General features: G+C 42.1%; 4 protein-coding genes and 1 long non-coding RNA gene across 9 annotated transcripts in view; 2 read left to right on the top strand and 3 right to left on the bottom strand.

The window, feature by feature from the left end:
• Positions 1 to 2,032: 2,032 nt before the first annotated feature.
• On the bottom strand, positions 2,033 to 35,957 carry SNAPC3 (small nuclear RNA activating complex polypeptide 3). The gene is made up of 9 exons (XM_038402538.2): positions 35,670 to 35,957; positions 15,971 to 16,048; positions 13,178 to 13,262; positions 11,692 to 11,796; positions 10,843 to 10,992; positions 8,453 to 8,535; positions 6,734 to 6,898; positions 5,851 to 5,958; positions 2,033 to 3,289 (listed from the first exon to the last, which is right to left on the bottom strand). The coding sequence occupies exons 1-9, from the start codon at positions 35,894 to 35,896 to the stop codon at positions 3,142 to 3,144; spliced, it is 1,149 nt and encodes a 382-aa protein (XP_038258466.1). The 5' UTR covers positions 35,897 to 35,957; the 3' UTR covers positions 2,033 to 3,141.
• On the bottom strand, positions 31,213 to 31,720 carry LOC119855797 (40S ribosomal protein S27-like). The gene is given in 2 exon segments (XM_038402539.2): positions 31,213 to 31,479; positions 31,481 to 31,720. Coding segments are annotated over 2 exon segments (249 nt in total). The 5' UTR covers positions 31,672 to 31,720; the 3' UTR covers positions 31,213 to 31,421.
• A 201-nt stretch (positions 35,958 to 36,158) lies between the features above and the next one.
• TTC39B (tetratricopeptide repeat domain 39B) lies at positions 36,159 to 207,177 on the top strand. Of its 5 annotated transcripts, none has more exons than XM_043514788.1 (19): positions 36,159 to 36,179; positions 122,729 to 122,763; positions 171,696 to 171,800; positions 176,990 to 177,121; positions 179,780 to 179,856; positions 182,262 to 182,329; positions 184,250 to 184,314; positions 184,468 to 184,573; positions 186,085 to 186,150; positions 188,035 to 188,143; positions 189,561 to 189,628; positions 189,712 to 189,771; positions 190,700 to 190,861; positions 191,997 to 192,088; positions 192,761 to 192,881; positions 193,863 to 193,974; positions 203,491 to 203,608; positions 204,935 to 205,051; positions 206,225 to 207,177. In XM_043514788.1, the coding sequence occupies exons 3-19, from the start codon at positions 171,706 to 171,708 to the stop codon at positions 206,319 to 206,321; spliced, it is 1,665 nt and encodes a 554-aa protein (XP_043370723.1). In that variant the 5' UTR covers positions 36,159 to 36,179; positions 122,729 to 122,763; positions 171,696 to 171,705; the 3' UTR covers positions 206,322 to 207,177. The 5 variants fall into 5 exon arrangements, with proteins under 5 accessions (XP_043370723.1, XP_038258971.1, XP_043370725.1 ...); XM_038403043.2 differs by lacking the exon at positions 36,159 to 36,179 and adding an exon at positions 69,153 to 69,342; XM_043514789.1 differs by lacking the exon at positions 36,159 to 36,179 and adding an exon at positions 69,182 to 69,342 and having other exon boundaries at positions 204,935 to 205,055.
• Positions 207,178 to 207,864: 687 nt separating this feature from the next.
• LOC122460267 lies at positions 207,865 to 217,616 on the top strand. The gene is made up of 2 exons (XR_006281475.1): positions 207,865 to 213,959; positions 214,771 to 217,616. It is a non-coding gene; the product is annotated as an uncharacterized LOC122460267 (long non-coding RNA).
• A 21,459-nt stretch (positions 217,617 to 239,075) lies between these two features.
• The window catches only part of LOC119856309, a 6,219-nt gene continuing 1,501 nt past the window's right edge, over positions 239,076 to 243,793 (bottom strand). Inside the window, exon 2 of the mRNA XM_038403686.2 lies at positions 239,076 to 239,677. Coding sequence (XP_038259614.2) covers positions 239,076 to 239,677 — 602 coding nt within the window. The remainder of the gene's footprint in view (positions 239,678 to 243,793) is intronic.

Here is a 243,793-nt window from a genome sequence, read left to right as displayed (position 1 = left end):
CCTAGCTACTTCACTCAGGGCTATGAAAATTTCACAACTCGTACATCTACAGTAACCCCACTGCAGGTGCAGTTAGGTTGATTGAAGAATTCTTCTGTCAACCTACCTACTGCCTCTTGAGGGGGGGGATTTACCAGAGTGATGGAAAAACCCCTTCCATCACTGCAGCAAGTGTCTACACTACCGTGCTCCGGCAGCGTAGCTATAGCTGTGCTGCTGTAAGGCTATGTCTACACTACAGCCACAAGTCAGCTTCATTCCATCTCAGAATGTTAGTCACTCATCAAGAAGAGCAGAGTAAGCCAGAGAATATAAAAAGGTATGATTTTTTTCATTTATCTTCATGGGGTGCTAAATAGACATTGAAGTTGTGATCATTTAAATGCTAACATCATTAAACAAGTAGCCAAAACACAAAAACCCAGCTGGTATCTTACAAATTTAATTATAAATGGACAGCTGGGGCCATTACTGGGTTTGACTCAGAGGGCTCATTCAGAAGAGAACACTAAACCAAAACCAGACCCAGCTGTCCTGTGACAGCTCCTGGGACTCAAAGAATTAAAGGATTTTTCAAACTATAATTTCTTGTGATCTTTTTACTCAATGTAGCATTCAAGTCACTTCATTTGGCATGTGATAGGGCCAGAACACAACACATACAACATAAGTAGCACTCCTATCTTCCCTGCGAAAATACATAAATATAGCGAATTCTCACAACCAGAGCTGTAACTTGTATCTCTGAGCATTATTAGATAAATAGAGGACTGGCTCTAGCAAGTTTTTTTTTTTTTAAACCTATATAAACCAGTCATTTTAAGATAAGTTTTTCTGAGACTTTGCCTTGCAGAGGTGAGAGGGTGAAGTGGTAAATTAGTCAGGTTATTTAGAGCAAACAGGATAGAAAAGAGTTTTATTATTAAAACTATAGATCAAACTTAAATTTTTGGTTTTCTCATCTCAGAATTTCTCTTCTATTCTTTCTAGTAAGAAAACCTGTACTGACTGGCCTCTTAGAATTCAGATAGATAAGCTATCACACAATAAAATAGTAGCTTTAGAAATTACACCAGCTGTTTATCTAATCACAGCTGCAGTGCTAAAGAGGACTGGAAAGCCCATATGTTAATAGAAGGCAGCCAAAGAGGAGGGGCTTGGGGAAGGTAAGCATCACTGGAATGATACTCTTTGAAGGAAACATGAAAGTTGCAATAAAAGTTGCATTCCAAAGGGAATTTTTAGAAAAGCCTATACAGCAGCACAAATCAGCCTACTGTGAAAAGAGACAGAACACTAGGTAGGGCTTAAGAGCATGCATATTTCAAATGTGTTTTTTACTCACACCCATCCGCATTCTAGATACCAGCCATGAGATAGCTCTGCCTCTATTAAAACCTTTTAAGGAAAAAAATTGGATGAATTGCAGAGCTGGAATACTGGTGAAATGTTTCCTATATAGTCTTGCTTTCACCTAACTGGCTTCTCCCCCACTAATACCCAGTCTAAGATAATGACGGTTTGAGTTTGGTGGATCAATCACCACTAAATGTACCATACACTTGCACTTGGACATTGAGAAATACCACAAATCTCCCCACCTTCCATCCCAAGTGGAAGGTGCACTTCTTTGACCTTATTTTCAAAGGACATACAGCACAGCAGATAAGAGTAAAATAAAATTTTATACACATAATTCCTCACATAATTCTTCTCACTGTAGAGGAAGGGAGAAAGCACCACTGACCGATTCCAGTCACAATGCTTAACGTGCCCCAGGAAGGCATTCAGATACAAAAGTGATGGGCACAGTGTGACCCCGATCCCCTGCCAACACTTACACAGATACTTAATTTTTTAAATCAGTGGGATTACTCACAATAGTGAAGTTAAGCATATGTGCAAGTGTTGGCAGGATTGAGGCATATAAAAACCTGAATAATACAGAATGAGTTCTGACAAACCTTTTTCATATATACACAGGGAGAAGGCAATTCCATGCTGAGCAAAGCAGATTTTTTTTTTTTTTTTGGAAAGCTGATGGACTTTTTGAAATTTACAAGAGAAGAGCAATTCATGCTATTACTCTTACCAAACAGCAGAGGTCTGTTCTGTTCAACTTCCCAGAATTTCAGACTAAAAACAAAAAACTCTACATCTAGGCTCCCTGGAAGATTGAAATATATCTTGGCAAGCAGAGGTACTCTTACTTATGTAATACTGCATGAGCAAAATAAACTTGGCTGACAGGTCACATTTTAATTAGACTATAGGACTTTATTAAGTTTCAATATAGAGAAGTCAAGTAATATTAAAATAGCAAAAATGCACATGCGACCAATAATACCCGTTACGAACTTTAAATGATATACTCAGGAGCATAGGAATTGAAATAAACATGAAATTCATTTGAAATGTATGGCACTGTGCATTGCTAAATGCAACATATTTTACTCTTCACAAATGCCTATTCCTTCAGAGAGAGAAAGAAGAAAGGAAAATGTGTTGAGATGAACAAGTAGCCATTGCTTGAAGCAAGAGACCTGGAAATAAACCAGGCACAGAGTGCTAGTTTCTTAGGATGTATTGTCTCCTCTTGATTGGTTTGGATTACTGCCATCAGAGTTAATGAAAGTCATCTGCCCTTCTTCAGAAGAGAATATGGCCAGAATTTTCAAACCAGGGTGCCTACAAGTCAAATGGAGTATCCTCTGAAGTTAATGGAAGCCATAGGTGCTCAGCTTCTAAAGATCAGATTTCTTTTATTCAGGACCCTAGCTTTGGACACCCAGATTTATAAGTGTAAGTCTCTCTGCCTGGAAGTCTATAGTTCCACATTTAATGTACTATAGGCACTTTAAAAAAAAAAGTAAACAGTACTTTACATTTTTATAGTTAAAACGAAGCATGGCTGAGGCTGTTTCCTCCACACTAATCCATTGTGTAAAAGAAAATGCTCCCTTTCTGGATTACCAATAAGATTCAAAACTTCATGTGTGCAGGAACCCCCCTTCTGAACAAAGGAATGATGGCCTATCCCAAACCCCAGCAGTATTTCAGACTACATCTGTTCAGAACCACCCAACCGCCACTGCAGCAGATTCACGGTTCCAGTTCACTGAATTCATTCTTGTTGAAGTCTTAGTTGAAAGTCCCTGGGTCAACGTAAGGGTAAGCAAGGAACTCTCCCAGTTTATTGCCTTCTGCATCATAATGGAGCATTCGAAAACAAACATCACAGAAGAAACAGGGGTCCTCTGGAGCGAGACTGTCCTCATTAGTCACCCACCTGCAGGTTTTAAAACACAGGTGTTTCACTTTAGACTGACACATTTAAATGTGGATAGGATACACCCCCATCAAAATCTTATTCTTAGATTCGTTACATTCAACACCTGTACATGCAGTGAAATATGAAAGATACCATAACCCACTGTGGTGAATCTTATCCTTGCCATCTTACTCCATTTCCATGCAAAGACAGCTCCTTCCCAAACCTGCTTGCCAAGAACCACATTCCCTTAATCACCTCCACAAACTTGCTACTGCAGCAGCAGCATCTAACAGGGGCTGTGTTCTTACTTGTTCTGCGAAGCTCTGAGCAAACTTTTGGGTACTCAAATTATAATACAATAGTATGAAGCTCCGGTTCATTGCCTGGCAACTTAATACAAATTAAAACTGTATTTGCCTGGGGAGGGGGAGGAATGTAGATGTACAATAGCTTCCCCAATTATGCAAACTGCTTGAGCAATAAGCAAACCTGTTCAGAGAATTGGGAATCAGCTGAATGGGGAGACACACTGTTAGAAACCGAGGTTGAGATAATTGGGATTGACACTGAACACTGCCATCCAAAGCTTTTCCTCATGGTCCTTAGAATTGAATTTTTAATCTAAGTTCTCTTACTGACTGTTGTCAATTAGCTGACGAGTGGCAGTTTTAATTATATATTAATTTAAGAGCTTGTATTGTTTTTGATGCAGTTTGGTCACTTGTGAAATTTTGTTTACACAAGTGCATCTACGCATACAGACGCACAATATTTTCCTTTCAATCATAGGCTTGAATGAGGCAGGGGAGACTGGGTTAAATAGGGAGGGTGCTGCTCCATACCTCTCAATAGAGGTGAAGTGATCAATACAGCTGTCAAGATGAAGAACGGTAGACGTGCAGCGAAATAATTATATGGTAGCACTTAGAGAACTTGACACAGATCAAAGACATCCGCACCCAGTGCACTGAGGTATTGTATAAACATAGTACAAACCCTGAGTGTAGATGGGCTGCACTAATGCAAGAAATGACTTGCAAAAGAGAAAGGTAAGCTGTACTGTTACCAGTCGCTATTTGCACCAGTGCAGCACATCTACACTAGGGGGTTTGCACTAGTGAACTTTAGCTACACTGGTGCAAATATTTGCACCGTAGACAAGGCCTTTGCTACTCATTAAAAAACCAGTGACTGAAGATGCTATCCAACACAGACTGAACATGCAGAGATGTCCAGCCAAAGTTGTTCTGGCCAGCCGTGGCTCAGCATCTCCCCACTTAATCTTAGTGCTTAATCTGAGTTTTAATATAATGCAGTTAGAGAACATCAGCTGCATTTCCCACCCTGTCTTTCCCCGACATTGATCCTTTGGCTCCACCTGCCCTTACGGTCAGACTCCTCAGATGGATTATGGCCACTTTTGATGGCATCCATGGGACTTGCTAAAAATGCTAAGATGGCTGTCCCAACAGCATTTTGCCTGATTACCTTGAGTGATCCAATGACAAAATAAGATAAAGATAAAGGAGCACAGTCCATGCATCAGACTGGGATAAGGGGCATGAATGCCCACTTAGAGCAACCAGCCAAAACTTCGTTTTGAAGTAACCTAGCCAAAACTCCATGAAACACCAGGGTGTCATATCTAGCCTGAGGGACTGGTTTACTTTCCTGATACAGAGATTTCTACCATGTCTGAGGACGGGCTTTTCCTAAGACCAGATGAATGGGATGTAAAATATTGCAGGGGACAGAGGGTTTGCTCACAGTTCTCTCTAATCTCTCTTTGCTAGCTAACAACAGCTAGCAAAGCCTGTGTGTGGATTAGCACAAATGGCCACAAATGTATTTTTCTGCATACACAGCCTAGAGAGACAATTGGGGGGGAGCGGGGGAAGACGACCCACTAAACTGCTGAGGAAGAGAAGCTACATGTTTTGTTTTTTTAACCTTTAAAATGATTGCATTGAAATACTTAAAGCAGTAGAGTAAAATCAGGGTGTTAGCTTTACTCCTATTCCTCTACTATCTACACTTTAATGCAGACACTGTTTTTTAAACAGATACAACACGTGGACTCCTGAAAAAGAGACTGATTTTGTCTTGTTATAATCATTGTTTTAATCTAGCATTTTGCTCTATAAAAAACCTTAAAATAAATACATCTGGGTTATGTGCTCATATTCTAAGTGTCAAACATAAGAGAGCTGTCCAGAGGTTTGCCACCCTCTTTTCCACTCTTTTTTGGTTATCCTACAAGAGATTCCCCTATCGTTCAATAGTCTGTAAGATGGGCACGACAGGGACATTCTTCAGAAAATGAGACAGTAATTGAGGATTTGTGTATAACAAAAAAGTGTGTTGTGCCTTGCTAATAATCTGAATTAGTTCTATATGGACACAAACACCTGGAGTACAAGGACAGAGGATGTTGATTAAAAAAACAAAAACAAAACAAAAAACACATACTATATTTAAAAAAAAAAAAAAAAAAAAGACACCTAAAAAGATTTCCGTTAACAGAAGTCTTAGATAGATGAAGAAACCAGGCTAACCAAATAGCACTGGCCACTTACCTGGCTGTATACATTTTGCATACAAAGCATTTTCTAGTCCATAACCAATGCTTCTTGATTTGCAAGGGATACAGGGTCCTATCCAGGCAGTCATCCTGATGAACAAGCCTTGCACAGAGAGGAACAGAATAAAGGGCTTGGCTACATTGCATCATTTTATTGTGTCTGAACACTGTCACAGACAGGCAGGTTAGAGGACAATGCTGACCACAATTTAGAGGCCAGTGCAGACTAGGGAAAGTCACATTCAGAATTGTGGTACACAGACACAAATCTTAAGACATGAATACTAGTCGCATCATATGACAGACTCACTAGTATGGGTCAGTGGTAAAGCTGATCTCCATTAGACATGAAATGCCCTATCCTGGGAGATGTCAAGTGCCACCTAAGAGATGCTCAGTGCAAACCCTAGGTATAGCAGGCTTATGGGAACAAAAGCTTTTTGGCTTCCTCTATAAGTGGGAGAACTGAAGGAGTATTCCTGCCTGCCATACATTGAGCATTCCTACTGAGGACAACAGGAATGCTCACCAACTCATGGGAGACACTGAGTATCTTGCAGGAGCAGACTGTTAACAAAAGGCAAAGGAGTGCAGGACCTGGGCCAATCCAATATTAGTTTTATGGCTGTTTTACTACATGATGGTCTCATTTCCCTTCTGTCTATCTCCTTCCTTGCTGCAGAGGATTAGGTGCATACAGAATAAAACCTTTTTACTAAGCCAATTCTGCATAAAAATTACACTATTATACTGTAGAAATTATTCTACTTCAGCTTTCTGAAGTAGTGTTGATACTAGTGTTTATCAAGCACTCTCTGACATCAAGAGCAAAAGCAAAGCACTTATAGTAACTGCATGAGCATTCCCAAATAGTTTACCTTATGTCTGTGATGATAATGATATGCTCACAATCTCCTTGGTGACAGAAGAGGTATGGAAAACCAATTTTGATGGATAAGTCATTAAACGTGTAGTCCTCCATTTTAGCAGTCTGAAGGTTCCCATAGCCTCGGTCATGAGATTCTGACCACTCAATAATTGTTCTGAAATTTCATGGACAGACCATAGTTAGGATTGCTATATTAGAAGCTGAAAACGTAGGAAAGTTAGCTATGCACCTTGTATTTTAGGTGAGTCAAACTCTTCATCAGGGCACTGATTACAAAAAAAGTTTTTTTACATTTCTTACATTAGTGTGCAAGGGATTTGTTGAACAACACATTTTCACAGAGTTATACACTGTGCCTTGAGACTGCCCGGAATCCAATGCCAATCGTTTTTCTAAAGAAATCCAAGTAAAGTTGAGGACTTTCGTGGACATGCATGGAACTCATGTGTTTTGTAGCATGCCAAGCCTCAATCACCTTTTGCATGGTTATTTCTGAGCTCAGCTCACATTTATTGGATTTTCTAGAACATGCTCATTGCTATGAGGTGTTCCACTACCACAAGTAGCATTTATTCACACTTCTCTGAGCTAGGAAAGTATGATCATCCTCATTTTGTGAGCAGGGAAGTGAGGCACAGAGATTATACGTCTTGCCCAACATTGCACAGCAAGTCTGTGGCACAGTAAGGAACCAAATCCAGCTGTGAGGGTTTTCTATACTGATCACCATAATAGTGCAGCTCCCGACAAAGGCCATATGGCCTTCATATAAACAGGTATTGATGGGTTAATTCAGCAAGTTTTCAAAATCGAACCACAGTTTGAAATGGTTTCAAAGACACCTCCCATCCCAGCCCGACCCCTCTCCTTTCTCAGGGATGATCACATAACTTCTCTCTGCCATCTCCAGCTTGTATAGAAAGTATTCAATATATGCTCAGTAATGGGAGGAAGAGACTAGGGGTTGCTGGATTCACAAAAACAGCACATTTTTAATTTCTTCTTTAATTTCTTCTTTTTTTTTTTTTCTTTTTGAGGCACCCTTTAGCAGTCTTTGGGTTTTTCTACATGGCACCATAGTAGTCTCTACCTGGGCATGAAATATAGAGCACTCTGATTGCCCCACATAGACAACGTTGGCATAAACTAAAAGTCACCTAGTGCGCACTGACATAGTCCTGTTTGAAATGGGATTACATCAATGCACATCTTTTACTTTGCACTGGCAGGGTCTACATGGGGCAGGTAGCGCGCTCTACAATTCACACCCCCTGTAGAACACATTACAGCACTGTGTAGACAAGCCCTTTGTAAATAGGACATTTTAAAGTCTAGTCCAGGCAAAACTGCAGCTGCCAATCCTTTCCCCTTCATAGAACTCGTTCCCAACACATAAATGGACCCAGCTCATACAGAGGAAGCAGTTTTAGATCTTAAGGAAGATCAGTTCAGTGCTGGGGATGGTTATGGAAGGGGAGAGAAATTAGGGGGTTTTCCAAGAAGGAGAGAAAAAGTGAGCGTAAAGAATAGGGCAGGCAAGGAGGATAAGCTGTAAAATGTACTAACTGGGGAATTATTTTAGCTCCACATAGGCATTAAAAGTTCGTGTTCCTAGAAACATCACATAGCAGCAGCAGAATCAGTCAAGTTACTCTTCTCTTCTCTTCTTTAAGGGTCTCCTCCCACTAAGGGACTATGCATACTATACCTGCTCAGATCTCTGCACTCTGAGTGCCTTCTATCATTGTAAAAAACGCCTTCAAAATAAAAGAAAGCAGATTTGTAGAGATCCTTGGACAGAGAGAGAGAGAGACAACGTTAGTACTGTACTACAAAACAATAGATTAAACAACAGAAACCTTGCAAAATTAAGCTAATTTGTGGTACTCTTTATGGATGTACATTATATTTGGAAAAAGAAAAGGAATACTTGTGGCACCTTAGAGACTAACAAATTTATTGGAGCATAAGCTTTCGTGAGCTACAGCTCACTTCATCGGATGCAACTATATTTGGCTGTATCATTCTGTCAGTGTTTAAGCAGAGCTCCCCATTGGTTTCACTGGGGAGTTCAGCTTAAATATTGATGTTACAATATGGCTTGTTGCATAATCACTGGCTACGGTGTGTGATTTTTTGCAAACAATACAGAACTAAAATTTAGGGCAGAGTTACTCTGACGGCAAACTGATCATGCTGATAGATCATACAGTAGATAATGTTTCTTTTCTTATTATTTCCCCATTCTGCTACTCACAGATTTCTAAAAACCCATGAGCATCATTTACAGAATTTAGGCACAACTCTCCAGGTGCTGAAAACTAGCAAGGTCAGAGCAGGCTGTGCCACAAGACCCGCGGTTCCCCAGGATGACAAGTCATCAACTCTATTGCAATCCTGCAGACAAAACACATACATTAAAAGGTAGCCATGTGGCAATAGTGACTTCTCACACCTCCATAAACAAGACGGACGTGCTGATTTGGAAGGTCAAATCATCCCCCTTTTGGGTGTTCTGAAGAGATCCAGCATCCCACAAAATGCTCTCTTAATTACACAATTTGTCAGAGACGGGTCATTTGTACCACACATTTTCTCAGAGAGGATAATTAATGTTTTATGCCATTCATATCAGCATTAACAGGGCTCATAGAATTCTGCATCACCAGAAATTACTGAAGCTAGCCAATGAGTATCCACTATTTACACAAGTTCTGTGACAAGGCTGTGTAGATTAACTCTTATATAAAAGAGTGAGCTCCTTTGCTAAAAACTCTATTCATATCAACTAGAAAGGAACAAATAAAAAAAAAGAGGAAAAACCTATCTGGCAAAATAACCATGTGTTATTCTGTTAATCAGCTGCGCTTTACAATACATGGAGAGCTGTACATGTGGACAGGCTAAAATTAGCAGCAAGTAGTATTTATATGAATAGAAAATGCAGTCATACCATAAAGCATTTTTTATTATGGGTTTGGGAACTTAAAACAATAGAAAGGTACACAAAAGGAAATAGATTAACCTCACAAATATATAGCTGAAAGTCAGTGAAGAGCCTGCACAAGGTCTCTCTCTCGATGTTTATTTATATATATATATATATATATATATATATATATATATATATATATATATATATATATAAATAAAATTAAGGAACAGCGGGAACCATTGCATAAGTAAGGCAGATGCCAATTTACCCTTAGGAGCATCCCACAGTAAATTATAGATTACTTTTTGGAGAACCTGGGGTTATTTTTTAAATAATCATTTAAATGGGGACAGAGAAAGGTAGTCTTTTATCCCTATTCAAAACTTTAAGCACTGATCTATTCATTTCCAGATTAATAACTTTTTAATTTACAAAAGTAAAATTCTGTAAAGAAAGCTGAAGGCTGCTTTGGCATGTTAGCCGGACTCTATATAGAAACATATTTTAAGAATGTAGCTCTTCAAATAATTTTGTTGTAATTTAGGGAAGTTTTATATTTTATATATATATATATATATATATATATATATATATATATATATATGTCTGTTATATGTGTAATTGTGCATAGATATAAAATACAATTAGTATATATACTTCGTGTGTACATGCATGTGTTTACAGATTTTAACAGTAATTTTAAGAAGTCACAATAAGTGCAGAGTGTGCAAAAGGTTTCTCCATATTTTAATTGCCAAGGAAAACAGAAGAGCTGATGTCTCACTCTGACAGGCATCTGGTGACTTCGGCAAATAACTATAGCTGTAATGGTTATGTTCTAGTGCTCAGAAACATGTGATGCATTTCATAGACCTTAATAGATAAACACTCATTTTTTTATCTTCAAAGCATTCTGAAAGTTATACTAGCGCATTTTCTATCCATGCATCTCAAAAAGCATTCTGCAAAGGTCAGTAAATCTCTCTCAGATTACAGATGTATCTTGGTATTAAATTTGACCTCCCACCATGATATCTGGATACTAACAGAAGTATGTAATTTAACTGCATCATTACATTTTACTGTGGGAGGGGGAGGGAGGAGGGCCGGAAACAAAGCACAAACACACACACACTCATCCCCTTTACATTAGATGACTGTACCTTGCTAATGTGCTCTGGTGCCTGGTCAGGGTGGCTGCTGAACTCACCACCCATCTGAAGATCGCTGACACAGGAAATGGAGTCTCTGAGCTCAGTGAGTTTTTGACTCCCCAACACAAGCACTGTCTGATAAGGTTTGTGATCTTTATGCTACAAAAGAAACAGTGAGCAGCCTTCAATTCACAACAGGGCCAGAATGTCTCTACCACCAGCACTGCTACAGAATGACTAATTGGAGTCATTAGCAGCACAAGGCCTAACTCCTCCCCATAAAAGGCTGACATCAGCTTTCCACAGCCCCTGTAAAGCGGCAGCCAGTTTTTAGAGCAAAGGAACTAATTTGAAGCACAGACTCAAAGTTTTTCATGGCTGCAAATAACTAGGAATTAAAGATTATGTCATGTGATGAAATCTCCAGGAATTTGTCCAACCAAAGATGGCAACCCTACAAGTAACTTGAGTACAACTGTTGGCCAGCCCCACAGAGCTCACCTTAGTTCTACATGCTACACATTCTGATTTACAGTAAAACTATGAATTTACTACTGAACCATTAAGAAAAGACTGAAACTTTTGCAACTACCACCTAGAATCACAGAAAGCCAGTCTCTGGCAGTCTGAGTGTGAGATTTATGGTATGCTTATACAGTGTCTCGCATAGTGGACCCGCAATTTGGATAAATTGTAGTAGCACCTACAGGTTAACTGATAAATAAGAACGCTCAGTCTTGTGTAGCATCTTACTCCTTGTATGATCCCACTGATTTCAATGAGACTGCTTGTGGAGTGAGAACTATTCAAGGTGGGAAAAAGTATCAGAATCTGACCCAGAGAATTTTTAATACCAACCTTCTGAAATATGACAGGATAGAAGATGTTCAGAGTTAGGAAAAGTTCTCCTTCCTCAATTAGATCTGCTGGATCTTTTGGCCTCTTTCCAATTGCATGAGACTCCTAGGAAGATAACATGTTAATACACATCTGAGTGCATTCTATTGCAAACTGTACAATGGATCAGAAACTAAACATGGGAGAAGTGAGTGAAAACAAGAGACTAATGATGTACATAATTTGAGGCCTCTTTACTCAATCCAAACTTCAAGAAAATCCAAGCCCAGAATCCAGTACTACTATGCCTCTCATCCTCCTATAGTACAAACTAGCATATTCTGGATATGAGCTGAAAGCATTCTTATTATGTTCTTTCCTGAAGATGAACCCCCAGCTGTCAAACAGAGTAAGGGAGGTAATTTCTCCCTTTTCTAACAGTTAGGGAACATTGCCCCAAACAAAAACAGACTTCTGGCTGAAAAAGGATTTCACTGCAATCCGGCCACCACAAAATGCTCTTTAGCTTTAAGAGCAGAGATGCTTGCTGCTGCTGTAGCCCCGTGCAGAGATAAATGCTAGTCCTTCAAGTGCAAGCTAATTGGACTCTATCACTGGAGTCTCTTTTGCTAATGTAAGCAAAACTCAGCTGTCTAGTATATTTTACTTACAATAATAGATTCCATTGCAACTACTGACATTGCCGTATTGGAGCATCCATTGCCAGACATGTGCCTTCTTTTTAAAGAGCTTGGCTCACAGGACTGCTAAGTAGCTCCTACTGTTTTCTAGAAAATATCCGTGACAACTCCTTACCCCCCATTTGGTTTGGATTTGTTTCTTATGTATACTACACAATGTTAAAACACACACACAAGACAAAGCAAGGGGAGGCAGCAGTGTTAAGTGCATATAAGGAGGGCCACACAGGGAAATTCTCAACTCTCATCATGTCTGGTGTTTTTCTTGAATAGTAAATTGATTCCAGGAGCTGGAAATTTAGGGATTTCACCTTTCATTTTTTTAAAAAAAGTCTGTCCCTTATGGTTGTGGATATTTTTGTTTTAAATTAAAGATGAGGTTGTGACCCCAACCCATGACTCCTGAGCTCTAGGTGCCTATAGTGTCTATGCCTTGATCGTATTATATGTCAGCACATTGGGGCACCTATATACAGAACAGTAATCATGTTGTTGTTATTATCAGTAATATTATGTTCATGCTTAGAAGCTCCAGCCAAGATTGGAATCCTATTGTGTTAGGGACTCTACAAACACAGTGAGAGACAGTCCCTTCCCCAGAAGTGTTGCAGTGTGGGCTACCCTCTTATAGGAGCATATGTCATCTTAGTCACTGTTTGCAAACTCATAGTACGATAGTGTGGTGATATACTTGGCTTCACCAGCAAATCAAAAACAAAAAGCAAAGGAAGCCCTTGTGAGCTGTTTTCTTGACATGGCTCGATTGTCTTGAGAATCTGGAAGGAGAAGAAGGGGGGAAATCTTACCATCTCATAAGTAAATGTTTCTTGTCTGCAAGTGCGATCTACAATTATGGTTTCTTCTCGCCTCTCCATGGCCTTCTTTCTAATTCTTGATAGGGTTGGGAGCAACAAGAGAGAGACACAAGGCAAAATGGCATTATAAAGCCTGCTATTTATTGTAATTAGACAGATTTTAAAATGACATGGGAACTGCAGTGCTGGTTTAAAATGGAATAAACTCAACACTTACAGAGAGATGAGGCTTGGCCAGCTGGTCAACTGACTAGTTGAATAATGTCAACTGACCAGTCAGTTGACCACCTGTTATTTGACCATGGTCAAATATTGTCAAATATTCCAGAAATAATGTTCTTTTGTAGGCAGAAACCTATCTTTTTGATTACATCATGGTGTAGCAAGCCTATATAAATGTCTTGATCACTCACTTTACTTCATGCTAATGCCACCTGTTCAGAAAAACTCACTGAACTAACTGAAAGTTCAACATCTAGATTGGCTGAAATCTTCTGAACAAACATTGTATGGATGTATATCTTTGTATATCAAACCATCAACGTACACGGCAGTTTACAAAGAATATTAAATAGGTTAAAATCCAGGATGGAATCCATGAAGGGAGTTCAGTGTTGCAGTGCTGAGCATCACAGTGCCTAACTTTCAGACACCTGGAAAATCAAACCACCACCACTGTGGTCCACAAGGCCAAATTAAGTACCTAGGCTCCTAAACAATAAAAAGGGAAGAGACAGGTGCTATGAATACAATCCACAAAAGCCAGCATGCAAGGCAAGGAGCCACCGAAACTAGCTGAAGAGCAATGCTGACAACAGGGGCGTGTACTAAACCCTGTCCCTGTCTTGGGGATAGACACCTAAATCCAGGCTGCAAAGAGATACCTAGCTCTCCTAGTGATCCAAGAATGGGAACCCGCTGCCTTGAGTGAGGTGACTTAGATGCTCTCTATAAATATATCAGAGGGATAAATACCGGAGAGGGAGAGGAATTATTTAAGCTCAGTACCAATCTGGACACAAGAACAAATGGATATAAACTGGCCACCAGGAAGTTTAGACTTGAAATTAGACGAATGTTTCTAACCATCAGAGGAGTGAAGTTTTGGAATAGCCTTCCAAGGGAAGCAGTGGGGGCAAAAGACCTATCTGGCTTTAAGATTAAACTCAATAAGTTTATGGAGGAGATGGTATGATGGGATAACATGATTTTGGTAATTAAATATTTATGGTAAATAGGCCTAATGGCCTGTGATGGGATGTTAGATGGGGTGGGATATGAGTTACCCAGGAAAGAGTTTTCTGTAATATCTGGCAGGTGAATCTTGCCCATATGCTCAGGGTTTAGCTGATCGCCATATTTGGGGTCAGGAAAGAATTTTCCTCCAGAGCAGATTGGAAGAGGCCCTGGAGGTTTTTAGTCTTCCTCTATAGCATGGGGCACGGGTCACTTGCTGGAGGATTCTCTGCTCCTTGAAGTCTTTAAACCACGATTTGAGGACTTCAATAGCTCAGACATAGGTGAGAGGTTTTTTGCAGGAGTGGGTGGGTGAAATTCTGTGGCCTGCGTTGTGCAGGAGGTCAGACTAGATGATCACAATGTTCCCTTCTGACCTTAGTATCTATGAATCTATAAAATCTCATGTTTCAGCTGGTCACCTGCAGGAGTCAGAAAGGGATTGTTTACCCAACCCCCACTATAGGTGTGGTTTGTTTGTTTGTGTCTGTAGCATTAGAGATGGCCACAGTTGTCAATCGAACCATGGACGGAATAAGCCAGTACTCTGAGGTAGTACTGGGGATTTTCTCTTCGGTGCTTGGTTGGTTCTTGCTCACACACTCAGGGTATGTCTTTGCTACTTGCCGGATCGGCAGGTAGTGATCGATCTATCGGGGATCAATTTATCGCATCTCATCTAGACGCGATAAATCGATCCCCAAATCGAGACACCTATACTCCACCTCGGCAGGAGGAGTAAGTGGAGTCGACCGTCGACTCACCGCCATGAGGACGGCCAGGTAAGTCGAACTAAGATACTTCGACTTCAGCTACGCAAATAGCGTAGCTGAAGTTGCGTATCTTAATTCGAACCGCCCCCCCTCAGTGTAGCACAGGCCCCAGGCTCTAACTGGTGAGACTGGCAGTAACCTTAGGGTTTTTTGCCTTCCTCCTCAGGGTGGCATGCAAATCGCTTGCCAGGATCATCTGGGAATATCTCACTTAATTTCCGGGCTATTGAAGGGTCCTCAGGCAATGTCACATCTCAATCCCCCCGTTCTCTCTCTGTGGCACACAATAATTTAGCCTCCTGAAGCCTAGCACATTTTGCTCTAATTTTAGCGGTTAGGTTTAGAATTTGATTGCTGGGTGGTGTTGTGGCCTGTGATATGAGAAAGTCAGTCTAGATGATTTGGTGGTCCTTTCTGTCCTAATACTCTAAGGATCTCTAAAAGTCATTCCAAAAGCATTAGCATGGTGTTAGATCTCAGCAGCCATATCAGAATCTTGTGTACTAGAACTGATAGTCTTTATTGAATGAGATCCTTCAATGCAGATGGCATGAAAGAAATCTCTATTTTTTTGCTCCAGAATTCTTTAAAGCACATAAAGCAGTGGGTTGGTGCAACCTATGCTCCCTTAAAATGGTTTCCAGATCTTTAATGTATTACTAGAAACTGCCCAGCAGTTACACCACTGCCTGAACAACGCACACATTGTGGTACTACAGCAGTTAAAGAATTTATCTTATCCAGGTTCTGATAAGGGCATCAAAATCCAACATACCGAAGAGTTACTAGGCTGCTGTCTTCAGAAATAATCTCTGGATCATCTTCTTTATCAGGGGACTTTAACATGTCAATACTGAAAATAAGAACGGTAATTACATATTTTTTCATTCTTCTTTCATAATAAAAAAATCAATTAAGCTATTCAAGTTGTATAATCTATGCCTCAGTTTCCCAATCTGTAAACTAAGGGACATACTACTGACCTATCTTACAGGCATGTTGCAAAGGTAAATGTGTTACTCTTTATGAAGTGTTTTGAGCTCCTGGGAGGAAAAAGTCTAAGGAAGTGCAAAGGATTATTAGTTCATAGTAGTTACTTAATATTTGTTTGAGTCATGCCTAGCCAAATCAACCAGTTTCCTGCTTTCCTTCTAAGTTTTTGTTGAAATTGGAAGTGAAAATGAATATTACTTTGTTTTTTTGCCTTTCGTCAGAGGATCTCCTAGTGATTTACACAGGTGATTGAGTTAAGGCCACTCTGCGAGTCAGTTGTAGAATACTGAAAGACCCTAGCTCTCCTGAACCCCAGGTTAGTCTTCCAAAAGTTTACTAAATTATGAACCGAGTACAAATGATAAAGCCTCCCTGTTTTGAGATAGGAAATCTGTGCAAAAATTTGGACAAGATTAAGGCCTCATCTACACTGGCAAGTTTTTGTGAAGTAAAGCAGCTTTCTGCGATGAAACTCCTGGGGTATACACACCGGGAAGCCACTTTGTGCGCAGAAATTGCGCAGTTGCAGTGCTGTAAAAAAAAAAAAAAAAAACCCACCCTGACGAGAGGTGTGCAGCTTTCTGCGCCAGGACAACAGCGCCATGGTGCCAGTGTAGACACGTTGGTCAATTACAGCACTGCAATTGGCCTCCTGGAACAATGCCTATTTTTACGTCTCTGGTCATCGGTTTGAAGTCTACTACCCTGCCCTCAGGTTACCAACCATCAACATCACCCTTTAAATTCCTTGGGAATTTTGTAAATCCCCTTCCTGTTTGCTCGCAATGCATGCCATGGTCTCAGCACATCTTTCCAGGTGACCATGGCTGCTCCGCACACCAGGCGATCCCCCGCTTGGAGCAATGCCCAGCTGCTGGACCTCATCAGTATTTGGAGAGAGGAGGCTGTCCAATCCCAGTTGCGCTCCAGCTGTACCAATTATGATACCTATGGAAAGGTTTCACGATGCATGACAGAAAGGGGCCAAGACCAGGACACAATGCAGTGCCGGGTCAAAGTGAAGGAGCTGCGGAAGGTCTACCACAAGGCGCGGGAGGCAAACCGCTCTCCGGTGCTGCGCCCACGAGCTGCCAGTTCTACAAAGAGATGGACGCAATACTCAGTGGCGACACCACCTCCACTGCGTAGAGCCCTGAGGATACTTCGGGGGCTTGTGTGCCAGTCAAGATTGGACCAAGCCAAGAGGAAATCTTGGATGAGGATGTGGACGGGGCGGAGACCCAGAGGCAGAGGACCACTCGGTTTTCAGAGATGTATGCAGCCAGGAGCACTTCTTTACCCCAAAGTGGCTAGCCAGACACAGCAGTTGGAGCTTGGCAAAGCGGAAAACAGGAGAGGAGGCCCCCGGAAAGTGGCTCTGATTTTGGGAATCGCTGAAGCAAGTTGTTGGGGGAACAAGGATTGCAGAAGGCCGTCTTGTTTTCTGTGTGCTGACCTTGCGCGGAGGGATTTGCAGAAGGCAGGCTTGTGTCTGTGTGATGCACGTACCACCTCATGCCTAGTCATAGCAGCGGAACAGGGTGTTGATTGACTCCCTTGCTTCACGGGAATCTGCCTCAGAGATCTCCAGGAAGCTGTCAGGGAGACACTGGGCAATCTCCTGCCACACGTTCTTTGGCAGAGCTGCTTTGTTTTTTGCCCCATTAAGGGCAACTTTCCCATGCCACTCTGCCATCACTGGGGAGGGGACCATTGCTGCACACAGGCGAGCTTCGTAAGGGCCGGGTGGAAGGGCAGTGTTGGAGAAGACCCTTCCTTAATTCTCTGCTCACGCTCAGCAGCGAGATATCTTCATTAACGAATACAGCCTGTGGAAAATGTGGGGACAGTAATGATTTTAATGGCCCCCCTACAGTGCTGGCTTTCCCCAAGAGCCAGGTGCCCAGTACTGTCCTGAAACACTGAATTCCCATGCCCCTGCGGCTACTCACCATTTGGGGGGGGGACTTGTGTCTCATGTGTGCTTGCCTGGGTCAGCCAGTTAGTGATAGGTATGTGAATAGTGATTGTGTTTTAAAACACTGATACAGTGGTCTGTGTGTTGCAAACAATACTGCTTCTATAAAATGTTGCATTTTGGCTTCACAGATATAGTCTTGGGAGCCCACCCTCCCTCTTTGTTATTGCCAGCTGAACAGCTGCTCAGGATTAGGAAGTGGCCACGAAAAAAGTAGAGGACCTTCTGCATGCTGCACTCTGCAATATCCTTGCTCCAGTCAATACCCGCTGCATTCCACACCTGCCCTGTCACAGTCCAGCCCTGTGGACTCCCAGTACCCACTGCACTCAACACTCATCCATTTACAGTTTAGCGCTGCTGAAGTACAGTACCCACTGCACTGTAGTCCAAAGGACAAGGTTGCATATGATACCTAGACATACACAAATCTTTAATCGTCCCAGAACCCCATCTCCTCCTGGGAGGCTCCCTTCCACCATCCCCCGCAGTGCTGATGTGGTTTTTTTGTTTGTTTCTCCCCTCCAATTGTGGTTTTTTAATAAAAGAATTGTTTTGGAAAGCAATCATTATTCTATTAACTGAAAGAAAAGATAACCCTGCAAAGCATCAGGCAATTTTCCTAAATCGTCTGCACCAATCAAAATCACTCCTAGCATTACAAGTACTGCACTCCTGGGCATAGCAACAAATATTAGTGGCTTTCAGCATCAAATTGCTGCCTCAAGGCATCCCTGATCCTTATGGCCCTGCGCTGCGCCCCTCTAATAGCCCTGGTCTCTGGCTGTTCAAATTCAGCCTCCAGGCACTGAGCCTCAGCGGTCCAGCTCTGAGTGAAGCTTTCACCCATCCCTTCACAAATATTATGGACCGTACAGCACTTGGCTAAAACCATAGGAATATTGTCATCGGCAAGGTCCAGCCTCCCATCTAGGCAGCGCCAGCGAGCCTTTAAATGGCCAAAAGCACACTCAACAGTCATTCTACACTTGCTCAGCCTGTTGTTGAACCGCTCCTTGCTGCTTTCAAGGTTCCCCGTGTATGGATTCATAAGCTATGGCATTAAGGGGTAGGCAGGGTCTCCCAGGATCACAATGGGTATTTCAACTTCCCCTATGGTGATCTTCTGGTCTGGGAAGAAAGTCCCTGTTTGCAGCTTCCTGAACAGGCCAGTGTTCCAAGAGATGCATGCGTCATGCACCTTTCTGGGCCAGCCTGCATTAATGTCCGTGAAATGCCCACAGTGATCCACAAGCACCTGGAGAACCATGGAAAAATATCCCTTCCGATTAATGTACTCGGTGGCTAGGTGGTCTGGTGCCAGAATTGGCATGTGCGTGCCACCTATCGCCCCTCTGCAGTTAGGGAAGCCCATTTGTGCAAAGCCATCCACAATGTCATGCACGTTGCCCAAAGTCACAGTCTTTCGGAGCAGGACTTGATTAATGGCCCTGCACACTGCCGTCAACATGAATCCAACAGACTTTCCCCACTCCGAACTGGTTAGTGACTGATTGGTAGCAGTATGGAGTAGCCAGCTTCCACAGTGCAATTGCCAAACGCTTCTCCAACAATGGGGCAGCTCTCATTCTTGTGTCCTTGTACCACAGGGCTGGGGTGAGCTCATCAAAGAGTCCTATGAAAGAAAAGGAGTACTTGTGGCACCTTAGAGACAGGGATTGCTGGGATGCAAAGCAATGCCTCACAGGGCATTGGACAGGATCCAGGATGCCCAGCAACCCCCTCCGACTTCCCACAACACTTAGTCACAGAAGAGGAAGAGATGCTCTGTGGGATAGCTGCCCAGAGTGCACTGCTCCGAATACCGATGCAAGTACCACAAGTGTGAACATGCTATTGCACAGGCAGCTGACAGTGTGAACACACAACAGCGGTTTCCCTTCAATGCTCTCTGAGAGCCGATGTAACTGCTGGCAAAGAAACTCTGACAGTGTAGACATACCCTAAGGCTAATAAGCAGTGAAGATAAGGATGATGCACACTCTTCTGAATAAAGATAACACTGAAAGTTGCCTTTCAAAATGTTTAAGTGCTCAAGCACTTCCAGGTGTAAGACACTTGTAGGAATTTTCTGGTGGCTTCACAACTGTCATTATTATTATTCACTAAAAGCATTATACTTTATGGTCTCTTTTAGTTAATAGGAGCCTTTTATGCTCAGGAACTATTCTCGTACTGCTCAGGTTGACACATGGAGTATGTAGCTCTGTATGTATGTGACTACTGTACCCATACAGCAGGTACAGTAGTCACAGTGCAAGTTTTCCTATACTGTTATCATGCCTCAAACTTGACTAGAAGCAGTCATCTCTAAAAGGGAAAAAAGTAATTCAGTTTTCATTACCATTCAATATTCGGTGCCTCTGCAAAAACTGGCAATTGGTCTAGGCCGGGGTCGGCAACCTGTGGCACGCGTGCCAAAGATAGCACGCAAGCCCATTTTTAATGGCACACTGCTGCCTGCCGGGATCCCAGCAGGCAGCAGCATGCCATTAAAAATCCGGCCTGGCCCAGCCCGGCCCGCTCTTCTCCGCTCCCCACCCGCGGGGGCAGGGGACAAGGGGCAGAAGCTTGGTCCTGCCAGCTCCCCTGCCTCTTCCCACAGTGTGCTGGGTTCCTGCCCCTCCTCCTCCTCTTCGTCCCTCCCTCCCTGCCAGCCCTTGTGAGGGAGGGGATAGGAGAGGAGCGGAGTCACCACGGAGGGAGGCAGAGAAGAAGCGGGGGCAGGGCCTTGGGGAAGTGGGACATACCCCCTCCAGTCCCCTGCCGTGAGCACCCCACGACCCCAGCCCACACCCCCAGCCCTGACCCCCCCCCACACACACACCCAGCCCTCTGCCCTGAGCCCCGCACATCCCCCAAGGCCCCTGCCCTGAGCCCTGTACCCGCCTCACACACACCCAGCCCTCTGCTTGACTCCTTCACCTCCCCCACGACCCCAGCCCTGACTCTGGCAACCCCACATATACCCAGGCCCCCCACATCCCATGCCCTGACACCTGCACCTCTCTTACATGCCCCAGCCCTCTGCCCTGACTCTTGCACCCCCCACATACCCAGCCCTCCCACACCCCATGCACCCCTCACATCCTGACTCTTGAACCCTCTATCCCCATCCTGAGCACCAAACGGGAGCTCCTGCACCTCCCCCCCCACATGCCCACCTGCACCCCTCCCACCAAATGGGAGCTGCCAGGTAAGCGCTCTACACCCAAACCTCCTACCCCAACCCTGAGCCCCCTCCCTCATTGTAGCTCCCGGCCAGACCCTGCACCCCAACCCTCAGCCTGCTCCTTCACCCCCAGCCCTGTGCTCAGTGCACTCCCACCCTCAGCTCAGTGCAGAGAGAGAGAAAGAGAATGGCCAGAACCAGGGAGAAGGTAGGTACCCACGCTATGTGGGCAGGGCCGGGACTCCAGACCAGCAGCCGGAATCCCGGCTGGCAGGAGCCGGCGGATGGAACCCCTGAGCGGCAGCAGGCTGAGCCGCTCAGCCCACTGCGTGTCTGGGGTTCTGGCTGCCGGCCCCTTGCCAGCTGGAGTCCCAGCCACAGGGCCCGCTCAACCCACTGCCGACCTAGGTGAACGGAACCCCAGACCAGCAGCGGGGCGGCGGCGTAAGATCAACATTTTAATTTAATTTTAAATGAAGCTTCTTAAACATTTTGAAAACCTTGTTTATTTTACAATACAACAATAGTTTAATGTATAGACTTAGAGAGAGAGAGAGAGAGAGAGAGACCTTCTAAAAAACATTATAATGTATTACCGGCACGTGAAACCTTAAATTAAAGTGAATAAATGAAGACTTGGCACACCACTTCTGAAAGGTTTCCGATCCCAATCTAGTCTATACACCCTGTCCTAAAAATTTCCCACCCACCACAGGTGCTAGCCAAAAGTGGCTACTGGAAATGCAACCACCAGGTGCACTGACCTGCTCCATGCATAGAGAGACAACATGGTAGTTAAAATACTGACAGCCTCTTGAAAGTTTTCCCACCATTGCCACACTGATGGAACTACGGCTGTGGGGGAAAAAGGGGTACATTAAAAAAAAAAAGGTCTAGTGTAGACACAGCAAAGGAGGACAATTATTATGGGCAGTTTCTTTTGATGGGCACAAAGTTTTACATAGGCCAATGAACAGCTGTCTTACAGCAAAGACTCTCTGTCACTACTAAACTGGATCAGATTTGAGCCAGTATCTTAGAAGCGAAAGGCTCCATATTCAGTTACTGATCTCCGTGCTATCCAGTCCTCCAATACTGAAACTCTGCTAGGCTAAGGATGTTAGTTGTTGTTTTGTTTGATGTGTATGAAGTCTGCCGAGTTCAGCATGTATGATCTTAAAACTATAGAAAGTATCTGTGAGATGTTGTATAATACAGCACTCTCCTTGTTTGTTCAAGGGCTAAGGCATGAAACTCAAAGTGAAACTGACAGTAAATGAAGAACTGAGTTATTAACCACAGAGAAAAATCATACATTAAAAAGAGTCTTTATGGTATCCCTTTAAACCTCAGAGTGCATGCTATTTATGCTAGCAAAGTCTCTATTTCATGGAGTAGCACTGGCTGTAAGCTTTCAGTCAGTGCTGGCTGCAACATCAGACTCACTTCTTCCTGCTACAATACATTATGATAAATCCGGTTGTTAGGAAGAGATTAACTACTAAGGACGCACAACAAAGACATCCAATTGTTATCAAACATGAAGACTCTTGTGTAGAAAACATCTTTCCACAGAAGTGAAGTTTTGGTTCTGGTCAGATGCCTTAATTGTAATAACCCAGTTTATGGTGTTTTATATTAAATTTGAGATGATTTTGGTTTATTTCACCATAGGGAACAAATTCTCTTAAGGTTCTTATGTTACATCAGTATGGCACTAGCTTTAACTCTTCCACTCTCCTGCGTGTTACCCCATAGAAAGTTACCCCTTTTCACGTTGATAAGACAGGAGGATTCATTTACTAGCACCTTTTGAAAAGAAAATTTCAGTGATTAGTTATAGTGTTCTGGAATCAGACTGGGATTCACAGTCTCAGTCTGATCCTTGGTTCCCACGTTGCTTGTGGCTGCATTGGCTCTATACCTGATGCAGATTACTTCTCCCTCAGCACCAACTCATCTGTATCAGCTAGAGCAGTGGTTCTCAAACCGTGGGTCGCAACCCCATTGCCAGGGCTGGCTTAGTCTTGCTGGGGCGCAGGGCCGAAGCCAGAGCCCTACCGCACAGGGCCCAAGCCGAAGCCCAAGGACTTTAGCCCTGGGCAGAGGGTTTCAGTTATAGGCCCCTTGCCTGGGGCTTTGGCTCTCCCAGGCGGTGGAGCTCAGGTTTCAGTCTCCCACCCTGTGATTATGTAGTAGTAGTTTTTGTTGTCAGAAGAGGGTTGCAGTGCAATGAAGTTTGAGAACCCCTGAACTAGTGTGTTGGAAAGGGGACAGAGTCATAACTGTATCCTCTCCTCACCTACGTGCATAGGAGCTAGGAATAAGTGGCCCCACAGAAGCTACTCCCCAGTTCCTCTGCACAGACTGGTGATATGGATCAAAGGACATCTTATGCCCCTTTGTAAGGCTGCTCACAATTGAGCCCTTAGATAGCTGGTAAATCTATATTAAAAACAAAGCTTAAGACAGTTTTTAGAAGTTTTCTGGTCAGTACTCAGTATTTCCAGTTAATGAATAGCAGCTGTGTCTCTCTGAAAGCTGCCATTTTGCTAATTCTTCCTCAGAATGCACTTCTTAATGCGACGTAGCTAGCGCTACAGGAGAGTATCTGAATTAATAAAAATAAATGTTTGCAGTTGCTGAAAGCTAAAGGATTTTTTAAATTCCTCTCCCCCACAACCAATATCCCTTCCCCTCTCTTCACAGAGTTTACCTTGCAACTTTGAAAATCTCCAACTTCCCATTCTCCAATAAGGAGAATACATCCAACATGTATATCACACCTTTTATCCTGAATATCCCAGAGTTCTACTCCAAAAATAGAGCTACATTCACCCACACTCCCCACATAAGAGATGGGAGATATCTACACGCCAAACTGCAGAGCCAGGAGAAAATGTATTCGTCAGGCCCTTTTGACTGTTCCATCTGCACACTGCCGACTAATCTACTTCCCTGCGGAGATGTCTAACATTCCAAACCCCTGAGCAGCTTCAAACAGATGCCATTTAAAATATCCTGCCACATAAATTGCTTCTTTCTTTCCCCCATGAACACAGAACCAGACAAAGAGATGCAACAATCAGTCACAGACTAGCGATAGGTTATTTATTATATGTATTACCATCGCTTCTAGGAACCCTAGTCACAGACAAAGACCCCATTGTGCTTGGCATTGTACAAACACAGAACAAAAAAAGAGATGCCTAAGGAGCTTACAATCTAAATGTAAGACATCCAAAAGTCAACAGATGGATACAGACAGATAGGGGGAGCACAAGTAAACGATAAGCATTGGCTAGCATAACAGGCAGTAGTCTCAGCACATCAGCAGCCTAACAAGTGTCAAGTTCTTTGTAGGTGTTGCAGCAAAGATGAGTTTTCCTATCCATATCACGCAGAATGTCGGGTACCTGCAAGTTTTCTTCAGTTAGCAACTTCACGATTAACCGCACTGCCATCCGCGATGTCTTCGTAACAGTTAACAGAGCATAGGAGAGAAATGCGGGATCCATCCCTTCTCACAAAGATGCCGGGGTGCACAGCAAAGAAGGGCCATTGAAAAAATGCCACAAAAGAAAGCTGGAAGCCCATGGAGTGCTGGGACAGAAAAAAATGTATCATGGGACACTGAGCCTGGTCCCAAGATGCGCCACAATCCGCTACGCCTTCCGACAACACCTAGCGACAGGAGGACTGTGGGATCAGTACGCACAGTGCATTGCTCACACTGTAGATGATGGTGCCCCTACTGTGGGCGCCATCTGCCAACAGAGGGAGCAAGTGTGACCGTGAAATTCCAATTTCTATTATGTCAACATCACTTTTGTCAACACAAATTGGTAGCGTAGACATGGCCTTAAGAAGAGATTTGAAGTGAGATAATGATGTAGCTCTTCAGATATTTATAAGATATGCCTCCCAAGCATACAGGACAGGATGGGTGAAAACATGAGGTGCTTGTTTGAAAAATTTTACAAGTGAGCAATGGGGACTGGCACCATCGGCCAATTGGAGGCCAGCACCAACAGCTCGATAGTGAATGCGATAGGAAACTGGGGTGGGAATAAGCCATGAATGGTCTCGAAAGTGAATATGAGCAGCTTATGTTTACGACAGAGATGGGGGAGGTAGTGGAGGGATGCAAAGAGAGGTAGGTGACATGGTCAAAGCAGCCAGCTAGGAAAATGATCTTTGGAGAAACATTCTGAATGGCTATGAGAAGGACAAGATGGCATTTGTCAAGGCCAGAGAGAGGAATATTACAGAAATCAACATGAGAGCCTGGATGAGAGTTTTAGCTGTGTGGATGGATAGGAAAGGCCATATCTTGGAAATATTATACAGAAAGAATTGGCAAGATTTAGGGTATGTCTACACATACAGCACTGCAGTGGTGCCGCTGCAGCATGTCTGGTGAAGATGCTCTGTGCCAATGGGAGAGAGCTCTCCTGTTGGCATAATAAAACTACCCCCACGAATGGCAGAAGCTGTGTCAGCAGGAGAAGTTCTCCTGCTGACATCATGCTATGCACACAAGCGCGTATGTCAGGGTAACTTATGTCACTCGGGGGGTGGTTTTTTCACACCCCTGAGCGACATAAATTATGCCAACATAAGCTGTAGTGTAGACATAGCCTTAGAGATAGCCTGGATGGGAAGGCCTAGAGAGAGGTCCAAGTCAAAGATGATGCCAAGATTATGGACCTGAGTGACAGGCAGACTGGTGGCATTATCCTCACTAATTTAGAAAGGAGGTAACGGGGAGGGTTTAGGAGGGAAGATTAGGAGTGCTGCTTTAGCCATGGTGAGCTTGAGTTGACAGCTAGACACCCACAAAGATGTCAGACAAAAGGCTGAGATTTTAATTTGGACAGAAGAGGACAGGTATGGAATAGAAAGGTAGATCTGGGAATCATCATCTTGGGAGATGAACTTGTGTTCATGGATAAGATCTCCCTCTATACCTTATCTCTGGGCAAAGAGACAGGGACCAAGGACAGAACCCTGTGGAACCCACCACAGAAAGCTGGAAAGGGGGCAGAATGAGGAAGAGTCTCTGAAGGACACAGTGAAGAAGCAATCAGAGAGGTAAGAGGAGAACTAGAAAGGAAGTGAGTTATGGAAGCCAAGATAGTGCAAGATTTAAAGAAAAGCATGGCTGACTGGGTCAAAGGATTCTGACAGAAGCATCATAACATAAGAGAGCCAGGAACACTCATTTTCTAAAGGGGTGACACTTTTGTTTCTATATCTAGTAGTCTGAGACATATCAGATATTAGAATTGCATCACTTTCCACGGAAGTCACATTTTTAGATGTTTTTGATTTGTTAGTTATAATTTCCCTCTCTAGCAAGGGCCCATACAGTTGGGATCAAATTTGTCCCTATGTAACTTCATTAAAGTCAGTGGAGTCACATAGGAATAATTAGACCCATGATATCAGACCCTGGATTTATTTGAGTATACTATATATAGTACAGTATATACTCAAGTAGTATCGAACATTTAAAAACTTGAAATATTTCTGTAAACAAGTTTTTCTGTATAGTTTGTGTCATATGCAGAACACATGCTGGCACATATAGTACAAAGGTTTTATCAGCACCAATTTGAGATGACAGGTGTAATTCACCGTTTCTGCCATTTGCAAAAAAGATGGGCACCCTATACTGATGCTGGACAAACAAACACATGCATACAGAGGTACCTCACACATGGGGGGGGCAACAGACAGCTGGTTCACAGCACACTAATGATCCTTGCAGAGGAATATTCTAGCCAAAGCAATCAGGACAAACTGTTTTACAAACAGTGCCATGAGCTCTTTCAACACCAGTGCAAAACAAACAGCTGACAGTCTCTCTTGAAAGACAACGCAGTGATCTACATAGAATTGCGGTGATTTGTGGAATTGGTTTTCACAATCAGAATTCCTAAGTTGATCTTCTGAAGTGGTTATGAAAACTGTTGTATCAGAATACCTCTATGTCTACATATAGCCATCTTTGCAGCCAAGACTGTAAACAGGTCTCTCCCAGAGGAGATACAATGGAGAAAGATTAATCTTAAAGACTGTACTTTGACCAAACTAGAGAGGCTCCTGCAGCAGAAAGAACTCTGCCTGGCCCCAGAGGACTCTGACCCAGTCCAAAGAATGCTCAGAAGGGGTGATGAAACTGAGACAGAGAAATGCACGTAGGGCAGTGATGAGCTGCCAAAATCTTAACAACCCGTTCCCTATAAAAAGTTCTGATTTAAGGGATGTGCCAAAAGGTGGAGGTGGTGTAGTGGCAGGGAAGAGATTGCACAGAGGCAAGAGGGGCTCGTTGCAGGGGTGCAGTGGCAGGGAGGGAGTGGCACAAGGGAGAAGTGGGCAGGAGGGGGTTGTTGCAAGGGGCTGGCAGGCGGGGGGGTGTACATGCCCAGGGTTGTTGCAAGGGGGTGAAGGTGGCAGGGAGGGGGGTTTGCACAAGGGAGGAGTGGGCAGGAGGGAGATGGCAGGCGGGGGAGGGGGGTCCCCGAGATTGATGCAGGAGTGAAGGTGACTGTGGCTGGCTGGGGGGGGGTTGCCGGGTGGAGATTGCCCAGAGGCAAAAGTGGCAGGACAGGGTGGGTTGTTGGGGCGGGGGTGCACAGGGGAGAAGGTAGCTGGTCACTGGGTGTTGGACGGGGTGGCACTGGCTGGGGGAGGGGTGCCCGGGTTGCTCCCACATATACCATTCCCCAGACCAGGGACTGGACCTGCCCACCCCCCCGGTGCTCCACGGACCCGTGCGGCTCCCCGTGGCCCAGCTATGTACCTTGCAGGCGGAGTAGACACCCAGCTTCTCCGCCCGAAGAGCGGAGCGCAGCTGAGCCTTCTTCCCCGCACTGCAGACCGAGCTGGGCTCCCCGCCGCCCCTGGAGCTCTCAGTGGCGGCGCAGGCAGGCCCCCGCCGCGCCCGAGATGGGCTCCCCACCACCCCTGGGGCTCTCTGTGGTGGTGGCAGCGGCAGCCAGCCGCTGAGAGCCCTGGGGGCAGCGGGGAGCTTGGCCCGCGGCGTGGGGAAGACGGCACAGCTGCTAGTGCTAGACCCTCCCCTTCCCCGCTCCACCGCTGGCTGCTCCCCCGGGGGAGGGACTGGCCATGCCGCAGGTGGCCCCTCTGGAGCTGGGAGGCGGGGAGCAGCGGCAGCCCTGTGCTCCGCTGTTTAAAAAAAAATTGGGGGGCACTGCTTTTTGGCGCCCCCAACCACTTAGTGCCCTAGGCGGCTGCCTAGTGGTTGCACCAGCCCTACCCAACAGAGCCCGCTGGAAGTCCCACACCTAACCACCCCCCCCCGTTCCCCATCCCCTGACTGCCCCCCCCCCGCTCCCTGCCCCTTATCCAACCCCTCCTTCCAGCCCCAGCCCAGCCCCCTTACCATGCTGCTCAGGGCAGCGTGTATGGATGCTGCGCGGCCCACTGGAGCTCACAGCCCCACCCCCTTACCATGCTGCTTAAAGCAGCAGGAGCTGCAGAGCTGCCCAGGAGCAGTCCAGATCATGGGTGCCGGCGGCGCGGCATGCTGAGGCTCTGCGAGAGGAGGGAGGGGTCGGGGGAGCCTCACGGGAGCTCAGGGAGCCGTAACAATTTTTAACAACTGGTTCTAAAACTGGTTTAAAATTTAACAACCAGTTCGCATGAACCGGTGCGAACTGGCTCCAGCTCACCACTGATGTAGGGTATATTATTTTTGTACAGATCTATGTATTTGTGCAATGGTAAGTACAGAGGAATGGTGGTTTAGAATGCTGTGCAGTCTGTGTCTGTGTTTTGTGTTACACCTACCACATGCCCTTGAAGAGTCAGCCTGTGGAGTGGACCCAGAACACCCACACCGTTTTGGGAGAGCATGTGTTCAAGCTTTGTTCGGTGTCTGGGGATTCAGTATCCAGCTCTCATAGGGGAGTGCTAGACAGAGGGTCCGGGCCCCAAGACGGTGTAGTGTCTGTTCAGATGCTGGAGTCTTAAGGCACCCAGTGATTCAATGGCTGGATGCACTCACAGCTGTTTAAGCGCCCAAGAGGAGGCATTTGACTAGGTCTGGGACAGGAAATCAATTGCTCTCCTCTGGAAAGATACTCTAGAGTGGTATAAATAATACCAGGGATAAAGAGCTTAGTCAGACTTGCATAAAGTGGAACCTTTGGTCCCTGGAAACAGACGCCCACTAAGCCATTCCTTCACCGTGACCTTACTTACATTGGATAACCACCGTAGCAAACTCCGGTTGTTAATTTTTTAAGTTATTTAGAACATGTTTTAATATTTTATTATTATTTTAATATTTTATCTGATTTATTCCTTGTAATTGAATACATTACCTTTTATATTACATATTTTTTTCTTAAAGACAGTACTTTTATCACCTTTGAGACACTAATACTAATGACACTAAGTACTAACACTTAAAGACATTAATACTAGCTTAATACAGCTTTATAACACATACCTGGAGATACTTACAACTACACCTCCTAATAAAACAAGAAGGTTAATTGGGGCTGCAGTGAAATAAGGTACTTGCAATCACACCTCCCCTGACCTACCTAAAATCCACACTGATCTTTGAGTCTAAGCCTGCTGTACACTTACACAATGAATAATTCAGCAGGTGAACTAGAATAATGAAGCTTAGTTCTTTCCGTCTTCAAAGCACTTGACCAACATTAATTATTTAATCTCTAAATTAATTTCTTAACATTTAGAGGTTTGAACATAGCCACCGAAGTACCTGAACAGCAACCCACAACGGTTATCTAAGCAAAACAATAATTGCCCATGACACCTGTAGGATAAGTATAGCTTTTTATACGAGTTAATTTATAATCCAGGAGAAACTGAAGGGTCTATAAAAATCAGTTCCACATACAACCTGATAAGATTAGTAGGTACGCAAGTGAAATGTGATTGATATCCAAATCAAAACCAGACATGTGCATGGAAACTGGATGACCTATTAAAGCAGACAAATGAGGGTTTTTAAGAGATTTAGTATAGGCATAGGATGCTAGAACATGCACCAAGTTAAATATTATTTGATTGTTTCTTAATGTCAGATAATTTCATAAGGTAGATTGTCGAGAATTGACATTTGACCACGTCATGTATTTTAACAGGATTTAACTATGGAAATTATAAAGTTTTAACTATGAATTCTTTTTTATAAAGTTCCTTCAGCCCATTACAAACAGGCTGCTTTCATTATCTTTTTTGTTGCTATTTAAAGGGGATAAGGGAGGAGTATTTCTCTCTCTTTCCCTCACACACTAGCAGGGTTGTGAGTTCAATCCTTGAGGGGGCCATTTAGGGATCTGGGGCAAAAATTGGGGATTGGTCCTACTTTGAGCAGTGGGTTGGACTAGATGACCTCCTGAGGTCCCTTCCAACCCTGGTATTCTATTCTATTCTATAATGGGGGATAAATTCACTTTTTAATTGAAATCACTGTTTCATTTATGAGAACAGTAATTGTAGATAAAACCGAAAATGATTACATCCAGGATGCATCTGCTTCAAGTAGAAATCCTGTGAAGTAAGGGTTACAAAAGGGATGAATTTGGCCTGTTGCTTCTCTCTAATACAGACTGAAGAATGCATTCAAGTTGTTACCCCATCCCAAAGAAAAAGAGGGACAGAAAAAATACAAGGGAAGGAACTGAAAGTAATCAGAGGCAGTCTTGGGGGTTGGGAAGGCCTGTATCAGGTGAGATTCAGAAAACTAGGGCTGTTTAGTTTGGAGAAGAGAACAACAACATTAGAGATTTGGGAGGCAATTTGCAGCAGTGCCAGACCATTTTTTTTTGTATTTTGTATTTTATCAAAAATTTATTGACAGTCAAATGTGTGAGGCTACTAGGACAGTTTGAAAGTCATGTTCTCCCCTCACATTGCAGAGACGTGTTTAAAGCCTTCTGTTCACATCTGGACACTTAATGTTGCTCTGTGGCTGAATCCCATGCTCTTGAACCATCTGTATTTGTCTGTGTAGTCAACTGCGCAGGTAGTCCCACCCATCTCAGACACTTTAGTTTAGTGCTGCTTTCGTCTGAAGGAGCATCCTTCTGTAAGCCTTGCCTTTCCTCCAGTGGCACAGCACAGTTGAGCAGCCAACACATAGAACTACAGTCTGAGCATGGCTGAATACAGTGGTGATTTTATAGCAACCTGGACACTTCACGTCCATGAAATAGGAGTTCGGACTCTGGACCAGATGCTTCTTCTTGTGTTTCCGCTTCTCCTCCTCGGGGGAGGGATGCAGCAGGTCTTTCGCCAGAGGCATGTTCGCGTGGAGGCAGCCGGGGCCGAAAAGATCATTCCCGGGTATGCACACTTGCCTTCCTTCTGCTACAAGACCAATGGGCTGTCTGGTGACTTGTTCTCTACCCCAGACAGCTTCTACCTTCCCATATTCTCTCCCACTCCTTTCTCCTAGATGGCATTAGAGTTCACAGCTCTCTGCACTGCACAAGACAATATGAAGTGAGTGCTGTTGTGTAACATCAGAGGGGAATGACACATGGGACAACACTGCAGGGGAAAAAGAAAATAAAGGAGGAGAGATCTGCAGGAGGAAGACTCAAGACATAGAAGATATAGAAAAAAACAAGGGGAAACTGAAGGATGATGAAAAATTAAAAAGCACACGTAAAAACAAACAGAAGGGATTAAAAAAGCCTGTGGAACTTGTTACCAAGCATATGGCTTCTCCCGTGTGCACAGGCTGCAGCTGTTTGCAGTAAACTTTAATGGGGAAGGATACCTGGCTATGCCCCAGCTGACCAAGACCGTGAGCTAGGGAGGGAGGGAGAAGGGGTCAGGCTCCACAACTCTTCACCCCTTAGCACCTCTCCCTAGAGCAGTGGTTCTCAACCTGCGGCCCAATCAACATAGAGCTGTGGCCCATGTGACATCCTCAAGGCCATACAGGTAGTATTGGATGTGGCCCACAATGATAAAGAGGTTGAGAACCACTGCTCTAGAGGTTGGGGATTCTTATTTTGGAGCACTCTGCATGAAGTTACGCAGTACAACAGCAGTATTCTTAACTATTTTCTTGTTAAATTGAAGACTTATTATCAACAAAGAGAAAATAGTTAGTAAAACAAAAGCGTTTGAATAACATACCTCAACTGAATAATTTGCAAAGCCCAGTGAGATACTTAGGTAGATAAAGAAAATAAAAATGTTCTCTCTAGATGTCAAGTCTCCTTACTGACCGTTCCTGGTGAGCCTGACAGCCTCTCCCCAACATGCAGAGAAGATGCCTCTCTAGCCCTCACCTAACCTGCTTGTCAAGACCCAATTGTTAGAATTCATTATCATATTAGGGTGAGGTTACATGAACAATTCCACATAGGAGTGTATGGAGAAGTATGGTCTGGAACAAATAAAGTTGGCTTTGTCACCAACACAAGGATTACCGTCCTGCCATTACCCCCAGCATTCCTGTCTGCAATTCCTGCATGCACAGGCCATTGTGATCTCAGCCTCTGTATATATTTCTCTCTGGTCAAAATGTGCATGTCCATCATTCTCGGAGTTAAGATAATCTAGTGTAACGGCATGATCTGTTTCTCTAGTAGTGGTCATAGCAGTAGAAAGGATTTATCAATTTTCCTTGCAATGAAATATATACTGAATATACATACAGGCCCTGAATAACAAGCACCTTTTGAGAGATCCCAAAACACACAACAAAATATAAACAAGAACCACTTTCAGCAGCAACTGTAGCTCAGCCACTCCTGGGATGAAAAACAAAAGCTATTTGACAGCACAAAGACACACTATCTAGTTAAGACAGGAAGTGAAGAATACTGTGTCCAGTTGAAACTACAGAGAATATGTTAGGTAGGCAGAAATATGGCAAACTGGAATTTGGCTAGGGACACCCTACTTCTGTTAAAGTTAATTGCAAGTGACTTCCACTGTATGTCTTATCTAGAAGATCACAATTCTAGTAGCATAGTGCCACCTAGCACAATGCTGTGACACAGGGTATGTCTATACGGCAAAGAAAAACCTATGGCTGGCCACCCAACTCAGGTTTGTGGGGCTTGGGCTGCAGGGCTGTTTCACTGCTGAGAAGACCTCCAGGCTCAGGCTGGACTCCAGGCTCTAGGAGTGGGAGGGTCCCAGAGCTTGGACTCCAGCCCAAGTCCAGAAGTCTACACAGCAATGAAATAGCCCATCAGCCCGATCCCCACAAGCCTGAGTTGGCTGGCACAGGCCAGCCATGGGTTTTTCTTTGCTGTGTAGACATAACCTCAGAGGCTGTATCTACACTGGGAAGGCTTATGAAAGAATTCCCTCTGGTTCTGCTAAGTCAGTATTAAAACCAGCAGGAGCCCTAATATAGGCAAGGTTCCAGTGGTCTAAGCTCCTTTTCTCTATTTCAATAGACCAAGTCCAATCAAAACCGTAGAAAAATTATTTTAGCACCGGAACCTTGTCTAAATTAGAGCGCCCAGCAGCGCAAACACTGGTTCAGTTCAAGTGGTGAGAGAATGGTAGGAATTTTTGGTATGTTTTTCCAGTGAAGACAAGATTGAAGAGCGCCACCTACTGAATCAGAGACACTCCTTCCTGCAGCATCTGAATGATTCTTGCAGGCCTTCCTTCTTCAATAGCTTACTAAGCTCTAATGTTTAGGCCTGGTCTACATTGGGGGAGGATCGATATAAGTTATGCAGCTTCAGCTACGTTAACAACATAGCTGAAGGCAACGTACTTCGATGTACTTATTGTGGTGTCTTCACTGCGATAAGTTGACGGCTGACGCTCTCCCATCGACTCTGCCTGCGTTTCTCGCCCTGATGGAGTACCCGAGTCGACTGGAGAGCGCTCAGCAATCTATTTATTGCGTCTAGACTAGACGCGCTAAATCGACCCCCGCTGGATCGACTGCTGCCTCTTGATCCAGAGGGTAATGTAAACAAGCCCTTAGATAATGCTTACTTATACCTGACGCATGGATCTGACACTTACATAAGCACTCCATAGTTTCCCCCTGTATTCATTGTTACTATCTCCCGTCTTCAAACTGCAACAAGAGATGTTTTTGCCACCCTACTCCAGCAGCTTTTCCTCTGCCAAGTAGAGAAATTGAGGCACAAAATTTGCCCAAGGCCACACATCGAATCAGTAACAGAGCTAGAAACAGAACTCAAGTGCGCTTCTAAAAAATATACTCTAGCTCACCACAAGTTGTTGGGCTTCCTGCAAGAACGAGTGGGTGAAATTCTGTGACCTTTCTTATGCAGGAGGATAGATTACAAAACCGTAATAATGGTGCTTTCTGGGCTTAAAAATCCATTAACTTTTCACTCCAAGTCTGTTGCTTTGGCCATTAGACAACTCTCTCCCCTGATACCAGGGCCCAGCCTTAAAATTTACTGGTCTGCAGGCAGGCGTGAGGCTCCCAAAGGAGTAAAGCTAAACTAGCTTATTACAAGATGCCTCCTCACCAGTCTTAACAATAGAGGTGGGAAAGTAAGACTGATCCCCACACCCACATTGCAAGTCTATGCAGTGGCCACAAAGAGTCAGCTGTGCTGCTTGTGCTTAAAGCCAGCCCTGCATGCAAGGCAGACTAAGACCAAGTCTATACTTAAAACTTTTGCCACTACTGTACTATCAGTTAGAGGTGTTCTTTTTAATGACATGTTCATACCAAATAGAGCCCTAGCGTGGGCACAGTTGTTGTTATAAAAACAAAAACTCACTCCTGCCAGCACAGTATATTTAGTTCAGGGAACTAGCAGAAGTTATACTGACAAAAGCACTTTAAGACCATATCTACACTTGAAAGCGTTTACTGGAGTAGCTATACCTGCTAGCCCTCCCTAATGGATACACAACTTGCACCACCAAGTCTAGCTCAACCCAGTTCCCCCAAGCAGGGCAAGTTAGAGCCACGAGCCAACTTTTTCGCCAGTATAACTGCAACTGCACTAGAGCTTTTGCAGGGCACAGCTCCGTGAGACAGGAGTTAGGCGTGTATAAAAACGAAGGCGACACCCTCCCCTCCCCGACACAGCTTGTGCCAGCAAAGCTTTTAAATACAGACCAGGCCTAAGGAAATGAGCAGCTCCTGCTGAGGCTGAACAAACGCCTCCTACCACTCTGGGTCAGCACCGCAGCACGCAGACCCCTCCTTCCTCTCTCGCCAGGGGCTCATGCTTTTCATGCAGTACAAAGGCTTTTGCTTCCCGGGGGATTGGGAGAGGATTGGGATTCCCCCCCCGCCCCGCCCCGCCATGCTCCAGTTGCAGTTACCTGCACACAGCCCTAAGCTCTGCTGCAGTCTCCAGCCCGCAGCCCAAATCCTCCGCCACGGCGGCAGCCCCGTCCTCCGCCGCCGCCCCCTGCACGGCCAGGTCTGCCCCGTTCAGGTTCTGCTTCCAGAGCGCGCCAAAGGAACCCACGTGAAACACGCGAGTGTACAGTTCGGGCACCTCGGACTCCGGCCCCACGCCGCGAGCACGGCCGCTGCTTCCAGCCATGTTTACAGCACCCCGCGCGGGAACCCGGCGACCGGCGGGCCCGGTGCGTTCTGGGCTTTGTAGTTTCCCAATCTCCTGCCTCTCGGCCAGGAAGAAAAGCAGGACTTGTGGCACTTTAGAGACTAACAAATTTATTAGAGCCTAAGCTTTCGTGAGCTACAGCCCACAAGGCTCCGGTCCTAGAAACCCAGCCTGCTGGTGTCCTTGCCCTGGAGCGCACAGCAGCCCCCGCCAGCTGGGCACAGCTCTCCGGCCGAAACCTTCCTGACTATTAAATAGGCTGGTGAGAAACTAACTTCTTTTTAACTCCTTAATATTTGTCTCTTCTTTAAAAGGTTCTTTGCTTGCCTAATAAATAAAAACAGTAACCCTGAGCACAGCACTCATTGCAGGCTCTCCATATAACCAAAATGCTGCTAGCAGGGGGCTCTCATGTGCCCTGCTGTGGGATGTCAAGACAACGCTGCATATGTGAATATTTTTTTAAGAAAACTACTTGTAGGTTTAATAATAACTTCCCTCTATTAAAACGCCTGTGATCCCCAAACACTTATTATTCCTCTGTGTGTTTTGCCAAAGCGAGTGAGGTGCTTTTCCGAGAGTTATAGAGAGAAGGCCCCTGCCTAGAAGAGGTTACAATCGAAAATCCTCCAACTGCAACCTGATCTGTGTGGGTGGACTCTCATGCCCGTGCAGCGCCCCACTGACTCCAGTGGGACACCACACAAGTGTGAAGGTCCAGCGGTGAGGCTCATGTTGCAGGATTGCCGCCCACAGAGCAGGTTGTACAAATGGGACCGCTCACGGTAGTAAATTTATTCCCAATTGCGTGGGTTTACTAGAGTTCGTCAAAATAATGTTTCGCAGGAAATTTCACACAGTACTTTAATTTCCTTTGAAAACTCTCTGTATTTATTGGCACAATGAATAATTTTGTTTTATCATGGTGAAAAATTACATGAAAATTTTGAACAAAATGAAAATGTCATATTTGGCATTTTTGACCAGCCCTACTATTTAGGGTTGGTGCCCTAGTAGACAAAAAACAATGATGAGATACAATAGCAAATGACTGAGCAATTAAACTAGCAAAGATTTAAAAAAAAAATCTAATGCCTATTTTTCTCTATTGACCTCTTCCGCCCCCATCCTCGCAACCTAGGCGTTGCCATATGAGATCAGTGGTCTAATAGCAGATGCTTCAGAGGAAGGTGCATGAAAGCCCATAGTGGACAATTGTGGAATAATCTGCCTATAGGGGAAGTTTCTTCCAAGCTTCCATCAGAATGGTTCACCAAACCACTCTAAGTACTTCTGTGAGAAAAAGACTAGGAACTAGAGTCCTTTTGAAAAGAGTATATTTTAGAGTGCAGCTTGAAAGAGGGGAGTACATGACCAAAAGGAGTCAGGAACGCTGATCCATTCAGAGACTACTACGTGAAAGGGGCAAGGAATGGAATGCGGGAGACACACAATGAGGTTTGTCCTGCAGCTTTGGTAAAGGGAAGAGGCTAAAGAGGAAGGACAGAAAAAAAAACACCTTTATAAGCTATACAGCAGTGCTCAATTCCTTCACTGGCTTCTACTCTTCTCTTCATAGCAGGCAAAGTGTTTTGCAGCAGGGTCTTGCAAGTTTCCGCATCAGGCCTTTAATCCAGACTGTATTGATGGTTGATGATAGGTCTACAAAGACTGCTCCAGTCTTAAATTTCTTCCAGAATCCGGCTTCAATGCGTGTACAAGGGCCAAAACTTGGTTGCAACAACTGCATTTAGTCTGGAATCCAGCTTGTTCTTCGGGGGATCACTGATTCGACGAGAGGACTGACTCTCCAGAGAATGATACATTCCAGGAGTTTGTAGTTAGTGCACAGGAGTGATATCAGCCTATAACTTCCTGGGTTGTCAGTGGGCTTGCCTGGTTTGAGTATGACAATAACTATTGCCTCCAGCCAGGCTTTCGGGATGCATCCAGATTCCATGGTTTTGGTGTACAGTTTTGCCAACCATTGGACTCTCCTGGGGCCTAGTTGATGAAGAAATTCCAGGGAGATACCATCTCTGTTGGCCATCTTTCCTTCCTTCATTATGGCTAAACTGTCTTTCGCTTCATCTGTACTGATGGCGATGGGGTCTTGTGGAGGGATTGAGGTCATTGTCCGATGTAGTTGACAATGGATCTCTTCAATCCTGAAGCACTTAGAGGAGAGGAAAGTGATCAGGAACAGTCAGCATGGATTCACCAAGGGAAGGTCATGCCTGACTAATCTAATCGCCTTTTATGATGAGATTACTGGTTCTGTGGATGAAGGGAAAGCAGTGGATGTATTGTTTCTTGACTTTAGCAAAGCTTTTGACACGGTCTCCCACAGCATTCTTGTCAGCAAGTTAAGGAAGTATGGGCTGGATGAATGCACTATAAGGTGGGTAGAAAGCTGGCTAGATTGTCGGGCTCAACGGGTAGTGATCAATGGCTCCATGTCTAGTTGGCAGCCGGTGTCAAGTGGAGTGCCCCAGGGGTCGGTCCTGGGGCCCGTTTTGTTCAATATCTTCATAAATGATCTGGAGGATGGTGTGGATTGCACTCTCAGCAAATTTGCGGATGATACTAAACTGGGAGGAGTGGTAGATACGCTGGAGGGGAGGGATAGGATACAGAAGGACCTAGACAAATTGGAGGATTGGGCCAAAAGAAATCTAATGAGGTTCAATAAGGATAAATGCAGGGTCCTGCACTTAGGATGGAAGAATCCAATGCACCGCTACAGACTAGGGACCGAATGGCTCGGCAGCAGTTCTGCGGAAAAGGACCTAGGGGTGACAGTGGACGAGAAGCTGGATATGAGTCAGCAGTGTGCCCTTGTTGCCAAGAAGGCCAATGGCATTTTGGGTTGTATAAGTAGGGGCATAGCGAGCAGATCGAGGGACGTGATCGTTCCCCTCTATTCGACACTGGTGAGGCCTCATCTGGAGTACTGTGTCCAGTTTTGGGCCCCACACTACAGGAAGGATGTGGATAAATTGGAAAGAGTACAACGAAGGGCAACGAAAATGATTAGGGGTCTAGAGCACATGACTTATGAGGAGAGGCTGAGGGAGCTGGGATTGTTTAGTCTGCAGAAGAGAAGAATGAGGGGGGATTTGATAGCTGCTTTCAACTACCTGAAAGGGGGTTTCAAAGAGGATGGCTCTAGACTGTTCTCAATGGTAGCAGATGACAGAACGAGGAGTAATGGTCTCAAGTTGCAATGGGGGAGGTTTAGATTGGATATTAGGAAAAACTTTTTCACTAAGAGGGTGGTGAAACACTGGAATGCGTTACCTAGGGAGGTGGTAGAATCTCCTTCCTTAGAGGTTTTTAAGGTCAGGCTTGACAAAGCCCTAGCTGGGATGATTTAACTGGGACTTGGTCCTGCTTTGAGCAGGGGGTTGGACTAGATGACCTTCTGGGGTCCCTTCCAACCCTGATATTCTATGATTCTATGATTCTCTCTTGGTGTTTTTATTGAGTTTTTATTTTAACCCACCAAGAAAGAGACCGCAAGGTCATACATCGTGTTAGGAGCTGTCTCCATCCCCACCTTGTTTTTATTCTGGAGTTTCTTTGTGTCTCAACCAGTGAAGTAGCTGAGTTGCAAAATACCAGTATCAACAGCAAAGAATAAAAACCAGATGTGGTGGGAGTCAGTGGGAATGTACTGATGGAGGTGTAACCAGACCAAATTTCAGTGAGTAGCATTGCAACCTGGCTCACCCAGGGTTTCAACACCGCCCAGATTTGACCCAAGGCAGCTGGACCAAGTGATGTTGTGATCTGAGAACTCTACTGCTGGTGGCACTAGCTTATGCACTTTGTGAGTAAGAATGAGGGAATGCTTTCCAGATGAGGGAGACCTGGAGTCCCTGGAGGTGGACCAGGTACCAGAATGGGATCCCAGCCAGGGGAGGAAACCGGAATGCCCCTCCCTCCCAAGAAATATCTAATTTAGCACCACTGGTATTATCCCCATTCTCCAGAGGGGAAGCTGAGAGATTAAGGAACACTCAGGATGTTTATGGCAGAGATACGAATTGAACTCCTCAGTTCCAGGCTAGTGCTTTAACCACAAGACCATCCTTCAGCAGTTGATGCACAAGACCTCAAAAATATAGACTCATAGACTTTAAGGCCAGAAGGGATCATCTAGTCTGACCTCCTGCACATTGCAGGCCATAGAACCTCACCCACTAACTCCTGCAATAGACCCCTATCCTCTGGCTGAGTTACTGAAGTCCTCAAATCATGATTTAAAGAATCTACCATTTCACTAGTTTAAACCTGCAAGTGACCCATGCTCCATGCTTCAGAGGAAGGCGAAAAACCCCAGAAGTCTCTGCCAGTCTGACCAGGGGAAAAATTTCCTCCTGACCCCAAATATGGCAACCAGTTAGACGTGAGCACGGGCAAGTCCCACCAGCCAAACACTCTGTAGTATCTCAGAGCCCTCCCCATCTAAAGTCCCATCTCTGGCCATTGGAGATATTTGCTGCTAGCAGTCACAGATCAGCTATATGCCATTGTGAGCAATCTCATCATATAATCACCTCCATAAACTTATCAGGTTCATTCTTGAAGCCAGTTAGTTTTTTTTTTGTCTCCACTGGTCCCATGGGACGGCTGTTCCAGAACTTCACTCCTCTCATGGTTAGAAACCTTTGTGTAATTTCAAGCCTAAACTTGTTGATGGACAGTTTATATCCATTTGTTCTTGTGTCAACTTTGGTGCTTAACTTAAATAACTCCTCTTCCTCTCTGGCATTTAATCCTCTGAGGTACATATTTATTACGTTTCATAACATTTCATGGTACTGCTTTAACATTAATCATAGTAACAGACACAGCCCCAGCGCACTGACATGCTACAGCTGGTGAAGGGATGGTGTAATACTTGCATAGCTCACAGGGGTGTTGTGAAACTATATTAGTTAATGTTTGTAACAAAGCATGTTAAGATTCTAGGGTAGAAAGTACTCGGAGTGCAAAGTGTTATTATTCGTATGCAAGTTAACAGCCAACTCTATCTTCGCTCACTGGCTCCGTCCTGATCTGTAGTGTAAACAACTTTTTTGGGGAGGGGGGGCAAAGCAGGGATATGAATGATGACTCAACACAGTAATGTACATGCAAGCTGATGGCAGCAGGTCTCACACTTTCTTTTTTTGTTGAAAGCCCAAATGGTGGTATTTATAGCAGATTTATTAGCCCAAACACCTGTCTCAAATGTTTGTACCTTCTCTGTTTTCACATATGTGCAACACACAAGCCCATTCTACCAGCACTCTGGAAAGTCTGTCATATACCCTGAGTGTGTCTTTTGTTGCAGTCTCTTCTGATATTCTCATAAGTTTCTGTGACCAGGGTCCTAGTGGCGACAGGCTATGGTCACTCAATTAGGGTGAACTGCAAAGAATGGGACAACCAAACCCACAAAAGCTGGTGATATTCCAATACTTAGATTCACCAAGCCAGCATAAAACAGCTTGTTTATTACCTTACTGGTTACTCAGAAGTCCAAACAACACAGTTCCCTTAAAGTGATCCAGCCTCAGGCCTCCATCCAGGTACCCACATCAAATATGATGAAAGTTTTTGTAAATCTTCTTTCATCGTATAAAAGAAAAGGTTCTACCAATCCCAAAGGATTGGACACATTACCTCCCAGATTAACGAATGTTTCAGATCTTACCCAAATACATGCTACAGCCTATTCTTAATAACTAAAATCTTAAGGTTTATTTATAGAAAAAGAAAGAAAGAAAGAAAGAAAGAAAGAAAGAAAGAAAGAAAGAAAGAAAGAAAGAAAGAAAGAAAGAAAGAAAGAAAGAAAAAGATGAGAGTTAAAATTGGTTAAAGGAATCAATTACATACAGTAAAGGCAAAGTTCTTGGCTCAGGCTTGTAGCAGTGATGGAATAAACTGCTGTCTTAAGTCAAGTCTCTGGAGTACATCCACAGCTTAGATGGGTCATTCAGTCCATTGTTCAGAGCTTCAGTTTGTAGCAAGTTTCCTCCAGAAGTAAGAAGGAGGATTGAAGACTAGATGGAGAAGATGCAGCTGCCTTTTATAGTCTCTGGCCATGCGGCCTGTGCTTCCTTTGTTTCAAACATAAACTGCCCAGCACGTGGCTTGGAAGCCTTAGAGCTCTCTCCATAGGCATTTCCCAGCATGCCTTGCTGAGTCATAAGGTGTATCTGCCTTCTCTCAATTATATAGATGATGGTCCTTAATGGGCCATCAAGTAGGCTAGGCAGTGCTGATGCCAAACTGTCTGGGCGTGTCACCCAGAAGCATAGCACAACTTTGAAATACAGACATACATACATATTTATAACTCATAATACAAAGGTGATACAAACATACACAAGATTATCATATCTGGCAAATTATGACATCTTTGCAGATATCTTACTGGGCATATCTGGCTGATTACTTCGTGGGCGTTACCCAAGGAGCAAACATTTGAAATCCAGGTATAGAGCCAATACTTTAAATACAAAAATGATAAATGCATACAGATAGCATAATCATAACCGGCAAATCATTACTTTTTCATAGACATCTTACTCGACAACCTTTGTACAATATTTTCTGCAAATATATAATAGTGGTTGCAACAATGATCTATAGTCATATTTTAATCAGATAATGTCAGTTTCATTAAAAGTCAGTGCAAGGAAGGAAGGAGGAAGCTGAGGCACTGAGAAGTTAAATGGCTTTCCGAAGTTTAACTGTATGAACTTGTCATATTCAACCCTAAGGCCCAGCAGTGTGGTGATAAAAACAGTGTATTTTGCATTTGTTTGGATTCTATTTATATATTTTTCCTTAGTCTTTTTCACAAAGCCTTTGTTATTTGTCAGAACTATTTGTACACAGAGGTATTAGTGGTGACAACTTACATACATGTGGTTCTGTTTTTTCATGATCTCCCACTGCACAAACTATATTGTTGCCTCTTTGGCTCAGGCAGTTACAATACAACATCCATTTTAAACTGTAGGAGAAAATAGGTTGGAAATATGTAACCAAAATATAATTTAGGCAGGATACCAGGGTTAACACTGATCCTTGTGAAAAGTTGTATATGATTTTTGATTGCCACAAGTGGTCTGGACGTTTATCTTGCATCTCCCCAAAAGATAATGCTTCCAAAGCATAGCACTTTCTGTTCTGTTCTCACACAGCATATTCAGAAACCATTAAATAAAATGAAGACAGTTTTTAATGTCCTGTATTGGGTTACTTATTTTGACCTTGAATTATAGCACAGATGAAGAATGTTACCTATATTATCTGTCACAGGTGAGAATATGGATGTGTGCAATCCAGTTTCCCTTAGTGGTTTGATAAATATGTCATATTGTTCATTCCAATATTGCTAGCAGTTTTAAAATATATATTTTTGGTTAGGGATTTGCAAGGAGGAATATTTCAGAGTATACAAGATTATTTTTTAACAGTAGGAAACAGTCTTATGGTTAAAGTATGCAGCTTAGCCATTCAGGAGCTATGTGTTTTATTCCCATCTCTACCACTGATTTAGTTACTCTGTGACTGTGAAAAAGTCACTTAATTCCTCTGTGCCTCAGTTTACTCATCCATAAATTATGTATAATGATATTTTCCCACTCTAGAAGAGTGTTTTGAGGATTAGTTAATTATTGTAATGTGTTTCGTGATTCTCAGGTGGAAGAAGTCCAAATCATTAAGTGTACAAGAATGTTGGTATAATAATTTTCACTGTTCCCTTGTCCCTTAGCTTTCCTAATTTTTCTTTGTTATGATTTTGCCAGTCTTCTCCAACTGCTTTCCATATTTTTGTGTAATCTCTTCTTTTTGTATCATGATATTTTACATTTACCAAATGTGTAAAAGTTATTTAAAAGCATATCCTGGTATGGTTACATTCCACATGATCACAAGCTTAATTAATTGGCTGTGGACAAAATATATTATTTTCTGAAATACTCCTTTTATTTATGTTGTAACTCATAGTTTCTTTGAACTGTGAATAAGACCATTTTCACTCTAAAGTTAAAGTGAGGAGTTGGCTAGCAACAGCTCAAGAAGCCACATGAGTGTCTTGTTACTGCCTCTGATTTGCATTTTTCTTATTAGATACACAATTGCTCTGTTTATATAATCACAAGACCCAATACAAACTAACAGTGCCAAGGAAATGGACTGAGATTATTTGAACTATAGATGTAAGGGGAATGAACACATTCATTGTCATCTTTCCATGTTATTGTGAGCAAGACACATAAGACCTGATCCAAAACCCTTTGAGTAAGCGGAAGGACTCCCCTGACCTTCAATGGGCTTTGAATAAGGTCCTTTATCTCCTTGAGTCTGTTTCCCATATGTAAAAATGAGGAAATAACAGGAATTGCCATACTGGTTCAGACCCATTGTCTATCCAGTCTAGTATCCTATCTCCAGCAATGGCCAACATCAGGCACTTTAGAGGGAGAAGCAAAAAACCCAACAGTAGAAAGATGTGGGATAGTCCCCTACAGGAGTCTCTTTCTAATTTCTATTAGTTAGAGATTGACTTAAATCCTTTCACAGACTGATCTCACCCAGTGAGCGAAGTTGGACTTAGTCTCATCTGTATGTCATTTATCTAGATCATGACAGTAATGTGATGGGGGACGGGCTGGGTCACTTGATGATTGCTTGTTCTGTTCATTCCCTCTGAGGCACCTGGCATTGGCCACTGTTGGAAGACTGGATACTGAGCTAGTTGGACCCAATATGGCCGTTCTTATGGGGTAGCATCACAGAACCAAGGTCTGGGGAAGGACTGGCAGTGGCTTCCTGGCTGAGAGTGAGTTGGTGAAGGCTCCTAGGAAGGGTGGGTGCTTTCACACATGCATGCACATTTCAATTTAATTATAGCTTCTTGCTTTCCACTTATCTTCTGTATCATAATTTAGAACCAGACATCTATTCATTGCACAACTGCAAAGTCCCTTTGAACAATTACATAAATAACAAGCAGTCACAGAGGCAGGGCTCTAATCTGTGGCAAAAGTGGCTTAAAACACTAAGGGTCATGTGACTGATGAGCACTTGGTGCAGCTGGGTGTGGAGCACTGAACTGTCCACGCTGCCCAATTCTGAGGCTACTCTGAGTGGACTGATCTCCTGACCAGCTGTCCCAAAGGCCTGTTTTGGCAGCTGGGTTGCAAAAATCCTTTATCAGATTTAACATTGCTAGAAAATGCTAAAAATGAGAAGATATAAAAGATTGTGCAGCTTGTTAAAAGAAGAAACATAAGAGAAGAACTATAGTAAGAGACTCAGAAAGGTAATAGAAGACCGAAGGTAAGCAACAGACAGGGAAGGCGGGGGAGAGGGGGATCTCAAGAGAAAAGCCCTGTGCATCTCCCTGAGGATTAGAAGAGGGAATGGTACTCTGTGAAGATGTCATCCTTCCCTAAAGATATTGGAATAGGGAACAGGCCTAGAACAAGATATCCATGGGACTTAATGTGAAGGCCCTAATTATGTTTAGTGTCTTAAATCTAAGCAGGATGGGAACAATTTTCAAAAGTGATTGCATAAATTATTCATGCACATCTTATATTTGCATGTACAGATGGTCACATAGGCATGCAAAATAGGCAATTGTGTGTTTAAATTAGCTTCTTCTTTCCTTCCACCGGAAAAAACACTGTTTTAATTAAATGGAGGTGGCTCACACAAGTCGATATAGTATATGGGCCAGGTCGTCAGTTGATGTAAGTCTTCAAAGCAGCTATATTGATTACACCAGCTGAGGGTCTGGCCTTGTCTCTCCAGTACTGAGCCCCACATACACACAGATTGCGGCTACCTATCCTTGAAGTACAGAAAATAGTTTCATATCACAAATACTTGGGAGACAGTGGTTAAATTTTCTCCATAGCTTCCTGTTTCACTGCTATGTTTGCTTCTCCTGGCTATGGAAACAGTAGACGGAACTTCAGCAAGAACAGGAAAACTTAAAAAGACAAGTAAAGGAAAGAAGAAGATGAGAATATGCATAATCCAGATCAGCTCCAAATCAAGTGTCAAATCAAGAGTGAGGGCCCCAATTGTTGATTTATTTCTGTTTTGTTCGTTCAGATGTGGGATAGTCCTAGTCAGTCTTAAGTATATGTTGAAGTATGTGTGTGCAAACCTTATAGCACTAAGGCCTGCACTTGTAACTTGCCAGAGTCCTGATTGCAACACCTAATTTATGCAGACTTGAATATTTAAATGGAAAAACAAAACTAAAAAGATAACCATGATTATTGTTGTACTTGCGCCAGCTGTGTTGCTGATCATGTTTGCCCTCACTCTGCGGTGACCTGTCGAAAGAAGCTGGTGGATGCCACATAGTCAATATTCTTAACTTTAGATACAGAAATGATACATGCATACAAAATGCATACAAATTACAGTCAGTTAATCATAACCTTTCCAATAGTACCTTACATGAGCCATTTTGCATAAAATATATCCTAGATATGCCACATGCATATCATAACCATATTTCTATGAAGAATATGGGATGTAACATCACAGTTACCCTAGACAGTGGACAAGAAAATGGGGGGGGGGACATTTCAGACAACAGGGTAGGATGTTGTTATAGAAAGAGCTCATCATAGGGGAGTAGTATAGTATAATAATTGTGTATACAATTGGCTGATTGAATTGCTTATTTTTGGAGTTCAGACCCCTTGTTCTGCCTCTGGGATGGCTGGACCCTGATGGTGGCTCATCTGCTCATGGGAGACAATCGTGTAGATCCTATGATTTTGTGGTAGGTCTCTGTCACACACTATTATTCAACAGAGTAGTAGTAAATAATAAAAGCATAGCATGGTCACTCTGGTGCTGGTCGTGCCAGTACAGAATTTCTCCCCTGAACCCAGCTACATATACCCTTTTGATCACTAACATATTAAATTCATTTATTGTCTGAAGTTTTTCAGATGGTTGATTTTCAACATTTTCTTAATTTGTGTTTCAACAAATTCCAACTTTGGGCCAAATTAATCAAAACTTGTGAAGAGAGGTGCAAAACCCTCCCAGGGTTGCCCTTGCACTAGCCAAGCCATTTTGCATGTACCCTTTGTTTGCTAATACCTGTAGTGGGCAGGACAACAGACATAGCTTACTCATTTCCCCTATTTAAAATGAAAAGGTTATTGAGTCCCTGGACAACACACTATTGTGGACAGTATTTCACACTAAATATTAATAAAGGGTCATACTCATAAAAAACACACACAGAGAATTAAGAATTGATCAGGTCCTTAGCTGAGACAGTCATCACAAATGATGCACATAAGTAGACAGTGCCCTTTGTATCCTAACTTTCATAGGATATATGACTAACTTTTATAAGCTTGAGAAAAATTCCCAACACTTAAGAAGTATTAAATGTCATTATATTTCCTTAGAGGGGTACAGTTGGGATTTCACACCTCACTAACGTGCCCGCTAAATCTAACAGAGTCTTAATAAATCAAATAATGGAAACGATAGTAGAACCATACAATTCTGATGAAGATTTGTTCTTTTAAACTGATTTCAGCTGGGTTGAATTCCTTGTAGATGTCTTCATGTCACTGGCTGTTCTGCTAAAAACCCATCCTTAGTGCTGGAGAAATCAGAGTAAGGCTCTGGGGGACTGCAGATGGATTTGTTCCCTTGATGTTAGATGGGTTTGTGCCCTCAGGGAACTGCTCTGATTCTGCCCTGAGAATCCTGGACTCCTTGGCTGAATCATTATAATATCATCTGTGACTCCCAGGCTGTCTGGATCTTCCTAGCTCTCTGGTTGCTTCCGTTTTGGAATCTGTCCTGCTGTTCCCAATGGCAACATGCCCTGTGTACAGCAGTTAGCTGCCTGACTGGTTCTGCGTCACGAAAGGCTCCTTATATAACAATGCCTCCTCTGAGTCAGTGCCCAAAATCAAAAAAGGGAAGGGGAGGAAACAATTGAGCAGCTGCTGCATTGCCAACTGTCTCCCTGTTTCCTTAACTTCCCATCATCTGACAACACAGCTTTGGTCTATGGGAAATGATGTCTCTCTTTTAGGTGGGCTATCCACAGAGGTGTCACCTCTTTGGGAAGTAGCAGTTGTTTCTTCTCAGAGTGGTAGCCATGTTAGTCTGTATCAGCAAAAAGAACGAGGAGTTCTTGTAGCCTCTAAGGTGCCACAAGTACTCCTCATTCTGTTTCCATCTCTGTGTCTCAATTTTTTTCCTGGGTGGTAGTGGGGCAGCTTTAATCTCTGCTGGGATTTAGGGCTTGTCTACACATACAGCACTGCAGCGATGCAGCTGCGCAGCTGTAGCGATGCAGCTGCGCAGCTGTAGCGATGCAGCTGCGCAGCTGTAGCACTTAGTGAAGATGCTACCTATGATACAGCAGTGTAGAGCTGGGTCCGTTGGTATAGATACTCCACCTCCCTGCGAGGTGATAGCTGTGTTCCCAGGAGAAACCCTCCCATCGATATAGCGCTGTCTAAGACAAGCTTGGGTCAGTATATGACGTCACTCAGGTGTGAAAAATCCACACCCTTGAGCAATGCAGTTATACTGACATAAGTTTGTGGTATAGACCAGGGCTCAGTAGGAGTTCCAGCTGCAGGAACCACAGCACAACAGAATAACTAAATCTACTCTCTGGCCACAACCCACTGCTGCTAAGACCTCCCACTTTTCAGCCTCTGCTGTCCTCTTACAGCTGCCATATAAGTAGTTTCTATCTCTCTTAGGGCATGGCTACACTTGCAGATGTAGAGCGCTTTGAGTTAAACCAGCCCTCAGAGACTGCAGCAGGGAAAGCGCTGCCATGTGTTCACACTGTCAGCTGCAAGAGCAGTGGCGTGTCCACATTTGCGGCAGTTGCAGTGGCATTGGGAGCGGTGCATTATGGGCAGCTATCCCACAGAGCACCTCTTCCCATTCTGGTGCTGTGGCTTGTGTGAAGGAGACGGGGGGGGGGGGAGAGTGCGGGGCATTCTGGGTCCTGTCCCAACGCCCCGTGATGCATTACTTTGCATCCCAGCAACCCCTGTGCTTCCGTCCACATTTGGCGCCATCTTTCAACATTTTTTGTACTGTGCGCTCTGTCTTCCCTTTTGGTCTGCGGGAATGGATCCTGAACTTGTGAGGAACATGCTGATGGGTCTCATCAGCATGTCATGAATTGCAGTCGAGTTACTCCTTAAGCTACAAACTGACAGTGAGGAGTCTGACGATGATGTCTACTCGTATAACGCATATGACATGAGATTGCTTGTGGCATTCACAGATATGTTCACCACAGTGGAATGCTGCTTTTGGGCTCAGGAAACAAGCACTGAGTGCTGGGATCACATCATCATGCAAGTCTGGGCTGATGAGCAGTGGCTGCAGAACTTTCAGATGAGGAAAGCCATTTCATGGGACTGTGTGCTGAGCTCGCCCCAACCCTGAGGCGCAAGGACATGAGATTGAGAGCTGCCCTGCCAGTGGAGAAGCAGGTGGCTATTGCAATTTGGAAGCTAGCAACTCCAGACAGCTATCGATTGGTTGCTAACCAGTGTGGAGTGGGAAAGTCAACCGTTGGAATCGTGTTGATGGAAGTTTGCAGGGCCATTAATTGCATCCTGCTCAGAAGAACCGTGACTCTGGGCAACGTGCGTGACATTGTGGCTGGCTTTGCACAAATGGACAATCACAGATTTGTGTATGTCCTGTAATCATATTCAGCCTTCCTGTCTGGAGTGCTGCGTAATGAGTGTTGCACTTCAGGTTGGCTAAAATGCATGGTGATGGGAGCTGAGTGCAGTGGGTAAGGGTCATAGTTTGCAGGGCTGGGTGGTGAAGCTACAGGTGTTGGAGGCAGCTGGTGACAGTAAGAAACCGGATGTTGGGGGAAGTGGGTTGGAGGTGACACAAGGGAATGAGTTTTGGGACAAGGGCTTCGGGGGGTGGGGGTGGGAGCAGATCTGCTCCATCTGCAGTGCTATAAGTGCCTATATCGAGTCCGCTTGGCGCTCCATAATGCTTATGAGCCACTCCGTGCTTTGATGCCGGCAATCCGCATTCTGCTGGCGGAGCCTCCTTTCAGTCTCCTGCCACTCCTGTACTTTTTGATTTTCAGTAAGGGACTGTCCTCTTTGGTTCTTCACGTACGCTTCCTGATTCTTTGTAGTCTCTCAGCCATTGATAACAAGAACGGCTGGGATCTCAAGGTTTCATCTGTAAAGCCAAAATGCAACACTTAACAGAGGCAGCATTGTTCACACTAGACAGAGCAATTATTCGACCGCACTTAAAGACAAGTACAGTGTACACAATAGCAGAAAGTGATGGTCCCAAAATGAGTGCACATAACCCACAGGAGCCCCAAAATGGTGAATAAGCACAGGGGCAAGGCGGACCGAGTGTTTCAGGGCCATAGTGTCCTCTGGGGTTGGTTCTGTCCCTTGGGGAGAGCCAACAGTTGCAGGGAGCCCCTATACCGAACACTATCCTCACATTTTCCACAATATGAGTTCGTCCTGGAAGATATCTCGCTGCTGAGTGTGACCTGGGAAGCAACAGAAGGTCTTCTACTACAAGGCAGCTTCCGCCCGGGCCCTTATGCTGCTTGCCTGTGTGCAGCAATTGTCCCCCCACCCGTCACGGCGCGGACATGTTAGCCTTACTCGGACAAGGAGCACAATAGCTCTGCAAAGGAACCTGCGCAAGTGGATTGCCCAGCTTCTGCATGAGACCTTTGAAGAGATCACTGAGGCAGATTACTGCGATGTGAGAGAGCACATCAACACCTTATTCCGCATCTAGGCATGCACGCAGCCCTAACTCTCCTCACCCCAAGAGCCTGCACCAAACAACTACATTCCCAAAATAAAAGCCACTTACCAGGCACCTTCTATGCTGTTCGTTCTTCACCAAGCACTGTCCGCTGCGACTGGCTACTTTCCTCCTGGCTTTAAAACAGCTCCTGGCTGCATGCATCTAGGGATGCCAGGCCGTCCTCTGGTTCTGGGCCCCCCTCCTCCTCAGCACCCTCACTCCCACTTTCCTCCTCCTGTCTTGTTGAACTCTATGCTGCTACGGTCTCTGAAGTGTCCATGGTGGTCTTCGGAGTGGAGTTGCCTCCAAGTATCGCGTCCAGTTCTTTGTAGAAATGGCAGGTGGCGGGGGCAGCACCGGAGCGGCGGTTTGCCTCATGGGCTTTGTGGTAGGCATTCCGCAGCTTCTTCACTTTAACCCTGCACTGCAGTGCATCCTGGTCATGACCCCTTTCCATCATGGCCCTTGATATCTACCCGAAGGTATCGTAATTCCTATGGCTGGAGTGCAGCTAGGACTGGACAGCTTCCTCCCCCAAAACACAGATGAGGTTCAGCACCTTGCCATTGCTCCATACTGGGGATCATCTGGCATGTGGAGGCATGGTCACCTAGAAAGATGAGCTCAGGGCTGTCCCTGCTCTCCCCCTCCCCCCGCCCCGCCAGGGTCTGGGCTGCATTCAAGGCCCACGGGGCCGGGAGGCAGGAACGGGGGGGCACTTTGGGGGGCTCCCCAGGCCCAGAGTGGCCTGGGGGATTAGCGGGGGGCCGGAGCAGCCCGCTTTGCTTCCCTCGCTCCGACCACAGCTTCCTACTGCGGGGGGGTGGTCCTTTCCCCAACTCACCCCCCCACCCTCATCAACGACTCGGCTGGGGCGGTGGCAAGGGAAGCAGAGTGGGCTGGGGCTCCGGTTCCCGCCACCGGTGAGTGTAGGGGGTGTCCTTTCCCCAACTTCCCCGCACTCACTGGTGGCGGGAAGTAGAGCAACGCGGCTAGGAGCTGGTGGAGTAGAGCGGGCTGGGGTTGGGTTGCTCCGCTTCCCGCCACTGCTGGTGAGTGCGGAGTCTCTGGGGGAAGAGGTGGAATGGGGGTGGGCTGGGGGCAGAGCAGGGGGGAAGGGTAAGAGGTGGAGTGGAGGAAATTGTCCAGGGCCCCACACCCACCTAGGGACAGCCCTACCCCTTGCAGCCCATTATGGGGGGCCGGCCAGGGGATAGGGCTGCCCACTGAGCTGGTGCTGTCATGTATGCAGCACGCAGCTGCCTAGGGCACCATGAAATCTGCGGGAATTTGGTGCCCCAAATTTCATGGTGCCCTATGCAGCTGCGTATTCTGCATATGCCTAGGGACGGCGCTGGATGCGCTGAGAGCACACCTTGCTGAGCAAACAGGAAGAGGAATTCAAAATTCCCAGAGAATTTGAAAGGCGGGTCTGACAGTTGGTCACGTGAGGGCAGGGCAGGGCAGGGCAGTAAAGTTCAAAGTGATGACCAGAGTAGCTAGAACAGGCATTGTGGGACACTTCTGGAGGCCAATCAGAGCACATTAATAGACCAGGGCGTCCATACTGGCGCCGCGGTGCTCCAGTGCGGGCGCAGCAAGCTTTATGCTTCCCGTGGAGGTGGATTACCAGGGGCGCTCCAGCCGTGGAGTCCGGGCGCTCTACATGCCTTGCCAGTGGGGACACCTCAGGAGTTAGGACGCCCGGGGCTGATTTAATGCACTCTAACTTGCAAGTGTAGATGAGACCTTAGGTATTACATGACCCCCACCACCATACTAATGGAGCACATCACAGCCTTTGATATATTTATCCTCACAACACTTCTGTGAGGTGGCGAAGTTTTGTTGTCCTCATTTTACAGATGGGGAAACTGAGGCATGGAGTCCAAACAGGGAATCAAACCAAGATCTCTCAAGCCCCAAGCTAGCATCCTAACCACCAACCATCCTTCCCCTCTAGAGTCCATTTGTGCTGCAGTAGTGTAGTTTTCTGCCTTATTTTCTGCCATAGGTGACCTCTCTTATGCTGGCCCACACAGGCATAAAATCTTCCACAGAGATTTGCACATATACTAAATGTGGCCTTTTGTTTCTATCATATGGTTCTTCATTTAAATACAAGATTTAAATTCAGTAACCAGACAGCAAGTGTGAAAAATTGGGAGAGGCAGTGGCACATAATAAGTGCCGATATAAGATAAAGCCCCGAATATCGGGACTGTCCCTTAAAATCAGGACATCTGGTCACCCTAGCTTTAAAGGATGCAGATCCTGCAACCCTTACTTGTGCAAGGAAGCATGACTGGTGTGAGTAAGGACAGGGGTGGCAGGTTTGTAGAAATTTTGGTGATGCCCAGAACCCGCCCCCCCAAACTCCTCCACCCACCTGCCTAAGGGTGGAGGGAGGAGGTCTGGGGTGCAGGCCCTGGGCTGGGGCAGGGAAGTGGGGTGCAGGCTCTGGGAGGGAGTTTGGGTGCAAAAGGGGTGAGAGGTTGGGCTCTGGGAGGGAGTTTGGGTGGGGGTCTAGGGTTCATGATGCAGGATGGGGCTAGGGGTTGGGGCAGGGTTAGGGTGTGGGGGAGAAGAGGGCTCTGGCTGGGGCCAGGGATGAGGGGTTTGGGGTGCGGGAGGGGCTCAGGCCTAGGGCAGAGGGTATGGGTGCGGGGGGGGTGAGGGCTAGGGATGAACTTGGGGTGCAGGCAGGCTGTCCCGGGGCTGGGGCCAGAGAAGAGGACTCCCCCAGCCTCTCCCCACCGGCAGCAGTGAGCTCTGGGGGAGGGACCCCCCTCTCCTCCCTGGCAGCACACTCACCTTGTACCACTGTCACTGCACATGCTCTATGGGCCCCTCTCAGGTTCAGGAAGCCCCCTCGCCTCCCCTGTGGTGGGTGCTGGGGTGGGGGAGAGAGGGCTGCCATCACCTGTGCCCTTCCTCCCCTGCTGCTGCCCCTCATTGTAGCCTCAATGGCGGGATGGGGCTGCCCCTTTTCCAGCGTGGGACAGGAAGGCAGTGACTGAAGGCAGGGGGGCCCCCTGCGCTGGTGGAGGGTCCCGCTGGAAAAGGGAAGGGTCTTAGGCGGAAGGGCAGGGTCAGGGCAGCCTGCCCTGCCACTAGTGGCTGGGGAGCACTAGGATCCTGCGGCAGCAGTTGATGCCGGGAGCCAGCAGGGCCGAGTCAGTGTGGGGCTGCAGGGGAGAGGCAGGGATGCTCTAGAGGCCGGGGGAGGTGCGTGGGGGCAGCAAGTGGGGGCCAGGTGACACTTGGGGGAGGTGCGGGGGGGTTGCAGGAGGGGCCGGGGGAGAGACCCAGCCCCAAACATTGGTGGAGCCGGGCCGCCGGGCTCCCAGGCCTTGAATATTGCTGGAGCCTGGCACCACGGGCCCATACAACTCACCACCGCTGAGTAAGGGGATCAGACATAGTTTCACTCTTAAGATTTGCCTTGCTGGGCCTAAAATTCAACCTATTTTTTAAAATGGTCCAGTCCAAAAGATCTTCTTTTAAGGACTATAAGCATATATTTCTCCCCTGGATAATCCTTGCTTCAGTGGGAAATAAGAAACCAGCACATAGATGCTTGACTTTTCACTGTGACCTATTGTGTCTCACAGCCATCTGTGTTTACAGTAAGAACTCACCCCCATGTGTTAGTCTGTAAGATGTACTGAAAATCAAAGCATTTTATCTGTTTCCCACTCCAGCAACAGAAATCAGTTGCATCCTTAAGGGAACTCACTCTAGGTATAAATGTCTGTGGGTCACATTTTAACCAACTTGGCAGTATCCTCTGAGCAAACATTTCAAACCCTTCTTTGTATTTTTGTAGTGGAAAATATGCTACTAAGTGAGTATTTATTAGTTGACTCAAACACCTTTTGTTGCTCCAGCAAGATTACATTATCAGACTATGAATAGCCAGGCAAAAAGCAAGTGTAAAAATAAGCAAAATCATGAATTCCTTGGATGTATAAAGTGATACGTTCCTATATTGGCAAGCAGTGCCTCTCTATTTCTCTCTCTCAGCTGATTCCAAGTTATCAGAAAATAGCCTTGTGACTGTGAAAAAATAAATCCTGCAAGCTTGTTCTGAGTATAAATAATATTTTTGCTGGACCATAAATCTGTATGAATTTATAGCTAATATAAAATAAACAAAATAAGACATTCTCTTTGGCATAATATGAAACTGGAATTCATCATTTTAAAAAAGAGGGCATGAAAAGGGAGAAAAACAGGAATACATTAGTGAAGCACATTTGACACGGCTACTCCTACCAAGATGTAGGTCTCCATGACAATAAAAGACCCAGTTGAACATCCATGTATGTAGAAAATTTATAGGAAAAAACTGTTATAGAGACCGTGCAAGAAAAAAACATTAAAGACAGACCCATCAGAAAAAATTTATAAGTGTCTCAACAGAAACTGGGGCATTGATACTAGCTCTAGCTAATACTTAGAACAAATACAATCACCTTTAAGGTTCTAATTCTATTTACCTAGGACCAGGACAGCTTCTAATGCATTTCTGGTTAAGTTCCAATTAGGATTGTGGGAAAACTTCCATTTTGAAACATGATGCCAGCAAAACTTCCCCAAACTTGTCAAGGTTCAGTGAACTGGGACAAGACTTGGTCTAATCTGTCTCACCATCCCCACAATAGTTGAAGCTGACAGGGAGATAGGTAGGGATAGAAGCAGCATGGATGGTCTTAGAAGGTCGGAAGAGGAAAGCAGTTGTGTTTGAGGGGGAATGGAAGGGTCTCACAAGACACATGGGCACAGAGATACTGCTATAGGAAGGGGGTTCGAAGTTCACCTGTTTCAATACAAAACAGACAAGTTTCACAGGTTAGTGCCAGTTTCATTTTGTTCACAAGAATCTGAAATTGCAACTAGAACTCAAAGAACAGGAGAGTTTGTGGTTTGTGAACTCTTGCCAGTTGAAGTCCCCGATTTTGATTCATAGACATAGGCGTTGACTGTGTGGGTGCTCTGGGGCTGGAGCACCCAGGGAAAAAAATAGCGGGTGCTTAGCACTCACCAGCCACGGCTCCTCAGGTGATGGGGGGGGGGTTGCTGCCGCCACCGCCCAACAGCTGTTTGGCAGCTGGGAGAGGACGGAGAGCAGCAGGTGGAGGGGGTAGAGTGGGGGCAGGAAGAGGTGGAGCAAAGGCAGGGTGGAGTGAGGGCAGGGCCTTGGGGAAAGGGGCAGAGCAGGAGCTGGAAGAGGTAGAGTGAAGGCGGAGCCTTGGGGGAAGGGGTGGAGTGGGGGCTGGGCGTTGGCTGATGTGGGGGTTAAGCACTCCCCCCCAGGGACAAGGAAAAGTCTGCGCCTGTGATCATAGAAACTGCAGACCAAATCTAGTGCCCCTGCCCCTGCAGACCAAATCTAGTGCCCCCTAGTACTAGTGTTTGCTGTTTGTAAGGCAATACAATAAGTCTGTAAAAGTCAATGTTATTGTTTACATTCTGAGGGTAGAGAGGATGCCTGTTTTGGGAAAGTGGCACTACAAATTCTTTCCCAGTATTTCCAGTAATGTTACTTCTCAGCCATCCTCCTGTGAGACTTATACTGCTGCCTAGCCTGTCAGGGCCAAACCCTGGTCCCTGTACCAAGCGAGGGTAAATAGACTTGGCACAGGGGAATGGGAGTTCCATGATAGTTGCAAGAATGAGGGAATCCCTGCATCTCCTCAAGCTACAGAAGCAGAGCGTCTCTGCAACTTCTACTGCAGTCTTGGAAGTGCAGTAACCTTCATAGATTCTGCACAACCCTCCATGGCAAGAGGGATTGGTTGGTGGATTGGGCCAGTCATGGGAACCACAAGTCCCACATCTATTCTACTCCTCTTTGGTGCACAAGGAACCCTGGAGGATCCCTGCACTAGCTTCCCACAGCCTGCTTCTTCTCATGGCACTTGTTCTCCTGCTTATCAGGTCTTCCATGCATCCATGGTCAAGACATTGGATTAGGCATCAGAATTATTGGGATTTTATTTCTTGCTCTGTCACAGACTTTTTGTGTGGCTTGCTCAAATTCCCTTACTGGTAACCTGTGCTTCACTTTCCCTATCTGTAAAATGGGGGTAATAATAATTCTGCTCGCAGAGGTTTTGAACCGCAGCCACTGGGAGCCTGCGGACGGTCAACGTCAGCAAAATGTCTCATGGCCCGCAATCAGATTAACCTGACAGGCCACATGCAGCCCGCTTGCTGCAAGTTGCCCACCACTGCATTAAAGTATGTAAAGTGCTCAGATACTATGGTCACAAGGACCACAGGAAATCATATACATAAAGTAAACAGTATTTAAAATACCCATGAATTTGGGAGAGATGGGACAGGATGCAGTTAGATTTTCCCCAAGAGTGCTGTTCTTTGGAGGCTATATATTAGGGGTACTTCAGTTAATGTAGCTAAACTAATATATTTTTGAGTGTGAAATATCTTGTCTTGTTAATAATTTGCCCTAAATAATCACAAGATGCTGAATGGCTTGTGTATGTTCATCCTGAGAGTTAATGCCATTTAAAAATTAACAATGGAAGTTATTTAGGATAAATCAGAATGTAAATACTCTCTGGCATGTAGAACTCCTGGAATATTTCTGTCACAATACTTTATTGAAAACTTTGAAAGAGAGCAGAAAATTAACATAGAAGCGACTTTGATAAGATGCCAAAATGCTTTCCCTGTTTGTCAGCTGGATAACATTTCTGGGCATCCCTGACTGATTGATTTGCAAGGTGTTAATAAGCAACATTATGCAAATATACATTCATTCCAGGCTCCCTTCGCCTCATCACAGTAGAGACCATGTGCCCTATCCTTTTACAAAGTCTGTTGTGCTCCATTAAACACATAAGAACATAAGAACAGCCATACTGGGTCAGACCAAAGGTCCATCTAGCCCAGCATCCTGTCTTCCGACAATGGCCAATGCCAGGTGTCTAGAGGGAATGAACAGAATAGGTAATCATCAAGTGAACCATCCCCTGTCACCCATTTCCCAGCTTCTAGCAAACAGGCTAGGAATACCATCCCTTCCCATCCTGGCTAATAGCCATTGATGGATCTACCCTCCATGAACTTATCTAGTTCATTTTGGAACCCTGTTATAGTCTTGGCCTTCACAACATCCTCTGGCAAGAAGATCCACAGGTTGACTGTGCATTGTGTGAAGAAATACTTCCTTTTGTTTGTTTTAAACCTGCTGCCTATTTCATTTGGTGACCCCTAGTTCTTGTGTTATGAGAAGGAATAAATAACCCTTCTTATTTACTTTCTCCACACCAGTCATGATTTTAGAGACCTCTGTCATATTTCCCCTTCGTCATCTCTTTTCCAAGCTGAAAAGTCACAATCTTATTAATCTCTCCTCATACGGAAGCCATTCCATACCCCTAATAATTTTTGTAGCCCTATTCTGAACCTTTTCCAATTCCAATATATCTTTTTTGAGATGGGGTGACCACATCTGCACGCAGTATTCAAGATATGGGTGTACCATGGATTTATATAGATGCAATATGATATTTTCTGTCCTATTATCTATCCCTTTCTTAATGATTCCCAACATTCTGTTTGCTTTTTTCACTGTCGCTGCACATTGAGTGGATGTTTTCAGAGAACTATCCACAATGACTCCAAGATCTCTTTCTTGAGTGCTAACAGCTAATTTAGACCACGTCATTTTATATGTATAGTTGGGATTATGCTTTCCAATGTGCATTACTTTGCATTTATCAACATTGAATTTCATCTGCCATTTTGTTGCCCAGTCACCCAGTTTTGAGAGATCCTTTTGTAGCTCTTCTCAGTCTGCCTGGGACTTAACTATCTTGAATAGTTTTGTATCATCTGCAAATTTTGCCACCTCACTGTTTACCCCTTTTTCCAGATCATTTATGAATATGTTGAATAGGACTGGGCCCAGTACAGACCCCTGAGGGACACTACTATTTACTTCTCTCCATTCTGAAAACTGACCATTTATTCCTAACCTTTGTTTCCTATCTTTTAACCAGTTACCAATCCACAAGAGGACCTTCCCTCTTATTCCATGACAGCTTATTTTGCTTAAGAGCCTTTGGTGAGGGACCTTGTCAAAGGCTTTCTGAAAATCTAAGTACACTATATCCACTGGATCCCCCTTGGTCCACATGCTTGTCAACCCCCTCAAAAATTCTAGTAGATTGGTGAGGCATGATTTCCCTTTACGAAAACAAAAAAGGTATATACATTTCTTATACACCATATCATCACACTCCTCCATATCATTAGAAACTTGTCTTGCCTTCCCAGTTAGTCTGGACTCTGAGGGACAAAGATTCCTAAACATAAGCAAGAGATCCTCAAGCTGCTTGGCATGGGTCAGCCCTAAAAGACCTATGGAGTTGCTTATTATAGAAGCTTATAATACTTTTTTAAATCTAAGACTATAACTCATTTGTATATGAATGTTTCCTGTTTTCTTCTTGTAAATAACTCTCTTTTCTTTTCTTAGTTAATAAATCTTTACACTGTCTACACTATAGTTTTTTTTTATCAGTAAAACTTTTGTTGATCAGGATGGGAAAAAAACACACCCCTGACCGACATAAGTTTCACCAACAAAAATGGCGGTGTGGACAGTGCTGTTAGCGGAAGACGCTCTTTTGCCGACATAGCTACTGCCACTCATTGGGGGTGGTTTAATTATGCTGATGGGAAAGCTTTCCTGGCTACATGGAGATCTTACAGTGTTGCAGCTGCAGAAGTACAGCTGTGCCGCTGTAAGGGCTGTAGTGTAGACATAGCCTTAGTTTATTACAGGATTGGCTACAGGCATTGTCTTTGTTTGAGATCTGAGAACAATTGAGCTGGGATAAATGACCAGTCCTTTGGGGATGGGAGTAACCTGAATATTGTTGTGATTTTTGGTGTAAAGTGACTATCTATCACAGTCCAGCTGGCCTAGGTGAAAAGATAGACTGGAATGCTCAAAGGGATTGTCCATTCTAGTGCTTTAGAAAGTTCACACTTGTTACTGTAATCTAATTATGGAACATGCAACCAGTTTGGGGTTTCTGCCCTGCTTTTTGACAGTCTGCCCGGAATTTGGCACTCATGGTTGTGAATTACTGCAGACAGCATGACAGGGTCACCCAATGAAGTTATTAGGCAGCAGGTTTAAAACAAACATGAAGAAGTACTTTCTCACACAATACACAGTCAATCTGTGGAACTCATTGCCAGGGGGTCATTGTGAAGATCAAAAGTATAACTTAGTTCAAAAAAGAATTTGATAAGTTCATGGAGGATAGGTCCATCAGTGGCTATTAGCCAAGATGGTGAGGAATGCAATCCCATGTTCTGGGTGTTCCTAAATCTCTGACTGCCAGATGCTGGAACTGGATGGCAGGGAATGATAATTACCCTGTTCTGTTCATTCCCTCTGAAGTTTCTGGCACTAGCCACTATCAGAAGACAGAATGCTGGGCTAGCTGGACCATAGGTCTGACCCAAGTATGGTCATTCTTATGTTCTCATTGAACTTTATTGAATTAAGTGAAACCTTATTGAATTAGAGTTAATGCCATTGTGGTAAAGTTTATTAAAAATGTAACTGTGTGTGTTGTGGCATTGCATGTACCTTCTCTAGTATGGAAGGGGGACATTTATGAACTTCCTCTGTTTTCAGCCTTTGAAGCCACCCTCTTGGGGAGATATGGATGTACTAGTTCCAACTGGATTCTCCAGAGACCAACAGGCAAAGAAAATACTTTGGATGTTTTAAACTGACACAGGGCCTTCTTCCTGATCCAGCAAATGGACAGGAATCCTGGTCCACGGAAGACCCCACTTCTTATGGGGGAAGGACTTGGGCTACTGAGGCCTCATAAGATTGTGTACTTGTTCTGAGTGGAAGCTTGTAACTGCAAAAGAAACCACTTGGGTGGAGTGGTGCCTGGTAAGGTTATTAGGATGCATGTGGGTTCTTTTATTGTTTTTAATATGTTTAATGCTTTTTACCTTAAGAATAAAGTCAGCTTGCTTAGAAAGAACTGTTTGATAACTTTAATCTGTAACAATCACACTGTTATCAGACTCTGAAAGTGAAGAGAAAGCAAGCAGGTCTCTTTAGGCAGAGTATTTTTGCTGAGCAATACACAGTGAAGGCAGGGAACGGTTTATCCTGGGAATACTCCAGTCAGAAGGGAGAGAAATGCATGTCTCTGTCCAGAAAGGCAACAGCTTAGAGGAGATGGAAGCGGAAAGTAGGCACCCTAGCTGAACCATGGAAGGAAAATACAAGTATAGTTGCCCTGAACTGCGATGGGCCCTTTAGGTTTTTTTAAATAAATTAGTATTTGAGTCTCTTGTTTTTTCAGACCTTTCTAGCTAATAAAGGGCTTGATATATTTAAAACTCATGGAAAATTTTTTGAATAAGTGATTTTAAAATAGGTTGTAATTAAGCAAAGTTATCAATGATTGTTGTTTATAGGTGTTATAATGAGTAAGGGCTGGTACAACAGCTCAAGCCATTCTTAAGTAGAGTCATTAATTCTACTGGTTGAAATGAAAGATTGGAGTGAATGGAAATGTACACATGCACCAAGAGTTTTCATTGTTATCATTTGTACAGACAGAGAACATACATTGGATTGGCTCCATACCCTTGGATCTAAGTCACTGAGCTGTATCCTATTCCCCTGCTGCAGTCATGTATTGTTGGGTCTTGTCAGAGTCTGCAGAGCACAGATACTGCTATATTTCTCCAGTGGCAGAGTCTTTACTCTCTCTCCCATGAGGAGCATGTGATGGTATCAGGCCTGTCACCAAAGAGAGCCTCTTTTGAAAATGGTAACAAAATGATCTGGTAAGAGCTGCTCCCACACATCCATTCTGCAGGATTTTCTTTGTCTACAAGAAGCTTATGTTCAATATATATAAGATTTGAACAGAGAATTTTGGAACACCTAAAAAATTAATAATAGCCTTATGAAAAGAAACAGGCTTCCTAAAATATGAATTAAGAACTTATGGCAAGAAATTCTCCATTTGTATGCTATTGCCACCTGACTGGTGTCATGGAAGTTATATCCATAGAGATTAATGGTAATTCCATTACAGAAAGTGGAACATTTTTTCATTCATGTGAAATTTTGGGTCTGTTTTTTGTCTTGTTTTCATTCAGGCATTTTCTTTCCTTGGTGATGTGGGAGACTGTGCAACCATCTTCTCAGATTGCTCTGTTCAAAACATACTATATGAGAGAGGACAAAACAAAACCAGGAGGCAGAGATGAAATAGTTATTTCCTCTCAAGCATTTTATTATTATTATTTTTACTTTTTGGAAGTGCTATACAGAAAATTTCCATCAGGTGTTGTCAGCCTAGTTTCCCTTTTCTTTATTTCATTTTCTTTGGATACAAACAATACAACAAGACAAGCAACAAACATACCTGAAAAGAATTTAGTGAAATAAATATGTTGTTTTAAAGATCCTGTCAACTCCACTCACTAGAGAATTTGCAGATAAACGTCTCCCTTTTATGAAGCTAATAAAAACATCACATGAGAAAAGCCAGTATTAGTTTCTAGTGGGAATCAAAGGGATTCTCATTCTCTGCTGCCTTTCGCTTAATGTAGTCTTTCATTCCTGTGCAGAATGGCGATGAGACACTTTGAAATGTTAGGGCTTGTCTACGCTGGCATTTTACAGTGCTACAACTTTCTCGCTCAGGGGTGTGAAAAAACACACCTCTGAGCCCTGTAACGTGGCAGTGTAGACAGTGATGGGAAGTATGCCCCTCGTGGAGGTGGGTTTGAGTCTCAACCATGTCCTCAAATTGTGTGTGCGGTATACTAACCTTATCTTTGTCATAGTGTTTGAGACGGTATCTTAGCTGCAAATATTAATTCAAAAGGCAGCATGGGCAGTGTAATTTTACTTTTATGTAATTAAGAAATATTTATTCCACAAAACGGCTTGACTGTAGTATTCCTGCACTTTCGCAGACACTAATGTCCCATAGCATTCCATTAGCTGAAGTCTGATATGTTATGGTATTGATGATCATAAAGAAGGAAATGAGACAATTGTATGTGACACTTTTTTCCACTCGTAAACTATCATTTATAAACAGATGGGAATAGATCTTAATTGAAATATACATTATAGCAACAATGAAATCTCAGTGAAATAACTCACAGAAGATCATTTGTTCTAGTTGAAGCCAATTTTGACATAATTTTTAATTTGTTTCTGTCGACCCCAGCTGATCACTCCCCTTTGCAAATAAATGAGGAAATACAATTTCACACTTTATTTTTCCCAGTTTGGTAGCCTTGTATAAGGGTTTGTTTACAGTGGGAAAATAAGGCTTTGTCTACACTCAAACTTAGGTTAACATAGCTTCGACACTCAGGAGTGTGAAAAATCCACACACTCTGAACACTATGCTTACCTAACCCCCAGTGTAGACACAGCTAGGTCGATGGAAGAATGCTTCTGTCAAGCTACTTACAGTCATTTGGGAGGTGGAATTCCTACAGTAACGGAAAATCTCTTCCATTGCTGTAGTCTGCGTCTACACTATAGGGATACATCAGCATACTGTGGCACTATAGTTATGTCGCTGTAGCATTTTAAAATATGTTAGCTAATATGTTCAATTTGACACATTTTTAAACACCACATAGCACATAGTGTAGACAAAGGCAATGGTGTTTATAAAGGTGTTGGTTGTGGTTAATCCCAGATGAAGATTGTCTTTGTCTATGTAAATCCTAATTGATGTTTACAAGTGCTACCATATTCAAAACACCACTTGTGTTTCCAGTGTATGGGAAATGTTTGGGAAGACTATTGAAAGGGAAAGGTAGCGGACAAAGGTAGCATGACACTAAAAGTTATCCAGCAGGCAACCATTAGAAAATGCAGCTGAAATGAATTTTACAAGCAATTTTTACAATACTAAATCATACTTGTTTCACCATACAGATTCAAAAAGAGTTTCCATATCTGGTCATAAATTACTTATTGAGCAGCAACAGTCTGCTCAATCTTTTACAAAATGTAGAGGAAGGCTGTCCCTTCCCCAAAATTCTTACAGTCAAAGGGCCCGATTCTGTACTCACATTGAGGAGCACTGACTCATGGAAGTAGTCCCACTGAAATCAATGGAATTATTTGTGTGATCAAATTAATGAAGCACTAAGTAGAGAATATAGAACTCTGACATAATGTACACTTCAGCAAAAGGTAGGTTTATCACGTTAGTGCAGTACTGGTTTTTTTGAAATATTTAATTTCTAAATAAATATTAGTACTTTGTGTGGCTTACTAATGATTCAGGGAAAAGAGTCTGTTTTGAGGCAAGACTTGAAAGAGGAGTTTGTAAACATCTCCAGTATTGGAAAACAAGTGAAGACTAGGCATGAGGTGAGAGCATGGAAGAAGTCACAGAAATGAGAGTGGGGAGAGGCTACAAAATGGGTGATGAGGCACAAAGAGCAGAGGAAAAAGAGGACTGCAGAGTTGTGCTTGGTGTGAAAGGTTGGAGGAAACTGAAGAGGGAAGTGACATGGTGTATTGGGATGTACAAACCCTACATGGGGTCAGGGAGGGAAGGAGTTAATGCTCTACAGGAGCTGTGGTTGACTCCTCCCTTTAACATCTGCTAGAAATCAATGCCTGCCCACTAGAATCAAAGGAACAAGAAATCAGAAGGAAGGAGCAGGCTTACTAAGTGGTGGGATAATTCTCTTGTTATGCCTTGGAGGACATGTATTAGGTATTTGAAAATAAAAATCTTCCTTGAAGAGAGAGAATCAGTGGGGCTTCCAAGAGGTGAAGGGACTTGGTAATGGGGAAGACTGGCCAGTCTCCCTAAGGCAAGGGAAAATCTAGAGATCGGTTGATTTCCTGCCCTCTTCCTCCCCCCCCCCCCCGCCCCTTTCTACTAGGGATGTATGAACAGTATACAAGCCTAGTAAATGTGAGAGACTATTAAGACATCCCTGAGGAATTGGGAAAGTCTAGGAATGTAAAAATTTTTGTCCCTTTGAAACTAATGCCCTACTTTGTGTCTAGCTTAAGGTGCTAATACCCTAAGAGTACTGTTTTAACAGGAGTTTTTTCCTGTCTTGTTCTAAATTGCATTTTTCTGTGGTTCCTGTTAGCTGTTTCCTGATAAAGTACCTGCACACGTGGGCAGTGTGATGACTAATACAAGCTTGCAATTTATTGGATCTAATAATAGCAATGTCTTCAAAACTTGGCTATCCTAGTAAGGATTTGATCTGTTGTTCAGTGTTAGGTATAATCTAAAGATGACTGATCTTGCACTATTTGCACTGAATGAGGGACATGTTGCCTTGTATACATGTAGGCCTAAGTTTTCAAATACAGTTAGGGACTTGGAGTGTGTCAGTCTTTAGGTGACTAACCTGAGGTAATATGAAGAAGCCCCCTTTCAAGTTCACTCAGGTTGGTTACCCAAAATAATTTACTTTTCAAAATGTAGGTTGCACAAGAACTTTACATGCACACAAGCTGGGAATGCATGTTTGTATAGGTAAAAATGTTAGATACTGTATTCAGAAGCTGTAATAATATTCTAACACTGAGGAGGCTCATGCTAGTCAGCACATTGACAACAGGATGTGACACTCCCAACAGTGGCACAAGAGTGTGAGTACCAACCTCAGGGCAGACTGTTTAAAAAAGCAGAACTCACAACCAATTTGGGATTTGTGCCCTGCACTAAAATTTCATTAACTAGCTGCAGCAAGTGCAAACTCCTCAGGCACTGTAACAGCCTTAACATAGAGTCATAGACAGTCCCCTTGGATTCTCCAGTCTATCTTGCTATGCAAGTGAGGGTGTCTCTGTGACAGATGGCCCTTAAGACAAAGAATCGCAGCAATATTCAGGTTACTCCTAGCCCTAAAAGGTCAGTTGTGCCTTAGATCTCACACCAGACAAAGCTTGTAACCAATCCTGTAATAAATCATATGAAGATTTATTAAATAGAGAAAATTACAGAATTATTTACAAGGCTAAAGCAAGTGAATGTAGAAACATGAATGAGTTAGTCTTAGAATTTAAAAGGTAATGGAGGTTTTTGTAATCAACAGGTTCTGTTTGTCCTTTAGGGATAACCCCAGGCTAACCAAAGCAGTGAAAGCCCACCTCCTCAGAAAGCAGCCCATGGAAGCTGGGAAAAGTCAGAACTTCTGAACCAATAAAAAGCCAAGGATCTTTTCCCCAAAGGGAGATGGTGTAAAAGACTGAGGGGAAAAGTGTTGCTGACTCTCCCAATCTTCAGATGGGGAACCCTGGGGGGGTGGAAATTGAGGGCTCAGCCAGAGCTCTCAGCTTATCCTCAGTAAATGCCAGTTTCTGCTCATACCAGGCACCCAAAACTCTGCATACTCCCTTGGAAAAATTTGCGGGGCAGGAGGAAAGAAAAGAATGCTAGGCCAGAGATGATCCTTGCTAGAGCAGGAGCCAAGTTCTTAAGAAGAAAAGAAACAATGAGTGATCTGGGTAATGTCGAGGCATCCTCATGTGTAGACTTTTAATCCTCCCTTGTGCAGAAACCCGATGGTTTTGAAGGGATCTCTATGCTGCACCCCTCTCTTCTTTTCCAAATGGGGTAATTAAGTACTGTAATCCTAGCTACTATGTTGGCCCTTCTGTAGGGGGACTTATTCATTGGGGGTGGGGAAATGAGGGAAGGTGGCCTTGTGGAATCTGGTATACTGCTTGTAGTAATTACTTAGTCAGTTCTTCCTTACAGTTTTCTTCCTTTTCTTTCTCCATGATAGTATTCTTACCCCATTAGGGCTGAACTGTGGGCCTTCTGTGTCTAACTGTGTTTTGTTGGCCCTTTAGATTGTAACTATTGCTCTCATTTGAGTAAGAGGGTTACTTGGGTTTCCATTAACGCTTCCTGGGGTGGACTAACACCTGCACAGAGTTCAGTCGAGTCCCACCAAGGATGAAACAAGGCTTTTACTTGTCCATCTGTAAAAAGGGATACACATTGTTTAGTTATGAGAAGTAACTAATGTAAAGGCAAAAAGTACCCTGCATATGAAGTGTAACAAGTTTAGGTGGAGCTGGGAAAGGCCTATCAATTAGCACATGGTGCTGAAAAGTTTGTGTGCACTGACTCAACTGGAAGGCATGTATGGGCCTGCAAACTGCATCTATAAAGTGAAATAGCACTCTGTATTTTTCAGATCTGTCCTAGAGAGCTATACTGGTATAGATGGGTTTTCACTGGCAACTTGATGCAAAAGCTTTCTTGAGGAAGACTATATAAGAGCAGCTGGCAATTTACTTATCCATCCATACTCTCACACCTGTGTATAGCTGAATCTAAGAAAAGATATCAGATTACTTTTTCATTCGTGGTTAGTTAAATCTGAAAGGCCTTGGGGTATGGGGAAGGGAGAAAGAGAAGATGACATCCACGCTCTCCACTGCTTATGAAAACAAAAGGTAACAGAACTCTTTGGAGCCCAGCTGGCAGGGATAGGGGGTCATGCAACAGGGAAGTGCTCGTTTTATGGCTGTACTTCTCTATCCACCCCATTTCCCCCATCACTTTTTGTGAACTCTGCTTTATCTAGCGTGGGATGGGCTAGGAGTAGACAGATCTCATCTCTCTGGGATGTTGCTGCCTGCCTACTTTTGACTGCTGAGGACCTGAGCCTTCTGGGTGGTGAGCGGCTTTTCCATACATCCTCTGTTCCCATTGACAGAGGGTTGAGGGACATCTGCTCTTGCAGTCTGCTCTGCAGGGAGTTGCAGATGCTCAAAACATCTTGAGATCTGGCCCCTTGTGGGAGAGTCTACCAAGTAGTCCTGCTAATGAACCATTTTAGATATGGTTTTGTTAACAGAGAGCATTCAGTCATGAGTCAGGCAGCAACATGAAACTCAGAACAACTTAATCTTATTTGCCTTGTGGTTATTGAACTGTAAGAGTTAAAAGCTTTTCTCTGCAATCATGAGAGCTAGAATTTTTTTTTTTAAAGAGTGAAATTCTCATGAAATTAGCTGGTTATAAGAAAATCACCAAATACTCCAAGACTCATGATTGCCAAGAGTTGACAATACTAGACTTACATGTGCACAGCCCCATAGAGTTCACTGAAAGATTGGGGTCTGAATAAGGACATTAGAATTTTGGACCATGGAAAGAAGGAGTTTTCAATCCCCAAAACCAGTAAAAAAAATACTTCCATTAGTTTGTCTCCTCCTCTGCCCCCCCCCATATTCTAATGGAAGCAGCAGTCATTGATTTATTTTAAACAAGCATCCCAAACATTTTATCATTGGATTAGTGCATTAGTGCCTGAAAGTGAATCATCACCAGTGAAACTGACTAGTCTATTTTAATTGTCCACAGGGAAGTTCCACCAGTAAACAAGGCAGACTTTAGAAATTCTTTGAGTTGTAAGAGCTCTGTATAAGCTTGAAAGTTTGTCTCTCACCAGCAGAAGTTGGTCCAGTGAAAGATATTACCTCACCCAATTCTTCTTTCTAATATCCTGGGCGGGACACTGCTACAACATCCGATGAAGAGAGCTGTGGCTCATGAAAGCTTATGCTCAAATAAATTTGTTAGTCTCTAAGGTGCCACAAGTCCTCCATTTCTTTTTGCGAATACAGACTAACAGGGCTGCTTCTCTGAAACCTGCTACAACACTGCATACACTAATATGTAAACTAATTTTATCGGTATGCAAATTGCAATATGTTAAGGTTATCCCTTCTTGAACTGCTGCTTTACCTCCCAGGGAACTGCTTTTTAAAATTGGCTTTAAAATAGAAGATGTTGTTCCATCTGGTTTATCTTTCTTTTCTCCTGCCCTTTCGGATACAGTTGGGGGGCTACAACCTTGAGCGCCAGCAGCTTCATTTTCATTTTAAAACGGAAGCTACTTGGCGTGCAGTCGTCAGTATCTTGCAAACTGAGGCTTAAAAAAGCGCCCCGAGTATCAGTCCCGTGGTGATAAAACCATGCGAGCTGGCGGGGTGGCTGCAACAGCCGCCGCAGGGGACAGAGCTGCAGCACGGGGAGGCGAGGCGCTCGCCCGGGGCGGCTGGCTGGGCTGTGATGGGGGGACACGGGTGGCTGTCCGGGGCCAGGAGCCGGGGGCTAACCGCGGGGGAGCGGAACGCCCTTGCGCCCGGTGGGGGAAAGCTCCACCCGCAGAGCAAAGTACTCAAAACAGCAGCGTCCCCCGGGGGGATGGGCGGGACTTGGCATGCAAATGAGGGGGCGGGCCCAAAAGGTAGGGCCTTAGAGGGGCCAAGCCGCAGGATGCTATGCAAATGAGGGGGCGGGACAGGGCCGTCGTTGCGGCTCCCTCTGGACCGGCGGAGGGTGGCCGCGGACTCCACGCCGGCGGTTGGCAGCGCCTGGCGCGAGGGTGAAGCGGCCGCGGAGGGGCCCTAGCGGAGGGAGGCGCCGCCAGCCGGCCGTTGAGAGAAGCCGCTGGCGGGAGGGAACATGGCGAGCGCGGGCAGCGCAGCGGAGGAGGGCGCCGGCGAGGAGGTAACCTGGCCGGCGACGGGGGTTCCCCGGGGCTCCGCGCCCCCCCCCCCCCGACCCGAGCGGGGGGGGGTCCGGGTCCGCGCCCCCAGCCGCTGCCCTCCGGCGGGAAGGCCGGGGCCGGCCAACAGGTGGGGAGAGCGCGGGCAGGAGGCGCCCTGAGGCGGCGGCGCGGGGAGGCCCGCGGACATCGCCGGCCCCTCTCCCCCGGGGAGTCCTCGGCAGGGCAGCCCCAGGGCGGGCGCAGCGCTGCTCGGCTCCGCTCCGGCACCTGCCCCTGCCCCTGCGGGGCTGTTCAGACGCTCGGTCTCCGCCGTCCGCCTGCCTCTATCCGTCCCTGCTGCCGCTTCCCCTCTCCCCCCCCCTCCCCCCGGGGATGTAGCGCTTCCTCTGGGGGCTCCGTAGGGCGCTGCGGGTACCGAGGCGGCGGCGGCGGGGGCGGCGGGGTCGGCGCCTCGCTCAGTGGCCGTGGCCGGCGCTGTAGAATCGCTGCCAAGCGGGAGCACAAGCCGCAGGGAGGGAAAACGAAACTTGATGATGAAACTGACACTCCTTGTATTTCACTGCCCCAGTGGTTCCCTGTAGGCGGCTTAGAGGGGCGTGGGCAAACAGTACCCCCTTCTGCCTGAGTCACGCACCTCCTTTTGTTATAAGCCGTAACTTGCCTCCTCTACTGGTTTTAGGCGTTTTGACTAGTGAAACTGACTATTCAAGAGTCATGATAATTTGCACAGACTTTCCTGTTCTGCTACGGAGGGAAACATTGCAAACCAGAAAGAGCAGGCGGACTTGTGGCACCTTAGAGACGAACAAATCATAGAATCATAGAATCATAGAATATCAGGGTTGGAAGGGACCTCAGGAGATCATCTAGTCCAACCCCCTGCTCAAAGCAGGACCAATCCCCAACTTTTGCCCCAAATGGCCCCCTCAGGGATTGAATGTATCGGAGCATAAGCTTTCGTGAGCTACAGCCCACTTCATCGGATGCATCGCCCGCCCTGGGGCTGCCCTGCCGAGGACTCCCCGGGGGAGAGGGGCCGGCGATGTCCGCGGGCCTCCCCGCGCCGCCGCCTCAGGGCGCCTCCTGCCCGCGCTCTCCCCACCTGTTGGCCGGCCCCGGCCTTCCCGCCGGAGGGCAGCGGCTGGGGGCGCGGACCCGGACCCCCCCCGCTCGGGTCGGGGGGGGGCGCGGAGCCCCGGGGAACCCCCGTCGCCGGCCAGGTTACCTCCTCGCCGGCGCCCTCCTCCGCTGCGCTGCCCGCGCTCGCCATGTTCCCTCCCGCCAGCGGCTTCTCTCAACGGCCGGCTGGCGGCGCCTCCCTCCGCTAGGGCCCCTCCGCGGCCGCTTCACCCTCGCGCCAGGCGCTGCCAACCGCCGGCGTGGAGTCCGCGGCCACCCTCCGCCGGTCCAGAGGGAGCCGCAACGACGGCCCTGTCCCGCCCCCTCATTTGCATAGCATCCTGCGGCTTGGCCCCTCTAAGGCCCTACCTTTTGGGCCCGCCCCCTCATTTGCATGCCATGCAGTGGGCTGTAGCTCACGAAAGCTTATGCTCTAATAAATTTGTTAGTCTCTAAGGTGCCACAAGTCCTGCTTTTCTTTTTGCGGATACAGACTAACACAGCTGCTACTCTGAAACATTGCAAACCAAGAAATAAATAAATGCAACAATTGGCAGGGCTACTCCAGAACAGCTGTAGTACCAGCTTTCAACTCTTTTATAACTTAAAGTCTAGTCTGTTTACTCTTTAAAGGTACTAAGTGGGTACAGGGAAAATAAGAGGGGACTGGGGATCTTCCCTATTAATCCTGAATATTATGTCTTTCATCAGAGAGTGTTTACTAATTTAATAAAAAGAAAAGGAGTACTTGTGGCACCTTAGAGACTAACAAATTTATTAGAGCATAAGCTTTTGTGAGCTACAGCTCACTTCATCGGATGCATTTGGTGGAAAAAACAGAGGAGAGATTTATATACACACACACAGAGAACATGAAACAATGGGTTTATCATACACACTGTAAGGAGAGTGATCACTTAAGATAAGCCATCACCAGCAGCAGGGGGGGGAAGGAGGAAAACCTTTCATGGTGACAAGCAGGTAGGCTAATTCCAGCAGTTAACAAGAATATCAGAGGAACAGTGGGGGGTGGGGTGGGAGGGAGAAATACCATGGGGAAATAGTTTTACTTTGTGTAATGACTCATCCATTCCCAGTCTCTATTCAAGCCTAAGTTAATTGTATCCAGTTTGCAAATTAATTCCAATTCAGCAGTCTCTCGTTGGAGTCTGTTTTTGAAGCTTTTTTGTTGAAGGATAGCCACTCTTAGGTCTGTGATCGAGTGACCAGAGAGATTGAAGTGTTCTCCAACTGGTTTTTGAATGTTATAATTCTTGACGTCTGATTTGTGTCCATTCATTCTTTTACGTAGAGACTGTCCAGTTTGGCCAATGTACATGGCAGAGGGGCATTGCTGGCACATGATGGCATATATCACATTGGTAGATGCGCAGGTGAACGAGCCTCTGATAGTGTGGCTGATGTGATTAGGCCCTATGATGGTATCCCCTGAATAGATATGTGGACAGAGTGGGCAACGGGCTTTGTTGCAAGGATAGGTTCCTGGGTTAGTGGTTCTGTTGTGTGGTGTGTGGTTGCTGGTGAGAGTACTCCCTGAAAAAGCACAAGAACAAATCCGCACAGACACACCCCTGGAGCCCCGACCTGGGGTATTCTATCTGCTACCCAAGATCCATAAACCTGGAAATCTTGGACGCCCCATCATCTCAGGCATTGGCACCCTGACAGCAGGATTGTCTGGCTATGTAGACTCCCTCCTCAGGCCCTTCGTTACCAGCACTCCCAGCTATCTTCGAGACACCACCGATTTCCTGAGGAAATTACAGTCCATTGGTGATCTTCCTAAAAACACCATCCTAGCCACTATGGATGTAGAAGCCCTCTACACCAACATTCCACACAAAGATGGACTACAAGCCGTCAGGAACAGTATCCCCGATATTGTCACGGCTAACCTGGTGGCAGAACTTTGTGACTTTGTCCTGACCCATAACTATTTCACATTTGGTGACAATGTATACCTTCAAATCAGCGGCACTGCGATGGGTACCCGCATGGCCCCACAGTATGCCAACATTTTTATGGCTGACTTAGAACAACGCTTCCTCAGCTCTCGTCCCCTAATGCCCCTACTCTACTTCCGCTACATTGATGACATCTTCATCATCTGGACCCATGGAAAAGAAGCTCTTGAGGAATTCCACCATGATTTCAACAATTTCCATCCCACCATCAACCTCAGCCTGGACCAGTCCACACAAGAGATCCACTTCCTGGACACTACGGTGCTAATAAGCGATGGTCACATGACCACCACCCTATATCGGAAACCTACTGACCGCTATTCCTACCTACATGCCTCTAGCTTTCATCCAGATCATACCACACGATCCATTGTCTACAGCCAAGCTCTACGATATAACCGCATTTGCTCCAACTCCTCAGACAGAGACATACACCTACAAGATCTCTATCATGCATTCCTACAACTACAATACCCACCTGCTGAAGTGAAGAAACAGATTGACAGAGCCAGAAGAGTACCCAGAAGTCACCTACTACAGGACAGGCCCAACAAAGAAAACAACGGAACGCCACTAGCCATCACCTTCAGCCCCCAACTAAAACCTCTCCAACGCATCATCAAGGATCTACAACCTATCCTGAAGGATGAGCCATCGCTCTCTCAGATCTTGGGAGACAGACCAGTCCTTGCTTACACACAGCCCCCCAATCTGAAGCAAATACTCACCAGCAACCACACACCACACAACAGAACCACTAACCCAGGAACCTATCCTTGCAAGAAAGCCCGTTGCCAACTCTGTCCACATATCTATTCAGGGGATACCATCATAGGGCCTAATCACATCAGCCACACTATCAGAGGCTCATTCACCTGCGCATCTACCAATGTGATATATGCCATCATGTGCCAGCAATGCCCCTCTGCCATGTACATTGGCCAAACTGGACAGTCTCTACGTAAAAGAATGAATGGACACAAATCAGACGTCAAGAATTATAACATTCAAAAACCAGTTGGAGAACACTTCAATCTCTCTGGTCACTCGATCACAGACCTAAGAGTGGCTATCCTTCAACAAAAAAGCTTCAAAAACAGACTCCAACGAGAGACTGCTGAATTGGAATTAATTTGCAAACTGGATACAATTAATTTAGGCTTGAATAGAGACTGGGAATGGATGAGTCATTACACAAAGTAAAACTATTTCCCCATGGTATTTCTCCCTCCCACCCCACCCCCCACTGTTCCTCTGATATTCTTGTTAACTGCTGGAATTAGCCTACCTGCTTGTCACCATGAAAGGTTTTCCTCCTTCCCCCCCCCCCCCCCGCTGTTGGTGATGGCTTATCTTAAGTGATCACTCTCCTTACAGTGTGTATGATAAACCCATTGTTTCATGTTCTCTGTGTGTGTGTGTATATAAATCTCTCCTCTGTTTTTTCCACCAAATGCATCCGATGAAGTGAGCTGTAGCTCACGAAAGCTTATGCTCTAATAAATTTGTTAGTCTCTAAGGTGCCACAAGTACTCCTTTTCTTTTTGCGAATACAGACTAACACGGCTGCTACTCTGAAACCTTAGTCTCTAAGGTGCCGCAAGTACTCCTTTTCTTTTTGCGAATACAGACTAACACGGCTGCTACTCTGAAACCTACTAATTTAATGTTCATGTTGTTTTTGTGAAAACATGAAGTATGAACATATAAGAATAGGCACTGAAGAAGCTGTTGGAATCTCCTGATTCAGTACAGCGCTGCATTGGTTTTCATTTGGCTCACGTTTTGAGGGCTAGAAACAACTTCAAAACAAACACACAACCGAGGTTCTGGAGCATAGTTCTGTAACCAGGGGTGGATTTGGCGTGACAGAGGGGCGGACACTGAATTTTCCCCTTGGACTTCACTGCTTTTAGCCTTTGCTTCAGTTTTTTGTTTCCTGTCTTGCTGTGGTTTGCGTTCTTTCTCCTTGATTCTGTTATTCTCCCTGAAGTAAGAGGAATTATTTTATCTTGTGTGACACTAGGTGTTCTCATCTATATAAATATCTAACTTTTTGATTTCTGCTAAGCTCTTTGCTCCAGTGATATTTCATGGCAGGCCAATTATGAGTTGTATTTTTAAACAAGCACTTTCTTGCATTAGTTTTAAACATATTGCCTTTCAATTTAATTGAATACCCTACTCTATTCCTATGGTTTATACTGTTCTTTGGATAGCCGCCTCACTTAATCCCCTCTCAACTAAATAGTCCTAATTTTTTTCACACTCTTCAGACAGCCTCTCCATTCTTCTGATTACTTTATTTCCTGTTTCTGGACTTCTATGTCTGCTGTAACTTCTTTTGAGATTATGGAACACTATTCCAGGTGAGATCTACCATTTTCTTCTAATATTTTTCTATTCCAGTCTTTAAACATTCCAATATTAACTACTTTTTTGTGATTCCCACTGACTTTCAGCAAAAGCTTTAACTGAACTATCTACAAGGGTGCCCAAGTTAGCTTTCTGTGTAGTTAATTCCTTTTAGTCCTCCTGATTTCCAGCTTAAACTTTGATAATACTTCATGTTCCTTTCTGTTGGCTTCACTTTCTTTTTCTGAAGGATCCCTATCTAGTGGTAATCCCTTGACTTTTGTCATTCAACCATACTCGTTCTCCTCCCCCAACCCCTTGCCTGCCTTGTACTCGGCCTACTTACTCATACCACAGCAGTCACAAGGATTTCAAGGCAGTTCTGCTAGGGAAGCACAGATGAGCCTTCTTACAAAGGGGAAGAGAGCTTGGGTAAATGTGTACCTATGTTGTTTTACTTTTCATTGCCCAAGATCTCCTCTTCCTCCTTTCCCCATTTGAAAATGGCATCTGGCCCATCTGCAAGTTTAGAAAACAAAGGCACTGATGTTTAACTGCTCACTTAAGTTCTAAAATGTTAGAAAATTAGTATGACAAGGTGGTTGAGGTAAAATCTTTTATTGGACCAACTTCTGTTGGTGAGAGAGACAAGCTTTCAAAAGGTGTAAGCTCAAAAACTTCTCTCTCACCAACAGAAAGTGGTCTAATAAAAGATATGACCTCACCCACCTTGTCTAATATCCTGGGACCAACATAGTTGTATAGAAAAATAGTAGGATAGTCAGAATTACATAGTCTACTTAAGATCAGTATCCTCAGTTTCGATAGAGGTGGAAGAAAGATGGTATCCACTTTTCCGTTCTTTGGCTCATTGGATTAGGCTGCTGGGACCACTTGGAGTTCTTTGTTCCCCTGAATAGGGCTGTCCCTCTCATCCTCTTCAGTAACCTTGCTGAAACTTTCATGGAGGTACTCTTTTGGGGCGGGCGGGGGGGGTGGGAATAAACCTGGGGAAATAGTTTTACTTTGTGTAATGACACACACACTCCCAGTTTTGAAGTTCAAAAACAGACTCCAACGAGAGACTGCTGTTTGGAATTAATTTGCAAACTGGATACCATTACATTAGGCTTCAATAAAGACTGGGAGTGGATTAAACAAAGTAAAACTATTTCCCCATGTTTATTCCCCCCGCACCCACTGTTCCTCAGATGTTCTTGTCAACTGCTGGAAATGGCCCACCTTGATTATCACTACAAAAGGTTTTTTTCCTCTCCTGCTGGTAATAGCTCATCTTACCTGATCACTCTTGTTACAGTGTGTATGGTAACACCCATTGTTTCATGTTCTCTGTATATATAAAATCTCCCCACTGTATTTTCCACTGCATGCATCCGATGAAGTGAGCTGTAGCTCACAAAAGCTTATCCTCAAATAAATTTGTTAGTCTCTAAGGTGCCGTGAGTACTCCTTTTCTTTTTACTCTCAGTCAGTGGCTCTGGCCCTCCAGGCAGGACAGAGCAATAGCAATCAGATAGTTGTTAGCCTAGTTTTCTGGCTAAGGCAGACAGGAAACACAGTCAATGGTTCTGGCCTTCCAGGTGGGGAGAAAAGTAGGCAATTAAGTAGTCTGTAGCCTCACCTCCTGGCTAAGGCAGACAGCACACACAGTCTAGGGGCTTGGATTGGGGTTGGCAGGAGGAGTTGGGGAGGATCCAAGCCCACTCTACTCCACCAGGCCCTAGCCCAGGGGCCCCTGTCAGTGGCAGGGGATCTCACCGTTGGGTCAGCAAGGATCCTGCCAAAATACATACTGCAACAGCACAACCTGACCAAAGTCTGGTTCCCCTGGGCTACTTCCTACCCTAGTCCATTGGTGTGGCTCTGTAGCTTGCAGGTCCTCAGTGTCCTTGGGGTAAGTGGTCTACAGCAGTCCCAGCAGCTCCTCTCGCCCTCCTCAGACGGCAGGGTGTCTCACCTCAGGGTCTAGTTCACAGTCCTACAGAAGGCTAAAGACATCTGTCTCATTCATTGTCTCCAGGCCAACTGAGCTTCCAGTACAGGGGGTGGGGCTGGCTTAGCTTCACCCTCCAGGGAGAGTGTAGTGGTCCCTCTGTCTCAGGCTTGGAGGAGGTCACTCCACCTCACTGCAGCACATAATGTTTTATTTTTGGAAATTCAGGATATATTTATTAGTTTACACCAAGCATAATTGCTGCATTACATAATTCATAATGGGAGTCAATAACTCGCCCATATTTAAATTCTGTACATACAAGGGCACACTATTTCATCATATAATGCTACTGTTGTCGACTATTAAAATGCTTTTTTAAGCACAACCTCTCTCAGCCATATAGCTCCATGGTTGGCTCTTCTAAAAGCTCTTGTGTCTGGCTGTTCAGATTTAGCATACAGCCAATCCACCTCACCCTCTGCCTTCCTGGTAGTCTTTTGCCTCACACATATTGTTGCGTACTGCACAATCAGCTATGATGATGAGGATGTTTGCTTCACTGAGATCCAATCTAGTCTGTTACCACTGCCAGTGACCCTTTAATCTACCAAAAGCACATTCAACCGTCATCCTGCACCTGCTGAGCTGCTAGTTGAATCTTTCTTTAGTGCTGTCAAGATGGGGAGTGTACAGCTTCAGGAGCCAGGGAAGCAAAGGGTAGGCTGGGTTCCCTGAATCACTGTTTCAACCTTGTCAATGGGAATGCACCGTTGGGGAAGAACAGTATCTCTGCTTGCAGCTTTTGGAAAAGTTTTGTGTTCTTAAAGATGCAAGCATCATGTACCTTCCCTGACTAGCCCACATTGTCATTAAAGTACCCTCACTGATTCACTAGGACTTCCATAACCATGGAAAAATACCAGTCTATATACTTACTAGCAAGGTGGGATGCTGCCAAAATAAGGCTGTGTGTGCTGTTTATGCCCCAGTTTGGGCACCCCATTGCTGAAAATCCATCTACTCTTTCCTGCACATTGCCTAAAGTCTCGGTCATGAGCAGGTAGGATATGTTTAATGGCCTTGCACACTTGGATGACAATGGTTCCCCACTGGATTTTTGAACTCCAAAGTGAGTAGCCTCTGACCGATAGCAATCCAGCATTGTGTGACTGCCGAAGCAGTGGTCAGTCTGGTTTCCTTGCTCTGAATGCTGAGGTGGGCACAGAACACAGATCGAGGAATGTGGCCTTTCTCATCTGAAAGTTCTTCATCCCTATGGTGCAATCCCATCTATCGGTGCTTGTATCTTGGGCCCAGAAGTGACAATGCACCATGGATAGCTATTCCAGGAATGCCAGTAGCAACATGCTATTTTTATTCATTGTGTCCATTAATATCCAGTCATTGTGGTTGAACATCACCTCTTCCTCCTCCTCGCACTCGCTGTTGTAGTAATACTCATTGAAGGTACGCAACTACAATAGAATTACGCATGCTGTATTAACAGTTATAAGAATTGTGCTGAGCTGTGCACGGTCCATGCTTCTGCTAGAGAGATGGCAGAGACCAAAAAGCAACATACAGTACTGTGGGAGTTTTAAAAAAGATGCAAAAATTATGGGATAGAACAATCACTATGCTATGTTGAAAGTAGTATTGTGGGAATCCCTGGGCAAATTGCTGGTTTTCCAGAAAGCAGTGTGAAAATATCCCATAAGACTTTGTGCCATATGGGGTTGCGCAGCACGCTGGGATACCTCCCTATGTGCTCTGCAGTTTTCATCAACCACCCAACCACTCGTGCAGTAGCGCCAATGCAAGCAGCCAAGTGTACGCGCACATCCAGGCCATATCTAAAAGTCAGCGGCTATATGCCAACGTAACTTGCATTAACCAAACTTTGTAGTGTAAGCATGGCCTTAGAGTTCAGGAATACAGATGGAAAATGCACTTCAGCGTTATTGGACTTATTTGTTAGTGAAGGCTAAAGTTTGCAAAACAGTTTCATTGTTTGTCGATGAATCCTGCATTCTGTGGCACACAATTCCAAATGCTTCTGTTGATCTGAAGTTTTCTACGTATGTTCTCCACCAAAGAATCTTATGAAAGTTGAAGAAAATCCAGATAGCCCTATAAATCTTGAAGTGGAAAAATAAATCTTTTCCTACTATTGCATTTTCAGTGGGCAAACTATGAAATCTCTGAATACAATGACAGGTTTCAGAGTGGTAGCTGTGTTAGTCTGTATCAGCAAAAACAACGAGGAGTCTTTGTGACACCTTAGACTAAAATAAATTTGTTAGTCTCTAAGGTGCCACAAGGACTCATTGTTTGTGCTGAATACAATGAGTAATCTCTCTGGACTGTGTCTGACCAAAATTGGGGGAGAAGGAGAAGGGAAGATGTTTGTATAATAAAGCAATTGAAAAGTTGTTAGATGCATATGAGTGTTTGTTTTTTGTTTTGTTGTTTTTTAATAGGAGAGTCTAATGTGCCCTTCTTGTCTTCCATTCTCTTCATTCCACCCCCACCCCATTGCTTAGTTTGACAAGCATGGGGATTGCTGCTTCAACAGTTTGTAGGAGTCATACTAAATATGTCAGTGAAGAGCAAACAACACAATCATTTTCCTATTTCCCCACAAACTTTTTATTGAGAAAATGGTGGATGTTAATAGTCTCAAAATTCATAATATTGGGGTCTGTGTACAAAACTTAACATTTTCTCATCCTTATATATGAAAAGTATCTAAAGCTGTGATACATGCCCACAAACGTTGTGGAAGAGATTTTTGTTTTTTGTTAAAGGATGCAAAGGCACCTATCAATCACTGAGAGGCTTTAAACCTAAAGGGGGAAAAAAGCTTGCAAAAATTAACTCGAGGTTACAGAGAATCAACTGCAAACTTTAAAAATGGAGTTGTGTTGATATTAGAATTACTTTCTCCACTTGCATATTCTTTATTCTGAATTCCTCTTCACAACTTCTGCTGCTTTCTATAAATAAGTACCTGGGAATTTATTTTACAGTTGCCAAGATAGGTTGATAGCAACATAAACAGTTGTGTTGCTGTTTTATAAACCCAGTACTGATGAAAATCTATAATCTAGATAATAACAGCAAAAATTTGTGGATTTTTTCTCCTGCCCAGTCTGCTTCACCTCTCTGTTCAACAGGTGGATGAAGATGTCCCCTTTTCAAAAATAAGAAGGAAGACATGCAGAAGTTGAGTACTTACCAGCTTGAAGGGAATGATATGCAGCCTGCCTAAATTAAATACACAATGGCCACCTTAGATATGTGTTTGCAGCTATTTCCCAAACGTAAATAGTTAACTTCCAGAGAAGTATGTTGGAAAGTCTTTGGTGTGTGAACTATAACTATTTGTGGAATGTGACAGACTTGTAGTGCTGTAGGATTCGAGTCAGAAGTTAATTTTCCTGACTTTTTAATAATAAACTGTCATTAATACTCTGTCAACATAGCTTGTTGCGTTTAATTTCCTAGTAACTTGAGGATGCTCTATTGCATCTCTAAATTATTAGCCCAGGCTATGGTGTCTTTTTTTTTTTTTTTTTTTTTTTTTTAAACCAACAGGAAGCATCCTCCTATTCTAACTTAAATAGGCTTTGACAGAAGAAAGTTCTACTTTAAGGACCAGGTATAAAATGGAGATGTCTTCTCCCTACTCTAGTCCAGGGTAAATCTAATGCAAGATTTTCTTCAGGTGCCAAATATGCAGGAAGAAACCAGGCACCAGTTCATCACAACTTTGCTCCTACATTCCCCAGTCTCTTTCTTGACATGGTTTGGAAGCAGGCGCAAATATAATATAAAAGGCGATACTGCTTCTGGTGCTGCTAAATAATGAGCAAATGCTTAATATTTTAGCTGTTATCTCAAAAATATAGTAATTATATGTTCCTGAAGCTAATGTTTATGGTTTTGAAGCCCGTCTTTTAGAGGCTTTCAAGAAGCTAGATGGCTGGATTAAAAACTACATTAATAATGGAAAGTATGGGTAGTACTCCAAAACTCAAGTGTAAGACTTCTGGACACAGCAGCTGGTGCTTGGAAGTCCAAGCATTCAGAATTTGGTCTTCTTTTAGGTAGTGATTTCACTAGTGTAACAACTTGGAAAAGAGATCTATAGATGAAAATATACATCTGCATAAGACATCTGTATATATGCGAACTTGTAAGAGAACATACTGTATACTGTCTTCCACTAAAACAGAGAATCATAGGACCTTAACGTTGGATACTCCTATATGGAAAATGTAATATTGAAGGAGTAGTTTAAGCACTTCTCTGAGAAGAGAAGTTGGATAATCTTTAGAAATAACTTTTTTTTTTTTTTAAATGAAAATCTATCTCACTTGGAAAGATGTACTTAAACCTTGAAGTGTTTTTCTATTGCCCAGACAGAGCTTAGAACAGTGGGTCAGATTTGCCTACCATTAAGTTTACTCTGTGCTGCCCTGGCATTGCAAGGAAGACTTAAAGCCAACTTAACTAGTTACTTGGAGATTCCTTTTCTATAGCGGGATCTGTGGGCACCTATGCCACCTCCCATTGGCCTTTATGTAGGAAATGTGCCCATCCACAAAGGAGTGTGGTCAAGATGTGTCTGGCTGCTATAATGACCTTTTATGGCCATAGACATTCAGTTTTAAGGACTGAGTGGTGAGCTGTAAAAGTGGCTTACGGACACATCTCTTAGGCCCCAGACTTGTGCTAAACACAGCTTGGCCTGTTCAATGAATCTATGTCTCTAGTTCTAAGAGTTCATCTACATAGCAAATTTCGCCTTTTTCAAGGGATGTTGGTGTAACATGTCCAAGTGGAGCAGGGTATAAGCATGTTGGTGTGTGATGAAACGTGCTATATGGACTGACTCTGAGAGGTGGCATCTGGACTGGCATCTAGGGGTGTGATTCCATTGCTCATGTACACATTTGCTCCTGAATCAGGTGGGTATTGTACTCGGCATGGCTCACTCATGCCTCTCCTGCCACTATCTGTGCTACCAAGGCTACACTGCTACTTATACTTATGCTAGCTTGATGAGAGCTAGTGTGAATGTGTGTACACGAGCAAGGGAATTGCAACCCTAGCTCGCAGTGTAGACCTAGCTAAAGAGTGAACAGCTCCATTCGTTTTATTAAAGTGACCACCAGAGCACAATGATAACTAAACAATTCAGCAAAAAACATGCCAATTTATCCATTGGCTGGATGCAGTAGAAAAACTTTAGAGTCTGGTTACAGTCTTTGTTCTCCACAATAATTTAAAGTGTAGTGGTAGAATCCTACATGCTAGGCTTTCTCTCCTTTATACTCATAGGAAGGCAGGCACAAGTAGCTTGCTTGCTTAGCCCTAACCCAGAAAAGTGATGGGAGAGAAAATAACCACTGCTGGGATTCCCTCCCCAGTGGGTTGGAGAAGCGAGAAACAGTCACTGTGGGAAAGAGAGGTTTTAAGGGCCTGGATGCTGAGAGAGAAACAAGTGCCACTTGAGCTTTTTCCCATGAGGGGAAGTATGTGGGAATGCTTTCGCTAATGCTCCTGACTTGGGTTGGACTGGTCCAGAATATTTGTAGTGAGTTTCAGGCCCTGCTTAACTGGAGAAACTTGGACTTTTTCTCACTTGTAGTGCTGAACTCATACCAATGGAGGCTGCTCTCAAGGTTGTGCATTAGCCCAGTGGTTCTTAACCACAGGTATGCATACCCCTGGGGGTACACCGTGGTCTTCCAGAAGGTACATCAATTCATCTAGATATTTGCCTGGTTTTATAAGAGGCTACGTAAAAAGCATTACCAAAGTCAGTACAAACTAAAATTTCATACAGACAATGACTTGTTTATACTGCTCTATATACGATACACTAAAATGTAAGTACAATATTTATATTCCAATTGATTTATTTTTTAATTATATGGTAAAATGAATGTGCTGTCACACTTTTGTATTTTTATGTCTCATTTTGTAAGGAAGTAGTTTTTAAGTGAGGAGAAACTTTGGGGTAGGTATGTAAGGCAAACCAGACTCCTGAAAGGGGTACAGTAGTCTGGAGAGATTTGAGACTGCTTTAGCCTATATATCCTGCTGCTTGTTTTGTTTGGCCCCTTCTGATGTCTCACTGCAGCACTAAAGTTGAGAGCCGTAGATAGGGAGAGTGTGCCCCATATTTCCCCCTGTCCATGGGGAGGAGTGGAGAAGAAAGGTAAATTCTGTAGGGTTGGAGCAGAGTGACAAAAGTAAAATTTACTTACATATATATAACTTTTCCATCTTGGAAGTGGGCATGTGGTGCTTCATGATACAGTATAGCTGGGTTATTCCTCCTCATTTTCAAAGCACAGAGGCTCCCCAGCTGCTGCTTTTTTTTTTTTTTTTTTTTTTTTTTTTTTTTTTTTATAAACTCTCTTTAGCTTCAAGTTATATGGTCAGACGGTGGAGCTGTTCTGAGGACTAACTCCCTCTCTAACTCCAGCCAAGCACCCAAACTGAGAAGACAAACCATAAATTCTAATGAATAAACATTACAGAAGATTAGCCATCCCCAGGCAGGATACTTTATCTACATATATATTTTTTTATAACAAAAAATGACCAGACACAAGGTATCCTCAATATTTGAAAGGAGTAATATTTACAAGCGTGCATGCTCTTTCAGCTCAGCACAAGGATACCAAAGAAACAATCATCTGAGAGACTCTGCATAATCTGAGCAAGCCCCCCCCCTTTTTTTTTTAAACTAGAGGGGGGATGGCACATAATGGATGGGTATTCCTTTTTGTATTGCAGTAGTGTTACAAATAAATGTTTGTTAAATCATTCCCAAGACTGAGGGTTACAACACACTGCAAAATTCTAGAGCTGCTTCTCTTAATGGATATTATTAACATTGCTTTGCGAAAGATTCTTGCAGAATTTCAGTAGGATTATGATGACTGTCAAGTTTCTTTTTCTGCCTGATCAAGAAAAAAGCATAATAGGGCAGACTTCAGCATTTGAATATGAAAAAAGCATTAAAAAAGTAAAAGGCTATCGGACATCAAACAACTTTCATATCTGAGATCAGTTGTTGGAAACCTTAAGGAATATGATCAATAGCACTGTCTCCTCCCAGGAAAAAAGAGAATTTGAAGGCTTTAAAGTAATTGTGAACTTTAGTAAAAATAACACTTTTAAACTCCAGAATCGTGCTCTGCCTTAAGGTTGCATCAGATTTTTCAGGGAAGTTTTAGAAGCTACATTAAAAACCACACATTTGAGAAGTCAAGCAGAAGTTTACATAACTGCAGTGTTATAGTAATTCAGTGTTATGAGCTACAAAATTATTGTTAAGAAACATAAACCTTACATTGAGTACTAATAAAAAAAAGCCCACACGCCTTCAAAACAAATTGTTGTATACTATGTTTAAATATCCATTGTCCAGATGGAAGGTCTCCAGCATGAAAAACATGCAACTCTGAAAAATCCAGTTAAACATATCTGCCTATGTGCTGCCAATTGACACTTAACACTGAAGTAGCTGACACTATTAAGCTGTGTTCTACTGAGCTTAAACAAAGTCTGTCTAAAACCTTGAGAAAGAAAGATTCAGTGTCTGTGTTGTGGGGGTTTTTTTTAATGTAATTTGGATTAAAGAGCTATATATGGCCACAGCTTGCTTTTATCAGTGGAAAATACAAAAAAAATAATCTGTCTCTTCTAAAATAGACTGGCCATAGGGCAGTTAGTTTGACAGTCTTGCAGAAGTAGCAGCAGGATGACAAATCTAAAATAATATGGCTGTAATGAATGCAAGACATGCTGAATACAATAGATACTGTACACCATGTTATATATCTACTGAACTTGTTTAATTTTAAAAATTTTGTATAGAAAACTTATAAAAAACTTACAAAAAATTATAACTGAACTCCAAGGTAGGACTGTTAGCTCTTGCCTCAGATCTTATGTTGGATCTTTGTTGTGTTGTAAAATACTTTTTGTAAGTCTTTTTTTGCTATATACAATGTTCTTTTAAGCCTAAGAATTGTATTATAGTTCTGAATTGCCTTACTGTCTCTGAGTGTAAGGGCAGGACAAAAGTGGTAAACAAATCCAGTTGTTATAGATTCATAGATACTAAGGTCAGAAGAAAAATCACTTTGAAATTTCTGGCTAATCCATCTTCTACTCTGCCTCAGTTTACCATAGGGTTGTGTGCTGGGAAACAGTTCAATAACTGTTGTAGTCTTCCAGGCTAATAAACTTGATCAGCATTACCAGCATGTTAAGCAGTTCATTTCTAAGCTACAGTTACATTATTAATACAGTTAAATGTCTGCATGATCACATACCTAAAAAAAAAAATAAATAAAAAACATTGAGGTCAGCGAGGGGAAGGAGTAAACTTATATTTGCCAGGCAGGAATTTGACAATGATATTGCTTCTTGTAGACATATTGCTGCAGATGAAATATAAATTCAGGCACAAATAGCCTGAATCTTTAATTGTTCAGCTATTTAGTGCTTAGATACTGTAGTGCTAGGCACACTAGAAATGTTGTGATAGACATTAAGAAGTGGTGTCTCACTCTTGGTTTCCTTTTTACCTCTAATCACCCTTTAAATTTAAGATTACTTCTCCTCTTTCCTGTTTTAAGAACTGTGCTTGTTTCATATACCAATTTCTTCTGTTTTACACTGTATTGTTTCTCTGGTCTGTAACAGGTCCTTGTTACTTAGGAAGAGCCAAAGATGATTTCAAAAGTGCTTGCTCCTTCCCTTTCCCATTGTCAACAGCTGGCTGATGGACATATCAGTCTTCCCCCTCAACCCCCTAATCCACTTTTGTCCAAAGGTGCAGGGACTTCATGAGGTTTTGTATCAACTATTATTATGAACCAGATAGGAGTGATACAGCACTCCTAAAAGGATTGATATGATGCAGGCTATTGATGGTTAGAGTCTCCTGTTGCTACCAGTGACATGAAGTCCCCAAATTTCATCTTCTGACTTAACCCCTTATTTTTTAGAAGGTCTGCTGATTGTTTCCTACCTCCACTGGGCCAAATCTACTCTGTCCACTCTCTTCAACTAGAGAAAAACATAAGAGGATTTAGGCGGCAGCTCTGTGAGGATACTCTGGCGTCTTTAAAATATGACAGTCACAGAAGTCTCAACCTATTGTTGCAGTAAAAGTACAAAGAAAGCAATCTTCCAAACAGTTACATTTTCTATCTAAGTAATCACATAGCCCTAATCATGTTATCAGCACACCAGACCAGTTTTGAGTATGGCAAGGATATAATGAAGAATCTGATAGCAACTGATTTTGTATATCTTTTGGGTTTATTCATTGTACTTCCAACAAGGATTCCAAAGCTCACATGAATTGCCCATTACGTGGATGGAGAAGCAAGAGGGCATGGGAGCAAATGCATTAAAAACCCGCCAAAAGAAAATACACTAGATTGGTTCACAGATCCCTAACTTTACCAGAGCTAAATGCACAGAGCTGATGAAATCAAAGCAGATACATAATCTGAACATCCACAGAATTTATTTCTGATGTTTTGATCTTTACTATAACAGGAATTGCTATTAGTGACAGTTTAATGAAAGGGGCATCATCATGTATTACGCTGTTTGGGGGCACGGTTGGTGAAGAATTGAAGTGAAGGGGACAGGAATAACAAATCAGGAGCTCATAAAAATTACTTTACAAAAATCTATTAAATAAGTTGATAAGTTATTAAACACTATCTATATGATTAATATGCCTTTGGAATGCTTCTGATGAAAAACACTTCTGTGATGGATGTCTGCAGGACTTACAAGGGTTTTTATTCTCTCAATGCTTCTGCTCTAAAGTTATTGCCTGGGCTGATTGCTTTTGTTGCTCAAGAGTTGGTTCTTCTCTTAACCAACTACATATTCTAAATGGGGCACCAGTACCTTTTTGGCATTCTTCTCTAATAGCTTCTTGAAAAGACACACTCTAAAAAGTGTACATATAGGTTGTAAAATCATTATTTTCCTTACTGCTGTGTCAATTTGATTTTTAAATGTGTTTTGCACCCCACCAATAAAATCTCGAGTGTCCAGTGGCATTGTGGAAGTTACTTATGCATTTCTAAGAGAGTTATTGTAGGGTTTTATTTGTCCTCTTCATCTTGTTGTAAACAGGTTGGCTCAGGACAAATGTCATGTTAATCCCTTATTAGAAGGAGCTTCTCTAATTGTACAGAACTTTAGCTTCTAAGTATGTTGCTGTTTCAATATTGCAGGCAATACTGTTGGCTGGTCAGAAAAAAGTAGTCTACAGAGACTCTCTTTAAAGCTCCATAATGGTGACATCGTTATCACATAATAGGATTGCAGCAAGAAATGCATCATGACAAGCCTTTCTTTTAAAGGGAATTAAAATTGCGGGGATAAAAAAACTTTTAAACTATTGAGCACCAAGAACTAGAATTTCCCACTGCTAAGTGGTACTAAATATGTGGTGAATAATATAAGTAGAGCATTTTTGTGGATACATGTATCAACAAAATGGCTTAGTTTTCTATTTCTGCTTCCCGTGTTTGACAGGAGATGGCCAATACCTAAGCTGGTAATGTTAATGTTCTTTTCATACTTGATTTTTCAATTTGTTTCTGCCAGTCGTGAGCAAAGGCATCCTTTCTGAATCACACTTGTAGCATATTAAGTCAGTTTATCGTCTTGTTTGGCAGTTACCTCTGAAAAGTATTAATAAAAATTATAAACTGACATTTTTTGCTCAAATGTCTCTTCATATGTACACTTAAAAAGGAAACCTGACTTTCTAATGCCAGCTGGTTGCACTATAGGAGATTTGTGGGTTCAAATACATCACATGAAGGAGAAATAAAGTTATTATGAGTGGTTGGTATTTGTGTTGCTATAGATTTAGCCCAAGATGCACATGTACAGCTGTTAAGTAATTTCTACTGTTTTTCTTGGTAGCTTTAGAAATCTAAAGAAACTGTGAGCATGTGTAATTGGTTAACTGGTGTAAAGTTCAGGACAGGCAATGAGCTCCTCTCCTCAGCTATTTATATTCTAGCCTCCTTTTCTTTTGCCAAGAAGTAGTCTGTCAGCTTTACCCACTCCCTCCTTTGTAGTCATGCTACAAATCAGGTTTTCAATTCACAGTTGCAAAAGACATAACTCAAACCACCATCTCCTTATCCCTCCTTGTTGTGTGTCTAGGTGACATTTCTTGAACTCATTCTCTCATAATGTGATGTAGTAGCTTTCTTTTCTATGTAACTTGCTTCTGTGTATGTTAATTGATACAGTGCACAACCTGCTGCAACTACCAGAGATTAACAATTAAAACTCCTTTTTTCATACTTGGTGACTTTACTTGTGACCAAGTTAACATTAGTAATAGAAGCGCAGCAACATTTTGGAGGGGGGGGCTACAAAGCAGTTGTATTAACAAGCAATGCTTAAAAAAATCATAAGTTTAATGTACAATAGGATATGTTTAAAAAAAACTTTACCAACAAGTGCTTCCTTGGCACAGATGGGAGGATTGAAAGTGACAAACTGTGGCCTGATTACTAACTGTAATTATGTCAGACTAGTTGAACCCGGTGCCTTATTATGTATTAAACTAAAGGCTGAAGAGCAACTTCTAATAAGCTGATTCTCCAACTGTTTCATTATCTATACCATGCCATATGAGTGATCTCTCATGAAACTCCTTTACACAATTACCTGCTGTTAGGTAGAACTCCTGTTCTAATAGAGAGAAATTGAATGTGGCAGTAATTTTGAAAAATACTTGTGCCTGATTAGCTACTTTCTCCCCCAGTAAATGCAAATACAAGTAGCCTATTTAAACAGCCAGGTTTTATACGAGGGATGGATGAAGTGATTCTGTATATAGCCATCTTTGCCCTCTGCCTCCTTGCAGGTTGGATGCAGCTCAGAATCAAGGCTGTAATGTGTGGAGAGGGTGGAGGTAGCACAGGGGATTAATGTACAGTAGAACCTAGTTACGAATACTTCGGGGATGGAGGTAGTTCATAACTCAGAAATATTGGTAACTTTCAATAAAATGTTACGGTTGTTGTATCAAAAGTTTACAATTAAACATTGACTTAATATAGCTTTAAAACTTTACTATGCAGAAGAAAAATGCTGATTTCCCTTTATTTGTTTAGTAGTTTGTTTAACACAGTACTGTACCCTACTTGCTTTTTTATTTTTGTCTCTGCTGCCTCCTGATTGCATACTTTCGGTTCCAAATGAGGAGTGTGGTTGACTGATCAGTTCGTATCTCTGGTGTTCATAACTCCGAGGTTCTATTGTACTAAGATTACAAGACACCCTAGTTCCAATCAAGTACTGGTCTGGTCTTCAAATAATCAGTTTATTACCACAATAAAATTGGTGGTTTCTCTGCTAGCGAGGCTGTACAGAGAAGTACTGCATATCAGTCTTGAAGTTCCTTAGCAAGGCTCTAGGGGAAGGCTGCAGAGAGGAAATCTCTTGGCTTAGTACTCATGACCTATATATCTTCTAGTATTGGACTAGTCTATTCATCAGCATACATATTTGATTTGGATTGTTTGGGTATGCAGCTACAGCGCAATCAATTCTGGTTCTGATTGGTAAAACATGCCAATTTTATGAGGAGCTGGGCTGAATCCTGAGGACTTGCCCTTTCGTGCAGCCTAATGTCCTATTAGATAACATGGTAGTGATGTGTAATTTGGAGTCATGATGATTAGGAAACCTCTATCTGTGAGCTGGGCAGATCAGGGGATGAGGAGCTGGACCTGGAGATAAATTGTGGGGATTGGAAGATCTCTTTGGGAGGAGTCATTCAGTATTGCAACACTGCTGTGCAGTCAGCAGCTGAGCTGATTTAGGAGGAGGAATCTGGTGATGAGGGACACTTCCCCCCCCCCCCAGGAAATAGCAGGTTTTTATTGTAAAGTGTAATAATAGGAGCTAACCCCTGTAGGGTTGAGGCTTGGGTAATAAATTATATGTTTTTAGCATTTTTAAAAGGCAGATACATGTCTTCCCCCTTGGTCTGCCCTCAGTCCCTTCTGTGTCTGGCATTTTCCTTCCTCTTTTCACCATTACAGCATGAGCAGCAACAGTTGCTAATCCCGTTCCTGTCACTCCTGGTTTGATTTTTCTTGCAGTTTTCAAGCCTTGGCATTTCCCTTTGGGGGGGTAGGAGGAGCCTTTTGGCTTGCTGCTGCTGTTGATCCAGATGGAAGAGCCTGACTAGGTAGACAGACAGAGTAGTTGTTCTGATCCATGCTACTTGGTCAGACCCAAAATAAGGGACAAGCAGGTGCAGAAGGTAGACTTCATAACACAATGTAAATAACTTTATTGCAAGAAACTTCATCAAGGATTCTAACCAAAGTATTTGTTATATTTTTGTCTGCTGACCCATTTGCTGGATTGCAGTGCAGAAGTAATAATTCTACTTCAGTCAGTTTGCTTAATGTATGTAAACATCCTGACCAGATCCATTCTGTTTCTGTGAAATCCCTCTAAGCAATGTAAAGCAAAGTATGTGCAAATAGAAGAAGGATAAGGGAATGAAAGTGATATGCGTGGGAAGGACAGACTGTTCCTGTGGGAACTTTGTTTTATTTTTTATTTAAAAGAGTAAGAAATGACTGCTCTTATTCCTGCGCTTATATTATATGGTATCTATCAGGCGAATAGTTAAGTGAATTGACTCTTACTTTGTGTCAGGAGTCATGGATCACGAACCCGGGTCCACAGGCTCTGAGTATGCAGTGTATTCCAAACTGTCGCCCAGTGACCTGTTAACAGTCACCAGAACTCAAAGCACAACTCTGACAGAGAAGTGCAGTCCTGGGATCTGACTGGTGGAATTCCAAGGGTCTTGATTTGTTCCCTGGGGTCTATTTCAACCAAGCAGAGGAATAGGGAGTCATCCATGCAACTGGGTTTCCCCTGCTTAGGACCGCTTCCCCTGCACTACCTGCTCCTCCCCTGCTGCCTGACTCTGACCTCGTGGTAACCTGAACCTGCCCGCTTCCTGGCTTCCAACTCTTGTACTAACCACCCACGTCCCATTCATGACAGTTTGCATGGACCACATAGACAAAAGGAGTGGTCCCGGTGATGGCAGAAGGGATCCAGCTCCCCAGCTGCAGCTTTCAGATCGACAACTAACCCTACAGGCCCATGTCATCCAGCTATTGCAGGAGCAAGTAAGACAGCTGTGTGGAGAAAGTGCTGCACTCCATTCACTGCCCACGGAGCCCTGTTCCCCATTACATTTGCCTGAATGGTTTGACAATACTTACCAGTGATTCTGGGCTTTTATTAACCCAGTGTCACCTCCTGTTCCTCTCCTCAACCCTATATTACTGATCATGCAAAGGTGAGCTTGGTTATCATCCTTTTGTTAGGAGAAGCACTAGAATGGCCCTCCCTCTTCCTGGAGTGTGAGAGCCTGGTGCTGTCAAACTGAGAGGCCTTCCTCCAAGCCATGTCAGTTCTGTTTGATGATCTGAACCAAACTTGAATAGTGGAGGCTGCCCTAAGAAAGCTCTGACCATAGCCTCCTATGCAGCATGTTTCTGCTGCCTCACCGCTGATAGATTGAAACTAGGTGGTGCAGCTGTATCAGTTCAGTGGGGTCCTTGAGAAGAAATTAAAGATGAATTGGCCTGGATAGAGACACCTATGAGTCCGGATACCCTTGTGGATCTCACTATCTGTATAGACAATTAATTTATTATAGGAATGAAGGGAGGAGAAGAGGGGGATCCTGCAACTCTCCAGTCTACATACTGTTATTGTTCACCAATACCTTCCACTGAGCCAAAGCAGGTGGATATGGACTGTGGATGGCTCACCCCCATAAAGTAGGAATTACATTGCCAGCACCATCTCTGCTTTTAGTGTGCTGAGTTAGGTCACTCTGTACGAAACAAGCTTCTCTGTACGAAACAAGCTGCCAAGGTATGTTAAGGGGGATCAGCTTGGGTCCTGGAAGAAGAGAGCTGCCTGACACCTTGGTCTTGACCGGAACACACCCTGAACTCTGCTTGGGGCTCCTTGCTTATGGGTGCAAGTCTAGTTGTACATACCTGGAATGATCCTGCAAATTCCTGTCCTACCGGCTCTCATTGACTTAGGCACAGCTGGCTGCTTTATAAATGCAGTGGTGGCCTGGATCCTTCAGATTCCCCTGCAACACAAGGCCACTCCTGACCTCATAGAGACTATTGATGGTTTCTCCTTTTTCCTCTGCTCCAGTAACAGAAGAAACAACTCTCCTGGAGGCTGTTATTCAGGGACACTGAAAAATGTTACAATTCAGCATGATTCACTCTCCACATTTCCCCCGATCCTTTGTATTTCCTGGCTGACCTTCACATCACACTCATTTGATGGCAAGTGCAGAAAGTCTGTTTTCCATCCGAGTTTTGTCAACAATCCTGCTCCAATGTCCAAATCCCAAGAGGCTCAGATGGGGGCAGCTATCCAGGCAGAACTTTCCATTGAAGTTGCATCAGAACTCTTCTTGAAATACCAAAACTACTTTGCTGTTCTTGAGAAAAGGAAGGCAGAAACCATGTCTCCACACCAGGACTGTGACTGGCCAATGGAACTTCAACCAGGAGCAAAAATACATTTTGGACGAATTTATGCTATGTCAGAACCCAAGTTGACAAGTGTTCTGAGAATACCTCCAGGAGAACCTGGTCCAAGGGTTCATCCACACGTCGCCCTCACTGGCCAGCGCACCAGTTCTTTGCATCAAGAAGAAAGACGGTAGTCTCTGGCTCTGCATTGACTATCATGGATTGAATCAGATAACCATCAGGAATCACTACCCTGGGGGCTGCCTGTGTATTCACTAAATTGGACCTCTAGGGGTGTACAACCGTGTGGGGGATGAGTGGAAAACTGTTTTCCAAACCTGATATGGTCACTATGAATATCTGGTAATGTGCTTCAGGGTGACCAATTCCTTGGCCACCTTCCAACATTTTATAAATGATGTGTTCTAAGACACTTTAGACCAGTATGTACTAATTTATCTGGATGGCACATTCGTCTTCTCCAACTATCCTGGACAATATGCCATTCATGTTCAGAAGCTTTATTGTGACAGCATGACCTTTTATGCCAAGCTCGAAAAGTGTTCCTCTGATCAGGCCTCCACGGAATTCTTACCCCGGAAAGGCTCCAGATGGGCCCATGCAAAGTCCAGGCCATCCAAGAGTTGCTGAATCTCCATTTGGTGCATGACTTGTGATGCTTGTTGCCCATCACTAATTTTTATCAATGATTCATCCCAAATTTTTTTAAACCAATCAAGCCCCTCACCACTTTCCTCTTCAAAAATGTCCAGTTCCATTTGTCTCCTGAGGCCCAGCATGCATTCAACTAAAACATGCCTTCACCACCATGCCCATATTGGCCCACCAAATGTCATGCAAGCCTTCATTGTAGAAGCTGATGCTTCCAGTACAGAGATCAAGGCTCTCCTCTCCCATCGACTTGGTCCTGAACAAGTATTACACCCATGTGCATATTATACAAGGAAGCTTACCCCCCTCAAAGAAAGACTGAGACAAGAAATACTGGACAAAGAACTCTTGGCAATAAAGACTGCCTTTGCATAATGGTGGCTCTACCTGGAAGGAGCTCACCATCTAGTCCACGTATTCTTTGATCATAAAAATCTGGAGTATCTATAGAGGGCAAAAGCCTTAGACCAATGGCAACTCTGGTGGATCCTATTTTTCTCATGATTTGATACCATCACATATCTCCTTGGAACCAAAAACAGGAAGGCCAAAGCCCTGTCCTGAAGATATGACACCATCCACAAATCCTCAGCCAGGAACCAACCCTCATTCTCAAATCCTGTAACCTTCTCAGCACAGCTCTTCACCAGGATATACTCGCATGGATATGTTCTACCTCCCCCCGGGGAATTCCATCTGACGAATAAACCATTGTCAATGTACAACCGCATGACTCCTGGGAAGGAATCACAAATGTAAGGGATTGCGTCTGTTTCCCCAGATCCTGCTCATCTTGCAGTCCTGCAACTATGTCATGACTACTAGCTGGACACATGGCTGGACACACTTTAAGACCCAACAATTAAAATCCCATTAAAATCAGTTTGAAAACATATGCATAAAGCATTGCTAATTTGACTGCAAGATGTGTTAGCAAACATAGGGACAAATATTTGCCGTGCTGCATGTTGGTTAATATAAATCTGACTCCCTTGACACTCTACTGTTGTTTGAAAATTTTGCCTTTGGTTTCACATATTCAAAATGCTGTCTGTAGATATTTTTATTCACTGTAGAGTTGCTGCTGTCCAACTGACCCCTACATGTTGCTTTCAGTCCTCCAAATAGGCATTCCACCATCCTGCACCTGCAGATTGAGTAATATAATCTGCTTATCTCAAGATTTGGGTAGTAAGAAAAAGACCTTATCACCCAGGGAAAAAATGCCCAGAGTCACATTTCATAGACTCGAAGGCCAGAAGGGACAATTGTGATCATCTAGTTTGACCTCCTGCATAACACAGATCATAGAACTTCCCAAAAATAATTCCTACAGCATATCTTTTAAAAATTGTCAGAGATGGAAAGCAACTATGACCCTCGGTAAAATGTTTCAATGGTTAATTTTTGTTAAAAATGTACATCTTATTTTTAGTCCGAATCTGTGTAGCTCCAACTTCCACGGCTAGACTATGATGCTACTTACAGACTGTACTAAAGGCACCCCTTAAGTTTCTCTTTGGGAGAAATGCCAATGGGTGTCAATGTAGTTCATTGCAAATGGAGTATGCCCTGCCTGCTGTTCAGAACTCCAATCTTTGAAAATTCTAGAATCCTGCACTTTGCTTTGCTGTCTATACACACATTTATGACTCCCCCATGATGATCCAGTAAGATTTGCATCATCATTGAGCAGCAATTCCATCTGTTAATGTATTCCTGGTCTTATTAGGGCAGGAAGCGGCACAGAATTGACATAGTGGTTTATCATGCATGGTTCAGGAACTCCAATTATTTAAAATCCTGACAAATCTTTGGCTCACTAGCTATTTGATCATGCTTATTTAAAAAATAATTTTTTGTAGTGTGTTCTTGTTTTTTGTTGTGCGTTTTTTTTAAACTCGGGAAACTATCAGGGGAGCCTATGGCAAGATCACCAGGCTTCAGACCTTGTGGGTTGCAAAAGGCCTATGCCTGTTAGTGACCCTTGTTCATGAAGTCTCCATTGTTTGGGTGAGGAGCACATTAGAGACAGGTATGCCATTTGTTGTGATTTCAAGCCCAGGACAAAGAAACTGAGGGAGGAAGGTCTCTGTTACCTCCTGCTGGAAGCCACCTAAGATCTGTGTTGAACCCCCTCTGTCATCTAAGGCAAGTTCTTTGACGACTCCCTCCCAAATTGCTCCCCAAGCCTTGTCAGCAGACCTGGGCTGATGTAAGATCCCTGTCACCAGCCTGTCATCTTCAAGGCCCAGGACTTCAGAGCACTCTCTGTGTCAGGTCCTTCAAAGTGCGTAGTTTGGGGACTCCTCTATAAAAGGTTGGTCTAGTACTGATGGTAGAACATGCCCTTTGGCTTACTGCTCCCTTATACCAGCTCGTATAGACAGACATGAGCCATCAACTCTGGTGCCCTTACAGGGACTGTTAAGACTGGCTATCCCTTCAGTTGCTATGGAGCAGTCATCCCTGAGCCCATGTGTCTTCCATCTATGATTGAGGCTTCTGCTGCAACTGGATGCATTTGCTGTGCCTCTCAGTACTGCCATTACCCTTGCTTCATGCTGAGGACTCTCAGCTGGGCCTGGTGTAGCTGTTTTGAGACCGTCAGCACTGGAACTGTCTGCTCTGGCACCACCAATGTCAGACTTAGTACTGCATCCTGTCTCCAGAGCTGGTACCAGCTCTTCCATGCTGTGCATTACTGGTAGTTACAAAGCCATCCTTACTTTCCCCAATGCTGTGTCCTTGATGCAAATATATAGATATCAGTGGAGGACCTCTCCCTGTGCTGCTCCACCCTGGCTCTAAGAATACTTGGATTTCCTTATCAGTATTCAAGGTTAGGTCTTGGGTATCTTGGTACCATGAATCCAGAGCTTTCTCCTGATCCCATTCTCATAACTGACATGGATTTGAGAAGACTTCAGTCAAGGATTGGGATGCTTGGGCCAGACATATGTGGGGCCCATACCATACCAGCCACCTCACTGGCCCTAATGGATGCCTCGAGCCTCCAGATCTACTTTGCTAATCCTTCATACAAGTCAATCTTCAAGATGAAGCCTTCTTCTGCTGGTACTGATAGACTTGTTGCAGTTGTTACAACAGCCTTTGCACACTCAGCTATTTTGGAGCCACAGCCTGTCCTGGTACCACAAGAGCAGCCTCAGGAGCTTTTACCTTTGCCCTCCCTGCATGCATCCTTCTCATCACCTGAGGAGGCCCTGGTACCAGAGGCATCCTCCCTGGTACTGGATGACTTCAAGGTGTATCAGGAGCTACTAAGGAGCATGACTGCCTCCCTGAGTATTCAAGTGGCGCTAGTGGAGGAAAATACCCACAAGCTGATTTCACGTCCTGCATCCCATGACGCTAGGGAAGGTTGCCCCGTCCATGAATGAGGCTGTTATGCAGCTGGCCAAAACAATGTGGCAAACCATTTCTTCCATTTCACCTGTGCCCAAAAGAACAAAATGTAAATATCAGGTTCCATCTCAAGGGTTTGATCAGTTTTATTTACATCTCACACCTGGTTGTTAGCTGAGGCTGCAGTAAATGAGAGGAGCTACTGGGGCAGGGTTACTCTCCCAAGGATAAAGATGCCAAAAAGCTCTGCCTTTTTTGTAGGAAAACTTAGTCAATGACAAGTTTACAATTTCACATTGCCAGTCACAATGATCTGTTGTCAAGATACAAATTTTCTAACTGGAAGGCATCTCAGTTTGCGAGTAAGCTGCTAGAGGATTCCAGAGAGCAATTCCAGTTGCTCACTGCTGAGGGATGCCTCCTTTCTCAGTCAACCCTACAGGCTTCTTTGCATGTGAGAGATTCCACAGCCAGGGCCGGGGTGATTGCAGTGACTATGCACAGATTCTCCTGGTTGCAATCTTCTGCAATTCCTGGGGACGTACAACAGAGGACCTCCCTTTCAAAGGTGGTGCTTTGTTCTTGTCTAAACTAGATGAAGTTTTGCATATGGTAAAGGACTTGAGAGCAGCTTTGCGGTCCTTGGGTCTCTATACTCCAGTGCTGAAGAAGACAAAATGTCATCCTCAAAACCAGCCTAGGTAACAATAGTACCCTTTCTGTCAGGCAGATCGGTCCAGAGAAGACACAGGTTAGAATTATTTCTCCAGTCTCTCCATCTTGGTAGCTTCAGGTGTAGAAGTAGCAGATTGACTGTTAAGTCAACAACAACAAACTACTCAGCCTGGATCGCACTGGCACTTTCCCAGCTTTCCAAGACTGGTTATTTCATTTCCTACATGCTTGGCAGTTAGTTACCTTGGACAAGTGAGTGCTAAGCATGGTGGAATTGGAATATATCCTCAGTTTCTTTCTACCCCCACCCCATTTTCAGGGATCTCTCCCAAATCTGTACTAAGACAAGAAATGCAGCCCCTTACATACTTTGGGAGCCATAGAAGAGTTGCCCCTTCTACAGAGGCAGGAATTTTATTCCCAATATTTTGTAATACCCAAAACCCCAGAAGAGGCCACAGACCCGTCCTTGATCTTCGAAACTTTAAACAAGTACATCATGAAGATAAAGTTCTGCATGGTCTCCCAGGCTACACTTATCTCTCCTCTAGATCGGGGTACTGATGTGCTGACCTTGACTTACTGGATGCATACTTCCATGTGGCAATGCGTCCTGACCTCAGGAGGTTCCTGAGACCCTTCATAGGAGAAGACAATTATCATTTCACTGTCCTGCCTTTCAGCCTATCATAATCACCAAGGATCTTTACCAAGCAGATGGCAGTAGTGGCCACTTACCTCCACAAGAAAGGTTTCAGAGTAGCAGCCGTGTTAGTCTGTATTCGCAAAAAGAAAAGGAGTACTTGTGGCACCTTAGAGACTAACAAATTTATTAGAGCATAAGCTTTCGTGAGAAGTGAGCTGTAGCTCACGAAAGCTTATGCTCTAATAAATTTGTTAGTCTCTAAGGTGCCACAAGTACTCCTTTTCTCCACAAGAAAGACATTCATGTTTAACCTTCTCTGGATAACTGGCTTGTTTGGGGTCACTCCAGACATGAGGTACAGGCCTCTGTCCATCAAGTGTTGTGTCAATTTGATGCCCTTGTCTTGAAATTGAACAAAGAACAGACATCATTGCCTCTACAAGGATAGAATTCATCAGCGCAGTTCTGATTCAACCTTGGCCAGGGCCTTTCTTCCTATTTCCAGATTTCAGACTGTAGGGGCCTCTGTGTGTTCAAGGATCATCCTCTGACCACTGTGAGGAATTATCTTTAAGCTCCTGGGTCACATGATAGAATGTAGATATTTCACTCCTCACACCAGGCTGTACCTCAGACCTTTGCAGGCATGGCTCTGGTCAGCCTATCGTCTTCAGATTCACCATCTAGATAAGCCAGTGTGCATCCCAGACAAGGTATTGTCATCTCTGACTTGATGGATAAGTCAAGACAGCCTGTGCAAGGGTGTTCCCTTTTTCCCCTCCTCTTCCTATCATGACTTTGGTAACGGATGCCTCAGTCACGGGGTGGGGAGAGCATATGAACAACCTTCAAGCTCAGAGTTTGTGGACTGCTCATGAAGCCAAGCTACACATAAATGTGGTTGAATTGCGTGCAGTGTTCTTTGCATGTCAGCAGTTCCTGCTTCACACTCAGGGCAAAACTGTTCATGTGCTCACAAACAGCACAACAGTGGTCTTTTATGTGAACAAGCAAGCTCAGACAGCCTCTGTCAGGATGCAGTCAAGTTGTGGAATTTGTGCAGTCAGAGCTTGGTCACTCGCCAGCGTCTCTCCTGCCAGGGGTTCAAAATAGTCAGGCAAATCATCTAAGCAGATTTTTCACTTTGGACCACACATGTTTCTTAAACACAAATATTCTAGCATGGTGTTCTGCGTAAGGATTTTTTCAATCATGGACCTGTTTGCAGCTCAGCAGAACAGGAAAGGTCCCCAGTTCTGTTCCAGGGTGGGTTCAGCCCCAGACCAATATCAGATGTTTTCCAGTTTCCATGGGGCAATGACCTGCTCTATGCATACCCTCCAGTGCCCCTCATTCCCTGGGTCATGCTCAAGCAAGATCATGGCAGGATGATCCTTATGGCTCCAGCCTGACTGAGACAGACATGGTATTTAGACCTTCCCAAACTGTTCACTCAGGATCCCTAATTGATACCATTAACCAGAGGCCACCTGATACAGAACCATGGTTGGCTGCTCCCAAATCCTTAAATGTTGCATCTCAAAGCATGGTTTGTTAGTGTTGAATGCTGAGGAGGCACATTGCTCAGTGGCAGTCCAGGATGTTCTCCTTAAGGAAACCTTCCACAAAAGCTACATAAGAGCTAAGGTAACAAAATGGAGGAACTAGAGCTACTGGTGCAGGAAGTGAAACCAGATATTATAGGGATAACAGAAGCATTGTGGAATAGTAGTCATGACTGGACTACAGGTATTGAAGGGTATGTGCTGTTTAGGAAAGACAGAAATAAAGGTAAAGGTGGTAGAGTAGCATTGTATATCAATGATGAGGTAGAATATAAAGAAATAAGAAGCGATGCAATGGATAAGACAGTCTGTCTGGGCAAAAATTACATTGGGGAAGATAACTAGTAAAGCCTCTCCTACGATGGTGCTTGGGGTGCTAGAGACCACCGGGATCTAATTTGGATATGGATAGAGCCCTTTTTAATGTTTTTAATAAAGTAAATGCTAATGGAAACTGCATGATCATGGGAGACTTTAACTTCCCAGATATAGACTGGAGGACCAGTGCTAGTAATAATAATAGGGCTCAGATTTTCCTAGATGCGATAGCTGATGGATTCCTTCATCAAGTAGTTGCTGAACCGACTAGAGGGGATGCCATTTTAGATTTAATTTTGGTGAGTAGCGAGGACCTCATAGAAGAAATGGTTGCAGGGGATAATCTTGGCTTAAGTGATCATGAGCTAATTCAGTTCAAACTGAACGGAAGGATTAACAAAATTAAATCTGCAACTAGAGTTTTTGATTTCAAAAGGGCTGACTTTCAAAAATTAAGGAAATTAGTTATGGAAGTGGATTGGACTGAAGAACTCATGGATCTAAAGGTAGAGGAGGCCTGGGATTACTTTAAATCAAACTGCAGAAGCTATCGGAAGCCTGTATCCCAAGAAAGGGGAAAAAATTCATAGGAAGGAGTTGTAGACCAAGTTGGATGAGCAAGCATCTTAGAGAGGTGATTAAGAAGAAGCAGAAGCATACAGGGAGTGGAAGATGGGAGGGATCAGCAAGGAAAGCTACCTTATTGAGGTCAGAATATGTAGGGATAAAGTGAGACAGGCTAAAAGTCGAGTAGAGTTGGACCTTGCAAAGGGAATTAAAACCAATAGTAAAAGGTTTATATCCATATAACAGGTTTCAGAGTAGCAGCCGTGTTAGTCTGTATTCGCAAAAAGAAAAGGAGTACTTGTGGCACCTTAGAGACTAACAAATTTATTAGAGCATAAGCTTTCGTGAGCTACAGCTCACTTCATCGGATGCATCCGATGAAGTGAGCTGTAGCTCACGAAAGCTTATGCTCTAATAAATTTGTTAGTCTCTAAGGTGCCACAAGTACTCCTTTTTTTTTATATCCATATAAATAAGAAGAAAACTAAGAAAGAAGAAGTGGGGCCGCTAAACACTGAGGATGGAGTGGAGGTTAAAGATAATCTAGGCATGGCCCAATATTTAAACAAATACTTTGCCTCAGTCTTTAAGGCTAAAGAGGACCTTGGGGATAATGGTAGCATGACAAATGGGAATGAGGATATGGAGGCAGATATTACCATATCTGAGGTAGAAGCGAAACTGAAACAGCTTAATGGGACTAAATCGGGGGGCCCAGATAATCTTCATCCAAGAATATTAAAGGAATTGGCACCTGAAATTGCAAGCCCATTAGCAAGAATTTTTAATGAATCTGTAAACTCGGGAGTAGTACCGAATGATTGGAGAATTGCTAATATAGTTCCTATTTTTAAGAAAGGAAAAAAAAAGTGATCCAGGTAACTACAGGCCAGTTAGTTTGACATCTGTAGTATGCAAGGTCCTGGAAAAAATTTTGAAGGAGAAATTAGTTAAGGACATTGAAGTCAATGGTAAATGGGACAAAATACAAAATGGTTTTACAAAAGGTAGATCGTGCCAAACCAACCTAATCTCCTTTTTTGAAAAGGTAACAGATTTTTTTAGATAAAGGAAATGCAGTGGATTTAATTTACCTAGATTTCAGTAAGGCATTTGATACCGTGCCACATGGGGAATTATTAGTTAAATTGGAGAAGATGGGAATCAATATGAACATCAAAAGGTGGATAAGGAATTGGTTAAAGGGGAGACTGCAACGGGTCCTTCTGAAAGGCGAACTGTTAGGCTGGAGGGAGGTTACCAGTGGAGTTCCTCAGCGATCGGTTTTGGGACCAGTCTTATTTAATCTTTTTATTACTGACCTTGGCACAAAAAGTGGGAGTGTGCTAATAAAGTTTGCAGATGATACAAAGCTGGGAGGTATTGCCAATTTGGAGAAGGATCGGGATATTATACAGGAGGATCTGGATGACCTTGTAAACTGGAGTAATAGTAATAGGATGAAATTTTATAGTGAGAAGTGTAAGGTTATGCATTTAGGGATTAATAACAAGAATTTAGTTATAAGTTGGGGATGCATCAATTAGAAGTAACGAAAGAGGAGAAGGACCTTGGAGTATTGGTTGATCATTGGCAGCTCATAGTATCCTATGTGATATGGCTGTGAAAAAAGCTAATTCGGTTTTTGGGATGCATCAGGAGAGGCATTTCCAGTAGGGATAAGGAGGTTTTAGTACCATTATACAAGGCACTGGTGAGACCTCCCCGAGAATACTGTGTGCAGTTCTGGTCTCCCATGTTTAAAAAGGATGAATTCAAACTGGAGCAGGTACAGAGAAGGGCTACTAGGATGATCCGAGGAATGGAAAACTTGTCTTATGAAAGGAGACTTTAGGAGCTTGGCTTGTTTAGCCTAACTAAAAGAAGGTTGAAGGGAGATATGATCGCTCTCTCTAAATATATCGGAGGGATAAATACAGGAGAGGGAGAGGAATTATTTCAGCTCAGCACCAATGTGGACACAAGGACAAATGGATATAAACTGGCCACCAGGAAGTTTAGACTTGAAATCAGACGAAGATTTCTAACCATCAGAGGAGTGAAGTTTTGGAATAGCCTTCCAAGAGAAGCAGTGGGGGCAAAAGATCTATCTGGCTTTAAGCTTCTACTCAGTAAGTTTATGGAGGAGATGGTATGATGGGATTATGTGATTTTGGTAAGTAATTGATCTTTAAATATTCAGGGTAAATAGGCCAAATCCCCTGAGATGGGATATTAGATGGATGGGATCTGAGTTACCCAGGAAAGAAATTTCTGTAGTATCTGGCTAGTGAATCTTGCCCATATGCTCGGGGTTTAGCTGATCGCCATATTTGGGGTCGGGAAGGAATTTTCCTCCAGGGCAGATTGGAGAGGCCCTGGAGGTTTTTCGCCTTCCTCTGTAGCATGGGGCATGGCTCACTTGAGGGAGACTTCTCTGCTCCTTGAAGTCTTTAAACCACGATTTGAGCACTTCAATAGCTCAGACATAGGTGAGGTTTTTTGTAGGACCCCATGGGTGGGTGAGATTCTGTGGTCTGCACTGTGCAGGAGGTCAGACTAGATGATCAGAATGGTCCCTTCTGACCTTAGTATCTATGAATCTATGAATCTATCTAAGTAAGTGGAAGCTTTTTTCCATCTGGGTGGCCTCCCACAATGTGTCCCCAATTCAGGCTACTATTTAAACATTCGTGGACTATATTTTTCACTCTAAAAAGTCAGGTCTAGCCCTCAGTTCCATTAGGGTACATCTAATGGCCATTGCAATGTTTCACCCTTCCGTAAATGGTAAAACAGCTTTTACTCACCATATCGAGACCAGTTTTCTCAAAGGTCTAGATGGGTATTTGACAGGTGGAAATAACCTGTCAAATACCCATTGCCTTCCTGGGATTTGAATTTGGTATGGTCTGTGCATGTGGACCCTCCTTTTAAGCCTTTTGGCATCATGCTTGTTTCTACACCTGTCAAGAAAGGTAGCCTTTTTAGTTGCCATCCCCTCTGCCAAGCGAGTGGGAGAGCTGAATTCATTGGTCACTGATCCACCATATACAGTCTTCTGCAAAGACTAGGTTTAGTTTAGACTAGGAGTTCCCAAACTTTTGCCAGCACTACCCCATTTTAATGTCGTATTTCTTGTTGGACACCAGACAGCATGGAGGACACCATTTTGAGGTGTAAAATGGTGTCGTCCTCACAGCATGACCTCATATGTGCTAGGTCACACCAGATGGAGGATGCCATTTTGTAGCACAAAATGGCATTCTCCACACACTTGGGATCACTGCAAGGCCATGTGATGATGGCTAGACCCCATTTGGGAGCCACTGGCTTAGACCTCCCTACGTTTTTTTTTTCTCCTGCAAGTGTTGTCTAATTTCCACCTGAATCAGTCTGTCTATCTACCAGTTTTCTTCACAAAGCCACATATGCACAAGGATGAGTGAAGACTCCATTCCCTAGACATTAAAGCATTGGCTTTTAACCTCTATAGGACCCTTTGGGGTTTCTTTCCAGCTCTTCATTTCTTATGGAAAATGTATGAGAGGTCATCCAAACACAACTCAGACTCTGAGTGGATCATTAGATGTATTACAAAATATTATGCTATCAAAGAAGTAACACTTCCTGACTGAGTCACAGGGCACGTGACCAAAGCGCATTTGACCTTGGCAGCTTTTGTGGCACATGTCCCAATAATTGACATCTGTAGAGCAGCAACATGGTCTTTGAATCATACTTTTGCCAGACATCATGCATTATTTGCGGAATCAAGAGAGGATGCAAATGTAGGCAAGGCTGTCCTACAGTCCCTCTTCCAATGAAACTGAGTCCTGCCCCAGGACATAACGGCTTGGCAGTCACCTACAGTGTACTGGACATATGCACCCCCTCAAAGGGAAAAACGATTACTTGCCTTCTTGTAATTATTTGAGAAGTGTTGCATGTGTCCATTGCATGACCCACTCTCTTTCCCTTATTCATCGGAGTCTGTCATGGTTTCTGGTGCAAAGAAAACAAAGGAGGGGCAGGGTAACTGTCATTTGTGCCCTTGCTTTGGAGCTTGAGGAGCTTGATGATACGCAGTGCTACCCCAACAGGTACTGCTAGAGAAAATTTTCTGGCACTGGTGCTTGAGAAGGTAAGTAACACTTTTTACCATTACCTATCCTAAATCTCTAGTACAGCTTGGTCCTACTAGTCTTGTGTTAGTCCAGACCCCAAAGTGGCGGTCCACTTTTTAAAGATCCCAGTTCAATGCACAAGTCAACTCTTGTGAGGGTCTACGATTGCTGTATGACCAACTCTGTGAGCTGCTCATCTCTGTCTTTGGCTCTCCATATGAACTGTTAGAATATCTTCCACTGCCTCAGACGCATCTTGCAATGGCTTCAGCAGGAAACTTGAATTCTACAAAATATCAGTGCTCTGGTAATGGTAATTCTAACCTCTGAAAAAAATAATGCAAAATGTACTGGTTAAGTAGCTTTAGGGTATGGGAGATGGTGAGATTTCTGAGTTAAAACTCATGAGTTGGAGTAGTGCTGATGTGCTAGTCTGCTTATGTCTCTCTGCTGGTTTTCCCATACCAGTTAAATCATTAGGGCTGTTCCACTAAAGCATTTGCTACTTCCTGGGCCCTGTGGTGAAGTCTCTGATCAACTCTGTAGAGCAGCGATGTTCTTGCTGAGCTATTGCATCTAGATATAATTGCACTGGGTGAAACAGTATTTGGGCAGAGAGTGCTCAGAATAGTCCTAGGAGCTTTAGGGCTGCTGCTATTTTTGGGAGGAGGAAATAGTTTTCTTCCTGTTTCCCTTACTTTTATATTGTTTGCTCCCTTTCACTTTGGCATAAGTATTTAGTGTGTGGTCCCATCCCTGGGCTGGACGTTTGCTAATCAGTCTATATCATGTTGGAGCTTGAAATAATTTTTTCTTTTTTTCTTATGTTTTCCATGGCATGGAAACACTGGGATGTATCTTCTCTCGTTTGTCACAACACTCGGGCAATAAGCAGCCAGTCCAGATAAGGGCTTTTTTGTGTCCAGATTCTTCCTCCTTCTGCTTGTTTTAAAGTGGAAAATCAAGATTTAGCATCTAGATAAACCTACTCACTTTTGCTGGCTATATATTCAACCAAATGAAGTAAAACAGCCCTTCAGAATACATTTCAGTTCTTATCTTGGATGCTTTGCAAGAGAAGTATTGGAGCCTGATATTCTGAGTGATATTCAGAAAAGTGGGATAGTACCAAAAAAATTAATTTTATATATATTTTAACAAAAAGGAAAATTAGGATGCAAATTGTTCCATTCCAAAGTAAAATGGGACATTTGAAAATCATGGTCATATGAATCACACCCTTTCTTAACACTTGTTTTTAATAAGTAAAACCAGCAGTCAGGAATAGCTGTTTTCCTGTCACTGCCCATTTAAGTAACAGTTGAATTCTGTCCTTGTGTGACACAATCATTGGATTGTTAGCACATAGACAAAAGGTGTCCATAACAGATTATGTTTCACAGGTCAAGTTCTCAGAATTGCTTTTCTTTTTTTAGTCGGTAACAGTTTATGTTCATAAGAAGTTAATCCTATGTTCATAAAAAGTTAGAGTCCCAGTAATCTGTAGACACATTATTGTATTTCTCACATTTAAAATGAAAACAAATCCCAGCTTAGGTCTGTGTGCTTATCTTCGTATTTCTTTGCCAAGCAGTATTAAACTTTCCTTCTCCAACTTCAAACATCCAATAAACTACAAGCACATCTCTTCTAAATTATTTCCTTTGATTTGACTAAAGAATTGGCTAAAAGTAAAGAATAATTGGTTCATATTACTATATCAGTTGGAAGTAAGGTGTGGTATGTAAGTGCAAGGTGTTAATTTGACCACTTGTGTCCTTTTGGTGTCCATGGAAGTTTGATTGTCTTGGACATTCTCAAGATCTGTCCTTCCATACCTGACCACAGGTTTTCAATGCCTGCCTTTCACAGAAAGGGAGTCACTTTTAGTGCAACACGAAAGCATCTTTGATACTCTTTAAGCAGCAGATATTCAAAAATATAACTATGTAGAACAGGGGTCGGCAACCTTTTAGAAGTGGTATGCCAAGTCTTCATTTATTCACTTTAATTTAAGGTTTTGCATGCCAATAATACATTTTAACGTTTTTTAGAAGGTCTCGCTCTGTAAGTCTATATATTATATAACTAAACTATTGTCATATGTAAACAAGGTTTTCAAAATGTTTAAGAAGCTTCATTTAAAATTTAAATTTAAAATGTTGATCTTACACCAACGGCCTGCTCAGCCCGTTGCCGGCCTGGGGTTCCGTTCACCTAGGCTGCCAGCGGGCTGAGCGGGGCCTGCGGCCGGGACCCCTGCTGGCAAGGAGTCAGTAGCCAGAACCCCAGACCGGCAGTGGGCTGAGCGGCTCCTGCCAGCCAGAAAGCGGTGGGCGGGGAGGCGGAAAAGAGCGGGCTGGGCCGGGCAGGAATTTTAATGGCACGCTGCTGTCTGCCAGGGTCCGGCAGACAGCAGCGTGCCATTAAAAATTGGCTCGCGTGCCTTAGGTTGCCAACCCCTGATGTAGAACATAATGCGGACTTCTTTCCTCACAATTTTAATCCTCCTTGTGCAAAAGATGTGTTGTCTACTTAGTCATTTTCTGTTAAGGAATTGTGATACAAACTACTTGAAGGCTCTCTTGTTGCTTTTTTTAATACCACAGTAAGCTAGTTTTAAAAATGACTAATTTTATAGATTTCTCTAACATCTTCAAGTTTGGCTTAAACAATAAAAATTGATGCTGAAATATAAGGTGCTAAGAAAATAATATACAAAACTGTGTGGGGCAGTTAGGGTAATATATGCACAATACCTGACCCAAATCCTCAAAAGCAAGTCATCTAATGGGCCAGGACATAACATCTTCAAGCACAGGCACACAGCTTAACATTAACTACTGTATACCATAGGCACCACAATCATAACTCTGCCCTCTTCAGCATTCCTTTCTCCATATATTTATTTCCCAAACTACTCTTTTCTATTGCTGTGGATGTTTGATGTGGTAGTGTTCTGTGAAGGGATAGTTAGGTAAAGGGGTTTGCCAGGTAAAGACTGACATGCCTAGAAGGGCACAATTAAGGTTATGAGTTTGAGTCACAATAGAGTTTTGTTTTTTGTGGGTTTGTGTTGGGTATGTTAGGTGTATAGTAACCAAAAGTGCTTCACGATTAAGATCTTCGTATATTTCCTCGTTTTTAATGCTTATGTTGAGGATTGACACTGCACAAAGGTGGGGAGGGGGTAGACCTGTAGGGTGGGTGTAAGTGCAACAGCTGATGAAGACAACTTTATGCATTAGCAGCTGTTGCACAACTTACGTGTCAGGAGCTGTAATAAAAACATTCTCTCAGAGCAAAAAAACCTTATTCATCAGCAACTACAGATGTCGAACAACTGGAAAAAATGATCTGAAATCAAATTTTAAAAAAAAAAACCTCATTGTTTGCACCAAATCTACTCAAGATACACCTCTCTGACAAACTTTTTCTAGATAAACAATCAGCAATAAGCTTTGAGCAGGGGGTTGGATGAGATGATCTCCTGAGGTCTCTTCCAACACTAATCTATGATTAAATGGAAGGATGGCCTCCAAAGGAAAAATGTTCATCCAGAGCCAAAATTCAGTCTCTTTCTGTTAAAAATATCAGAACAGAAATCAAACTGAAACTGTATAGAAAATTTAAAGGAACTAAAAAGCCATGTGTGAAAAATGACACCAAAAGGCCACGTATTTTTAAAGACAACTAATGTTATATGCCACCCTTTAAGTCTGTTTTTAGAATTCAGCCCTAACTTAAGTCACTAGGAGGGTACTTCCATAATTATATAATTTACACTTTTACTTCAGTACAGATTCCCACTCTCATGGTGTACAGAAGGGTACCACATCACAGAGCCCTCTTCAAAGATTTTGGGCTTTGGGGGTGGTTTTGACTGTATCTCAAGCACTCACTCTGACACTTTTGGCTGTGAAGCAGCAAGTTGAAACGCTATGCATTTTCTTGACTTCCCTGTTTGTCAGTCATTTTCTTGTTTGTTTTCCTTTCTTTGTCAGGAGGCTTTTTATTGTAGTTAAAACTTAAGTTCTCCCAAAAATTAAATTTTAGGGGTTTGTTTTCTACTGGCTGGCAGAGCCCTGGAAGAAAGCTGGATTTCAAACCTGCCCTTTGTGTTGTGGGTCAGATGTCTAACAGACCTCTATATGTGATTTATTTGCTGCTTAGAGGAAAAGCATTTTCCCAATAAATGTTGTTTAATGTGCAGTTTACTAAAATTTACTATCATCACCCATGATTTTTTCCATCATCCTGGATGGAGTCAAGCTCTTGAAGCTTCTAGGACAGATTTAGAGCCTACTTTAGGCTCTTCTTTGAAGTCTCGTCCTTGGGATAAATACTTTAAACTAGGGCTGTCAAGCAATAAAAAAAAATTTTGATTAATTGTGCAGTTAATAATAGAATACCATTTATTTATATATTTTGTAAAGTTTTTTACATTTTCAAATGTATTGATTTCAATTACAGCACAGAATGCAAAGTGTACAGTGCTCACTTCTATATTTTTGATTTAAAATATTTGCACTCTAAAAGAAATAGTATTTTTCAGTTCACCTTATACAAGTACCATAGTGCAATCACTTTATCATGAAAGTTGAACTTACACATGTAGAATTATGTAAAAAAAAACTGCATTAAAAATAAAACAATGTAAAACTTTAAAGCCTACAAGTCCACTCAGTCTTACTACTTGTTCAGACAATCGCTCAGATAAACAAGTTTGGTTACAATTTTGCAGGAGATAATGCTACCCGCTTGTTTACAATGTCACCTGAAAGTGAAAGCAGGCATTCTCATGGCATTGATCTAGCCAGCGTCACAAGATATTTACATGCCAGATGCGCGGAAGATTCATATGCCCCTTCATGCTTCAACCTCCATTCCAGAGGGCATGTGTCCATGCTGATAACTGGTTCTGCTAGAAAACGATCCAAAGCAGAACGGACTGACGCATGTTCATTTTCATCATCCAAGTCAGATGCCACCAGCAGAAGGTTGGTTTTCTTTTTTGGTGGTTTGGCTTCTATAGTTTCCGCATCGGACTGTTTCTCTTTTAAGACTTCCGCAAGCATGCTCCACACCTCGTTCCAGATTTTGGATGGCACTTCAGATTCTTAAACTTGGGTCAAGTGCTGTAGTATTTTTAGAAATCTCACATTGGTACCTTCTTTGCATTTTGTCAGATCTGCTGCGAAAGTATTCTTAAAAAGAACATGTGCTGACTCATCATCCAAGACTGCTATAACATGAAATATGTGGCAGAATGCAAGTAAAACAGAACAGGAGATGCACAATTCTCCCCCAAGGAGTTCAGTCACATTTTTTTTTGATGAGCATCATCAGCGTGGAAGCATGTCCTCTGGAATGGTGACCGAAGCATGAAGGGGCATGCGAATGTTTAGCATATCTGTCAGGTAAATACCTTGCAGTACCAACTAGAAAAGTGCCATGTGAACACCTGTTCTCGCTTTCAGGTGACATTTTAAATAAGAAGCAGGCAGTAATATCTCCCGGAAATGTAAACAAACTTGTTTTGTCTTAGCGATTATCTGAACAAGAAGTAGAACTGAGTGGATTTGTATGCTCTAAAGTTTTACGTTGTTTTGTTTTTGAGCACAGTTATGTTTAAAAAAAAAAAAACAACAAAAAACTACACTTGTAAGTTACACTTTCACAATAGAGATTTCACTACAGTACCTGTATGAGGTGAATTGAAAATACTATTTCTTTTGTTTACAAATATTTGCATGTAAAAATTATAATAAAAAATAATATAAAGTAAACACTGTTCACTTTATATTGTGTTGTAATAGAAATCAGTATATTTGTAGAGAAACACAGGAAAAACATCCAAAAATATTTTAAAAATTTCAATTGGTATTCTATTGTTTGACAGTGTGTGATTAATCGCAATTTAATTTTTTAATCGTAATTAATTTTCTTGAGTTAATCACATGAGTTAACTGCAATTAGTTGACATCCCTACTTTAAACAAACACTATAAAGTAAATATGACTTTGCATCCTACATTAAAGCTTTCTTGTGGTCTGACATGTTGATTCTTAGTGTACATTATTAACTTCAAATGATGTGTTGTGTTGGGGTTTGGGTGAAACCTTGTTGAGGCTGGTGGGCATAACAGCTGTCCCTCATTCAAAATAAGCCTAAGAAACATGGAATAAGATAGCTAAAACATTAAGAGCCATGATGCAAAACACAGGTCCACGTACACCAGTCAGGAATCTGAGCTTTGTGGGAGGCAGCTTCACAGGATGCAAATGTAGGCAGATGGGTATAGTTTGATTGAGAAGTGCATGTGTGAGAGGGAGAAACAGCAGAAAACCAGAGAAGCTGACTAAGAAGGCACCAATGAAGAAAAGCACTTGTAGCTTGACCCTGGGAAAAACTGAGAGCGCGCTTTTGGGCGAAGTGTTTGGTGGGAAAGGGACGTGGAACTGCGAGGAAAAAACTGTCTCTAGTTGTCTAATTTCTACTGTGTTCTGGGGCTTTATAAATAAATAGGATTACATTTAAAAAAAAATCTGATTCCATCATCAGTTTCTCCCCATAACTGAAACAACCTACCAGACCCCAAATATTTGCTAACCGTATTCTACTGAAAGGTATTGTTGCATTCATTTATTCCCTCATTGGTGTCCACTTTCTTACTGGGGAGAAGTGATAGTGAAGACATATGTCAGGAGAATTTTCTCTTACCTATTTTATTTCTTTACTCCTCAGAACTGCTGTAAAAATAGTTTCTCACCATTCACAAAACCACACTATCAGACACACTTAAATTCACTTGAATGCAACTTTAAAAATACCTGTTTTGTGCTGCTAATAATTTTTTTGTTAGCCATTTTTACTTCTAGCAAACCATCTTTATTACTGTTAAAACTGTGCTTATCTTATGCGTCCAGGGCAAAATTTGAAATTCAGATCATCTTATAGAACTAATATACTCCAGGAGATGTCTTATTGGCCCATTGCCATGCAACTCTGGTGTTTTATTAAGCACAAGGCTCTATGCCATAGGCCTCCACCTAGTAAAGACCAGTAGTAATAGACCAATGAAACATGTTCTGCCATTCCTTCATACAGTTCTATGAAAATCAGATTTAAAAAAAAAAATCAAAAAGGATTCTCTTAAATGCGCTGGCATCCGATGAAGTGAGCTGTAGCTCACGAAAGCTTATGCTCAAATAAATTTGTTAGTCTCTAAGGTGCCACAAGTACTCCTTTTTTTTTTGTTTTCTTTTTTTTTTTTGGCGAATACAGACTAACACAGCTGCTACTCTGAAACATCTTAAATATATGTTCATTGTGGAAAATAGTAATGGAAGGAGAGAAGACAATAATACTAAAAATCAATAGATAACATAAGTGTTTAAAAATTCACAAGAAACTACTTGATCTGTCTTTTAAGCTATTACTTATCCTGCTTTTCTTTTTCTTCCTTTTTCTTCACTGTTTCCCCTCCACACCCTCCCACAGGGTCCAGCAGTTTTTTACAGTCTCCTTGGATTTCTGTTGTTGGTCCATGTGAGCAACTGCTCGAGAGCCTGTAGACTAGGGATTTAAAAGCAACTTTCTTCCCTGTGTTCTCATACCTACTTATTCTTTCTCTGCAATAGTGCTTTCTTGGCTCATGTATACACTCTCTTCCTCTTCAGTCAGGATCTTAAAAAGGTAGAATCAAAAGCTGTTGATGAAAATGTGGAAATACAAAGTATTTCATAACTAGGAAAGCAATATTGAAAGTGGAGTAGTAGGTGGGAAGGAGTCAGCAAGCACAGCAACAGAGTACAGGTAGTGCTTTCTCTTTCAAAGATGACATCCAACTGCCTTGTTGATAGTGCTTCCTCCCACGCACACCATGCAATGGAAACCCACAAATTTCTAATTTTTTTGTAGTGCAAATAAAGGCTTATCCTACCATTCACCAACCTGTAAAACTCTGCAGAAAAATATTACAAGTGTACTCATTATTGTTCTTGTACTGTTGGTGTTCAAAGAGTTCATAAAGAGTTGATTTTTCTCAGCAAATATCAGGTTTTTTTGATAGACATGCAAAATAAGTGCATGAAGGAACAGTTGATTGTTTGAAAGCATTGAAAGCATTTGACGGTGTTCCACTAAATAATTTCAAACACCAGAAGGAACAAAGAACTAATACAAATATACCTATACAGAATAGAAATTTGGCCAGAAAATAACAAAACTGGAAGACTGGAAAGAGGCATATATCATGCCAATCTATACAAATGTGCAATAAGGACAACCCAGGGAATTACAGACCAGTCAGCTTAAATTCAGTACCTGGAAAGATGATAGAGCAAATACTTGAGGAATCAATTTGCAGACATCTAGAAGATAATAAAGTGATAAGTAACAGTCAATATGGTTCGACACAATTTGGTCTTGACAAATCTAACCTAATAGTTTTCTTTGACAGGATAACAAACGTTGTGGGTAGTAAGAAAGCGGTAGATGTGGTATATCTTGACTTTAGTAAGGCTTTTGATACTGTCTCACATGACCTTTTCATAAACAAATTAGTAGCTCTAGATAATGCTTAATCCTGCCATGAGTGTAGGGGAGTGGACTAGATATCTCAAGATCCCTTCCTGTCCTACAATTTTATGATTCTATCTGGGAAAAAAACAAGCTTATTACATCTGTTTGTAGTTCTAGGTATGTTCTTGTACTGCCATCGTTGTCTTCATATCTGAGCTCCTTCCAGTAGTGAAGTAATCAGCATGACCATCCTGTCTTGTAGGGTTTGTTTCCTCTTAGCCCTTTCCTCATTGTTCTTAAGTCTTTTCTGCCATTGCATAAACTTTGTAATTGATAGGCAGCTGGTATGTCATAATAACTGCGTTTCATGCTGACCAGTGTTTTATTGTTACTTTGTTCTTTCCTGTTTTTGTTGCATCAGTATTTTGTCTCGTTTTAGATTGTAAACTCTGTGGGATGGGAGTTGTCTTATGTATTTGTACAGTACCTAGCATATTGGGGCCCTGATCCATGACTAGGATTTCTAGATACTGCCACGTTTTGGGTTTTTTTTCCCCCCTCCAACAGCAATTTTATTGTCTGAAACTCATGCAGTGAATGGTAGGGAAAATCGAGAAGGTATTAATTGCTGTAGCAGGAAGGATATAAACAAATATGAGGGAATTCAGAGAACAACACAAATCCATTCTGTTTGACAGACATGAACCTGACAATATACAGGTGAGCTTTCTCCATGAGTGGGCCCTCAGTTTTAGAACCTACTCTTCCTTAGTCCAAAATAGATTGAGTTTGTTTATCTTTTGGACATTCTGCAAAGCCAGTCCATTTACTGCAGCTTCTGGGAAAGACGGCATGGGGAAAAGTGACGCAAGTAATTTGTGGGAGTTCTGTTGAGAGCTGCTAGTGGGTTTGCTGCTATCCTAGGCTTTTTGCATTTTGTCAAAGGCTCCTAGAATAACAAGGACAGGTTTAAAGAATACTTTATTAGAGATCTACATCTAGGATGCTACATCCTTGGTAGCACAAATCCCACAAATCTGACTTAAGAGGAAAGGGTAAAAGAGCTAAATATGTATGTTGTAGCCAAGCAGAAACTATGTTGAAGACATCAGCTACGGGTTTCAAAGATATAAACACAAACCTTTTTAAATATAGGTTAATGGGTTATAATGAGGAATAATAATTATTATTCATGTTTACTACTGTTTTGCTGATGGGCCAGTGAAGAATGAGGCCCCATTGTGCTAGGCACTCTACAAATGTGGAGTAGTAAACGGTCCCTGCCTCAAAGAGCTTACAATTTAAATATGAGATGGAATTTTAAAAAAGGAAACTTTCCTAAAACCAGCTCTTAACCTGTGTAACAACCAAGGCAAATAGTGAAAGTTTGATACACTAAAACTGTATTGAACAAAATACTAGTAAATGTACAGTAGTGAAGAATATACTTGTCATACTGGCTGGATTTGGATAGGTCTCTTCTACCTCTTGATTTGATTAATGTTTTAATGGACACTTTGTAATTAAACTTCTCCTTCTTAGCCGGCCTACTTTAAAAACTTATTCAGCATGGTTTTATGCCAACTTCAGTTGACCTGAAAGCAGAAGTGAAATCTGGTGCTAGTGCAGCCCCAAAAGTGGCAGAAAATCCTGGGGGTGAATAGCAGTATCATTCCTTGCCCTTTTTTTTTTCTGGTGTAAATTTCTCACTCACTACCAAGATAGAGTGGGATTCTAATCTATTTTATTTATGTTCTTACACTGTCTGTCATGGTATCTGATGTAATTTACACTTGTACCAGTTTGGTGAACTCATCTAAAATTTTGTTTTATATCCACCTTCTCTTCCAACAAATTTCTTCTTCCAGTGTCCAAATGAAATGTTATAACTTCAGAATATAATTTGTTTACTGCTATCACCTGTTGGAAACATAATTTGCATACCACACTTGGTATGCAAAAAAAAAAATCCCTGAGACACCTTTAATTAATCAAGTCTTGTGCCACTTTGTTGTTGTGGAAGGATTCATAGATGAGTGTCTTTGCCATACCCTTTAGTGGCTCCTTTATTTACTCTGTCAAGGTTCCTTCCCCACTCTGAACTCTAGGGTACAGATGTGGGGACTTGCATGAAAGACCCTCTAAGCTTATTTCTGCCACCTTAGGTTAAAACTTCCCCAAGGCACAAAGTCTTTGTCCTTGGATTAGGTAAAACTCTGCCACCACCAAGTGTTTTAGACAAAACAGGGAAAGGACCACTTGGAGTCCTATTCTCCCGAAATATTCCCCCAAGCCCTACACCCTCTTGTCTGGGGAAGGCTTGATAGTAATATCCTCACCAATTGGTACAGGTGAACACAGACCCAAACCCTTGGATCTTAAGAACAATGAAAAATCAATCAGGTTCTTTAAAGAAGAATTTCACTTAAAGAAAAGGTAAAAGAATCACCTCTGTAAAATCAGGATGGTAAATACTTTACAGGCTAATTGGATTCAAAACATAGAGAATCCCTCTAGGCAAAACCTTAAGTTACAAAAAGACACAAAAACAGGAATACACATTTCCTTCAGCACAGCGAATTTACAAGCCATTAAACAAAGAAAACCTAATGCATTTTCTAACTAGATTACTTACTAACTTTACAGGAGTTGGAGAACTCGTATCCTTGATCTGTTCCCAACAAAGGTATCCCACAGACAGACAAAAACCCTTTGTCCCTCCCCTCCAGATTTGAAAGTATCTTGTCCCCTCTTTGGTCATTTTGGGTCAGGTGCCAGCGAGGTTACCTTAGCTTCTAAACCCTTTACAGGTGAAAGGGTTTTGCCTCTGGCCAGGAGAGATTTTATAGCACTGTATACAGAAAGCTGGTTACCATTCCCTTTATGCAAAAAGAAAAGGAGTACTTGTGGCACCTTAGAGCTCACAGCTCACACGAAAGCTTATGCTAAATAAATGTGTTAGTCTCTAAGGTGCCACAAGTACTCCTTTTCTTTTTGTGAATACAGACTAACACGGCTGCTACTCTGAAACCTGTCATTCCCTTTATATTTATGACAGCTATCCTTTTCTAAATTTAATTTCTTGAGTTGAGCTCTTCTCCAAATAAGAACCAATGAAAATCTGTGGGTCACAACATAAACTAAAATCATGTACTGAGCATTCTCATTTTCAGACCTTATGTTTCACATGGCACTTACTTGTATTTATAATAACATTTCATGATTGTGTTGCCCTATGCATTTAAAATAGCTGGATGATTTTGGGGATGTATGGATTTTATTTAACAATGTACCTGATTGTTCAACTTTTATCTTTCACATTGAATTGTATGTAATGTGAAGATGTCAGCAAAAATTATAATATGATTATCTGCTGATTGCCTCAATGCTTCATATTGACTTGTATCTGTTTATATAACACTTGTTGAATAGGACTTCGTTTTCTGGTAAATGATAACTGACTTACTACTTGAAGAAAGATTTAATATAAATGTGCCTCAAAGCATTTTAAAAAAAACGATATATAATCAGGCAGAGATGTGAAGAAACCCTAACTCTGATCTGGAAAGAGTTATTTTGGATACCCCCACTATCATTCTCTTTCCTGATAGTTTAATGTGTGGGATAGGTATGTTTACTGTCATGGTCTGGGGCTGGGGCAGAAAACTACTTTGCTACCCTTACTGCTTTTTCACTTTCTGTGTGTGTGTGTGTGTGTGTGTGTGTGTGTGTGTGTGTGTGTGTGTGTGTGTGTGTGTGTGTGTGTGTGTGTGTGTGTGTGAGGGGGCTTCTGGGTGACATTGCAGTAACTAACCACACTGTGAAAGGGTGCTGATAGTCGCTATAATGTGAGTCTTTTGGAAGCCAGCACCCATGTCACTTAAAACACCTAGGGCACTGAGTGTAGTTAGAGTAGAAGGGAGTTAAAGTAGTTTGGGTTTGGAAGGGTAGAAAGGATCACTTGCACTTATAGGGAGCCTGATGAGTTAATCAGATAATTAGCTCACCAGCGGGATAGCTCTGAGAATAAACCAAGCAGTATAAAACGCTGCTATGTTTTGATGTACGTAAGGCATAAACAGCAATAAAGATATTTGGTGGACATCCCCTGCTGGACTCAGTGTACTACTAATTCACAAAGAGGGTCTACCAGCCAGGGTCCCTAGGAGCTGAAGGACCTGGCATCCCTTTTGTGTGTCTCCTTTCTCCCATATGAAATGAAACAAACCAAACAAAAAATCCAGAAATTAAAATCAGAAATCAAACCCAACCAACTCCCCCACACATGCTGTGGACCTCCCGTACCTCCCACTATTTTTGGTGGTTCATGGGATATCTCATTGAAATGAGATCATTTGTGCAGAGGATAGAATGGGCCTGGTATACACTGACCTGCAGCAGTGAAAAGGCTTTTTGAAGTCGCTCCCTTTTCCTCTCTTGGTGCCCACAGAGGAAACACAATGCTCTTACCCTTTCAGTTCCACTTCTAGCCATATGCTGGTCTTCTGACTAGTGAATAAACAGTGCAAGTCCTATGTCTATATGTATGTAGAAACACTGTTAATGTAGCTTAACATTTTAATCAATATGATTTTGTAATAGCCACACATCATTCAGGAGCTCTGTCACCCCAAATGAATGCCAATAAAATTTATACTTCACATAATATCAATTATCAGTTGGAATATGCTACATATATTACAGAAATACTATTAGATTTTTTTAAAAAAATATTCAGGTGCTTTTCCTCTTCCTGTGTAGCCAATCAAATGTTACAACTTATGGAGTCAAATCTCTCTCTCTCTCTCTCACAACTTCTGACATGGGTTGGAAGGAAGAGCTGTATGTCTCATTGGCAATCTGGGGACTCAACTTGTTTTAATAGTACTGTATAAAGCTTCCATTTGTAACTCTGCAGGGTCATGATATTATCTGTCTTAAACCTGTTTCTGATTCTGGGCTGAATATTGCCTGTCCTTGTACATAGACAATATAATTATGGTGGGAAAGGAGAACACTCTGTGGCAGGTTTTATTTTATTTTTTTAATGAAGGCTTTTTGGAGTTACTCTGAAGTTTAGAATGTTACATGTAGATGGGGAGCTGGGTTAGTGGACGTAGTCCCATAGATTCCAGAGCCAGAACACAGGCCAGAAGGACTTCCCTAAAATAATTCCTGTTTGAATTAGAGTTGATGAGTGGTGGCCAAAAGCATATCCTAAGTTATATTTATCATTGATATTGTTACCACATGTGGAGCATGTATATGTGTAATATTTTCCAATCTTGTTTCCCTTGGCTGCTGTTCATTCTTATCTTATAGTTTTAAATAATAGAAACAAGAACAAGTTTTTTATTTCCTTTGCTCTGTGACTGTTCATAAAGAACAATCAATTGAGGATGGTAAGAGTCAAACTGAAAACCCTCTAATATGTTCATATACAAAGTGTGATCAGAAAGACCTTGAGAATGTTAAACAAAATATGCTTTTTCAATCATAGTACAAAAGGTCACTTTGACCTTCTTGAATGTAACTTCCTTATGAACACCAGCTATATGGAGCTATATAATCTCTCCAGAAAGGTCCTGATTGTGCAATTTATCCATGAGTGTAGACAGAGGGCAAAAATGATAGCACTATACTTTGGGTCCTGATCTTGCAAATGCATATGCATATTCATGTGCTTACCTCAGTCAGAATGAACAGAATGGAGCAAAACCCAGTGGCAGCCAGACAGAAGCAGGAGCTAGACAAAGATATTCTAATTTCTTTAAAATTCATTTCACCTATCATTGGAATCTGCTAGTCTGTCAGGGTTGGGACTGCTGGGTTTTTCTGTCTTTTACAAGTGTTAGAAGTAGGCAAGAGGTTCCTCTTTTGGACTTTCCCATCTTGGTACAGACTTTCTGACAGCACCATCTTACAGGCACCTGGTAAACTGCATGAGTCTTGCTCACCAGGCTTATTTCTATACTATAGCAGAGGTTTCCTCAATAAGCTCTCAAAGAGGGCTCTTTTCTTAAGATATTTTGCCATTTTCTTCTTTCTCCAGCTTGACCTCAGTCTGACAAGGAGAGGGTCTTCAGGGAAGCCTGGGGACTTTTAGCTTCAGTAGTAGAGCCCTCCCCCACCCCCCGAGCAATTCAGTGAGGCCCAGGTGACAACATCAAAGGATTTATATTAATGTGTTTAGCTTCATGTGTAGCAGCCTCCCATCTCAGCTCAACTATATTATTTTATGGCAGAGTGGGCAAACTTTTTGGCCTGAGGGCCATATCGGGGTTCTGAAATTTGTATGGAGGGCCAGATAGGGAAGGCTGTGCTCCCCAAACAGCCTGACCCCCCCCCACTTCCAACCACCCTTGCTCCTTGTCCCCAACTTCCCCCCTGGAACCCCCCCATCCAACTAAATACCCATCCCCTGGCCACTTCTCCCCCCCCCCCCGAACCTCTGTCCCCTGACTACCCTCTGGAACCCTCTGCCCCTTATCCAACCCCCCTGCTCCCCGCCCCCTTACCATGCCACTCAGAGCAGCAGGACTGGCAGCCACGCTGCCTGGCTGGAGCCAACCACGCTGTGTGGCAGGAGCTTGCAGCCCCGCCGCCCAGAGGGCTGGTGGCACAGCGAGCTGAGGCTGCGGGGGAGGAAGGACAGCAGGAGAGGGGCTGGGAGAGAGCCTCCCCAGCCGGGAGCTCAAGGACCGTCAGGATGGTCTGTGGGCTGGATGTGGGCCGTAGTTTGCCCCAATCTCTGTTTTAGGGGCTTGTTGTGACCAAGTCCTTGGCTGTTTGTCTTTTTCTCCAGCCCAAGTTCTGGTCTTTCTCTGCTTCTCCAGTTCCAGGATTATGGCAACCAGCTTGTTTTTTGAGAAAATAGTAGATTCCAAATGGTCCATCAATAAAACCTCAATTTTAATTACATTCATCAGTTTACTCCCAGTGATTGAAGGATAGTTTCACTGGTTCCAACTCTCTCAGTAATGTGAAGCTTGTTGGAGCAGCAGATTCTGCTGATACCAAATGATAAAATTAGTTTCCTTTTTTGAAATTTTGTCTTTCCTGAATGGAAAATAACTTTTATATTTTTTACTTAAAGGAAAATAACACATTTGGGCATTTGCATGTGTAACATCACACTGGAGGACGTTAGTGTAATTTGTTACTCAAAGGCAAATCAAAGTTATCATGTGGCAGTTAAAATTAGTACTTAGCAATTTATTATAGCATTTGAAGTTACTTGTCAGATACATTTCTAATGAGCATTCACTAAGAAATCAAAAGTTCATACAATAAAGGCCCAACTTCCTGGATTGTTACTGTATGATAACTTCAGTCACATGATGATGTGCTTATGCACATCTAAAATTCTATCTATACTCCACCCAAAAACAAAAAAAACCCTAGTAATATTCCAAGGTTTTGCATTACTTTGACAACTGGGAAGTGGGGAAGCTTGGATGGGTGGATATTCTCATGCAGTCATGTGTTTAACACATTTCTCAAGTCGCTTCTTTTTTACCATTATTACATCTATCTGACTTTGGGTTGAACTTTGGGTAGCTGGTTTATTTTCATCTGACAGTTTATTTCTCATAGGTACTGTGCCATCTCTGAGGCAAATTTGCTTTTGTCCACTTAGATCAGCGTGAAAAGTTGGGTATTATTTCTCTTCCATTAATGCCCTGGCAATGAGTGTGTTTTGGGAAGGGTGCAATGGAGACATTCATGGGGCTGCTAGCTTAAGGGGTCATGACCCATTTACAGCCAGACTGCTGGCATTGGCAGCTTCTCAGAAACCATGATGAAGGAAGACTTTAATTGCTGTATTGCCCAGGCTGCTTCCTCTGATTGCTGTTTCTACAGTTATAACAGGCAGTCTTTTCCCTTACGCCATCTTTGAACTGCTTCCTTATGACATGTTTCTAGTGGCACTTCAGAGGGAAAAGGATACTTCCTCATTCAGCATATCTGCACCACTGGCTTAGAATGGTTTGACTGTAGGAAGCTACTGGATCGGTAGCTTGACTTGAGACTAGGACATTTTACAAATACATTAGAAGCAAGAGGAAGATCAAGGACAGGGTAGTCCCATTTCTCAATGAGGTGGGGGAAAGACAGTAGCAGAAAATGTGCAAATAGTAGAAGTGATAGATGACATTTTTGTTTCAATTTTCACCAAAAAGCTTAGTAGAGATTGGACATACAACATAGTGAACATAGGTGAAAATGAGGTAAGATCTGAGACTAAAATAGAGAAAGTACAAGTGAAAACTTACTCAGGCAAATTAGGTGTCTTCAAATTGGCAGGGCCTGATGAAATGCATCCTAGAATACACAAGGAGCTGACTGAGGAGATGTGAGTCATTAGTGATTATCTTTGAAAATGCATGGAAGATGGGAGGGATTCCAGAGGACTGGAAGAGGGAAGTAGTGCCAATCCTATAATGACAACCCAGGGAATTACAGACCAGTCAGCTTAACTTCAGTATCCAGAAAGATAATGGAAAAAATAATCAAGCAATCAATTTGCAGACATCTAGTAGATAATAAGGTGATAAGTAACAGTCAACGTGGATTTGTCAAGAACAAATCATATCAAACCAACCTAATAGGAGCTTTTTTTGGACAGGATAACGAGCCTTGTGGATAGTAGGGAAGAGGTAGATGTGGTATATCTTGACTTTAGTAAGGCTTTTGATACTGTCTTGCATGACCTTCTCATAAACAAGTTAGGGAAATACAGCCTAGACCAGGGGTGGGCAAACTTTTTGGCCCAAGGGCCACATCTGGGTGAGCAAATTGCATGCAGGGCCATGAATGTAGGGCTGGGTCAGGGGGTTGGGGTGCAGGAGGGAGTGTAGGGTGTGGGAGGGAGTGCGGTGTGCAGGAAGGGGCTCAGGGCAAGGGGTTGGGACACAGGAGGGGTGCATTGTGTATGAGGGGGCTCGGCAGGGGGTTGAGATGCAGGGAGGGGTGCGGAGTATGGGTGGGGTTCAGGTCAAGGGGTTGGGGGCTCAGGACAGGGGGTTGGGTGCAGGGTCCAGCAGGGGGCTCAGGGCAAGGGTTCGGGGTGCAGGCTCCATCCTGGCATCGCTTACCTTGAGTGGCTCTGGGGTGGCAGCGGGGCTAAGGCAGGCTCCTAACCGTCAAGGTCGTTAAGCACTAGAGCAACTTGCCAAGTGAGATTGTGGGATCTCCATCATTGGAGGTTTTTAAGAACAGGTTAGACAAACACCTGTCAGTCATGGTCTAATTATTACGTAGTCCTGACTTGAATGCAGGGATTAGACTAGATGACCTACTGAGGTCCTTTCCAGACCTACGTTTCTATGATTGCTTGATTTAAAGGACTGGGGAAGAGGAGGAGGAAGTGACTGTGGGAAAGAATGGAGAAAAGACTGATGGGGAGAGTACAAGTTTTAAATTGCCTCTTCACTAGTTAACGAATCCAGTTGCCACTTTTAGCTCCAATTTTCTATTAAGTATTTCCAGTCACTCTTTTATAGTTATTATTTTAAATATATTATTTATCCCAAGTATAGTTTTTATAATAGAAGGTGTGAGCCTAAGGTGACCACTGGACCATAAACTTCAGCTGAAAGGACAGCTCTGCTTGTGGGATATGATGAAAATGGGAGGTCTCACTAGTTCAACTCCATATTCTAATGACAATAAACTATGGTAGGGTGTTGGTTAATAGGCTAAAGTTGTAGATACCCAATAAATACCCAATTGTGAGTTATTTCTGTAGTGGTAGAATAAAATCAATCTGATTCTGTAGTTGTGTGGCTTTTTGGCATCACTTCATCAAAAAACAACACACGCACCCTTTCTATTTATTGAAAAGTCATTCTTGGCTTATTTTTTTTTTGCAGGAAAACTTCGAAGATGCCTTTGAAAGCATTCCAGTGTAAGTACAATTTTACTATTTATATTTTCCATTTTTAAATATAGTCATACAGAGTGCTAAATTATTGTTGCCTAATATGCACCACACGTTTCTGTGTGTTTGGTAAAATCAGCTATTGTTCACTTGTACACATGTACAGTGACCATTTATATTTCCAAAACCAATGATGCTCTTAAAGAATGCCTCAGCCTTGGCGTATGTGTGAGTATAAAGCATTTGGTGTTTCCTTACATTCCTCCTCTATAATTTTCATATTTGTTGGCAAAGTAGTCCAGTGCCATACTGACAGCTCTGGAGAATCTCATGAAGAGGTGCAGTATGAACAGTAGCAAAGTTACCATTAGGTAGTCTTTTGATGGAAATTAGTTTCAGGTCCTATCTTTCTTTATCATATTTGGCCAAGCAAAAGACCTTGAGCAGGGATTGTTCCACCCATGCATGACTGTGTGCAGACTTACCCTCTCCAGGCATTGATGGAAGTGGAGTTGCATGCAATAGTGGCACAAGATTGCACATAAAGTAAAGTGATCAATTCCCCTCCAACTATATGGGAACTACGTAAGAGTTAACATTTCTTGGTGCTGTATTAAATAGTGTTGCAATAGCACATTTGATGATCTCTATTACTATGCAGCTGTACTGTCAACAGATTCTGGCATAGCCATCCCTGAGAGGACTATACGTGGAAGTTCCACTGCTAAAGAACTGGAGTTATGGCCTCTATACCACCCTCCTGCCCTGCTACTAGGGTAGATGGTGAAGCTGGAGTGGTGGAGGAAGCATGACCTAGCCCAGTCTTAAGGCTGCTCTAAGTTATACTGGAGGAACAGCCCATCGCAGAAAGGGATGAGGACTGGGGCAGCGTAGAGGCCATCTTTATACTGGAGAAGAGACTTAAGACAGCAAAGCTCTTAAATTCTGATACCAATCATAGAAATTTGTATCCATGGTTTCAGGAGAATCAGACCTGAAATGGGCAGGTGCCTTAATCCTAAAGCCAACTTTGTTAGGCAATGCACAAATCTGAGAGCTCACAGGATGAGCCTCTGATCCCATCCTTCATGGGTCTGAGCTCTCTGAGAAGAGTATAATGCCTTCTAAAGCAAAAATGGGGAGGAGTGGTAGATAAGGCTGCACTACTCAGAACCAAGGAGGAAGAGCTACTATTACTAAGCTTAGGAGAATGCAGTTTGAGTAACTGTTGTACTGAGCTTACTGACTGGCCCCACCATTGTCTTCTAAGTGAATAGACATGCACAGAATTAAGCAATCATCCACACTGTCATTCCTCAGACCTGGTGTCCCATTTAACTACAGTTCACATCCAGATCCACAGCCTCTTGTGTTTCTTGGGATTCAAGCAGGACTGAAGGATGCTCAGACCAATGTTACTGCAGCTTCCTCAACATCAAAAAGTTTCAGGGTATGTCTATACTACTCACCGGATCCGTGAGCAGCGATCAGTTTAGCAGGGGTTGATTTATCGCGTCTAGTCTAGACTTGATAAATTGATCCCCGAGCGTTCTCCTGTTGACTCCTGTACTCCAACGCTGCGAGAGGCGCAGGCAGAGTTGATGGGGGAGCAGCAGCAGTAGTGAAGATACCGCGTGAGTAGGTCTAAGTACATTGACTTCAGCTATGTTATTCATGTAACTGAAGTTGCATAACTTAGATCAATCCCCCCACCTAGTATAGACCAGGCCTAAGTCAGTTAGGAACAGGTTTAACTAAACTTCTATAAGACACTCATATCAAAATAAGTGTCCACGCAGTCTTTTGCACCCAGTTTTAGTCAGTTTAACTAGATCAGTTTAAAAGCTGATTAAAATTATACTGGTGCAACTTTCTCGTGTGTACAAGCCTGAAGAGAATGAGTGAGATCCAGGCCTGGTGATTTGTCCTGCATATACTGTGTTCTGTTAGGATAAACTGCCTTGGTGTCCACACCACTAGCTTCTATCAGGATGGTTTCCAAAACTAGTTCCTCTTTATCTGGTATTATTCACTAAACGTCAGAGCTTACTAGGAGAAACCAGGTTGCATATGTTAGATGCTAAATGGGTGATAAGTTATCTAAGACGGTAAAATCCTTCCCTAAATCTCCAGGGCTCGCTGTGGTGTTTGAGGACAAGTCCAAGGGGAAGCCAATCTCTGTTCAGATTGGCTAAATGGATTAGATAGATTCTGTATCCAGATTCTTGTATAAGGATCTTTTATAGATGTTCAGTATCACAGGGGTGAAAGGTTTAGTCAGTCAGACATAAAGCTGTGTTTATGGCATGCCCGAAATGTCTCCTTCATAGGCATTTTAAGGGACTGTCATTATACAGCTCTCTAGATATATTTTAAAATCAGAAGGGACCATTATGATCATCATAGTCTGACCCTCCTGCATAACTCAAGTCATAGAATTTCTCTAAGTGACTCTTGCATCAAGCTCATTTCTTGTTACTTTGAGTGGAAAGACTGGCACATTTCCTTATATAGTCATGAGGACCCAAATGTTCACATTTGAAAAGGGGCATGTATGTGATCCTAATAATCACAACTTCACTTGTAAACACAGCTATCAAGAGTCACCATGTTCCAAGAGTGTAACTGCAAAGATGACCAGTTACTCACTTGTGACTGGAGTTTAATCTTCCTTTTTTTCTTTGAAAATTCAAGCCTCTGACTGTTGCTAAATTCAGCATGAGATCTGGACATTACAGATTACTTCTTCCCAACCCTTTTCCACACTGAAGAAAACTCCCTGCTTGTGACTCCATCCAGTTAAGTCTCTGCCCCTTACGGTGCAGTTTTCCAATGTCTTTTTCCACAGTACATTTAGCCATAGACAATTTGAGATCTTTGCACTTAATATTTTCCAAAAACGTAATGAATGCTGTACAAACATAATATTGTCCTCTATCTCAAAGAAATCTCAACGTAAATAGACATAATTCAGACAAAGGACTGAAATAAAAAGATGCAACACATTTACCTTATGTCTATATTACTGATTCTTGACCGAAAGCTTCACTTTTCTTATAACTTTATGAAAACCTAGTCTATCTTCTATGTTTTCATTATCTAGTAAAATTAACCTTTTAACATATGCAGTTTTGACCCCCATTCATATGCTTTGTCATCTTCTTAGCTTTTCCTTGAGCTGAACAGTTCTCGAATCATTGACAAACTTTTTTTCCCCTTTCTCTAGGGCAGTTAGAGATCCATGTCTTTTACTCCCAGATTCAAATGAATTTTCTCTGGAAGCTTGGAAGCTCTTGTTTTTTAATTATTATGAAAATTAGATTAAATTAAAAATTGTGGAAAAGTCAAATCTCATGGTCCCACCCAAATTTATGCCAAAGCCTGATATAGACTAGCACATACAGCTGGCCTTGCTTCCCCCTTCCACCCTCACCCCCAGTCCTTCGCCTTTAGGAGCTTGTACAGAATTCTCTTTAATTATAGTAATATTGTCTGTCTCTCATCCTATGTACCATTCCCTCAGTTTCACCTAAATGTATGGCCATAAAAATACCCTGTAGATTACCTTTAGATTATCTTTGGGAAGAAGTACAGTAGCATGCATGTCTAGAATCCAACCTCTTAGAAATAAGCCGTGCCATTAGAGAAAGTTCCCTAATCATTAGTTTTCTATAGCAATTTGTGATATGAAACACTGGGTTGTGGCATAGTTGAATGTCAAAAATGTAGGGTGGTTTAGTTTTTAAATTATCTGAAACAATGATCAGAAAGGAAAAAGTGGGAAGGAAGACTTAAAATGATATAAATTTTAGTAAAGGATTTTGAAAAGAATTCTTAAATTAGTCAGTGGCTCTTAATTTTAGAGGTGCCAGTAGGGAGAAACATAATTTACTGGTATCAGTTATTGCCCCTCTTTTGTCTCTCCTTTCCCCACCCAAAGCTGGATGTTACTAATCCATGATCCTACCAAAGCTGCTCTACATGGTATTACTGGGGTAATAGATTAAAGGCCAGAAGTGTTTAAAGAAGTTAGGTTATCCTTGTAATCTCAGAAGTGTGGTTAATGTTTCAGTTATACATGCACTTGTGTTTATCTGTCAGTGGATAAAGCACTGGGAAGCAGCTGGAGATGAGGGGGGGGCGGGGAAGACCCTAAATACAGGTCTTGTCTAAGATGCTTAGGAAAGTCCATGCCTGCTGGGAGGGGGAATCCTCAATCCCGGGGGTGCTGCAAAAGTAGATAGTCGAGCATACCTGTAAGCAGTTTAAGCTTTTTCTTATGTTTGGTACCTGGACTGTTCATGGTCAAGTAGAAAATCAATCATTAAAGAGACATTTTAAAACATTACAAGTCCATGAAAGTCAAGTTTATAAGTAAAGTTTTAAAAAGAAGTGATATCTAACTAAATAGGCACATTAGAAAATGACAGCTGGCTTGGCCTTTTGTCCAATTCAGAGAAACCATGTTTGGCTCCTAAAATCCAAAAAGAGGAACCAAGTTAAACAATTTGAAAAATAAGCAATTTAAGCTGACCTTATTTATGTCTGAAGTTATACCATTTGAGCTTTCTGCATTTTTTTTTAAAGAACAATTGCACAAAAGATATGCAAAAAGACAAGGAGTATTTGTGGCACCTTAGAGACTAACAAATTTATTAGAGCATAAGCTTTCGTGAGCTACAGCTCACTTCATCGGATGCATTTGGTGGAAAAAATAGAGGGGAGATTGATATACACACACACAGAACATGAAACAATGGGTTTATCATACACACTGTAAGGAGAGTGATCACTTAAGATAAGCCCTCACCAGCAGCGGGGGGGGGGGGGGGGGGGGGAGGAAAAAAACCTTTCATGGTGACAAGCAAGGTAGGCTATTTCCAGCAGTTAACAAGAATATCTGAGGAACAGTGGGGGGTGGGATGGGGGGAGAAATAACATGGGGAAATATTTCAGAGTAGCAGCCGTGTTAGTCTGTATTCACAAAAAGAAAAGGAGTACTTGTGGCACCTTAGAGACTAACAAATTTATTAGAGCATAAGCTTTCGTGAAGTGAGCTGTAGCTCACGAAAGCTTATGCTCTAATAAATTTTAGTCTCTAAGGTGCCACAAGTACTCCTTTTCTTCATGGGGAAATAGTTTTACTTTGTGTAATGACTCATCCATTCCCAGTCTCTATTCAAGCCTAAGTTAATTGTATCCAGTTTGCAAATTAATTCCAATTCAGCAGTCTCTCATTGGAGTCTGTTTTTGAAGCTTTTTTGTTGAAGGATAGCCACTCTTAGGTCTGTGATCGAGTGACCAGAGAGATTGAAGTGTTCTCCAACTGGTTTTTGAATGTTATAATTCTTGACGTCTGATTTGTGTCCATTCATTCTTTTACGTAGAGACTGTCCAGTTTGGCCAATGTACATGGCAGAGGGGCATTGCTGGCACATGATGGCATATATCACATTGGTAGATGCGTAGGTGAACAAGCCTCTGATAGTGTGGCTGATGTGATTAGGCCCTATGATGGTGTCCCCTGAATAGATATGTGGACAGAGTTGGCAACGGGCTTTGTTGCAAGGATAGGTTCCTGGGTTAGTGGTTCTGTTGTGTGGTGTGTGGTTGCTGGTGAGTATTTGCTTCAGGTTGGGGGGCTGTCTGTAAGCAAGGACTGGCCTGTCTCTCAAGATCTGTGAGAGTGATGGGTCGTCCTTCAGGATAGGTTGTAGATCCTTGATGATGCGTTGGAGAGGTTTTAATTGGGGGCTGAAGGTGATGGCTAGTGGCGTTCTGTTATTTTCTTTGTTGGGCCTGTCCTGTAGTAGGTAACTTCTGGGTACTCTTGTGGCTCTGTCAATCTGTTTCTTCACTTCAGCAGGTGGGTATTGTAGTTGTAGGAATGCATGATAGAGATCTTGTAGGTGTATGTCTCTGTCTGAGGAGTTGGAGCAAATGCGGTTATATCGTAGAGCTTGGCTGTAGACAATGGATCGTGTGGTATGATCTGGATGAAAGCTAGAGGCATGTAGGTAGGAATAGCGGTCAGTAGGTTTCCGATATAGGGTGGTGGTCATGTGACCATCGCTTATTAGCACCGTAGTGTCCAGGAAGTGGATCTCTTGTGTGGACTGGTCCAGGCTGAGGTTGATGGTGGGATGGAAATTGTTGAAATCATGGTGGAATTTCTCAAGGGCTGCTTTTCCATGGGTCCAGATGATGAAGATGTCATCAATGTAGCGCAAGTAGAGTAGGGGCATTAGGAGACGAGAGCTGAGGAAGCGTTGTTCTAAGTCAGCCATAAAAATGTTGGCATGCTGTGGGGCCATGTGGGTACCCATCGCAGTGCCGCTGATTTGAAGGTATACATTGTCCCCAAATGTGAAATAGTTATGGGTGAGGACAAAGTCAAAGTTCAGCCACCAGGTTAGCCGTGACATTATCAGGGATACTGTTTCTGACGGCTTGTAGTCCATCTTTGTGTGGAATGTTGGTGTAGAGGGCTTCTACATCCATAGTGGCTAGGATGGTGTTTTTAGGAAGATCACCAATGGACTGTAGTTGCCTCAGGAAGTCAGTGGTAGCAACCACACACCACACAACAGAACCACTAACCCGGGAACCTATCCTTGCAACAAAGCCCGTTGCCAACTCTGTCCACATATCTATTCAGGGGACACCATCATAGGGCCTAATCACATCAGCCACACTATCAGAGGCTCGTTCACCTGCGCATCTACCAATGTGATATATGCCATCATGTGCCAGCAATGCCTCTCCGCCATGTACATTGGTCAAACTGGACAGTCTCTACGTAAAAGAATGAATGGACACAAATCAGACGTCAAGAATTATAACTTTCAAAAACCAGTTGGAGAAGACTTCAATCTCTCTGGTCACTCGATTACAGACCTAAAAGCGGCAATACTTCAACAAAAAAAACTTCAAAAACAGACTCCAACGAGAGACTGCTGAATTGGAATTAATTTGCAAACTGGATACAATTAACTTAGGCTTGAATAGAGACTGGGAATGGATGAGTCATTACACAAAGTAAAACTATTTCTCCATGTTATTTCTCCCCCCCACCGCACCCCACTCCCCACTGTTCCTCCGATATTCTTGTTTACTGCTGGAAATAGCCTACCTTGCTTGTCACCATGAAAGGTTTTCCTCCTCCGCCCCTCCCCCCGCTGCTGGTGATGGCTTATCTTTAAGTGATCACTCTCCTTACAGTGTGTATGATAAACTCATTGTTTCATGTTCTCTGTGTGTGTATATTAATCTCCCCTCTGTTTTTTTTCCACCAAATGCATCCGATGAAGTAGCTGTAGCTCACGAAAGCTTATGCTCTAATAAATTTGCTAGTCTCTAAGGTGCCACAAGTACTCCTTTTCTTTTTGTGAATACAGACTAACACGGCTGCTACTCTGAAACCTGACAAAAGATATATGCTTGTTGCTTCATCTACTAAGAAGATAAATTTTTAGGGCTGTCGATTAATCGCAGTTAACACAAGCAATTAACTGAAAAAAATTAATCGTGATAATTGCGGTTTTAATTGCACTGTTAACAATAGAATACCAATTGAAATTTATTAAATATTTTGGATGTTTTTCCACATTTTCGTATATATTGTATTGTAACTGAAATCAAAGTGTATACTATTTTTAATTTAAATATTTGCATATAAATTATAAACAAAATAAATAGTATATTTCAATTCATCTCATACAAATATTGTAGTGCAATCTTTGTCGTGAAAGTGCAATTTACAAATGTAGAATTTTTTTTGTTACATAACTGCGCTCAAAAACAAAACTATGTACAACTTCAGAGCCTACAAGGCCACTCAGTCCTACTTGTTCAGCCAACTAAGACAAACAAGTTTACATTTACAGAGATAATACTGCCCTCTTCTTAATTATAATGTCACCAGAAAGTGAGAACAGGCATTTGCATGACACTTTTCTAGCTGGTATTGAAAGGTATTTACATGCCAGATATGCTAAACATGCACATGCCCCTTCGTGCTTCTGCCATCATTCCAGAGGACATGCTTCCAATCTGCTGATGCTCGTTTAAAAAAAATGCGTTAATTAAATTTGTGATTGAAATCCTTAGGGGAGAATTGTATGTCCCCTGCTCTGTTTTACCCGCATTCTGCCACATATTTCATATTATAGCAGTCTTGGATGATAAATCAGCACATGTTGTTCATTTTAAGAACACTCTCACTGCAGATTTGACAAAACACAAAGGTACCAATGTGAGATTTCTAAAGATGGCTACAGCACTCAACCCAAGGTTTAAGAATCTGAAGTACCTTCCAAAATCTGAGAGGCATGAGATGTGGAGCATGCTCTCAGAAGTCTTAAAAGCAACACTGATGTGGAAACTACAGAATCCAAACCACCAAAAAATAAAGTTGCTTTGGATTGTTATTGAGTAGAACCCATCATCAGCATGGACATTTGTCCCCTGGAACGGTAGTTGAAGAATGAAGGATACATGAATCTTTAGCGCATCTGGCATGTAAATATCTTGCGAAGCTGGCTACAACAATGCCATGTGGACGCCTGTTCTCGCTTTCAGGTGACATTGTAAACAGGAAGCGGGCAGCATTATCTCCTGCAAATGTAAACAAGCTTGTTTGGCTGAAGTAGGACTGAGTAGCCTTGTAGGCTCTGAAGTTTTACATTGTTTTGTTTTTGAGTGCAGTTATGTAACAAAAAAAATTCGACATTTGTAAATTGCACTTTCACAACAAAGAGATTGCACTACAGTACTTGTATGAGGTGAATTGAAAAATACTATTTCTTTTGGTTTTTACAATGCAAATACTTGTAATCAAAAATAAATATAAATTGAGCACTTTACACGTTGTATTTTGTGTTGTAAATGAAATCAATATATTTGAAAATGAAGAAAATATCCAAAAATATTTAAATAAATGGTATTCTATTGTTTAACAGTGCGATTAATCATGCTTAATTTTTTTAATCGCTTGACAGCCATAAAATTTTCCTATATCTTGGCTATAAACTTGCCCCTAAAATAGGTACCTATTTAAAAATTGTGTGTGTGGGGGGGGGAGGGGGGGCTTCTGTAAAATAACGGTGAGATGTGCAGAAACACAGAACAAAGTTTTATAATCCCGGAGTTCACAATCCAAACTTTGATAGGGTCTATGTTTTTATTCAGCATAGTACCATTTTGTGGTCAGGCTGCCACAAGGGGAAGAAACCAGTTCAAGGCCTGGTCTGCAGTAGGGTGGGGGATCGATCTAAGTAACGCAACTTCAGCTACGTAGTTGAAGTCGACGTACTTAGACCTACTCACCGCTGTGTCTTCACTACAGTGAGTCGACTGCTGCTGCTCCCCCATCGACTCTGCCTGCACCTCTCACGGCGGTGGAGTACAGGAGTTGATGGGAGATGCGATAAATCAAACCTCACTGGATCGATTGCTGCCTGCTGATCCGGCGTGTAATATAGACATACCTCAAGAGAAGAAATGCATCTGAAAGGACTGCATGCATTGAGGCATGCTCACAATCAGTCATAACAAAGTACTTGTGCATGTGCAAACAAGGAGCTTTGTTCATCCTTTGCAATGGGGAGCACCTTTTACATAACAGGTTTTATTTAAACTTGATCAATATGAAGAGTCTGTTTTGGAGTAAAAACTATATATGCCTGGAGGATCTTCCCTGGAAAATATCAAAATACCCCATGCAATTTCCTGAATGTTAGAAGATGAAGATCTTTGAGGAGAGAGGTTTAGATACTCATGCAAGTATTAACTTGTCTTCCATTTAACTTTTACTTGAGAGTAACAAGATTGTGAGCTGTAGCTCACGAAAGCTTATGCTCTAATAAATTTGTTAGTCTCTAAGGTGCCACAAGTACTCCTTTTCTTTTTGCGAATACAGACTAACATGGCTGCTACTCTGAAACCAAGATTGGTCTGTCTCTCTTTTAAAAAAAAAAAAATGTGCCCCAAAGCACCAACTACATTTAACTTCCATCAGAGATGTACATCAAGCATGCCAAATACCACTACTAGATGGTTAAATTTTAAAAATATCAAAGCTGGTGCCCCTTCGCTTGTGCCTAAGATTATGGAGCTCCTGTGCTTATCTCCATTCCAAAACTAGATGTCTCTAGCTTCTCCTTTCACTATTTTATCCTCTGAATTTTAAATCAAACATTAGTGTATGTTTCATTGTAATATTTTGACACTGAACTTTCTAAGCAGATATCTTTACTTGCTATGTCTCCTGAGTTTTCTTTTCTTCCCTGTTTTCATTTCTCCTACCCTCTTTCCGTTTCTCTTGGTGTTTCAATTTTTCCTTTAACTTTTATTTCCTTTTTTTCCCATCTTAAATTTCTCTGAAGGAGGATGCTAGGTCCTTTGGGCATATGTTCAGCCCAGCATGTCTGGTATGGACCTTACCACTTCAAACTTCTGAATTCTGTGAGTAGTCCAGAGGGGTGAATGGGGAGCAATAATTTGACCTACGTGAAATAGGCTATAAAAGATTTTTTTTATTTCAGGAAAGATTCAGCAGACTGGGAGACCTATAGGGAGCAGAAGGTGTTTGGGTAGGCTCTCCTTTACCTGCCCTTTCACTTCTCCTAAGTTACTCCTCTTGAACTCATTCCTCCCCATCTGCTCTGGAGTACCAAATAGGAGAAAGAGCTGATGGATGTTTTGTTACCTCTGGATTTTAGCTAGGCCTGTCTTGTCTTCTTGGGGCAGAGACTGGAATTTTAATTATGAAAAGGACAAACCAATGCAGAGTTAAACTTCTAGAATCTGGAGGCACACTGAAAGAGGATGTCACACCTCAGTAAATTGAATGTTCCTTATCTTGTTATGGTGTTACCTCTAAAATCTAAAAATAGCCAGTATTAACATTTAAATTGTCAACAATTTCACTGTTGATCTTGGCAAAAAAATATAAAAATCTATTTGTGCAGCATTAAAAGTACCACAGAAGAGGAAGATTAAGAGGATTTAATTCTTCTTTGTCCTGGTGACATTCCTTTCTTTTTGGAGGGAAATCATGTTTCCTCATAATTGAGTACAATTTCCAATCAAATCAAAGTTCTGATAATTAATTATTTTGCAGGAAATCCTCAGCATTTCATGGGAACGATCTCAGAATGGAGTAATTTTTAGTAATTGGGGAAGAGATGGAAAATGAGTCAAGGGTAGGTGGTCCAGATGTGTTTGCAGAGTGTATGAATAAGGCCTTTGTAAGAAGGTTCTGGAGGCATACCTCCCTTACTATTATTTTTTAAACACCTGCCAATTGCTGCAATATGGAGGGATCTAAAGGTTAATAAAAAGCTCTTTAGGAATAGCTTTATGAACCAAGTTCTCTGCCCCCTATTTCTCCTAAAATAGAGTCAGATTTAGTCTATACTAGGAATTTATATCCGTATAACTACGTCACTCCACACCCGATGGAGTTATAGCGATCTAATTCCAGGTGTAGACAGCGCTATATCAACGGGAGGGCTTCTGTTGACATAGCTACTGCCTCTCCCGGAAGAAACCTTCCTATCAGCATAGATAGTGTCTTCACTAGAGCACTACAGCGGTGCAGCTGCATCATTGTAAGTGTAGACAAGCCCTTAGTTTCTCCCCTTCCCCAAAACATTAGATTACTCCTTCGCAAATCATTCTTGTCTCTTGTTTTCCTCAGCTGCTCTTGCCAGACTTCCAGTCTCGGTTTTACCCAGCAATTCCATCTTGCATTTCTGGCTTCTCACCACCAAGATTCCATGTCTGAGGGAGTTTCTTTTCTGACTTGAGATTGGATTGGAGTGGCAGGTTGGGCTTCTGGCCAGAGAAGAAGCATGGAAGGTTGGCAAGTTGCTGCTGGTTTTTGGAGTGGAGCAGACTCAGTTACTCAACAAAACTTCCTCATTACCCGCTGCCTGTTGCAGGTCCATCCTGAGCTCAGGAGGCTTCACCTGTCTGTGTCCTCTCATAGTGGTCCCGTGCTTCGTTTGCTGGTTTCTTGACTGGAGAAGAATCAAATCTGAGCTAGCAAGCAGGGCTGTGGTTGGCTGGAGACCCTGGATTGTAGTGTAAAGCAGCTGACAGCAGATGGCTGCATTGTGTACTGCAGTGAGTCAGATCACCATTTGCCATCTAAAGAAGCTTCTCTTATCACTTCCAAACAGTGCATCAATGCATTTGCACAGGGACTAATCAGGGGTTCTCAAACTGGGGTCGGGATCCCTCTGGGGGTCGTGAGGTTATTACCTGGGGGGTCGCGAGCTGTCAGCCTCCACCCCAAACCCCACTTTACCCCCAGCATTTATAATGGTGTTCAATTAACACTTTTTTATATATTTATTAGGGTGTGTCGCACTCAGAGGCTTGCTATGTGAAAGGGGTCACCAGTACAAAAGTTTGAGAACCACTGGACTAGATGCTGAATGGCCCTGCAATCGGTCAGTCTGAGGAACCAGTTAGTCAGGGAAATGGTGAAGTGTCCCAGTTTGGGTCTGGAGACTGTTTTGGGAAAAATGATACATAATATTTAGGGCTGTTGATTAATTGCAGTTAACTCATGCGATTAACTCAAAAAATTAATTGTGATTAATTGCACTTTTAAACAATAGAATACCAATTGAAATTTATTAAATATTTTTGGATGTTTTTCTACATTTTCAAATATAAGGATTGTAGAATCAAGTCAGTTGACTGACTTCTAGCTGCTAAGGCAAGAGAAACCATTTTGATCAACTAGTCTGACCTCCTGTATAACACAGGCCATAGAACTAGCCCAAAATAATTCCTTTTGAACCAGAGCAAAATTAACTTTTTAAAAAAAGTCCAATCTTGATTTTAAAATAGCAAATTATTGACGGCTTTTAGTAAGTAGTTGACTTGGCTCTTGAAGGCAAGATTAGGCAACTATTGTAAGGAAATATTCCCGAGATTGTCTATAGATGCTTTCCCCAAATTTTTAAAAGCTGAGTGCCCTCTTCAGGAAGATGAAACCAGTTGCTCATTCCCCCTTCTCTGCGTAGCCCTGCCATATGTTGAAGGCTTACGTGCCTTAATTTATACATTTTACACACTGCTCTACCTGGCCTCTGACTTTTTCCAATGAGCCCTCCACCACTTCGGGAAATGTTTGTGTAGACCTTTATAGCTATGTTCTCTCTCTTCTTATGTGTTTTGAACAGCAAAATAATTATTTACTTTTAAAATATTGTCATTGGCATTAAAGTTAGCACCCACTGAAATGAATGAGGAAGTTCACACCTCAGAGCTATAGTGTCTAGCTGACTCTGCAAATTCAAAGAGCATTGGTGATACTTAGACTATGTCTACACTGCAGTTTGTCTGCATAATTTATGTTGCTCAGGTGTGAATAAACAATCCCCCCAGAGTAACAAAAGTCACACCGACGTAAGTGCTGGTATGGACAGTGTTATGTCCCATCTCTCCCATCATCTTAGAGTGACTGCTGTAGGCTCTGTCTACACTAGCACTTTTGTCGGTGAAACTTTTGTCAGTCAGGGCTGTGAAAAAAAACACATGCCTGACTGACAAAAGTTTCACTGATAAAAGCGCTCGGGTGGACAGTGCTATGTTGGATGGAGACGCTGTCCTGCCAACATAGCTACCACCACTCGTTAGGGGTGGTTTAATTATGCCAGCGGGAGAGCTCTACACAGGAGACCTGCAGTAGTACAGCTGTGCTGCTGTAAGGTCCATAGTACAGACATAGCCTTAGAGAGCTCTAGTGTAGCCATGCCCTCACTTTATGTTTTGAAGTTTTCTTTGCAGCCATAACAGTTACAGTCAATCTCTTTAAAAAATGAAAGCTGAGACTAGGGGGAAAGATTTGGAGATCTGTCCATGTCCCTTGGCTTGTACTTTGTGTCCTACCATTTGGGCACTCTTCACGCTTTTGGGAAATACTGGTCTGTAGTTGTGATGTGGTAGACAAACCACACACTGGCCATTTGCGGTGTAGGAGGTATCCCAGTCATCCACTCTCCCCTTTTGAACTCTTGAAGCAACTGGGGGGGAGATTTTAATCCTAGTGCAGGGGATGTGGAAAGAAAAGGGACTCTTTTTTTGTTCTGTATTTGTACAGCTCCTAGTACATGGGGTCCTGGTTCTTGATTGGGGCTCCTAGGTACTACAAAACTACTACTGCTACTACTATTACTACTTATAGGGTCTCTGAGACTAAAACGTTGTACAGCATGTGCCTGCCCTTAAAGAAAGGCTCGAAGCCTCAGGCACATGCATAAGGGAAAAATCTTCTTAATGCCCAGTGGGCCCAGCAGCATGCATATAGCAAAGGGGCCCACTGCTGAGTGTTTAACCCTGCAGATCAGGTGCTCATATTACTCCCTCAAATGGAGTCCAAACTTTTGGTCTGACAGTGAGCCCTATGAAATTACATACCAAGTAGGACTGGTAAATTACAAGATTAGGCAATGTACCAAGAAAAAAAAAACAAATGTATCATGTTAATTTCTTAAAGCCATAGAAGTCACCAGAGGTTTTGTTCATTGCTGCATATTCTCCAGAACCAGAGCTAGGGCTGCAGGTATCCAGAACCCCCTCTACAAGATCTGTATCTGTTGGGGACCATCTCATGCTGGATCTTACAAAGGGATATTGGCAATCACATTGGAGACCCAGTGGAAAAAAACAGCTTTTGCCACTCCCTACAGACTGTATCAGTGCTGAACCATGCTGTTTTCATGGGCCCTCTGTGACTTTTCAATGGCTGATGGGCTGGGTCCTCCAGCCCCTGGGCCACTATGCCATGGCCTCCCTGGATGATACAGTTATTTATGATTGGGGTTGGTAGGACCACCTGAAACAGGTAGCTGGCATCCTCCAGTGCTTAGAAGATACTGGATTAACAGCAATCCCTACAAAGTGCTGCTTAAGCAAGCATGGGATGAGGTGCCTGTGTTGGTGAAAGGCCAAGTTTTGATCACTTGTGGATAAGGTCCAAGCCTTGACAGCCTGCCTTGCCCCAACCTTGAAGAAACAGGTACAACATTCCTGGGGCTGGCAGAATACTATTGTAGATTTGTACCATGGTTATCTTTCATTCCAGCCACTCCTGGATCTGCTTAAGGACAGCAGCTCTAGAAAGGCTCACTGGATGAGGGCCTGTGAAAAATCCTTCCAGACTCTTAAGTCCCAACTATGTGGGGAACCTATTCTGTACAGCCCATACTTCACCAAGGAATTTACCCATGAGAATCAGGGCATGCGATCTAGTAGCTTCCGTGAGTTGCCGGAAGAAAGCCTCATCCACCTCATCCCCCTGGTCCGGTGGTCTATAGCAGACTCCCACCATGACATCACTCTTGTTGCACACACTTCTAAACTTAATCCAGAGACACTCAGGTTTTTCCACAGTTTCGTACCGGAGCTCTGAACAGTCATACTGCTCCCTTACATACAGTGCTACTCCCCCACCTTTTCTGCCCTGCCTGTCCTTCCTGAACAGTTTATAACCATCCATGACTGTACTCCAGTCATGTGAGTTATCCCACCAAGTCTCTGTTATTCCAATCACGTCATAATTCCTTGACATCACCAGGACCTCCAGTTCTCCCTGCTTGTTTCCAAGGCTTTGTGCATTTGTATATAAGCACTTGAGATAACCTGTTGATCGCCCCTCATTCCCAGTATGAGGCAGGAGCCCTCCCCTCACAGACATTCCTGCCTGTGCTTCCTCCCGGTATCCCGCTTTCCCACTTACCTCAGGGCTTTGGTCTCCTTCCCCCGGTGAACCTAGTTTAAAGCCCTCCTCACTAGGTTAGCCAGCCTGCTGGCAAAGATGTTCTTCCCTCTCTTCGTAAGATGGAGCCCGTCTCTGCCCAGCACTCCTCCTTCATGGAACACCATCCCATGGTCAAAGAATCCAAAGCCTTCTCTCCGACACCACCTGCGTAGCCATTCGTTGACCTCCACGATTCGACGGTCCCTACCCAGGCCTTTTCCTTCCACGGGGAGGATGGACGAGAACACCACTTGCGCCTCCAACTCCTTTATCCTTCTTCCCAGAGCCACGTAGTCCGCAGTGATCTGCTCAAGGTCATTCTTGGCAGTATCATTGGTGCCCACGTGGAGAAGCAGGAAGGGGTAGCGATCCGAGGGCTTGATGAGTCTCGGCAGTCTCTCCGTCACATCACGAATCTTAGCCCCTGGCAAGCAGCAGACTTCTCGGTTTCCCGGTCAGGGCGGCAGATAGATGACTCAGTCCCCCGGAGGAGAGAGTCCCCGACCACCACCACCCGCCTTCTCCTCTTGGGAGTGGTGGTCGTGGAACCCCCAACCTCAGGACATCGCATCTCATGCCTCCCAACCAGCGGGGTCTCCTTCTGCTTTCTCCCCCCAGACATATCATCTGGTCCACTCTCCGCAATGGTACCTGTGGAGAGAACATGAAAGCGGTTAGTTACCTGTGTCTGTGTTACTGGAACCCGGACATTCCGCTTACCTCTTCTGGAGGTCACATGTTGCCAAGCTTCTTCACTGGCCTCTTGGCTCCTCTGTGCAACCTGCTCTATATCTTTAGAGCTTTGTGCCCCTAGAAGGCTATCCTGAGTTTGGTCCAGAAAATCCTCAGTCTCTCGTATACAACGCAGGGTCGTTACCTGTTGCTCCAGACCTTCAATCTTCTCTTCCAATATGGAGACCAGCTTGCACTTTGTACAGACAAAGTCGCTTCTGTCCTGTGGAAGAAAGACAAACATGGCACATCCAGTGCAGGTCACAATAGCTGAACCCCCCCCTTCCATATCACCTACCTACTATGAGCTTCCTCAGAGACGTTGGCAAGATGTAAGCCTCACTGGGCTCACTCCAGGCGAACTCCCAGGCAAACTCCTGCTGTGAGCTGCTCTGCTGTCCCCGCTGCTCAGCTGGTTCGCGAGGCTCTGGCTATTTTTAAACAGCCAGGCTTCCCTGACGCAAACACACAGACACCCTAATGCCCGCCCCCTGCAGGCTAGCAGCCAATCAGACACTCACTCAGGCTCTCTCCCTGCCCTCCCAGCAAACACACGCTCGGATACTTCCTCAGCAAGCAAACACACACACTCGGATACTTACCAGTCCCAGGCAAACTCCTGCTGTGAGCTGCTCTGCTGTCCCCGCTGCTCCGCTGGTTCGCTGCCGCTCAGCTGGTTCGCGAGGCTCTGGCTATTTTCAAACAGCCAGGCTGTTTGAGGTGGATGAGGCTTTCTTCCGGCAACTCACGGAAGCTACTAGATCGCATGCCCTGATTCTCATGGGTGACTTTAATTTTCCTGATATCTGCTGGGAGAGCAATACAGCGGTGCATAGACAATCCAGGAAGTTTTTGGAAAGCGTAGGGGACAATTTCCTGGTGCAAGTGCTAGGGGAGCCAACTAGGGGGAGCGCTTTTCTTGACCTGCTGCTCACAAACCGGGTAGAATTAGTGGGGGAAGCAAAAGTGGATGGGAATCTGGGAGGCAGTGACCATGAGTTGGTTGAGTTCAGGATCCTGACGCAGGGAAGAAAGGTAAGCAGCAGGATACGGACCCTGGACTTCAGGAAAGCAGACTTTGACTCCCTCAGGGAACAGATGGCCAGGATCCCCTGGGGGACTAACATGAAAGGGAAGGGAGTCCAGGAGAGCTGGCTGTATTTCAAGGAATCCCTGTTGAGGTTACAGGGACAAACCATCCCGATGAGTCGAAAGAATAGTAAATATGGCAGGCGACCAGCTTGGCTTAATGGTGAAATCCTAGCGGATCTTAAACATAAAAAAGAAGCTTACAAGAAGTGGAAGGTTGGACATATGACCAGGGAAGAGTATAAAAATATTGCTCGGGCATGTAGGAAAGATATCAGGAGGGCCAAATCGCACCTGGAGCTGCAGCTAGCAAGAGATGTCAAGAGTAACAAGAAGGGTTTCTTCAGGTATGTTGGCAACAAGAAGAAAGCCAAGGAAAGTGTGGGCCCCTTACTGAATGAGGGAGGCAAGCTAGTGACAGAGGATGTGGAAAAAGCTAATGTACTCAATGCTTTTTTTGCCTCTGTTTTCACTAACAAGGTCAGCTCCCAGACTGCTGTGCTGGGCAACACAAAATGGGGAAGAGATGGCCAGCCCTCTGTAGAGATAGAGGTGGTTAGGGACTATTTAGAAAAGCTGGACGTGCACAAGTCCATGGGGCCGGACGAATTGCATCCGAGAGTGCTGAAGGAATTGGCGGCTGTGATTGCAGAGCCCTTGGCCATTATCTTTGAAAACTCGTGGCGAACGGGGGAAGTCCCGGATGACTGGAAAAAGGCTAATGTAGTGCCCATCTTTAAAAAAGAGAAGAAGGAGGATCCTGGGAACTACAGGCCAGTCAGCCTCACCTCAGTCCCTGGAAAAATCATGGAGCAGGTCCTCAAAGAATCAATCCTGAAGCACTTAGAGGAGAGGAAAGTGATCAGGAACAGTCAGCATGGATTCACCAAGGGAAGGTCATGCCTGACTAATCTAATCGCCTTTTATGATGAGATTACTGGTTCTGTGGATGAAGGGAAAGCAGTGGATGTATTGTTTCTTGACTTTAGCAAAGCTTTTGACACGGTCTCCCACAGCATTCTTGTCAGCAAGTTAAGGAAGTATGGGCTGGATGAATGCACTATAAGGTGGGTAGAAAGCTGGCTAGATTGTCGGGCTCAACGGGTAGTGATCAATGGCTCCATGTCTAGTTGGCAGCCGGTGTCAAGTGGAGTGCCCCAGGGGTCGGTCCTGGGGCCCGTTTTGTTCAATATCTTCATAAATGATCTGGAGGATGGTGTGGATTGCACTCTCAGCAAATTTGCGGATGATACTAAACTGGGAGGAGTGGTAGATACGCTGGAGGGGAGGGATAGGATACAGAAGGACCTAGACAAATTGGAGGATTGGGCCAAAAGAAATCTAATGAGGTTCAATAAGGATAAGTGCAGGGTCCTGCACTTAGGATGGAAGAATCCAATGCACCGCTACAGACTAGGGACCGAATGGCTCGGCAGCAGTTCTGCGGAAAAGGACCTAGGGGTGACAGTGGACGAGAAGCTGGATATGAGTCAGCAGTGTGCCCTTGTTGCCAAGAAGGCCAATGGCATTTTGGGATGTATAAGTAGGGGCATAGCGAGCAGATCGAGGGACGTGATCGTTCCCCTCTATTCGACACTGGTGAGGCCTCATCTGGAGTACTGTGTCCAGTTTTGGGCCCCACACTACAGGAAGGATGTGGATAAATTGGAAAGAGTACAACGAAGGGCAACGAAAATGATTAGGGGTCTAGAGCACATGACTTATGAGGAGAGGCTGAGGGAGCTGGGATTGTTTAGTCTGCAGAAGAGAAGAATGAGGGGGGATTTGATAGCTGCTTTCAACTACCTGAAAGGGGGTTTCAAAGAGGATGGCTCTAGACTGTTCTCAATGGTAGCAGATGACAGAACGAGGAGTAATGGTCTCAAGTTGCAATGGGGGAGGTTTAGATTGGATATTAGGAAAAACTTTTTCACTAAGAGGGTGGTGAAACACTGGAATGCGTTACCTAGGGAGGTGGTAGAATCTCCTTCCTTAGAGGTTTTTAAGGTCAGGCTTGACAAAGCCCTGGCTGGGATGATTTAACTGGGACTTGGTCCTGCTTTGAGCAGGGGGTTGGACTAGATGACCTTCTGGGGTCCCTTCCAACCCTGATATTCTATGATTCTATGATTCTATGATTTATCCTCCAAACTGCTGCCTCTAAACTCTGATTGGGAGCTGTCTCATCATAGTTGGTCAATGGAAGGAGCACCCAGTCTTCCACCTTAGCTGAAAACTGTTCCCCTGAGAGATAGTGTATTTGGTTTAGAAAAAAGGCTTGGTGGCAAAATGGCTGTAGACGTGCTCTGATACTCCCTTCTTCAGAATGTTTACACCCTGGTCATGGATCAGGCCCTGTAGTGGCTCAGCACCATGAAGGACACCAACCCATGGTTCATGCAGTGGTACCTGGTTTTTTTTCCTCCTGAGATGGGAGCTGATCGACTAGTACCCCAGGCATGATCCTGAGTGGGAGTTGTGTGATGGCTTGGACAAATCCCCTGCTGAGCAAGAGTGGGATAACAAGGGCTTGTGGGCCCAGTCAACCCACCCCAGTTTATCTGTAGTAGATGTCAGGAGTAGAGAGAGTAGCTAGATTGCCTGGTGGCTGATCCAGAAAGAGAGGAGACCTCCAGGCTTCTTTCACAGAGCTAAAAGTGGTTGCAGCCAGGAACCTGAGACAGCTTGTTAGCTTGGTGGGCCTCCCCAGTGGATGGAAAAACTGAGCGTAGGGAGACTGACTGACTGACCATTTATTTGAATACAGGCCCTGAAGGAAAGGGCAAGGTCCTGCTGAAGGCTTGTCAGACAACCCTCTTTTTTTTTTTTTTTTTCTCCTTGCATTTTGGGACTTTGATACCCTGGAAGGAATGAACTGGAGAGTGTCTTAGCCAGAAAGCTAAGGCTCTCCAGCACCTGACTTCGCTAGAGGTGGAGGTTGCCTTCAGAAACCCAGGATAGGATGAGTAGTGCCATTTTTGGGCTGCAAGGGGACACCCCAGAGGCCAATCCTTCCTCAATAGTGTATTGTCTAAAGTTGGACCACACTTTTTTTTTTTCTAAACTGCCATTGTCCTTGAAGACAGTTGCTGAGAATTGTTAATCTGGTAGATTTTTTTGCCTTCACTGTTAGAATCATATTACTACATGGGGGGAGAGTTCTATGGCGCGTTCTCCTTTTTCAAAGAAATAGTCTTTGCAAGAAAGAGAGCACCAAAGCCCCTATCTGGCAAGAGCAGTAGTTAAGAAGTGAATTGGTCTCTGGGACTTAGCCTTTCCATAAGAAAGCAGTCTTTTCTCCCTTATTGGCAGGAATTTGGTTGGAGGAGGGTCCTGCCTTGCCTTCCATCACACCTAAGAATGATTCTTTTGAAGAAAGTTCCAAAGTTATTCACCTGTCTCGAGTAATGGTCTTCAGTGTGTGTGCAGGATTAGCCACATTCAACCCAACTGTAGAGATTTCAGAGGGTTTTTTACAGCCGGTACTGGTCTGCTCTGACAGGGAACCAGCCTCTTGAGATGAGCTCCCAAAGAGATGCCATTTTTTTTGTTTTGTTTTGTTCTTTTCTGGCTTTCTTGCTGCTGACTGCTACTGTCTTTCATTGATCTTGTTAGGATGTCAGTAATTATGTCTGATCTAGTATATTTTACCCGTCTCTGTGTGTGCTATTGGTTTTTTGTTTTGTTTTTGTCTTAGTTTTTGGCCATGTGAGGAGTTACCATCACATCAGATTTTTGAGAAAAATGCAAAGAGTAATATATACTGTATATTTTATTTAACAGTTTATAACCTCAGAGTGATTTTTGTTTTAGGGCCATGTAGAATAGGGAAAAATAAAATATGAAGCCTGTTACTGTTAGTCAAACTGTAAATTGTTACAAGCTGTCTTGTACATTTCACTAAAAGTAAATGCAGACTGCTTTTGCATTTGTGTACTTCTTTTTGTCCAGTTTTTTTTTTAAGGTAACCTTTTTAATGTGCTTTTTAAGGTCACTTTTTAAGGTACCTAGTTGTTCAAGTGAGAGACACTGAGGTAACTTTTTTTTTCTCCTTTAAATGTAAATCCTTTTGTATTTCTCTTGTTTCCATTTTCTCCTTGCAGTTAGGCAGTGATGGATTAGAATTAGGCTGCAGTACAGATTGGGAAAATCTCCCAGCATCCTCTTCCTGCCGAGGCATCAGCAACTAGCATTGACTGTAGCTGCTGCCACTCTAATTGACATTTCTTTTAAATTCTGATATGGAGAGCTCCTGTGATGCCAGCTGCTGTCTTGTGAACTTTATCTTTTTTTTTCTTTTGCTTGATAACTAATTAATGAGAACCCCATGGGTATCGAGAAATAAAACAGAGAAAATTGAATATCTCCGTGCTTTTTTGCTAGCTATTTGCTAGCTTTTCTGTCTGGTAGGAAAGAGAGACTTATCCTTGCATTGGGAGGACTGCATTTATTCACCTGAAGTTATCTGCTGATTTCATCCTGTAAGTACGTTGACTCCGTATAGTAGTCCCGGAAATCATGATTGCAGTAATCATGTTTGTGGATGTTTATCTGGGGAAACCTGCCTTTGTAGAAATGTACTCTATTGAAAACATCTGTAGCTTAGATGGAGTTTGTTCTACATGCTGACTGTACGTTCAAAGGGGGAAAATGTATTCAGAATGATTTATGAAGTAATTGTTTTTCCTCCGTTCTTAGCAGTGGTGAACATTGCTTCTAGTGAATATGAGTTTCTCTGCTGATGTCAATGATTAATCAGCTAGAATGCTGTTGGTTGCAGAATACTGCAACGTATGCATTTTGAGATGCTCTTTTTGAAATTGGCAAGATAAAGATATCATCAGTGTTATGGTGGCTTATTGCATTTGCTGATATTTTTCCTTGTCCTGGCAGCTGTTACCATTTAACCATTTCTACTGCTATATATGTTTGGCTTAACTATAACAATATATTTTAAATGACCAAACCTTATGTAGAATATTTTTAGATTTTAGAGGCTGCTCAGTAATCCAAGATCTGCAACATTAAATATATCAACTCTCAGTATAACACATCCCAATAAATTGTTGTGAAGTTAAGAAAAATGGTTTTAGCAGTAGGACCACTCAGTCCTAATTGTGTGTTTGGATTAGAGCCAGCATCTGTGTGACGCAGTCATAGTATCATAAACATCTGGCCTTATTTGCTGTCCTACATGCTGGATGATTGGATTTTTTTTCCTAGAGAAATTTTAAAATGAATTGTGCTTCATTTTGTTAGAACTTTATCAGCGAACTACCATATTTTTAACTATGTACGGTTTAAACTGTAGTTTAACTTTATTTTAGAAGGATTTCTGTGTTCAACTTTATTGCTTTTTAGTAGCCATCTTTTATTTATGCAAACTCTTTCTGTAAAGTACATATTAACAAATTTGTCTTAGATATGTGAAAAGACTAGGCAGTAATTTGGGATTGCTTATTGCTCTTCCCCAGATTCTGATATGCTTTCTTGCACTGAGTAGCACCTAACCTTGATTTCAGTCTGACTATGCATGGAGTAAGGTATTTCTATGTGTAAGTGAGGGTATAAAAATCTGGACCTCAGCCTTTAGGATTATGGAAATTCTTGTATTAAATTATACGTTTGGTATCTTTTAAACTGTAAAGACTGATTAACACTACTGGACACCAGATATTTTAATGACCGGTTTCAGAGTAGCAGCCGACTTGTGGCACCTTAGAGACTAACAAATTTATTTGAGCATAAGCTTTCGTGAGCTACTAGGAAAAGTCCTCCTTTTCTTTTTGCTGATATTTTAATAAATCATATTACTGACCTTTCTGATTACCAAACAAACCTGATAACAGTAGCCTTCTGTTGTTTTGTACTGGACTATCATGCATCCTGACAGGTTTTTCATGCTAGCATTTTCATTAGTTTCCAGCAGTATAAAACAGATTTTTCTCCCATCTGCAGATAAACACCTGTCATGGTTTTTATTTTATTTTCTTCTCTTGAATAGTGGGTCATTTTTAAGTACTGCTAAACTGAAGTTAGCTACTAAATATGAAGCTCTGAAATGCCTGATGTAACTTCTAGCTGTACCATTGAATTAAAGATGATGAGCCAAATTCATCCCTGGTGTAAGTGAATTGACTTCAATAAAATTACTCCATAACTTCCATTGACTTACACCAGAGATGAAATATGCATGTGTTTTACATAAGTAAATAGTTATCCATATACTTGACATGTTTTGATTTTTCTCACTGTATGGCTGATTCATTAATGGAAAATTTTGGATCCTTCTTACTGTGCATGTTTAATACGATTGTGCCTATAAGACTTTTTGCACTTGATTTCTGAAGAAAGTGATGATAGTCTCATTTAACACTGTTTTAGCACCCTGACTCATAGAATGACTTCATTGTTGGCTCACTGAGCTCCTCTCCAGCCACTCAACAACCAAAGTGCTACAGCCCTTCCATTTTGCTCAGACAGCTATCTTCCAGTTTCCAGAATGCTGGGGGATTCTGATTATCTTGTGATGTTAGTTTCTCTCCTGAAGGAGGTTATTCTTGTTAGGGCATTCGGGAGACCTGGGTTTAATTCAAACCTCTGTCATTGATTTCCTCTGTGACCTTACCACTTGTCTCTCTGTGCCTCAGTTTGCTATCTATAAAATGAGGCTACTGATACTCCGCTACTTTGCAGAGAATCTTACTCCTGGGAGAATTCTGAGCCACACAGAATGTTGCAGAAATTAATGTCATACATGCAGAATTTATTTTCTTCCCCACAGAAATGGGCTGTCGTGCTGCTGTCCACCATTATTGGCTGCTGGACCCAGCAGAGCCCAGCTCACAAATAGAAGACAAGGGTGGGGGAGGAGGAGGGAACTGAAGGGTTTCCAGCATGCCCTGAAAGAAGGAGGCAGCAGCGCACAGGAAACTCCGTGCAAGCCCGGGACCCAGCATCAGATTGTTTCTGCCTCTTGAACGCTGGGCTCTGGGAGGGTAGCGGGTGTGAGTGTCTGGGCTGCAGAGGCCCCACAGCTGGCCCACAGCTGGCCTGGGGGATGCGGGATGCAAGTGGGGGTTGGGGGGAGGAGTGGTGTCTGGGCTGGTCATTGCTGGGGGTGTGGGGGTGAGTTTCTGGGCCGGGGGAGGCTCCACAGTTGGCCTCTGCAGGGAGGGGGTATGAGTATCTGGCCCCACAGCTGAACTCTGTGGGGAAGGGGGTAGAGAAACAGGAACTGGTTTGTCATAGGGGTTTCTTTAACTCTCTATTCATGGGCAAATGTTTTGTCTCTCTCTATTGTTATAGACATACTTGTTGATAGATATTTTGAAATAAATTACCAAAATAACTGATGTGATTATTTCATGTTATTTTGACAAATAAAATTTGCAGAATTTTAAAATATTGTGCATAGAATTTTTAATTTTTTTGCACAGAATTCCCCCAGAGTAAGAGAGGTAGTGATGATAAATTGATTAATATTATGGAGATGAGGGGGCCATCGAAGAAAGTAGATTTCCCCTGGATTGTCATCTTCATACGCAAAAGAAATGTCCAAAGTTATATTTCAGCAAAGATATATTTTATAATAATTTTACATTAGAATAATTAGTACTTCTATTGGTATGTATAATACTAACTTCTGAAATGAAGACACCATCCTTGGGTGAAAATCATGGCACTTTTAGGTTAAAATACAGAAGAGAGAGAATTAGGATCTTAAAAAAATAAAGGAGAGGGGATGTGCATTAGTGGTGTCAAACTTTTGGACATGAGGATGGAATATATTATTTCAAGGAAATTCTCTATCCTCTTCTGCCCTGTGGGCACCACTCAGTAGATAGAAGACAGCTGAAACCACCTATAAGTCCCTTGCAAAAGAGAGGAGCCATTTTAACCAGGAGCTCCCATAGGCTGAAGCTGGACCAGTCAAGCTCCTGGCCTGCCCTCTCAGAGCCCAGTAGGGAAGTAGGCAATGCTATAAACACAGCTATACTCCTCTTCCTGCTTTGCCGTAGACAGCCCATGGCAATGGGAACCACAGCCATATGAGTTGAGTGTTGAGGAGGAGTAGCAGCACTGGCTGCATCACTGCCCACTCAGGTTTGGCCCAGCTAGCCCTCTGTCATGAATAGGGGGAGCCTGAGTCCAAACCTGAGTGGTGCTACCATGACGCCTGTGCACCAGGTTGTAATGTCGCTCACTTAGTTTTTGCTCTGTCACTCCTCTATCACAGAGCGATGGGATGGCCAGTGTTGCTCCTCCTTGCTACTGCCGTGGAGCCAACTCTTGCACTAGAGCTCCACCCTGGGTGCCTGCCTGGCCTCTCCCTACTTCCAGCTGCCCATGTCCCCTCTCAGGGAGTGACACTCCATCTGGGTGGTTTGGGGTGGAAGGTGGGGATTGAGCATGGTGCAGGCTTGGTGGGCAAGGCCCTGAGGCCAGAAGCAGCAGTGGATATGGTTCCAGAGGGATAGACAGTGTGTGTCATGGGAAATATTTCTGGGGGTGCCACTGGGGGAATAAATGAATCCTGAAGTATTTTTTTTTTCTCCAAACCAAGTGCCTTTTGTGTAAGGAATTGAGCTTGTTGAGTTTTGTTTTTTTTTTTTTCTGATGGGAAAGTCATTCCATGAGATTCAAAATTTTTCAGATGAACATGTTGATTCTGGTGAAATTTCAGTTTAAAAAAAAATCAAAATGAAGTATTTTGACAGAATCAAAATGATCCGTTTCTACTTTATTGGAATGGAATGTTTTGACTTTTTTGTTTCAAAATTACTTTTCAAACATTTTATTTTATATATTATAAATAAGGCTGCGTGTCTGTCATGGAAGTCACTGATTCCATGACTTCTGCAGGAGCCAGTGCAGCTGGCTCCAGGGCTGCCCGAGCAAATCAGGCAGCACCTGGTCCAGCAGCACTGACTGCTGCTGGGGCAGTTTGGGTGTGAGAGAGTGCTCAAGGCTGGGACAGGGCGCTGGAGTGCGGGACTGGGAAGGCTCTGCGGAAGCAGCCAGTATGTCCCTGCAGCTCCTAGATGGAGGGGCCGGGAGCTTCACACGCTGCCCACACTTACAGGTGCTGCTCCCGCAGCTTGTGCCACTCCCCGCACACACCCCCTGCACCAATGGGGGTCACTCCCCCAGAGCACTCGTGACCCCCGGTCCAAGTTTTAGTTAAGTGTGTATATATAGTACAAGTCATGGACAGGTCACGGGCCATGAATTTTTATTTACTTCCCATGACCTGTCCATGACTTTTACTAAAAATACCTGTGACTAAAACGTAGCCTTAATTATAAATATAAAAATTTTAAAAAGCCAAAATCTGAATGGACTGTTTCAGATGACCCAAAATAACATTATTCTATGGGAATTTTCAAAATTTTGCTTTTGTTGTGCTTTGGAAATAGAAATTCCAGTTTCCACATACTTCTAGTTAGGAACCTAATCCATAATTAGGCACTTTATTAAAGTGGTCAGCATCAACAGATCCTATTGAAGATAGCTATAGTTGTGGTTACTCAGCACCTTTGAAAAACACCCCCCTTCTGTTTAGATGCTTAATTTTTCCTGGAGGAGCCTAACTTTTAGGTATGGAAATTCCAGCTACAATCTTTATTTGAGATGTGCTGTGATTAGTAATTGTGTTTTCAATAGGCAATATTTTAGATCTTAATTAATGGCACAAGTTTGTTGTATTTTCAGTCTTGCATTGTTATGTTATTTCATAATGTCCCCATGTGTGCTAGGCACTTCGCAAAAACATATTGAAGACAAGCCAGTGTACCAAAGAACTGACAGTCTCAATTATTTGACAGGCAAATGAGTGAGGGACAAAGGGGACCCGTTATAAATGTAGTATATAGTTGCTCATTTTAGGCATTCCTATGTCTTGGTGGTTCAAGCCTTATTTAATCTTATTTTGTGTTATACAAGTGCATTCACTTTTTGTTAGCAGCCCTACCGCAGTGGGATTTTAGAAGTGATTTGAATGTGGCAATGGGGAGAGGTTTGATGGATGGATTTTGGACGGGTATTCCCAGCATAAGAGATAATGTGGGAGAAAGTACAGTGGGATTTGTGGGTGAAGGAAACTAAGTTGGAGAGGGAGCAGAAGGAACTGTGATCCAGATAGACTGGTCCCTTTGCTTTCTTACGTATTGTAACAACCAAACCTTCCCTAATATTGTTGATACTTTATTATAAGGCTTGAAGTTTGCAGGGGACAGAATGGTAATCTCCTCTTGTCTTCCCATTCTCTAGGTGGCTCCCTCCCTTATTGCTGTAGCGTCTCCCCTTCCTCTGTTCCTGGGAGGGTGCTACCCCTTTCTCTTCCTGCTCTATTTTTGTTCCCTTATTGTTCCCTTATTTTGTTCCCCTGGTGGCTGCTGTTCCGTTCCTGCTTCTATTTTTCATGCTTCCATCTTCTTTTGAGGGCTCCTGCTCTGCTATTCTCTGTTTTTATTATTTTTTTTTCTTTATGGATGCTTCCTCTCTCCTTCCCTCCTCTGGTCACTATTGGCCCTCTTTCTCATTTTTCTCTATCTTGCAGCAGTGGTAGACAGGTAAAGATGAGGTGGGGAGGGACTTTAAAAGAAAAAATTAGTCCCAAAGATTTAGGAAAAACTTTCTAATAGTTAGATCTATTAGACTGTGGAACATTCTCACCAGAGGAGCATTGAAAGTCCTGTTGTATATGTCTACACTACAAAAGTCGATTTTTACAGAAGTCGATTTTTGGGAACAGATTGTATAAAATTGAGTGCATGCGTCCATATTAAGCACATTAATTTGGCGGTGTACTTCCACAGTACCGTGGCAAGTGTCGACATTCTGAGTGGTGCACTGTAGGTAGCTATCCCATAGTTCCTGCAGTCCCTGCTGCCCATTGGAAGTCTGGGCTGAGCTCCCAATGCCTGATGGGGCCAAAAATTTGTCGCGGGTGGTTATGGGTAAATGTCGTCAGTCAACCCTCCCTCCTTCCCTCCATGAAAGCAACAGCAGACAATCATTTCGCGCCCTTTTCTCTGGATTGCCCGAGCAGACACCATAGCATGGCAAACATGGAGCCTGTTCAGCTCCCCGCAGCACTATGACCATTGTAAACACCTCGCGCATTATCATGCAGTTTATGCAGAACCAGCACCTGAAAAACCAGACAAGGAGGCGATGGCAGCATGGTGATAAGGGCATGGACACAGATTTCTCTAAAACTGCGGTCCCCGGCAATTTGGAGATCATGGTGTAACTAGGGCAGGCTCATGCCATGGAACGCCAATTCTGGGCCCGGGAAACAAGCACATAGTGGTGGGACCACAGTGTTGCAGGTTTGGGATGATTCCCAGTGGCTCTGAAACTTTCGCATGCGTAAGGGCACTTTCATGGAACTTTGACTTGCTTTCTCCTGCCCTGAAGCGCAAGAATACCAAGATGAGCAGCCCTCACCGTTGAGAAGCGAGTGGCAATAGCCCTGTGGAAGCTTGCAATGCCAGTTAGCTACCGGTCAGTCGGTAATCAATTTGGAGTGGGCAAATCTACTGTGGGGGTTGCTGTGATGCAAGTAGCCAACGCAATCATTGAGCTGCTGCTATCAAAGGTAGTGACTCTGGGAAATGTGCAAGTCATACTAGATGGCTTTGCTTCAATGCAACCTGACTGTGGTGGGGCTATAGATGGAACGCATATCCCTATCTTGGGACTGGACCACCAGGGCAGCCAGTACATAAACCGCAAGTGGTACTTTTCAATGGTGCTGCAAGAACTGGTGGATCACAAGAGACGTTTCACCAACATCAACGTGGAATGGCCGGGAAAAGTTGATGACGCTCGCATCTTCAGGAACTCTGGTCTGTTTAAATGGCTGCAGGGAGGGATTTACTTCCCAGATAAGAAAATAACTGTTGGGGTTGTTGAAATGCCTATGGTCCTTGGGACCCTTAATGCCCTGGCTCATGAAGCCATACACAGGCACCCTGGACAGTAGTAAGGAGCTGTTCAACTATAGGCTGAGCAAGTGCAGAATGGTGGTAGAGTGTGCATTTGGACATTTAAAGGGTCGCTGGCTCAGTTAACTGACTCGCTCAGACCTCCGCGAAACCAGTATTCCCATTGTTATTGTTGTTTGCTGTGTGCTCCACAATCTCTGAGAGTAAGGGGGAGATGTTTATGGCAGGGTGGGAGGTTGAGGCAAATCGCCTGGCCGCTGAATACGTGCAGCCAGACACCAGGGCGGTTAGAAGATCACAGCAGGAAGCACTGCGCATCAGAGAAGCTTTGAAAACCAGTTTCATGACTGGCCAGGGTACTGTGTGACACTTCTGTTTATTTCTCCTTGATGAAAACCTGCCCCCTTGGTTGACTCTAAATTCCCTATAAGCCACCCGCCCTCCCTCCTTCGATCACAGCTTGCTTGCAAAGGAAATAAAGTTACTGTCATTTAAAAAACATGTATTCTTTATTTATTAATTGATTATAAAAAGAGGGAGATAATTCACAAAGTAGCCCGGGTGGGGTGTGGGAGGAGGTTAGGAGAGAAGGAAAAGACAACTTCAAAACTTGTTGAATGACAGCCTTCTGTTGCTTGGGGTGTCTACTGGGATGGAGTGGTTGGGTGCCTGGAGCCTCCCCCCTGGCATTCTTGGGCGTCTGGGTGATGAGACGGGAAGGTGGTTAAACGGGCTGCAGCAGCAGTCTGTGATCCTGCTGCTATTCATGAACCTCCACCAGATGCCAGAGCATGTCTATTTGATCCTTCAGTATCCCCAGCGTTTCCTCATGCCTCCTCTGATCTTCCTGCCACTACCTCCCCTCACGTTCATCAGCCGCTTTTCTGTACTCTGCTGTTGTGTCCCTCCACACATTCTGCTGAGCTCTGTCAGTGCCGGACGACTGCATGAGCTCAGTCAACATTTCATCGTGCGTGCGTTTTTTTTCCACTGCCTTATCTGAAATAGCCTTTGGGACGGAGGAGGGAGGCTTGAAACATTTGCAGCTGCGGGAGGAAAAAAAAGGGAGTGAAGTATTTAAAAAGATATATTTTACAGAACAATGGCTATACGCTTTTTCATGGTGAACAACACTATTCACATTACGTAGCACATGTGATTTTTGGTACAAGGTCGCATTTTGCATCTTGTACTGAGTGCCTGTGGCTTTGGTGTTAGAGACCACACATGCAGTACCTGGCGACAGAATTTGGCTTGCAGGCGGCCATGGTAAGCCATAGTCTTTCGGCTTCTGCAAGCTTCATAACAGCAGCCTCTCCCATAGCAAGCAAAGCACGATGAGTTGGCCACTTAGTGCTGCAGTTTTCCTGTTAATGTGCAGCAGCAGAAACAAAACTAACCACCCCCCCAATCCAATTCTCTGGGATGATTGCTTTACCCCTCACCCTACGCATGGCTGGTATCAGGGAAGACCCCTGCTAGCCAAACACAAACAGCTCAGTGCCAATGCCCTCTTACCCCCCATCGCATGGCTAACTGCGGGGAGGATTTCTTTTCAGCCACAGGCAAACAGCCCAGTAGGAATGGCCACCTCTGATTGTCCCCTTAATTAAATTCCCCTATTTTATCCAGGTTACCATGAATGATATCACTTTCCTGAGGATAACACAGAGAGATAAAGAACGGATGTTGCTTGAATGCCAGCAAACACCTGGACCATAACCTGCCAGGCTTGGTCATGCAGTGATACCAGATTCCTTGCTACTAGCATGGCATGGTAAAGGGTCCTCCATGGAAGACAGAATAAGGCTGTTGTCCCCAGAAACATTATGCAAAGGCTTTTAGAGTACTTCCAGGAGAGCTTCATGGAGATGTCCCTGGAGGATTTCCACTCCATCCCCAGACACGTTAACAGACTTTTCCAGTATCTGAACTAGCCACAAATGCATCCCAAGTCCACAGGGCTACTTAATCATTAAACACTTGCTTTTATAACATGTATTATATTTAAAAAGGTACACTCAGCAGAGGTCCCTTCTCTGGTTTGATTGGGTTGGGAGGTATTTCGGTCAGGGTGATGAAAAGATCCTGGCTATCGGGGAGAACGGTGTGCTACATGCTCTCCTCAAGCTCGTCCTCATCATCATCATCTTCCCTGTCCGCAAAATCCTCAGGCATGGCGGAGAGAACCCCATTCTTGAAGTCCACGGACAGGGGTGGGATAGTGGTGTCGGCTCCCCCTAGAATTGCATGCAGCTCAGCGTAGAAGCAGCATGTCTGGGGCTGTGTCCTGGAGTGTCTGTTTGATTCTTTAGTTTTTTGGTATACTTTCTGTCTGAGCTTAAGCAGCACTGTGTTGCGTCCCTGCTGTGCCTCTGTCCCTCATGGCCTCAGATTTTTTTTTGAAATGTTTTGGCATTTCGTCTTTTGGAACGTAGTTCTGATTGCACGGATTCCTCTCCCTATACAGCGATCAGATCCAGTACCTCCCGTTCGGTCCATGCTGGAGCTCTTTTTCGATTCTGGGACTGCATGGTCACCTGTGCTGATGAGCTCGCCAGGCCAAACAGGAAATGAGATTCAAAAGTTCCTGGGGCTTTTCCTGTACACCTGGCCAGTGCATCAGAATTCAGAGTGCTGTCCAGAGCAGTCACAATGGTGCACTGCGGGATAGCTCCCAGAGGCCAATACCTTCGAATTGCATCCACACTAACCCTAATTCAAAATGGCAATGTCAATTTCAGTGCTAATCCCCTTGTTGAGGAGGAGTACGGAAATCGGTTTTAAGAGCCCTTTATGTTGAAAAAATGGCTTTGTTGTGTGGACAGGTGCAGGGTTAATTCAATTTAACGCTGCTAAATCCGACAAACTCATAGTGTAGACTAGGCCTGTGGGACATTTGAAAAATGGACTGGCTAAAACACTGATGAGAAAACTCCTGCAGTAGCTCCAGAGGATGGATAATATGATTTAACTTTTGTATTTTCCAACCACAGAGGATGAAAACATTAGCGTGACATTTCTGCTAAAATAACCACTGGTGAAATAGATAACAATGTTGAGATTTAAATTGTCCTCATTAGGCTTTGTAGATAACACAACACCCAAAGGGTTGAATGGGGCAGTTTTATACTGTTTCAGATCTAGTGTTTGCCTGTCTGCAGACTTGGAAAGAAAGCACTGATTTGGTTCACATTGTGAATATTATCTTCACAACTATGAGAGCTAGAATCTCATTTTTAATAAGTGAAAGCTTAAAATAGGGAGAAACTGTTGAGGCTACCAACAGTGCTGAAGTGCTGAAACAGCGTGTGCTTACTCCAAGCCCTGTTTTTTCATATATTTAAGAGCAAAAAATAACTACATTTCAAAATTTGGTTTATGATTTGTTAATGTCATACCTTGTGATAGCACCTTCCAGGATCAAAGCATTTAAATGATGGATAAAATTCCTTTTTGAATATGCACAGCAGACCTCTGTTTATATTTTCTACATTCATTTTTTGTGTCTGAAATCCCCATATACATGAAAGGGAATTTACATATGCTGACTCAATACAGAATTTGCAATGGAGAATAGATGTGCATGTAAGAGATATGTACACACCCTATATCAATCATTTCACACTACCATTCTCCCAGAATACAATAACATGAGTTGAGGGTGACAGCAGTGTATAAGTGCTGAGTAATACTACAGTTGAGAACAGGAAGTGAATTTTTGTAGTTGAGGTAATTTTCTTATAGAGCATTTGTAGGAAAAGTATTCAATGGCTAGGACTTAAATTTTATGTGTTCTTCTAAAATCAGCACTTTCAGAAACACAATTCCAGCTGGAACAATACTTTATTAATAACTAGAAGAAAAACTGCTGCTAAATCACAAATACATTTCCTGTAGAATATTGTGTGTTCTTTGGAGGTCTTTCATCTGTATACAACCAGGCCCATACTTGCTTAGCTTGTGAGCACTAAGTTAAATTTGAGGTTTATAGGGGAATATCATTAAATGTATATTATATGTTATGTTATGAATAGAACTTGTTAAACCCTTGATTTTCTTCAGGTGAGCATCCTGTCCCTGAGAACAAAATTTGTAAGATTCATTGTAATGATTCACAAACCAAATTATAGTTATGGGGCAGATTCTGGTATCTTAATGTTGTACACTAGTCCTTGATATGAAGTATCCAAAAACAGTTTCTAGTGTAACTAGGAAAAGCCCTATCAACTGCCCACCACGAGGCAACTAAATGCTGTTGAATAGGTGGTAATTATGGTTATGTGGTAAAGCAGCTGATAATTACTTTCTTAGAAAGTCTGTTTTCTAATAAAAGTATAATGGCTAGATTCTGTTATCCGTACTCATGTTAAGTAGTACTTATGAGTCTCATTAACTTCAATGAATAAAGGTTGCAGAATGTGGCCTTTAAAATTCAGATTTAGCTAAATTCAGCCAAAATACTGAGCAATAAAATGAAAATAAAAAGACTTGCACAAAATGTTCCTACTTGAGTTTCCCTTTCTTCTGAACAGAATTGGTTGGTTGGTTGTGGGGGAAGGATAATTGTGGGAAATTTAGGCAACATCTTGTACAAACATCATTTAGTTTTGGTATAGCCTAGTCTTCTACGTTTAAATTTAACTGTAGTGAAGTACAACCTGCCTTTTAACAGAGTGTTCTCATATATCTGAACTACATTGATGAAAGGTCACTGCCTATTGTGTGAAGTACTAGGACTCTGAGTAACTGTTTCCCCTGAAAGAATTTCCAGCCGTGTTCCGAGGAAGTGTTCCAATGAACACTTTCATTGCATTTCTGAAACTAACCTTATGCTAACAGTCCTGTGTTATGATTGCAAAGCTTAATTCCTTTTAAGTCTTGTGTAAAAAGTAGAAGGGGTTAACTTGCAAAGTATTTTAATTATTTGTCTCTCTTAATGATCAAGCTTATGTCAGGATTGTCATTTTACTATAAGTCAGTAATTGAATATTCTGCTACATGTAGCAGAAGACCAAACTCACCTAAACTTGCAATATAAAGAGAGACTGAGAAGTACCTGACTATAGCATCTTACTAAAACTGGTACTTAAACTGATCTGAACTTCAGTGCCTTATTAATGAAAAAAAAATCACTTACTTCTAAGGAAATGTACATGCTCAGGCCCAAAACATATCAATTAGGATAATTCAAAACACGTTTGTTCAACAATATTCAGAAGATTTTGAAAAATTGAAGGAAGCTATATTTTTGTTATACAAATTTCTAAAGTTGTCATCCTTAAAGTAACTAGATACTTGCATAGTAGCGTTTTATAGAAGGAATGCCACCTATGTACTGAGAATCTGAATATAGTATCTTTCTTTCTCTTTCCTTTTACTGTTCAGGATTGAATTGTGTTCTCATTTATACTGGTGTAAATCCAGGTTAATTCCACTGACATTAATAGTTAGTTTGGGTTTATACCAGTAAAAATGAGAGAAGACTCTGGGAATTCACTTACTAGTGATGATAAAATAGGTGAGGGGGGGTTTTTATCAGCTCTAGGAATCTTCTTCGTGTACACATAACAAGAATGTCTAGATGGGGAAAATGACTTCATATGTAGACACCATAGTCATTGCACAGTTGCTTGGATTTCTGTTGAAGTGCTGACTCATACACTGATTCCCTTTAAGACACTGAGTAAGTCTTTATTGGTTTGGCATGCTCTCACAAAAATACACATTTTAACGCATTTGGTTTAGTTCCACATCTGGTATGTTTATTTGGTATTGATCTGCAGTTGTGTGGTACTGTGAAAAACTAAACTTTCACCTTCCATTATAGTCTATTTCTGCTTATTTTTCCAGTTCCTTGCTTTTTATTCAGAACCAGCAGAATCCAAGAGCACTGCAGAGGGGTAGGAAGGAGGGAACTTTGTTGATTTAGAGACACAAAACTATGACAGGTGTCAGTCTTCATTTAAAATCTACAAGGGAAAAGTGTTTTTTTTTAAAAGTGTGGACGTGAATCTGTAAGTTTTATCAAAGAATTCTGGGAAATTTAGCTTTTTCAAAATTTACTTTGCCCTGTTAATTTTTTTGCCTTTGGATTTTGTTTGTAAATATATGACCAAATTGTGTTCCCATTGAAGTCAGTGGGAGTTGCAGTTGCAGTTGACTTCAGTGGGAGAAAAAGTGGGCCCTTCATTTTTGTATATAGTAATTATAAATTATAAATAAATTATTGCTGAAAAATTGGACTGTTGTGTTCTGTAGAAATCAGTTTTGTTCTTGTCACCTGCAGAAAATTGAGGATAAAGGGAAGAGGTCAACTGGGAATCTGTGAGCCAGAGTGAAAGCAGTTACTTTAGTCCAATCTCTAAATAATCTTTTAGATCTTGAAGATGTTAACATCACAAGAGTTGTACCTCTTAAATACAAAGTGTTAAAGATAAAATGATGAGTCTTACTAGGTATAGCCAAAGCAGTATGTTCATTTTTAACATGTTGATTCACATGATTTAAATAAGTGGAGTGTGTAGTAGAAAGGGGTATTTTTACTTTGTTGAGTCTCAAGAACTTTATACTCCATATTTCTAAAATTTTGTAGGCTAGAGAAACAAGAAATGTTGAAAAAAGGCTAAATCTTAATTGTCTCTTCTAATGACAGTTCACGGATGTGACACATTATTTTAGCCATTTCTTAGGGGACTCTACAATTAAAGACAAGTAATATATCAATTATTGGCTATTTTATTATTAAAGAAAGGAAAAACAAAATGAAACAGAAAACAAACAAGCAATGAACAATGGTTACTTCAGTTACAGTTTCTTCTATATGCCACACTCTGTGGACAGTGTTCAACAAAGATTGCACCTTAGAGTGGGCCTGCTTCTGGTGGGACCATTATTCTCTAGGCAAGTTAAGACCAAAGTGCATTATTCTTCCAAGTTAGTAGGAGTCCTGTCTCTGTGTATCCTAGATAGAACAGTTTATAGAAGTTGAAATTCTGCTTCAGATGAATCTAAACATGATTACTGTATTTCCATATAATGGTCTTCCAGCTCTCAAAATAGTCTTTTAAAAAACTTAAATTATTCTTAAAGGGACAAGGTAGGTGAGGTAATATCTTTCATTGGACCACTTCTGTTGGTGGAAGGAACAAATGGTTATGCACAAGGGGTTCACACATACTGTACAAGAACACTTAATTAAGGCTTTGCAGGCAATAGCGCATGTTAAACATGTTTATAATAAGCCATAACACCAGTGTCTGTTTAATCCATGATTTTTAGCATCTAGTAGAGTCATTAAATTAAGTTCCCAAGCTCATTTTTTGAAATAATTGTGCAGGTTTCCTTTGAGGATGAGGACTGAGATGTCAGAAATAGTGTGATCACTTTGAGAAAAGTTTTTGCCGATGGGTCATATGTCTAACATTTTTTTCTTTGAGAGTTCATTTGAGTGTGTAGTGGTATCTGGTTTCACCCGCATTGTTGATGCTGGGGCATTTGGGGAACTGGTTAAGGTATTTGACATGTTGTGATAGGCATGTGTAGGAACCATGGCTCTTGAAAGGTGTGTTGTGAGGAGTATTGATCATCATAACAATGGAGATGTCAGCATGTTTTATGTCTATTGTTCTGTCAGGGTACGGGGCTGCTTTGAGTTAGTGTGTCCTGGTCTGTGAGGAGCTTGCTTCTGATGAGCTTGGCAAAGTTGGGGAGTTTTCTGAAGACCAGAAGAGGGTGTTAGAGAGATTTCAGGATGTAGTCCCATGGGTTGTAATTGTTTCTTTGATGATATCCCACCTGAGTTCCAGTATAGGATGGTAGGTGACAAGTAGGGATGTGCAATCAGTGGTGGTTTTGTCCCCCTCTCCCTCCTGTGCTAAAGTCAGTTCTCCTGGGGTATTTGGCTTATGCCATGATGCGATCTACTTCTCTGCTGGCATGTTCTTGTTTAGTGAAGATGGTTTTAAGATGTTTATCCCGCACTTTCTCTTTGGAGCAAATTCTGTGGTATCTGAGTGCTTGGCTGTAGATAACCACCTGTGACACCAAGAAATCTGTTATCTGTGGGTTTCTTGTGTGTAGTAGTTTGTAAGGGTCCATTGTTGCAGCTGACTTTGGTGTTCAGCAAGTTGATGCTGGTTTGGGAGTGTTCTAGAGAGTCTGATGAATTTGTGGTGGTTGTTGAAGTCATGGTAGAAATGAGGGAGTTTAGGTCATCTGTCCTAAGGTTGAAAATCATTAATGTATCTCAGGTAAATCATTGGTTTCATGGTGCATTTTTCCAGAAGTTCTTCCTTGAGGTGGCCCATGAAGAGATTGGCATATTGGGGAGCCATTTTAGTACCCATGGCTGTTCCCATGATTTGGACAAAGTGTTGTTGAATGTAAAATTATTGTGGGTCAGGAAGAAATAGATGAGTTTGGCAATGTGTTTAGGGTGGATTTCCTAGCATTGTGTATTATCTTATAGTTATTTGAGGCAGGCAGCAATGCTGTCATAGTGAGGGTTGTTGGTGTGTAGGGAGGTGGCAAGCATGGTGCTCTGGGAGAGATTGATGTTGTTTCAGAGGTTCTGGAGGAAGTCAGTAGTGTCTTTGAGGAGGCTGGCCCTTTCTGTGGTGAGTGGTTTGAGAATGGTTTCTATAAGTCCTGATATTCTATGAGTCCTGATAAGTGTGCCATAGCCAGATATGATGGATCTGCCTGGTTTCCCTTGTTTGTGTACTTTGGGAAGCATGTAGCCATCCCTGGGTTGGCTTCGTAGAAGATGAGGTTGCAAAGTTTTTTCTTGGAATTGTCTGGGGAATGATTTGATGGTATCACTAAATTTCTGTATGAATTGTGGTGTGCCGTCTTTGATTTCTTCATGGTAGGTGGTATCAGACCATTGTCTGTTGGCCTCATTGATGAAGTCACGATGATTAAGGACTACAATGGCACCCCCTTTGTCTGCTGGTTTGATCGCTATCTGGTGGTTGGATTTCAGGGACTGTATCACTGTCCTTTCAGTGGAAGAGAAATTGTGGTGGATGTAATGTTTGTTGAGGATTTCAGTTGAACTGCAGTATCTGCACTCTCCCAGGAACTGAACATCTGCCCACCACAGAACCTGATACCATACTAGTATTTGGAGAACTAGAAGAATCCTTGCACCAACTCCACCATAAGGAGGTCTATCACAACAAAGATGATACCACCCACAATTCTCACCGACAGTTGTAAGAAAAAAGAATCATGTGACTGGATACCCCCCAGTGAATGAAGCCACCCACTGGATCATTAGTTTTTGTGCCATGAAAAAAACTGGGTGTGAAATATGCATCAAATGCCTCAACAACAAATATGTGGGTGAAACCAAACAATCACTGTGCTCTCAAATGAACTTTCATAGAAATGATGAAAGACAAAACCATAATATGACCCATGTGTGACCACTTTTTCACAAAGCAAAACACTCCAGATCAGACCTTTGTCGTAATCCTCAAAGGAAACCTGCACAAGATGAGCTTGGAAACTTAAATTCACAACTCTGCTAGACATCAAAAATCATGGAGTAAACAGACGCTGGTTTCATGGCTCATTACAACAATTTAGAACACACCTTAGTGCCTGCTAAGTGTTAATTGTCCACTTCATTTTAAATGGTCTTCTACAGCATGTATGCTTATGCTTACAATCTGTCCCAACTTGTGTTGAGCTTAGACATTCTGGATACCTTCCCCAGATCTGAAGAAGAGCTCTGTGAAGCTCAAAAACTTATCAGTTTCACAACTGAAGTTTGTCCAATAAAAGATATTACCTCACCCACCTTTTTTCTTTTATGTCCTAGGACCAACATGGCTACAATAACACTGCAAACAACATGCTTCTTAAATGCAGTATAGTTGTAGCCCTGTTGGTCCCAGGACGTAAAAGAGAAAAGGAGGGTGAGATATCTTTTATTGGACCAACTTTTGTTGTTTCCCGCTCACCAAGGTCGTCTTCAGGTCTGGGAAAGGTTCCTGAGGGCTTGTCTGCACTGGCACTTTACAGCACTGCAACTTTCTCACTCAGGGGTGTGAAAAAACACCTGTGAGCACTGCAAGTTTCAGCTCTGTAACATGGCAGTGTAGACAGTGCACCAGTGCTGGGAGCCATGCCCCTCGTGGAGGCGGGTTTTTTTAGAGCACTGGGAGAGCCCTCTCCCAGCACTATGCTGCCACTACACAAGCCACGTTAAAGTGCTGCTGCCAGTGCCATGTTGCCAGTGAAGACGTTCCCTTAGAATACGTGCTCACTACTTATGCTAAACAATTTGTTCTACCTTTGTCATAAATATAAAGGGAAGGGTAAACACCTTTAAAATCCCTCTTGGCCAGAGGAAAAACCCTTTCACCTGTAAAGGGTTAAGAAGCTAGGATAACCTCGCTGGTACCTGACCAAAATGACCAATGAGGAGACAAGATACTTTCAAAAGCTGGAGGGGGGGAGAAACAAAGGCTCTCTCTTGGACTGTGTGATGCTTTTGCCGGGGACAGAACAGGAATGGAGTCTTAGAACTTAGTAAGTAATCTAGCTAGATATGCGATAGATTCTGATTCCTTTAAATGGCTGAGAAAATAAGCTGTGCTGAATGGGATGTAGATTCCTATTTTTGTGTCTTAAGGTTTTGCCTAGAGGGATTCTGTATGTTTTGAATCTGATTTACCATCCTGATTTTACAGAGGTGATTCTTTTTACTTCTATTAAAATTCTTCTTTTAAGAATCTGAATGCTTTTTCATTGTTCTTAAGATTCAAGGGTTTGGGTCTATGTTCACCTATGTAAATTGGTGAGGATTTTTATCAAACCTTCCCCAGGAAAGGGGGTGTAAGGGTTGGGAGGATTTTTGGGGGGGAAGACATTTCCAAACGGACTCTTTCCCGGTAATATACCGGTTAGACGTTTGGTGGTGGCAGCAATAAAGTCCAAGGGCAAAAGGTAAAATACCTTGGGGAAGTTTTAACCTAAGCTGGTAAAAGTAAGCTTAGGAGGTTTTCATGCAGGTCCCCACATCTGTACCCTAGAGTTCAGAGTGGGGAAGGAACCTTGACAACCTTGCATTTAGCTGTGATGCTTGGAGTACCTTTCCCAGAAGAAGAGCTATGGGTGGCTTGAAAGCTTCTCTCTTGCCCACATCAGTTGGTCCAATAAAAGATACTACCTCGCACCTTGTCTCTCTATGATTCTTAAAGACAATCTTTAAACTTTGCATAGTCATTATAGAAGGCTCAGTCTCTTCTTTTTTCGAAAGGTAGTTTGTGTCTTTTTGTGTTTGGTAAGAGGTGACTAAAGCATTGTTAGATAACTAATTCTCCAATTAGCATCGACCATTTTTATAGTTATGTGTTTTCTTATATTGGTGAACAGGGATAGCATCAAATGATCTTGTTATGCTTGTACATAAAACATTACTATTCACATAATAATGGTATTAGACAGTTAGATGAAGCTTGCATTTAGATATATAGTATTTGCAAATATACATCTCAAAAAAAACCGTGGCATCTCAAATATTTATATTTCAAAAATAAGGAATAAACAAAGGTTTTCACCTGCAAGTGGAAACATGGGGGTTAGATGTGGTCAAAACACTTCCCAACTATAAATGTTATACTTAACGTTAAATAAATGAAGACTTTAGAGTACCTATAATAATGTCAATGTTTCTATAATTCTTTATGGCATGTGGAGGAGTTTGAAACTGAGGTTGTTCTCTATGAAGAGCAGAAAAGGTGAAAAAGCCCATTTTTATAACTTAGGCTATGTATATACACTTCAAAGTTTTATTATACCAAACTGGTATCTCATATTAGAGGGAGGACCCTTGATCTTTGGTACAATAGTCTTGTCGGTTATTTGCCTTTCTAATCAAAAGTTCTTCACTAATTGCAGTACATTTACGATTTGCAATTAGACTCCTATCATAGATTTTATACAAAGTAGTAATCAGAATAACACTTATGTACTTCATTCAAAATATATTATAAAAGAAAATCTAGTATATTAAAGTGAAATAAAAGTTATAAAGCTGCAGAGTTTGTGTAAACACTCTTGGGGATAACAAACATGTTATCTTCCTTGATCCTTGGGAAGCCTGTCACGTCGACAGAAGACAGAATTCCTAAGGATCATATAATTGAACAGTTCATATAATTTAAGCAAAAATATAAGCATGTGAGCAACTTTATTCCAAGCCTCATGTGTATGAAAGTAAAGGTAAATATTTACTAAAATTTAGTAAAGGTGCAGGCAAGCATGTTCTAACCTAACATTAGCATATATTATGATAATTTTATTATTTTTGCATCATTGAGGTTTACCTCCTACAGGAGAATTTTTGAAAATCCCTCCATTCTTCTGTATTGAATGTATGAACACAGAGATAAGGGAGTACACTTCTCCTTAGTTTCACCTTTTGTACAAGCCACAGCTTTTTAAAAGCAGTAAGAAAATACCTCACAATGCAAAACCACTAAAATCCATAGCAAACAAATATATTTATTTATCCTTATAATCTGGCACGGGCACATGTCTAAAGCAGTTTTGTCCCAATATCTGCCTTTCAGACCAAAAAAATGAAAGAAAGCTGCAAGTCTTTCTAAATACTAAGAAATATTAAAATGATAAATAATTTATAGAAAGGATATTGGTTAGCATGTAAAATACAGGAAGGAAGTATTAAGGTGTAACCACTTCTATTGCAACTTTCCTCCTAGGGAGGTGGTGGAATCTCCATCCTTAGAGGTTTTTAAGGCCTGGCTTGCCAGAGCCTTGGCTGGGATGATTTAGTTGGGGTTGGTCCTGCTTTGAGCAGGGGACTGGACTAGATGATCTCCTGGGGTCTCTTCCAAACCTAATATTCTATGAAACAGTTCCCATTGTATAGTGCTATCTGAGAGGTTTATATTGTACACAGTTCCTGGGGTAAGCATTGTGCTTATGAGTATTTCCTCAATAAGACATTAACATTGTTTGGCCTTTTTACTGTTGTACCTGAAAGGCTGTCTGTGGGTGTTTTCAACCTCACATGTTTCAGTAACACATAAATAGCCAAACTTGTTAACTTCACATACAATGATAGCACCTACAATCCAATGAGATATTGTCAAGCAGATCAAGACTTTTAGAATGATACCTCACAAGGCCTACTTTGTACAAAATGTATCCTAATTACATGACAATGGTGAGTAGTGGGGTGCCAGTGTGTCACAGGCAGAATTAAGATTATTTGGGTGCCTTCACTGAATTTATAAACCTTAATGTACTTAGATTTATTTTAAATTTAACCTTAACTTTGAATATCCTGGGTTTATAGCATTTTCTGGGATAATTATAACATCCCTATTTCTCACTGTAAATTACTGATATGTACCCTCAACCAGTTTTTACCTGGGAGTTTATGTAATGCTCTAAGAAAGTGTACATATATTGCAATGGTAAATATACTAAACCAAAACGAAAGAGCTAGTTCTGATATCTGTTAAACTGGTGCAACTCTGGAGTAAGTCCGGGGAAGTGAATACGTTATTTGAAATTTAAATTATTGTGTAAACTAAACAAAGTGAAGTGAGCTGTAGCTCACGAAAGCTTATGCTCTAATAAATTTGTTAGTCTCTAAGGTGCCACAAGTACTCCTTTTCTTTTTGCGAATACAGACTAACACGGCTGCTACTCTGAAACCTGTCATTAAATGGGATAGTCTCTTGTTTGGGATGTTTCCTATAGATCTGTTTTCAGTCTAATGATGAACTGTAATTGCTGCTGCTAATCATGAAACAGCATTAATTTATGTCATGCATTTAGGTGATGGTAAGTGGTTAGCAAACTTTTAAATAAGTATGAAATCCTTGTTTTGTCTTAATAAAGAAGTTTCCAAATAAAAATTAAAGGGAAAAGCAATAAAGATGAGATGCAGTGAACACTTTTTTTTTTCATATTTAATACAACGTAAGTACTTTTGAACTGAATTGGAATTGAAGGCACTCAATCTCTTTCAGAATCAGGCCATCAATGGAGGCCAGTCACTGAAACTGTCCATTGGGCTCTTATTGAAGGGAATGGTAAAACACTTACTAATTTTAAATGGGAGCAGCAGTTCTTTGAATGGAACAATAGGCAGCCTGCTGTCATACCTAAACTGAGGTCTGTTCCTGCAGCCCTTAATTGTGCAAATCTCCCACTGAATTCAGAGCGAGAGAGAGATGCACACTCATGATTAACACTGAAGAAATTCTGTTGTAAAACCAAATACTCCATTTAAGACTGTAGGTTAAGCATAATTCTTGTACAGAGCATACAAAAAATAGTAAATTCTGGAACTATTAGATGCCAAACTATAGCAATGCATATTCACATATTATTTTCTCTCTTCCTTTGAGTCAGGCTATTAAAAGAGCTTGACATCCATAATTGGGACTTGGTTTTCAGAAGAGCTTAGCTCCTGTTTAGGCACCAAAATAAGTGACCAGATTTTCAAAAGGACTGAGGAATTCTTAAAATCTAGCCTTAATTGTCATAATGAGAGTGGCTGTTGGCTTAGCATTTGGGAAATGTGGCTCTAATTTAGGTGCTTAAATGGGAGCTGGGCTCTGTTCAAAACTGGCCCTAATTGAGGATGTTGAAATCTGGCCCTGCGCTTTTGAAAATCTACCTTCATTTTGTTTAATTTAATCCCCAGTCCTGCCATGTTTTCTTCACATTTGTAGCCCTTATTCACATAAATAATTTTCCTTGCACTCTACTTGTGTGGGCAATGGCTTGCAGAATTGTGCTCTTAGATTCGAAGATCCTTCTGTGTTGCAAACTTAGGGTATGTCAACGCTGCAGTTCAGACCATACCTCCCAGCCCAGTTAGACAGACTTGTGCTAGCTCTGTTTGAGCTAGTGTGCTAAAAATAGCAGCGTGGATATTGTGGCATGGCTGGTGGTTTAGACTAGCCATCCAAACTTGGACAAAGGGGATTGGGCGGTCTTGGATTCAGGCAGCTAATCTGAGCTGCCATCCATGCTACAATGTCCATGCTGCTGTTTTTAGCACGTCTGGGCTGAGAGGCATGCTCCAGCTGCAGTGTAATCTTCTATTTCAAAGTATGCAAAGTTGTGGCTAGGCCTTCTGAGCAGCAGCAAGAACTTTCTATACTGTCCATGGCACCACAATGGTGGCTGTGCTCCCAATGCTGCAGCTCAGTGCCTGTCAACATGACTATCCACTCTCTCTGCTGAAAGGTGATAGGCTATCTCCCTCCTCTTTTTTCTTTCTTCAGAGGAAGGAGAAAGGTACAGAGGGACCATTCTGGGTCTCAGCTCCTTTCCCATTCTCTTCTTCCAGTGAGGACCAAGAGAATGATGATCGTACCACAGTTTATTGTGGAGGTAGAGGCTGATCTACTGTAACTCCAGAAGATAAAGAACATCTGTTTTAAGAGCATAACATCCCAAATTTGAGGCAAGAAAATGGAATGAATAAAATTTATCTAAATTTTTGAAGTATTCTTCCAATTCTGAATGATTATTTTGATGGCTATTTATAGTAAATCCCAAATTGCCTAGGACTCTCAGGGTTGCTAGAACGATGGTACCATTTTCCATCTGACAACAACAAGTATTATCGCATAGTCTAGCTTGGGGATCATGATTGGAGCCCACAGTATTGCTAATGCATTATTTTTATCATGCATCTAGTAATTTTTAGTGTTTTTCTTAAAGCCCAAGCATCTGGAATCATGGTAGTTGGAATTCCAACTTTCATTTTAAAAAATAAGTTCTTAATCCTCCTGGTTGCTGAAAAAAAGCTTGAAAAAGTGAGATCACCCTAAAGGCTAAAAAGCCAGAAGGCAAAGAAAAAGTGAGAGGGAGAATTATCCAATGGGTAGAGCACTAAGCCTGCAATTTGGGAGACTAGGGTTCAGTTCCCTGCTCTGCCACAGGCTAGCTGCATGACCTTGAGCAAGTCAATGTGTACACAGTGATTTAAAAAAAACCCACGGCATTGAATCTCAGAGCACGGGTCAGCTAATATGGGTTTGCATGGCTCAGGCTGCAGGACTAAAATTGCAGTATAAAGATTCCAGCTCTGGTTGGAGCCTGAGCTCTGAGACCTTGCAATTTTAGAGCCCTGCAGCCCAAGCCGTGTGAGCCCAAGTCAGCTGACTTGGGTTAGCCGGGGCCATCCCATGGGTATTTTATTGCAGTGTAGATATACCCTGAATTTCTATGTGCCTCAGTTCCCCATCTGAAAAATGTAGAAAATAGCATTTCCATACCTGAAAGGGGTGTTGTGAGGAGAAGTACCTTAAAGTTTAAAAGGTGCTCAGATACTATGGTAATGGGGGCCATATAAGTACATTAGATAACTAGAATAGAATATTAATTTTTTAAAATCTCATGACTTAAGCTGATCTCATGATTTTTAGGGGGATGGCCTTGATTGTGGTCTGTAATACTGAGTCCATAATGACTGATATAATAGCAGTAGAGTGGGAAGCATAACTTATACCAATCAGTGCAGTCTACAATTCTTCCTCTTTTCCTTCAAACCTTGTTCCATTTCCCCTGTGACGGGATATATACATATATATGCATTACATACAAATGTACATAGGGCCAAATTCTTTTTTATACCAGAGCAATTTCAATATACCGATATAATTTGAGAGGAAAATTTGGCTTCTGAGGGGTAGAATATAGAAGCTCGTGCAGTCATTATGCAGAAGTTTAATACAGTTAATTAAAATAACTGCATCGCAAGAGAAGGAGGAGAGAGGAGAGAGAGAGGAGAGAAGTCTTGGGGAGAAGACTGGAGGATGATCAGAATATATGAAAGTCATCTGTATGATATTTGTCAATTGATGGGGGGGGGGGGATAGTAGTTCTAGGATGCATCTGAGAAGCATGTAGCTGGGAGCTCAAACTGACTGTATTTTGAAAGAGGAAAGCATGATTCATGAAGAAAATTGTATCAATTTTCCTTTAAAGTCAGATGTACAGTTAAAGGTAGAATATTTAATATCACAGGCCTCCTTGGGAAATAATAACATTTTCAGAATTTGTGAACAATGTGGTAGATGTCTCAAGTTATTTGTGAGGGTAACACCATATAATGTGTAAAATCACACAACATGTTGCCAAGAAGATACCTTATGTAGCAATACAAGTTATTTCCAACAGCATAATGTCAAAGTGCCTGATTTAAAGTTCATTGAAGTCAATTCGAGTCTTGGACTACAGCAGGCTTTGATTCTTGGAACAGTTGAATCAGAGAAGTACTTCTGCTAAAGTACTTAAGTTGTTTATACTATATCTTATCTATTTGTTAGCTTAATTCCCTTCTGTCAGTTCTCTGTATTTATTTTCTTTCATAGTTCTCTTAATTGTATTGGAGAACTATTATCTTATTCAATTGAAATTTAATAATTTGGTAGAATATTTAAGTGCACACACATTTATATGATAAATTGCAGAGCCATATGATAATTAATTTATCTTGTACCTTTTAACAACTTGATCTGTGCTCTGCTCATTAATCCATATCCCCACAATTTATTCTAACATTCCAAACATCTGAACATCTTCAAATTGTAAATATTTTTTAAAAACCAGTCAAAGAATTGTACATTTCCCTTTCTTCATAAACATAGAATTTCACTCAGAAAAATGAAAAGGAGTACTTGTGGCACCTTAGAGACTAACAAATTTATTAGAGCATAAGCTTTCGTGAGCTACAGCTCACTTCATCGGATGCATTTGGTGGAAAAAACAGAGGAGAGATTTATATACACACACACACAGAGAACATGAAACAATGGGCATTGTTTCATGTTCTGTGTGTGTGTGTGTGTGTGTGTATATAAATCTCTCCTCTGTTTTTTCCACCAAATGCATCCGATGAAGTGAGCTGTAGCTCACGAAAGCTTATGCTCTAATAAATTTGTTAGTCTCTAAGGTGCCCAATGTACTCCTTTTCTTTTTGCGAATACAGACTAACACGGCTGCTACTCTGAAACCACTCAGAAAAATATCACACTGGCCACATTGTTCTTGAAAATTTTTGCACATAGCTGGGGCTATAACACTTGGATATCGCACTGGATCCAAGACCCAGAATAGGTAGAAATTGGCCTTTGAGCAGATACAGGTTTTATTTTAGTTTAAAACTGACATTTTTATTGTCTTGTGACCTTCCAGTAAAAGAAATGAGAGATTTATATCAGCAAAAAGGAGAAACTTGTGACTTCCCAATGGGACCCAATACTTGGTTATAGCCCTAAAAGGGTCTGGGATAAGACAATTAAAAACCATTAGATTCTTAACTATTTTCATCCATTATTAGAAGTAAGTAGGTTTCCTTCCTTCACAGTTAGACTCATGGTAAATAAGGACACCCGGATTTTCAGGCAGGGAGATACGTAAAAAAAAACCAAACCACCAAACATTTCACCTTTGTCTTTCTCCTGAGCCATACATTGTATGCCTATATTTATAACAGTTACACAATTCATGTGCACCAAGAAATCTCTCTTGAATTCCTCCATAAGGTCCTCTTTCTGTTCACTGCTTGGAAGTTAATCTCACTGACATGATTGCTGCCTTCTCTTTTGCTTAACCTCTTTTACTCAGGTGAAGCCCACTGCAATGCCCAATCTGGTGTCCTTATTCAGGCCAAACTCCTTTAGACTTTGTCAGTTGATAGGGATATCAGTCTGTCTGTCTAACAAAAAATATCATACCTTCATAGACATGGCAGTCAATATAGAATCTGGTGCTGTGTATTGTATTTCTCCTGAGTTAGACTATGAACTCTTCAGAGCTTGGACTAGTTAAGTATTTTGTGTATTTACAGTATTGTACAAATAGTAATTGATAAAAAGATTGCGTTCCATATTGACTGCTAATTCCAGGAAGGTATGAAGTATGTCATGGTAAACAGAGAAGATAATCAGCATCCTTACAGTAAGAAAACAAACTTACAGAATAAAAGCAATGGTTGTTAGAAAACTGAAACAAAACAGATTTGTAAGAGTCAATTATAATTTTTTTTTAAACCACTATAAAATACCTACCTACATGGCTTTTGGAACATATACTGTAATTCTAAAGGAAAGAAGCTATTAATTAGTTTCTGAAATTAATTTCTATCCTTTGATTATATCTCATTTTAAAAAAGGGTTAGAGGAATCTGTTAATGCAAACAGTTCTGCAGTAACTTACATTCTAAACAGCTTAGGATGTTTAGGAATTTAAAGTAACAAACTAAGCATAAAAGATTAGGGAACAGTTGGGCTGTGATGCAGTTTGTGTTCAGCTCTGAAAGCAAAAATTACTATTGAATACAGTTTTGAATATTTATCCTTTCCCCCTTTTTTTTTTTTTTTTAATATTTTTATTAGGGCATCCAAGATGGATCTCAAGTGTGCGCTGGAAGAATGTTCAATGGCACTTAACTTATTTCTAAATAATAAATTTTCTGAAGCCCTGGAATTACTTCAGCCATGGTGAGTTCATTTTGTTTCTTAGAATTAATGAGGACAGATACTGTAAGGCATGCCATGTGGTTGCTGAGCACTAATCTAAGACCTCTGAATATAGTAGCTTTCATTACTTCCATTTTATCTCTCCTGACCAAAGAAATTCTGCATTGCTCCCCCAGTATATACTGTTTCTGTTTAAAGATACTGAAGTTACAAACCCTGTCAGTCAACCCAGGGACTTTGTTTTATTTTAGTCATAATTCTAAGGCCTAAATCAAGTCCTTGCAGATGCACTTAAGGAAGGGGGGAGAGCAGAAATTCTGTCATCTTGTATCTGTTACAAAAGGCTTGTTGCAAAATATGGCTGTTTTTCCAAATAGGCCAGGAAAGAGGAATGCTGTGGAGTGCACTTTGATACTTCCCTGAAGGCGGTATATGTGCTACCTGGCAGTCGGAGATGAGCCGCTCTTCTCCTTTTACAGCACAGCAATGGGCAGGATTTAGCTTTAACTCCAACTTTTGAAAAAGTTATTTTCCTTCTAGTTCTCTCTGTTCCTCCCTGCCACCTCCTCCCATCAAGAAAATCAGCATGAAAGTACAATTATAAAGGCTTAATTTAGTAGAAAGATTTTCTCTATTAAATAAATCTATTCCTGTAATATGATGATTTACCACATGGGTCTTCCTTTACCGATAATAGGAACAATCTTTGGACTAGAAAGGAATATCTGAAAGAAATGGGGATGCTTTTGTTTATATATGAGTGAGTGAGTGCATGCATGTAAAATATACTTAAAGTTGAAAATGCTTCCTGTTTAAAGGATGATTCTTGAGTGCTCTAAAATCTGCAGGCTTACTCAGTTATCTTGAAATTTGCTGCACCTAATGAGGTATGGATAGGATTGGTGATCCAAATTTGGGGTCATCTGACCAAGGGGTTCCTGAGATACAGCCCCCGGCAAAAAACAGCATTTTAAAAAATCAACGATTTCTTGTAAATTTTTGCACATAGCTAGGGCTCAACCCATGACTCTGTCCTCCAACTGATCTCAGTTGCTTCACATTTATCTTAGTTAGTGCATGGCACTCGTTGCCCCTTTTGGGAAAGCAATATTTAAAACCTTATTAAAGAAAGTTTAGCTCTCTAGAATGGTATGTGTCAAACACTCTCACCCCAAAGCGATTAGATGTACATGTGTAGCAAGAGGCAGCCAGTCACAGTAATTTGGTGGTTCAGTGCAACATACTGTGGTCACTGAACCGGAGTTGTCCCTGCACTGTAAATTTGAATCCTATCCTTAGCAGAAATCGGAGATTGAATGTATGTACATGTCAACAATTGACCTCTCTCAAGGGGTTTGGTTTTGTTTTGTTTTCTGGAAATGTGCCCTGCTAATTTGTGTAGGTAACAGGTATAGGTAACTGTTTTCTGAAAGATAATAAATTACACATGCTCTGTGCAGATATATGAGTGATTCCTGGGCATGTTGCTACTTGAGTCCCTCTCTCTTCCCTCTCCCCACAGGGAAGCCAGGTTCTGGGTGTGCCCTGGCTCTATGGGAGAGAATCTGAGCCATTCTCCCTGTATGTGTTCCAGGATCTGGGCGTCTCTGTCCTTCAAGGGGGACTCTCTGAGCCCTACTCACCCTCCCCCATCCCCCATGTGAGCTGCAATCTGAGAGGCTCCTGAAAGTAACACAGATTTAAACATCCAAAAACTAGAAAATACAAACTGAAAGTACATGCTGCCCTTATGTGTGGTGGAGTGGGTGGGGGCTGGCTTGGAGACAGGGAGGACTGGGTGGGATAAGGGCATGACTGGGGAGGCCTGGCCAGAATAGGGGAAGGGGTCTGCTGGGGGGAACAGTGAAGGCACAAGGCCTGGCTGGCTGGCTGTATAGCTTAATCTTTATAACCAAAGAAGTGTATGACTCCCTAATAAGCTGCAGCCTGTGATGTATGTATATAGCAGCATAAGGTGCTCGGCCCAAGAAACAACTTTTATGTGCTAATGACTTAATAGGATGGGAAAGGGAGGGTTATGAAAATATTGGTGTGTCACCTATATGTTGCAGAGGATAGTGAGGAAGGGAGATGAAGAAGAGAGATACACTGGTCTTCTCTCACATGCTTAAAGTTACTGTAAACCAGTGGTTCTCAACCAGGGGTACGCAGAGGTCTTCCAGGGGGTACATCAACTCATCTAGTTATTTGCCTAGTTTTACCACAGGCTATAGAAAAAGCACCAGCGAAACCCATACAAACTAAACTTTCATATAGACAATGACTTGTTTATACTGCTCTATATACTATACACTGAAATGTAAGTACAATATTATATTTCAATTGATTTATAATTATAAGGCAAAAATGAGAAAAGTAATTTTTCAGTAATAGTGTGCTGTGACACTTTTTTGTATTTTTGTCTGATTTTGTAAGCAAGTAGTTTGGGGGTATACAAGACAAATCAAGAAGAAAAGGAGTACTTGTGGCACCTTAGAGACTAACAAATTTATTAGAGCATAAGCTTTCAAATCAAGGGGGACAGTAGTATGGAAAGATTGAGACCCATTACTGTAACCAATGTGGAATAAAACTGCCAAGATTTTGGGTAATAGTCATGTCTGTGATGTCTCTCCCTGTCCCCTTGGCAACTCCAAACATTTCAAAGCATAACCATCATCACTCTTCCACGATAGCAAACTGTAAAGGAGTGGGTAGGAATGCTTAGGAATTACATATCATCCTTTACCTTTAGACTAAAACAGCCTACAAAAGGAACACCAGATGAACAAAAACTCCAAACTTCAAAATAGTGGGAGATTCACTGGCAAAAAACTTTGTTAAAGCAGAGGTATGTTTGTCTTGTGCCCTTCCAGAGCTCCATGTTCAGCAAAACTCAAACTTCTGAAAACCAGGAAATAGAGTTAATTTAGATACTGTAATGGATTGTGCTCACCACTGTGGCACCATCTGCTGGTTGCTCTTGGAATTAGCTCGGTCTATCAGCAGGGCACCCTCCTCTTGTGGTGTCTCAGTCTCTGTCACTGCTTCCTTCCCTGAGCCACTTCACCGTAGCCCTAGCACCCACTCAGCCCTTGTTTCAAGGCCTGCAGTCTGGCAGGGTCAGCCAGAGCTCCCACTGCCCTGTTGCTCTGCTCTGCTCTGCTCTGCTCTGCTCTGCTCTGCTCTGCTCTGCTCTGTCCCAGGTGCTACTCCTTCTACCACAAGCCAGTCCTCCTCCCTTGCTGGTCAGGGTTGCAGCCTTTATATAGGGCTCAGCCTGGCCCTGATTGGCTGCCCACAGGCCCTTTCTGATTGCTGCCCATCTGTGCAGCCTGTCTGGCCTACTTTAACCCATTTTCTCCTGGACTGGGGTAGCCATCCCACTAGAGATACTTACACAGCCTTAACTGAGCCCTCTTTGAGCAATGCCCTAATACTCCTGTAACACACATTCTCATGCTTTCAGATAGTACACATCACTCAGGAAATAGGGTATATGACCACGATAGCACAGAATTTAATGCCCTGTCTTTGCTAAGGCAAAACTTGTGTTTTAAGTGAGCTGTTCTGAACATGAGCTACAAACACCTGTCCTACACTCAAACAGTGAGCCAGCCTCACAGAAACTAACTTGCTACATATTACAACCTTTTCATCCCCTTTTATAGCCTCTTCACTCTTACCACAGTATTACATGTGACAATATATTTTAATTTACCCAACATTAAACCCAGAGATTACTCTCATATCCCATCTCAATGGTAATAATCTGCATAGCAAAGAGGTTCCTGTACAATACTACTGATATAACAGCACTCAGTGCTGAATTGAGGCATACTGGATCTCTCCAGGTATGCATACACCTCTTCCCTTTGTTCACACACGGGAGGGCAATGAGGATCTCAGAACCCCCCCTCCCCGAGAAGAAGGGTCCCCAGATATCACAATCTCAGCTCTTCCAAACTTCTCTGAATGAATGCTTCTATCCAGTACAGCTATATTTAATACAGTTAATGCAGGTGGAATGCATGCTGATAGTTCCCAGTGGCTATTGATGTGGATACAGCTGCAAAATGAGGACAGACACATGCATGGAACTAAACAGCAGGCTGCAACTTTTATTAAATTTTAACACAGGAGAGGGATGCTACCTATCCATCACCCATGCTCTCCTATACCAGATATTTAATTGGTTCCAGTGCAGTGGTTATAGGGCTTCTTACCATATAACCCATAACTAGAGCCAGGGCTACAGGGCTCCTTACTGTATAATCCATAATGCAGGGTATGCTCTCCTTAGCCTACCTTCAGGACTCAGCTCTCTCTGAGTTCTAGCACACATCGTTCCCCCATGAGGATCAGAGGGTACGTCAGGGTGGGGACCTTGTATTGCAAGGGCCACAAGGTCCGACCTTGGCCCACGAAGGCCACAAGGGCTCACCCTATCACATAAGCCCAAAGCCCATCATCAACATCCCAGGTCTTTTACCCCTGGGAACCATTCATTTGATTTTTCTGAACTGCACTGGAAACCGGCTGCAGTTGCGACAAATAAACATCACCCCCTTTGTTAGGTACCATGTGCATTCCTACTTAATTTGCTGTGGCTTGAAGGTGCTGTGCAGAAGGCAAATAATTTCCTGTTCCTCTGCCATTTGACTCATGGGAGAAAAAATTCCTTCCTGATGCTCTAAACAGGTGATCTGCTAGAGCCTCAGCATCTATCAGACTGGGTTCCCACTCCTAGTTTGGGTGGGCAGGGTGGGTTGCTGGAACAGAGCCAAAAGAGGCTCCACATGGCTCCTACACTGAGCAAAATCTTGGGAGCTGGAAAATGCTAGCCAATCAATACCCTTCTTCCCCAGCCAGCCGGTGCCAGAGACTTGCAGGGGAGGAGCTACCTATTATCCCTTGGCAAGTGTTTCCCACATTTGCTACTGGACTGTCCTCTTTCACTGCCCCATCAAGTTCCCCCACCAGTTTATGCAGGTGGATGGCATTTGCCATCTCCAGGTAGGCCAGAGTTAAAGTTGTGTTTACTGTGTATTTCCTGGTTTTCAGAAGTTGTTCTGATGGTCACAATGTTCTGGAAGGACACAAGGCACCATTGAGCAAACTTAACTTTGCTTTTTGATGCTGAAGAATATGGATGTATTTTTTTTAAATTTGTTTGGCTAAAATGCATAAGATTTGTATGTTTGCCCCAGGTCTAAAGACAGCATGTACCATGCCCTTGGCTATAGCACTATTTTAGTTATGCAGGCTGCTATGACCTTCGAGCACCAGGATATCCAAATGGGGATTTCTACAATGAAGGAAGCTTTACACACCTGCCAAAGGTAAGCCTAAGCAATTTACATTTTGACAGATATTAAATAAAATAGGTATTCGTATATGTCAAGCTTCTACTTTGTCAGCATAAATCAGTACTTGACCACCGTTCCAGAATGGAGCAAGCATGATGGGAGATTAAGTTGGGTAGGACGGAACAAAGCATATTGTGGAACTAGGTATTGTGGTAAATTCTGAAGACTCAATCGATATCAGGTATTTGTAGACTCAAATGTTAATTAAGTATCTAACTAGCCATGTAGACAAGCAAATAGGCAGTTTCTACATGCAGTTAAAGTAATTCTGTATGCATTTTGGGCACAGGATTTCATGCAGCCCTTGTTTTCTGATTGTTTGAAAATATGGTATTCAGTGTTTTTCCTGGTGTCATTGTGGAAATCCTATCCTCTTGTATTGTTGTGTTCATAGATGGACCATATATTTTGAAAAATTAAGAGCTGACCTGAACCTTAACCCAAAAATGAACTCACCTTTTGGTCTTGAAATTTCAAACATTTAATTTCCTTTACAGTAAACATACGTGCACAGTCCCCCTCCAGTTAACGTATTTTGTGCCTTTCTTTGCTTCCTGGTTTTGACTGGAAGTGAGAGGACTGAAGTAACCTGAGCAAAGCTGGCTTCTACAGAAACTCCTCACTGAATGTTGTAGTTTATGTTCCTGAAAAATGCAACTTTAAGCAAAACAATATTAATCGAATCCAATTTCCCCATAAGAATTAATGTAAATGGGGGGGGGGGTTTAGGTTCCAGTGAAATTTTTTTTGCAGACAAAAGACTATATTATATTGTATGTATACACACACACACACACACACACAAAAGTTTTAAACAAACAATTTAATACTGTACACAGCAATGATTATTGTGGATCTTAGTTGAGGTGGTGAAGTCAGAGGCTGGGATATTTCCCAGGGAATGCCTTACTGCTAAATAATGAACTAGCAATTGGCTGAGCCCTCAAGGGTTAACTTGTTAATGTAGCCTCACACTCTACAAGGCAGCAGGAATGGAGGGAGGGGAGACAGCATGGCAGACAGACAGAGACAAGCACACACACACACACAGATGCGAATTTCCCCTTTAAGTACGCTGACTCACTCTTAAGTACATGGCCTTGTTAAGTTAATCAGCAAGCTGAGACCACAGCTGTGCCAGGAAGCTCCCTCTGTCCTGAGTCCTGTCGTGTGTGTCCCCCCCCCCACCGCTTTGTGGAGATGGTAAGCGGGTGCAGGAGCAAGGGGGAGGGGGACACCCTGACATGAGCCGCCCCCCACCCAGCAAGCCGGGAGCTCAGGGAGCAGCTCCAAGGCAGAAGGCAAGAGCAGCACATGACAGCTGAACTGCCAGCAATTGATAGCCTGCTGGGCGGCTGCTGCACAGGGAACTTAGGGGAGCAGGGAGCTGGTAGGGGGGCTGCTGGTCCACCCTGGTTCCAAGCCCGCACCAGCTAGTGCAAACGGCCTGCTCTTCTTGCAAGCAGTGGACAAAGCAGGCAGCTGCCAAATGACGTTATAAGGGAGCATTGCACAACTTAAACGAGCAATTCCCTAATTGATCAGAAATGAAACAACGTTCACCAGGATGACTTTAAGTAAGGAGTTACTGTACTGGAATTTTTTCACGGGAGGTGGATCTTGCAAAATATCTAGACGAGGTTGATACATCTTCAGATTAAAAAACTTCTGAATTTATGATCTTCGCTGACCCTGTGGAGACATTGTGGCCCTATAGTTTGGGTATAGGACTAACAATCAAGAAATGTAGCCTCTGTTTCTGCCTCTGCCATGGACTTGATTTGTCAACTTGGTGTGTAACAGTGTTTAGTCCTCTCAGCAGTAAGAAAAAGAAAACTGAGAGAAACATAGGTTTACATTTACAACAGCTAGTTGCAAAACATCCAGTTTAGGGCTGCAGCTTCTTGTCTTTGCCAAATTTAAAGGGCAAACCCACAGAAAGGCATGATGAGAAATGTGTTCCCATAAGAAGGCAGTCTTCATTGGAGAAAAATAATTGGAAGCAAGAATTATCAAGGAAGGAGTCTGCTTTCTTTTGTGTGTGTCAGCACTTACGTCACATTGTGCAAGTAGGCCTTAATTTTCAAAAGTTCACAGTTCGGGGTTCCTAGCTTTAGATACCTAATACCTGTTTTTCAAATGTGTTCAGTGTCCACCCTTCCAGATGAATTCATTGGGGGCTACATGTGCTCAGCACGTCTGAAAATCAGGCCCCTGTTGGTATCTCAGATTGGGCACTCGGAAACTGAGGCATGCAAAATTAAAATCTCTATTACAACACCATGATTCATCCCCAGAGCATTTTCCATTTTTTGCATTGAAGAAGGGAGGTCCTGTGGAAAAAAATGTGTATGATTATGTCATAAAAGACTGTATCAAAATGCATATACACAATGGGGGCAAATTAAGGTTGCATGGACTCCTAGGCTTATGTGTATGTCAAGAATGGGAATATATACTAAAACTGTAGTCCCGGTAGTAAGTAACATTCCTTTTTTTAAAGAATGACTATAAATATCTCTCTCTAAAGTTTGGGGGTGTTAATAATCACAGTGTATTTAGATAAATGTGAATGCCTGTTGAAATTCACTTATCCTATATTGTTTTTTCTCCCATGGCTGGCTGACACAGATTCAGGAAAAGAAGCACAGTGGTAGAGTCTTTGTCCAGTCTGGTTTCTAAACAGTCAATGGATCAGCTGAGTGAAGGTAAGAGAAATAAGAGACATTTTCTGAAAAACATATATGAATAACCATTTTGTGAAAAACAACATACAAATAGATGCAGTTATGTGATTTAAGTCACCTTCTATTAAAAAAAAAAAAGTGGAATACGTAAAGTTTTCCCTCCTCGTATCCAAATATTGGGGACACCTCTAATAACAAAGTTACTCATTCAAGGTGGATATTTTGATATACACATGTTCCTCTAATGCAGCATTTCACAAAATGGGGGTGCATGGGGGGTGCTAGTGATTCTACTGGAGAGGCCTGGGAGATGCATTAATTAAGATGGATCTGCCTTTTACAATATATGGTAGGGAAGAAGGGGAAAGAGATTATTTTAATTTTCCTGAAGTGGGGTTCAATTTCCAAAAGTTTTGGAATAACATCTGATAATCTTCAAGGGTTATGAGTTTGAGTTTTTAATATGTGTGTGTATTAGCAGCAATTGTAATATTGTGTTCCTGTTGCTTTTCATCATTCCCAGAAGTATTGCCTTTGGAAGATGGCAAATCATGTGATGATCCTGGAAATGTTTAATTGCATGCACTGTAACAACTTTTTAATCACTCTTCCCCAGTGAGTGGGGGCTTTATCGTAGCTGCGCAAACTTAATTTAAGCATTGTCCTTGGCTAAAAGCTGTGGCCCTCTGCTACAAAAGCTATATATGTGATGTCACAGTGATCCTCAACACAGGAAGGTGTCAGGTTTTTTTGGCCACTTGTTATGGATATTTGTATCCTGTCCTTTGCTGGTTGCTACAGTTTTTTCATAGAAATAAATGTCATGCAATTCAACTTGTACAGCTCATTTTTCTGGTAGATGGTTTACAATCTCTTAGCCTTTTAAATAAACATTATCATAGAAATTGTGTTGAATCAAATACCCCTGAACTTTCAATAGGTTTGAGATTTACATCTGAAGTATGAATTTTGACTGTTAAAGGAAACAGATGGCCCTAGGTCTCCATAAACCAATAAAAAGTCCATGTTGAGTTTCATGCCTGGTGTATGTGTTTTGAATATCACCGAAAGCCAAATTGTCACTTAATCTAAATAACAGTGTGTGAACTCAGTGTGTAGCTTCAATACATTACTCACTGTAATTTTGGTTTACGTTCTTAAATACCTAATTGCTTGAAGTAGAGCCTGTTTTGAGTTTAGGTTCCAAAGATTCAGCATATAATGCAGTACTCACCATTTGCATTCATTTAAAATCCAAGCTGCCTTGTTTATTTCCCTGAACAAATTAAAAATTGTATCATAAAAGGAGAAATTTATATATGATCATAAATGTACAGGATTTACAAGGCATAGTATTTTAAAAGAACAGTTCTGATTTATGAAATATTCTGAGCTTCAGAATATTATAGGAAGTGTTTTTGTAATTTGACGATAACTATTGCAGTATAATAAAATATTGAATAGAGACAAATAGAGATTTATTTTTCATTTATATAATAAGTGGAGTACACATACTGCAGTGTAGTATCTCTGTTTGTTGCCTTTCTATGGCATCTACTACCATGGGATCTAAGTGCATGTGTAAGAATTTTGCTTCTTTCAATACTTTCATACTGTTTAAAATTTAATTTTATGATATGTTTGTCTTGTATTCAGATTTTAAGTAAGATAAGGGACTTCTAATTGAATCTTTATTCGTGCCCAGTTGCTTTCCATTTAATGAGCTAGTTGGTGTAATGATAATGAAGAAGTGGGCTCAAATTGTGATTGCTGGCAGACATTATACGTGAAAATGAACATGATGGTCTCCTAATTTTTAAGGATGCCATTTTTCTACAACTCACTACTGCAGTACAAGTTGGCAGTTGCCACACAGGGCAAGTCCACTGCTGAAATAATGGACCCTATCTCCCCAGAGTCTATCCCTCCATCTGTAGGGTCCCCTCAATCCTCCTTTCCCCTCCAGCCCCCCATAGTCCATCCTTGGGGCCCCTCAGCCTCCCTCTCCTTCAGCACCCTACCAGCCAACCCCAACCTGCAGTCTCTTGAAGGGAGTACAAGACTATTTGCTGAACAGTATTGAGTGCTGTGGGATGAGAACGGACATACTTACCTTGCAGAGGTACCATACCATATCAAAGCAATGAGTGATGTCTGAATCCTGTGCCCTGGACTGAAGCCTGATCGGAAGGGGTCTAGGTTGTTGGCTGAAGAGAGGTGACAAAGAAGACTAATTTTAGCTAGCTTTTCATCTAGTTTTCTTGACAGGTTTTTGAGTGGTTTGAAAATTAACAACAAAACCAATTATTTTGTTGTCAAAATTGTTTTAGTGAATGACAAATACTGCATTTGAATGTGAACAAAATACTGTGTCTGCAATAAATAATTTGAGGCTTCTTTTGTTCCTTTTCTTTCTTTTTTAATAGAGGAAATGCATGCAGAAATCTGTTATGCTGAATGTTTGCTACAGAAAGCAGCACTCACATTTGTACAGGTAATGTCTGTTCATTTCGGATCTCTCTGTGAATGTGCAGGTTAGCAGAAAGATGCTAATAATCATCCAACAAGAGCACTCCACTCACAAAAGATGTAATTTTTGGGGGGGAAAAAAGGCTATACAATGAATAAATGTTTCTTTAATACAAAATAAATGAAAATTCAACATGCTGTCCTACCCTACAATTTGTTTTCCATTTAGATACATAGATATATTTTAAATAATATATCTGCTCACCCCATATCCCTTTGTCCTGTGGTCTAAGACATGTTGTTATACCAGTTCATGACACTGATGGACCGTAGTTAAGTATACTGGTCACTGTACGCTGGTCACTACTCATGAGTATCAGGAAGGTGGAAGATTCCAGTGATTCACCTATCCAAGAGTGCATTGCTGCACATAGATGAAGCAGATGGGAACTTCCTTTCTGACTAGCAGTATTTCAGTTGATGCTGATCACATAGTAGCATTTCCTTTTTTGTTCTCTGGTTCATATACAGCTGAAACAGTGCTAGCTACCTTACAAGAATGCATTACAATCGTAAGCTATTTGTGTTCATGTTGGGTTTATTATGAGGTGTATATCCTGAAGCCAAGTGTCTTCACCAACTGCAATTTGCATCAGTAGTCTACTAATGCCCACCCTGAAGTGGTTTATTACTGTTAGAAAATGGCTCATAAATTGTACAAGTCTTTTGTAAAAAACACTTAGGTTCTGTCTTTCCATAATGAAAAACAATTCTTAGTAAAATGATCAGAAAATAATAGGGGAGAGGTTGTAAATACCTTCTCTTTACTATTTTGAATATATTTGGTTGTGGGTAGGGGCATCTCTTTTTTTTTTTTTTTTTTTTTTTTTTTTTTATTTTAAATTTAAACTTCATCGGGTTCTATTTGGACCCTTGCCCTTCTCCGAAAGCTCAGCAGCTATTTCAGAAGTAATTTTTCACCCAGAAGCCAACATTAATTAGCTTTGTTTAATATAAATTAGTTTGTACTAATATAGTTTTTGCACTAGAAAATGAGTTAAGTTGACTGAAAGGGCCACACATCTAAGGAAGGGAGTGATTTAAAATTCTCATATTTTCTCCTTCAGCCTATTTGCTCCATTTCCCCCAACTCCAATGGGATTACTGTTTGCAGGCTCAAGGTCTTAAAATAAATATTTAATTAAGGAGAAAAAAATAAAACTAAAACAAAACACCCAGCAACCCATCAGTGGATTTAACTGAAGAGAGAATCTTAAAAAAGCTAAATGAGTTTGGATGTTAAGCCTTTATAGAATGAAATTTTTCTGTGGGAAAATTCAAAATAAAGAGCAGGTATACATTTCTACAGAAAGTAACATATAATGTTTTGGGAAATATCTATTGTTTGCTGTCCTACAGCAACCCAAGGTAAGTTGGAGTTGCGACTGATCAGCTCGTGGAATTCATCTGGTTAGGGGATGCTGTGGGATGTCCTCTGTATTGTTCTCTACTCATGTATACATAATTTTAGAGCGCACACTTCAGAAACTCTTTCTAAAAAGTTCCTGTAGCACCATCTGGTGGAGAATTTCTTATTTCAGTCAATATGTTGCTGAAGTGCTTTCTTTTCTCTTAGCCCTATTTTTTGTTGATTTTTCACTTCTTTTTATCTTGTTTTTTATTTAAATCATGTCATTCAAAATACAGAGAAAGATGTCTCCTGGACAGTTCAGCATATACTATATAATCATTTGTAAGACTAAAGTTAATTACTGAAAAATGTTTTTTTGTTTTTTTAAATTTTATGTATTTATAAATATATATATATTGTTGTCAAAAGAAAGATTTAGTTAAAAGGAAACAATTTCTTAGAAATAAGTTATGCACAACTTCGTAATGGAAAACAAATAGCACATTTTTGCACACAAAAATTGTTTTTTCCCAGGATGAAAATATGATCAACTTTATCAAAGGTGGCCTCAAAATTAGGACAAGTTATCAAATATACAAGTAAGTTGTTACAATATGCGTGGTCACATTTAGCCCTGTGGTAAGCAGGTGCAATTTCATTAATGCCATATTCTTTTAAAAAAATTACATTGGTCTAATTTTTGTTGTCATCACCTCTAACTTGTATTTTCTTTTTCTTCTCTGAACTAAAAGAGAATGTCATCAGGTGCTACAGATGACTCGGGGCAATAAAAATAAAAATGAAACCTACCATCAGTTTGAAGGAGGAGTAAAACTTGGAATAGGAGCATTCAATTTGGTATGTTTTTAGTATTTGAAACTGTAAAAAGACCATTTGGTAAAATCTAATTTACTGGATTTTATATAGGCATAATGTTCTATATTAGGTTACTTACTTTGCAGAAATGAAAGTTTAGTCTAAAGTGCCATCACTTTATAAATGAGACAGTCTTGTACTGCAGAGTGGGTGGATTTTGCAGGCTCATGTGGTGACCTTGTAGAACCTTTATTCAAAGTGGCAGTAGTAGTTGGTGACTTCTTGTTGCATGCCCGGTATTTTTTACAACTTCCTAACCTATTTTAAAAAAAATATTGAACATAGAAACTCCTGTGTCTGCATTGTGTGCTGAAGCTACTGTTAAAGAAAAAATACTATTTCTGACAATATATAAAAGCAATATACTGCAGCCATCACTAGATAAGCTAATATGGACATCTGTAGTTTAATATTTTTATTGTTGTATCCTGTCCTTACATGCCCTCCTTTTGCAGCAGTTACGTATTAGGGAATTTCTATGGCCTGAGTTAAGCAGTGATCACAATGGTCCCTTCTGGCCTTACAATCTATAAATCTAGGTGTCTGCACTAGTAATTTATTTCAAATGTTTGATCACTGCATTACCACTCATGGTAAGAACAGCGAGAGTACTAGTGTAGACTAGTTGCTCTCATGTTAACCACTTTGTCATTTAATGCTATTTAAAGCAGGACTAGACAACATAGTCCTAAAATACAAGAAACCAGTGGCAGCCTGATTATACTAGCATTCCTTGTTGCTACCATCAGTGGAGGTTCCCTAATAGGAAATCTGAAGAGAAAAAAAAAAAAAGTCTCATCTAGACAAACAGACCAATTATAAACTGAACTGATCCTCTCCAGCACTGGTCTTCAACCAGACCTTCCTTTTGATAAGTTTATTAAAAAGTTGTTTACTAACCTTAAAAGTTTTCCATTGTATTCCATGTGGGGCAAAGATGGACAACTAGTTCCATCCTTACAAAATAGGCACAAAGAGAACTTTCCAAGGTGACAGTGTTAAATTATCTGATTGGAAATGCTAAAAATGTTTTTTAAAGGAGAATGAAAAAAAATAATATTTAGATGCTGGTGCTACTACAATAGAAAGAATAATATAGGCACTATAGTCAGTATTAAAATATTTCACCCTCACCCAAAATAACTCACAATTTATTGACACTGCTAATCAGCCTGAAATAAGAAGTCGTCATCTTGAGAAAGCACGGTGTGGTATGGTCTTGTGGCTTCCATGATGCAAGACCAAGTGGGAGCTGAAATGGTGTCACACATGTAAAGTGGTTGCACAATGCCTGATCATGCATGTATACTTCAAGATTTTTTAAAAAGTGTATTTATATTTGTATTTTGATATTTTTCACTTTTTTCATGCTAATTGAAATGGTTGTAGATTTATAGCAGTTTTGAGAATTTAGTTTCTTCTGAATATTGCACATAAGGTTTGTATATTTGATTTAAACTCTCATTTTTTTTTCTCTTATTTTGATATTGCAGATGCTGTCGCTTTTACCAGGAAGGATTCTCCGACTTCTGGAATTTATTGGGTTTTCTGGCAATAGGGTATTAAATTTGTTTTTAAAATGTTAGTGCTTTCTCTGGTGGAGTGTGGAGGGATTTAATTTTAAATGTGTAAAGTGAAAGGTACGGTACATTTAAGTCAGCTTTTTTACATTTGGTCTTTTAAATGCCCATCAAAAACATTAATGATAGGTAAAAATTGTTCCTTTAGGTACACACTGAGCAAATGATGGTGCATAAATTCCACCACTCCAGGACTAGCCCTGGGATACATTGCCTTTGAGGCACAGTTTCCTTCCTACTTCCCCATTGCCCTCAAGGAGAGGGTAGCAATTTTCTGCTGGCCTAAACCAGCAGCAAATTCCTACGTCTTCCCCACCAGGCATTAGAAGTGTAGCCCAGGCCCTGTCTATTTCCCCCCCCTTCTTGCTCTGGGAGGAAGGATTTGTGAGTGCACGGCTCTACCTTACTCATATGTGCCCAATCCCAAGAGTATGGGGCCTACTCAGAGGCATAAGGAAGGTTCTTACTCCTTTCCCCCCATGTGGGAGAGTACTCCAAGTCATCATCTAGCCCTTTATGTACATATCCTCTCCTCATGTACTTTCCTTTTAAAACTCCCTTCTGCCTTGCTACCTACAAGAAATGAGTTAAATAAACGATATAAAAAATATTAGGTAGCTAAATTTCAAGATGTTTATGGGACACAACTGAGTCACTGTAGGATCGTATTACTGTTACCTTTCCCACAGCTATTGCTTGTGATATGTAAAATGAGAATGTAAGCTATTCATGACCGGGTAATTGGTTTTTACAACAGATAAAAAGACAAAGTACACCCTAGGTTCCCATCAGAATAATAATAATAATTAATAATCCAGAAGGAATCAAAGCTGAACCTTTTGAGATATTATCATCACAACTTGTTAAGCTACAGAACAAATTTAGGCACTGTACCAAGCATCTAAACATTAGAACTCCTTTTAAACGAACACCTGTTCAAAAAGCAAAATTGTTAAAGTCAAATTTGTGCACACGGATGCTGGATTTCATATTCTAAGAGCTCTTTATTGTTTGGAGAAGCCCTGAGCTAGCCTGACTGCTCCTAAAGAGAGTCGAGCAGGCATGGAATGGGCAGGGAGCAGCTGCTCAGACTCTTTACAGTCAGAAGCCATGGAAACTGCGGATGGGGCAGAGACTTTATATAAATGAGCTCCTGCCTCCCTGACAGGGTCTCCATAGTTTATAATACTTCTCTTCAGCATTCACAGGACATTGGGAGTTGCTGCAAATGGGGCATAGAAGGGGGGAGGATCTATTGGGGTAGCAGTTCAGTGAGGGCCTCCCAAAATATTATCTGATGATGGAAGAGGGTTGAGTATTTCAGGGGTCTGTGGAGGAGCTGCTGCAAAAGGGTGGATAGGAGGAAGGTCTCTGCCTAAGTTTCAGTGAGAAAGGTGAACGTGAGTGGAAGGTTTCTATCTAGGGATAGAGGTGAAAAGGGGGAGCATTTCATTGTGTGTGGAATTCCTGTCTGAATGCATATGGAGTACAGGTGTGAAGGGGAATGTTGGGGGAGGTCCCCAGCCAGTGGATGGGGCTGAGAAAGGAAAAGGAAACCTAGGGCTTGATCCTGCAAGGTGCTGAGTGCTCTGTTTCCATTCTGCTAGTGGATTTAAGCACATTCTTAATTTTAAGAAGGGGACTAGTCCCATTGATTTATCCCATTGTTCCTCCCATTGGGAGAGTGGGTCATTCAGGATTAGGGCCAGGTAATAAATTAAGAGATCAGTATAACTAAAAGGAAAAATGAAATGATTGAAATTTCTGTTAAAATTTGACTGCTTAAAATTATATCATTTTTATTAAATGACCACCTTTAATCTATTTGATAGCTAAATCTCTACATATTTGTGATTTCTATAGAACTTGGGCCTCCATCAGCTGCGGGAAGGTGCCTCTGGTACCAGTTTGAGGGCCATACTATGTACTTTTACCCTGCTGGTATATCATACTTACGTCTCTTTAATCCTTGGTAAGAACTGGAATATAGTTCCTGGATTATGTGTCATTGTAAACATATTGTGAAATATGAAATACTTCATACTCTTTTGTAAAAAGAAAAGGAGTACTTGTGGCACCTTAGAGACTAACAAATTTATTTGAGCATAAGCTTTCGTGAGCTACAGCTCACTTCATCGATGAATGCATCCGATGAAGTGAGCTGTAGCTCACGAAAGCTTATGCTCAAATAAATTTGTTAGTCTCTAAGGTGCCACAAGTACTCCTTTTCTTTTTGCGAATACAGACGAACACGGCTGCTACTCTGATACTCTTTTGTAAAATTCTATTGACTCACTGTTTAGAAAAAAACTGGAATGTAGGGATTATTAAATTTATATTAGGACATTACATAGTTTAATGCTGAAAATATTGAAAAATAACTAGAGGAACAAATGGGTACTACTGTATTAAACATTTATTTATCTGCTTGCCTCTTTGTGTGTGTGTGTGTGTGTGTGTGTGTGTGTGTGTGTGTGTGTGTGTGTGTGACACATACACATACATATATATATATACACACACACACATATTTGTGTATATGTGTATATTTTTGTCTGTTTATAGGCCTCCCTAGATCTGAAGGGAAAAGACAGGAGGGATGCAGAGAAAGAAACACAAAGATGATTGCCTTTTATTTGTATTCGCTCCCCTTGCCCCCCATGAAGTATATCTTCAAGCTCATACCTGTCAAACACACACATTTCACAAAGATTGCTGGGGCATACAAGCCAGATGCTAAACCAAAAGGCAGAGCCTGATGAGACCATAGACCGGGAATTTGGGATGGTACTCTAGCTAGAAGGTCAGGCATGTCTGTGGTATGAAGCCCTTAGAACTTCAGGCTCCTATAAAATTGCTCAGCTCACTTAGATTTAAAGTCACAATTAGGTTTACCTGTGTTCCTGATGTATATTTGCATCTTTGAATTTATGAATATTCCTCCCATTTTTCTAGACTTGTCAGGAAATTTAGAAATTTGTCATTTCGCTCCAGTACCATCTGCTGTTGATTATTGAGATTAAACTTACGAAGTGAAGAGAATGAAGAAGTTTTTCCTAACTTTCTGACAAGATTAAACTAGGATTGTTATTTGTATTAAAAACAAAACAAAAAAAAACCCTAATGAAGAAATTCATTTTAAGAATGTTTGTTTGTTTATTCTGCTCCATTTGTACCGGGGACATTTATTACCCTAAAGGTGATTAATGGTTCGAGGATGTGATTTTGTGTTTTAGTGAAACTCAATATAATAAAATAATAATTTCCCCTTTTATATAGCCAAAGACTGTTCACTAATCTTGTAGTCAAACTGTAATGTAATTTGGAGATTAATCTGTAAAAATCTGTTTTGTTCTAGTGAGACTGAGGTTCTTTTTTGATGATTGTAGGTATAGGGGAAGCCAACCTTCAGGAAGCAGAGACTCTTCTTGAACCCTACCTCCAGAAGTTTCCAAATGTGCGTACTCTTGATATATTTTACAAAAATACTCCCATGATTAAGGTAGGGATTATTTATTTGTTTTTTCTTTTCTTCTCAAGGGTTCCATCATTTTGTTTTATGATGCCAGAATAGATATACTGAAAGGAAATTTTGAAAAGGTAATTAATTGTTATTCATTTATTATTAATTTTTTATTATCGTAGTTCTAGATTTGTGTACTATGTAAGACTTTGGGACAAATTCAGTGCTTGCCTTGCTCAGTTTAGTCATCCCATTGATTTTAATTGGACAGATCTCTCTGGTTTTCTCTCCATTTGGGTTTGGGAAACAATGGTATAATAGAGTTTATTCCAGCCCTTGAGGTGGAACAGTTTCAGTCTGGGTGACAGGTTTCAGAGTAGCAGCGGTGTTGGTCTGTATCCGTAAAAAGAAAAGGAGTACTTGTGGCACCTTAGAGGCTAACAAATCTATTAGCACATAAGCTTTAGTGAGCTACAGCTCACTTCATTGGATGCATACAGTGGAAAATATAGTGGAGAGATTTTATATACACAGAGAACATGAAACAATGGATGTTACCATACAGACTGTAACAAGAGCAATCAGGAAGGGGGACCAGATTACTGGCGGGGAGCGGGCGGGGGGGGGGGACCTTTTGTAGTGATAATCAAGGTGGGCCATTTCCAGCACTTTACAAGAACAGTAGGAGGGGAAATAAACAAGAGAAAATAGTTTTACTTTGTGTAATGACACATCCACTCCCAGTCTTTATTCAAGCCCAAGTTAATTGTATCCAATTTGCAAATTAATTCCAATTCAGCAGTCTCTCATTGGAGTCTGTTTTTGAAGTTTTTTTTGTTGAAGAATTGCCACTTTTAGGTCTGTATTCTTTTTACAGTCTGATGAATGAATTTGCCTTGCCTTTGTGACGTTCTCTAGTATCTAGCCCATTTATTTGCCCAAGATGTTGGGGAGAGGATTTGACTCATTAGTTAGCTAAGTAGCCATAGTTCTCATGTTGTACTGTAATTAGTAAAATTATCATTTCCCTCTGTCATTATTCTATTTTACTGAAATGAACTGTAGGCACAGTCAAAATTTCAAGAATGCATTGCTGCTCAGCAAGAGTGGAAACAGATTCATCACCTCTGTTATTGGGAACTCATGTGGTGCTACTCATTCCAGCAGAACTGGCTTCAAGCATATCGGTATGCAGACCTGCTCTGCAAAGAGAGCAGGTGGTCTAAGGTAAATGGGCAGGTGGACATTATGATGACATGGCAGTAGCCTCTCCGTTGTTAAGGGTGCATTTCAGTTTCCATAATGAGCCCAATTTAAATCCATAAACAAAAGAATATTGGCCTTAAAAATGTTAGGTTCAGTCTGTGGCAGAGGTAGAATTTTGCTCTCAAATTTGAAGTAAACTAGTAAACAACGAGTTTGTGAATTTCAACACCATATAAATTTAGATGTTCACCAGAGTCCAAAAAAGAGAGAGGGGGGAAAAACAAAGTTCACTGAATTAATTTAATCAAGATCTAATGTACAAGAACAAAAGTTAGTTGATTAAACTCCTATTTTAAAAGTTACTAAAAAGTTAATCAAATAGTACTATCCAAACAGCTAGTCAGTGTTAATGAGCTTAAAATAAGAAGCTCCAGAACAAAAAGAAAAAAAAGTCTTACCTTTTTCCTTGCAAATAGACACCTCAAAATGAAAACCAAAAATGAAGCCAACATGCAGAAAATATTTGAACATGCACCTTTTATTTTTGTCAGAACTGAATACTATCTTCTGCTTGCGGTGTCTGTCTTGCTTTTGCCAAGAAAAATGAAGAGAATACTATATCTGGTTGAAACTAAAGTGAAGCTTACAAGTTTCATTCTTTGAAAGTGAATAGGAGACTTATGAATTTCCACAAGTTTCATTGCAAATTCCACTCACTGCTCTTTCCAGTGAAGTTCCTTAGACAGACAACTGCTAGGATATGGGTTCATGAGGGTATGTTGAGAGATGGGCCTAACAAAATCCTTGAATCAAAACGCCCCCAAACTATAGAATAGGCTGGTCTGTCATCTGTGGAGTGAGGCTGTTTTCTTTAACTTATGAGTTTACATAATAAATTAATCTACATATTTGGAAGAAAAAACTCTCAAAATATTTTATTTTAATTCGTCAATATTAATCGTTGATGAATTTGTTGAAAATGGAATTTGGTATAAATCAAAAGAAAAAGGAAACCTGCGGGGCGGGGGTGTTACAAATGTTCTCTTGCCTCACTGCTGAAGGAAGGATGCCATGCTTGATAAACCATTGCTCTGATCTAATATTGCAAATCATTTCCTAATATAATGTTGGGGTGCGATTTGTTTGTTTTGGGTAGGCAATATATGTATTCCAGAAAGCTGCAATTTTGTGTATGCTTCCAGATGAGGATGTGAAAACAACTGGAGAAGATATTGTATCTTTGTTCAGGTAAATTTTTATATTCTTACTAAAACAGGTAGAGCAGCTGGGCATACATAGCAACACTAAGTGCCATACTGCGGTCCCACATGGATGCTCATTGTTAAGGTGTTGAAGGCCTAGAGAACCAATGACAAAAGGCTGACGCTCTAGGCTAATACAGAATGAAGGTCTTAATCAGGATTCATTTATTTGGGAAATCAGATAAACTGGAACACCTTTTGAGGAACTGATTTTTCTCAATCATAGTGAATACGAATGACAGCTGTTTAATTGGGATGATATTAGCAAACATTTAGCCAGCATCTGTTGGTAAAGTGGTTTTAAACTTGGTGTAAAGGTTTAAGCTTATAAATTTTAATACAAAAGTTAGCAAATCTAGTGAAAAGAAGTAAAGATCAACTAAAGATTAAATGAAGTGATTATCAGTCATGTTCTTGCATTTTCATTTACATATATTTTATTTTGTTTAATTTATATGTTTTACAGCTTTTTTTTTGGATGTTGCTTTCTAGGTGAGATGCTTTTACCATACTAATCCTGATCATTGGCTGGGAACCACTTGTCAAAGGCACGGGAATAGAAACTACTTAATGTGTTGAATTGGAGTGTTTCTATTTTATAAATAGAGAAACATGTTATAATTATTACTTTGTTTATTATCTATTTTTCCCCATACAGACAAGTGGATGGTTTAAGACAAAGAATTGCAGGAAAATCTATCCCAACAGAAAAGTTAGCAGTGAGGAAAGCTCGACGCTATACTGGTGCTCAGCCGGTGAAGCTCATGCTACCTGCCCTGGTATTGAAAGATGCCTTCTTTCAGTTCGGTTTAAATAACAGAATAAGTGCTTATATCAAATAGGAAAAAGTACAAACTTTCAGGGAAAATGTGTTGTTTTTCAGCGTTAAAAAAATTCTGGTTACCTTTTCTCTTGAGAACCTTTAGCACCATCATCATACTGAGAAAGGATTTCACATTTGGCTCTGGGGGTGGCCATTGCCATCCATGTGAAAATCCACCAAAACTGGCCAAATTATAAACCTTTGAAAAATCTCAGTTCAAATATGCTCAGTAGTGACTTCTTAGAATTCAGCAGCTAAAATCTCTAAAGATTCCACCCTCACTGGGCACACTCTAGCCCCTCACAGCTTCCATGTCTGACTGGATTGAATATGTTCCATTCCCACATAACTGCTCCAGGCTGGTCACTGGAACTGAGAGCACAGACACTCGCTCTGAGCACCCTCTGCTAGCACCCACTCATTGTGGATGAGGAAGCTGACTGATTCAAATACAGAGGGAACAAGGGCCAAATTGAGGGGAAATCTGCATGGTGAATGTAAGGGTTCTGACACTGCTGATGAATCATCTTGGTGTTCAAATGATCCCAAATAATGGAATTTCTGGGGTTTTAGTTTGCTTTTAAAAAAAAAAATCTAGGGAACTACACATACAAACTATGTTAAAATAACATTGTTGAGGTTGCAACGCAAGCACTCATAACTTAGGAACTGCCAGAATTAGTGTTGCCTGTGCTACCTTGATTTGCTTCTCTTGTGTGTATGCATTATGATAAAGTCTTTAATTACATGATCACATACTATTTTTTCCATATTTACGATGTGTCCAGGCAACCTTAATTCTGGCACTTATTAACTTTACAATTATATATAGTGTGTGCATGTGTGCTGAAAAAGACATCATTAGCAGCCATCCAAATTATACTGTTGGTTAAATGTAGATATTGATCTAGGGGATTGTTCTTGTTTCTTTTGTCAGGAAATGATGTATGTCTGGAATGGATTTGCAATTGTAGGCAAAAGAGCTGACCTCACAGAAAGTTTACTGATAACAATTGAGAAAGAAGAAACTGCTTTACAGAATCAAACTAGTAAGTAGTCATTTAGGGTAAGAATGTAAAAAGCTATTCAGAAAGCTTGTCAGTTAAGTTTTTTTTATACCATGTTCATGTTTCTTGCAAGGAAAGAACTGGCTCTGGATATAAACTCCCTGGCTGATCTCATGGAATGTAATATTTTCTGTAATTATGGTTCGCAGTAGTATCTTGACTTACTGGTACTTCTAAAATGTCTTTCAAAATCAGGTTGGCTCCAAAAGGAGAGCGTGGAAAACTAAGGAACTTGGGTATATTTTGGCAAGATGATGTTGGGTCTCAGAGAGAGAATTCTATTTCTGAGGAGTGATCTCTAGACAAGGAACCAAATTGATCTTCCTGGAAAAGTCTGAAAATATTTAACTCATATTCAAGAAATTCTTCCATAGTGTAATTGTATCGTGGAGGACACTGACTGATGATGAGTAGAACTTGACTGATAGTAAATGACATGGCAATATCAATGGATTCACCTGCCACACCCACAAGAAAGTTAAAAATAGTAGCATTGCAATGAGTACTAAAAGACAATAAAATTTAGCTATTGACTGTAGAGAGAGTTTGTGGCTCTTGGAAGTGTGAATATTTAAAATAAATACTTTCAGACTCAAACAGCTGGTTCATAAATTAATAATAATTATACAAGATGAAAAGAAAGGCATATAAAAATAACACATGCACTTCAAAAGTTAATGGCTGTATTCACTTTCCCTGACTCAGGTTTTCTCTGATGGACACTTTTGCCTGTTAGGCAAGCAACACAGCTTCACGCGTTGCTGTTTTGCCTCAGCAGTACACCTCTCTACTGAGTTCTAGTATTAAAATTAATTGTATGGAGAATATAATTACCCCACATCAGTTTTCTCATGAACCTTAGCTACTCAAACAAATAAAAAGTTTATTTCTTCATTAATGTTCATTTTAAAAAATCCTTGTTTAATACCAAGATTTTAACCACACTTTTTCCAGTCATTTATAATAGAAATCCCCACATCCACTCCCAGATAAAAATGTCTTTGATTAAGTAATACATCATTAGTTAATGTGTGCACAGTGTTTTGAAAATATAAAGCACTATAGATGTGCTAAGTAATAATATTATTAGACATAGGGTCACAAAGTTTGTACCTGAACCGTAAAACCCTCAGAGTTCAGAGGTGTTCAGGATCCTCAGTTATCGTATAAGCCCATTCTAATTGCTGCTAGTAATAAAATCCCCTACATTTAAAAAAAAATGCCAAAATACCTCGACCTTAAGGTATAAAATTTTAGCTAGGCCAAGGCTTTAGCCAGTAAAGCAGCCAAAAGCACTGAAGCCCCAACCTGGAGAAGCTAACCTGTAGAACTGAAACAGCCCTTTGAACTCTGGGCTACAGGTAAGAACCAGGGAGAGATGGCAAAACAGTCTGAAAGCAGGAAATGGAAGGAATGGAATATCCTGGGTAGTAAAGAAAACCAGAGAGGTAATTGGACAGCATGTGAACCCAAATTCTAATTCTAATTATAATATAAATAATGGTATCAATACTCTTCCTATGAGATTTTAATGCCTAATGAACAGAGAAAAAACACTCAAACAAAAATCCATCTACAACAGGTCAGAAAGCAATATTAAAGGCAAGTCCACTATCCCATCTCTAAATACTTCTCTTTCAGACAAAGCAAACCCAAACGTGCCTCTCTCTCACTGAGTTTAACCAAAGTAAAGCATTGACTTTCTGCCTGAAAGTTGATTTTTTTTTCCTAGTTTCCATCCCTAAATATCATATTGTGTTTTCAACAAAATAACTAATGCAGTGGAGGAAGTTCCCATCACCATGGTTGCAAATCTGAAGGTTGAAGGAAATTTGGGGGACGGTGATCATGAAATTATAGATTAAATGATTCTAAGGAAAGGAAGAAGTGAGAGCAACAGAATAAGGGCAATAGACTTCAAAAAGCAGACTTTAACAAACTCAGAGAAGTGTTACATAAGTCCCATGAGAAGAAAATCTAAGGAATAAAGGAGTTCAGCTGGCAGTTTCTAGAGGAGACAATATTAAATGTACAAGTGCAGACTCTCCTAATGTGAAGGAAAAATAGGAAGAATATGGCTCCATCAGGAGCTCTTTAACGATGTGAAAATCAAAAAGGAATCCCACAAAAAGTGGAAACGAACAAATTGCTAAAGAAGAGTACAAATGAATAGCACAAATATGTAAGGACAAAATCAGAAAGACAAATGAATCATACCTAGGAAGGGACATAAAATGCAATAAGAAGAGGCTATTTAAATACATTAAGAGCAAGAGAAAGACACGGGAAAATGTAAGTCTTCTATTGGGGAAGGAGAGATAATAACTAATGAACTATAAGGCTGAGGTGCTTAATGCCTATTTTGCCTGAGTCTTTTCTAGAAGGGTTAATGATTACCAGATATTCAACACAATTAATATTAACAGCAAGGGGAAGGAATGCAAGCCAAAATAAGGAAAGAAGAGGTTAAAGAATATTTAGGTAAGTTAGATGTATTCAAATAGGTAGGGCCTGATGAAATTCATCTTAGGGTACTTAAGGAACTAGCTGAAGCAATCTCAGCATCATAAGCAATTATCTTTGAGAACTCATGGAGAATAGATGAGGTCCTAGAGGACTAGAGAAGGGCAAACTTGGTACCTATCTTTAAAAGTGGAACAAGAGGACCTGGAAAATTATAGAACAGTCAGTCTAACTTTGATACCTGGAAAGATAGTGGAACAAATTATTAAACTTTAAATGTGTAAGCACCTAGAGGATAATAGGGTTATAAAGAATAGCTAGCATGCATTCTTCAAGAACAAATCATGCCCAACCCAACCTAATTTCTTCTTTGATAGGGTTAAAGATATGGGGGAAGCAGTAGACATGATATATCTTCATTTTAGTAGGCCTTTTCATGCAGTCCCACATGACATTCTCATAAGCAAATTAGGAAATGTGGTCTAGATGAAATTACTGTAAGGTGGGTGCAAAACTTGTTGAAAGGCTCTACTGAAAGAATAGTTATCAATGGTTTGCTGTCAGACTGGGAGGATGTATGTAGTGGGGTCCCACAAGGGTCAGTCCTGTGTCCGGTTGTATTCTATATTTTTATCAATGACTTGGATAATGGAGTGGAGAGTATGCTTATAAAAATTTGCAGATGATACCAAGGTGGGACCGGGTGCAAGCACTTTGGAGGACAGTATTAGAATTCAAAATGACCTTGACAAATTGGGGAGCTGGTCTGAAATCAACAAGATGAAAGTCAATAAAGACAAGTACAAAGTATTACACTTAGAAGGAAAAATGAAATGCACAACTACAAAATATGGAATAACTGTCTAAGTGGTAGTAATGCTGAAAAGGATCTTGGCAGTTTAGTGGATCACAATCTGAGTCAACAATGTGATGCAATTGCAAAAGTCTAATGTCATTTACTGGAGTGTAGTATGTAAGACTCAGGAGGTAATTGTTCTGCTCTACTTTTGAGGCACTGTTGAGGCCTCAGTTGGAGTACTGTATCCTATTCTGGGCACCATACTTTAGGAAAGATGTGTATAAATTGGAGAGAGGCCAGAGGAAAGCAATAAAAATAATAAAAGGTTTAGCAAACCTGATCTGTGGGGAAAGGTTAAAAAAACTGGGCATGTTTAGTCTTGAGAAAAGAAGATTAAGGGGGGGACCTAATAATCTTCTAATAAGTTAGGGGCTGATTTAAAGAGGACTGTGATCTATTGTTTTCAATGTCCACTGACAGTAGGACAAGAAGTAATGGACTTAAACTGCAGCAAGGAAAATTTAGGTTATTTATTAGGAAAATCTTTCTAACTATAAGCATAGTTAAGCACTGAAATAGGCTTCCAGGGGAGGTTCCAGCTTTAAGAAAAGGTTGGACAGACATCTGTCAGGGATGGTCTACAATAGAGAGACAAGGTGCAGGACGAAATATTTTTTATTGGACCAACTTCTGCTGGTGAGAGAGACAAGTTTTCAGGCTTACAAAGCTCTTCTTCTGGTCTGGGAAATGTACTCAGAGAATCACAGCTAAATACAAGGTGAACCAGATCATAGCACACATTGCAAGGGATCATTCAAGGTGAAGTGGCTGTTAACACCCCTCCAGTCACAGTGGGGAAAGGCAGCTGGGGTTGTTGTTAGTGAGTTATAGATTGTTGTAATAACCCATAAATCCAGTGTCTTTCTGCAGTCCATGATTTTTAGTGTCTAATAAAGTTATGAATTTAAGCTCACAGGCTTGTCTTTTGAAAGTGTTGTACAGGTTTCCTTTGAGGATGAGGACTGATATAGAGTTATTGCTTTGTGAAAAGTGTTCACCCACAGGTGATGAACCTGGGAGCTTAAATTAATAACTTTGTTAGACATTAAAAATTATGGACTGAACAGAGACACTGGATTTATGGTTTATGACTGGAGGGATGTTAACGGGCCACTTCACCTTGAATGGTCCCTTGAAATACATGTTAACTTCTGCTAAATGATCTGTGCCACCTTGTATTTTGGTATGGCACTCTGGGTACAATTCCCAGACCAGAAGAAGAGCTTTGTGTAAGCTCAAACACTTCTCTCTCTCTCAGAAGTTGGTCCAATAAAAGATATTACCTCACCCACCTTGTCTCTTTAATATCTGGGACTAACGCAACTACAACAACACTGCATACAGCAAGGAATGGTCTAGGTTTACTTGGTCCTGCCTCAGCACAAGGGGCTGGACAGGATGACTTCTCAAGGTCCCTTTCAGCTCTACTTTTCTATGATTCTGTGCTTTGTTTTTTTTCTTTTACTGACATAAAACCCTAAAATTTGGAATTATACCATAAACCTTTCGGATTTAGCATGGCAAATATGAAACTATAATTTTATTTTTTACTTCCCCAAAGTCTTTCAGAGTTATGACTCAAGAGTCTCCAGTTATGACTTGTCCACGTTTGAAATGTAGGCTGTATGTTAGTGTATAAAGGGACCTTGTCACCTAGAAATGTACAATTAAACAAAGATTTAAAAGAAATTTCAAGTCTTACACCTGCCCTTGAGTCCTCCTGCCAATTTCTGTGGTTTTTCAATTGCATCTTACTATTTTAAAATGTCTTTGTCTCCCTGAGCTGAGGTGTTCCTTCTCTGTGCTGAGCCTTCTCTCCAGGTAAACTGCCTCCTGTATTGCTTACTTTATAACTTTATGCCTCAGTCTCTTCTCTTTCTCCTGGAAGCACTTAGCATGACACCCTTTACCCATTCTTGGCTCAGCCTAGGATGTTATCTATGAAGTAGGAGTTGTGTAGGTGAAAGTCAAGGGTTGGCATCCAGCTCTCAGCAGGGCTCTGACCAGTGAAGGACAAGCAGGCAAATCACTCTGGTAGCCTGGATTGTTTTATATTTATAGTCACCTGAATGATTCAGTGGGTAATAGAACCCTCTGCATATTGTAGACAAATGTGATTCATGTCACACCTAGCAGATTTATGGAATGCAAGTTCATAATTTGTGACAATTAGGAAATTAGAGCTATTAAATGTGTATAATTTAAAGATTAAAAACATGCTTAGTAAGTTTCAACAATAAAATCTAGTAAATATAGTCAGCCATTTTGACCTGACTACAACCAGTCTGAATGTGGCCCACTGTTACGCTTTCATCCATTGTCAAAATGTTCATCTTCTACCAAATCAGTCTTGTACCACTCAGATCTTAAATGATTTATTTACTGTTGCATGCCACTTTACAACCAAAATGCAAATACATTTAAGACAGACATTTGCAGATTAAATGATGTTAATATGATGAGTTCTTTTGTACAGTCTTTTTGTTCACTATCCAGACCTGGACACTAAGCTATAAGACAAGATGTGTCCCTCATAATCAACTGAATTAGAGAACGTGTCTCTTGAAAAGAAAAGCATAATTGGTCTGTCAAAGTACTTTGTTTCATAACATGTATAAAAGTTTTATTTGGGTATTTGTATGCAGTTCTGTTTGCACAACAAAACTTTACTAAAATTCATAGGAAGGAGCAGACTGAGAAAAAGAAAATATAATTTCTGAAGTTGTGAAATGACTTGCAGAGACATTCTACCAATCCACCATCATACCCGTGTATTCTTTCCCAAATGAAAAAATGTTTTCGTAATTTAAAAAAATCTGAAATATTTTGGGTGATGGTCTTGCAGCTTTATTATATACTCGGAATAGAATTCACGTAGATACAACCAGACTGCAAGAAGTTTCTGTCTACCATTTGTTGTCATACTGTCAGTATTAACTTACTGTAATCCTCAAGTGCTATTATAATGGTAGCACTTTGACTTACTAGTTTTTATCTCTGGGAGGAAATCTCAGGAAGACAGTGAAGACTGCAGCGGTCAGTATCGCCCCCAGCAACTGCAAGAAATCAGTCCCTGTAGGAGATATCGACCTCATTTTGACATTTGATCACTGCTCAGTTTTACAAAGGAATGCAAAATAGCCATCTCACCTCACCATACCTACATGTACCTGCTAGTGAAAAACATGGACTTTTGCATCATTATATAAAGGGATCAAAACTAATATTTAAAAGCAGACAAAAAAATCTTAAAGACAGTGCAAAATATTTCATTTCAAGTTGCTTTTGTCTTCCATGTTTTCAGAACTGTTTGTATAGTTTTATTTGGCAAATCACTTTTAAAAAATTGATGTAACCTCAGAGAATTGGTAATTATTTGTAAACAAGATGATCTGAAAGGAGTGTGTTTTGCCTCCTGAATTATTGATGTATGTGCAGCCATCTGTTTGTCCATATGTGTGTTTTCTTTCCTTTTCTTCACTGCAGCCAACAAATATTATAAGCCAAGGCAACAAGAAAGGGGACTGCACTTGTTATTACTTTACTTATGAAACACTTCACAAAACTCCTTCATGTGATGTCTTTGGTCCTGTTGCACAGATGCTGCGTCTGCATAAACCTTCTGTGTTAAATTCACTCGCTGTTGGAGCTCTGCTAATGCAGCTCCTCCAGTGGTGGTAATGGTGGGAGCACTAATAATGGCTTCCAGCATTTAACTACCATATCTTGTCACCCTGCTTAGAGTTCTAGAGGAGCAGGTAGTAAAAACAATGGCAGCCAATATACACAAACACGCCTGTTGTTGGCTCTGGTAGAGTTGCACCAGTAGTTTGGAATGATGGGAGATTTTAAGAAAAAAAGGAACCATGTGGTGAATTACTGCACAGCAAGCCGGGGTGTGAATCTACTGGACACACAGTACCAATTCATGTGGACACAGCTACAGCACAGTGAACATCCTGGAGTGTGGGTTAGCATAGCATGCTGAGCTTTGAAGTAGTAGTATGTTACATTTTTCACCAAAAAGGTTAATAGCAATTGGACATCTAACATAGTGAATGCCAGTGAAAATGACGTAGGATCAGAGGCTAAAATAGGGAAAGAACAAGCTAAAAATTACTTAGACAAGTTATGTCTTCAGGTTACCAGGGCCTGATTAAATACATCCTAGAATACTCAAGAAGTTGACCGAGATGATCTCTGAGCCATTAGTGATTATCTTTGAAAAGTCATGGAAGATGGGAGAGATTCCAGAGGACTAGAAAAGGGTAAATATAGTGCCAATCTATAAAAAAGGGAAATGAGGACAACTTGGGGAATTAGACCCATCACCGTAACTTCAGTACCCAGAAAGATAGTGGAGCAAATAATTAAGCAATCAGTTTGGAAACACTTGGAAGACATTAAGGTGATAAGTAACAGTCAACATGGATTTGTCAAGAACAAATCATGACAAACCAACCTAATAGCTTTCTTTGATAGGGAAACAAGACTTATGGAGAGGGAGGAAGTGATAGATGTGGTATATCTTGACTTTAATAAGGCTTTTGATACGGTCTCACATGACCTTTTCATAAACAAACTAAGGAAATACAACCTAGATGGAACTACTATAAGGTGGGTGCATAACTGGCTTGAAAACCATTCTCACAGAGTAGTAATCAGTGGTTCACAGTCAAGCTGGAAAGGTATATCTAATATGGTCTCACAGGGATCAGTTCTGGGTCTGGTTCTGTTCAATATCTTAATCAGTGATTTCCATAATAGCATAAAGAGTACACTTATAAAGTTAGCAGATGATACCAAGCTGGGAGGAATTGCAGGTGCTTTGGAGGATAAGATTAAAATTTAAAATGATCCGGACAAACTGGAGAAATGGTCTGAAGTAAATAGAATGAAATTCAGTAAGCCCAAATGCAAAGTACTCCACTTAGGAAGGAACAATCAATTGCACACATACAAAATGGGATATGACTGCCTAGGAAAGAGTACTGCAGAAAGGGATCCGGGGGTCATAGTGGACCACAAGCTAAATATGAATCAACAGTGTAACACTGTTGCAAAAAACCCAAAACATTCTGGGATATATTAGCAGGAGTATTGTAAGCAAGATACTAGAAGTAATTCTTCCTCTCTACTCTGTGTTGATTAGGCGTCAAATGGTGTATTGAGTCCAGTTCTGGGCGCCACATTTCAGGAAAGATGTGGACAAATTGGAGAAAGTCCAGAGAAGAGCAAAAAAATGATTAAAGATCTAGAAAACATGACCTATGAGGGAAGATTGAAACGATTGGGTTTTTTTTTTAGTCTGGAGAAGAGAAGACCAAGGATGTTAACAGTTTTCAAATACATAAAAGGTTGTTACAAGGAGGGGGAGAAAAATTGTTCTTCACCTCTGAGGATAGGACAAGAAGCAATGGTCTTAAATTGCAGCAAGTGTCATTAAGATTGGATATTAGGCAAAACTTCCTAACTGTCAGAGTGGTTAAGCACTGGAATAAATTGCCTAGGGGTGTTGTGGAATCTCCATCATTAAATATTTTTAAAAGCAGGTTGGACGAACACCTGTTGGAGATGGTCTAGGTAATAGTCCTGCTATGAGTGCAGGGAACTGACTAGATGACTTCTCGAAATTCCTTCCAATTCTATGATTCTATGTTAGGCTGCACCTATGGACTCACTGCACTGTAGCAGTGTTCACATGGCACGTTACAGTGCAGCAGTCTGCTGTTCAATAGATTGATACCTTGGATTCCTGCATAGTAACTTGTGGTGTGTGCAGAGTTTCAGATTTATTAATAGTGGGGCTGATTCTGCAGTTTCTTATACCTAGTATAAAGTTTGTGTAAAATGTTTCCATTTTGATTAGATAAGAGTTTGTGTTTACTTTGCATAGGTTTAAATGACTTCACAACATGGAGGACAGTAGAGAATCAGGTCCACTGTTTCAAGTTCTTATTTTCAAGAATCAGTGTATTGATATGCTTGGAATTTGCTCTTCAATTCTTTATTAGGCACTATTCAAAATTTGTTTAGAGGATTATGTATGTTCTTGTGTGGCTGCAAAATTTGATAGGCAAAACTTTTGAAGTATATATCTCTCACTGCTAATCCCTGTAGCCTTTTCCTTTCTATTTCCATTTATCTCTGAAATTTGCTGTTTTTTTGTTTTAAAGGTCACACTGAATATTTTATAGATGACTTGTGCTTGCTGCAGTTACTAAAAGGCCTTTGTTTGAAACACCTAGGAAGACTCTTGCAAGCTGAACTGTGTTTTAATCAAGTTATCCAAAGGTAAAAAAATAAAACAAAGCTATAGTAACCTTATATTTTAGCTTTTATATAGCATTAACAATAAAATACTGATGGGCTAGCAGTAACAAATGATAAGCAGTTGATAATGTTATAAATGAAAGAAAATCTGTCTGGATAAGTGTTGAGCTGACATTCGTAGTAATTAGTAAAATGAAGGAAACATTGGGTTCTTAATTTTGCCAGTGAAAGTGGTAGCAACTTTAATTTAAGAAATCTTAATCTACAGAATAGCTCTAATTCCTGGTGTAGGAAGACAAAACCCCAGTCAAATCCAATGGAGTTATACTCATTTACACCAACAGCTGAATTTAGCCCACTGAGTGCAAATGCACAGGTGCTAACTGCAAATTCAGTTAGAATTTCAAACAACAAAAACTCAAACAAAAACTCAAAAATAAATTTGTGGAATAGAAATAGGCTTTTAAAGCAGTGTTATCTCTTTCCACAAGGCTAGGCAGGTGGGGAACTGTTAGTGCTGATTATGTAAAATGGGCTCATTTTACTGTTACCTCATCTGCTCCCACACACCCCTTAGCCTGTTCCTTTCACCTTTTATGTGTTATCATTAGGCTAGATTGTATGCTCCTTGGTACATATTGGTACAGTACTGAGAACATGTGGCACTGATTTTACTGTAATGCAAATAATAACCGGAAGAATGAGAAATCCAACAGGATATCAGATCATCTTATAAACTACATTAATTACTTTATTACCTCACCTAAAAGGCCTCAGGATGAAATTCACCCACATGTACAGGGCCAAACACAAGGGCTTTTACCCCACTTAAACTCTACTGCAATCCACTTCACCCCTTGTGTGGGATAGATGTGGACTCTGTGTAGGTCCTGAATAGGTCAGTATAGAGAGGGCAGTTGAAGACAAGCCATTGAATGCCTACAAAGGTTCCTCTTATGCAGATCTAGTGTGCAAATGCTCCCCAAAAGGGCATGGAGAAGTGCTGGCTGACGCTATGGAGTGGCTACACTTGTAACTCCCTGGCCTACTTACTACTTGGGGAGATGAGTCAGTTTTGTCTCTTCAGAAAGCTTTTGGCATTTCCTGCATCAGCCTAAAGTTAGATTCCTAAAACCATTACTAGGTGCTTGCCTGATATTAAAAAATATTGAAACTCCTACTGAAGTCAGTGGAAGCTTTTCAATGCTCAGCACTTTTGGAAATCAGGCAAGTGCTCAAATATGAATTTAGGTAGGAGTATACTCTGCATTTAAATTAATAATCATATAACTTCAGGACAACATATGTTTATTATATTTAACCAATTTCATATCTCTGTTTTCTTAGTGAGAAGCAGATAAAATATGATAACTATTTGGTTCCATTCACCCTGTATGAGTTGGGACTTCTATACAAACAGCAGGACCAGAGAGAGAGAGCAATAAGATATATAGAAACTGCAAAGTAAGTAGAGTTCATGTTTGTTTCTGTGCGCTCGTTAAGACAGAGTAACTGAGACACTCCAAGCAATAAAGGAATCTCTCACTTTTCCTCTGTCTCTTTAAATAATTTTACAAAATTCAGCTGAAGTGACATTACAGTTTCTACACAACTGCACTAGCAACTTGGCAAAATGATAAATTTATTATAACTCTATATTCAAGACTTAGAAAATGTTTTTCAATATATTTGAATTTTTAAAGTGTACCAGTTCTTTGATATAGTACTTCTACTTTGCCATATGTTTCACACATGGTATGCTGAATTGAACCACAGTGGATGGGGTACAGTATTAAGGGCAAATCCTGTCTTCTTCCCACTCAAACTTTTATGGGTGCTGAGGGCCCTAGAGAAAGCAAAAAAAAAAAAGTATGACTTTGCTGCATGGAGGGCTGGGAGAGTTGGAGAGCCAGTGCATGTGATCCATACCTGCTGTGTGACACAGAGAATAGCTTAATGGGCCTCCCTATATGGTGCAGTGGAAGAGTTCATGGGCTGAGTGAGGATAGGGTGGAGCAGGTACAGGATCTGTGTATCTATCTACTGCCCATTTCCTCTTCTCCCTGCTACCTCCCCACTCCCCAAGAATCCCCCAGAGCAGGGAGGTAGAGAGCAGATCTTCTCAGAGCACAGCCCATTCACTGTCTGAATGCTGAGGGCAGCACTTGCCCCTTAACATTTTTATAAAAAAAGTTAACAGTGTCTAAATGATATTGGAAGTACTGCATATGTCAGTGGCGGCCTCCTAAAAACCTTTCAGACCTAGAGATCGATTTCACCATTAGCTAAAAAGGTTTTGGATCCCCATAATGTCATTTCCTGTACCCTGCTGGGTACTTTGGATTGGTTTCTGTACAATTACACTGACCCTTTGAGTGCTGAGTTTTGAGGCTGGGCACACTTTTTTCAGCTGACAGTGGTGTACTAATATGCTATTTTTCCATACTTTTTTTTTTCACATCTTCATGTTGGGCATGCCTCATCTTTTCTAAAGGCCTGAGAGCTGTTGTAAAGGACTATATAAAGTGAAGGGAAGAGAGCAGAGGACTGAGAGATTAAATGATGGATGGGGTTTTATGGTGAGGGTGGTTGTTTTGGTTTTTTTTTTGGCTGATGAAGTAATTTTGGTGTTTGCAGAAACAACTACAAAGAATACTCCATGGAGTCCAGATTACACTTCAGGATTCATGCAGCACTTGACAGCCTGAAAGTGACTCCAGCTTCAACACCTTGACTTAGCTGAAGGGTGATCTTTTTCCATGAATTCAAGTGTCTACATGATCTTGGTTGAATATTTTTAAAAAATCATGTAAAAATGACAGAATGAAAAAGAAGCAACAAATTATTATATTTTCTATCATCTGTGATTTGATGTTTGTCATCCTTTTAGGCTGTTTTTTCTTATGATTAAAGCTATGATTATATCATGGAGATTATGGAAGTCACGGAATCCATGACTTCCATTTATCTCTGATATTTTCTGCCCCGGGTTGGAGCTCTCAGCCCCCTCGCTCCCCCAGCTCCCGAACTGGTGGGGGGCACTCTGCGGTTGCCCAGCCGCTGGCAGCGGGGACTCCCTGCGGTTGCCGGGCAGCGGCTGGCAGCGGGGACTTCTCGGCCAGCCAACCATGCAGCTGCCCAGCCACAGCGGGGGACTCCCAGCCGTGGCGGGAGCTGCTGAGCACCCAGCTGCTCCAGGGGCGAGGGGACCCCGCAGCTCCCACTCCCCACAGTGGCAGGGAATCCCACAGCTCTCACTGACTGCAGCAGTGGGGGATCCAGGAGCCCCAACAGGGGTGGGTACTGAACCCACCTTCCGTTTTTGGCAGGGATATTTTTAGTAAAAGTCAGGGACAGGTCACGGGCTTCCATTAATTTTTGTTTATTGCCCGTGACCTATCCTTGACTTTTACTAAAAATATCCGTGATAAAAACTTAGCCTTACTTAAGGTGCATATATCTTATCTCTGTGTGATACTTTAAAGAAAGATCTTATATTTTGTTTGATAAAATAATTTAATGTTTAACGTGAATGGGGTATATTTTAAAAGCCAGTTGCTGGTGCAATAAAGTCTAATTCAAACACTTTATTTTTTTAATGTGAAAACTAATGTTGTTTCTACAGTGAAGCTATTTGATGATTTTATGTCATAGTTTCAGCATTCCATGGGAACTTGATTTTCAAAAATGCACTTATTAGGACCTTTGTGCCCTTGGAACAAATTTGTTGGCTTACTAGTAGCCTCAGTCACCTATTGCACAAACATCTGAAACGGAAATTCGTGTGTCAAAGAAACAATCATTTTTAGTCAAATAACTATGAAGGACTTAAATTCACCTCAAGAACACTAATTTTGTCGTCAATTAAATATTTTTACAAATCTCCTTCAAGACAAAATTAGGCATAGCCACAGTTATGGTTGCCTTGCAATGCTGTGTTTCATTCCAAATAAGTGATTGCAGGGAGTCCTTCCCATTCTTGTTGGGTTTCAGTCAAAGAATATGAATATACAAATAGTCACTGTCTTTGATTTAAATGTTAGGGAGAAGAAAGAAAATAACCAAGGTGAAAAAAAACTTTGTTCAAATTTACACCTCTTCAGTTAGTGGTTTTTAATGGCAATGAAAGATTCATTTAGAAGTTTAATTAAAAGTAAATTAATATAAATTTTATAACAGGCTTCAGAGTAGCAGCCATGTTAGTCTGTATTTGCAAAAAGAAAAGGAGTACTTGTGGCACCTTAGAGACTAACAAATTTATTTGAGCATAAGCTTTCGTGAGCTACAGCTCACTTCATCGGAATGCATCTGATGAAGTGAGCTGTAGCTCACGAAAGCTTATGCTCAAATAAATTTGTTAGTCTCTAAGGTGCCACAAGTACTCCTTTTTTCTTAAATTTTTTAGTTAGACTTAATAGAAGACTTTTTTTAAGATGTAGTTTTCTCCTTGTAGACCTTCTTAAGAACTAAGGGTGTTAGTAAAGTTTTAGTTAAACATAAATGTATGTATGCTTGACAAAGGAATTTTCAAAGCTGCAGCAACAGTAAAGAATCCTCTATCTGAGCAAATAGTGTGGCTCTAAGAGCTTGGCCTTAGATGTGAGGCCTGATCCAAAGCCTTTTGAAATCAATGAATGGCAAGACTTCCATTGACTTAAATGGGCTTCGGTTCAGGCCCTTAGAGCCTGAACCTGTAAACATGAGTAACTTTACTCACATGTATGTATTTAGTAAAACTATGCATGTAGGTGTTTTCAGATCATACCCCAAAAATGATAATGGTAGATACTACCAGAATGCATTCTGTTACCTTGAAACGTACTGTACTATGGTCATTGCTGTGTAACTCTATTGATTTCAGCTAAATTACACCAGGGCTAAATTCTGCTACTTAACAACTCAGATTGAGAGTATGCATAATGGCTATTAATTGAACCTCTATTCCTCTACTCTCATTTACCATACCTCATTTACACTCGTGATTTTTCACGATCAGCTGCAAAAGTGATGGGAAATTGGAATAAGACAATCCATTTTAAAAGATCTGCAAGCTGCTTATACATTATTATCTGCAATTTAATTTGCACTACAGAGCCATCTCAGACAAGCATGATCTCTTAACTTGTGTTTGAAAGTGAGAACAATGCTGGGAAAGCATGGTCATGTTCTTTATGGCAAACCAATTAGATAGCTAACTAAATAGGACGGTGCAAAGTGAGTATGGCGTCTCAGGATGGAGAGCGGGAAGTTTTCAATAGGTACAGTTTATGGAGAATTTACATTGAACATAGTGTAATCCTTGGTACTGTTGCCCAGGTCAGAAGTTGCAATTATCAAAAAGTGTGCTACATCAGGAAGGAGGACATTTCTTGAAATGTTTAATGTATAATATGATGATATCCTGTTCCAGAGCATTAAGCACACACGTCCCATTAGTAATAATATGAGTTGCAGGAATACAAGAAAGCTTCCCCAGTTTCTTCAGTGAAGCCTTCCAAAGTCAACATGACCAAAAGTTTTTTCTCCCTGTAAAGTTTTTTCTTTCTGTAATTGTGATATTTTTTTATTAAAATAGCTTCTTTTTTTAATAGCCTTTTCTTGGAGGCAGCCATATTGCATGCACACACAGAATAGGCATATAAAGACAATTTTGTACTTTTTGATGCCCTTAGTCTCTAATATAACTGCCATTTCATATTGTCGCTTGCTAAATTCTTAGCTTGATGTTTTAGAATCTTGAAGGAGCAGGTCTTCCTAGCTTCATTTTAGACAGTTCATTTTTAACCATTAATAGTAGAAAATGTAAATGCTTCCAGTTGAGTTGGCACTATGCAGCCCATTGTGATTCCATTGTTATTTAGTACATTTTCCCCAGATTAGGCTATGAGGTTCATTGATAAGAGAATCATGATGAAAAGTCTGTGTGGGGCCTTTATAATTATAACTGTTTTAGTCTCATTATTTTCAAGATCTTTCCCTCAAATGCTCATGCCAATGGTATTCTTGAATAGTAATTTGGGACTTCAGTGTCTCTGAGCAAAGTTGAGATGTATTCCAAAGACATAGCTTCCATTCACAGTAGGAGATATATACTCACATTCTAGAACACAATTAGGCCCTAAGTTTAGACAGCAGGGCTCAGCATTAATGGTAGCATTATGAATAAAGTAATCTTCATCCTTAAAGGGACAGCAGATGTGTGATTTTTTTATTTTTTTTTTTTAAGAAGAGAGTTAGTTAGTTAGTCAGCATGAGCAAAATAAGGTAAAGTTTCACTTCAGTAGGGCATTTTTTGCATTAAAATTATTAGTAAAAATACTGTGTTTACACTTTGTTTGAGTGTTCATTCTGTTGGTGAAGGGTTGTTTATATATATATATTGTATTATAATTTTTAAGCACTGGATTACCACTTTTTAAATGGAAACTGTAAGAAGAGAAAATACATTTTAGCAGAAAGCTTATTAAGGAATTATGTTTATATATGTTGCTATAATGTATGTGGGCAGCAACTGTATTTATACCTCATGGCCAGAAGAATATATAAAAATTAATTTTGTTGTATGTTTTCAGAACATTTTGCCAAGTCAAGCATAAAGATAAAAATAATAATTTCCTATATCTGTAACAGAAATCCAATTTACGCAGTGCATCTATTTTTCTACTGGTCTTGACTGTTAATGTAATTTGTTACTGTAAACTCTTATAGTTCAACAAAGATTGTTTATATTTGCACTGATGGTGCTATTTATTTGCTTTTGAAAATATTGGGGTTTGCACATGTTCAAGATTGAACAAGAATGGTGAAAGACAGTGAAGTATCTTTGGTATTGAAAATATATAGAAATAAACTAATTCATGCTGACATAGTAGGGCATATTCTGACTTCTGTGGAGTTATTCAAGATTCATATTGATGTAACAGAGAGCAGAATTTGGCCCAGGACATTAGTTGTGCATTAGAAACTAACAGCTGGGCATTGGCAATGTAGAAAATTGGTGCACAGAGACACTGAAAAGTTAAAACATCAATGCAGGCTCACAACTCCTACTTACCGACACTACTTACTAAGGTGCATGTTCTAGAGAAAAAAAAACATGTTTAGGAAAGGAGATATTGAATGTAAAAAAACCAAATTGCTTCTTTAAAAAGAGTTAGTCAGTTGCTGCAGACTTAGATTTCAAAGAATTCCTATGAAATGTGCAATTAAAGGAAAACTTTACTGATTAATGATAATAGTTTAGATAGCTAAATAATTCAGGCTAAGATCTTCAAAGGAGCTTAAATTCAATGAGAATTAGGCACTGGACTCCTTTAGGTCCTTGCCTTATAAAACAATAGCCAAATTCTACCTTTTTCACACATATGGAATCAGAATTTGGCTTCGACAATAAATATTTTTAGAAAAATAAATGTTCAAAAGTTTTAAATTATACATAGTGTGGTTCATTATCTCCATAACTATGCAAAATGCTGGTATTTCAGTGACAGCTGTGATTTTAATGATACTTCCTAGCAGGTAGTCCCTGAATCATAGGAAATGTTACTCAGTATCTGGATGCAAGAGAAAGGCAGGAGACTTTCAGACAAGTAAAGTTCTATTAGTTTTCAGAATTTTTGTTAGTTAGCAGAGTGTCAAGATGGCAGCTACTGTTATATGTTCCTTATTATGTTTAAGATATTTTTGACATGATTTACTCCTTGTAATTACAATATCTTTTATGTTACATTGAAAGGAAGAGAGGAAGCATCATAGAATGATTAAGGCATAAAAATTAGGAATCAGATCTGGGTTTACTTTCTAGCTTTGCCACACATGCAACTGGCGTCATGTATCTCTCTAGTCTGTTTTCATTGACGGAGCATTAGTCATTACAGCATCTCAGCATAGTGTGCCTCAGAGGGAGGAAGGATGGTCCAATGGTTAGGGCACTAACCTGAGACTCAGGACACCTTCATTTGGGTCTGTATTTGGGGCGGGGGGGGGGGGAGAAATGATGTAGTCATATCCTATGATGATTATTACACACTTTCCGTTACACTAGTATATCAGGAGAATGTTAAACAGTAGGTACTAAAGTTAGACTTTTTAAAATCAACAGATCCAAGAGTGTTAAAAGAGCTAGCTGAGGAGATTTTTTCAATATCTCTTAGAACACTGGGTAAGTTCCAGAAGACTGGAAGAAAGCTAATGTTGTGCCAAAACCTAAAAAAAGCTAAACAGGATGATTGGGTAATTATAAGCCTGCTAGTGTTACACTGATCCCTGGCAAGATAATGGAGCAGCTGATACAGGACTCAGTTAGTAAAAAAAATTAAACTAGGGTAATATAATTAATGTCAATCAACATAGACTTATGGGAAAAGATCCTGCAAAATCAACTTGATATCCTTTTTGATTAGATGACAGGTTTGGTTGATAAAAATATGAGTTGATGTAATATATTTAGACTTCTGGAAGGTGTTTAACTTGGTACCGCACAACATTTTGATTAAAAAACTAGAACTATATAAAATTAACATAGCACTAGGGCTGTCTGTTAATCGCAGTGAACTCACATGATTAACTCAAAAAAACCTAATCATTTCTTTATTGAAAAAGTGCAATTTACAAATGTAGATTTTTTGTGACATAACTGCACTCAGAAACAAAACAATGTAAAACTTTAGAGCCTACAAGTCCATTCAGTCCTACTTCTTGTTCAGCCAATCGCTAAGACAAACAAGTTTGATTACATTTATGGGAGATAATGCTGCTGCTTCTTATTTACAGTGTCTCCTGAAAGTGAGAACACGCATTTGCATGGCACTTTCGTAGCTGACATTACAAGGTATTTATGTGCCAGATATGCTAAACATTTGTATGTCCCTTCATACTTTGGTCACCATTCCAAAGGACATGCTTCCATGCTGATGATGCTCGTTAAAAATATTCTATTAATTAAATTTGTGACTGAACACCTTGCCTGAGAATTGTATGTAGTCTTCTCTGTTTTACTCACATTCTGCCATATATTTCATGTTATAGCAGTCTCGGATGATGACCCAGCACATGTTGTTCGTTTTAAGAACACTTTCACTGCAGATTTGACAAAACTCAAAGAAGGTACCAATGTGAGATTTCTAAAGATAGCTACAGCATTCAACCCAAGTCTTAAGAATCTGAAGTGCCTTCCAAAATCTGAAAGGGACGAGGTGCAGAGCATACTTTAAGAAGTCTTAAAAGAGCAACACTCTGATATGGAAACTACAGAACCCGAACCACTTCAAAAGATATCAACCATCTGCTGGTGGCATCTGACTCAGATAATGAAAATGAGTTGCTCTGCACTTCTTTGGATTGTTATCAAGCAGAACCTGTCATCAGCATGGCCGCATGTCCTCTGGAATGGTGGTTGAAGCATGAAGGAACATATCAATCTTTAGCACATCTGGCACATAAATATCTTGTGACGCCAGCTACAACATTGCCATGCAAACTCCTGTTCTATCTTTCAGATGACATTGTAAACAGGAAGCAGGCAGCATTAACTCCTGGAAATGTATACAAACTTGTTTGAGCACTTGGCTGACCAAGAAATAGGACTGAGTGGAGTTGTAGGCTCTAAAGTTTTACATTTTTATTTTTGCATGCAGTTATTTTTGTACATAATTCTACATTTGTAAATTCAACTTTCATGATAAAGAGATTGCACTACAGTACTTGTATTAGATGAACTGAAATACTTTTTCTTGTTTTTTTAGTGTGCACTGTACACTTTGTATTCTGTATTGTAATTGAAATCAATATATTTGAAAATGTAAAAAACATCCAAAAATATTTAAATGATATTCTATTAATTTTAATCATGCAATTAATATAAATTAATTCTTTAATTGCTTGACAGCCCTACATACCACACATTAAAGGACTAAAAGCTGGCTTACATCTCAACATGTAATCATAAATGGAGAATTAGTGAGTGGATGTGTACCACAGGGATCAGTTCTTGGCCTTTCACTTTTACAATATTTATCAATGACCTGGAAGAAAGCATAAAAACGTCACTAATATAGGTTGCAGATGACACAAAACTGGGAGATGGTAAACAATGAAGAGGACAGGTCACTGATTCAGAGCAAAGGATCTGGATCACTTGATGAACTGGGAACAAACAATACAGCTAAATGTAAATGTATACATCTAGGAACAAAGAATGTAGGCCATATTTACAGGATGGGGAACTCTATCCTGGGAAACAGTGACTCTGAAAAAAGAGGTGGCAGTTATGATGGATAATCAACTAAACATTAACTCCCAGTGCAATGCTATGGGCAAATGAGCAATGCTATCTTTGAATGCATAAATGGGAATCTTAAGTACGAATAGAGAGGTTATTTTACCTCTGTATTTGGCACTGGTGCACCAATGCTGGAATACTGGTTCAAGATGGATGTTAGTAAATTGGAGAGGATTCAGAGAAGAGCCACAAGAATGGTTAAACAATTAGAAAACACCTTATAGTGAACGACTCAAGGAGCTCAATCAATTTAGTGTAACAGAGAAGGTTAGAGGGTGACTTGCTTAATAGTCTATAAATACCTAGGGAACAAATATTTAATAATGAACTCTTCAGTCTAGCAGAAAAGAGTATAACATGATGCAATGGCTGTAGGTTGGAGCTAGACAAGTGCAGACTGGAAAAAAGGAATAAATGTTTAACAGTGAGGGTAATTAACCACGAACAATTTAGCAAGGGTTGGTTGGATTCTCCATCACTGGCAATTTTAAAATCAACATTGGATGTTTTTCTAGAAGATATACTGCAGGAATTATTTTGAGGCAGTTCTGTGGCCTGTGTTATACAGAAGTTCAGACTATCACAATGATCCCTCATTCTCTTGGAAGATATTTATTTATAAGTCATTGCTTTGCCACAGGCTTCCTGTGTGACCTTGGCCAAATCACTGAGTCTCTCTGTGCCTCAGCTCCTCATCTGTAAAACAGGGATAATAGCATTTCCCTGTTAAACAGGGATGTTGTGAGAATAAATACATTAAAGATTGTAAGATGCTCAGATGCTATGGGATCGGAGTCAGATAGCTCCCTGTCTGTAAAACGGGGTTGTTTGCTTGTTGAGGCTTGATTGAGTGATGTTTTTAAAGCACTGTCAGATGCTAGGAATTAAAGGTGCTATAGAAGAGCAAAGAATTATTATTCATACAATTGCAGTTTTCCTGTAACACATTCATATTTTTAAAAAAGATGAGCTGGTGCATGTCTCCCCTAACCAAAAAAGCTTTCAAAAAATTTTAAAGGGAATGTTCTCGTAAAAACAGGATAAAAATTTCAGTGCAGTGATCATTCATTGGTATGTGTGTACCTCAGCTTCTTTATGCCATTTTCTTTGGATAATGTTCATCCTAGTGCAGAGGTGTCTACGCATGGTTTAAAGTAGATTATGTAAAAATTCCATATCCAGATTTTTTTGAGAGAACAGTTGTTGTAAAAGGCCTTTTCCAAACTTTATGGTCTAATTCAATTTGCGTTCTTTTTGCATGTGGTGATAATAAAAACTTTTTCCCCTTGCCACCCTTCACTTCAGAAGTAGATCGCAGGGATTTTATTTTTCATGAAGTATCCATTATTCCATTGGTTTGGTCAGAGGGGGAATTTAAAAATTATTTACATTTGATCTTTATGCATAGAATACAAATTGACATGTAAATAAAGTTCAAGTACTGATTCCTGTGAAAGTCAAAGGGGAAAGTGTTTTCCCTTGTATTTTGTAGACAGCCTATTAAGATTTCCATTTTCCAAGCAAGTTCTCTTTTCACTTTTCTATTTCACATGGATTCTGTAGTTTTGGGGTTTGCCTCTATATAAACATCACTTGCATGATTGTTGAAATAATAATAATATAGGATTATTCTCATAAAATAAGGGGCTTTTGTTGCTAGTCTTCCGTACAGTAGATGTTTAAACTGGATTCTTAATCAGAGTTATGTAGAGAGAGGAAGGCTGAAAGAAGTTACATTTGTACTGGGATTAGTGGGGCAATATCTACAATTGATAGTAATTTGTAAAACAGGGCACTATTTAATAGATTAATAAATAGTATACTTTCTGACTTGATTCTTAATGGCAATTCAAATAAACAGATTTTAGACAAAGTGGATGGAGAAACAAGCAATGAAATATTGTATTATGCAATTATCTATTACTGAGACTTTATAATCAACCTTCTAGTCAATTTACTTGGGGAGACAGGAAAACACATTTTCTAGAAATCTATTTATTCATTGATGTATGTTTGTGAGCAGAAGAATCGAAACAGGTATAGTGAGTATTGTTGCTGAACAGCAGCAACATTGGGGGTCTTTGGAAGAGAAGTTAGTGACATAAAGACTCAGGATATTTCTAATAAATAGACTGGCTTCACATCTCAGTTACATTTGTGTAAATGAGAAATAGGTGCATTGAAATAAGCAGCATTTCTGGATCCATGCAAATCTAACTTTGATCAGAATCTGGCCATGTGTCATCACACTCTGTGCACATACCAACTGTGATGCTTTAGGTAAATTTATTAGGTGAAAGTGTCCGTTTATTCTGACACTTATATTTTTGTGTGAAGAATGCACTTTTTTCAAACCAACTTGAATTAAACCTGTGATTTATTTTAAGAACTATTTGATATACGTCTTGTAGCAGAGCATGTGTACATGTTCACTTTATAACAGACCTCAAATCCTTTCTGCTCAATGCTTACACCACAACAATTATGCTAGTAACCTCTCCTACCTCTGGATGTATGTACACAGCTCCCACTGATTTTGAAGGGAGGCCTGCCTGCACATTTAATTGATGCTTTAGATATATTTCAAATACAAAAGGAGAGTCTAAGGCTGTGTGCAGGTGTTAACACCAGTTCAACTGTTAGTAGTAATTTTTGGGGGGTAACATTTCCTCATGCAGACAAAGCTTAAAAGGTTGCCTTGCTCCATATTTGCCTGCCTTGCTCCATTGGTCCATATTTGCCTGCCTCCTTCTTGAGTTGCGTGGTTAAGAGTCATTCGCCTCTAGAGAATGGCCTGGTGTCCCAATACAAAGCCTGGGTCAATCATGGCCCAGTAGTGCTTTGTAGATTTTGAATATATGCAAATGTAATGTATTTATTTCCTTAAAATGACTCCAAACCCATTCAAAATGTCTGAGTTTCTTCCCACTCCTAAAATATATTCTTCTCCTGGATACTCACTGAATACATGAGTTTAATGACTCTATTCATAAAAGCTGCTCCTGAGATACTTTTGATATTCCATTGATATTTGAGAACAATAGGGAATGCTCTAGACAGCTGTGGAGGCCACCAGCGCTGTCCTTGCTCTCCCTGATTCGGTGCCTGAGTTCTACACCTGCTGCCCAAGAAAAGGGATGAGAGGAGAGATAAACAACCCATTGTTGGCTCTCCCCAGGAGAGTTAAAAGTCAGTGGAAATAAATGAGTTTCCACTGAGCTTTTTGGCCAAGTGACTCAGGGATAGCGGGGAAAGAAATGGCCATCACCTGAGTTCCCTTCTCCAGAGAAGTATTTGCTACCAGTCTCAATTTGGCTGGAACTCCCCAGAATTTTGACAGAGTCCCAGTTATCTGCCTCTTTGTTCTGAGTATTCAGAACTTCTGTGTCTGCTTACAAGGCTGTACTGGAGGCTTCAGATGTCTCATCCTCTTCCGAGCTCTCACTGTCCACTGTTGGTTCCTATGCCTTGCTGCAGTGGCAGAGGGAACCGTCCATTGGTCCTTGCCAGCTGCAGCAGTTAGCCCAATTTAGGAGGGAAGAAAGGGAACACAGTGGAGGGGGCAGAAAGAAAAAGGGAGAAAATGAGGACCAGTGGTGAAAGGAAGTGGGGTGGAAGTAGAGAGAAATGAGGGGGCAGAAAGAGAAGGGAGCAAATATTTGGGTAGATATTACTATTAACACCCAGGCATTGATGTCAGGAAGTGAGAGCTGGTAGAACCTCGGCATATGGGGCCAAAGGGAATGGTGACAAAGGATGTCTGCGGAAAAGGACCTAGGGGTGACAGTGGACGAGAAGCTGGATATGAGTCAGCAGTGTGCCCTTGTTGCCAAGAAGGCCAATGGCATTTTGGGTTGTATAAGTAGGGGCATAGCGAGCGATCGGGATGTGATCGTTCCCCTCTATTCGACACTGGTGAGGCCTCATCTGGAGTACTGTGTCCAGTTTTGGGCCCCACACTACAGGAAGGATGTGGATAAATTGGAAAGAGTACAACGAAGGGCAACGAAAATGATTAGGGGTCTAGAGCACATGACTTATGAGGAGAGGCTGAGGGAGCTGGGATTGTTTAGTCTGCAGAAGAGAAGAATGAGGGGGGATTTGATAGCTGCTTTCAACTACCTGAAAGGGGGTTTCAAAGATGGCTCTAGACTGTTCTCAATGGTAGCAGATGACAGAACGAGGAGTAATGGTCTCAAGTTGCAATGAAAAACCTCAAAAGGGAAGAAGAAGAGGGACATAAGAGAGAAATGAGAGAGGAGAGTAGTGGGTATCTGGGAAAGAAGAAAAGATGCAACTCAAAGAGGAAAACAGGTATCTACCTCCTGCCTTTTAAAAACAGCAGATGAAAGTAGGTCTTCTACCAACACAGCTAGATTGGGGAAGCCATGGCCTGTTGGTACAGGGAGGGGGTTGTGAATAACAGGATTGTGCTTCTATATGGGACAAATGAAAGGAAAATAACAGCTGCTGTGGTACTTAGCCATTAAAATAATCTAAAAGCGACCAAAATGTGTTATGGAGTCTAAAAGCTCACAGAGTCCTAACTTGTTTTGAGATTTGTCTCTTGACAACTGTGGGGAAAGGGTGGTGGAGCTTTGATGGTGGTAGATAGGTAAGCCTGCCTCCTCTCTACAGGCATTTCCAACTAGGGTGAGAACAAGGATTTACTGAAGGGCTATTTTATTGTCCCTCTAAGGCCTGCAAGGAGTTAAGCCTGAGCAGACCTCAGTGCCTGTGTGGACCTGCTTGTAAAATCAGGGCTAAACATGTGATGGGCAATTAGAATCATAGAATAGAATCATAGAATATCAGGGTTGGAAGGGACCCCAGAAGGTCATCTAGTCCAACCCCCTGCTCAAAGACATTCACCATTCGGTCCCTAGTCTGTAGCGGTGCATTGGATTCTTCCATCCTAAGTGCAGGACCCTGCACTTATCCTTATTGAACCTCATTAGATTTCTTTTGGCCCAATCTTCCAATTTGTCTAGGTCCTTCTGTATCCTATCCCTCCCCTCCAGCGTATCTACCACTCCTCCCAGTTTAGTATCATCCGCAAATTTGCTGAGAGTGCAATCCACACCATCCTCCAGATCATTTATGAAGATATTGAACAAAACGGGCCCCAGGACCGACCCCTGGGGCACTCCACTTGACACCGGCTGCCAACTAGACATGGAGCCATTGATCACTACCCGTTGAGCCTGACAATCTAGCCAGCTTTCTACCCACCTTATAGTGCATTCATCCAGCCCATACTTCCTTAACTTGCTGACAAGAATGCTGTGGGAGACCGTGTCAAAAACTTTGCTAAAGTCAAGAAACAATACATCCACTGCTTTCCCTTCATCCACAGAACCAGTAATCTCATCATAAAAGGCGATTAGATTAGTCAGGCATGACCTTCCCTTGGTGAATCCATGCTGACTGTTCCTGATCACTTTCCTCACCTCTAAGTGCTTCAGGATTGATTCTTTGAGGACCTGCTCCATGATTTTTCCAGGGACTGAGGTGAGGCTGACCGGCCTGTAGTTCCCAGGATCCTCCTTCTTCCCTTTTTTAAAGATGGGCACTACATTAGCCTTTTTCCAGTCATCCGGGACTTCCCCCGTTCGCCACGAGTTTTCAAAGATAATGGCCAAGGGCTCTGCAATCACAGCCGCCAATTCCCTCAGCACTCTCGGATGCAATTCGTCCGGCCCCATGGACTTGTGCACGTCCAGCTTTTCTAAATAGTCCCTAACCACCTCTATCTCTACAGAGGGCTGGCCATCTCTTCCCCATTTTGTGATGCCCAGCACAGCAGTCTGGGAGCTGACCTTGTTAGTGAAAACAGAGGCAAAAAAAGCATTGAGTACATTAGCTTTTTCCACATCCTCTGTCACTAGCTTGCCTCCCTCATTCAGTAAGGGGCCCACACTTTCCTTGGCTTTCTTCTTGTTGCCAACATACGTGAAGAAACCTTTCTTGTTACTCTTGACATCTCTTGCTAGCTGCAGCTCCAGGTGCGATTTGGCCCTCCTGATATCTTTCCTACATGCCCGAGCAATATTTTTATACTCTTCCCTGGTCATATGTCCAACCTTCCACTTCTTGTAAGCTTCTTTTTTATGTTTAAGATCCGCTAGGATTTCACCATTAAGCCAAGCTGGTCGCCTGCCATATTTACTATTCTTTCGACTCATTGGGATGGTTTGTCCCTGTAACCTCAACAGGGATTCCTTGAAATACAGCCAGCTCTCCTGGACTCCCTTCCCTTTCATGTTAGTCCCCCAGGGGATCCTGGCCATCTGTTCCCTGAGGGAGTCAAAGTCTGCTTTCCTGAAGTCCAGGGTCTGTATCCTGCTGCTTACCTTTCTTCCCTGCGTCAGGATCCTGAACTCAACCAACTCATGGTCACTGCCTCCCAGATTCCCATCCACTTTTGCTTCCCCCACTAATTCTACCCGGTTTGTGAGCAGCAGGTCAAGAAAAGCGCTCCCCCTAGTTGGCTCCCCTAGCACTTGCACCAGGAAATTGTCCCCTACGCTTTCCAAAAACTTCCTGGATTGTCTATGCACCGCTGTATTGCTCTCCCAGCAGATATCAGGAAAATTAAAGTCACCCATGAGAATCAGGGCATGCGATCTAGTAGCTTCCGTGAGTTGCCGGAAGAAAGCCTCATCCACCTCATCCCCCTGGTCCGGTGGTCTATAGCAGACTCCCACCATGACATCACTCTTGTTGCACACACTTCTAAACTTAATCCAGAGACACTCAGGTTTTTCCACAGTTTCGTACCGGAGCTCTGAGCAGTCATACTGCTCCCTTACATACAGTGCTACTCCCCCACCTTTTCTGCCCTGCCTGTCCTTCCTGAACAGTTTATAACCATCCATGACTGTACTCCAGTCATGTGAGTTATCCCACCAAGTCTCTGTTATTCCAATCACGTCATAATTCCTTGACATCACCAGGACCTCCAGTTCTCCCTGCTTGTTTCCAAGGCTTTGTGCATTTGTATATAAGCACTTGAGATAACCTGTTGATCGCCCCTCATTCCCAGTATGAGGCAGGAGCCCTCCCCTCACAGACATTCCTGCCTGTGCTTCCTCCCGGTATCCCGCTTCCCACTTACCTCAGGGCTTTGGTCTCCTTCCCCCGGTGAACCTAGTTTAAAGCCCTCCTCACTAGGTTAGCCAGCCTGCTGGCAAAGATGTTCTTCCCTCTCTTCGTAAGATGGAGCCCGTCTCTGCCCAGCACTCCTCCTTCATGGAACACCATCCCATGGTCAAAGAATCCAAAGCCTTCTCTCCGACACCACCTGCGTAGCCATTCGTTGACCTCCACGATTCGACGGTCCCTACCCAGGCCTTTTCCTTCCACGGGGAGGATGGACGAGAACACCACTTGCGCCTCCAACTCCTTTATCCTTCTTCCCAGAGCCACGTAGTCCGCAGTGATCCGCTCAAGGTCATTCTTGGCAGTATCATTGGTGCCCACGTGGAGAAGCAGGAAGGGGTAGCGATCCGAGGGCTTGATGAGTCTCGGCAGTCTCTCCGTCACATCACGAATCTTAGCCCCTGGCAAGCAGCAGACTTCTCGGTTTTCCCGGTCAGGGCGGCAGATAGATGACTCAGTCCCCCGGAGGAGAGAGTCCCCGACCACCACCACCCGCCTTCTCCTCTTGGGAGTGGTGGTCGTGGAACCCCCAACCTCAGGACATCGCATCTCATGCCTCCCAACCAGCGGAGTCTCCTTCTGCTTTCTCCCCCCAGACATATCATCTGGTCCACTCTCCGCATTGGTACCTGTGGAGAGAACATGAAAGCGGTTAGTTACCTGTGTCTGTGTTACTGGAACCCGGACATTCCGCTTACCTCTTCTGGAGGTCACATGTTGCCAAGCTTCTTCACTGGCCTCTTGGCTCCTCTGTGCAACCTGCTCTATATCTTTAGAGCTTTGTGCCCCTAGAAGGCTATCCTGAGTTTGGTCCAGAAAATCCTCAGTCTCTCGTATACAACGCAGGGTCGTTACCTGTTGCTCCAGACCTTCAATCTTCTCTTCCAATATGGAGAGCAGCTTGCACTTTGTACAGACAAAGTCGCTTCTGTCCTGTGGAAGAAAGACAAACATGGCACATCCAGTGCAGGTCACAACAGCTGAACCCCCCCCTTCCATATCACCTACCTACTATGAGCTTCCTCAGAGACGTTGGCAAGATGTAAGCCTCACTGGGCTCACTCCAGGCGAACTCCCAGGCAAACTCCTGCTGTGAGCTGCTCTGCTGTCCCCGCTGCTCAGCTGGTTCGCGAGGCTCTGGCTATTTTTAAACAGCCAGGCTTCCCTGACGCAAACACACAGACACCCTAATGCCCGCCCCCTGCAGGCTAGCAGCCAATCAGACACTCACTCAGGCTCTCTCCCTGCCCTCCCAGCAAAAACACGCTCGGATACTTCCTCAGCAAGCAAACACACACACTCGGATACTTACCAGTCCCAGGCAAACTCCTGCTGTGAGCTGCTCTGCTGTCCCCGCTGCTCCGCTGGTTCGCTGCCGCTCAGCTGGTTCGCGAGGCTCTGGCTATTTTTAAACAGCCAGGCTTCCCTGACGCAAACACACAGACACCCTAATGCCCGCCCCCTGCAGGCTAGCAGCCAATCAGACAATCAAATCAGCCAATTAAAGGTTCCTTAAACTCATCTGAGCACAAGGAACTCTAAAGACCCCACCAGGTAGGAGACTTTTCACTAAGCCACCCAGAGCACGAAGAGGAAGAGTTCGCAGAAAGAGACAGTTCCTCTTTCAGAAAAATATTTTAAGAAAATAATTAGAAATTATTTTAGTTTTTCTCTAATTAAATGAAAAAGTTTAATTTAAAAACAATTTTCTTGACTATTTGTTGGTAACTTGATTATATTTTTGGCAGGAAGTGGCATATTTATTTTTAAAAAGATGTCTTGTTTAGTTCAGGTTGCAGATTGGGACCTATGCATGCAGATTAATGTACACAGTAAACCCCACCCTATCACCCTCCCTGTAAAATCTAGATCTGCAAGTAGGGGCCATCTACATTGTATAAGATTTCCCACTTGCTCACATTAGCTCAGCTTAATTGATTTTAGCAATATTGGGAGTCTTAATGAAGATGGGCTGCAACTGGCATTTTTAACATTATCATGTAATCCTGCTCAGAGCAGGTCTAATCAATGTGATTTTTATAAGCACCAACTGCAGTCAGTATACATCTCTCCAGTGTAAATGGCCCCTTAGAAAGTGGCCTTTGTAACGCAGTCATGGAATGTTAATGTGACAAAGCTCTGTCCTTGCCTCCATGGGTCCCACGTTTCCTGGCAGATTTCTCTAGCCTCAGAGGCTCACTGTGACCCTCCACATAACCCTTCTTTCTCTAGAGACAAGGGTCACAGTCTACTGAGCCATTTTCATCATAAGCCAGCAAGGGATGTGAGGAGAAGTTATCCTTTCTTGCACAGTCTCTGTTGTCTCCCAGTCTCAGTGATTAAATAGGGGGCAAAGGTGGGTGGGGGGGAGCCCAGGCACACCCGCTACTCCAGGCTCCAGCCCAGGGACCCTAATAGTATCAGCTATGGTAGCTGATCTTTTAGAAACATGACATGTACAAACATGACATTCCCTGGGCTACTTCCCCCACAGCTGCCCTCACTTCCTCAAGCTCCACTTCACCCTTACCTCAGGGCCTCCTTCCTTGTGCCTGATATGGTGTGTACTACTCAGCCTCTCCAACCACACAACTTCTTCCCACAGCTCCTGACATGCACACCCACCTGACTGACTGGGAGGCTTTTAACTAGTTTCAGCCAGCCCCTGATTGGCTTCAGGTGTCCCAATCAACCTAGCCTTCTCCCTGCCTTCTGGAAAGTTCTTAATTGGCCCCAGATGTCTTAATTGACCTGGAGCAGCTTCCATTTCACTTATCCTGGTACCAGGGATTTGTTTAGCCTGGAGCTAATATATCTATCTCCCACTACTCTTCCATAGCCATCTGGCCTTACCCTGTCACATATTCCTCCCGCCCCCCCCCGCTCAACACCATAGAGTTGGGCAACTTGGGACGCCAGGCAGTATGCTCGTGACAGACCATCAGCGTTGCCATGGTGGCATCCAGCTCTGTGCTCTATGCGGAATTGGAATGGTTGGAAGGATAAAAACCCCTGGTTACCCTTGCATTCTTTTCCTTATTCCGCTGCATCCATTGGAGGGGGTGCATGGTCCGTCACAAGTAAATCGCCGGCCTAAGAGGTAATAACGCAGTGTCTCCATAGCCCATTTGACAGTATGGCATTCTCTCTCGACTACTGCATATTTCTGTTCTCTTGGGAGAAGCTTTCTGCTTAGGTAGAGGATTGGGTGTTCCTCTTCTCCCACCATTTGCGACAGAAGTGCTCCCAACCCCACTTCGGAAGCGTCTGCTTGTAAAACAAATTCCCTATTAAAGTCCGGGGCTATGAGTACGGGGTCATTACAGAGGGACGTCCGAAGGTCTGTAAATGCCCCCTCTGCTGCGTTGGTCCACTTTACCATGTTTGAACCTCGGGCCTTCACCAGGTCCGTTAGGGGACATGCCCTAGTGGCAAAGTGGGGAATAAACTGTCGGTAGTAGCCTACCACGCCTAGGAACAAATGGACCTGCTTCTTTCGGGTCGGCCAGGGCCAGTTTTGAATTGCCTCTAGCTTATTCGTTTGGGGCTTCACTATGCCCCTTCCCACAATATATCCCAGGTACCTGTGGTGCATTTAGCAGGATTAGCAGTGAGACCAGCCCGCCTTAAGGTGTGCAGTACTGCCTCAACTTTCTCCAAGTGGGTTCCCCAGTCTGGCATATGGATGATGACATCATCTAGGTATGCAGCTGCATAACTAATATGGGGGTGCAGCAGCTTATCCGTGTGGCGCTGGAATGTGGCTGGGGCCCCATGTAGCCCAAAAGGGAGGACGGTGTACTGGAATAGCCCAACTGGTGGAGAATGCTGCCTTTTCTTTAGCTTGTTTGGTCAGAGGAATCTGCCAGTACCCTTTTGTCAGATCCAATGTAGTCAAGAATCGGGCACTACCCAGTCGGTCAACCAGTTCGTTGATGCGTGGTATGCATCAAACTGGGATATTTCATTCAGTCAGCAAAAGTCATTACAGAATCTCATGGTACCGTCAGGTTTAGGCTCTAGAATAATTGGACTGGACCACTGACTGTAAGATTCTTCAAAACCCCTAATTCTTACATTTTCTTTACTTCGGCCTTGATTTCCTCTCTTTTGGCTGCTGGGATTCGGTAGGGTCTCAATGTTACCTTGGCTCTGGGAATCGTGCGGATATGGTGATAGGTCTTAATCGTCCGCCCTGGTTTTGTAGAGAACACATCTCTGTTGCGATTAATCATGTCAGCTACCTCGATCTTTTGGATCGGCGTCAAGTCGGATGATATCCTCACTTGCTTGTGTAAGTTATCCTCCTGGGGAAGGGTCTCCTGCATGACTAAGCATGTCTCTCGATTGTGCCAAGGTTTTAGAAGATTGATGTGTTAAATTTGCTCCGATTTCCGGTGGCCTGGCTGCCGCACCTTATAGTTCATCTCTCCCACGGCTTAGATTATTTTGTAGGGTCCCTGCCACTGGGCCAACAGATTACTTTCTGCTGTGGGCACCAGTACATCACCCGATCCTCTACTGGAACCGTCGAAGCTTCGCTTGGTGGTTATAATGGGTTCGTTGGGTCTCCTGTGCTCTCTCCCAAGTGTTCCCGTACAATGGGCGTAACTCGGGCTATCCGATCTCTCATCTGCAGTACATGCTCAACTATATTCCTTCCGGGATTTGGCTCCTCTTCCCAGGCTTCTCCGGCTATATCCAATATGAGGGTGGCGCCCATATAGTAGTTCGAATGGAGAGAAATCCGTGGAGGCTTGTGGAATCTCCCAGATGGTGAACATGAGGTAAGGCAATAGGGTATCCCAGTCTTCCCCATCCTGGCTCACCACTTTCCTGATCATGGCCTTGAGGGTCCTATTGAACCTTTCCACAAGGCCATCTGTTTGCGGGTGGTATACAGAGGTCCGTAGGGCTTGTACATGGAGAAATGAACAGAAATCTTTCATCAACTTGGACATGAAAGGTGTCCCTTGATCAGTCAATATCTCCTTGGGTAGCCCAACCCGGGCAGAGATCTGTACTAGCTCCTTAGCTATTGTCTTGGAAGCTGTGTTGCGCAGGGGAACTGCTTCCGGGTGCTGGATTGCATAGTCCAGTACAACAAGCACATGTTGTTCGCCCCAAGCTATCTTCTCTAGGGGCCCTACCAGATCCATGGCTATCCGTTCAAAAGGAACCTCTATTATTGGAATACGTATCAAAGGAGCCCGCAAGTGTGGGCGAGGGCTATGTAACTGACACTCCGGACAAGAGGTGCAGTATCGCCGGATATCTTCATATACTCCTGGCCAGAAGAACCTCCGCAGGATCCGTGCCTGGGTTTTCTCTACCCCTACGTGTCCTCCAAACAGGTGACTGTGGGCGAGACTCAATATGGCTTTTTGATGTTTTCGTGGCACCAGAAGTTGTATCTCTTGCTCCTGCATTTGCACCACGCGGTACAGGAGATCTTTTTTCACTATAAAGTAAGGTCCGGGACCTCGGACCTTCCCATCCATGGGTATCCCATCAATCTCTGCCACCTCTTTCATGGCGTTATCATATCTGGGGTCCTCCGCCTGGTCCCGCCCAAAAGTCTCTCTCCCGGGACTAACCTGCCCAAGCTCCCAGGGGCCGGCTTCTGCTTCTTCCAACGGCTTGTCGCCGTCATGGCTGGGGGCAGCTTCTGGCTCACTTTCTGTGGTGGAAGTTTCTCTGTTGGCTGCTCGCATCCATCTGCCTACTAGGGAGGCCTTCTGGCCCTGGGTCAGGATCCGGGTTCCCAAGGCCTTCGCGGCCTTCCTCTCCTTTTTTGTCTTCCAGGTCTTTCGGGGGGCTGAGAACAGATCCTGAGAAATCTCAGCGAACATTGGGGGTTGACATTCCCCCGGTGACGAGTCGCTGTCCTCAGGGTCCCCACCTCCCTCCAGCCTCTCCGGAGGGAGTAAATTATCAAACCCTGGATAGTCCCTCCCAATGACTACAGGATATGGGAGTTTAGGAACTACGCCCACGGTCACCTCAGTGGGTTTCCCTGAACCTCTATCTCCACTGGGATGGCGGGGTAATGGCTCACGGCCCCATGCACGCACGTCACTGCTACACATTTGGCTTGTAGCAGCTGACTATTTTTTACCAGCTTACCCAATATGAGGGTGATAGCACTCCCAGAGTCCACAAGCGCTGTAGTCTCTGCTCCATTTATCCTCACTGGCCTGGTGTAATTATGCGGGGCTAATGCAACCCCCAGAAGGTGGATAAGGGAGCATGGGACCTACCAATCCCCCAAGTTACATTGCATAGGCTCCTCGGTGCTGGGACACTGTGCTGCTATGTGTCCCCACTCCCCCCATGCATAACATCTGTAATTGTTTTTAATCACTCCCCTATCCCGGGGGCTAGGGGGTTTAGTCCCGGGGCTCTCCCCACTCAGGCCAGTCCCTTCCTTCTGGGATCCCCACTGGTTTTTGGCCCCCCCTTCCACCTAGGACTCCCCAGGGGTTTGGCTGCCCAACCTTCCAGGGTTGGGGTCGGGTGCTTGCTTCGAAAGAGGCCTTCCTTGGGTAGTCGGGTCAGTCCCCTAGCTGTCATCCATCTTTCTACCAGTGTTATCATCTTGTTGTATGTGGACAAATCATTCTGGCCTACCCATTTGCGGAGATCTGGCGGCAGTCCCCGCATGTAATGGTCTATGACCAGGGTTTCCAAAATGTCCTCTGGCCTGCATACCTTGGGCTGTAACCACTTCCGTGCGAGGTGTATGAGGTCGAATAGCTGCGACCTCGGGGGTTTGTTCTCCTGGTATTTCCACTCATGGAACCTCTGGGCCCTTACCGCTGCCGTTACCCCTGCTCGTGCTAGGATCTCTGCCTTCAGATGGGTATAGTCAGTGGCATCTGTGGCAGGCAAGTCAAAGTAGGCCTTCTGGGCCTCTCCACACAAAAAAGGGGCAAGGATGCTGGCCCACTGCTCCTTTCGAATGGGAGGAGATATGCCTCTACATCATTTCTTGACATCATCTTTGGCAGACAACCAGTGGCCCTCAGGCTTTGCGTCCCGTTGGACCCCTGGGCCTGGGTGGTGAGGATCTTCAGCTGGTCCACCACCTCTCTCAAGAGAGCATGATCTTGGGTCACCTGGCTCATCAATAATTGATTGGTTTCCTGCTGTAGCCGCACAGACTCCTGTTGTGCCATTGTCTGAACCCGGGTGGCCTCCTGCTGGGTTGCCGTGGCTTGTACCAGAGCTCTTACTAGCTCCTCCATTGTGGAACAAAGCAAACAAACAAAAAAACAAAACAAAAAAAATCCAAACCCCCAGTGTACTTTTATTTTTTTTTAAAAAACCTCTTTCTTCCGCCATGCTGTGAATGAAATCCCACTGCTGACACCAGTTGTGACAAAGTTCTCTCCTTGCCTCCGTGGGTCCCTCATTTCCTGGCAGATTTTGCTAGCCTTAGAGGCTCACTGTGACCCTCCACATAGCCCTTCTTTCTCTAGAGACAAGGGTCACAGTCTACTGAGCCATTTTCATCATAAGCCAGCGAGGGATGTGAGAAGAAGTTATCCTTCCTTGCACAGTCTCTGTTGTCTCCCAGTCTCAGTGATTAATCAGGGGGCAAAGGTTGAAGGGGAGGAAGCCTAGGCCCACCCTCTACTCTGGGCTCCAGCCCAGGGACCCTAATAGTATCAGCTATGGTAGCTGACCTTTTAGAAACATGACATGTACAATTCCCTGGGCTGCTTCCCCCACAGCTGCCCTCACTTCCTCAAGCTCCACTTCACCCTTACCTCAGGGCCTCCTTCCTTGTGCCTGATATGGTGTGTACTAGTCAGCCTCTCCAACAGCACAACTTCCTCCCACAGCTCCTGACATACACACCCACCTGACTAACTGGGAGGCTTTTAACTAGTTTCAGCCAGCCCCTGATTGGCTTCAGGTGTCCCAATCAACCTAGCTTTCTCCCTGCCTTCTGGAAAGTTCTTAATTGGCCCCAGATGTCTTAATTGACCTGGAGCAGCTTCCATTTCACTTATCCTGGTACCAGGGATTTGTTTAGCCTGGAGCTAATATATCTATCTCCCGCTACTCTTCCATCGCCATCTGGCCTTGTCCCGTCACAGTTAAACATCTTATCCTGTGCTTTTCTCCTTCCTATGCTCCACCCTCTTACCAAAAAATGAGTACAGGTTTGCAGAATTAAACAGAGTGGCTAGAAAAATTAAAGCCATTTAGTTATTTTAAAATACATATATGTTTTAGTTTATTGATGTCACTAGCAGCAATTTAAATAGAAAAATCTCTTAATCCAGTAGCAAAAACTAGAGATAGGTTGATGTCAGAATATTCAGTTCAGGACAGCAATCAAATAACAGTCTCCTACAAATATTAGCATAAAACATTAGTCATGTTTTACATTTATTATGCTGTTTATATTCACAGTACTTCAAACTCACTTTGTGTTAAATTGTATCTGTCATCTGTAAAGAACTACTTATTTGGGTCTTGACATTTAACTTTTATTCTAGTCTCCAGTAGCTTTTATTTTTAACTTGAATACACCTATACAAGCTGATGTAATTACAGTAATTGTATTTTTAAAGTTTAACATATAATAAATTGTCTCCATTCCAAAAAGCAATATTTTGTTTGAATGTTATTGTAAATCATATCTCTTTATCAATCTAAACATTCAGATTTATAGGTCAGTGTGAATGAGTTTTCATGTTTTTTAAATTTGCTTACAGCATCTAACAAAGGAGGGGGGCCCTTTTGCCTTTTCTATAAGGTATTTGTTGTTTGGTCAATTGACTTCAATGATATTGCACATGTGAGTAAAATTACTTGTGTGCTTAAGTGTTTTCAGGATAGACTCATAGTTTTTAAACGGTTAGTGAATCCTTTAGGATGAAAGGCACTATATAAATAGAAAATTATTTTATTATGGCTGCATTCATTTTAACCATCTTATTATATTCCTGAAAAAGATTAACTTCTGGTTTACCAGTTGAATGTTTTTGTTTTTGTTTTTAAAAGTCTGCCTGGATTCTTCAGCATTCAAATCTCTAAAATGTCATTTGCAGTCTTGCACAGACACCAATCAGACTATATTTGTTTTCTAAATCAACCTTTAATTTAAAAAATACCTTGCTATTGTCAGAGGAGCTACAGGTATGACAAAGGAAAAACATCAGCCACATTGTCCCTGGGTTTTGTTCCTGTTTTTGTAAAAATATTATGTGTAAGTAGTTACAAAGGATTACAGTGAACTCTAGAATGAACAGGAACATTATCCTGATATTCAGAGTTAAGTGACACACCCCACCAAAAAAAATCCACTCCTTTTTCTTAATACCTCTTAAGGTATTTCATCTAAACAAAGTCTGATACACAGTATACATTGTTAGCACATCTCAGACATGTCACAGTTTAATTATGAAAATCAACCATGAGAAAAGCAGAGTTCCCAATTGAGTTAATAACGAGTTGCCTAGGAAGTTCATAGGAAGTTCCCAATGTGTTAAATGATGCAGTATCAGGCCCTATAGTCTGGGGAATCTGTACATGTAAATCACTGGACAGAATTAATGAGCTACTAAAGGCTCAATCAGCCTTAATTAAGGCACCTGTAGCAGAGGATTCAGAGTAGCAGCCGTGTTAGTCTGTATTCACAAAAAAGAAAAGGAGTACTTATGGCACCTTAGAGACTAACAAATTTATTTGAGCATAAGCTTTCGTGAGCTGCAGCTCACTTCATCAGAATGCATCCGATGAAGTGAGCTGTAGTTCACGAAAGCTTATGCTCAAATAAATTTGTTAGTCTCTGAGGTGCCATAAGTACTCCTTTTCTTTGTAGCAGAGGAGAGTAGTTAGGGCTAGACCGTAGGAGGGAAGGGAGGTGGCTGCTGCTTTTGCTGTGGGAGAGAAGGTGGGCTGGGGACAGGGGAGAATAGGGTTTAGCAGATTCCCCTGGAGAAAAGGGAAGAATCTAAAAGTTTGTGATGCTCATGTTTGTTTGCCAGAAGGGGCAGAACTGTAAGTGACCTTGCTTCAGGGCTAAGCCTTTTTGACACAGATGGTGGGGTAGGTTGGGTGCAGCAGCAGATCAGCTGGGAAACTGAAGCTAAGTGGCTGCTGCAACGCACAACACTGCAAAGGGGGACCTGTGGTAAGGATGTACTTTAACAATGACACTTTATATTAAAACATGCTGTACCCTGTCCTCTTTCAGTTATTCATGGGATAGTGGTTACTCCCCCATACATAATGAGGTTTTCAAATTTAATGTGGAAAAATCCTGAACATGCTCCTTTTCTTCCACCTGGAACAAATACTGATAAAGGTCACCAGGAATATATTTATTCTCAATGGCATGCCACAGGAATCCAGGCAAAAGGTAATCTGAATATGATGTAGTGACAATGTTGTATTGTGAGTTTGAAGGTCTCCTTGATTAAACCATTTAGCTGTAATTTATATGCAACCTCAAGCCATTCTTTGATACATTTGGTTTGTTGGTTATCATCTGCTGTACAGACTGTGATATCTACACATCTAACTGGCTCTTTATAGTGGAACAGGGCATCTCAAAGATTATAGGGTTACATTTTAGCATCCTGAAACTATAAAGTTCCCGTTCTGTAGTGACAAAAACTTCAAATCTTTAGGGATGACTAGAGACCTAGACTTTATCAAACATCTGATTACATGCACAACTTTCTACTCGCAGATCCTTCAGCCTTTCAATCACAAGATCTTCTGAATGAGATAAGTACATCACATTAATGGAGGATCGCTTCTGGGGCACACAGTGGGAACTGCAAGCAAAAAACCAAACACATCTGAAATTAGTTTTATTTGAGGGGAAATAATCTCAAGGTACCATATTGATCCAAATTTGCCATACCAAATTATAGAGTTGAAACAAGCAATTACACCAGCTAAAAATCTGGCCTCTAAATTGGTGTAATTCTATCAGTGGCATTATGCCAGTTATGCTGAGGAGCTGGCCTGAGATTTCTGTTGCTATTTCAGCTGCACACATTACTGTACACTACAGGACCTACCTAATTAAAAAAAAAAAAAGGTCTGCCAGTTGGAGAAGCAAGGAAAGTTATGAATCGTTCCCCTGCTCCCTCCCACCCCACAAAACCCCAAATCACAGCCTGGTGAATTGGAACCCACCCAGCAGGTTTCTGGCATGCTCAGCCGTGGTCCTGGGCAGCTGAGCCTGGGCAGGGAGTGGAAGCTACCTCCCCATCCCCGCTCTCTGTGGTATGTACATGATCCTGGAGGGGGGAACCGGTCAGAGTTTTGTCTGCATGAAATGCCGTCTGATAGAGCTGATGGAGGAAAAGATCCGAGGTTTGGAGATGCAGGTGGAAAGTCTGGTTGAGTTTAGGAAGGGGTTTGAGCAGATGATGGAGCAAAGATATGAGGTATCTGAAGGGAAAAGCTCAGACTCGCAGATGGAAGCAGGGCTGGGGAATTTTGAGGGGAGACTGGATGAGGAAAGTGGTCAGTGGAAACATGTGACTCAAAGAACCAGGCAGAGAAAAAGACAGGCTAGTGCAGGAGAAATAGAGCTTAGGAACAGGTTTGCAGAGTTGGAAAATGAAGAAGGGGCTCAGCAGGTAGTCGCTGAAGGTGGAAGGGTAAAGAAGAAGAGAAGAGAGGCTAGCCCTATAGAAAAAGGGGAAGAGTCAAGGGAGACTACACCAAATATGAGCCCCAGGAGGATACAGGATGGGTTGAAGAGAATTGTAAGGGAAAATAGGAATGGAAAGAACTTGCAGCCAGAGGGAACAGGGGAGAGACTGGAGAATAGCACTGTCACCAGGAAAAGGCAGGTCTATGTGATCGGGGACTCTTTATTGAGAAGAATAGACAGGCCTGTAACTAGAGCTGATCCTGAGAATAGAAGGGTGTGCTGTCTTCCGGGTGCTAAGATACGGGATGTAGACCTGAGGTTGAAAAGGATCCTCAAGGGAGCGGGAAAGAATCCCCTAATTATCCTTCATGTGGGAACAAATGATACAGCCAGATTCTCGCTGGAAAGTATCAAGGGAGACTATGCTAGGCTGGGGAAGACGCTTAAGGAAATTGAGGCTCAGGTAATCTTTAGCGGGATCCTTCCTGTTCCTAGAGAAGGGCAACAAAGGTGTGACAAGATTATGACTGTCAACAGATGGCTTAGGCAGTGGTGCTATAAGGAGGACTTTGGGATGTATGGCCACTGGGAGGCATTCATGGACAGAGGTCAGTTCTCTCGGGATGGACTTCATCTGAGTAGGGAAGGAAATAGACTTCTAGGATCGAGGCTGGCACAACTGATAAAGAGAGCTTTAAACTAGGAACTGGGGGGAGATGGATGGGAGATGTCCAGAAAATCTCCACGCCAGATTTTAGCATTGAGAGGGAAGAAGATGAAGTAAGAAAGGATACAGCCATGGGTAGGAGAATGTATATAAGGAGCGAGGGCGGTGTGGATACTAGTCTAATAGGTTATACTGGATGTAGAATGACTGTGCCTAATAGGGTACAAAATGTGATCGAGGCCAAACAGCAAAAATTAAGATGTTTGTACACCAATGCGAGGAGTCTAGGTAACAAAATGGAGGAACTAGAGCTACTGGTGCAGGAAGTGAAACCAGATATTATAGGGATAACAGAAACATGGTGGAATAGTAGTCATGACTGGACTACAGGTATTGAAGGGTATGTGCTGTTTAGGAAAGACAGAAACAAAGGTAAAGGGGGTGGAGTAGCATTGTATATCAACGATGAGTTAGAATGTAAAGAAATAAGAAGCGATGCAATGGATAAGACAGAGTCTGTCTGGGCAAAAATTACATTGGGGAAGAAAACTAGTAAAGCCTCTCCTACGATAGTGCTTGGGGTGTGCTATAGACCTCCGGGATCTAATTTGGATATGGATAGAGCCCTTTTTAATGTCTTTAATAAAGTAAATACTAATGGAAACTGCGTGATCATGGGAGATTTTAACTTCCCAGATATAGACTGGAGGACCAGTGCTAGTAATAATAATAGGGCTCAGATTTTCCTAGATGCGATAGCTGATGGATTCCTTCATCAAGTAGTTGCTGAACCGACTAGAGGGGATGCCATTTTAGATTTAATTTTGGTGAGTAGCGAGGACCTCATAGAAGAAATGGTTGTAGGGGACAATCTTGGCTCAAGTGATCATGAGCTAATTCAGTTCAAACTAAATGGAAGGATTAACAAAAATAAATCTGCAACTAGGGTTTTTGATTTCAAAAGGGCTGACTTTCAAAAATTAAGGAAATTAGTTAGGGAAGTGGATTGGACTGAAGAACTTATGGATCTAAAGGTAGTTGAGGCCTGGGATTACTTTAAATCAAAACTGCAGAAGCTATCGGAAGCCTGTATCCCAAGAAAGGGGAAAAAATTCATAGGAAGGAGTTGTAGACCAAGCTGGATGAGCAAGCATCTTAGAGAGGTGATTATGAAGAAGCAGAAAGCATACAGGGAGTGGAAGATGGGAGGGATCAGCAAGGAAAGCTACCTAATTGAGGTCAGAAGATGTAGGGATAAAGTCAGAGAGGCTAAAAGTCGAGTAGAGTTGGACCTTGCAAAGGGAATTAAAACCAATAGTAAAAGGTTCTATAGCCATATTAATAAGAAGAAAACTAAGAAGGAAGAAGTGGGGCCGCTTAACACTGAGGATGGAGCGGAGGTTAAAGATAATCTAGGCATGGCCCAATATCTAAACAAATACTTTGCCTCAGTCTTTAATAAGGCTAAAGAGGATCTTGGGGATAATGATAGCATGACAAATGGGAAGGAGGATATAGAGGTAGATATTACCATATCAGAGGTAGAAGCGAAACTGAAACAGCTTAATGGGACTAAATCGGGGGGCCCAGATAATCTTCATCCAAGAATATTAAAGGAATTGGCACCTGAAATTGCAAGCCCATTAGCAAGAATTTTTAATGAATCTGTAAACTCAGGAATAGTACCGAATGATTGGAGAATTGCTAATATAGTTCCTATTTTTAAGAAAGGAAAAAAAAGTGATCCAGGTAACTACAGGCCAGTTAGTTTGACATCTGTAGTATGCAAGGTCCTGGAAAAAATTTTGAAGGAGAAATTAGTTAAGGACATTGAAGTCAATGGTAAATGGGACAAAATACAACATGGTTTTACAAAAGGTAGATCGTGCCAAACCAACCTAATCTCCTTTTTTGAAAAGGTAACAGATTTTTTAGATAAAGGAAATGCAGTGGATCTAATTTACCTAGATTTCAGTAAGGCATTTGATACCGTGCCACATGGGGAATTATTAGTTAAATTGGAGAAGATGGGGATCAATATGAACATCGGAAGGTGGATAAGGAATTGGTTAAAGGGGAGACTGCAACGGGTCCTACTGAAAGGCGAACTGTCAGGTTGGAGGGAGGTTACCAGTGGAGTTCCTCAGGGATCGGTTTTGGGACCAATCTTATTTAATCTTTTTATTACTGACCTTGGCACAAAAAGTGGGAGTGTGCTAATAAAGTTTGCAGATGATACAAAGCTGGGAGGTATTGCCAATTCGGAGAAGGATCGGGATATTATACAGGAGGATCTGGATGACCTTGTAAACTGGAGTAATAGTAATAGGATGAAATTTAATAGTGAGAAGTGTAAGGTTATGCATTTAGGGATTAATAACAAGAATTTTAGTTATAAGTTGGGGATGCATCAATTAGAAGTAACGGAAGAGGAGAAGGACCTTGGAGTATTGGTTGATCATAGGATGACTATGAGCTGCCAATGTGATATGGCTGTGAAAAAAGCTAATGTGGTTTTGGGATGCATCAGGAGAGGCATTTCCAGTAGGGATAAGGAGGTTTTAGTACCGTTATACAAGGCACTGGTGAGACCTCACCTAGAATACTGTGTGCAGTTCTGGTCTCCCATGTTTAAAAAAGATGAATTCAAACTGGAGCAGGTACAGAGAAGGGCTACTAGGATGATCCGAGGAATGGAAAACTTGTCTTATGAAAGGAGACTTAAGGAGCTTGGCTTGTTTAGCCTAACTAAAAGAAGGTTGAGGGGAGATATGATTGCTCTCTATAAATATATCAGAGGGATAAATATAGGAGAGGGAGAGGAATTATTTAAGCTCAGCACCAATGTGGACACAAGAACAAATGGGTATAAACTGGCCACCAGGAAGTTTAGACTTGAAATCAGACGAAGGTTTTTAACCATCAGAGGAGTGAAGTTTTGGAATAACCTTCCAAGGGAAGCAGTGGGGGCAAAAGATCTATCTGGTTTTAAGATTCTACTCGATAAGTTTATGGAGGAGATGGTATGATGGGATAATGGGATTTTGGTAAGTAATTGATCTTTAAATATTCAGGGTAAATAGGCCAAATCCCCTGAGATGGGATATTAGATGGATGGGATCTGATTTACTATAGAAAACTCTTTCCTGGGTATCTGGCTGGTGAATCTTGCCCATGTGCTCAGGGTTTGGCTGATTGCCATGTTTGGGGTTGGGAGGGAGTTTTCCTCCAGGGCAGATTGGAGAGGCCCTGGAGGTTTTTTTGCCTTCCTCTGTAGCATGGGGCATGGTTGACTGGAGGGAGGCTTCTCTGCTCCTTGAAGTTTTGAACCATGATTTGAGGACTTCAATAGCTCAGACATGGGTGAGGTTTTTCATAGGAGTGGTGGGTGAGATTCTGTGGCCTGCGCTGTGCAGGAGGTCGGACTAGATGATCAGAGTGGTCCCTTCTGACCTTAGTATCTATGAATCTATGAATCTATGAATCTCTCAGACAGCTGCTGGGCTGCAGAGCGGTGACTGGGAGGCATTAGAAGTGGCTCTCCCTTGCCAGGGAGAGTGGCGGGGGTTGGCAGGCACAACTGGAGGACAGAGCACCCACCCCTGCAGGTAACATGGTGGGGAAAGCATGGTGGCCCCAGGGAGAGTGGTGGAACATGCGGGGGGAACACGACTTCCCCTTTAGATCATGCCCCCCCCCAGTATGGGAAGGCACCAGTTCTCTAAGGGGCATCCTCGGGGGGAAGAGGTGGGACGGGGTGGGGTCTTGGGGGAAAGGGTGGAGTGGGAGCAGGGTTTGGGAGAGAGCACCCGCCCCCCCCTGGAAAATCTGGAAGTCTGCTCCTATGTGTGAATTAGAACTGGACCTGAACAAACCCCTCCAGATCCACACACCCTAAAATGTGGACTGAACCCCCCCAAACTTTGAGAAGTTTGTGCCCATTTCTACTGTGAATGGCACATCACTTAAGGATAGCCCAAATATGTTTTTCATTACTTAAAAAAAAATCCAGTTGCTTTGCTGGTTCTTACCAGCTCTCAGTAATGTTTGTCTGAACACATGATCAATATTGAAGCCTGGGTTTTTGAAAAGGAACTATGGGTGTTAGGTGTCTAACTTCAGTTAACTTTCAATAGGAGTTAGACACTTGTCTGTCTTGAGCCCCTTTGAAAATTCCAGCTATAGGTTAAAGCTATTTCTGGGGCCAGTTAACACTTTTTCTCCCTGTGTTGTGCTACTGTTATTCAAGCAGACTGGTATTTATAAATTTATAAATTTATAATTTCACTGAGAGTTGCTTCCATGCAGCAGCTGTAGAATAGGGCTCTGTGTTGTTTTTATTAAGGATGTAGGTATCTATGTCCTATTTAATGTATTACCTCATCCAATTTTCTGTTTTATTTATTACACCCCGATGTGCTTCAGAGAGCTCTCCAGATTCTTCGTCAGAGCATTCTCCTCTTAAAGAAAAGATTTAAACATTTTATTAAAGCTAATGTTAAAAATAATTATATAATACATAGGTTGGGGAAAGAGTATCTGTACATCTGGGTATAGTGTTTAGATTATCCACAAATACATAGTTAGTTTTTTAAAAATCATATTAGATTCTGCTGCAGCTGAATGTATTTTTATAACATGAGATTCAATAATATGATTCAAGGGTTTTAGCCAATATACCAAATGGAAGACATTATTGTCTTACTGAAGTAGTCTTATAAATAGCATTTGTAAGGGCAAGAGAATAACTTTTTGAAAGTGTAGACTAAAGGCTCAAGTACCATTCATCCCTAAAGTCAAATTCTTTCTATGGGACTGACCAGTGACTTGAACCCCATACCCTCTCTCCCTCTCCCCTGCTGCCTTGAAATGGAAGAATTTGCCTCACAAAAATACAGAGTTTCAGTTATGACAAACTATGCTACATTGCTCATATATTGACCTAGGATTAGATACATAAGAACAGCTAAATCATTCTGGGTTAACAGAAGTGAACCCACTTGATCTTTTGACTAAGGACAGATAAAATGGAACATCTGACTACATTTAGGTGCTTAAGCATAGTCTGTGATACTCTTTTTAAATGTGAGAGGCAGCTTCTGCTTTTCTTATCTTCCAATAAGTGAGTGCAATGAATAGGATTAGTATTAGGCCTCATTGATCCCTTTCACTACTGCAGGACAATGCATGTGCCTAAGTAAGAGTTTTAATAGATTTACTGCAGAAAAGCAAAGACAAAACTGCTATGTTCAGCCACGCTATAAAACATGTCATTTTGTGGATATATTAACCACTATATCTCAGAAATTATGCCGCTTGAGTAAATCATACCATGTACTCTTTGTGTTTCAGCTAGTAGGTGGATGCTTTACTAAAGCCGTATGAGAACTTCACTGCTGTCACACCCATACTGTTCCAGTGTTTGGTTTCTAAACACTGACAACCCTACTAAATAATGGGTTCATTAAGACATCTATATTTGCTCATTTGGCACCACACTGAGAACATATTACTGAATTGTTGTGACATAAACCAAATCTGAACCCAGTTCTCTCAAGGTGAAAAGATGTGGCATTTTAACCCCCAATTCCTACTCTAAATGCCAAAAGTAGCAGGTATATCCAGCAAATGTGCTGCTGGACATACCTGGTACACACTGACTTTCCAATCATTTGAGTGGACTTCCCATAGCCAACAGTTACTGGAACTCTTGCACATTCCTACTTCATTGAAGAGATTTAAAAAGTGGCTACTTGCAAAAACTTGTGAAGAAGCCAGGAGGCTCCAGAATCCAGTGGCTCAGTTGCATTGTCTGAAAGTTCACATAGTGTTGGTGAAGGCTGCACTGTTGTAGGCTGGAATCTTCTGGCAAGTTTCTCCTTCTCTCTGTAGCGCAGTGTTGGCATTCTCTAGTGGCCTGCTGTTTACTTCCACCATATAGCTCAGTCACCAGGAAGCGATAAGCCACCAGTAAGGGCTCACTCTGGGTGCATCTGTTCAAACAGTACAGGCTTTTAGTCAGAGCTTCATGGAGAACCAAGCTGCCACTGTCATCCGTGAATCGTAGCCGAAAGCCTATGACATCTGAGGTGGTCTCATTCAAAATGGCTGAAATGTTAAAGACATCATAACCAGATGGTGGTAGCTCATCTAATGTCAGCACTTTCTCATCTAAGGCTTCGCTTTCTGTGATATTTCCCTGGACCACGGAGATGCTGTGCACAGTAACATTGACTGTCAGCGATTCTGGGTGTAGAGTCTTCCTGAGAAGAACTAATTCTGCAAGCCTCATGGAAGGTTTCAGGTAAGAAATATTAAACCACAGCCATCCTGGAATGCCAAAATCTGGATCTAGGAGAACAATTAATGTAAAATTTTATTTCATTCATGGAACATGTAGATAAGGAAGCTAAAGGGGAAACTGAGGCAGTGGTGGTGATAGTGGTTTCAGTGGAGCAGAGAGGGTGGGTAGACAGGAGGGCAAGGAGGGAGATGAAGGAGAGGATGAGGGTCCTTGGCTCTGGAATTTTCTTTCCCCAATAGTTCAACAGAACCGAAGTTTGATGATATTCAGGGCATTGTGAAAGACCTATTTATGTTTTGCCTCACTAAGAGGCTGATTGCTGAAAGAGGTGCTTTTGAGAAAGAGCAGGGAGGGGAGATGAGTTTCTTGTTTAAGGGAGAGAGGACTGAGTTTTGTTGTATCATGAGATTTTTGTTGTTGTTGACATTGTGTCAGTTCACTTACTTTAAACTGTGATTTTCTTTTTGTGTGTGTACCTAGAAATTCTCAGTAGGTGCATTTTACAAAACCAATTAATTATTGAAGCGTGGGAACCGAGTAAAACTATATTATGAAATCCAAGGGCCAGGTACCCAAGTATGCTGTGGTTGATTTGCACTGATCTCATGACAGTAAGTCACCACAAACCTATTTTAAGGCACTCGAGTGGCTTAAAGTCAGGGTGAACCACTGAATCTGGCCTGATCCTTGTAAAACTTTAAAAATATTGATGCAAAATGTAACTTCAAATAAAAAATCTGTATTTATTTAGAAACATACTATGACCTTGAAATCAGTAAATTTCCAGATGATATTTTATTTCTTTTTAGTAACTTTAGTATGACCTTTGTGAATATTTGTAAACACATCTATTAAAATAATTGTTTGAAGTCACAAATTTGTTTGCATGGGCTTAAGTTTCAACTTGAAACATATCTTTTTTGTTTTTTTAATGGCTGAATGGTACCTCCCTGACACTCAATTGATAAAAACAGAAATGTTTACAGGCCCTTAATGAAACATGGCATTGCTGTAATGATCTTACCTTGCTAATAATCTCACTGGTTCAACCGTTCTGGAGGGAGATGTGCAACCTGGTTTTGTTGCCAGCTCAGATTTGGCTCCTTTTATTATTATTTTTAACAGAGATTTCCAACCATGTCAGTGTATGCCTAATTTTTATTTCATTTAAGACAGTACTTTCGATGTCAGCCAAGGTTTAAGGTCCCTAGTGGGTTTCACTAAACTCTTCTGTCTGTTTTCCCTGCAACTCTCTTGCTCGCTAATAGTTTTTCTTCTCTGTTTTATTTCATATGCTTATTTGTTTAAGATAAGCTAAGATGATCTTGTTTCTTACAAACTGGCTGTTATATCTGTGCCTTAGGTTCCTGAGAACCAAATTCCACACTCAGCTATGTGCATGCCAGCTCCATCAAGATCAGTACAACTGGCACACACATCTGCAGGCTGAGTTTGCTACTAAATAAATCAACTAAATCATCCCAGATGGGGGAGAATATTTGTTTCTTATCTGATCGCCAATTAAAAGTAGGCAGCTTATTGTCAGTTGGGCATGGAAAGTCAAAGGACACATTGCTTAAAATTAGGGCTGTCAATTGATTGCAGTTAACTCATGCGATTAACTCCAAAAATTAATCACAATTATAACAATAGAATACCAACTAAAATTTATTAAATATTTTGGATGTTTTTCTACATTTTTAATATTGATTTCAATTATAACACAGAATATAAAGTGCACAGAGCTCACTTTATATTATTTTTATTACAAATATATACACTGTAAAAATGATAAACAAAAGAAATTAGTATTTTTCAGTTCACCTCATACAAGTACTGAAGTGCAATCTCTTTATCGTGAAAGTGTAACTTACCAATGCAGATTTTTTTGGTTACATAACTGCACTCAAAAACAAAACAATGTAAAACTTTAGAGCCTACCAGTCCACTCAGTCCTACTTCTTATTCTGCCAATCGCTAAGACAAACAAGTTTGTTTACATTGACGGGAGATACTGCTGCCTGCTTCTTATTTACAATGTCATCTGAAAGTGAGAACAGGTATTCACATGGCACTTTTGTAGCCAACGTTGCAAGGTATTTATATGCGAGATATACTAAACATTCATATGCCCCTTCCATGCTTCGGCCACCATTCCAGAGGACATGCTTCCAGGCTGATGATGCTCGTAAAAAAATAATGCATCAGTTAAATTTGTGACTGTACTCCTTGGGGGAGAATTGTATGCCTCCTGCTCTGTTTTACCTGCATTCTGCCATATATTTCATGTTATAGCAGTCTCGGATTGTGACCCAGCACATGTTGTTCATTTTAAGAACACTTTCACAGCAGGTTTGACAAAAAGCAAAGAAGGTACGAATGTAAGTGGCACTTGACTCAGATGATGAAAATCAAAGTGCATCAGTCCACACTGCTTTGGATCGTTATCAAGCAGAACCCATTATCAGCATGGACACATGTCTTCTGGAATGCAGTTGAAGAATGAAGGGGCATATGAATCTTTAGCGCACTTGGCACGCAAATATCTTGCAATGAGGGATACAACAGTGCCTTGAGAATGCCTGTTCTCACTTTCAGGTGACATTGTATACAAGAAGCAGGCAGCATTATCTCCTGCAAATTGTAACCAAACTTGTTTCTCTTTGCGACCGGCTGAACAAGAAGTAGGACTGAGTGTAGTTGTAGGCTCTAAAGTTTTACATTGTTTTATTTTTGAATGCAGTTTTTTTGTACATAATTCTACATTTGTAAGTTCAACTTTCATGATAAAGAGATTGCACTACAGTACTTGTACTAAGTGAACTGAAAAATACTATTTCTTTTGTTTTTTACAGTGCAAATATTTGTAATAAAAATAAATATAAAGTGAGCACTGTACACTTTGGATTCTGTGTTGTAATTGAAATTAATACATTTGAAAATGTAGTAAACATTCAAAATATTTAAAATAAATGGTATTCTAGTGTTGTTTAACAAAATTAATTGGGATTAATTGCACTGTCAATCACATGATTAATCGCGATTAATTTTTTTCATCGTGCAATAGTCCTACTTAAAATGCATTCTCCCAGGACTAACCAGTACACTGGACCCTGAGCAGGATAGGGATGGACTGTTGGAGCATTAGTTAGTTAACTTCTAGGATACAACAGCAGAAATGGAAGAGAGTTTGTGGGAAATAAATAGCTTCAGAGCCCAGTTCTGCTCCTGGTGTGGACCGAACCTTAGTCTTACACTGTAGACAGTATGTTCCGCCTCACCAGCACAAAGGATGTCCTTTTATAAGTCAGCAGGGTCCAGTCTGATACCACAGATTAGAAGAAGCCCACCCAGTTTCTAGGACCGATGCACTATCTGGATCCAGACTAGTCAGTTTGGCCAGGTCCAAAACTGAAGAGGGCCCACACCAATCACTATATGGAAGATTGTGGATGATGTGAGACTCTCCTTGCCAGATAATTCACCTTCTTCCCTCATCGATGTCATCACCCATCCATGTGGAAGCCCAAGACATGTGGCACTGTAAATATTCCATTTCTCTTTTCCCAGGTATGCAATGACTCAGGTTAAGTTCAGATGGTTCCCACCTGTCTTAGATTATTCACCCAGACCTCATCTCTGCAGCACTTATTTACCTAGGGTGCCTGAGGGCCCTTACTGGTTCAGAGCACAATATCCCAGAACAATGAGGCATAGGATGCTCAGCAGTGCTTTTAACAGCTGCTCTAAAATGGGGCAGTGCTTGCTGTCTCCTGCCACCCACTGCTGACAACAGCATGTGTGAAGGAGACCTGGAGCCTACCCCTCCTCCATGCTAGATTCCGTGCCATTTTTGGGACATTGGCACTTGTAGTGTGGGAGCTAGCCCCACTCCAGCCTACCCGTTCAAGGTAGCACTATGTTTGTATTTAGCCCAGGAGGTCAATCCTAATTTAGAGACCCAAGGAGACACTCTCAGCCATTTCTCTGTGGTTAGGGCTTTTCTGCATGGGATTTCTGTCTGGAGTCCTCCAGGACTCTAACCCTAGAAACGTAGTCTACAGCATAATCCACCGTGACCATAGACTTATGGCTAGAGTGATAGATGGGTAGAGCACTGCCCAGTATCTCTGAGTACAGGGGCCTGTAAGCTGTAACAGGAA

This window comes from Dermochelys coriacea, chromosome 5 (genome assembly GCF_009764565.3).
Source record: "Dermochelys coriacea isolate rDerCor1 chromosome 5, rDerCor1.pri.v4, whole genome shotgun sequence".
Classification (NCBI taxonomy): Eukaryota; Metazoa; Chordata; order Testudines; family Dermochelyidae; genus Dermochelys; species Dermochelys coriacea.
The sequence above is the reverse complement of the archived record's forward strand: the minus strand, read 5'-3'. Positions and strand labels throughout refer to the sequence as shown.

Coding starts and splice junctions, on each gene's coding strand:
- SNAPC3 (XM_038402538.2), bottom strand. CDS start 35,896: ATGGCTGGAAGCAGCGGCCGTGCTCGCGGCGTGGGGCCGGAGTCCGAG. Junction 16,049..35,669: donor GAGCTTAGGGCTGTGTGCAG/GTAACTGCAACT, acceptor TCTTATTTTCAG/TATTGACATGTTAAAGTCCC. Junction 10,993..11,691: donor ATCCTGTCATATTTCAGAAG/GTTGGTATTAAA, acceptor TTTCTTTTGTAG/CATAAAGATCACAAACCTTA.
- TTC39B (XM_038403043.2), top strand. CDS start 69,298: ATGGCGAGCGCGGGCAGCGCAGCGGAGGAGGGCGCCGGCGAGGAG. Junction 184,315..184,467: donor ACAAGTTATCAAATATACAA/GTAAGTTGTTAC, acceptor CTGAACTAAAAG/AGAATGTCATCAGGTGCTAC. Junction 192,882..193,862: donor AGCTCATGCTACCTGCCCTG/GTATTGAAAGAT, acceptor TTCTTTTGTCAG/GAAATGATGTATGTCTGGAA.